The sequence below is a fragment of the Tachypleus tridentatus genome, chromosome 3 (genome assembly GCF_004210375.1).
Source record: "Tachypleus tridentatus isolate NWPU-2018 chromosome 3, ASM421037v1, whole genome shotgun sequence".
Lineage (NCBI taxonomy): Eukaryota > Metazoa > Arthropoda > Merostomata > Xiphosura > Limulidae > Tachypleus > Tachypleus tridentatus.
Genome location: NC_134827.1, coordinates 53,373,532 through 53,629,650, shown reverse-complemented (window position 1 = coordinate 53,629,650; position 256,119 = coordinate 53,373,532). Strand labels below are relative to the sequence as shown.

The window sequence follows — 256,119 nt, the reverse complement described above, 5'->3', positions numbered from 1 at the left end:
ATTCAGATGTTACCTTACTGTACAAAACATCCAACCAACAGTCTACTGTTATATAATAACATTCAGATGTTACCTTACTGTACAAAACATCCAACCAACAGTCTACTGTTATATAATAACATTCAGATGTTACCTTACTGTACAAAACATCCAACCAACAGTCTACTGTTATATAATAACATTCAGATGTTACCTTACTGTACAAAACATCCAACCAACAGTCTACTGTTATATAATAACATTCAGATGTTACCTTACTGTACAAAACATCCAACCAACAGTCTACTGTTATATAATAACATTCAGATGTTACCTTACTGTACAAAACATCCAACCAACAGTCTACTGTTATATAATAACATTCAGATGTTACCTTACTGTACAAAACATCCAACCAACAGTCTACTGTTATATAATAACATTCAGATGTTACCTTACTGTACAAAACATCCAACCAACAGTCTACTGTTATATAATAACATTCAGATGTTACCTTACTGTACAAAACATCCAACCAACAGTCTACTGTTATATAATAACATTCAGATGTTACCTTACTGTACAAAACATCCAACCAACAGTCTACTGTTATATAATAACATTCAGATGTTACCTTACTGTACAAAACATCCAACCAACAGTCTACTGTTATATAATAACATTCAGATGTTACCTTACTGTACAAAACATCCAACCAACAGTCTACTGTTATATAATAACATTCAGATGTTACCTTACTGTACAAAACATCCAACCAACAGTCTACTGTTATATAATAACATTCAGATGTTACCTTACTGTACAAAACATCCAACCAACAGTCTACTGTTATATAATAACATTCAGATGTTACCTTACTGTACAAAACATCCAACCAACAGTCTACTGTTATATAATAACATTCAGATGTTACCTTACTGTACAAAACATCCAACCAACAGTCTACTGTTATATAATAACATTCAGATGTTACCTTACTGTACAAAACATCCAACCAACAGTCTACTGTTATATAATAACATTCAGATGTTACCTTACTGTACAAAACATCCAACCAACAGTCTACTGTTATATAATAACATTCAGATGTTACCTTACTGTACAAAACATCCAACCAACAGTCTACTGTTATATAATAACATTCAGATGTTACCTTACTGTACAAAACATCCAACCAACAGTCTACTGTTATATAATAACATTCAGATGTTACCTTACTGTACAAAACATCCAACCAACAGTCTACTGTTATATAATAACATTCAGATGTTACCTTACTGTACAAAACATCCAACCAACAGTCTACTGTTATATAATAACATTCAGATGTTACCTTACTGTACAAAACATCCAACCAACAGTCTACTGTTATATAATAACATTCAGATGTTACCTTACTGTACAAAACATCCAACCAACAGTCTACTGTTATATAATAACATTCAGATGTTACCTTACTGTACAAAACATCCAACCAACAGTCTACTGTTATATAATAACATTCAGATGTTACCTTACTGTACAAAACATCCAACCAACAGTCTACTGTTATATAATAACATTCAGATGTTACCTTACTGTACAAAACATCCAACCAACAGTCTACTGTTATATAATAACATTCAGATGTTACCTTACTGTACAAAACATCCAACCAACAGTCTACTGTTATATAATAACATTCAGATGTTACCTTACTGTACAAAACATCCAACCAACAGTCTACTGTTATATAATAACATTCAGATGTTACCTTACTGTACAAAACATCCAACCAACAGTCTACTGTTATATAATAACATTCAGATGTTACCTTACTGTACAAAACATCCAACCAACAGTCTACTGTTATATAATAACATTCAGATGTTACCTTACTGTACAAAACATCCAACCAACAGTCTACTGTTATATAATAACATTCAGATGTTACCTTACTGTACAAAACATCCAACCAACAGTCTACTGTTATATAATAACATTCAGATGTTACCTTACTGTACAAAACATCCAACCAACAGTCTACTGTTATATAATAACATTCAGATGTTACCTTACTGTACAAAACATCCAACCAACAGTCTACTGTTATATAATAACATTCAGATGTTACCTTACTGTACAAAACATCCAACCAACAGTCTACTGTTATATAATAACATTCAGATGTTACCTTACTGTACAAAACATCCAACCAACAGTCTACTGTTATATAATAACATTCAGATGTTACCTTACTGTACAAAACATCCAACCAACAGTCTACTGTTATATAATAACATTCAGATGTTACCTTACTGTACAAAACATCCAACCAACAGTCTACTGTTATATAATAACATTCAGATGTTACCTTACTGTACAAAACATCCAACCAACAGTCTACTGTTATATAATAACATTCAGATGTTACCTTACTGTACAAAACATCCAACCAACAGTCTACTGTTATATAATAACATTCAGATGTTACCTTACTGTACAAAACTAACATTCAGATGTTACCTTACTGTACAAAACATCCAACCAACAGTCTACTGTTATATAATAACATTCAGATGTTACCTTACTGTACAAAACATCCAACCAACAGTCTACTGTTATATAATAACATTCAGATGTTACCTTACTGTACAAAACATCCAACCAACAGTCTACTGTTATATAATAACATTCAGATGTTACCTTACTGTACAAAACATCCAACCAACAGTCTACTGTTATATAATAACATTCAGATGTTACCTTACTGTACAAAACATCCAACCAACAGTCTACTGTTATATAATAACATTCAGATGTTACCTTACTGTACAAAACATCCAACCAACAGTCTACTGTTATATAATAACATTCAGATGTTACCTTACTGTACAAAACATCCAACCAACAGTCTACTGTTATATAATAACATTCAGATGTTACCTTACTGTACAAAACATCCAACCAACAGTCTACTGTTATATAATAACATTCAGATGTTACCTTACTGTACAAAACATCCAACCAACAGTCTACTGTTATATAATAACATTCAGATGTTACCTTACTGTACAAAACATCCAACCAACAGTCTACTGTTATATAATAACATTCAGATGTTACCTTACTGTACAAAACATCCAACCAACAGTCTACTGTTATATAATAACATTCAGATGTTACCTTACTGTACAAAACATCCAACCAACAGTCTACTGTTATATAATAACATTCAGATGTTACCTTACTGTACAAAACATCCAACCAACAGTCTACTGTTATATAATAACATTCAGATGTTACCTTACTGTACAAAACATCCAACCAACAGTCTACTGTTATATAATAACATTCAGATGTTACCTTACTGTACAAAACATCCAACCAACAGTCTACTGTTATATAATAACATTCAGATGTTACCTTACTGTACAAAACATCCAACCAACAGTCTACTGTTATATAATAACATTCAGATGTTACCTTACTGTACAAAACATCCAACCAACAGTCTACTGTTATATAATAACATTCAGATGTTACCTTACTGTACAAAACATCCAACCAACAGTCTACTGTTATATAATAACATTCAGATGTTACCTTACTGTACAAAACATCCAACCAACAGTCTACTGTTATATAATAACATTCAGATGTTACCTTACTGTACAAAACATCCAACCAACAGTCTACTGTTATATAATAACATTCAGATGTTACCTTACTGTACAAAACATCCAACCAACAGTCTACTGTTATATAATAACATTCAGATGTTACCTTACTGTACAAAACATCCAACCAACAGTCTACTGTTATATAATAACATTCAGATGTTACCTTACTGTACAAAACATCCAACCAACAGTCTACTGTTATATAATAACATTCAGATGTTACCTTACTGTACAAAACATCCAACCAACAGTCTACTGTTATATAATAACATTCAGATGTTACCTTACTGTACAAAACATCCAACCAACAGTCTACTGTTATATAATAACATTCAGATGTTACCTTACTGTACAAAACATCCAACCAACAGTCTACTGTTATATAATAACATTCAGATGTTACCTTACTGTACAAAACATCCAACCAACAGTCTACTGTTATATAATAACATTCAGATGTTACCTTACTGTACAAAACATCCAACCAACAGTCTACTGTTATATAATAACATTCAGATGTTACCTTACTGTACAAAACATCCAACCAACAGTCTACTGTTATATAATAACATTCAGATGTTACCTTACTGTACAAAACATCCAACCAACAGTCTACTGTTATATAATAACATTCAGATGTTACCTTACTGTACAAAACATCCAACCAACAGTCTACTGTTATATAATAACATTCAGATGTTACCTTACTGTACAAAACATCCAACCAACAGTCTACTGTTATATAATAACATTCAGATGTTACCTTACTGTACAAAACATCCAACCAACAGTCTACTGTTATATAATAACATTCAGATGTTACCTTACTGTACAAAACATCCAACCAACAGTCTACTGTTATATAATAACATTCAGATGTTACCTTACTGTACAAAACATCCAACCAACAGTCTACTGTTATATAATAACATTCAGATGTTACCTTACTGTACAAAACATCCAACCAACAGTCTACTGTTATATAATAACATTCAGATGTTACCTTACTGTACAAAACATCCAACCAACAGTCTACTGTTATATAATAACATTCAGATGTTACCTTACTGTACAAAACATCCAACCAACAGTCTACTGTTATATAATAACATTCAGATGTTACCTTACTGTACAAAACATCCAACCAACAGTCTACTGTTATATAATAACATTCAGATGTTACCTTACTGTACAAAACATCCAACCAACAGTCTACTGTTATATAATAACATTCAGATGTTACCTTACTGTACAAAACATCCAACCAACAGTCTACTGTTATATAATAACATTCAGATGTTACCTTACTGTACAAAACATCCAACCAACAGTCTACTGTTATATAATAACATTCAGATGTTACCTTACTGTACAAAACATCCAACCAACAGTCTACTGTTATATAATAACATTCAGATGTTACCTTACTGTACAAAACATCCAACCAACAGTCTACTGTTATATAATAACATTCAGATGTTACCTTACTGTACAAAACATCCAACCAACAGTCTACTGTTATATAATAACATTCAGATGTTACCTTACTGTACAAAACATCCAACCAACAGTCTACTGTTATATAATAACATTCAGATGTTACCTTACTGTACAAAACATCCAACCAACAGTCTACTGTTATATAATAACATTCAGATGTTACCTTACTGTACAAAACATCCAACCAACAGTCTACTGTTATATAATAACATTCAGATGTTACCTTACTGTACAAAACATCCAACCAACAGTCTACTGTTATATAATAACATTCAGATGTTACCTTACTGTACAAAACATCCAACCAACAGTCTACTGTTATATAATAACATTCAGATGTTACCTTACTGTACAAAACATCCAACCAACAGTCTACTGTTATATAATAACATTCAGATGTTACCTTACTGTACAAAACATCCAACCAACAGTCTACTGTTATATAATAACATTCAGATGTTACCTTACTGTACAAAACATCCAACCAACAGTCTACTGTTATATAATAACATTCAGATGTTACCTTACTGTACAAAACATCCAACCAACAGTCTACTGTTATATAATAACATTCAGATGTTACCTTACTGTACAAAACATCCAACCAACAGTCTACTGTTATATAATAACATTCAGATGTTACCTTACTGTACAAAACATCCAACCAACAGTCTACTGTTATATAATAACATTCAGATGTTACCTTACTGTACAAAACATCCAACCAACAGTCTACTGTTATATAATAACATTCAGATGTTACCTTACTGTACAAAACATCCAACCAACAGTCTACTGTTATATAATAACATTCAGATGTTACCTTACTGTACAAAACATCCAACCAACAGTCTACTGTTATATAATAACATTCAGATGTTACCTTACTGTACAAAACATCCAACCAACAGTCTACTGTTATATAATAACATTCAGATGTTACCTTACTGTACAAAACATCCAACCAACAGTCTACTGTTATATAATAACATTCAGATGTTACCTTACTGTACAAAACATCCAACCAACAGTCTACTGTTATATAATAACATTCAGATGTTACCTTACTGTACAAAACATCCAACCAACAGTCTACTGTTATATAATAACATTCAGATGTTACCTTACTGTACAAAACATCCAACCAACAGTCTACTGTTATATAATAACATTCAGATGTTACCTTACTGTACAAAACATCCAACCAACAGTCTACTGTTATATAATAACATTCAGATGTTACCTTACTGTACAAAACATCCAACCAACAGTCTACTGTTATATAATAACATTCAGATGTTACCTTACTGTACAAAACATCCAACCAACAGTCTACTGTTATATAATAACATTCAGATGTTACCTTACTGTACAAAACATCCAACCAACAGTCTACTGTTATATAATAACATTCAGATGTTACCTTACTGTACAAAACATCCAACCAACAGTCTACTGTTATATAATAACATTCAGATGTTACCTTACTGTACAAAACATCCAACCAACAGTCTACTGTTATATAATAACATTCAGATGTTACCTTACTGTACAAAACATCCAACCAACAGTCTACTGTTATATAATAACATTCAGATGTTACCTTACTGTACAAAACATCCAACCAACAGTCTACTGTTATATAATAACATTCAGATGTTACCTTACTGTACAAAACATCCAACCAACAGTCTACTGTTATATAATAACATTCAGATGTTACCTTACTGTACAAAACATCCAACCAACAGTCTACTGTTATATAATAACATTCAGATGTTACCTTACTGTACAAAACATCCAACCAACAGTCTACTGTTATATAATAACATTCAGATGTTACCTTACTGTACAAAACATCCAACCAACAGTCTACTGTTATATAATAACATTCAGATGTTACCTTACTGTACAAAACATCCAACCAACAGTCTACTGTTATATAATAACATTCAGATGTTACCTTACTGTACAAAACATCCAACCAACAGTCTACTGTTATATAATAACATTCAGATGTTACCTTACTGTACAAAACATCCAACCAACAGTCTACTGTTATATAATAACATTCAGATGTTACCTTACTGTACAAAACATCCAACCAACAGTCTACTGTTATATAATAACATTCAGATGTTACCTTACTGTACAAAACATCCAACCAACAGTCTACTGTTATATAATAACATTCAGATGTTACCTTACTGTACAAAACATCCAACCAACAGTCTACTGTTATATAATAACATTCAGATGTTACCTTACTGTACAAAACATCCAACCAACAGTCTACTGTTATATAATAACATTCAGATGTTACCTTACTGTACAAAACATCCAACCAACAGTCTACTGTTATATAATAACATTCAGATGTTACCTTACTGTACAAAACATCCAACCAACAGTCTACTGTTATATAATAACATTCAGATGTTACCTTACTGTACAAAACATCCAACCAACAGTCTACTGTTATATAATAACATTCAGATGTTACCTTACTGTACAAAACATCCAACCAACAGTCTACTGTTATATAATAACATTCAGATGTTACCTTACTGTACAAAACATCCAACCAACAGTCTACTGTTATATAATAACATTCAGATGTTACCTTACTGTACAAAACATCCAACCAACAGTCTACTGTTATATAATAACATTCAGATGTTACCTTACTGTACAAAACATCCAACCAACAGTCTACTGTTATATAATAACATTCAGATGTTACCTTACTGTACAAAACATCCAACCAACAGTCTACTGTTATATAATAACATTCAGATGTTACCTTACTGTACAAAACATCCAACCAACAGTCTACTGTTATATAATAACATTCAGATGTTACCTTACTGTACAAAACATCCAACCAACAGTCTACTGTTATATAATAACATTCAGATGTTACCTTACTGTACAAAACATCCAACCAACAGTCTACTGTTATATAATAACATTCAGATGTTACCTTACTGTACAAAACATCCAACCAACAGTCTACTGTTATATAATAACATTCAGATGTTACCTTACTGTACAAAACATCCAACCAACAGTCTACTGTTATATAATAACATTCAGATGTTACCTTACTGTACAAAACATCCAACCAACAGTCTACTGTTATATAATAACATTCAGATGTTACCTTACTGTACAAAAACATCATCCAACCAACAGTCTACTGTTATATAATAACATTCAGATGTTACCTTACTGTACAAAACATCCAACCAACAGTCTACTGTTATATAATAACATTCAGATGTTACCTTACTGTACAAAACATCCAACCAACAGTCTACTGTTATATAATAACATTCAGATGTTACCTTACTGTACAAAACATCCAACCAACAGTCTACTGTTATATAATAACATTCAGATGTTACCTTACTGTACAAAACATCCAACCAACAGTCTACTGTTATATAATAACATTCAGATGTTACCTTACTGTACAAAACATCCAACCAACAGTCTACTGTTATATAATAACATTCAGATGTTACCTTACTGTACAAAACATCCAACCAACAGTCTACTGTTATATAATAACATTCAGATGTTACCTTACTGTACAAAACATCCAACCAACAGTCTACTGTTATATAATAACATTCAGATGTTACCTTACTGTACAAAACATCCAACCAACAGTCTACTGTTATATAATAACATTCAGATGTTACCTTACTGTACAAAACATCCAACCAACAGTCTACTGTTATATAATAACATTCAGATGTTACCTTACTGTACAAAACATCCAACCAACAGTCTACTGTTATATAATAACATTCAGATGTTACCTTACTGTACAAAACATCCAACCAACAGTCTACTGTTATATAATAACATTCAGATGTTACCTTACTGTACAAAACATCCAACCAACAGTCTACTGTTATATAATAACATTCAGATGTTACCTTACTGTACAAAACATCCAACCAACAGTCTACTGTTATATAATAACATTCAGATGTTACCTTACTGTACAAAACATCCAACCAACAGTCTACTGTTATATAATAACATTCAGATGTTACCTTACTGTACAAAACATCCAACCAACAGTCTACTGTTATATAATAACATTCAGATGTTACCTTACTGTACAAAACATCCAACCAACAGTCTACTGTTATATAATAACATTCAGATGTTACCTTACTGTACAAAACATCCAACCAACAGTCTACTGTTATATAATAACATTCAGATGTTACCTTACTGTACAAAACATCCAACCAACAGTCTACTGTTATATAATAACATTCAGATGTTACCTTACTGTACAAAACATCCAACCAACAGTCTACTGTTATATAATAACATTCAGATGTTACCTTACTGTACAAAACATCCAACCAACAGTCTACTGTTATATAATAACATTCAGATGTTACCTTACTGTACAAAACATCCAACCAACAGTCTACTGTTATATAATAACATTCAGATGTTACCTTACTGTACAAAACATCCAACCAACAGTCTACTGTTATATAATAACATTCAGATGTTACCTTACTGTACAAAACATCCAACCAACAGTCTACTGTTATATAATAACATTCAGATGTTACCTTACTGTACAAAACATCCAACCAACAGTCTACTGTTATATAATAACATTCAGATGTTACCTTACTGTACAAAACATCCAACCAACAGTCTACTGTTATATAATAACATTCAGATGTTACCTTACTGTACAAAACATCCAACCAACAGTCTACTGTTATATAATAACATTCAGATGTTACCTTACTGTACAAAACATCCAACCAACAGTCTACTGTTATATAATAACATTCAGATGTTACCTTACTGTACAAAACATCCAACCAACAGTCTACTGTTATATAATAACATTCAGATGTTACCTTACTGTACAAAACATCCAACCAACAGTCTACTGTTATATAATAACATTCAGATGTTACCTTACTGTACAAAACATCCAACCAACAGTCTACTGTTATATAATAACATTCAGATGTTACCTTACTGTACAAAACATCCAACCAACAGTCTACTGTTATATAATAACATTCAGATGTTACCTTACTGTACAAAACGTCCAACCAACAGTCTACTGTTATATAATAACATTCAGATGTTACCTTACTGTACAAAACATCCAACCAACAGTCTACTGTTATATAATAACATTCAGATGTTACCTTACTGTACAAAACATCCAACCAACAGTCTACTGTTATATAATAACATTCAGATGTTACCTTACTGTACAAAACATCCAACCAACAGTCTACTGTTATATAATAACATTCAGATGTTACCTTACTGTACAAAACATCCAACCAACAGTCTACTGTTATATAATAACATTCAGATGTTACCTTACTGTACAAAACATCCAACCAACAGTCTACTGTTATATAATAACATTCAGATGTTACCTTACTGTACAAAACATCCAACCAACAGTCTACTGTTATATAATAACATTCAGATGTTACCTTACTGTACAAAACATCCAACCAACAGTCTACTGTTATATAATAACATTCAGATGTTACCTTACTGTACAAAACATCCAACCAACAGTCTACTGTTATATAATAACATTCAGATGTTACCTTACTGTACAAAACATCCAACCAACAGTCTACTGTTATATAATAACATTCAGATGTTACCTTACTGTACAAAACATCCAACCAACAGTCTACTGTTATATAATAACATTCAGATGTTACCTTACTGTACAAAACATCCAACCAACAGTCTACTGTTATATAATAACATTCAGATGTTACCTTACTGTACAAAACATCCAACCAACAGTCTACTGTTATATAATAACATTCAGATGTTACCTTACTGTACAAAACATCCAACCAACAGTCTACTGTTATATAATAACATTCAGATGTTACCTTACTGTACAAAACATCCAACCAACAGTCTACTGTTATATAATAACATTCAGATGTTACCTTACTGTACAAAACATCCAACCAACAGTCTACTGTTATATAATAACATTCAGATGTTACCTTACTGTACAAAACATCCAACCAACAGTCTACTGTTATATAATAACATTCAGATGTTACCTTACTGTACAAAACATCCAACCAACAGTCTACTGTTATATAATAACATTCAGATGTTACCTTACTGTACAAAACATCCAACCAACAGTCTACTGTTATATAATAACATTCAGATGTTACCTTACTGTACAAAACATCCAACCAACAGTCTACTGTTATATAATAACATTCAGATGTTACCTTACTGTACAAAACATCCAACCAACAGTCTACTGTTATATAATAACATTCAGATGTTACCTTACTGTACAAAACATCCAACCAACAGTCTACTGTTATATAATAACATTCAGATGTTACCTTACTGTACAAAAACATCCAACCAACAGTCTACTGTTATATAATAACATTCAGATGTTACCTTACTGTACAAAACATCCAACCAACAGTCTACTGTTATATAATAACATTCAGATGTTACCTTACTGTACAAAACATCCAACCAACAGTCTACTGTTATATAATAACATTCAGATGTTACCTTACTGTACAAAACATCCAACCAACAGTCTACTGTTATATAATAACATTCAGATGTTACCTTACTGTACAAAACATCCAACCAACAGTCTACTGTTATATAATAACATTCAGATGTTACCTTACTGTACAAAACATCCAACCAACAGTCTACTGTTATATAATAACATTCAGATGTTACCTTACTGTACAAAACATCCAACCAACAGTCTACTGTTATATAATAACATTCAGATGTTACCTTACTGTACAAAACATCCAACCAACAGTCTACTGTTATATAATAACATTCAGATGTTACCTTACTGTACAAAACATCCAACCAACAGTCTACTGTTATATAATAACATTCAGATGTTACCTTACTGTACAAAACATCCAACCAACAGTCTACTGTTATATAATAACATTCAGATGTTACCTTACTGTACAAAACGTCCAACCAACAGTCTACTGTTATATAATAACATTCAGATGTTACCTTACTGTACAAAACATCCAACCAACAGTCTACTGTTATATAATAACATTCAGATGTTACCTTACTGTACAAAACATCCAACCAACAGTCTACTGTTATATAATAACATTCAGATGTTACCTTACTGTACAAAACATCCAACCAACAGTCTACTGTTATATAATAACATTCAGATGTTACCTTACTGTACAAAACATCCAACCAACAGTCTACTGTTATATAATAACATTCAGATGTTACCTTACTGTACAAAACATCCAACCAACAGTCTACTGTTATATAATAACATTCAGATGTTACCTTACTGTACAAAACATCCAACCAACAGTCTACTGTTATATAATAACATTCAGATGTTACCTTACTGTACAAAACATCCAACCAACAGTCTACTGTTATATAATAACATTCAGATGTTACCTTACTGTACAAAACGTCCAACCAACAGTCTACTGTTATATAATAACATTCAGATGTTACCTTACTGTACAAAACATCCAACCAACAGTCTACTGTTATATAATAACATTCAGATGTTACCTTACTGTACAAAACATCCAACCAACAGTCTACTGTTATATAATAACATTCAGATGTTACCTTACTGTACAAAACATCCAACCAACAGTCTACTGTTATATAATAACATTCAGATGTTACCTTACTGTACAAAACATCCAACCAACAGTCTACTGTTATATAATAACATTCAGATGTTACCTTACTGTACAAAACATCCAACCAACAGTCTACTGTTATATAATAACATTCAGATGTTACCTTACTGTACAAAACATCCAACCAACAGTCTACTGTTATATAATAACATTCAGATGTTACCTTACTGTACAAAACATCCAACCAACAGTCTACTGTTATATAATAACATTCAGATGTTACCTTACTGTACAAAACATCCAACCAACAGTCTACTGTTATATAATAACATTCAGATGTTACCTTACTGTACAAAACATCCAACCAACAGTCTACTGTTATATAATAACATTCAGATGTTACCTTACTGTACAAAACATCCAACCAACAGTCTACTGTTATATAATAACATTCAGATGTTACCTTACTGTACAAAACATCCAACCAACAGTCTACTGTTATATAATAACATTCAGATGTTACCTTACTGTACAAAACATCCAACCAACAGTCTACTGTTATATAATAACATTCAGATGTTACCTTACTGTACAAAACATCCAACCAACAGTCTACTGTTATATAATAACATTCAGATGTTACCTTACTGTACAAAACATCCAACCAACAGTCTGTTGTTATATAATAACATTCAGATGTTACCTTACTGTACAAAACGTCCAACCAACAGTCTACTGTTATATAATAACATTCAGATGTTACCTTACTGTACAAAACATCCAACCAACAGTCTACTGTTATATAATAACATTCAGATGTTACCTTACTGTACAAAACATCCAACCAACAGTCTACTGTTATATAATAACATTCAGATGTTACCTTACTGTACAAAACATCCAACCAACAGTCTACTGTTATATAATAACATTCAGATGTTACCTTACTGTACAAAACATCCAACCAACAGTCTGTTGTTATATAATAACATTCAGATGTTACCTTACTGTACAAAACGTCCAACCAACAGTCTACTGTTATATAATAACATTCAGATGTTACCTTACTGTACAAAACATCCAACCAACAGTCTACTGTTATATAATAACATTCAGATGTTACCTTACTGTACAAAACATCCAACCAACAGTCTACTGTTATATAATAACATTCAGATGTTACCTTACTGTACAAAACATCCAACCAACAGTCTACTGTTATATAATAACATTCAGATGTTACCTTACTGTACAAAACATCCAACCAACAGTCTACTGTTATATAATAACATTCAGATGTTACCTTACTGTACAAAACATCCAACCAACAGTCTACTGTTATATAATAACATTCAGATGTTACCTTACTGTACAAAACATCCAACCAACAGTCTACTGTTATATAATAACATTCAGATGTTACCTTACTGTACAAAACATCCAACCAACAGTCTACTGTTATATAATAACATTCAGATGTTACCTTACTGTACAAAACATCCAACCAACAGTCTACTGTTATATAATAACATTCAGATGTTACCTTACTGTACAAAACATCCAACCAACAGTCTACTGTTATATAATAACATTCAGATGTTACCTTACTGTACAAAACATCCAACCAACAGTCTGTTGTTATATAATAACATTCAGATGTTACCTTACTGTACAAAACGTCCAACCAACAGTCTACTGTTATATAATAACATTCAGATGTTACCTTACTGTACAAAACGTCCAACCAACAGTCTGTAATTATATAATAACATTCATATGTTACCTTACAGTACAAAACATCCACCCAACAGTCTACTGTTATATAATAACATTCAGATGTTACCTTACTGTACAAAACATCCAACCAACAGTCTACTGTTATATAATAACATTCAGATGTTACCTTACTGTACAAAACGTCCAACCAACAGTCTACTGTTATATAATAACATTCAGATGTTACCTTACTGTACAAAACGTCCAACCAACAGTCTACTGTTATATAATAACATTCAGATGTTACCTTACTGTACAAAACGTCCAACCAACAGTCTACTGTTATATAATAACATTCAGATGTTACCTTACTGTACAAAACATCCAACCAACAGTCTACTGTTATATAATAACATTCAGATGTTACCTTACTGTACAAAACATCCAACCAACAGTCTACTGTTATATAATAACATTCAGATGTTACCTTACTGTACAAAACATCCAACCAACAGTCTACTGTTATATAATAACATTCAGATGTTACCTTACTGTACAAAACATCCAACCAACAGTCTACTGTTATATAATAACATTCAGATGTTACCTTACTGTACAAAACATCCAACCAACAGTCTACTGTTATATAATAACATTCAGATGTTACCTTACTGTACAAAACATCCAACCAACAGTCTACTGTTATATAATAACATTCAGATGTTACCTTACTGTACAAAACATCCAACCAACAGTCTACTGTTATATAATAACATTCAGATGTTACCTTACTGTACAAAACATCCAACCAACAGTCTACTGTTATATAATAACATTCAGATGTTACCTTACTGTACAAAACATCCAACCAACAGTCTGTTGTTATATAATAACATTCAGATGTTACCTTACTGTACAAAACATCCAACCAACAGTCTACTGTTATATAATAACATTCAGATGTTACCTTACTGTACAAAACATCCAACCAACAGTCTGTGTTATATAATAACATTCAGATGTTACCTTACTGTACAAAACATCCAACCAACAGTCTACTGTTATATAATAACATTCAGATGTTACCTTACTGTACAAAACATCCAACCAACAGTCTACTGTTATATAATAACATTCAGATGTTACCTTACTGTACAAAACATCCAACCAACAGTCTACTGTTATATAATAACATTCAGATGTTACCTTACTGTACAAAACATCCAACCAACAGTCTACTGTTATATAATAACATTCAGATGTTACCTTACTGTACAAAACATCCAACCAACAGTCTACTGTTATATAATAACATTCAGATGTTACCTTACTGTACAAAACGTCCAACCAACAGTCTACTGTTATATAATAACATTCAGATGTTACCTTACTGTACAAAACATCCAACCAACAGTCTACTGTTATATAATAACATTCAGATGTTACCTTACTGTACAAAACATCCAACCAACAGTCTACTGTTATATAATAACATTCAGATGTTACCTTACTGTACAAAACATCCAACCAACAGTCTACTGTTATATAATAACATTCAGATGTTACCTTACTGTACAAAACATCCAACCAACAGTCTACTGTTATATAATAACATTCAGATGTTACCTTACTGTACAAAACATCCAACCAACAGTCTACTGTTATATAATAACATTCAGATGTTACCTTACTGTACAAAACATCCAACCAACAGTCTACTGTTATATAATAACATTCAGATGTTACCTTACTGTACAAAACGTACAACCAACAGTCTGTTGTTATATAACAACATTCAGATGTTACCTTACTGTACAAAACGTCCAACCAACAGTCTACTGTTATATAATAACATTCAGATGTTACCTTACTGTACAAAACGTCCAACCAACAGTCTGTAATTATATAATAACATTCATATGTTACCTTACAGTACAAAACATCCACCCAACAGTCTACTGTTATATAATAACATTCAGATGTTACCTTACTGTACAAAATATCCAACCAACAGTCTACTGTTATATAATAACATTCAGATGTTACCTTACTGTACAAAACATCCAACCAACAGTCTACTGTTATATAATAACATTCAGATGTTACCTTACTGTACAAAACGTCCAACCAACAGTCTACTGTTATATAATAACATTCAGATGTTACCTTACTGTACAAAACGTCCAAACAACAGTCTACTGTTATATAATAACATTCAGATGTTACCTTACTGTACAAAACATTCAACCAACAGTCTACTGTTATATAATAACATTCAGATGTTACCTTACTGTACAAAACATTCATCCAACAGTCTAATGTTATATAATAACATTCAGATGTTACCTTATAGTACAAAACATCCAACCAACAGTCTACTGTTATATAAAAACATTCAGATGTTACCTTACTGTACAAAACATCCAACCAACAGTCTGTTGTTATATAATAACATTCAGATGTTACCTTACTGTACAAAACGTCCAACCAACAGTCTACTGTTATATAATAACATTCAGATGTTACCTTACTGTACAAAACATCCAACCAACAGTCTGTTGTTATATAATAACATTCAGATGTTACCTTACTGTACAAAACGTCCAACCAACAGTCTACTGTTATATAATAACATTCAGATGTTACCTTACTGTACAAAACATCCAACCAATAGTCTACTGTTAGATAATAACATTCAGATGTTACCTTACTGTACAAAACATCCAACCAACAGTCTACTGTTATATAATAACATTCAGATGTTACCTTACTGTATAAAACATCCAACCAACAGTCTACTGTTATATAATAACATTCAGATGTTACCTTACTGTACAAAACATCCAATCAACAGTCTGCTGTTATATAATAACATTCAGATGTTACCTTACTGTACAAAACGTCCAACCAACAGTTTGCTGTTATATAATAACATTCAGATGTTACCTTACTGTACAAAACATCCAACCAACAGTCTGTTGTTATATAATAACATTCAGATGTTACCTTACTGTAAAAAACGTCCAACCAACAGTCTACTGTTATATAACAACATTCAGATGTTACCTTACTGTACAAAACGTCCAACCAACAGTCTACTGTTATATAATAACATTCAGATGTTACCTTACTGTACAAAACGTCCAACCAACAGTCTACTGTTACATAATAACATTCAGATGTTACCTTACTGTACAAAACATCCAACCAACAGTCTGTTGTTATATAATAACATTCAGATGTTACCTTACTGTACAAAACGTCCAACCAACAGTCTACTGTTATATAATAACATTCAGATGTTACCTTACTGTATAAAACATCCAACCAACAGTCTACTGTTATATAATAACATTCAGATGTTACCTTACTGTACAAAACATTCAACCAACAGTCTACTGTTATATAACAACATTCAGATGTTACCTTACTGTATAAAATGTCCAACCAACAGTCTACTGTTATATAACAACATTCAGATGTTACCTTACTGTACAAAACGTCCAACCAACAGTCTACTGTTATATAATAACATTCAGATGTTACCTTACTGTACAAAACGTCCAACCAACAGTCTACTGTTACATAATAACATTCAGATGTTACCTTACTGTACAAAACGTCCAACCAACAGTCTGTTGTTATATAACAACATTCAGATGTTACCTTACTGTACAAAACATCCAACCAACAGTCTGTTGTTATATAACAACATTCAGATGTTACCTTACTGTACAAAACGTCCAACCAACAGTCTACTGTTATATAACAACATTGAGATGTTACCTTACTGTACAAAACGTCCAACCAACAGTCTACTGTTACATAATAACATTCAGATGTTACCTTACTGTACAAAACATCCAACCAACAGTCTACTGTTACATAATAACATTCAGATGTTACCTTACTGTACAAAACATCCAACCAATAGTCTGCAGTTATATAATAACATTCAGATGTTACCTTACTGTACAAAACATCCAACCAATAGTCTGCAGTTATATAATAACATTCAGATGTTACCTTACTGTACAAAACATCCAACCAATAGTCTGCAGTTATATAATAACATTCAGATGTTACCTTACTGTACAAAACGTCCAACCAATAGTCTGCTATTTTAGCAACTGAAGCATAACATTCTTCCAAAGTCTTTCCTTTCAGAAAGGATTCAAACACTGATGATTGAAAAATCTTAATTAATTGAAGCTCTCCTCTGCGCTTTACTTCAAAGCCTTTCAGTTCAGCGAGTGATCCATCGAAGTTGAAGACAGCGTATCTGAGTTGACAAAAAAAAAATTATAACGTCAAAGAAATAACAGTATGATAGCTTACAATAAAGTTTCTAACCTGTGTAGATTTTTAGAATTTTTCTTAAATTTAGATATTACAGCTTTAAAATAAAAATTCACCTCCATTATTATTAAATCATCTTTATTGTCATTTGCTGTTACATAATTCTATTAATTAGATCTAATTAAATCAAATGTTTAATAACTGTTAACATCTTTCGTGTAATATAAACGCTGACACACACAAATATCACACAACAGGCAAGTTGAAAATGTTATTAAAATCATTTTTCTTTTATCTTCCAGATACTTGCTAGGACTTATAAGTAATGTATATTGAATATCCTAATACCAGATACTTGCTAGGACTTATAAGAATGTATATTCAATATCCTAATACCAGATATTAGCTAGGACTTATAAGTAATGTATATTCAATATCCTAATACAAGATACTTGCTGGGACTTATAAACAATGTATATTCATATATTCAATATCCTAATACCTTTTCTTTAACTTTTTCCCTTCCTCTTTTGATGCTGGAAGAATCATTGCTAAATAGGGTCCGTCAACCTCAAAAAATATTGAGTTCTCACTGCGTATTTTGTATGTCATCTTGTTTGGATCTATCAGTTCATGGTACTGGTTATTAGTGTTTTGGTCCTGGAAAAAAGTATGTTGTTTTATTTTTATAAGCTTACTTATGTATATTTCACTCGCCAGGTGGGTTAAGTCATTCTATTCAGAGAATACTCTTTATTGTTGAATCAGAATTATCAAGTCTATAATCAAGTTTAAATGCAATCAAACTTCTTTACATCAATAGCAATTAGGCCCCACATGGCCAGGTGGGTTAAGGTGTTTGACTCATAATCTGAGGGTTGCGGGTTTGAATCCACGTCGCATCAAACATGCTCGCCCTTTCAGCCATGATGGAGTTATAATGTGACAGTCAATCCCACTATTTGTTGGTAAAAGTGTAGCCCAAGAGTTAGCAGTGGGTGGTGAAAACTAGTTGCCTTCCCTCTAGTCTTACACTGCTAAATTAGGGACGGCTGGCACAGATAGCCCTCGTGCAGCTTTGCCCAAAATTCAAAAACAAAACAATATATTTTCACACTTAAAATATCAAACTTTCAATTTGTTTTTGTGACCAATTTAAAATGATAAAAGAAACTGTTTCAAAAATAATTGATAATATATTAACTAATCTTCTTACTCAGTAATAATGAGGAAACTTTTAAAACAATAAACCAGTTTCAACTAAATATGATGTTTGTACAGAAGTTTTTTTTATAGTTTTTGTCTTTATTACAGTTCATTTATATCAGAACTCAAAAACATTACTTTCACTCTGATCACATGGTATGAAAACAATCCCTTTTAATCAAACAAACACTTCCGACATTAAACAAAGAAGGTTATTTGTAAATATCAAACTTCTAGTTCAGTAAACAACTGCATACCTTAACCATGATGTTTAAAACAGCTCCGGGATACGACACAGTTACTTTTGGTTTTTTAGGGTTAGTTGTTCTTATCACATAGTTTTCAGGAAATGATGCAGGTAAAACACACCATATACCATCAGTGTCCAGCTCAAGAGGACGTCTATCAGATGGTTAACAAAAAGCACTTGTTTATAACACCACCCTGACTCACGATACTGTAGTGCTTTCTAAATCTCACAAATAACCAGAAATTCAAAACAGCATTGAAACTATTTAAGAACTTTTATTTGTCACCAATTACAATCTTACATATAACAAACACTTGATGTGTATACATATTTTAAGTAACACAATTCAACTAACACCTGTTGATAAGAGTACTCCTATGATGTGCTTCAGAATTACTTGTGGAAGATGTAAAAATTGAATTACTATTGGAAAACTATTATTTATAAAATCCTGAGATAAGGTCAGGGGGTCATTCATAAGAGAGTAAAAACATGATAATTTGAGTTGTAAAAAGTGTCTAAATGACAACTGATACCAGATTAACCCATTAGTTCAACTGACAAAACTCCTTGAATGACATACAGAGGTAAACCAGAAAACATATGATCTGACAAGACACAAGTTATAAATCACTTGGGGCACATGCAGCTCAAGTTACACTATCGAACTACATTACCAATATGCTGCTTGTCTCATGAAACATTTTTATTATGAGTGTACTTTACCTAATCTGACCTTAAATAATCTAAACAAAGAAATCCATGTTTTTAAATTTTAGTTACATGAAAAACAAGAAACAAAGTACTTACCTGTCTTTCTGTCTGTTGTCAATGACACCTAAGCCTAGTATGTTTTACTGATGGTAATAAAGCACTAAATAATTTTTATGTAATTAAACGGTGTACCAAAGAACACATACTTATAACATGCAACAGCTATGCATAACTATCAACATTTTTCTGATTTTCTATGTGACAAGAGAATTAAAATTTATCCAATTAATTAATTAATTAAGTTTTTAACAAGAATATTGAATTGTACTATGTGTAAAAATGACTATTTTCTGTTCAGAATAAAATATTGTACATCATCTGATATATGAAAACCTTGACTTTCTACTAGTTATAAGTGATATATGTAAGAAAGTTCTACCAACAAACCCTTTAAAGAGACAGGTGGGTGTGGAAGGAGGGGTCTAATTTTCTATTAAATAACTCTGTAACCAAACAAAATTGAAAACTGGTTTGTCTAGGAAATGATTTTACCTCGACTAATTTACAGTGGAACCCCTCAAATTCGGTCACCCCTTGAATGGGGTTCATTCAATCACAGTCCCTTTTTTGTTTACATAACCCCTAATTATGTACAGTGGAACCCCTCTAATCAAGCCGGTTTGTCTCAGTCTCGAAGGTGGCTGCTTTAGAAGGGTTCCACCGAATGTTTAATATCTTATATTTCAAAGGAGTGTTTAAAACAAAAAAAGATGTTTTAAAAAAATATGTCACGTGTGTCATGCTAGTGGACATGCAGAATATTTTAAAACATTGCCTTGTACTATTCAGAACTTTAAACTAATTTGGTTTAACATAAACCAAAAACAGTTTAATAAACTTTAGAATGTGAATCACAAAAACATTCATGTGTAGTAAACCCAGGCAAATCACATTATTCTCACTGTAAGTTCAAGCCTCTTACCCAACTTGTTCAATTAATTCACGGGCTTGAGTTATGATTCCTGCACCTGTATGGCAGACAATACCTGCCATTTCCATACTGTACCAGCGAGCACTATGTAAAATATAACAGAAGATTACATGATCTGTGTGTAAAACAACATTTACATAAGAACAAGTCTTGTATAACACATGAAAAATTAACTGGTTTGAGCCCAGTATGTGATTATTCATAAAAAGATTACTAACTCATCAATGTATCTGAAACAATGAATTGAGAATAAATCATACAACACTTTTTGAACCTAAATAAGATTGTTTGACAGATTTAAGATAAAGTAAACACTAATATAGAACTTAAGGGTATTAACTATTAATTTCATATCAAAGCCAACTATCTGAACAGCAATGTTCGTATTAATAAATTAGAATGTGTTGTTTTGTAAGGTGGATACTTTTGGCCATAATCCCAGTAATATCTCACAAGATTTGGTCAGCTGTGGAAATTTAGGTTGAATAATCTAAAATCCATATATTAAGCTAACAATGCCAAATAACCTTTATAAAATAGTAATATACTACTAATAAGACTACATATACTAAACATTCTAACCAATACTGTTACAGAAAATAACATTAGAAAAGAATAGTCTCTGTTACTTACACAACAAAACTAGTGCTCTGTTTCATGTACTTCCATATGTTTTTAAGGACCCAAGAAAAGCTTCACACAATCTTACCTTACTACCCTATTCATCCAAAACTAATTCCAGGGCAGATTCCACTGTTTCAAATTTCCACCAGAAAAATTTGTAAAGTGAAAAGCAACTTTGAAAACAATTAACAAACTAAACAAATAAGCATTGGAGCCAAGAACATTATTGTATTCTATAGAGTATACAAAAAAACTATAGAGTTGTGTAATAATCTTACATGTGTTAAATTCAGGATTATTATTTTAAAAAATATTTTGATAAATACAGTTACACAATGAGCTATTCATGTTCTGCCAACTGTAGATATATAAAACAGTGAAAATCTCTCAGAATTACTGCTAAGCCACTAAAGGACAAGACGAATCACACCCTGGATTTCAGTACTAAAAATCTCACTGTCGATTTACCGAGTCATTTAAATTATTAATTGAGGTTGACTTTCAGCAAATGGTCTCTCCTCATCCTTGAGAAGTTTTTAACTGCAATTAATTAAACATTTGAAATAATAATAGTGCCTTTAACTAACTATTTCATGTCTGTACCAATCCACTGCAGTACTTGCTAATTGTTTACTTTGTGTGCAGTGTTGATAAACAAACACGTGCTGACAAGCCACAAAAACTAGTTTACATCCAAGAACAAACTAATTTCTGAAACTAAAATTTATTATTTAATTCTAGAGAGTTATTTACCCCTTTCTCATGACATATCCATAAAAAGAGTTCAAAATACACTTGTGTGCCAATTGCAATGAGTCGTATAACACTTCCAGATTTTTAGTTGATTTGATTTCAGCAGCATCTCCTCTCTCTACTGCTTCTGCCACTTTCTTTTTTGCAACCTAGAAATCAAAACAGATTAAAGAAAACAATGATTTTCAATCTTTCAACAATTCTCTGGCAACAATGTTATATCAACAAAACAGATTAAAGAAAACAATGATTTTAAATGTTTCAACAATTCTCAGGTAACAATGTTAGACCAACAAAACAGATTAAAGAAAACAATGACTTCAAATGTTTCAACAATTCTCAGGTAACAATGTTAGACCAACAAAACAGATTAAAGAAAACAATGACTTCAAATGTTTCAACAATTCTCAGGTAACAATGTTAGATCAACAAAACAGATTAAAGAAAACAATGATTTTAAATGTTTCAACAATTCTCAGGTAACTATTAGATCAAGATAACAGATAAAAAAAACAATGATTTTAAATGTTTCAACAATTCTCAGGTAACGATCAGATCAACAAAACAGATCAAAGAAAACAATGATTTTAAATGTCTCAACAATTCTCTGGTAACTATTAGATCAACAAAACAGATTAAAGAAAACAATGATTTTAAATGTTTCAACAATTCTCAGGTAATCAGTGATGTTGAGAAACCCACTTGTTGAAAAACTTATATGCAAAAACGGCTCGTTTCGGTTGAGAAAATATCAACCCAAACGAGCCATTTTTGCATATAAAATTCTCAGGTAACTATTAGATCAACAAAACAGATAAAAAAAAACAATGATTTTAAATGTTTCAACAATTCTCAGGTAACTATTAGATCAACAAAACAGATTAAAGAAAACAATGATTTTAAATGTTTCAACAATTCTCAGGTAACTATCAGATCAACAAAACAGATTAAAGAAAACAATGATTTTAAATGTTTCAATAATTCTCTGGTAACAATGTTAGATCAACAAAACAGATTAAAGAAAACAATGATTTTAAATGTTTCAACAATTCTCTGGTAACAATGTTAGATCAACAAACATATTAAAGAAAACAATGATTTTAAATGTTTCAAGAATTCTCTGGTAACAATGTTACATCAACAAAACAGATTAAAGAAAACAATGATTTTAAATGTTTCAACAATTCTCTGGTAACAATGTTAGATCAACAAAACAGATTAAAGAAAACAATGATTTTAAATGTTTCAACAATTCTCTGGTAACTATTAGATCAACAAAACAGATTAAAGAAAACAATGATTTTAAATGTTTCAACAATTCTAAGGTAACAATGTTAGATCAACAAAACAGATAAAAGAAAGCAATGATTTTAAATATTTCAACAATTCTCAGGTAACAATGTTACATCAACAAAACAGATTAAAGAAAACAATGATTTTAAATGTTTCAACAATTCTCTGGTAACAATGTTACATCAACAAAACAGATTAAAGAAAACAATGATTTTAAATGTTTCAACAATTCTCTGGTAACAATGTTAGATCAACAAAACAGATTAAAGAAAACAATGATTTTAAATGTTTCAACAATTCTCAGGTAACAATGTTACATCAACAAAACAGATTAAAGAAAACAATGATTTTAAATGTTTCAACAATTCTCTGGTAACAATGTTACATCAACAAAACAGATTAAAGAAAACAATGATTTTAAATGTTTCAACAATTCTCTGGTAACTATTAGATCAACAAAACAGATTAAAGAAAACAATGATTTTAAATGTTTCAACAATTCTCAGGTAACAATGTTAGATCAACAAAACAGATTAAGAAAACAATGATTTTAAATGTTTCAACAATTCTCTGGTAACAATGTTAGATCAACAAAACAGATTAAAGAAAACAATGATTTTAAATGTTTCAACAATTCTCTGGTAACTATTAGATCAACAAAACAGATTAAAGAAAACAATGATTTTAAATGTTTCAACAATTCTCAGGTAACAATGTTAGATCAACAAAACAGATTAAGAAAACAATGATTTTAAATGTTTCAACAATTATCAGGTAACTATTAGATCAACAAAACAGATAAAAAAAACAATGATTTTAAATGTTTCAACAATTCTCAGGTCACAATATAAGATCAACAATGATTTTTCTAAAATAAATTTCAGTTTTCACATAAGCATTATTCCATTGCTTTGAATAAGAAATTCAACTAACATTTACTAGAACTATGTTTTGCCTCTGAAATATGAAAAAATTCTGAAAATCTAATTTCATTACAATAAACAAGAATAATAATTACTAGAAATTCTTTACAAATCTCAAAATTAATCACAATTGACTCAGCATAGAATTTACTAGTCTTCCAAATAAGTGGTCAATATAATTATACTTTTGTTCTCACCTTTAACAGTCCTTTAAATTCATATCTCCGATCACGGAAAGCTCTTACAGTATCAACATAAAAAGAGTTCTCTCTCTGACAAACTGTCGTGTAACGAATTTCACTTCTAGTCATGTGCACTTTCTTGTATGCTTTTCTGCAATAATCTAGAAAAGTAATTCCAATATAGAAATACTTCTATTACGTATTAAGGTTCATTTTTAACGAATGAACAAACAATGAAGAACAAATGAAAACAAACACGTAACAACTTTCATCAACACAATTTATGTTAGACGAATAATGGAATTTGCTAAGTGATTAATCTTGAAGCTAATGTATCAATTACTATCACATCTCAAAGGTTGGCTAAAAATAAAACTATTCTCATGTAACTTAACTAAAACAGACTAAAACAAGCAATCTATCATAATGTTAAAATTAGGATTCAATACCCAGAATGGTCAGAACAAGGATGACACAGTGTAACTTAATATTTGAACAAAAGATAATCGTAATGCCAAGAGCTGAATCAGTTGGACAACTGGAATAATTAAAAATAGTAATAACTGGAAACCCTCAATTTTTGTGCAACCTAATTTTGGTTACTTGACCAGATTATAATTTTCCAACATTTAATTTTGTTTGTAGCACCAGAGTTACTAAAAACACTTAATCAAGCAAAACAAAAGACTATAAAACAACCCATTAAACTCAATTCTAAATGAATACTTATTACTGAATAAATCACTCAAGAAATTCTTTGCCATTTACAGTTACGTGTCTACTTCAATTTAACACCAGGAGATAAAGCCTTGTGCCTTTCACCCAAATACTGTGCTTTGGCCGGAACTAACAAGTGTAATCTCAGCAAAATAGTATTAAAATATTATTTCAAATTTCCAACAACCTAACTTTAAACTGACTGTCTGCTGAACAGTACAACACATCACCATGCCAACCAAGTAAATATTCACTCATACTGTATATCTTCACAGTTACACTACATTATTTATTAAACACTTTATCAGTTTAATGCTGTAACTCCACCAATAAAGGAATTTTCAAAGATCTGGTAACTTGGTCAATAAAACATTTATCTTTAATATGGTATTCAGTATGTAAGACTCATTGTATAATAACATATATCTTTAATATGGTATTCAGTATGTAAGACTCATTGTATAATAACATATATGCACATTTAAAGAATATATTTTAGAAGAATCAATTGTCCAGAATAATTTCACGTGTTGTCAAGTTATTAGAGGATTTTATTAATTTTATGTCTGAAACTAATAATAAAAAATAAAAAAAGTTAAATCACAACACTGATTGTCCCTAAAATATTTCATAATGGGGCCCAAAATATCACTAAAAACATCATAAATCACTGTATAAACAGTGGGTGACCTTAATGGAACATTTTTCAGTATTAAGCATACGACGATTTCATACATAATAATAAAGTTTATGACACTATTTCTATTATATTAACTCTTTCCACCTGGAATAGCATTTCTGTATCTCTCTTTTCATTATGAATTAATTTTAGGCAATAACTATTAAAGAAATGCTTATTAATTTTCACATGATTATCCTGAAGATAATGTCAGTGTTTTTCAGGACCTATTAATATAAACCACCATTTTTCCAGGAGGTCCAGCAATGAATATATTTTTCACAAAATTAAAGGTTTTCATGACCTTTACAAACCCTCTACTTATAAAATATTTACCCGAGAGTCTCTTCTTTTCTACAGCTGCTTTCTCGTCCTGACTGAGTTCATGATATCCTCGTACATTTCCTCCTGGTTCTAACGAAGGAAACTTTTCTGTCTCCAGCTGTTGCTGAATTCGATGAAATTCACTTCGACTAGCAGGCACTGTAAATTTTTTAAAAAATGGTTTTATTTATTTGTAAATAAAATGAACAAAACCCAATTCTCTGTAAAGATCTGAGTTACAGAAACAAACTTAACATAATAAAATTTCACTGAAATATTTTTTTAAATATTTCATCTGACTCAAGCTTTAAATGAAAGACCGGTTAATTTAAAAACTAACATCAAACCTAAAAATCTATTTGAAAATTCTTATTACCCAAGATTTCAACTTTCAATAAATAATTTCAAGACAATTCCTATGATAATTTTCATACATTATGTGGTAAATCCTCAACTTTTCAACCAAAACCAGCCATTTTTACATGTATATTTTTCTCCACAAGTGGGTCTTCTCGTCATCATGGATTACGTGATAAATCCTCAATTTCTCAACCCAAACCAGCCATTTTTACATATATATTTTTCTCCACAAGTGGGTTTTCTCGTCATCATGGTTTACGTGGTAAATCCTCAATTTCTCAACCGAAACCAGCCATTTTTACATATATATTTTTCTCCACAAGTGGGTTTTCTCGTCATCACGGTTTACGTGGTAAATCCTCGATTTCTCAACCCAAACGAGCCATTTTTACATATATATTTTTCTCTACAAGTGGGTTTTCTCGTCATCACGGATTACGTGGTAAATCCTCTTGTAACAAGTATGAAATTTTGTCTCCATCGTTTTTTCTCTCACTCTTTTTTTTCAAATGCATGAGATCCGATATTTTTGGATGTATGTGCTTAACGAAACAGTTTCTTCACAGGAACTTTTGAGAAAAAAATTACTTACTATATTCTCCTCTCCATGTCCATGGCAATACTCGCTGACATTTTGCTCCTGGCTTGTTGAAGTCACATGCTGCGCAGACAGCTTCGTCTACCATGGCTGATGGCTAAAACAGTCAAGAACCATTCAAAAAAGTGAAAAAATTCCACTAATCTATTCAAACAATCTTTCGAATGGAACTACATTAAAAATTTTATTAAATTAACTTTATTATCTCTCCATGTCAATAAACTGACATCAGATTTTAGTTTAAAAGTTACAGTTTAATATTATTTAAATCTTAATTTCTTAAATTCAGAATTTTCACTTATTTATGTGACAAACCTGAACTCTTTAGAATTCATTTCAACCCTTATGTGATTTTCAAACACAAACAGGAAGAACACAAATTTAGGCTTAAATCTATTTTTTTTTACTGAGATTCAAAATAAATGTCAAGCCTACATAACACACTCCAAATATATCCTTCAATCTTTCAAAAAATGTTTATTTACAGTTGCTAATTCTCTTTGTTTGTCAATACACAAAAAGCAGCTCATACTGTTATTTACTCTTGGTGTCTACAAATAAATATTAACAACTGTGTTTTTCTTCTCTTAGTTATGAAAGGTATTTTTTAAACTTTTAATAGATTAATTGGAAGGTTGGTTAAAACTGTAAATGTTTTGAAATGTTATATCTTCTGCCCAGAGATGTTTGATGTTCTAAAACACATATTTATGTGTTTGTGACAGCCAACAAAGTTTGAAAGAATTAGTGCTAAAGACATATCCTCTTGACTAGAAGTTATTGATACAGGCAAATAGAAATAAACTTTAAATATTAAACTTGTCAGATGACAAAATATAAGAAAAACATTCCACAAGATAAATACAAGATAGCTGTATTATATGACTTTTACTTCATCAGTTGCTTACATTGAGATCTCACACTAAGGTTAATTACCTGGAACACCGCCATGCTCCACAATCATTCTAGAAGAAAAGTATTAGATAACTGATAATGTTGGAGTAAGTAACTATAACTGTCAGTTACAGTCCACAATCATTTTACAAGAAAAGTATTAGATAACTGAGAATGTTAGAGTAAGTAACTATAATTATCACAATAATTCTAAAACTAGCAAAAAAGTTAACTCTAATTTGTATTTTTAAATGTTTTGTTTTGGTGTTCTCTTCACTAGATTTATTGTTGGAGTAGATAAAATATAAAGGTTTAATGGAAAAAAACAACTTTCATTTAGGAGATTCTAGAGGATATACATTGAAATACGAAACTGTAAGACAAAAAAGGATTTGTATTCTAATTATGAATGACTCAGCTTTTAACAAGCTTACATCACGATCCATACCTAACGATGACATAGGTTAATGTTACGTTTGTAATAGTTTCTTTTTCTACCTACTCAAGCTGTCTCTAAACTTTATTTTTTAAAAAGTTGGTTCTTAATTATCAGATTAGACTATCTCAGTAACTGTTTCATAAATTCAAAAGAAAAAATCTTTGGTAGAAGTATTTTATTAAAAATCAATGAAATGCTTAACATTTTCACTAAAATTTAGAATTACAAGAGCTACAGATAAACATGTCCTCTGATCTAAGAAACCAAGTCACATTGTGCTATTTAAACAAACAACACTGGTTAACATAATAAATTCTACCTGTAACCTGTTGGTGAGAATTATATTTGGATACATAGCTCCAACATCCAAGTGGTAGATGACTGGAGTTTCCAGACGAGATGGACAATCTCTGAGGGCTGACAGTTTTTCCACAATGTCGTTACATACCTATTTAAAAATATTGAATAAACTTACACAGTTGTAATTGATTTAGTAATGTAGATACTGTTACAATGATGTATAAAATACATTTTTAAATTTAGTTTTTATATTCTTGCATGCAATTCAAATAACATTTGGTAGTTTCGTAACTCAAAACCTAAACTAGTTTAAACAGCATCTCAGCATAAGAACAATAATTATGTTAACAGTTAGAAAAAACAAGAATTGTATGAACAAATTTCACAAAAGAAACATTAATTGCTCTTGATTGTTTGTTTGTTTATGAATTTTGCACTAAGCTACTCGAGGGCTATCTGCACTAGCAGTGAAAGACTACAGACAAAGCAACTAGTCTTCACCACCCACTGTTAACTCTTGGGCTACTCTTTTACTAACGAATAATTGAGTTGAATGTCACATTATAATGCCTTCATGGCTGAAAGGACGAGCATATCTGGTGCGATGGAATTCAAACCCGCAACCCTCAGATTACGAGTCAAACACCTTAACCCACTTGGCCATGTGGGGCCTAATTGCTATTGATGTAAAGAAGTTTGATTGCATTTAAACTTGATTATAGACTTGATAATTCTTATTCAACAATAAAGAGTATTCTCTTAGTAGAATGACTTAGTTTTTCTAAAATTTCATTTAAGGAAGATAACACAACCCGAAACCTACTTCTTCAAAGTTTGTAACCTGATCAAGGGGAATACTTTCTTCCTCTTCAACGGCATGTTTCATTGTCTTCGGAACTTGATTTATCAATTTCTGAATAGCATCTGGAACCTAATACAACAAAGTATTAAATAAATTCTCATGTTAAATGTATATCAAATATGTCATACTTACATGTATATAATACTTACATGCATATAATACTTACATGTATATAATACTTACACACTTACATTTTACACATTAACAAGTTTTTAATCGTAAAATTATAAACAAAATAAAGATTATAAATATGTTGTTTATAATCAAAATGTTCTGTTCATTCGTTGTTGGCCTTACTAATACTACAACAACAGTTTAAGTTTCACAACATTTTACAAGTTTTTCACAATTTCAACTTCAAAAGGATTTCAACTTTTGTTTTCAAACAAGTTTTCAGTGGCCAAATAAATTAATCTTGCAAAAAAACTTCCACAACTATAAAACTGTTTTTTTTTAAAGGCATTCTCTGGTTTTACTTTAATTATATTACTCCTGTATACCATACAGTTTATTAACAACAATTTAAATTTTCACAAAATATACAATTAAAGCTTTTAGGTTGAATAATTTTTTTCTCCAGACAAATGATGATAAATATTTTGAGAGAAAAGAACAAGTGTTAAAAAAGTAAGCACAGTCCTTCTAAATAATGTCTTGTTTTGTTGAAACATATACACACCAGTCTAAACCTACAGGGCAGATCGGACCTAAACACCCCAGATTCTAACGCTTCCACGTGCCCACCTACGTAAGTCTCTTGGTCTAAAACATGCCCATCATCAGTCATTTTGTTCAAAATTGTTTCTTGTTTGTTTGGGAAAATAATATTCACATGGAAGGCTTGAACCATTAAAAGAGCCTCACACAAAGTCCCTGAACCTTTACGTAACACCTGTGTAGAGGACAGAAGAAAGTCATTTTTAAAACAACATATTTATCAATTTAGTTTCAAAGTTCTAAAGCTTATGGATAACAGAAATGGAAAACTTAATAAAATTTACTGACCAAAGAAGTTTAAAAAGAGGTTATTAAGCCTTTAAATTGAAATAAAGAGAGATAAAAATTTTAAGCTTGTTTGTCAGACATTATTACTTTGTACAACTCTTGAATTTTGTTTTAAGAGTTCTCAAATGTTACACAATCTCTTTGTCATATTTATTAATTAATTTGTCTCTTTGAACAATGTAAATCAGTATCTAAAACAATTCAGTGAAAACTTACAATCCTAGTAACACACTATGAATGATATCCCCAAATCTCTTAAAAAGATAATTTTTAAAGAATTTCATTACAAGAATATTTGATAAGTATAAATGCATGTAAATATATATCACACAAATATATACATATGTATATGAAGGTTGCTTGCCTCATCAGGTTCCATGGGTAAGATTGTACATAAAGCAAATATGAAAGGATGAACATACTTCATGTACAGATAGTAGGTGGCAACAGCATCAGATACTGAGTAGTTGGCCAAAACCTAGTGTTATAGAAAGCAAACAGAAAATAAGTTTTGAACTTTCTGAACATTACAAATACCAATATTTTAACAACATCAGGTTTCCCAAGAAACTGTTCACTGTTTGTTAACAACTTGAAATGACGTATATTACACTGAACACAAAAACAGTTTAAGTCTTAGCAATGGAGTTTCCATTTTATTTAAAGAGTAAACTCTGATTTTTCTTAATCTACGAGTAATTTGTGAATAAATGATGCTGAAGCAGTATTGGTAGTATAAATATGAACTGTGTTGTTGTTAGGCTTAGGATTCTTGTACAGTAAGTGTCTGTGACTTGTTGGAGATTAATTAAAAAAACAAAACAAAAACAGAACTAACTTCACTTGTTTTCAAAATAATATACATCTATGATTACCTAAATGTACCTACATGGTTGTATCCTGAAATGTATTTATTGTGTGAAACAAGCTCACCACTAAAGTGAAGTCAAAATTATACTAAAACCTTAAATCTAAAGTTTGAACAGTTTTTTCACTTTAAGTCTATCATTTGATAATACCCATTAGGTGAATAAACCCAGCTGGATGACAAGAAATTTCAGAGACCAGCATTAACAAGGTTATAACATTTTGCTGGTGTCTGTTTTATGAATTAATAAGTTATTCTTCTTTAACCCAAAACTATAAATAGAAATTAACTACAATTTCAAACAAAATGAAATCTAAAAAGTGGTGTTCATTTCCATATCTGATTAGTTGCCATCAGGTCATAGTTCATATCACCTGAACCTTCAAAAAAGACATTCATACACAGTGTAGGAAAGCAATACTTCAAACAACTTACTTTCTAATTATGAGGTGTCAATGTACTATAAACATATATGGCTGAACTACAGTTTGATGAATATAACATTACTTAAGTTACACTTTCCAACCATAATGTCCTCAAGCAATGAAAAAATTCTTATTTTACAAACATTTATACCAGAGTCAGGTGAATAAGTTAATACACAGATTCTGTTGTAAAGTACAAAGGTGCACAATCTGTGATGCACCAACTGAGGGATTGTAAACAAAGTTTTTAATGTTATAAGCATCACGAGTTCTTGCCCAGCCACCAGGGACAATTCCTAAATAAAAAAGAGGTTATTACATAAACACACCAAGTATATTCCAGTGCCTTGAGAACTTTTTAGTTTTTAATATGGAACTATACAGACACTTAAACTTTGATATAAAATTAACAAGCACTGGCAGATTTTTAACTGAATCTCTGCATACTAGACTACATATGTGTGCAAAGACAGAAAATACATATCACAAAATATGAGTAGATGGCCTTACTTATTTTTGCATTAAATAAATCTTTAAAAGTAAAACACCCAGTACGCAGCTAACTTTAACAGTATTACTGTTTCTCTTACTGCCAAAAAAATTACCATCTCAGCAGACAGTATTAAAACGACACACCTGTGGTTGTTCTGTGGCCATTCGGCACATTTCTTCAGGATCCAGTTCAACAGGATCATACCTTAGTTTAGCCTAAACAAAAAAATTGAAGAAAATAAAACTAATTATACACAAAAGGCTGAGCTGTAAATATTTACATCTGTGTAAAATATTCTTCAAAATAATTTTAAAAAATAAAAATGAAAAGGACAACATTCAGGCAACATGTCCAAAATTTAGACAAAATACGTCAGAAAACTTACTTCTTTAGTATTAATATTGTTGTTGGGGTAAGGATTCCTCTATAGTAGGTGTCTGTGATTTCTTGGTGGTAAATTTGAAAAAATGAACACATGCACAACAAACACTATATAGTTATTTTTTTGTCAGAAGTCCACTTAAACATATTCAACTGCTTTATAATTTCATCAAGAAAAATAGTTTGACTTGTTATCATCAAACTATCCAAGCTCAGTTCACTTGCATTTCATCAAGTTACCATGGTCATATCCAGTACCTCTAAAATTGTTTGTTCCTTTTTCATGTTGAAGCCTCAACATATACATCATTGGCATCACTAAATGTTACACAACATTCTCTGATCTCCACACCAATAAATAATAAACACAATGTACGACTCTTACCAAGTTACTCAACTAAACTTGTTACAAAATGTATTTTAAAATAATTGCTTCTAACTCTCATTACGAATAAAACTAAACAATCATAAAACATTGATTCACAAAAAAAATAAATTACTGACATCTACACAAAGATATCTTTTAAATTAATCACTGACATCTACACACAGCAATCTTTTAAATTAATTATTGACATCTATGCAGAGCAATATTTTAAATTAATCACTGACATCTACACAGACCAATATTTTAAATTAATTACTGACATCTACACAGAGCAATATTTTAAATTAATCACTGACATCTACACAGAGCAATATTTTAAATTAATCACTGACATCTACACAGAGCAATATTTTAAATTAATCAATGACATAAACACAGAGCAATATTTTAAATTAATCACTGACATCTACACAGAGCAATATTTTAAATTAATGACCGACATCTACACAGAGCAATATTTTAAATTAATCACTGACATCTACACAGAGCAATATTTTAAATTAATCAGACATCTACACAGAGCAATATTTTAAATTAAGTACTGACATCTACACAGAGCAATATTTTAAATTAATCACTGACATTTAAACAGAGCAATATTTTAAATTAATCACTCACATCTACACAGAGCAATATTTTAAATTAATCACTGACATCTAAACAGAGCAATATTTTAAATTAATCACTGACATCTACACAGAGCAATATTTTAAATTAATCACTGACATCTACACAGAGCAATATTTTAAATTAATCACTGACATCTACACAGAGCAATATTTTAAATTAATCACTGACATCTAAACAGAGCAATATTTTAAATTAATCACTGACATCTATGCAGAGCAATATTTTAAATTAATCACTGATATCTACACAGACCAATATTTTAAATTAATTACTGACATCTACACAGAGCAATATTTTAAATTAATCACTGACATCTACACAGAGCAATATTTTAAATTAATCACTGACATCTACACAGAGCAATATTTTAAATTAATCACTGACATCTACACAGAGCAATATTTTAAATTAATCACTGACATCTACACATAGCAATATTTTAAATTAATGACCGACATCTACACAGAGCAATATTTTAAATTAATAACTGACATCTACACACAGCAATATTTTAAATTAATCACTGACATCTACACAAAGCAATATTTTAAATTAATCAGACATCTACACAGAGCAATATTTTAAATTAAGTACTGACATCTACACAGAGCAATATTTTAAATTAATCACTGACATTTAAACAGAGCAATATTTTAACTTAATCACTGCCATCTACACAGAGCAATATTTTAAATTAATCACTGACATCTACACAGAGCAATATTTTAAATTAATCACTGACATCTACACAGAGCAATATTTTAAATTAATCACTGACATCTACACAGAGCAATATTTTAAATTAATCACTGACATCTACACAGAGCAATATTTTAAATTAATCACTGACATCTACACAGAGCAATATTTTAAATTAATCACTGACATCTACACAGAGCAATATTTTAAATTAATCACTGACATCTACACAGAGCAATATTTTAAATTAATCACTGACATCTACACAGAGCAATATTTTAAATTAATCACTGACATCTACACAGAGCAATATTTTAAATTAATCACTGACATCTACACAGAGCAATATTTTAAATTAATCACTGACATCTACACAGAGCAATATTTTAAATTAATCACTGACATCTACACAGAGCAATATTTTAAATTAATCACTGACATCTACACAGAGCAATATTTTAAATTAATCACTGACATCTACACAGAGCAATATTTTAAATTAATCACTGACATCTACACAGAGCAATATTTTAAATTAATCACTGACATCTACACAGAGCAATATTTTAAATTAATCACTGACATCTACACAGAGCAATATTTTAAATTAATCACTGACATCTACACAGAGCAATATTTTAAATTAATCACTGACATCTACACAGAGCAATATTTTAAATTAATCACTGACATCTACACAGAGCAATATTTTAAATTAATCACTGACATCTACACAGAGCAATATTTTAAATTAATCACTGACATCTACACAGAGCAATATTTTAAATTAATCACTGACATCTACACAGAGCAATATTTTAAATTAATCACTGACATCTACACAGAGCAATATTTTAAATTAATCACTGACATCTACACAGAGCAATATTTTAAATTAATCACTGACATCTACACAGAGCAATATTTTAAATTAATCACTGACATCTACACAGAGCAATATTTTAAATTAATCACTGACATCTACACAGAGCAATATTTTAAATTAATCACTGACATCTACACAGAGCAATATTTTAAATTAATCACTGACATCTACACAGAGCAATATTTTAAATTAATCACTGACATCTACACAGAGCAATATTTTAAATTAATCACTGACATCTACACAGAGCAATATTTTAAATTAATCACTGACATCTACACAGAGCAATATTTTAAATTAATCACTGACATCTACACAGAGCAATATTTTAAATTAATCACTGACATCTACACAGCAGCAATATTTTTTAAATTAATCACTGACATCTACACAGAGCAATATTTTAAATTAATCACTGACATCTACACAGAGCAATATTTTAAATTAATCACTGACATCTACACAGAGCAATATTTTAAATTAATCACTGACATCTACACAGAGCAATATTTTAAATTAATCACTGACATCTACACAGAGCAATATTTTAAATTAATCACTGACATCTACACAGAGCAATATTTTAAATTAATATCTGACTGAATATTTTAAATTAATCATCTACACAGAGCAATATTTTAAATTAATCACTGACATCTACACAGAGCAATATTTTAAATTAATCACTGACATCTACACAGAGCAATATTTTAAATTAATCACTGACATCTACACAGAGCAATATTTTAAATTAATCACTGACATCTACACAGAGCAATATTTTAAATTAATCACTGACATCTACACAGAGCAATATTTTAAATTAATCACTGACATCTACACAGAGCAATATTTTAAATTAATCACTGACATCTACACAGAGCAATATTTTAAATTAATCACTGACATCTACACAGAGCAATATTTTAAATTAATCACTGACATCTACACAGAGCAATATTTTAAATTAATCACTGACATCTACACAGAGCAATATTTTAAATTAATCACTGACATCTACACAGAGCAATATTTTAAATTAATCACTGACATCTACACAGAGCAATATTTTAAATTAATCACTGACATCTACACAGAGCAATATTTTAAATTAATCACTGACATCTACACAGAGCAATATTTTAAATTAATCACTGACATCTACACAGAGCAATATTTTAAATTAATCACTGACATCTACACAGAGCAATATTTTAAATTAATCACTGACATCTACACAGAGCAATATTTTAAATTAATCACTGACATCTACACAGAGCAATATTTTAAATTAATCACTGACATCTACACAGAGCAATATTTTAAATTAATCACTGACATCTACACAGAGCAATATTTTAAATTAATCACTGACATCTACACAGAGCAATATTTTAAATTAATCACTGACATCTACACAGAGCAATATTTTAAATTAATCACTGACATCTACACAGAGCAATATTTTAAATTAATCACTGACATCTACACAGAGCAATATTTTAAATTAATCACTGACATCTACACAGAGCAATATTTTAAATTAATCACTGACATCTACACATATTTTAAATTAATCACTGAGCAATATTTTAAATTAATCACTGACATCTACACAGAGCAATATTTTAAATTAATCACTGACATCTACACAGAGCAATATTTTAAATTAATCACTGACATCTACACAGAGCAATATTTTAAATTAATCACTGACATCTACACAGAGCAATATTTTAAATTAATCACTGACATCTACACAGAGCAATATTTTAAATTAATCACTGACATCTACACAGAGCAATATTTTAAATTAATCACTGACATCTACACAGAGCAATATTTTAAATTAATCACTGACATCTACACAGAGCAATATTTTAAATTAATCACTGACATCTACACACAGAGCAATATTTTAAATTAATCACTGACATCTACACAGAGCAATATTTTAAATTAATCACTGACATCTACACAGAGCAATATTTTAAATTAATCACTGACATCTACACAGAGCAATATTTTAAATTAATCACTGACATCTACACAAAGCACATTAATCACTACATCTACACAGAGCAATATTTTAAATTAATCACTGACATCTACACAGAGCAATATTTTAAATTAATCACTGACATCTACACAGAGCAATATTTTAAATTAATCACTGACATCTACACAGAGCAATATTTTAAATTAATCACTGACATCTACACAGAGCAATATTTTAAATTAATCACTGAGCAATATTTTAAATTAATCACTGACATCTACACAGAGCAATATTTTAAATTAATCACTGACATCTACACAGAGCAATATTTTAAATTAATCACTGACATCTACACAGAGCAATATTTTAAATTAATCACTGACATCTACACAGAGCAATATTTTAAATTAATCACTGACATCTACACAGAGCAATATTTTAAATTAATCACTGACATCTACACAGAGCAATATTTTAAATTAATCACTGACATCTACACAGAGCAATATTTTAAATTAATCACTGACATCTACACAGAGCAATATTTTAAATTAATCACTGACATCTACACAGAGCAATATTTTAAATTAATCACTGACATCTACACAGAGCAATATTTTAAATTAATCACTGACATCTACACAGAGCAATATTTTAAATTAATCACTGACATCTACACAGAGCAATATTTTAAATTAATCACTGACATCTACACAGAGCAATATTTTAAATTAATCACTGACATCTACACAGAGCAATATTTTAAATTAATCACTGACATCTACACAGAGCAATATTTTAAATTAATCACTGACATCTACACAGAGCAATATTTTAAATTAATCACTGACATCTACACAGAGCAATATTTTAAATTAATCACTGACATCTACACAGAGCAATATTTTAAATTAATCACTGACATCTACACAGAGCAATATTTTAAATTAATCACTGACATCTACACAGAGCAATATTTTAAATTAATCACTGACATCTACACAGAGCAATATTTTAAATTAATCACTGACATCTACACAGAGCAATATTTTAAATTAATCACTGACATCTACACAGAGCAATATTTTAAATTAATCACTGACATCTACACAGAGCAATATTTTAAATTAATCACTGACATCTACACAGAGCAATATTTTAAATTAATCACTGACATCTACACAGAGCAATATTTTAAATTAATCACTGACATCTACACAGAGCAATATTTTAAATTAATCACTGACATCTACACAGAGCAATATTTTAAATTAATCACTGACATCTACACAGAGCAATATTTTAAATTAATCACTGACATCTACACAGAGCAATATTTTAAATTAATCACTGACATCTACACAGAGCAATATTTTAAATTAATCACTGACATCTACACAGAGCAATATTTTAAATTAATCACTGACATCTACACAGAGCAATATTTTAAATTAATCACTGACATCTACACAGAGCAATATTTTAAATTAATCACTGACATCTACACAGAGCAATATTTTAAATTAATCACTGACATCTACACAGAGCAATATTTTAAATTAATCACTGACATCTACACAGAGCAATATTTTAAATTAATCACTGACATCTACACAGAGCAATATTTTAAATTAATCACTGACATCTACACAGAGCAATATTTTAAATTAATCACTGACATCTACACAGAGCAATATTTTAAATTAATCACTGACATCTACACATATTTTAAATTAATCACTGACATCTACACAGAGCAATATTTTAAATTAATCACACATCTACACAGAGCAATATTTTAAATTAATCACTGACATCTACACAGAGCAATATTTTAAATTAATCACTGACATCTACACAGAGCAATATTTTAAATTAATCACTGACATCTACACAGAGCAATATTTTAAATTAATCACTGACATCTACACAGAGCAATATTTTAAATTAATCACTGACATCTACACAGAGCAATATTTTAAATTAATCACTGACATCTACACAGAGCAATATTTTAAATTAATCACTGACATCTACACAGAGCAATATTTTAAATTAATCACTGACATCTACACAGAGCAATATTTTAAATTAATCACTGACATCTACACAGAGCAATATTTTAAATTAATCACTGACATCTACACAGAGCAATATTTTAAATTAATCACTGACATCTACACAGAGCAATATTTTAAATTAATCACTGACATCTACACAGAGCAATATTTTAAATTAATCACTGACATCTACACAGAGCAATATTTTAAATTAATCACTGACATCTACACAGAGCAATATTTTAAATTAATCACTGACATCTACACAGAGCAATATTTTAAATTAATCACTGACATCTACACAGAGCAATATTTTAAATTAATCACTGACATCTACACAGAGCAATATTTTAAATTAATCACTGACATCTACACAGAGCAATATTTTAAATTAATCACTGACATCTACACAGAGCAATATTTTAAATTAATCACTGACATCTACACAGAGCAATATTTTAAATTAATCACTGACATCTACACAGAGCAATATTTTAAATTAATCACTGACATCTACACAGAGCAATATTTTAAATTAATCACTGACATCTACACAGAGCAATATTTTAAATTAATCACTGACATCTACACAGAGCAATATTTTAAATTAATCACTGACATCTACACAGAGCAATATTTTAAATTAATCACTGACATCTACACAGAGCAATATTTTAAATTAATCACTGACATCTACACAGAGCAATATTTTAAATTAATCACATCTACACAGAGCAATATTTTAAATTAATCACTGACATCACAGAGCAATATTTTAAATTAATCACTGACATCTACACAGAGCAATATTTTAAATTAATCACTGACATCAGAGCAATATTTTAAATTAATCACTGACATCTACACAGAGCAATATTTTAAATTAATCACTGACATCTACACAGAGCAATATTTTAAATTAATCACTGACATCTACACAGAGCAATATTTTAAATTAATCACTGACATCTACACAGAGCAATATTTTAAATTAATCACTGACATCTACACAGAGCAATATTTTAAATTAATCACTGACATCTACACAGAGCAATATTTTAAATTAATCACTGACATCTACACAGAGCAATATTTTAAATTAATCACATGACATCTACACTACACAGAGCAATATTTTAAATTAATCACATGAGCAATCTGACATCTACACAGAGCAATATTTTAAATTAATCACTGACATCTACACAGAGCAATATTTTAAATTAATCACTGACATCTACACAGAGCAATATTTTAAATTAATCACATGACATGACATACACAGAGCAATATTTTAAATTAATCACTGACATCTACACAGAGCAATATTTTAAATTAATCACTGACATCTACACAGAGCAATATTTTAAATTAATCACTGACATCTACACAGAGCAATATTTTAAATTAATCACTGACATCTACACAGAGCAATATTTTAAATTAATCACTGACATCTACACAGAGCAATATTTTAAATTAATCACTGACATCTACACAGAGCAATATTTTAAATTAATCACTGACATCTACACAGAGCAATATTTTAAATTAATCACTGACATCTACACAGAGCAATATTTTAAATTAATCACTGACATCTACACAGAGCAATATTTTAAATTAATCACTGACATCTACACAGAGCAATATTTTAAATTAATCACTGACATCTACACAGAGCAATATTTTAAATTAATCACTGACATCTACACAGAGCAATATTTTAAATTAATCACTGACATCTACACAGAGCAATATTTTAAATTAATCACTGACATCTACACAGAGCAATATTTTAAATTAATCACTGACATCTACACAGAGCAATATTTTAAATTAATCACTGACATCTACACAGAGCAATATTTTAAATTAATCACTGACATCTACACAGAGCAATATTTTAAATTAATCACTGACATCTACACAGAGCAATATTTTAAATTAATCACTGACATCTACACAGAGCAATATTTTAAATTAATCACTGACATCTACACAGAGCAATATTTTAAATTAATCACTGACATCTACACAGAGCAATATTTTAAATTAATCACTGACATCTACACAGAGCAATATTTTAAATTAATCACTGACATCTACACAGAGCAATATTTTAAATTAATCACTGACATCTACACAGAGCAATATTTTAAATTAATCACTGACATCTACACAGAGCAATATTTTAAATTAATCACTGACATCTACACAGAGCAATATTTTAAATTAATCACTGACATCTACACAGAGCAATATTTTAAATTAATCACTGACATCTACACAGAGCAATATTTTAAATTAATCACTGACATCTACACAGAGCAATATTTTAAATTAATCACTGACATCTACACAGAGCAATATTTTAAATTAATCACTGACATCTACACAGAGCAATATTTTAAATTAATCACTGACATCTACACAGAGCAATATTTTAAATTAATCACTGACATCTACACAGAGCAATATTTTAAATTAATCACTGACTGACATCTACACAGAGCAATATTTTAAATTAATCACTGACATCTACACAGAGCAATATTTTAAATTAATCACTGACATCTACACAGAGCAATATTTTAAATTAATCACTGACATCTACACAGAGCAATATTTTAAATTAATCACTGACATCTACACAGAGCAATATTTTAAATTAATCACTGACATCTACACAGAGCAATATTTTAAATTAATCACTGACATCTACACAGAGCAATATTTTAAATTAATCACTGACATCTACACAGAGCAATATTTTAAATTAATCACTGACATCTACACAGAGCAATATTTTAAATTAATCACTGACATCTACACAGAGCAATATTTTAAATTAATCACTGACATCTACACAGAGCAATATTTTAAATTAATCACTGACATCTACACAGAGCAATATTTTAAATTAATCACTGACATCTACACAGAGCAATATTTTAAATTAATCACTGACATCTACACAGAGCAATATTTTAAATTAATCACTGACATCTACACAGAGCAATATTTTAAATTAATCACTGACATCTACACAGAGCAATATTTTAAATTAATCACTGACATCTACACAGAGCAATATTTTAAATTAATCACTGACATCTACACAGAGCAATATTTTAAATTAATCACTGACATCTACACAGAGCAATATTTTAAATTAATCACTGACATCTACACAAAGCAATATTTTAAATTAATCACTGACATCTACACAGAGCAATATTTTAAATTAATCACTGACATCTACACAGAGCAATATTTTAAATTAATCACTGACATCTACACAGAGCAATATTTTAAATTAATCACTGACATCTACACAGAGCAATATTTTAAATTAATCACATGACATCTACACAGAGCAATATTTTAAATTAATCACTGACATCTACACAGAGCAATATTTTAAATTAATCACTGACATCTACACAGAGCAATATTTTAAATTAATCACTGACATCTACACAGAGCAATATTTTAAATTAATCACTGACATCTACACAGAGCAATATTTTAAATTAATCACTGACATCTACACAAAGCAATATTTTAAATTAATCACTGACATAAATTTTAAATTAATATTTTAAATTAATCACTGACTGACATTAATCACTGACATACACAGAGCAATATTTTAAATTAATCACTGACATCTACACAGAGCAATATTTTAAATTAATACTGACTGAGTAATCTTTTAAATTAATGACTGAAATCTACAGAGCAATATTTTAAATTAATCACTGACATCTACACAGAGCAATATTTTAAATTAATCACTGACATCTACACAGAGCAATATTTTAAATTAATCACTGACATCTACACAGAGCAATATTTTAAATTAATCACTGACATCTACACAGAGCAATATTTTAAATTAATCACTGACATCTACACAGAGCAATATTTTAAATTAATCACTGACATCTACACAGAGCAATATTTTAAATTAATCACTGACATCTACACAGAGCAATATTTTAAATTAATTACTGACGTCTACACAGAGCAATATTTTAAGTTAATCAGTGACATTTAAAAACAGCAATATTTTAAATTAATCACTGACATCTACACAGAGCAATATTTTAAATTAATCACTGACATCTACACAGAGCAATATTTTAAATTAATCACTGACATCTACACAGAGCAATATTTTAAATTAATTACTGACGTCTACACAGAGCAATATTTTAAGTTAATCAGTGACATCTAAAAACAGCAATATTTTAAATTAATCACTGACATCTACACAGAGCAATATTTTAAATTAATCACTGACATCTACACAGAGCAATATTTTAAATTAATCACTGACATCTACACAGAGCAATATTTTAAATTAATCAATGACATCTACACAGAGCAATATTTTAAATTAATCACTGACATCTACACAGAGCAATATTTTAAATTAATCAATGACATCTACACAGAGCAATATTTTAAATTAATCACTGACATCTACACAGAGCAATATTTTAAGTTAATTACTGACATCTACACAGAGCAATATTTTAAATTAATCACTGACATCTACACAGAGCAATATTTTAAATTAATCACTGACATCTACACAGAGCAATATTTTAAATTAATCACTGACATCTACACAGAGCAATATTTTAAATTAATCACTGACATCTACACAGAGCAATATTTTAAATTAATTACTGACGTCTACACAGAGCAATATTTTAAGTTAATCAGTGACATCTAAAAACAGCAATATTTTAAATTAATCACTGACATCTACACAGAGCAATATTTTAAATTAATCACTGACATCTACACAGCAATATTTTAAATTAATCACTGACATCTACACAGAGCAATATTTTAAATTAATCACTGACATCTACACACAGAGCAATATTTTAAATTAATCACTGACATCTACACAGAGCAATATTTTAAATTAATCACTGACATCTACACAGAGCAATATTTTAAATTAATCACTGACATCTACACAGAGCAATATTTTAAATTAATCACTGACATCTACACAGAGCAATATTTTAAATTAATCACTGACATCTACACAGAGCAATATTTTAAATTAATCACTGACATCTACACAGAGCAATATTTTAAATTAATCACTGACATCTACACAGAGCAATATTTTAAATTAATCACTGACATCTACACAGAGCAATATTTTAAATTAATCACTGACATCTACACAGAGCAATATTTTAAATTAATCACTGACATCTACACAGAGCAATATTTTAAATTAATCACTGACATCTACACAGAGCAATATTTTAAATTAATCACTGACATCTACACAGAGCAATATTTTAAATTAATCACTGACATCTACACAGAGCAATATTTTAAATTAATTACTGACATCTACACAGAGCAATATTTTAAGTTAATCAGTGACATATAAAAACAGCAATATTTTAAATTAATCACTGACATCTACACAGAGCAATATTTTAAATTAATCACTGACATCTACACAGAGCAATATTTTAAATTAATCACTGACATCTACACAGAGCAATATTTTAAATTAATTACTGACGTCTACACAGAGCAATATTTTAAGTTAATCAGTGACATCTAAAAACAGCAATATTTTAAATTAATCACTGACATCTACACAGAGCAATATTTTAAATTAATCACTGACATCTACACAGAGCAATATTTTAAATTAATCACTGACATCTACACAGAGCAATATTTTAAATTAATCAATGACATCTACACAGAGCAATATTTTAAATTAATCACTGACATCTACACAGAGCAATATTTTAAATTAATCAATGACATCTACACAGAGCAATATTTTAAATTAATCACTGACATCTACACAGAGCAATATTTTAAGTTAATTACTGACATCTACACAGAGCAATATTTTAAATTAATCACTGACATCTACACAGAGCAATATTTTAAATTAATCACTGACATCTACACAGAGCAATATTTTAAATTAATCAATGACATCTACACAGAGCAATATTTTAAATTAATCACTGACATCTACACAGAGCAATATTTTAAATTAATCACTGACATCTACACAAAGCAATCTTTTAAATTAATTACTGACATCTACACAGAGCAATATTTTAAATTAATGACTGACATCTACACAAAGCAATCTTTTAAATTAATGACTGACATATACAAAGAGCAATATTGTAAATTAAGTACTGACATCTACACAAAGCAATATTTTAAATTAAGTACTGACATCTACACAAAGCAATCTTTTAAATTAATGACTGAAATCTAGACAGAGCAATCTTTTAAATTAATCACTGACATCTACACAGAGCAATATTTTAAATTAATCACTGACATCTACACAAAGCAATATTTTAAATTAATCTGACATCTACACAGAGCAATATTTTAAATGAATCAGTGACATCTAAACAGAGCAATATTTTAAATTAATCACTGACATCTACACAGAGCAATATTTTAAATTAATCACTGACATCTACACAAAGCAATATTTTATATTAATCACTGACATCTACACAAAGCAATCTTTTAAATTAATTACTGACATCTACACCGAGCAATATTTTAAATTAATGACCGACATCTACACAAAGCAATCTTTGAAATTAATGACTGACATATACAAAGAGCAATATTGTAAATTAAGTACTGACATCTACACAAAGCAATATTTTAAATTAAGTACTGACTTCTACACAGAGTAATCTTTTAAATTAATGACTGAAATCTAGACAGAGCAATCTTTTAAATTAATCACTGACATCTACACAGAGCAATATTTTAAATTAATCACTGACATCTACACAAAGCAATATTTTAAATTAATGACTGACATCTACACAGAGCAATATTTTAAATTAATCAGTGACATCTAAACAGAGCAATATTTTAAATTAATCACTGACATCTACACAGAGCAATATTTTAAATTAATCACTGACATCTACACAAAGCAATATTTTATATTAATCACTGACATCTACACAGAGCAATATTTTAAATTAATCACTGACGTCTACACAGAGCAATATTTTAAGTTAATCAGTGACATCTACACAGAGCAATATTTTAAATTAATCACTGACATCTACACAGAGCAATATTTTAAATTAATCACTGACATCTACACAGAGCAATATTTTAAATTAATCACTGACATCTACACAGAGCAATATTTTAAATTAATCACTGACATCTACACAGAGCAATATTTTAAATTAATCACTGACATCTACACAGAGCAATATTTTAAATTAATCACTGACATCTACACAGAGCAATATTTTAAATTAATCACTGACATCTACACAGAGCAATATTTTAAATTAATCACTGACATCTACACAGAGCAATATTTTAAATTAATCACTGACATCTACACAGAGCAATATTTTAAATTAATCACTGACATCTACACAGAGCAATATTTTAAATTAATCACTGACATCTACACAGAGCAATATTTTAAATTAATCACTGACATCTACACAGAGCAATATTTTAAATTAATCACTGACATCTACACAGAGCAATATTTTAAATTAATCACTGACATCTACACAGAGCAATATTTTAAATTAATCACTGACATCTACACAGAGCAATATTTTAAATTAATCACTGACATCTACACAGAGCAATATTTTAAATTAATCACTGACATCTACACAGAGCAATATTTTAAATTAATCACTGACATCTACACAGAGCAATATTTTAAATTAATCACTGACATCTACACAGAGCAATATTTTAAATTAATCACTGACATCTACACAGAGCAATATTTTAAATTAATCACTGACATCTACACAGAGCAATATTTTAAATTAATCACTGACATCTACACAGAGCAATATTTTAAATTAATCACTGACATCTACACAGAGCAATATTTTAAATTAATCACTGACATCTACACAGAGCAATATTTTAAATTAATCACTGACATCTACACAGAGCAATATTTTAAATTAATCACTGACATCTACACAGAGCAATATTTTAAATTAATCACTGACATCTACACAGAGCAATATTTTAAATTAATCACTGACATCTACACAGAGCAATATTTTAAATTAATCACTGACATCTACACAGAGCAATATTTTAAATTAATCACTGACATCTACACAGAGCAATATTTTAAATTAATCACTGACATCTACACAGAGCAATATTTTAAATTAATCACTGACATCTACACAGAGCAATATTTTAAATTAATCACTGACATCTACACAGAGCAATATTTTAAATTAATCACTGACATCTACACAGAGCAATATTTTAAATTAATCACTGACATCTACACAGAGCAATATTTTAAATTAATCACTGACATCTACACAGAGCAATATTTTAAATTAATCACTGACATCTACACAGAGCAATATTTTAAATTAATCACTGACATCTACACAGAGCAATATTTTAAATTAATCACTGACATCTACACAGAGCAATATTTTAAATTAATCACTGACATCTACACAGAGCAATATTTTAAATTAATCACTGACATCTACACAGAGCAATATTTTAAATTAATCACTGACATCTACACAGAGCAATATTTTAAATTAATCACTGACATCTACACAGAGCAATATTTTAAATTAATCACTGACATCTACACAGAGCAATATTTTAAATTAATCACTGACATCTACACAGAGCAATATTTTAAATTAATCACTGACATCTACACAGAGCAATATTTTAAATTAATCACTGACATCTACACAGAGCAATATTTTAAATTAATCACTGACATCTACACAGAGCAATATTTTAAATTAATCACTGACATCTACACAGAGCAATATTTTAAATTAATCACTGACATCTACACAGAGCAATATTTTAAATTAATCACTGACATCTACACAGAGCAATATTTTAAATTAATCACTGACATCTACACAGAGCAATATTTTAAATTAATCACTGACATCTACACAGAGCAATATTTTAAATTAATCACTGACATCTACACAGAGCAATATTTTAAATTAATCACTGACATCTACACAGAGCAATATTTTAAATTAATCACTGACATCTACACAGAGCAATATTTTAAATTAATCACTGACATCTACACAGAGCAATATTTTAAATTAATCACTGACATCTACACAGCAATATTTTAAATTAATGACTGACATCTACACAGAGCAATCGTTTAAATTAAGTACTGACATCTACACAAACCAATATTTTAAATTAATCACTGACATCTACACAAAGCAATATTTTAAATTAATGACTGAAATCTAGACAGAGCAATATTTTAAATTAATCACTGACATCTACACAGAGCAATATTTTAAATTAATCACTGACATCTACACAAAGCAATATTTTAAATTAATCTGACATCTACACAGAGCAATATTTTAAATTAATCACTGACATCTACACAGAGCAATATTTTAAATTAATCACTGACATCTACACAGAGCAATATTTTAAATTAATCACTGACATCTACACAAAGCAATATTTTAAATTAATCACTGACATCTACACAAAGCAATCTTTTAAATTAATTACTGACATCTACACAGAGCAATATTTTAAATTAATGACCGACATCTACACAAAGCAATCTTTGAAATTAATGACTGACATATACAAAGAGCAATATTGTAAATTAATACTGACATCTACACAAAGCAATATTTTAAATTAAGTACTGACTTCTACACAGAGTAATCTTTTAAATTAATGACTGAAATCTAGACAGAGCAATCTTTTAAATTAATCACTGACATCTACACAGAGCAATATTTTAAATTAATCACTGACATCTACACAAAGCAATATTTTAAATTAATGACTGACATCTACACAGAGCAATATTTTAAATTAATCAGTGACATCTAAACAGAGCAATATTTTAAATTAATCACTGACATCTACACAGAGCAATATTTTAAATTAATCACTGACATCTACACAAAGCAATATTTTAAATTAATCACTGACATCTACACAGAGCAATATTTTAAATTAATCACTGACATCTACACAGAGCAATATTTTAAATTAATCACTGACATCTACACAGAGCAATCTTTTAAATTAATGACTGACATCTACACAGAGCAATATTTTAAATTAATCACTGACATCTACACAGAGCAATATTTTAAATTAATCACTGACATCTACACAGAGCAATATTTTAAATTAATCACTGACATCTACACAGAGCAATATTTTAAATTAATCACTGACATCTACACAAAGCAATATTTTAAATTAATCACTGACATCTACACATAGCAATCTTTTAAATTAATTACTGACATCTACACAGAGCAATATTTTAAATTAATCACTGACATCTACACAGAGCAATATTTTAAATTAATCACTGACATCTACACAGAGCAATATTTTAAATTAATGACTGACATCTACACAGAGCAACCTTTTAAATTAATCACAGACATCTACACAGAGCAATGTTTTAAAATAATCACCAACATCTAAACAGAGCAATCTTTTAAGTTAATCACAGACATCTACACAGAGCAACCTTTTAAATTAATGACCGACATCTACACAGAGCAATCGTTTAAATTAAGTACTGACATCTACACAAAGCAATCTTTTAAATTAAGTACTGACATCTACACAGAGCAATATTTTAAGTTAATCTGACATCTACACAGAGCAATCTTTTAAATTAATGACTGACATCTACACAGAGCAATCTTTTAAATTAATTACTGACATCTACACAGAGCAATATTTTAAATTAATCACTGACATCTACACAGAGCAATATTTTAAATTAATCACTGACATCTACACAGAGCAATATTTTAAATTAATTACTGACATCTACACAGAGCAATATTTTAAATTAATCACTGACATCTACACAGAGCAATATTTTAAATTAATCACTGACATCTACACAGAGCAATATTTTAAATTAATCACTGACATCTACACACAGCAATCTTTTAAATTAATCACTGACATCTACACAGAGCAATATTTTAAATTAATCACTGACATCTACACAGAGCAATATTTTAAATTAATCACTGACATCTACACAGAGCAATATTTTAAATTAATCACTGACATCTACACAGAGCAATATTTTAAATTAATCACTGACATCTACACAGAGCAATATTTTAAATTAATCACTGACATCTACACAGAGCAATATTTTAAATTAATCACTGACATCTACACAGAGCAATTTTAAATTAATCACTGACATCTACACAGAGCAATAAATTAATCACTGACATCTACACAGAGCAATATTTTAAATTAATCACTGACATCTACACAGAGCAATATTTTAAATTAATCACTGACATCTACACAGAGCAATATTTTAAATTAATCACTGACATCTACACAGAGCAATATTTTAAATTAATCACTGACATCTACACAGAGCAATATTTTAAATTAATCACTGACATCTACACAGAGCAATATTTTAAATTAATCACTGACATCTACACAGAGCAATATTTTAAATTAATCACTGACATCTACACAGAGCAATATTTTAAATTAATCACTGACATCTACACAGAGCAATATTTTAAATTAATCACTGACATCTAATACAGAGCAATATTTTAAATTAATCACTGACATCTACACAGAGCAATATTTTAAATTAATCACTGACATCTACACAGAGCAATATTTTAAATTAATCACTGACATCTACACAGAGCAATATTTTAAATTAATCACTGACATCTACACAGAGCAATATTTTAAATTAATCACTGACATCTACACAGAGCAATATTTTAAATTAATCACTGACATCTACACAGAGCAATATTTTAAATTAATCACTGACATCTACACAGAGCAATATTTTAAATTAATCACTGACATCTACACAGAGCAATATTTTAAATTAATCACTGACATCTACACAGAGCAATATTTTAAATTAATCACTGACATCTACACAGAGCAATATTTTAAATTAATCACTGACATCTACACAGAGCAATATTTTAAATTAATCACTGACATCTACACAGAGCAATATTTTAAATTAATCACTGACATCTACACAGAGCAATCTTTTAAATTAATCACAGACATCTACACAGAGCAACCTTTTAAATTAATGACCGACATCTACACAAAGCAATCTTTTAAATTAATGACTGACATCTACACAGAGCAATATTTTAAATTAATTACTGACATCTACACAGAGCAATATTTTAAATTAATTACTGACATCTACACAGAGAAATATTTTAAATTAATCACTGACATCTACACAGAGCAATATTTTAAATTAATTACTGACGTCTACACAGAGCAATATTTTAAGTTAATCAGTGACATCTAAACAGAGCAATATTTTAAATTAATCACTGACATCTACACAGAGCAATATTTTAAATTAATCACTGACATCTACACAGAGCAATATTTTAAATTAATCACTGACATCTACACAGAGCAATATTTTAAATTAATCACTGACATCTACACAGAGCAATATTTTAAATTAATCACTGACATCTACACAGAGCAATATTTTAAATTAATTACTGACATCTACACAGAACAATATTTTAAATTAATCACTGACATCTACACAGAGCAATATTTTAAATTAATCACTGACATCTACACAGAGCAATATTTTAAATTAATCAATGACATCTACACAGAGCAATATTTTAAATTAATCACTGACATCTACACAGAGCAATATTTTAAATTAATCACTGACATCTACACAAAGCAATATTTTAAATTAATCACTGACATCTACACAAAGCAATCTTTTAAATTAATTACTGACATCTACACAGAGCAATATTTTAAATTAATCACTGACATCTACACAAAGCAATATTTTAAATTAATCACAGACATCTACACAGAGCAATGTTTTAAATTAATCACAGACATCTACACAGAGCAACCTTTTAAATTAATGACCGACATCTACACAAAGCAATCTTTTAAATTAATGACTGACATATACAAAGAGCAATCTTTTAAATTAATGACTGACATATACAAAGAGCAATATTTTAAATTAAGTACTGACATCTACACAAAGCAATATTTTAAATTAAGTACTGACATCTACACAAAGCAACCTTTTAAATTAATCACTGACATCTACACAGAGTAATCTTTTAAATTAATGACTGAAATCTAGACAGAGCAATCTTTTAAATTAATCACTGACATCTACACAGAGCAATATTTTAAATTAATCACTGACATCTACACAAAGCAATATTTTAAATTAATGACTGACACCTACACAGAGCAATATTTTAAATTAATCACTGACATCTACACAGAGCAATATTTTAAATTAATCACTGACATCTACACAGAGCAATATTTTAAATTAATCAATGACATCTACACAGAGCAATATTTTAAATTAATCACTGACATCTACACAGAACAATATTTTAAATTAATCACTGACATCTACACAAAGCAAAATTTTAAATTAATCACTGACATCTACACAAAGCAATCTTTTAAATTAATTACTGACATCTACACAGAGCAATATTTTAAATTAATCACTGACATCCACACAAAGCAATATTTTAAATTAATCACAGACATCTACACAGAGCAATGTTTTAAATTAATCACAGACATCTACACAGAGCAACCTTTTAAATTAATGACCGACATCTACACAAAGCAATCTTTTAAATTAATGACTGACATATACAAAGAGCAATCTTTTAAATTAATGACTGACATATACAAAGAGCAATATTTTAAATTAAGTACTGACATCTACACAAAGCAATATTTTAAATTAAGTACTGACATCTACACAAAGCAACCTTTTAAATTAATCACTGACATCTACACAGAGTAATCTTTTAAATTAATGACTGAAATCTAGACAGAGCAATCTTTTAAATTAATCACTGACATCTACACAGAGCAATATTTTAAATTAATCACTGACATCTACACAAAGCAATATTTTAAATTAATGACTGACACCTACACAGAGCAATATTTTAAATTAATCACTGACATCTACACAGAGCAATATTTTAAATTAATCACTGACATCTACACAGAGCAATATTTTAAATTAATCAATGACATCTACACAGAGCAATATTTTAAATTAATCACTGACATCTACACAGAGCAATATTTTAAATTAATCACTGACATCTACACAAAGCAATATTTTAAATTAATCACTGACATCTACACAAAGCAATCTTTTAAATTAATTACTGACATCTACACAGAGCAATATTTTAAATTAATCACTGACATCTACACAAAGCAATATTTTAAATTAATCACAGACATCTACACAGAGCAATGTTTTAAATTAATCACAGACATCTACACAGAGCAACCTTTTAAATTAATGACCGACATCTACACAAAGCAATCTTTTAAATTAATGACTGACATATACAAAGAGCAATCTTTTAAATTAATGACTGACATATACAAAGAGCAATATTTTAAATTAAGTACTGACATCTACACAAAGCAATATTTTAAATTAAGTACTGACATCTACACAAAGCAACCTTTTAAATTAATCACTGACATCTACACAGAGTAATCTTTTAAATTAATGACTGAAATCTAGACAGAGCAATCTTTTAAATTAATCACTGACATCTACACAGAGCAATATTTTAAATTAATCACTGACATCTACACAAAGCAATATTTTAAATTAATGACTGACACCTACACAGAGCAATATTTTAAATTAATCACTGACATCTAAACAGAGCAATATTTTAAATTAATCACTGACATCTACACAAAGCAATATTTTATATTAATCACTGACATCTACACAAAGCAATATTTTAAATTAATCACTGACATCTACACAAAGCAATCTTTTAAATTAATTACTGACATCTACACAGAGCAATATTTTAAATTAATCACTGACATCTACACAAAGCAATATTTTAAATTAATCACAGACATCTACACAGAGCAATGTTTTAAATTAATCACAGACATCTACACAGAGCAACCTTTTAAATTAATGACCGACATCTACACAAAGCAATCTTTTAAATTAATGACTGACATATACAAAGAGCAATCTTTTAAATTAATGACTGACATATACAAAGAGCAATATTTTAAATTAAGTACTGACATCTACACAAAGCAATATTTTAAATTAAATACTGACATCTACACAAAGCAACCTTTTAAATTAATCACTGACATCTACACAGAGTAATCTTTTAAATTAATGACTGAAATCTAGACAGAGCAATCTTTTAAATTAATCACTGACATCTACACAGAGCAATATTTTAAATTAATCACTGACATCTACACAAAGCAATATTTTAAATTAATGACTGACACCTACACAGAGCAATATTTTAAATTAATCACTGACATCTAAACAGAGCAATATTTTAAATTAATCACTGACATCTACACAAAGCAATATTTTATATTAATCACTGACATCTACACAGAGCAATATTTTAAATTAATCACTGACGTCTACACAGAGCAATATTTTAAGTTAATCAGTGACATCTACACAGAGCAATCTTTTAAATTAATGACTGACATCTACACAGAGCAATATTTTAAATTAATCACTGACATCTACAAAGAGCAATATTTTAAATTAATCACTGACATCTACAAAGAGCAATATTTTAAATTAATGACTGACATCTACACAAAGCAATATTTTAAATTAATCACTGACATCTACACAGAGCAATATTTTAAATTAATGACCGACATCTACACAAAGCAATATTTTAAATTAATGACTGACATCTACACAGAGCAATATTTTAAATTAATCACTGACATCTACACAAAGCAATATTTTAAATTAATCAGACATCTACACAGAGCAATATTTTAAATTAATCACTGACATCTACACAAAGCAATATTTTAAATTAATCAGACATCTACACAGAGCAATATTTTAAATTAAGTACTGACATCTACACAGAGCAATATTTTAAATTAATCACTGACATCTACACAGAGCAATATTTTAAATTAATCACTGACATCTACACAGAGCAATATTTTAAATTAATCACTGACATCTACACAAAGCAGTATTTTAAATTAATCACTGACATCTACACACAGCAATCTTTTAAATTAATTACTGACATCTACACAGAGCAATATTTTAAATTAATCACTGACATCTACACAGAGCAATATTTTAAATTAATCACTGACCTCTACACAGAGCATTATTTTAAATTAATCACTGACATCTACACAGAGCAATATTTTAAATTAATGACTGACATCTACACAGAGCAACCTTTTAAATTAATCACAGACATCTACACAGAGCAATGTTTTAAAATAATCACCGACATCTACACAGAGCAATCTTTTAAATTAATCACAGACATCTACACAGAGCAACCTTTTAAATTAATGACCGACATCTACACAAAGCAATCTTTTAAATTAATGACTGACATATACAAAGAGCAATATTTTAAATTAAGTACTGACATATACACAGAGCAATATTTTAAATTAAGTACTGACATATACACAGAGCAATATTTTAAATTAATCACTGACATCTACACAGAGCAATATTTTAAATTAATTACTGACGTCTACACAGAGCAATATTTTAAGTTAATCAGTGACATCTACACAGAGCAATCTTTTAAATTAATGACTGACATCTACACAGAGCAATCTTTTAAATTAATTACTGACATCTTCACAGAGCAATATTTTAAGTTAATCACTGACATCTACACAGAGCAATATTTTAAGTTAATCAGTGACATCTACACAGAGCAATATTTTAAATTAATTACTGACATCTACACACAGCAATCTTTTAAATTAATTACTGACATCTACACAGAGCAATATTTTAAATTAATCACTGACATCTACACAGAGCAATGTTTTAAAATAATCACCGACATCTACACAGAGCAATCTTTTAAATTAATCACAGACATCTACACAGAGCAACCTTTTAAATTAATGACCGACATCTACACAAAGCAATCTTTTAAATTAATGACTGACATATACAAAGAGCAATATTTTAAATTAAGTACTGACATATACACAGAGCAATATTTTAAATTTAGTACTGACATATACACAGAGCAATATTTTAAATTAATCACTGACATCTACACAGAGCAATATTTTAAATTAATTACTGACATCTACACAGAGCAATATTTTAAGTTAATCAGTGACATCTACACAGAGCAATCTTTTAAATTAATTACTGACATCTACACAGAGCAATATTTTAAGTTAATCACTGACATCTACACAGAGCAATATTTTAAGTTAATCACTGACATCTGCAGAAAGCAATATTTTAAATTAATCACTAACATCTACACAGAGCAATCTTTTAAATTAATCAGTGACATCTACACAGAGCAATATTTTAAATTAATCACTGACATCCATGCAGAGCAATATTTTAAATTAATCACTGACATCTATGCAGAGTAATATTTTAAATTAATTACTGACACCTACAGAGAGCAATATTTTATATCACAACAATAATGTAATGTAATTTTATGTAAAAATAAAATTAAAATATTGCAGCCATCATACAAACATCAAGACACAAATCATAAGGTGAGTTATTATGTAATGTGCCATGTTTTTCTGGGAAAAGTAAGACCCAAACTGTGTTGTGGTTATATTATCTAATCAGTTTGTCTCACATGCTTAATAAACCAAAAAAAAGGAGCAGATTTGGCTTCTTTAGCCGACAACATTCCACATACTTACAAACTTTTGGTGTCTGCACCCAGATGTCAAAAGGTGGTTGCTCATAAAAATAAATGTTTGTATTGTGGCTGCAATTTAAAAAAAAAATTCACTCTAAAATTACACTATATGTATATTATATATATGACTAAAAATACCTACATATATTATTATACATTTTATTACTTTTCAAGCAGGCTTACAAGCATATTAACTGAACACAAAGGTTGTATCAAACTGAATATAAAGGAACTAATACAGTAATAAATTAAGATAAACAATACATTTTTGTTTCTTTTTATGTGCTTCTATAAATCTGATACTGCTAGAGCAAAAACAGCACACTTACCATTTTCCTACCATAGTCTGCTTATGTGTTCTATGAACAACATCCTTTATTTCTGTTTTTAAAACTCTGCTGTTTAAATGAATTAAATGTTGAGTTAAAGGTAAAAGTGAAATAAAAATGCAAACCTTAGCCACAGCTTTCAAGTTCTGACTTCCAACAGGTAAATAACTGTCACGTCTCACCCAGTGGAAACAATCCATATGAATACCAGGACGGCTCAAATAATAACCCTCTCGACTACGAGAAAACCCTATTTCTTTCAACATGTCCAAACCATGAATAGTAGCACGAGCTTCCACAAAAGGCCTGAAAATTTTTATGGATTAAAAATACTGCTGGCTATCACTATAGGTGCAACAGAAACATAACAGAATAATTATATCACCATTTGTTCTTTCACTTCTAGGCAACTCTTAGAATTTAACAAATTTCATTCCACCTGCAACTGTTTAGAGACAACGTTCTTATCAGTAGGTCAACAGTTTAATAAGATTCATCAATATTTGATATTCATGGAAAATGTCTCGATCTGTGGTTTAGCAAACTTTATACATTTTGAGAATATATAGTTGATATTTTGAGCAAATTGAATTTCAATATATTTCCTCCAAATAATCACAAGCAAATAAAAATTATATTTATCATTACCAATAATCCCAAATATTTAATATTTCATTTTTCTGCAAAATATTTTGTTAAAGATCAAGATTCCTTAATCCTAAGTAAAACAAATGATCCAAATACAAAACAAATGATCCAATACAAAACAAATGATCCAATACAAAACAAATGATCCAAACACAAAACAAATGATCCAAATATAAACAAATGATCCAAATACAAAACAAATGATCCAAATACAAAACAAATGATCCAATACAAACAAATAATCCAAATACAAAACAAATGATCCAATACAAACAAATAATCCAAATACAAACAAATGATCCAAATACAAAACAAATGATCCAAATACAAAACAAATGATCCAAATACAAACAAATGATCCAAATACAAAACTAAGCAGCCTGTGAATTTCTATTGGTCAAACTTATTATTACAGACCTTTTAGTATGAAGACTATCTACTTGAAAGTTATTAAAATGGTATTCAAAGAACTACAGGGTGTTCGGAAAGTCACTGTGCAGTTTTTTAATCATATGTCATTCAGTCTATTTCAAGCCAGCAACTGATAGCGGTGTTTAGAAACAAAATAAGAAGGATCCAGGCCTGTATTGATGCCAACGGAGGTCACTTTCAACACTGCTTATAATTGTCATTCGTATTTACCTCCTGTATTCTATATTGAAACATGTCTGTTAATAAATATAAAAGTGACTTTCCAAACACCCTGTACATGCAATTTGAATCCAGTGTTTAACATTCTCAAGAGCTTAGGTAACCTGCCATTGGATGGGGTAGTTTGGTTAGAATAAACACATAATGTGTGTATTTTCTTATAGCAAAGCCACATCGGACTATCTGCTAAGCCCATCAAGGGGACTCGAACCCCTGATTTTAGTGTTTTAAATCTGTGGACATACTTCTGTACTAGCAGGGGGTCTAAACACATAATATCTGTGTTAAGCTAAATAGCTATCTATCTAGAAAATTAACCCTACATTTTAGGGTTGTAAGTTCATAAGTTGACCAGTGTTCCAATTTTATTCTTATGGGTAACATGTTTCACCTTTTAAAGACAACTCTCAGGCATTTATTTAGTTTTTAATATCAGTTTATTAGTAGTGAATGTTAAGTTTATCTTTAGTTAGAATAATTATGTTTGCTGGGTTAGCATGTGGATGTGACAGATTAAATAAACTTCTATTTTGATGAACTAAACAGTTGTCTCTTAATTCTTTTTTGTGTCCTAAATTGTTAAATTTAACAATAAGCAAAGTAGTACTTAGTATGTACAAAAAAAAAAACATTTTATAAATTTCTAACCAAGGTTTTTAAAGGCTATTAAGATCTTCAGTTTAGCCAAAAAACATTACTGAAATATAGAACTAAAAGAAAGTGTAACAGCCCATCGTTCAGCTGACGATTGTTTCTCGTATCAGAAGAAATAACTCACTAATACTTAAAGTTATTCCAATGATTTCAACAACAAAATGTTGCATTTTGACTAGGAAACAGCAAAAGCAGTACAGCACTTTACTAACACAAACAAACTTTGTCCATCAAAATAATTCATTAAGCCTGGCTAAAAGAGATGGCATTCTGTGTAAGATAGTTCACTGGGAACAAGTCATTGTAAGATTTCAAATAATTATTCAGTTTAAATGCTTTCATTCAAACCTAAATTCATGCAAATGAAAGAAACTCAACATTTAGTTTTAGGTAAAGATTTTATTAGAAAGACTTGTCTACGTACATATAGTTTTTATATGATATATGATTTATATGATTTACTTTCTGTTCATTTTGGCATTTCAATCCCCACTAGGTCCTTTTTTTACTTCAAAATTTTTATTACTTGTTCACTTACCAATCAAAAGAGTCACCATTGTAAGTCACAAACACCATAGGTTTTACTTCCACAATATGATCAAAAAAACGTTGCAAGAGCGCCATCTACAAATAAATCAATAAACTGTAATTTATATGGCAGCTAATAATATAACAAGCTGGATTAAATACTTTAAAGCTATAAATGTAAGAAAATCAAACAAAAAATTGGTGCAAAACTATTCAGAAGATAAAGTAACAATAACTAAAATAATAGTAATGTATAAATGTATTGCATACTGGAAATTCTACCTGGTAGGTAGGTATTGTACTCACAACACTCATTGTAAATATACATTCACTCTAAACCAAGAGATATATTTTTGTTTTATTCAACAGCCTATAAAGTAAAAGAAAAAACATCTGGTCTGTTGCAAATTAAACAATGATTAACCCTTTTGCAACAATTCATGGGTCAAAGGTCATGTCACACATTTGTTGACTTGGATTCAAACATTTATCGAACTACTATTTTATGAACTCATGTCACTAAGTTTGGAACCAAATTGTAGATCATAATTCAAATTTTAATATTACATATATGAATTAATTTACATATTAAATCATAACAGAAAATCATTTTGCACTCAGAATAGTAACAAAACAGACTCTATTTTCACAAATAAATCTTTAGTGACAAATCTGATTTTTAGTGTACAAAAACTTGTAATCTTTACCAAACATCTACCAAATTTTGTGAAGATATGCACACTGTATCAAAAGTCATAATGCAAATACTTAATACTTAACATGTGTAAATGTGTAGATGAACTCTGTATATCCTACAGAGCCCATAGCAAAAGGGTTAATTTTAGAAACTTTATCACAAACAGAACCTTCTAAAAAATTCCTGAGAATATATGATACTCATTACATTTACAGAAAATGTATGAAGACTATCTATAACCATCATTATGTTTGAGTTGATAGCAAAATGAAAGAAACTCACTGTCACTTTTATAAAGCACCCACAGCTTAAGCTGTAAGAAATATTTTGCAGTGTTACTGAAATTCGCACATGAACTGCCAGCTCCAAAACCAAGAGCTCTAGTACAGGACCAACCCATATAAATTTTTATCAGTTTCAAAATATAATAAAACAGTGTAATATCAATAAATAATATCATGAAATTACCCATAAGCACCTGCAAAATAATATTGGTTTAACTAAAGTTGAACACAATAATATTAGCTTAATCCACTTCCTAACTTAAATAATTAGTCATTAAAATATCTTAACATTCCAAGGTTCAGCATTCCATATGAAGTTAGCTTTAGTCTTTAAATGATTTCAAGGCAAACAAATTAGAAAAACTGTTGTAAGAAGTAAGAAAACTGTGTCATCTTGAAACTGTTATACAAGCCAATAATTTACTCTCCCTACACTTACCTCATCTGGTTCATTGAAAATTATAAATGGTCCTTCAAATTCAGGTTTCGGTGTGTATTCAAAATCTTCTACATCTGATGTAACAATATCTCTGTTTATGATCAGATAACCCTAAAAAAAAATTAATTTAATTATTCAACCCAAATTAGTCATACAATACAAAATATGAGTTAATGTAAAATAAAAGTTTATAACCTGCAAAATAAATTAATTTCATAAAGTGATACTGATGATGCAAAACCTGAATTTCACAAAGTGATACTGATGATGATGCAAAACCCGAATTTCACAAAGTGATACTGATGATGATGCAAAACCTGAATTTCACAAAGTGATACTGATGATGATGCAAAACCTGAATTTCACAAAGTGATACTGATGATGATGCAAAACCTGAATTTCACAAAGTGATACTGATGATGATGCAAAACCTGAATTTCACAGTGATGCTGATGATGATGCAAAACCTGAATTTCACAAAGTGATACTGATGATGATGCAAAACCTGAATTTCACAAAGTGATACTGATGATGATGCAAAACCTCAATTTCACAAAGTGATACTGATGATGATGCAAAACCTCAATTTCACAAAGTGATACTGATGATGATGCAAAACCTGAATTTCACAAAGTGATGCTGATGATGATGCAAAACCTGAATTTCACAAAGTGATACTGATGATAATGTACAACCTGAATTTCACAAAGTGATACTGATGATGATGCAAAACCTGAATTTCACAGTGATACTGATGATGATGCAAAACCTGAATTTCACAAAATGTCAAGTTTTGCCTTTATTTTCTCCAACACTTTGAACTTCAAGCTCAATCCATGTTCCAAAACTACAAATAAAAATATTTGTTATTTTAAACTTTTTTGTTAATTTGGGAACCCTTTCATGCATATGACTTGGGGGCTACTCACTCCTTAAACATTTAACACAACTTACAAAGAGGTTCAAGAAATGACTCCCAACATGGCTTCCTTCCAATGAAACAAGTCAGTTGTATCCTTCTGAGTAATACTAGATTTCTAAATCTGATTTTCTCTCAGACAATAAACATCCAAATTAAAATATTATAAATACAAATTACAATAATATTATCCCTAGTGAGACCAAAATATCAACACTATTTGAAAATGTCAACAATTTGAAAAAGGATGAATGAAAACAAATCGAAATGAAGAATATTCCCTTTATAAATTAAAGTTGTTGTTTGTTTTCCTTCATTCTTCTAAAGTTCTTACAATTATTGCAAAACGTTAACAACGTCAATATTTTAGTTTATGTTGCTGTAACATTAAAAGGTCATTAAGAAAAATCTCCAAAACCTCACCTGTCCATCAATCATATAAGATATCATCATTATCTGGTCAGTATTGGCATCGGGAAACTTCAGAGGAAGTTTGGTTGTTTCTATATCATATGCCAGGACAATTAAGTCCTAAGGAAGAGAAAAAACTCATCAAATCCTTTGTAAAAGATTAATTTTTATCTTTAACTGTGAAAACCAGCACAGCACCCAGATTTGGTTATATGTGGGAATTAGTTTTACATGTTGTTAACCACAGAGGTATTAAAACAGTTTTGAATCTTGAGACTTACAGCTGAGCCACTGGGAGTGGGTGAGAACCATTTAGTTTAAGTTCTTATATTTTTAACTACCGAGTTTCAGTGAACTGGACATGTTTCAACCATTATTAAAACAGAAATAACAGTTGTGATGATGGTTCACTTGGAATATCTCTGGATAACTATCAGTTTTGAGGACATCAGAACCAGTCTGTGGTCTGAGGCCACATCAGAAAAGAAAAAAACAAGACAAAAGTAATTTATAAAAAGCTCGACTAGAGAAAATTTCATTAAAATAAGACTTTAATTATAAAATTTAACACAACTTGTAAAGTAATTTAACAACATTTACTCATCTCTATCTTCTGAGATGTTACTAATTTAAATATTCACATTTGTTTGATAATTGAGAGCACAAACAATTAATAACTGAAGCCTCCAACCCATCTCTGATAATCTGAGACTATCACCCCATAGTTGATAAATGGGGCTATCACACAATTTCTGATAAGTTAAAGCTACTAACCAATTACTGATATTTGAATAAAGGTTTTTTCAAGAGTAAGGGAATATTAATTCTCACAATGCATCAGTGACATATTGTTTCTTTTACCTAACTGTTTATACATATACTTACTGATTATTTGTATCTCATGATAAATTTAGATTTATTCTGAGCAACATCAATTCTCTGACACAACAAACTCAAACTTATGTTTAGTATCATAATATGTACAAAAGTTTATTTTTTTCCGATTTCATGATTAGTGTATGATACGTCATTGTGTTAATATAAAGTGCATTTTAAGTATCTATTCACTTCCTAACAAAATAAAACTTTGAGATCATTTTCAAAATAATTGGCATGCAACTTATTATTATAATAAATTTTAATTTTTTATCAAATGTTATTGTAAAAAAAAAGCCTAAGAATAAGTTTGTATAACTAATGTAATGTTTGGGACAACAACATGGGACCTGTTGGTCCATCTTTGCAATTCCACACTCTAAACTAACTTAAAAACAAATAAACCTAAGTCTAGCACTTATCATTAATACACTTATCAAGTTTTTTCTGAAACACATTTAAGTTCACTGACTTTATAACATCTGAAGGCAACCCTTCCCAAAGGCCAAACCACTCTATTAGAAAAATAAAACTGTCTTAACTGAAGATGACTCCGACCGTGCCTAAATTTATATACTTGTCATCTCTAGTCCTTCTATTCTTGCTGTGAAATATGTAAAAGGATGATGCAGCAACACAACTGATTCCCGTTACAACCTCAAATATATCCTTCCTAACTCTTCTCTTTTCAAGAGAAAACAACTCGAAAAAATTTCAGCCTCTCCTCGTACGACAACTCAGGCACTATTTTAATAACCTTTCTCTGAACCATTTTCAATAATTCAATGTCCTTCCTCAGGTGATGAGCCTAAGACTGAACACAATATTCCAAATGTGGCCTCACCAGTGATGAAATTATAACCTCTTTAGACTGGTATTCAATATTTCTGTAGATACAATCTACAATTGTACTTGCCCTGCAACTAGAAACAGCTTGGATCAATTAAAAGGCTGATAAACCATTACACCAAGATTATTTTATTTCATAACACCATTAAGGTTATTTCTGCCATATCACTAGCAACAACACACCAGATTCTTTTATTTTATAACACTATTAAGGTTATTTCTGCCATATCACTAACAACAACACATCAGATTCTTTTATTTCATAACACTATTAAGGTTATTTCTGACATATCACTAACAACAACACACAAGATTCTTTTATTTCATAACACTATTAAGGTTATTTCTGACATATCACTAGCAACAACACACAAGATTCTTTTATTTCATAACACTATTAAGGTTATTTCTGCCATGTCACTAACAACAACACACCAGATTCTTTTATTTTATAACACTATTAAGGTTATTTCTGCCATATCACTAGCAACAACACACAAGATTCTTTTATTTCATAACACTATTAAGGTTATTTCTGCCATGTCACTAACAACAACACACCAGATTCTTTTGTTTCATAACACTATTAAGGTTATTTCTGCCATATCACTAGCAACAACACACAAGATTCTTTTATTTCATAACACTATTAAGGTTATTTCTGCCATGTCACTAACAACAACACACCAGATTCTTTTTATTTTATAACACTATTAAGGTTATTTCTGCCATATCACTAACAACAACACACCAGATTCTTTTATTTCATAACACTATTAAGGTTATTTCTGACATATCACTAACGACAACACACAAGATTCTTTTATTTCATAACACTATTAAGGTTATTTCTGCCATATCACTAGCAACAACACACAAGATTCTTTTATTTCATAACACTATTAAGGTTATTTCTGCCATGTCACTAACAACAACACACCAGATTCTTTTATTTTATAACACTATTAAGGTTATTTCTGCCATATCACTAGCAACAACACACAAGATTCTTTTATTTCATAACACTATTAAGGTTATTTCTGCCATGTCACTAACAACAACACACCAGATTCTTTTATTTCATAACACTATTAAGGTTATTTCTGCCATGTCACTAACAACAACACACCAGTTTGTTTTATTTTATAACACTATTAGGTTATTTCTGCCATATCACTAACAACAACACACCAGATTCTTTTATTTCATAACACTATTAAGGTTATTTCTACCATATCACTAGCAACAACACACCAGATTCTTTTATTTCATAACACTATTAAGGTTATTTCTGACATATCACTAGCAACAACACACCAGATTCTTTTATTTCATAACACTATTAAGGTTATTTCTGCCATATCACTAGCAACAACACACCAGATTCTTTTTCTTTCATAACACTATTAAGGTTATTTCTGCCATATCACTAGCAACAACACACCAGATTCTTTTAGCAACAACACACCAGATTCTTTCATAACACTATTAAGGTTATTTCTGCCATATCACTAGCAACAACACACCAAATTCTTTTATTTCATAACACTATTAAGGTTATTTCTGACATATCACTAGCAACAACACACCAGTTTGTTTTATTTTATAACACTATTAGGTTATTTCTGCCATATCACTAACAACAACACACCAGATTCTTTTATTTCATAACACTATTAAGGTTATTTCTGCCATATCACTAGCAACAACACACCAGATTCTTTTATTTCATAAAACTATTAAAGTTATTTCTGCCATATCACTAGCAACAACACACCAGATTCTTTTATTTCATAACACTATTAAGGTTATTTCTGACATATCACTAGCAACAACACATCAGATTCTTTTATTTCATAACACTATTAAGGTTATTTCTGACATATCACTAGCAACAACACACAAGATTCTTTTATTTCATAACACTATTAAGGTTATTTCTGCCATGTCACTAACAACAACACACCAGATTCTTTTATTTTATAACACTATTAAGGTTATTTCTGCCATATCACTAGCAACAACACACAAGATTCTTTTATTTCATAACACTATTAAGGTTATTTCTGCCATGTCACTAACAACAACACACCAGATTCTTTTATTTCATAACACTATTAAGGTTATTTCTGCCATATCACTAGCAACAACACACAAGATTCTTTTATTTCATAACACTATTAAGGTTATTTCTGCCATGTCACTAACAACAACACACCAGATTCTTTTATTTTATAACACTATTAAGGTTATTTCTGCCATATCACTAACAACAACACACCAGATTCTTTTATTTCATAACACTATTAAGGTTATTTCTGACATATCACTAACGACAACACACAAGATTCTTTTATTTCATAACACTATTAAGGTTATTTCTGCCATATCACTAGCAACAACACACAAGATTCTTTTATTTCATAACACTATTAAGGTTATTTCTGCCATGTCACTAACAACAACACACCAGATTCTTTTATTTTATAACACTATTAAGGTTATTTCTGCCATATCACTAGCAACAACACACAAGATTCTTTTATTTCATAACACTATTAAGGTTATTTCTGCCATGTCACTAACAACAACACACCAGATTCTTTTATTTCATAACACTATTAAGGTTATTTCTGCCATGTCACTAACAACAACACACCAGTTTGTTTTATTTTATAACACTATTAGGTTATTTCTGCCATATCACTAACAACAACACACCAGATTCTTTTATTTCATAACACTATTAAGGTTATTTCTACCATATCACTAGCAACAACACACCAGATTCTTTTATTTCATAACACTATTAAGATTATTTCTGACATATCACTAGCAACAACACACCAGATTCTTTTATTTCATAACACTATTAAGGTTGTTTCTGCCATATCACTAGCAACAACACACCAGATTCTTTTATTTCATAACACTATTAAGGTTATTTCTGCCATATCACTAGCAACAACACACCAGATTCTTTTATTTCATAACACTATTAAGGTTATTTCTGCCATATCACTAGCAACAACACACCAAATTCTTTTATTTCATAACACTATTAAGGTTATTTCTGACATATCACTAGCAACAACACACCAGTTTGTTTTATTTTATAACACTATTAGGTTATTTCTGCCATATCACTAACAACAACACACCAGATTCTTTTATTTCATAACACTATTAAGGTTATTTCTGCCATATCACTAGCAACAACACACCAGATTCTTTTATTTCATAAAACTATTAAAGTTATTTCTGCCATATCACTAGCAACAACACACCAGATTCTTTTATTTCATAACACTATTAAGGTTATTTCTGACATATCACTAGCAACAACACATCAGATTCTTTTATTTCATAACACTATTAAGGTTATTTCTGCCATATCACTAACAACAACACACAAGATTCTTTTATTTCATAACACTATTAAGGTTATTTCTGCCATATCACTAACAACAACACATCAGATTCTTTTATTTCATAACACTATTAAGGTTATTTCTGCCATATCACTAGCAACAACACACCAATTCTTTTATTTCATAACACTATTAAGGTTATTTCTGACATATCACTAGCAACAACACACCAGATTCTTTTATTTCATAACACTATTAAGGATATTTCTGGCATATCACTAACAACAACACATCAGATTCTTTTATTTCATAACACTTAAGGTTATTTCTGCCATATCACTAACAACAACACACAAGATTCTTTTATTTCATAACACTATTAAGGTTATTTCTACCATATCACTAACAACAACACACCAGATTCTTTTATTTCATAACACTATTAAGGTTATTTCTGCCATATCACTAGCAACAACACACAAGATTCTTTTATTTCATAACACTATTAAGGTTATTTCTGCCATGTCACTAACAACAACACACCAGATTCTTTTATTTTATAACACTATTAAGGTTATTTCTGCCATATCACTAGCAACAACACACCAGATTCTTTTATTTCATAACACTATTAAGGTTATTTCTGCCATATCACTAACAACAACACACAAGATTCTTTTATTTCATAACACTATTAAGGTTATTTCTGCCATATCACTAGCAACAACACACAAGATTCTTTTATTTCATAACACTATTAAGGTCATTTCTGCCATGTCACTAACAACAACACACCAGATTCTTTTATTTTATAACACTATTAAGGTTATTTCTGCCATATCACTAGCAACAACACACAAGATTCTTTTATTTCATAACACTATTAAGGTTATTTCTGCCATGTCACTAACAACAACACACCAGATTCTTTTATTTCATAACACTATTAAGGTTATTTCTGCCATATCACTAGCAACAACACACAAGATTCTGTTATTTCATAACACTATTAAGGTTATTTCTGCCATGTCACTAACAACAACACACCAGTTTGTTTTATTTTATAACACTATTAGGTTATTTCTGCCATATCACTAACAACAACACACCAGATTCTTTTATTTCATAACACTATTAAGGTTATTTCTACCATATCACTAGCAACAACACACCAGATTCTTTTATTTCATAACACTATTAAGATTATTTCTGACATATCACTAGCAACAACACACCAGATTCTTTTATTTCATAACACTATTAAGGTTATTTCTGACATATCACTAACAACAACACATCAGATTCTTTTATTTCATAACACTATTAAGGTTATTTCTGCCATATCACTAGCAACAACACACCAAATTCTTTTATTTCATAACACTATTAAGGTTATTTCTGACATATCACTAGCAACAACACACCAGTTTGTTTTATTTTATAACACTATTAAGGTTATTTCTGACATATCACTAGCAACAACACATCAGATTCTTTTATTTCATAAGACTATTAAGGTTATTTCTGCCATATCACTAACAACAACACATCAGATTCTTTTATTTCATAACACTATTAAGGTTATTTCTGCCATATCACTAGCAACAACACACCAGATTCTTTTATTTCATAACACTATTAAGGTTATTTCTGACATATCACTAGCAACAACACACCAAATTCTTTTATTTCATAACACTATTAAGGATATTTCTGGCATATCACTAACAACAACACATCAGATTCTTTTATTTCATAACACTATTAAGGTTATTTCTGCCATATCACTAACAACAACACACAAGATTCTTTTATTTCATAACACTATTAAGGTTATTTCTACCATATCACTAACAACAACACACCAGATTCTTTTATTTCATAACACTATTAATGATATTTCTGGCATATCACTAACAACAACACATCAGATTCTTTTATTTCATAACACTATTAAGGTTATTTCTGCCATATCACTAACAACAACACACAAGATTCTTTTATTTTATAACACTATTAAGGTTATTTCTGCCATATCACTAACAACAACACATCAGATTCTTTTATTTCATAACACCATTAAGGTTGTTTCTGCCATATCACTAACAACAACACACCAGATTCTTTTATTTCGTAACACTATTAAGGTTATTTCTGCCATATCACTAGCAACAACACACCAGATTCATTTATTTCATAACACTATTAAGGTTATTTCTGCCATATCACTAACAACAACACACCAGATTATTTCATTCCATAACACTATTAAGGTCATTACCATCTAAATTGTACTTATAGTTCAAATTATAATAAGTCACATGTGTTATCTTACATTCATCATAATTAAAACCCATCTGCTATTTGTTTGTCCAACTCAATAAATGATGTAAATCCTGTTGTAAATTAGCAGCATCTTCCTCACAGCATCCAGGATCTTAATATTATCAGTAAATATGATGAACCTTTCCTTCCTCTGTGTTACTGATGTAAATTAAAAAGACAAATGTCCTGAGAGTGAACCTTAAGATAAGTGACATTAAAACAGTTTGACTGAACTCCATTTCTAACAACTCACTGATTTATTCCATTCAGCTACCCTTGTATACAACTTCATATTTTCCACACCTACAGAGATGATTGTTTTTACTGGCCTTTAATGTGGCACATTATCATATGCTTTCTGAAAATCCACATACACGAAAACTACATGCTCATCTGCATCAGCAGTAACCTTTTCAAAGAGTGTCAAAAGATTTGTCAGGCAAGATTTTCCCTTGATGAAAACATGTTCAAAACTCAATGAAACTTTGTTAAATAACTTTTAACAGACATTCCATAACTTTTCACACAAATGAAGTAAGACTAATGGGTCTATAATTATTGGGACAATTTTTATCACTTCCCTTGAAAAGAGGAGCTACATTAGATAATTTCCAATCCTCCGGTACCTGATCACTCTTCAATGGCTGACAGTAGTCTGATGAGATAAGTGCCATACATTTTTGATCTTCCAGTTAATGAATATTTTATAACATAACTAATTACAAAACAAACTTTCATGTCAGCTATATATTAACAATGAAGTTTGTTACTTTCATACTAATTCAAGTTTCTGACAATCTAAACATTATTCCACTCACAGGCATCTGCAACAGGTCCTCTCGTCTCTTGATCTCGGGTGGGTCATTGCCTTTTCCTTTAACCGAATACCAATGTCCAACAAAAATCTTCTTATCGATCGAAACACGCACGTGATAAGGAACATCATATTCTCTGGAAAGTTATTCAAAACACCACAAAATTAGCAAAGGATTATCTTTTAATTTTAAAATTATTCAAATGTATATTTTTTGTATATAATAATAAATAGTTAAATGTAAAGTAGAACACTATGACAACCACAAGTAATAATTATAAACAGAACATTAACAATAGCCTTAAAACATCATAAAAAAATGAAATTTTAATTCTGAACTAATCCATCTGGTGCTGACCTACTGGTTCTTTATAACCTTTAAATTCCACAAACAACTATGGTTCACATCTGTTTTGTAACCCTCCTAAAAACTTCATGACCAACCCTAATCAGGACAACTGATTTAAATACCTCAGAGAATAATTTTTACAATTCACAAATGTCTGAATACACGAGATAAAAGTTCATACTATAAAACCTATTTTACACTAAAAATCAAAGTTCTAAATCAAGTACAACAGAACATAAAATGGCTTCATCTAGTTTTATTGGGAAAGCATCTTCACAATTAGTTTTGACAACTGTCGTTCATTAAGGTACACATTTTACAAATTTGAAATACAAGTTAAAATAGTAGTTGGCCATGGGAGTGAGGGAAGGAGAGAACATTGTTCACTGGACATGTGGAACCTCAGAGCCACTGACTTGAATACCACTTTCAGGTAAAAGTTGTATTACATAATATTTATTTTATTACAATTCAGAATTCAACTTTCTTAAATGTGAAATACAAAGCAATAACAATATTAGTTCTTCAGTTGATGAAACACAAAAATGAAATCCTGTGAATATACTTCCAAAGTTCTATTAGCCTCCCATATATAAAAAACACGGCTGATTATTTCCCATATATAAAAAACAGGGGTGATTATTTCCCATATATATTAAAACATGGGTCATTATTTCCCATATATATTAAAACATGGGTCATTATTTCCCACATATAAAAACATGGGTCATTATTTCCCACATATAAAAACATGGGTCATTATTTCCCACATATAAAAAACATGGGTCATTATTTCCCATATATAAAAAACATGGGTCATTATTTCCCATATATAAAAAACACGGGTCATTATTTCTGATATATAAAAACATGGGTCATTATTTCCCACATATAAAAAATATGGGTCATTATTTCTGATATATAAAAAACATGGGTCATTATGAAATGTGCTTTGATGTTCAATATGTTTGATCAGCTGCAAACAACACTGTTTAACTGAGAAACCAGATACAATCATTATCATTCTGTTAATAATGTTGTATCACAAACCTTCAATGAACAAATCACACATCTTCAGCTGGGATGTAATACACAACTGTTATTAGTGTTACTGTAATTTGATATCGTAGAATTTACTCATTAATAGATCACACTTTACCAGCCTCACAGTTGCATACAGTGAGATCTGATTTCAGTTTCTTACCTTATGTCAATAATATTTTCCATCTGATCTGTCAGCTTCTTAGAATGTTCACTATGCACACCTTCTGACAAAGAACTGAAAAAAATATTGTAATAGCTACGATACAGAACTGTTATTTTTGTGTTAAATCAGAACAATATGTAACAAGTAAACTATTGAAGCATTATGAGATATGCTTTAAAATGATCCCTTGTTGTCTTACGTGTTTGGGGGAGTGATGGGGTTAGCACATTTATAACACAGGTGAGCACAAAACATTAAAAAAATGAAAGTTGATGAAGAAGTCAGTTCTTGAATCACTTCAGTAGACTTGAGTCCAAGAATTTAAGCTTAAAAAACACTTTAGAAATCACACATAATTATTAACTATTACAGTATTTGTTCTTTTGTAAAACTACAAAAGGCTTTTACCATAACAATAAGCACATTTAAAACACATTTCATCAAACTTAAAAACAATTTTTTTCTTTTGTTCAAATATTCACATGAACGTCATTCACTACATCGTCTAATTTCATCCGCAAAGTTTCAAAAGTATGTTGCAAACTGTAAGAAATAAATGTTCTTTTTTGTTTAATTTTACATATCAGTATTTTTACAGAAGCACCTGGTTAATTAAAAGCTCCTAATCAAAATCTGTAACAATAAAATATGAGTATGTCCCTTAAAAATGTTTTAAACATAATTCTACACAAAGTACTTTTTAACAGATATACTGGTGTCATTTTTCAATCTTTATGTAATAAACAAAAGAATCACCTTGATAACATCTGCACATATGCTGAAGATGTCTTCTCTCTCTCTCGATTTTTCTTTACAGCTGGAAAAATTTCTTTACGTATTTTTGTCAAATCCGTAACAGTAAGAAACGACAACTTCAGATAATTAGCCTTGAGGCCCACCAAATGGTTTGGCTATTTATAAAAAAAAAGCATATTTTTTTCCAATTAAAAAACTGATAAAAAACCGACAACGTACACTTTTTTTATTTTTCTCTTAAGCTGAAATTACTTTGTAATATTAAAACTGTGATTATATTATCTTTAAATTATCCATGTAAAAAAACTAACAAAACGTGCATTATTGGAATTTCAAGCATAATAAACAGAATATATCTCTTGCCTGTTTCAATAATAAACATCAAAATTGAAATCCATTCCAGTAAAAAAAGTAAATAATAGTACCCGATCACAACCAAAACTCTATGAAACAACGCACTTGCTTTCAAACACTTAACTCCCCATTGGCACGGTGGAACCTCTGCGGACTCACAGCTCTAGAATCCGGTGTTCGATACCCGTGATGGGCAGAGCACGGATAGTCAGTTATGTAGCTTTGTGCCTAATCACAGACATCAACATTTCACACTTAGAAAAGTGTACAAGAGTGCTCAAAGATTGCTTTAGAATTTTCAGTGGTCTATTGTTGTCCCTTATTCTGAACTAAAAGTCCAGAGAGAAGTTAATGAACGACCAAACTTTGGACTTTTTCAGGATGTAAGTTACGAGAGCTCAAAGAACTAAGATGTTTAACAAGTTGAAAATATCTACATTACAAGTTTTCTGGTATAAAAGTGTTGACTGACAAAAACTTGTCAAATGAAAGACATTTGTAATATAATTTAACCAGGTCCTCTTTCCACTTGTTTATACATCATAATGTTCAACTTGCTGATTTTAATTTTCCATCTGCCTTATAAAACTACTCAAAATCCATTCTGTCTGTCTTACCAAATCCAAGTCTTCTTTTTGAACTTGTTCCACTCGGCTGATACTACCTGCAAATTTACGTGTGAGAAAAGATACGACTTCCTGTTCACAATCTTTTTTTGTGGCTAGATAAAAGTATGGTTTAAAAGGAAAGGACACTTTAAATCGATTTCCATCTTCTTCCACGAAATAGTAGTCCACAGCACTTATAAGTCTTTTGTCTTCGTCCAGTAGCTCTGTCTGAAATTAAAACAATTCCATTAAAAATTGTGAATGTAACGAGATTATTAATGTATAATTTATCAAGTGTGTGGAAAATTAAACAGAAAAAAATTATTCCCACTTAGTTTGTTTTGTGTTTCTTTCATGTGGCCTGACCAGCAACCAACATATTACTTGTGTTAGGTATTTAACAAACAGTATCAATTTTTTTTTTCTGTCACATACCTTTAAATTAACCCTCAAAAGTGAGAGTTAACCAATAAAACTTCAGTATATTTAATACATTTTAGTAATTTTCACACATTAAAAAATTATTTTAACTCAGGTATGAATAGTTAAATAAACTCTGGCTGTTCAGCACTGTCAGGATTTGTCTGCAACTTGTTGGCTATAAATTTCCACAATAAACAAACAGTACACAGTACACTTATTTTAAGATAATACATCAAAACAAGCCAAATGTATGTATAAATATCTGGTACACTATTGGTTATTCCAGTGGTATCTAGAGCATTAAATAATTGTCCCATTTTTGACAAAGTCCACACAGGCTGGTTCAATTATTTTAGAACACAACTTCACTTGGCAAATTATTTCTTCTCTATTCTGTTATTACCATACAATCTGTGATAATTCTCTTTGGAAATCCCCACTATAAGCTCACTATCTATCTAACTTTCTATATTTTATTCAATCTACATTTTGGATGTATATGTATAGTATGACCAAGGCCTAGAGTGTTCTACACAATAAACAATATTATGATGTAATAATACTTAATCATAATGGTGAGCAAAACTAAGAATGTTCTAGTAACAAGCATCAATTCACAACACCAGAACTACACAGCATATGATTTATAGTCAGGTACTTAAACAAATATGGAAACTTTCACTTTCAAAAATAGCTAAATGTAATGCAGACACTATACAAACTATGTAAATCATAACAGTCTGATAAATACTTACAGGGTGAATATTAACAAGCCATCCAACTCGCTCAATAGGCTCCCGGTGACGATTAAATCCAAACTTAGAATCTATTTCATTGTGAAATAGTGAATATTTTAACCTTTTCTCAGAGTTGTCATCTCGGCTGGAAATGAAAACCATGTAATCGAAAAACGTAACTTCCAAATACAGAACCATGTTATCTAAAACACATAACCTCCAAATACAGGAAAACTTGAAGGTTAAAATCTATGAAAACTATGTACTTTTAGAAATTTAAGAACAATCTCTAAAACTGACGTACAACAATATTTTGTAAAAAACAACTCACTGTTTTCATAAATAAATAAAGTTAAGGTTTTTAATGAAAAATTGCTAAACTGTCTCAAAATGTTTATTTTAAACATTGGCAACCATCAAACTATTGGAAATCAAGATGCCTAAAAAAACTGTTAAAAATTACTTTAAAATGGTTTTATTTTCCTCTTAAGTTTTTTTCTTCTAAATTAGTAATTAATTATAGGAATTAAAATGAAAGTCAATGAAAAATTCAGTTAACTTTATTTTTATAAAGTGTTTATAATTATTTATTTTTACATTTAGTTACTGCATTAAACATATTCATTAAATATTTATAACTGTGTTTTAAGTCATAAAATTCACCTAAAGTTTGCTTCTCCATCACCACTGCTGTGATCTTTTGGTTTCCACCTATCTGATTTAAATTTCCCTGATTTTTGTAGCACCATTTCATTTAGTTCCTAAGCACCTATAAAACATATTGATTACAAAAAATGAAAAAATACTATTGACCAAATTATCAAACTCAAATTCAAAACAGACTTCTTGAGTACTCTGAAAGATAGTTTTATTTAATCTTTGCAAATGATGGTACTGTTAATAAACATTTTGGGAAATTACAATTTTCTCTGTTGTCATATTAAAAATATACCAGAACAAAAAGATCCTTTAAAACCCAAGACAATTTCAGTAAATAAACAAAATGGTGATTACATGTGTTGGAATAACTTATTTGTAAACTGAAAACACTCGGATGTTAAGTAGAACAGTTTTTATAATTTCATAATATCTTAAACTACTTTAATGTTGTTAGTTCTTTGATAGAGGAAACTACAAATCGCAATGATGGTGATAATCCAATGCCTAAAATAATGACTGCTCAGGATTAAAAAGCATGATGAAATTTCTAAAAACAAGAGGATATTACAAGATGTGGTTAGTGACCAAAAAGGTGCCAATGAGTGCTCCAGTTCAGTTGGAGTTATTGCATCTGTTCTGTTACTTAGTTGCTCAGTGAGTTGAGTGTTTAATGACCAAATCTAAGTTAGGTGTGGGTAATTTAATTTCTGTTAAAATGTTGTTCTTACATAAAGTATAAGTGATGATAGCCTGTAGCATATTATAATGAAAAAATAAACTAATTCTTTTTCATTACATGGACTGGAGTTGGAATTATTTTTTCCCAAATAATTCTAAATAATATGCCTAACATTGGAACATGATGCAAGAATAACTGTCCAGCAACAACAAAATATAATCAGAATTCAACAGATAATACGCTAGACCTGTGTCATGGAATCAGAAGGCCATTCAGTCTACTCACTGAACATTTATTCCACTACAAAATTCAGACGTGAATTATTTTTCATAGAAATAAAACAAAAAATAAATGAATAAAAACATAAGTAATTTAGTATAAACACTGTCATACGTCGAATGGTGCTTATTTTATGGACATACGATTTGCAAACGTCAGTAAACTACTTCTAAACCAATTCTAACAATAATACCATCACAGTATCAACACCGGTTACTACAGCACAAATACGATAATTTACACTAAAGCGATAAATTCAAATCCTGGATAAATTTCATAAAACATAATCAACAAAATAGAAAACGTAAAATAATGTAGATTTTTTTCGTATTGTTTACTCACTTACCAATAATCTTTTAAACCGAAAACTTCAGTTACAAAAACTAGCACGTTAACACTCAAACCGTAAGTAAAACACGTATTTCTAACTGGCGGGAAAAACTTTGATTTGTTTACGGTTCAACAATAGTTAGGAAAAATAACTAAAGGTAGCGTAATAAATTTGTATAATTTTTTTTAACGTGGAATTCCTCAGATGATGAAAAAAAAATTAAAGTGTATAAATAAATCAAATATTAAACAACAAACAGAAAAATAAGTAAAGCCAAATAATCTAAGTATAATTTATCGTCTCTTTACGATTTCCAATTAAAATACGATTACATTTCTCTTACCAAAAGCCAGTATATGCCAATAAAAAGACATTTGAAATACATTGATATCAGTATGATGGTGAAATAATACTACAGCATCAATATACAGTCACACATGGGCTCAAAATTTCGAATTGCGATTTTGTAGCAACGTAATAAGAATAATAAATCATCGAATTGACAATCTAAAACATCAACTGCCATCACGCACGATCTCTCTAACACAACGAATTAAGTATGATGAACAAGTTATATAGTGGATTAAAAATTAGTATATTCTAATTTTATTAACACCATACTGGATTTATTGGAAAAAATGGATTGTTGCACTAATTTTCTAAACCCATCAAAACATTGCTCTAACTTCTGTTATGTCTCACTAAAATCCAAGACCTCACTACACGTATATTTTACAGCTAAAGACTGCCCACTTCTATATGCATCATTTCTAAATTTACTTGTATATATTTTTAAGAACTTAATTTGTTCACTGTTACTCGTCGGATAAGTGAGGTATAAACGACATAGACTGAAAAGAGACAACAAAAAAGCTTTTGACGGATCAAATATTTTTATTCTAAAGACGGCTTGAAAGTGTATTACAACTATAATTAAAATAAACTGCAGAACAACGTTCCGACCTTCTTAGGTCATCTTCAGATTAATCTTTTTTGTTAACATTGCCACGGTTGAAAGAGCGAAAATGTTTAGTGTGACGGGGATTGGAACCCGTGACTCTCAGAGTGCGCCCCAAATACCTGGACACGGCGCTCGGAAATTTACGAATTAACTGAACTATAATACTTCTTACCTATTTGGAAAGATTGGACAAGTGTTTTCATTTCTGTGCATGTGTGTATCAATTTAAAACATAATCAATCTGTTTACATAACTTACAGTTAAAGTCGTCATACATTGATAAGATTGATCTCACTGAATAAAATTATTGATGCACCTTTGGTATGTGTTATAAATTCAGTTAACATTTTACATAAAAATATTAAAATATATTTTTAGTGTTTGTAATCTAGAAGAAATTGTGAATCGTTCATCATGTCATATAGGTAAACTTGTAAAGCTTTGATCTAAATAAATTCTAATAAATTCGAAGCTGTAATACAAAAACAGTATAGTAAATTAATAAAGTGAGTTGAAAGATTAATTGTTTTAGGGTGCTAGCCCTCACGTTTATTGAAGTACTTTATATTTTGTGTTAGTTCCACATTTGTTAGGTTTAAATGTCACTTATAAGTTGTATTACAATATGTTTTTGAATTAAATTATTTACATTAAAAAGCCAGACAAAGCTGTGTCATCGTAAAAGTGAATTATATGACAGATATTTGTGTAATTTGAATAGACACTGTCTCACCTGTGGAGGCAAAACGTTGTACATAAAAAAATATATTATGAGCTTATCAAAACAACTGTTTCAAAAACTTTATATATCTTTAGTATTTGCATACCTACATCTAAAAGGAAAAATTTCAACTCTTTTTGCTTTTCAAAATGTTACACGTGAAAATAACTATTCTGTAAATAGTTGTATCAATTTGAATTTACCTCCTGAGGCGAGACAAAGCCATCTCAAAGAGTGATAAAGATACGGATTTATAGTTCTTTTAGTTTTATGTTATTTGACATAAATGCTGACAGATAAACCAATGACTTTAAGACACTCATCATACAGTGTGATATAATTGCTCATTAAATGGTTCCAAGTTTTGCAAGCACAAACATTTTCCTTAGCTCTAGATCAATTTAAAACCTAATTACAGTTTTACACTCAGGAGATGAAATCCTTTCAACTGCTATATTTAATCATACTCAAAGTCTCATAGATTAAGTTATCCTAACTGTGCATTAAATAATTTGTTTGAGGATAGGTTGGTAGAAGTCCTGATGAGTAATAAATTTAAATCGGGTATATACACATACCCCACACTTGGTACTGTTGGTACACAAATATGTAGTTCATAAAACGTGTCATAGATTACTCTAATCCTGTTAAAAAGAATTAGGTGCCAGGGCTGTTGAGGATCCCCTCATGGTTAGTCCTTGTCCCACACAGATATTTTAGAAAACTCTCCAGCCTCATTGGCCACTATAAATTCAAACGTATGGAAATTGGCTGGTTAGGTTTGTTTTTTTTTAATGCAAAGCTACAAGAGAGCTAGTCATCCCTAATTTAACAGTGTAAGACTAAAGGGAAGGCAGCTAGTCATTACCACCCACTGTCAACTCTTGGGCTACTCTTTTTACCAACAAATAGTTGGATTGATTGTAACATTATAACATCCCCATGGCTAAAAGGGCAAGCAGATTACAATTCGAGTGCCTTAACCACCTAGCCATGCTAGACGAGACTGGTTAGTGACTGACACTGCTTACAAATAGAGATTGGTTAATTTGTTCATTTTCCTTTTCTGACTGTGACCGTTTTGATACTCTGGATAATGTTTCCAAAATAAACATTTTGCCAATATTTGTAAATCCTGAGGATTGGTGGTGTGTGTGGAAACCACATTTTAGTTTAGCTAAATAAACTAAGACCACTGCTTACAAAACGCCTCCTAGCCTAAAAACAAGGCCCTATGAAAGACAGTTAAGTGTTATCATTTGAGTTAAAAACAGTCAAAACATTAAAAATAATTAAATAGGGTGAACATTTTTTATGTTGCTCCAGTTTAATCATGTTGTAGCTGTTACTTTAAGTATCAACATTTGTTTTTATGAAAATATTAAACATTAGAAAAAAAATGGGATATGTGTTATACCCGTCACTAGTGAAACCTGTATTTTTTATAAATAATGTTTAACCCCCCCCAAACTTACCACTTAGTCACCGAGAGATTGGTATTCTATCAAATTATTTATATGATGAATAATGATAGGATAATTAGGATATTAACTAATATAGGTTTCCTCAATTAAAATAAAAAAATTCATTTTCATGAGATAAAAATCAATCCAAGAAAATAACATATGTACTGTATTTTTGTTTTCCACTGAGACTCTCTCTTGCTATCCCTGATATCACACTACTGACCAGAGGAAACAGTCAGTCATCAGAATCTTAAAACACATTATTGAGGCTGTTGGTCTTACAGTACACTCACAGTTTACTGTGCATGGAATATTGTGTGGTATCACAAGGACCCGAACTTTGTTAGCAGACCTTTATTACAGGGCCAAACCAAACCAGGGTTTTCATTACTTGTTTTATTTTGTATTTATTACATTGAGATAGTTGTTTAAATATTTCGAAAAACACCTTTATTTTTATATTATTTCTCCATAAACAAATGAATAATACTGTCCACTTGAGACTTAATCATCTCCTCTTACAAAACACTTGCATTTCCTACATCAACTACAATAAAAAATGTTAAGATCCCCATGCACAAAAACTGACCCTCTTCCAAATTTTGAAATATTATGTCCCAGAAGGCTCTGTTTGGTAGAAATAGCTACTGGACCCAACTTTTCAGAATCTTTTTCAGACTTCAAATCCATGGAATATGAAAAACAATGCAGCTAGTTTAAAGGTTTCAGCATCTCAGTCTTGTCCAAAATCAACATCATCCATCTTGTCTGTCTCTTTACTCCAGTATCAGCAACATTTCTTATCTTCAAGTTAATGTGAACTGTTTTTTTCTTGCACTGAATCCAAAGGTAAGCAACACCTACAAACATCATGAGTGAAGCAGTTTCTGGCAAGACAATTTCCAGATTTATCCTGTATTTTATTTCAATCAGAGTAAGTTTTTTCTGAGTGTATCACTGAATTACGGTTATGTCTTCTGGCACCTTCAATACGTTGTTTGGCTCCGACATTGTTTCTCTAAACTATGACCAGTTTTTCAGAACCTGGGGTCTTAAAACTACAAAGCATTCAAATTATTCACAACCCAACATATGTCAGTAGAAACAAAACCAAGGCACTTCTGAATATTTTAGAAGTTTTCTCAAACTTTATCCACTATTATTGTTTATTTCTATCAGAAATAATATAAAAAACATTGTGGTTAAAATACGAATGTAAGGTAGTTGTTGTTTGTGAAATATTTAACATATCAAAGATTTCACTGAATTTACTTGTGTGTTTTTTTCTAATTTCCTCATGTGAATATCTGATACAATAATTTTTAAAGTTTAATTTTTTTCCCCATTTTTAAAAGCTTGTTTTAGAGGACCTTAGTTTTTTTAATATATATTTCACATATCACTGTTACCAACAGAAATTGTATTAAACAAAATACAAATCTAACAACTTGGCTTTTTTAAGATGAATTGTTTGAAATTATGTGATTGTAAAGTGGAATTTTTCCTGGGAACGATGCAGAAAAAACCACATGGCATTTGTGTTGATGATATAACTTGTAGGTCTTGTCATCCACTGTCTACCTCTAGTTGTTTCATGACTATTCTCCAATCCTGGGAAGAATTCTACCTTAGTGTGCAATAATCTTGTTCCCCTAAGAAAATCAGCCATAAACCAGTAGATGAGAACACTGCCTCCACACCTTCAGCCACAAACCAGTAGATGAGAACACTGCCACCACACCTTCAGCCACAAACCAGTAGATGAGAACACTGCCACCACACCTTCAGCCACAAACCAGTAGATGAGAACACTGCCACCACACCTTCAGCCACAAACCAGTAGATGAGAACACTGCCACCACACCTTCAGCCACAAACCAGTAGATGAGAACACTGCCACCACACCTTCAGCTGTAAACCAGTAGATGAGAACACTGCCACCACACCTTCAGCTGTAAACCAGTAGATGAGAACACTGCCACCACACCTTCAGCTGTAAACCAGTAGATGAGAACACTGCCACCACACATTCAGCTACAAACAAGTAGATGAGAACACTGCCACCACACATTCAGCTACAAACAAGTAGATGAGAACACTGCCACCACACATTCAGCTACAAACAAGTAGATGAGAACACTGCCACCACACATTCAGCTACAAACAAGTAGATGAGAACACTGCCACCACACATTCAGCTACAAACAAGTGGATGAGAACACTGCCACCACACATTCAGCTACAAACCAGTGGATGAGAACACTGCCACCACACATTCAGCTACAAACCAGTGGATGAGAACACTGCCACCACACATTCAGCTACAAACCAGTGGATGAGAACACCGCCACCACACATTCAGCTGTAAACCAGTGGATGAGAACACCGCCACCACACCTTCAGCTGTAAACCAGTAGATGAGAACACTGCCACCACACCTTCAGCTGTAAACCAGTAGATGAGAACACTGCCACCACACCTTCAGCTGTAAACCAGTAGATGAGAACACTGCCACCACACCTTCAGCTGTAAACCAGTAGATGAGAACACTGCCACCACACCTTCAGCTGTAAACCAGTAGATGAGAACACTGCCACCACACCTTCAGCTGTAAACCAGTAGATGAGAACACTGCCACCACATCTTCAGCTGTAAACCAGAGAATGAGAAAACTGCCACCACATCTTCAGCTGTAAACCAGAGAATGAGAAAACTGCCACCACATCTTCAGCTGTAAACCAGAGAATGAGAACACTTCCACCACATCTTCAGCTGTAAACCAGAGGATGAGAACACTGCCACCACATCTTCAGCTGTAAACCAGAGGATGAGAACACTGCCACCACATCTTCAGCTGTAAACCAGAGGATGAGAACACTGCCACCACATCTTCAGCTGTAAACCAGAGGATGAGAACACTGCCACCACATCTTCAGCTGTAAACCAGAGGATGAGAACACTGCCACCACATCTTCAGCTGTAAACCAGAGGATGAGAACACTGCCACCACATCTTCAGCTGTAAACCAGAGGATGAGAACACTGCCACCACATCTTCAGCTGTAAACCAGAGGATGAGAACACTGCCACCACATCTTCAGCTGTAAACCAGAGGATGAGAACACTGCCACCACATCTTCAGCTGTAAACCAGAGGATGAGAACACTGCCACCACATCTTCAGCTGTAAACCAGAGGATGAGAACACTGCCACCACATCTTCAGCTGTAAACCAGAGGATGAGAACACTGCCACCACATCTTCAGCTGTAAACCAGAGGATGAGAACACTGCCACCACATCTTCAGCTGTAAACCAGAGGATGAGAACACTGCCACCACATCTTCAGCTGTAAACCAGAGGATGAGAACACTGCCACCACATCTTCAGCTGTAAACCAGAGGATGAGAACACTGCCACCACATCTTCAGCTGTAAACCAGAGGATGAGAACACTGCCACCACATCTTCAGCTGTAAACCAGAGGATGAGAACACTGCCACCACATCTTCAGATGTAAACCAGAGGATGAGAACACTGCCACCACATCTTCAGCTGTAAACCAGAGGATGAGAACACTGCCACCACATCTTCAGCTGTAAACCAGAGGATGAGAACACTGCCACCACATCTTCAGCTGTAAACCAGAGGATGAGAACACTGCCACCACATCTTCAGCTGTAAACCAGAGGATGAGAACACTGCCACCACATCTTCAGCTGTAAACCAGAGGATGAGAACACTGCCACCACATCTTCAGCTGTAAACCAGTAGATGAGAACACTGCCACCACATCTTCAGCTGTAAACCAGAGGATGAGAACACCGCCACCAAATCTTCAGCTGTAAACCAGAGAATAAGAGCATTGCCACCACACCTTCAGCTGTAAACCAGAGGATGAGAACACTGCCACCACATCTTCAGCAGTAAACCAGAGAATAAGAGCATTGCCACCACACCTTCAGCTGTAAACCAGTAGATGAGAACACTGCCACCACACCTTCAGCTGTAAACCAGTAGATGAGAACACTGCCACCACACCTTCAGCTGTAAACCAGTAGATGAGAACACTGCCACCACACCTTCAGCTGTAAACCAGTAGATGAGAACACTGCCACCACACCTTCAGCTACAAACCAGTAGATGAGAACACTGCCACCACATCTTCAGCTGTAAACCAGAGGATGAGAACACTGCCACCACACCTTCAGCTGTAAACCAGAGGATGAGAACACTGCCACCACACCTTCAGCTGTAAACCAGAGGATGAGAACACTGCCACCACACCTTCAGCTGTAAACCAGTAGATGAGAACACTGCCACCACACCTTGAGCTACAAACCAGTAGATGAGAACACTGCCACCACACCTTCAGCTATGAACCACAGGATGAGAACACTAGAGAAAGTATCACAATCTTGAATCTTTGAAACTAGGTGGAGAAAAACAGAGATAAACTACATATCTGAAACATAAACTACATATTTTTTATTACACAGGACATTAAAAAAAATGTAAACATTATCTATGCATGATCTATTGTCTCTTTTTTTTGCAAGTTTAACTTAAAATATCCCATCTTTTGGTAATGTCTGTGTATTCACCATCAGGAGGATCATAATTTTTGATTGGTGGTGTTTGCACTGGTCCAGACACTTTAAATGGTATAAGTGCTGAATCAACCTGAAAGAAATAAGTCAGTAAGAAATGAAATTACACAATACACTGATATTTAATAACCTATGTTCATTTTAGGATAAGGGTTCTTGTAAATGTTTTAGCAAAAAGAAAAATCAAGTTTCGTATTAATTGGGTGTCTTTATAAAGTAAAAAAAAATTGTATATATGGACTATTATAGAGTAATTTCAACATCAAATTCATAAATTTGAGTAATGTAAATAAAATAATCTTCTTACAGACACCTTTTAGTATCTTGCAACTGACTAGGCCGAATCATATTTACATAAGTTATGACAAATAAAGTGAAAATAGACATTTTGTGTAACCACTTAACAACTTATGATTGGATTACTAATTGCTAAACAAAATGGTATGATTACATACATGGTGATATGTAACTGAAGTCATCGTTTCTTACCTGTAAATAATACATAAATTATTTATTTAGATGCTGGTATATTTAACACAAATTACTCACTATAATACCATCATGGCTTGAAAAATTGAAATTATCTCATTAGCCTTTCATCTCGTTTGGTTACAGAACCATCAAATAAAAACTACCCTCTCAAGCCAGGATTTATTAATGCGTGTAGTTTTTACTCAAGTTTATGGGTACATTAGTTATAATGAATAGACAGGTAAGGTTTTTGTCTGTCAAACTAGATATTATATTGTTCTCTGTACAGAGCTTTGAAGATTGATTCTTAATAAAATGTTTTCCCCAACAGAACCAACACTGAATGACATTTTGCTGGTTCATTTTGAATCATCAGATTATAATTATTATTATTTTGAATTTTGCACAAAGCTACACGAGGACTATCTGTGCTAGCCGCCCTATTTTAGCAGTGTAAGACTAGAGGGAAGGCAGATAGTCATCACCACCCACCGCCAACTCTTGGGCTACTCTTTTACCAACGCATAGTGGGATTGACTGAAACATTATAATGCCCCCATGGATGAAAGGACAAGCATGTTTGGTGCAAAGAGGATTTGAAACTACGACCCGTGGATTGTGAGTCAAGTGCCTTAACCACTTGGCCATGCCGGGTCCTCGTTAGATACATCACAAAAATTGTAATAGTTATGGTACACTGTCTGTGTTTTTTGCATATTATTATTATTCAATGTTATTTGTTCTGTTATTTTATTAAATACATATTCTATAATATACTACTACCAATATAGTACAAAAATGTTGTCATCAGAGAATTATGGATTTTCACACTTGTTATTTTCTCTCTTGTGAAAAATAATCTCTCATGGAGACAGAAGCCATATAATGAACCAGCTTAAAAATGCAGTTTTACTTTCAGGATTTAAAAATAAACAGATATCAAAAAGCCAACAGTTTGTGCATGTTTTACAATGTATAAGAGCTGTGAACTTACCTGAATAGCTTCCTGATACAATTCCTCAGACTCTTCACGTAAAGCTGCTAAGGCTCGATCTCGTGCTGATACAATTCTTTCTATCATGTTCACGTCTGCCAGATGATGAAGGAACTTGTAGTGAGCCCACTGTCTTTTCAGCTGATACTGTTCTTCAGTTTCCTCTAATGTCAAATTATTCACTTCTCTCTTTCTTAAACTTTAAAAGAAAAAAATCTTTACTTGTTAACTACAATATAACATCTTTAGTTTAATACACTCCTACATTTGATTAAAGAATGTTACCAAGTAGTTTTAATTACAGCACATATATGCTGAATTAAACAAACTAATCTACTTTATTCAGTAAGTTTAATTAGTTTCCAACATCTTAAAAACTTGTTTATTAAGTTTCATGTAAAGTAACACAAGGACTATCTGTGATAACCATCCCTAGTTTCAAAGTGATAGACTAGTGGAAAGGCAGCTAGTCCAAACCACCAACTGGCAACTCTTGGGCTTGTCTTTGCCAATGACATAATGGGATTGATCAAAACATTATAACACCCCAATGGCTGAAAGAATGATAGGTTAATCTGAAAGAAAATACTACATGATATAAAACAATTAAATATCATACTGCAGTTTAGGCTATAAATATATACATGTATCCATCTGAAATATAATAAACGTCAATAAACAATTTGGGGTTTGACTTGTATTTTGAGTAAAATGTAAGAATGAAAAGATGGTCCTCTTTTAGGAGATTTTTAAATGGTAAACATAACCTATTGAGCTGCATTTCAGTAGAACAAACATTACCAAGAAAGTTGAATCTACTGACACACCACAAGTCATAATTTTCATTCTCTTTACAATAAGTATTTGATGGGTCGATTCATAAACTGATGCATGTTTTTTTTGTGTGTGAAAATGCTAACTGCATGTGAATATGTGACTTTTTTTGTCCAGGTGACCTAACTTACACAAACAATCTTACAGCTTGTTTTAGGAATTTTTTGATTTTAAGAAGTCTTGCATTTAATTCTCAAACAAAAATATGAATAGTTTTCTAGAGCAGTAGAAATCTAATTAGAAAAACATCCATTTGAAATATTAAGTGAAACAATAATAACGTCAAGTATATCTCTATCCGGGTTTTTTTTCCTTTTTATTTTTTAAAGTATACATGGGTGTTTTATGCAAGATCAACAGAATAATAAACTTAATCTCAAAAATGTAAAAAAGTTTGTTTTTCGCACCCAATTTCTTTCTTCAGAGATGGTGCAACTTCAATTTCTTCAATCGGTTTCAGCCTTCGAGTCGTTTTTTCCAACTTACGAATAGCCTTCTCCAAACGTCGTTTTTTCCTTTCTTCACGCATTTTAAGAATAGCTGGATCAATTTTTTTCTTCTTGCGAAGCGGCTCAGCACTAGATAAAACGACACCAACAGTTAAGCACTTGGAGAGCTAGTTCTCATTACGACCAACAACAACGTAACCTGTTGTCACAACTCTTGTATAGAGAGCCAGATGTAAGCTTCTGCAGTTAATGATTTTTTGATTTATTATACATTCAAATAGACTGACTTGGATCACATGTTCATTGGTGGTTAAACCTTTATACACTAACATTTATAAAGAAACAGATTACAAAAACCACCATCAGCTGTTCAGAATTTCAATCTGTGAAGTTTAACTGCTATTTTCAGCTGTGATAGCCTGTGAAATAATGGTTCATAACAAGTAATTGCACCCTAATTGAACATTCAGGCAAAACAACACCTTAATGAAAGATTCAGTTCTAATGGCACTTAAAAGCTTTTCCTTCTGACTGACATGGCTGTATACATATAAAAAAACATGCATGTTAGAATTACAAGGAAAATCCACTCAAAATGACTCCGTTGTTATAAGTTTTTCTTCTTACTTCATTAATTTGCCAGCCTACCTCAAAACCAGCTTGGTGTATTGTACCTAAACCTTTCTATAGAATATTAAACAATATACTGCAGAGATTGTAGGTGAAAAGTTCATTTTCTTCTGTATTTTATAAATATTAAAAAATCTTAATTCTGGTGTAAACGGTGTTATCATTACACATTGAAGTTATCTTTCTTACAAATCTCTGGTGTTCCTTTAAAACAATTAAGTAAAGGATGAAACAGGGATTACCAGCAACCTTTAGATTACTAAAATGTGTGTACTCAATGCTTTGTACACTGTACAATATGTGTCTCTAGGCAGCTAACCCTTACATTATGTTTGCAGTGAAGTGAGATTAATACATATAACAGTAAATTTTATTATACACAATCATAGAGCAATTACTAAAAAGATATGAAAGTTTATTTATAGCAATATTTTAAAAATATTGTTTACAAAATGCTGCTTTTGTGTCAATAAAACTTTATACAAACTTAAACGCCTGTAAATGACAGGCTATCTAAAACATTAATAAACATAATTTAGAAAATCATGTGGATGATATACTAAATACATTATAATCAGGTTAATTATTATATCCTACCCTAGTGGAAAAGAAAGGCGGAAGAGAAGAGGTTGTGTTGCTGTGTGGATACTTCGATTAAAAAACTGGTAGCACCAATGAGAAACAGCAGAACTACAAATCCTGAAAGTAGTATAATATTATATCAAAGATAATCCATTTTCATTTATTTTAAGCATCTATTATTTAGTATTATTTCAAAATAATATGAAATGTATCTTCAAATGCAAAAATATAACTTGCATCCAGCAAACTTAACACCATAATTTGTAAGAGAAAAAATCTCAAATCATTTGAAATGTATTTTAGTAAACTCTTAATAACTTAAATATGCAACATTAGAAACAAATAAAAAGGCTTAATTTAACTACATTTATTGAAGCATATACGAGTTCAAAATAAAATCATAATTCATTACGCCATTATTACAAATTACGATTACTAATTGCATTTTCAAAATTACCCTGGTCAAAATAATGCAGTAAAAACACGTATAATTTAATGTTTTTAGTACAACTTGGTTAAACACAGAAAATTCAGAACTATTACAACTTTCTCACAAACCTGGGATGCTGCTTCAATAATCCCATGGATATACCATTCACGAAAACTGGAAAAATGAACGACATTATAATTTTTAATATTTCAAATTCTGTTCCCTTTGAATAATTAAATAAAACATAACATTATATTAACAGCAGCTAAAATAAAAACTGGAGTTCTAACTAATTATCCAACGATACTAATTGACACGACGAGTCGTGTCAGGTATAATTCAGTAGTTATTGGCAAGTTTTAAGTAAATCTATAGTATTTATATCTTTTTCATTAAAAAATTATTTAAACCTAGCTACTAAGTAATTTGTAAAGTTTGCGATAGTGTTAAAAAGGAAATATATAAAGCTTGTATTTATTGAAGAAAGCGGCTGCTGTATATCTTTAAAATACTTTTGTGAGCTGCAGTTATGATGTAATTTGTTTTACATTTTAACTGGAAGGCGCTTAAAATGAGAAAAGTCCTAGAAATACTTATATTGTCAAATTTAGAGGGCTGTTCAACTCATGCAATTTCATGGCGGCCTCAAAAAGTCTAAATTTGTCATGTGCATTTAGAATATTAGAAAATTATAAACACCATGTTCCATGAAGCGTTGTTAGATTAGTGTGTGTGTTTTCTTATAGCAAACCCACATCAGGCTATCTGCTGAGTCCTCAGAGAGGAATCGAATCTTCGTTTTCAGCGTTGTTAATCAGTACAGTTACCGCTGTACCAGCGGGGGATGTTAGATTATTTGAAAAGTGAACTAAACTAAACTAACTTGGCAGGGGTTCAGTTTAGAGAAAGAGAAATCCGAAGAGTTCTCTCTCCAACTGGGGTGTTCAGGAACTTTGTAGTTCCTCTTCGTCCCCTTTCGTGGATTGTTATTAGGATTAAGTGGTCGTTTTTTTTTTAAATTATTATTTTAATAAATTAATTATCGTTATTATTCTTGACTTTTTGGGTGGGGAATGTCTCACTAAATGGTCTTTTGGGTGGAGGCAAAGGTAGCAGTGGAAAGAAGGAAAGGTCGGGACCTGTCTCGAAAAGAAAAAGTTGGGTAGATGATTGAAAAGTGAATTGTTTCAATGGTATTTTTAGAGTAAAGTCAACGATTTAGATATAATTACTTCAAAACAGAGGGCGAGCTATTCAGTGTATTAGTTACTGCAGTTACTTTGTACAAATTAGCTACTTTGTTTTACGTTAATTAATGTCATTTGTAACGTAGGCCAGTAGAAAATTAAAAAGTAAGGCAGTGTGAAGCTGCTCATGTTTGTAAAAACTTTAAAGTATAAAATAAAGTAACTTATTTCTATGTATTTGGACTGAAAGTTGAATAATTTTCACGAGATAATTTAAAATAAACTACACCAAACAATTGAAAATAAGTACACTATTATGCTCTAATGTTCTGATATAATGAGGCTGTCTCACTTAAGTTATGACTACGATATGTCATTAGTAACTTCAGTTTTTAATTTGCTCCTTTGAATTATCAGTATCCCAGCAGTTTGACGAGTTCAGATTGAGTTAAATGCGTTGTTGGCAGTAGATTTTACAAATATAATATGACTGAAATACTTAAAATTCCATAAATAAGTGACTTGATAAAGAATTTAGCGTTTTAAAATACAATAGGCCTAAATTATATCTATGCGTTATAACAAGTGTTATTATAATCATGCATCACCAGTTTGAAAAAAGTGTATATATTGTAATAATATTTTAATAAAGATTCGTTTTTTTTAATTAAAATTCCATCTTTTGGCCGAATTTCATGTTTAATGGACTTATTCAATGCGGATCCAAAATATTTACAAGTAACCTGAGAATAACACTAAACTGTATATTATCATGAATAGAATTTATATTTATTTCGTAAATTTCTCTTTAATAATTTTATTGTTTCAATGTCTTAACCCTTTCGCTGCCAAATTCGATTCCACGGTTTTGCGCCATTTGTCACTCTCGTCGAATTTTTATTGTGTCTTTTTAAATCAATGGATAGCAAAAGGTTAGAAGCAAATGCAAAGCTCACACTTAATATTCATGAGCCTTTGATGTTTGTTTTGGTTTGTTTGTTTGTTTGTTTGTTTTGAATTTCGCACAAAGCTACTCGAGGGCTATCTGTGCTAGCCGTCCCTAATTTAGCAGTGTAAGACTAGAGGAAAGGCAGCTAGTCATCACCACCCACCGCCAACTCTTGGGATACTCTTTTACCAACGAATAGTGGGATTGACCGTCACATTATAACGCCCCCCACGGCTGAAAGGGCGAGCATGTTTAGCGCGACGGGGATGCGAACCCGCGACCCTCGGATTACGAGTCGCACGCTTTAACACGCTTGGCCATGCCGGTCCCATTTATTTTGGACTATTTACGTATTCATGAACCTGATCACGTGATTAGTATTGTTTCCGGGACGCGAAAAAATGTAGAATTTCGTCAACAAAGTTTCCAAGATGACTTTACTGTAGCTCAAGTTTTGGAAATAATTCAGCAAATTCGGACTTAGAGAGTAACTGTTTTGAGTAGGAAAGCTCCGAAGAAGACTTCAAAGACAGTGGTAAAGAACTAGACCAAGCACAAAAAGCAAATTCGAAGCAATAAAAGGAATAGGCTTAGTTAAAACGCCTAGGAGGCGTGGTTTCACTTTTAGCAAAAGTCAGCAAAATCACGGGAAAGAGTGACCGTGGTTCAAGAAAAGGCCTGAGGAAGCAGTTGATGAATTCTACCCTAGGTACAGTCCCCATCTACACCTGAACCCAAACCATCGACCAATTCAGAACAGGCTGCCCAGTGGCAGTGGAAAACTCTGGAAGAAAAGAAGATGTTTGAACAGGACTGGCTACCCGACTATATACGTTCGAAACAAACTCTGAAAATTTCATATTCATATGTTATAAATAAATAAATATATAAAATTTGCCGGTATGGGTTGAGAAAGCTATTATGTCGTCGACGTCAGTTACAATTACATATTCAGAAGTTAGGGGTCGTAAGTGAAACTTGACAAGAATGAATGGTAAACGAAGTGAATTGTGTTACTATTAGTGTTTTGGTTTACGCAAGACTAAGTTATATCTAAGTATTGTGGAAAGTAAAAGAAAGACCTATATTCCTTTTACTTGAATTCGGTATTTTTTGATTGTAAATATCGTTTAGCCAAATTAACGCTTAAATGTTTTTTTATTGTCAGTTTTTTGCATATATGTTTTTTATTGTGCCACGCACGACAAAGTATTACAACTCGTAAGCCCAGAGTATGAATTAGTTTTACGTGTAGTTTTTCTTAGTTCGTTTTAATAATATTTTATAAATTAAATTTCATGTATTTATTTTTGAAATTGATGTTTAGTGTTACACATAAAAAAAACTTTCCAGAATGATCTTAAGTTTTACCAATTTTTATTGGTTCACGAGTTTCGTAATTCTCTTTAAGTGGCAATTGACACTGATAATGGTAACAGTAGACTACAGGCTAGGAATCTCCAAGCACTTTGCCATAATAATGCCATGCTCACCAAAGGTAAATTGGTACTTTACTAATGTAGTATTGCCTTATCACACAAACATTTTGACCATACCTCAAAACTTGTATTTATTACAACTCTGTGGTGACAATTAGTGTATCTGAACTGTAGTGTACACAACACATACTGTAACAAGGGCTAAATTCTTTTAGTAAGTTTTACTTCATTAAATGTATGGGTTATTGCACTTCCATTTATCATAACTTTAATTTATATATATAAATTATTATATACTATATTATATAATAATATAATTTATTATATACTATTTTCAAATTGAGATTTGAAACCTTTTTTTATCTGATTTCAGAATAGTTTAACTTGTATGATTTAATTTCTTCAAGTACCAATCAATTAATGAAATTCATTTGGATTAAGAAATAAATACATTTTTATAGAGTGATACATTTCTTAAATTATTTCAGAAGGAAACAGAGGAAGAATATTAAGTATTATTAAGTCCACCACTTGTACCTCATGATTTTGAAGCAAGATCTGCTAAGGATATCAGGCCCATTTATTTCAGATTAAGTGTGTGTATATCCTAGTTGTTTGTTGTTACTTATGGTTACTATGTTTATGCAAAAACAAATTTTAATTACAAAAAATTTTCTCTGTTTTTAGAAGCATTTGTTACATTTGTCCACAGTATAATTTCTGTTAATCCTAGAATTATTGGTTCCCATCCAATTTTTAAACTCATTTTCCTGAATTACTTTTCAAACTGTATCTGGGTCCATGATTGTTTGTTTCATGGTTTCTAATAATATAAAACACCACTAAAAATTTTAAAGATAAAAAACCTCAGAATTAGAATTGATTATCATTATGCTATGGACTTAAATATGAAAGAAAATAGTCACTCACCAGGGTGCAGTATGTGGACTTCACTGGTAGTGAACAGTATGGAAATAAATTTATAATTCAAGGTTTAACAGATAAAAAATTTCAACCAGTGTAAAACTAAACACTGATAAATTTGTTCCAAATATTTTTGCAAGATAAAATATTACAAGACATATTTATACATATAACAGTTTATCTTTCTGATGGTTTACTGTCAAGTATAATAATAAATAGTAAAAATTCCAGTAATACTAAATAATGAGCTGAAATAGCCAGTTTTTGTAAAGGTTTTATTTGGGGAACATAAAAAAAACAAAACAAATTGTGTCTATAAACACTGCAACTAAGTAGAACCTTAATATATATTAAAAATAAAAACAATAACATAATTTTAAGTAAAGAACCAGACATCAAGATACCATTATTAATTGTGAGACAATCTTCAGTCGTGGGACTTTCATACTGTTTTTACAGATGTTTATTACATGTGATGCTGATAGAACCTTCTAATAATATTTTAATAGTTTTATTTATTGCCCTTTCAACTCTTCTATAAACTATAACTTCACCTTCTCGTATTATTATTGAAGATTGCTGTGGTCTTCAAACAGATACAAATTAGCACACAAATATTTTCACAGTTTATAAATGAAAGGAATTGAGGGAAAAGTTTATATAAGCTGTGAAAACAACAACTTGTAAACCTCTATATATATTCTGTTATTATGTGATATTCTAATTCTGATTTTATCCAATCATATTTAAATTTACATCATAGCTTTTTGATTGGTGAATGATCAAATCATTTCACGTGGCACAATTACAAGGTTGCAACAAAGATCTGTACAGAAACTAATCAAAAAGCTTCAGATAGAAGAAATAATAAAATGTTTTCAGGGATTGTAAGATTAGAAAATGTTATTCTTTGGGATAGGCAGAAAAAGTAAAATTAAATAAGTGATTTATTTTTAGTATCAGATATTATTTATGATGAATTATTTTAGCTGTTAAATTTAAGAATCATCTGTATTGGATTTGAAAATTGTATTAAACTTTTTATAATGTTTAATCTGTTGTAGTACTTTGTAGTTTTTTGGTGTAAATGTAAAAATTTAAACATGTTTTTAATCATTTCTTAACTTGTCATAGAATTAAATACATATAACTTAACAAGTAAAGGTTTCTGTTGGTTGTGAGAAAGAAACAGAAAAGTTATATTCAAGTTTTATTTTTATTATCCATTGGTTTGAATTCTACTTACAAATTTAAGAGGGATGACTTTAAACTTCTGTTAGGGGTTTTACTAGAGTCTGAGTAGGTTGTTTTAGATGAGTGCCATTTCAAGGAATACTTCGAGGCATGACCTGTATTTCTTTAAAAAAAGTTTTTTAAATTTCTGTAAGAACTAGACTTTAATTAAGAAATTTGTTATACAGAATTCATCAGAGAAAACCGTTCGTTATGTAGTTCTTACAGAATAACTTTGATTATTACAAATTATTCATTTCCCATATAAAAAGACATATTAGTCAATGGAAGGCTGTGTGTATCACAGTATTATCTTTGGTATAATGCCAACATATTTTGATGAGAAACATTTTTAGGTACCGTTTTCATGGTTGACCTGAAGATGACCTAAGAAGGTCGAAATGTTGTTCTCCACTTTGCTTTAAATAAAGTGTTAATACCCATACCAACCATCTTGAGAACACATTTTTACTTCAAATGGGTTTTTCATCATCATGTAGATGCTGATTTTAAGTAACTTGTGTAATTATTTTATATGTTTTATCGGAATTGGGCAATGTGTTGGACTGTGGATCTTAAGATCTTTGGCTTACTTTCTGCTCTTGTAAAATTATGCTTTGATGATATCATAGGTGCGTCATACAAGTGGTGAAGTCCCATTTACCCTATAGTAGCTCAAGAGTGGGTAATGTTAGCTAACCACCTACCCTCTAGTATATCAGTTCAAAATTAGGAATGATGGGTAATGTTGGCTAACCACCTTCCCTCTAGTGTGTCACTTCAAAATTAGGAATGATGGGTAATGTTGGCTAACCACCTTCCCTCTGGTGTATCAGTTCAAAATTAGGAATGATGGGTAATGTTGGTTAACCACCTTCCCTCTAGTGTGTCAGTTCAAAATTAGGAATGATGGGTAGTGTTGGCTAACCACCTTCCCTCTGGTGTATCAGTTCAAAATTAGGAATGATGGGTAATGTTGGCTAACCACCTTCCCTCTAGTGTGTCAGTTCAAAATTAGGAATGATGGGTAATGTTGGCTAACCACCTTCCCTCTGGTGTATCAGTTCAAAATTAGGAATGATGGGTAATGTTGGCTAACCACCTTCTCTCTAGTGTGTCAGTTCAAAATTAGGAATGATGGGTAATGTTGGCTAACTACCTTCCCTCTGGTGTATCAGTTCAAAATTAGGAATGATGGGTAATGTTAGCTAACCACCTTCCCTCTGGTGTATCAGTTCAAAATTAGGAATGATGGGTAATGTTGGCTAACCACCTTCCCTCTGGTGTATCAGTTCAAAATTAGGAATGATGGGTAATGTTGGCTAACCACCTTCCCTCTAGTGTGTCACTTCAAAATTAGGAATGATGGGTAATGTTGGCTAACCACCTTCCCTCTGGTGTATCAGTTCAAAATTAGGAATGATGGGTAATGTTGGTTAACCACCTTCCCTCTAGTGTGTCAGTTCAAAATTAGGAATGATGGGTAGTGCTGGCTAACCACCTTCCCTCTGGTGTATCAGTTCAAAATTAGGAATGATGGGTAATGTTGGCTAACCACCTTCCCTCTAGTGTGTCAGTTCAAAATTAGGAATGATGGGTAATGTTGGCTAACCACCTTCCCTCTAGTGTGTCAGTTCAAAATTAGGAATGATGGGTAATGTTGGCTAACCACCTTCCCTCTGGTGTATCAGTTCAAAATTAGGAATGATGGGTAATGTTGGCTAACCACCTTCCCTCTGGTGTATCAGTTCAAAATTAGGAATGATGGGTAATGTTGGCTAACCACCTTCCCTCTAGTGTGTCAGTTCAAAATTAGGAATGATGGGTAATGTTGGCTAACCACCTTCCCTCTGGTGTATCAGTTCAAAATTAGGAATGATGGGTAATGTTGGCTAACCACCTTCCCTCTGGTGTATCAGTTCAAAATTAGGAATGATGGGTAATGTTGGCTAACCACCTTCCCTGTGGTGTATCAGTTCAAAATTAGGAATGATGGGTAATGTTGGCTAACCACCTTCCCTCTGGTGTATCAGTTCAAAATTAGGAATGATGGGTAATGTTGGTTAATCACATTCCCTCTAGTGTATCAGTTCAAAATTAGGAATGATGGGTAATGTTGGTTAACCACCTTCTCTAGTGTGTCAGTTCAAAATTAGGAATGATGGGTAGTGTTGGCTAACCACCTTCCCTCTAGTGTATCAGTTCAAAATTAGGAATGATGGGTAATGTTGACTAACCACCTTCCCTCTGGTGTATCAGTTCAAAATTAGGAATGATGGGTAATGTTGGCTAACCACCTTCCCTCTGGTGTATCAGTTCAAAATTAGGAATGATGGGTAATGTTGGCTAACCACCTTCCCTCTGGTGTATCAGTTCAAAATTAGGAATGATGGGTAATGTTGGCTAACCACCTTCCCTGTGGTGTATCAGTTCAAAATTAGGAATGATGGGTAATGTTGGCTAACCACCTTCCCTCTGGTGAATCAGTTCAAAATTAGGAATGATGGGTAATGTTGGTTAACCACCTTCCCTCTAGTGTGTCAGTTCAAAATTAGGAATGATGGGTAGTGTTGGCTAACCACCTTCCCTCTGGTGTATCAGTTCAAAATTAGGAATGATGGGTAATGTTGGCTAACCACCTTCCCTGTGGTGTATCAGTTCAAAATTAGGAATGATGGGTAATGTTGGCTAACCACCTTCCCTGTGGTGTATCAGTTCAAAATTAGGAATGATGGGTAATGTTGGCTAACCACCTTCCCTCTGGTGTATCAGTTCAAAATTAGGAATGATGGGTAATGTTGGTTAATCACCTTCCCTCTAGTGTGTCAGTTCAAAATTAGGAATGATGGGTAATGTTGGTTAACCACCTTCCCTCTAGTGTATCAGTTCAAAATTAGGAATGATGGGTAATGTTGGCTAACCACCTTCCCTCTAGTGTATCAGTTCAAAATTAGGAATGATGGGTAATGTTGGCTAACCACCTTCCCTCTAGTGTATCAGTTCAAAATTAGGAATGATGGGTAATGTTGGCTAACCACCTTCCCTCTGGTGTATCAGTTCAAAATTAGGAATGATGGGTAATGTTGGCTAACCACCTTCCCTCTGGTGTATCAGTTCAAAATTAGGAATGATGGGTAATGTTGGCTAACCACCTTCCCTCTGGTGTATCAGTTCAAAATTAGGAATGATGGGTAATGTTGGTTAACCACCTTCCCTCTGTGTATCAGTTCAAAATTAGGAATGATGGGTAATGTTGGCTAACCACCTTCCCTCTAGTGTATCAGTTCAAAATTAGGAATGATGGGTAGTGTTGGCTAACCACCTTCCCTCTGGTGTATCAGTTCAAAATTAGGAATGATGGGTAATGTTGACTAACCACCTTCCCTCTGGTGTATCAGTTCAAAATTAGGAATGATGGGTAATGTTGGCTAACCACCTTCCCTCTGGTGTATCAGTTCAAAATTAGGAATGATGGGTAATGTTGGCTAACCACCTTCCCTCTGGTGTATCAGTTCAAAATTAGGAATGATGGGTAATGTTGGCTAACCACCTTCCCTCTGGTGTATCAGTTCAAAATTAGGAATGATGGGTAATGTTGGCTAACCACCTTCCCTCTGGTGTGTCAGTTCAAAATTAGGAATGATGGGTAATGTTGGTTAACCACCTTCCCTCTGGTGTATCAGTTCAAAATTAGGAATGATGGGTAATGTTGGCTAACCACCTTCCCTCTGGTGTATCAGTTCAAAATTAGGAATGATGGGTAATGTTGGCTAACCACCTTCCCTGTGGTGTATCAGTTCAAAATTAGGAATGATGGGTAATGTTGGCTAACCACCTTCCCTGTGGTGTATCAGTTCAAAATTAGGAATGATGGGTAATGTTGGCTAACCACCTTCCCTCTAGTGTATCAGTTCAAAATTAGGAATGATGGGTAATGTTGGTTAACCACCTTCCCTCTAGTGTGTCAGTTCAAAATTAGGAATGATGGGTAATGTTGGCTAACCACCTTCCCTCTAGTGTATCAGTTCAAAATTAGGAATGATGGGTAATGTTGGCTAACCACCTTCCCTCTAGTGTATCAGTTCAAAATTAGGAATGATGGGTAATGTTGGCTAACCACCTTCCCTCTAGTGTATCAGTTCAAAATTAGGAATGATGGGTAATGTTGGCTAACCACCTTCCCTCTGGTGTATCAGTTCAAAATTAGGAATGATGGGTAATGTTGGCTAACCACCTTCCCTCTGGTGTATCAGTTCAAAATTAGGAATGATGGGTAATGTTGGCTAACCACCTTCCCTCTGGTGTATCAGTTCAAAATTAGGAATGATGGGTAATGTTGGCTAACCACCTTCCCTCTGGTGTATCAGTTCAAAATTAGGAATGATGGGTAATGTTGGTTAACCACCTTCCCTCTGGTGTATCAGTTCAAAATTAGGAATGATGGGTAATGTTGGTTAATCACATTCCCTCTAGTGTATCAGTTCAAAATTAGGAATGATGGGTAATGTTGGTTAACCACCTTCTCTCTAGTGTGTCAGTTCAAAATTAGGAATGATGGGTAGTGTTGGCTAACCACCTTCCCTCTAGTGTATCAGTTCAAAATTAGGAATGATGGGTAATGTTGACTAACCACCTTCCCTCTGGTGTATCAGTTCAAAATTAGGAATGATGGGTAATGTTGGCTAACCACCTTCCCTCTGGTGTATCAGTTCAAAATTAGGAATGATGGGTAATGTTGGCTAACCACCTTCCCTGTGGTGTATCAGTTCAAAATTAGGAATGATGGGTAATGTTGGCTAACCACCTTCCCTCTGGTGTATCAGTTCAAAATTAGGAATGATGGGTAATGTTGGTTAACCACCTTCCCTCTAGTGTGTCAGTTCAAAATTAGGAATGATGGGTAGTGTTGGCTAACCACCTTCCCTCTGGTGTATCAGTTCAAAATTAGGAATGATGGGTAATGTTGGCTAACCACCTTCCCTCTAGTGTATCAGTTCAAAATTAGGAATGATGGGTAATGTTGGCTAACCACCTTCCCTCTAGTGTGTCAGTTCAAAATTAGGAATGATGGGTAATGTTGGCTAACCACTTTCCCTCTAGTGTATCAGTTCAAAATTAGGAATGATGGGTAATGTTGGCTAACCACCTTCCCTCTAGTGTATCAGTTCAAAATTAGGAATGATGGGTAATGTTGGCTAACCACCTTCCCTCTAGTGTGTCACTTCAAAATTAGGAATGATGGGTAATGTTGGCTAACCACCTTCCCTCTGGTGTATCAGTTCAAAATTAGGAATGATGGGTAATGTTGGTTAACCACCTTCCCTCTAGTGTGTCAGTTCAAAATTAGGAATGATTATTTCAGATTGGCTTTGATTAGCTTTGTGTGAAATTCAACACAAATAACCATTATATCTCCTACAGCTAAGAGCCACCCAATGGCTACATTCAACAATTTCTAATATAAAAAATGTAACCCTAAATTTACCAAAGGGCACTTAAAACACTTTTGTTTTACTCTGTTGAAAGATTTGGTTATAATTACTTAAACCAAAACTTCTTGACCGTATTGTTAACCGGTTGATGAATATTTAAATAAGTCCGAATGATCTGTGTCCCTAAAGGCCTGTCAGATATACTTATAAGTTAAGGTTTTGAAAAACAAACATTTCTGTTGGTAGATTATTTGTTTCAATATTGACTTTCCAATATCAATTTGTTGATATTTTGTACATTGTTTAGAGGGTTTTTTAAATTTTTATTTGTGAAACATACAAGATTTGGAACACAAAATTTGGTTATCTGTAAACCACAGTATAATTAGGAAGAAGAAATAGAAACCAGAATTCAAAACTTATGAATTGGATGTCCAAAAATAAAGTTTGTTGTCAAGATACATAGTTACTCAATACTTACTAACTTACTTCTTGAAAACAAGTAATTACCACTTTTATTTTATCACAGAAGCTTTATGATGGTGATTGTAATTTTCAGAGTTTTATGTTTGGTAACGTAGTAACAGATTGTGGTGGAGAAGTAAAGACAGCTGAGGACTACAAAGAAAAATCAATTCATCAAACATACATGAAGGGGCATGGGAAAATTAGGACTCTAATTTACTGTTGTTGGTTTTTGGAGAAAACATATTACACTGAAATAAATATTTCTGGCTTGAAGAAATGTGTTGACATTTCTAAATTTTGAACTGTTAAGCCAAAAGTAATTAATTTATTTTTCAGAAAATATAATTTAATAAAAAAGAAAGACACAAATGTAATTGTGTGAAGCATTTATTAAATGGTTCAGAATTCCATTTTTTATATGATTATTTATATTCATTGCATTACTGTTCGCTCATGTTTCAGCATGTCCATGTTTATTATGGAGAACCAGGCCTCACTAGCAATGATGAGAAACATGGAGCACGGGTTAATGAACACAGGACCACACCGTAGCAGTCAGTCTGCTGGACGTTGCACCTCAAGAGATGACTTGAGTGGTGGTAGCCGCAAAACACGAGAGGAAGGAGGAAATGGTGTTGGCACTGGTGGTATGTTGATCCAGGTGTCGTAAGCTGTCCACCGTTTCTTGCAGTGTTTTGTTAAGTTTTATTTACTTAAGATGAATTAATAACAAGTTTAATTTTTTTAATAGAAACAGAAGTTTATTTAACATATCTGAATCCAGAGCTATTGAATATTGATTTGTGAATTTACGCTATAAGTTTTTCATGTTGAAACACAGGTTGTTAAAACAGTTACGCATTCTGTTTTAAAACATTTGGTCTGTATACTGATATAATGATAGATTAGTTCCATTTTCTCTATGCTTGTATACTTTTAGGTAGGTTTTTTTTTTCAATTTTAAGAGTTGTTATAATTAAGTCTTAATTAATACCCATCCTGGGATTGTAGCCCTAAAATTAAAAACATTTTGTGAATTTGTATATAATTTAAAGTTCTTAAATTGAAAATTTAATTTTTCAATTTTTATTAAAGATAATAATGAACATTGTATTTGCTATTCTTCTGGCTTCTTTTTAAAATTAACAGCACTGTAAGGAAACCTTGTATAAATTTATTTTTAATATGGATTTAAACATTTTTTTTCTCACACTTTATATTGTATAACCATAAAGCTTTACTTGGGAAACAGTAGATAATTTGTTCAAATATCTTCCAAAAGTATATAAAAAGAACAACAGATGTTTCACAAAAGGCCAACAAGGCCTAGCGATTAGTATTATGGATAGCGAATCTAATGTTTTGAGATGTGCATTCTGTTACTGCTAAAAGTAATAAACATTCACCTTCTGGTCTCCAGTGTTACTAAACTATTTAAACTGGTCAACACGAGTGAAAGACCATGTCGTAACGTTTGTTGACTGGCATTCAATTTCTATTGGACTGCTATTTCATGTACACTGTTGCTATTAAGTTTGGTATTAAATTTTAGTAATACATATATATTTCTTATTAATTAATTTCTCAATTTAAAAGTAAACATTAAAAAGAAACATACACCTAAATACCAGTTTTTGTATGTCTCGTAGTATGTTGAATGAAACTTTGTTTCAGGTTAGACGTTTTGTACACATTAGGGACTTAAATTACAAATATTCAAAACCTGGATTATAAAATATGAACCTCCTATGTTTCATATTTGTTATTGTTATATTTACTGAATCAACGGATAATGCTGCCTACTTTTCATTTTTAGAAACACTTTCTTACATACGCCCACTTCTGTCTGCGACATGTGAATAACAAACTGAAAGCTCAGGGTTTCCTCCAAGTGCCTTTCTCAGCATCTTTGAAGTATTCAGGCAGCAAACTCTTTCTTTTCATGCTAGATTCCAAGAGGTAAGGTGATACTTCAATGAGCTTGAAATTTCATATTGTTTGAAACAAATACAGCTTATTTGTCAAGCTTGATAAATTGTAGTGGAATTCTGTGGTGTTCATGCAGTTATTTGTGGTTATTTTAAAATGCATAAAGCTTTAAAAAACTTATTTACTTGCACATTTTCCAGATGCAAAATTTGATGAGGCTAAGTGCAATACATTCATCAGCAACTAAACAGAAGATTCTTAACAACAAGAGCAGAAAATTCTTTGTTTACTGTTTTAAGTTTTAAGAAAAGTTACAGGACTTGTTTGTAAATAGTAATAATCTATCTATCTATATATATATAATGTATAATAATTGAAATGTGACTGCATATAACAAAATACTGGTCCACTGAAACACACCTGAGACAGGTAACTTTATAAAGGCCAGTTTTATGTTTTTGAATAGGGTAACATTAGTGCATGTGTCACATCATTGAAACTTCTGTACTGTCAGCCAGGCATGGGTGGAAGGTCAATATAATAAAAATAATAATTATATATAGATTTATAAAATTATGAGATATAAGCAATTTAGAGCAAACATTTGTGTTATAATCTGTAGTCATTCTACAAAGAAGAAAGTATAATTCTTATTTATTTCCTAATACTTTATGGTGGTTACGAGGTCAGTCAAATTGACCTCCCACATAGTTGGGGCATAGAAAGTAACAGACAGAATGTGAGTCTTACTGGAAACAAATGTTTGAAATGTATTTAGGAGGTTTTAGAGATTATATAAATAATATTTGAGATATATGGAACAAAGAATAGTTTTTTAATCATAACATGAAAATGATTTTGCACTTGTACTAGTAACGAAACAGACTTCATTATCATAAACAAATCTTTAGTAAAAATAATTCATTAAAAAAACCTGTTTTTTTGTGAACAAAAGATTGTAATCAGATTTTGTGAAAGTACACTTACAGTATTGAAAGTTATAGCACAAACACTTAACTTGTGCAGTTGTGTGTATGAATTCCTTTGTTTTGTACTGAGTCTGTCACACAGGAGTTAATAGTTTGTGTCATATGGGGAAGAAGTAATATACAGTCACCTTCTTGTCTACATTATTTGTAAGGTGTTTAACAAAGAAGTCTGTGTTAAAGAGTGAAGAACAGTAGGTCACCTTCTGGTTTTTAAAGGATTCACTAAATTGGTTTATTTTTAAAAAGGAACAACTGGATCAAAAGTTCACCTGGATGTATCAAGTTGAAGTTTGTTGTTAATCTAAGTGATATTTTGTGTGTTTGAAATTAACTATATTTAATTTCTAAAGTTTAGTTGGATAACAAAAGTGTAAATGAATGAAATACCACAAATGTATCTGAACCGGCATGGATGTTGTTCCTTGTATTGGAATATAACAAAAACTTGGATTTAGTTGATGAATTAAAAAACTGTGTGTTGTGCCTGTTTTTTTTTCTCATACTTGTAACTAATATAAAATTTAAACCAGCTGGGGTGATCATCTTGAGGAACTTTTGGGTATTGGGCTTTGTGAGATGTCAACCAATTAAAAAACAGACAAACATGAACTTATTTTTCCTTCACTGACAAGTGACACAGATAATATTGAAACATAATAAGTAATGGAGCTCTGAGTTTACAAAGAAACCATTCAACTGTAAGAGGAAATGAAATATATGGTCTGTTACACTGTTTTTGTTTTGGTAAAAAAGTAGACGTTAATTTGTACGTACAACATCGATGGTACACGCAAAATGGATTCACAGATATTTGAACAGATTTTCTCTCATGCAGCGTGAAAACTTTGATTATTGTTTTTGTCAAATTGAAATAAAAATTCTATAAGCTAAAATGTAATAATACAGTAGTTATTAAAGTGAATACAGAGTACCTATTTGTATATAGTTTGAAAAGTTCCAACTTTGTCATAAACAAAGTGTGTCTGTGTATTACCATTTCTGTTGTGTAGATGTATCAGTTTGTGTGTAGGTTTTTCATCGTACCATAACTTATTGGAACCTCAGGTGCGTGTGGTGAGTATAGCTAATCTAAAGTACACCTGTGCTTGTCATCTTTGTGTGCAGTTAAAGGGGGTCTTCTTCTGAGTGTGTTTTATTAGTATTTACTGTACAATATGGCTTCTTTTTATGGATATATATATATATCATTATTATGTTATGTTAATTTCATGTAATTATTAAATTATTGTTGTTTTAAATTATTCTTAAAGCTACTCAATACAGTGTGGAAAGACAAATACCTGATACGAACTTGTAATATGCCCCCTGTGAGAGATTGATTAAAAGGGCTGAGGAAAATAATGGTGTACTGTACTCTTACGTACCTATGTACACTCAGACTCTGCATTGAAATGAACTATACAAGTGCAGGATTTCTTGAGTGATCAGAAATACTTAGAAAACCAAGAAAGTAACAGTACTTGTAATGGAATATGTGGATGAACCCAGACCTTCAGGCTACTTGAATTTCTTTTTCGTCTGGCCAGACCTATTATTCCGGTTCATGGCATGGACTGAAACTGTGTGTAGTAGATACAGTAAGTGGATTAGAGATACAGTTAGGTGTCAGTGTTTATCTGTCTTATGTTGCCTTCGATTTGTGGTGTGCAGCATGTGGACACGGCTGTTGACAGAGTGGGACTTTTTCATCTTGTACATCCTTGTAAGTCTTCATAACTTGCATGGTAGTTGAAAGTAATAAATTAATTGAAGATTGATATAAAACATTTGACCCTGCTTGGCGTTTCAGTTAGAGATCTCAGCTCACAATCTGCGGGTTGTGAGTTCGAATTCCGTCACTGAACGTGTTCGTCCTTTCAAATGTGGGAACATTACAATACTCATTCCCACTGTTTTTTGTAGCCTAAGATTTGAAGGTGGGTGGTGTAATTAATTGGTTTTCTCTTGTCTATCATGTTTAAATTAAGGAATGCTCGTGTTGATAGTTCTCGGGTAAATTTGCATTACAAAACTCTGAGAATACGAACAAACCAGAAAGTGAAACGTGGTCATGATAATAAAAATCACTGACTGACCTCACAAATTTTAACAAAATCTCTGTTTCTAATTTAGATTTTTACTAACTAATTTTCTCATTTATGGAACTTAGGAATATATTTCATAAGTCAGTGGCTGGGTCAGGAATCTACTACCCTTAGTGGACTTTTCTTTTAAGTAATGGTACCCTTGTAATCAATGGATCTATTTCAGGAGTCAGTGGCCAGGTCAGGAAGTGTCTCTGAGCAGGTGAAGGATGAACCTAAAGAAGAAATACCTCGTAGTGGAAGTGTAGATCCAGTAGGAAGGAACAATCCTTTGCATTATTCAACAGATTTCAGTGACACTACAGAAACGGAACCTGACGGTATATTATGATATTTTATGTATCTAATTAACATACTACCCTCTTCATTGGTGAAACAATTAGTTTAACAACTGTTGAATTCTTACTGTAGTGTGTAACACAAATGAATCAACTTTGTCAGAGGGTGTTAGCCTGTTTCATTACAATGCAGGTTTAACAAAAGGAAATTATCTCAAGAGCACTATATTAACTGAAAAACTTTTGTTTCCTCTTGAAAGTTCAACATTTTATCCATACTGTTGGTAAAGTTTTTTTTAGTGATAGCAAAACACATCTATTTTGGACAGACTTATAATTTATATTTCACAGTGGGAAAAAATTAATAATCTAGTTTAAAATTAGTTGAGAAAAGTAGTTTTGTACAGAAAAGATTGTCAGGAACATAGAGTGTAAGTTAGTGGCTCTTGTCATCAGGAACATACAGCATAAGTAAGTTTAATCACACTTAAGTTACAGAAAACCCATTAAGAAATGTTGAGTAGGATGTTATTAAAAGTAGTAAACTGACTCATTCACCTTGTTTTGAGATATTATTTTTAATAATTGTACATTTCCAGAAATAATCCTGATATTAATTAGCAGACTACCTTAGTTCATATAAACACCCTTTGTATCACTTTCTGTGTAACATTACCTTTCTAGTATGCTTAGTTCATGATGTATAAGTTATGTGATTCAAATTAATAAGTATTTGTAATACCACACTGACATACTTCCAACAGTGAAAATTATTAAATTCTCAAAATTTTAGGTTTTTTTTTAAATATTTCTGGTTTATGCACTTTTTATTATTATCTCATATTAACATGACACTGATGTTAGGTTGTGCTGTTTCTCGTGACAGTTGGCGAAGTATCGTGTTTGTGTTTGAGTCATGATGGGAAAGAGATGATGAACACTGTTATCCCTCTACCAGTTGAACAGGTCTTTAGTCTTGTATTTTCTGGCTCAAAGTTTTTTCGTGATCTTCTTGCATTAAGAAAAACATACAGTAAGTAAAACTGTTAGTAAGTAAAATCACTTATTAGTGCTCATTAGGACTAATTATTACTAAGGTGTTGGTCTGAAGCTGATAGTGTTGTCAAAGATACATTCATTAGGACTAATTATTACTAAGGGGATGGTCTGAAGCTGATAGTGTTGTCAAAGATACATTCATTAGGACTAATTATTACTAAGGAACTGGTCTGAAGCTGATAGTGTTGTCAAAGATACATTCATTAGGACTAATTATTACTAAGGTGTTGGTCTGAAACTGATAGTGTTGTCAAATATACATTCATAAGTACTAATTATTACTAAGGAACTGGTCTGAAGCTGATAGTGTTGTCAAAGATACATTCATTAAGACTAATTATTACTAAGGAACTGGTCTGAAGCTGATAGTGTTGTCAAAGATACATTCATTAGGACTAATTATTACTAAGCGGCTGGTCTGAAACTGATAGTGTTGTCAAAGATACATTCATTAGTACTAATTATTACTAAGGGGCTGGTCTGAAACTGATAGTGTTGTCAAAGATACATTCATTAGGACTAATTATTACTAAGGAACTGGTCTGAAGCTGATAGTGTTGTCAAAGATACATTCATTAGTACTAATTATTACTAAGGAACTGGTCTGAAACTGATAGTGTTGTCAAAGATACATTCATTAGTACTAATTATTACTAAGGGGCTGGTCTGAAGCTGATAGTGTTGTCAAAGATACATTCATTAGGACTAATTATTACAAAGGGGCTGGTCTGAAGCTGATAGTGTTGTCAAAGATACATTCATTAGGACTAATTATTACAAAGGGGCTGGTCTGAAGCTGATAGTGTTGTCAAAGATACATTCATTAGTACTAATTATTACTAAGGAACTGGTCTGAAGCTGATAGTGTTGTCAAAGATACATTCATTAGTACTAATTATTACTAAGGAACTGGTCTGAAGTTGATAGTGTTGTCAAAGATACATTCATTAGTACTAATTATTACTAAGGTGTTGGTCTGATGGTAATTCTTGGTGATGAGAAACCCAGTTTTGTTAACATGAAGGTGACCTAGGAAGGTCGAAATGTTGTTCTCTGCTTATCATTAAGTGTTAATACACATACCAGCTGATAGTGATTGTTGTTGCATCAGCCAACATTAGTGATTGTAGTAGCTATTTATATCATTAATCAGAAGTGTTTGTTATTTGTAACATTCAACAGAAATGGTTGTTGTTGCTATTTTTATAATAAAACAAAAGTTATTGTATCAGGTATTTACATCATTGGCTGTTAATTTTTAAGAATGATTGTAATGCTGTAAAATAAATTGTGAATTGTAATTATCCATTTATATTTCTGTCATCCATAAAACCAGTTTTTAGAATAAAGATTAGTAGTATCACATCATTTATTTTTATTTTAAAACTGGTTATTATTTTTCATCTGTGTTAGTTTATTTACATTAATATTAGGAAGGATAAAGTGTAATCTAGTCTTCATGTCTCTGAAGCAGGTCGTGCAACCACAGTGTTGACCAGGAGAAATTTACATTAGTAATTATAAGAAATTATTAGTGAAAGCAAACATGAATTTCTTAGAACATGTAATACTATATGTTATATCTGATGCTCATATGGCCTTTTCAGGCCACCTGCGGTGCAGTACGTTTAGTAAAATGCTGGGTTCTATTTATATAATACTGGAATAATACTGAATATTATTAATAATTCTTTTAATTTGAAGGATGATTTTAATATGAATTATTAGTTTAGTGTGTATATTTAAAGCTAACTGAAATGTCTTAAGCTGACCTAATGCCATGAAATATTGTTGGGTTTAAGACCATGAGGTTTGCAACTGATGAATAAACATTTGTTATCCTGACTGGTTATGATGGTAAAATTTGGAGTTTGATGCTTGCAATACACACAGATCATATACATCATAGTGCCTAATAATAAAAATAAATTACTGCTGTTATTTTCTTGTGCACTGAAATATTTCTACTGAGGTCTAGAAATTTATATTTCTTCCTGTTATTGGTAATTAGTAAGTAATTTGAATTATTAATCAAAGAAAAATATTACCGATGTCTTTGTTTTTAATCTTTGAAGGTATATTGATAAATAATAATAATAATAACAGAGTTTATATTGAAACCAGTGAGGTTGCTTTGTGGATTATGACTTTAGTTATACGCTAATAATTACCATTATTTTAAAAGGACTTGAGACCCATCCTTTGTTTGTGTGACTTTCTATTGTAATATGTTTCATTCTATTCTGTGGTGAGCAAATAAAGGCAAAAGTTGTCAAGATAAAAATTTCTTGTTCATCAGACAGGTTGTATGTTTTACAAGTTACCTCTTGTTTATAATAGTATTTTATTCTGCTGTATATTTAGTGTTAAAGAGAGGATCAAATGCCAGAACAGGTTTTGTTTGTAACATTCTGACTAAAGAGCAAGTGTTTTTTTGTAGATTTAATGGAAAGTTCCTGGCAGTTGTGTCCTGAGAATGGTCATAAAATGAGACAGGTTACCTACACCATAACTCTGAACCACTCCATGGCAAAGAATGCACAAACAACAGAAACACAGGTAAATTTTCAGAGATTTTTCATCCCTTAGTTTTTGAAATGGTTAACCCAAATTGTTTGTTATTTAATCTGTTGGAACGAATATACACCTGCAACTTTTTTCTATTGAAAATATTTGTAAAACACATTTCACCAAAAACACAATTGCCACTCAGTGTCATACTATATGAAAAACAAAATGATTTAAGAAAAGCTTCTGTAAAGAGGGAGGTTTTGAACAGTTGGATCAGAGAATCAGATAAGAACAGACGTAACAGGACGTCGTACAGGTCTTCTAACATCTGCAAGAACTCCATAGTTATAAAGTTGTTGGAAAGAACAAATACACAGAAGGCAGTATGTATAGAAAGAGTTAAGTTGGTCACTTTAAACAAACAACTGGATAATTTGCATGCAAGTATTAATACATCTAAAGTGTATTTGTATACAACAATTATTTGAAATATTTGGGAATATGTAACGTATTTTGTGTGTGAGTAACAACATCCAAATTATTCTAACGTTTTTTTACAATCAAAACTGTGGTTAGTAATATAAGTCATAAAATATTTACAACTTATTACATCTTGTTTCTTTTTGTTGATGTACCAGACTGTTTTCTAATTAAATACCATAATTAGTGGATATATATATTTTATTGTACCAGACTGTTTTCTAATTAAATACCATAATTAGCGGATATATATATTTTATTGTACCAGACTGTTTTCTAATTAAATACCATAATTAGTGGATATATATATTGTGTTGTACTAGACTGTTTTGTTTTCTAATTAAATACCATAATTAGTGGATATGTATTTCATTCTGCTAGAGACTACTGAAGCACAGTAAACCAGGTCAGGTGTATGTAGTTGTTTGCGATGTGGTCAGTACGGGGATTCCCTATAGTGACACCTTCTCCATAAAATCTCACTTCTGTCTGACGAAAGTTGCCAGTAACCAGTGTAGACTCTGTGTCCATGGCAATATTCAATACAAGAAGTCTGTTTGGGGACTTGTCAAATGTAAGAAACGACGTGAGATCAGTATAATGTAAGAAATTGCATTGAATGAATTTATCACAGCAGAGAGACATACTTTGGAATGAGGGTAGCACTTTGTATGGTGATTGGATGCTCTAGAATAATAATAGAAAATAGAATATTTCATGACATAACCATTGATGTATTTTTTTATTTAACACTGCATTGTTAAATTGTTGTCGCATCAAAATCGCACAACTGTGATAATACAGTTGATGTTAATTATGTTTTCACCAAAGTCACATGACAATTACCACAGTTGGTTTTAGTTGTATCTTCCTAAAAGTCACACAAACATTATAAATTTGATTTTTAGTTATGTCTAGAAAAAAGTGCTTTAGTTGATAAAAATAAATTTAATATTTAATGGCTTTTTACTAGTTACAGTAATACTCAAAATTATAACTAAAATTTGTTATAATTGTTTATGCCTTTTAAAATATCTAATATTAAGAACTTTTCTTTGCAGCTCTAATAGAAAAAAGTGCTATTCAAGGACTACAGGATTTCTGTGCTGACTTAGGTAGGTAATATTCTCACAACTGAACATTGTTTAGGTAGGTAATATTCTCACAACTGAACATTGTTTTGCAGCTTTAGAGCTGGCTGAGTACATCCAAATCAAGGCTTCTCAAACTTTTTGTTGGAAAAACACTTAGTAATTATATTATCTTTTAAGTGTCTTTCTTTACACAGGCTTGATCAAAATTACCAACCATGTCGCCACTCTAAGCTTGTTTAAAGTTGTCATAATTTTGACACTACTAAAGCTTCCTAAACATATTTCAAATGTATTTTTTAGTAGAATTCTATATTTTATCTATTGTTTTCTCCACCTTAACTATAAAAGATTGGTTAAATTGACAAACATTGTAACCAAAACAAAAACTACTATTTATTTTATCTAATCTAACTTTAATTAACATAGAGATATCTATTTTCACGTTTTAGTTATTTTTCATAATAATAACTAAAATTTGCAAATGAAAAACAAGTAATAGAATACTTACCTGGGTCTATTTTTTGTCATCAACTTTCGATGACACTTAAGCCTATTTTTGTTTATACCAATGACAGTAATACACTAAATTTTTATTTAATTAAGTAATGCATCAAAGAACAGAATACTAACAAGCAAAAAGTAAGCAGTGTCCCATATCTATTCCAATTTCTCTGGCTTTCCAACTATGTCACAAGAGCCATTACAAATTTATCCAAGCAAGTTACTATCTTTCTTGTAGAAGCAAACCTAGGACTAACTGAAAAATTGACAGTGTAATATAATATGTCGTTTGAACAATGAAAACTCTGGCTTTCTCTTGGCTATAAACAGTATTAAACTATTGTTGTTAAACTTGTGTAAAAATCTGAATCAGTTTGGTGGAATGATATGACTGTGTAATGTCAAGAATCATTGAACATTCTGGTTGTTAAATTTATGTATTCTAACGGAAAAGTTTATCTCAGTACTGTTGACATTTATATCCTAGATAATCAAATGGAATTACTGAATGTTATTCATCAATTATTTCTGTTGACTTCTGTCACTTGAAATAGAGGTTGCTCTGAACAAAGAAGCCAACTTGATAGATCAGCACACAATGAAGAAACGACGACGCCGAAAACGAGGAAAGACTGTGAACTTTTCCAAAGTAGATTCTCTTAGCAGATTATCTAAGTCATTACACACTCAGACCTATGTTAAGAAATTATGTAAGTATCAAAGCTGATTTCCTGAATTGTTACAAATCTAGACCTATGTTATAAATACGAGGTCTGTTCAAAAAATATGCGGACTGTTTGAATTGCGCGGCTCCAGTTGGTTCCAGGGGAATCCGCTTGGTGTTGCTAGATTTGCACAGATCAGCTGATTATGACGCCATTTCCCGATTGAAGATATCTTCATTTGTGTATTAGCTACGCGGTTTTAAGTGAAGTGCGATATTTTCGTTTGGCGGTTTCAGAATGAATGACCTGAAGAACAACGACTTGCTGTGAAATTTTGTGTTAAACTTGGAAAATCTGCGACTGAAACTTTTGCTATGCTTAACACGGCTTACGGTGATGTTGTTATGAAGCGTACGGCATGTTTCAAGTGGCATGAACGTTTTAAGGATGGTCGACAGTCCATTGAAGATGAGTGTCCTGGACGTCCTTCTACGTCAACTGACGACCCACACGTCGACAAAATCAACACCCTGGTGCGGGCAAATCAACGTCTGACTGTCAGGGAGCTTGCTGAAGAGTGTGGGATATCAGTTGGATCTTGTTACGAGATTTTGACCGAAAAATTGAAGATGCACCGCATTGCTGCGAAATTCAGCCCTCAGAACTCGTGAGTTTTTGGCCAAACACTCGATCACTGTTCTTCCCCCCCCCCTACTCACCTGACCTTGCTCCTTGCGATTTTTCTTGTTCCCCAAACTCAAAAGACCCTTGAAAGGAAGAAGATTTGAGACGATTCCCGAGATTAAGGCAAATGCGACGAAGGAGCTGGAGGACATTTTCAAGAAGTGGAAACACCGTTGGGATAATTGTGTGCGTTGGGGAGGAGAGTACTTTGAAGGGGTCCCAGACCTGTAACTTCTAAATAAAGTACATTTTGTTTTATGACGTCAGTCCGCGTATTTTTTGAACAGCCCTCGTATGTGTAACTATGAGAAGATCAAAAATTGAAATCAGTTACTATGTAACGTTTCATTTTTTTGTCCACGTTAATAATTAGAATGGAGGAAAACAAGAGGTACCATTGTATATTTTTAAAATTTCAACTGGACAAGTTGCAATATAAATACAGAAACTTGAAGTACCTCAAATATATTTGACCAAAATATCCTTGAATGAAGTTGGAAAGTAATAACAGATTTAGAAAAACTTTTTTGTAAGTATTTATCCATTAAATGTAGCTTGTGTTCAAGATATTATTGTCTGTACATGTATCAATGTTAGACATTTTTCCTGTCTAGCTTCTTACTTATCAGGATTAGAATGTGAAACTTTTAGGCCTTCATCAGATCTGATCACTAAAGTTATTTTGGCCACGTAAGTTAATTTGTTTTTCATTATAACATTGCCAGGAAATGATTAATCTTTGGCACGTGACATTTTGTACTAATTCATAAGTTTTACTTTATCAGTATGACCTCATGAATTTGTGTGATAGACTTTTTTCTAATTTCCTCTTTCTATTTAGGTTACTTGTTAACCGCTTGTTTCTAGCTTTTGTATTATCTTCACTTCTTAAAATAATTTCTTTTTTTTAGGTAACTTTTACATAATTTCTTTCCAGGCTATTTCTATTATTACTTTTTAACATCCTGTTTCTTTGTAGGTTATTTATTCTGCTACTTATTAATTTCCTGTTGTTCTACAAACTGTGGTCTATAGAAGATGAATTTCTTCGAGCAGCACCAGCTAATCCGCTGACATTTGACGTACCTCGAGGAAGGTAGAACTAATTGAATATCATAAACTATCATATGAAGAAATTTATTCCTAAGAATTTGTTTTATGAAATGCTAAAGGCTGATGATGGTTTGAGAAATTGTGGAAAAACGTGCCTTGTAGTTTTTCACACTTTTTATCATCTATGGTTGCTACAAAGAGTAGTCCAAGAGTTGGTGGTGGATGATGATGACTAGCTGCCTTCACTCTAGTCTTACACTGGTAAATTAGGGATGGCTAGTGCAGATAGCCCTTGAGTAGCTTTGTGCAAAATTCAAAACAAACAAACAATACACTGACAAATGTCTGGTTGATTAATATAAAGTAAGTCCTTAAAACTTGTAAATTGAACTACTAGAACACAGTATCAAGTTCAACAGTTGAGATGTTATTTATATTCTATTACTCTTATTAGCTTGTGAGAGTAACATGTAGAAATTTCTGAACATAAAGATTACATTTTCGTGAAATTGAATTTTATTAAATAATTTAAAATCCAAATGTTAGCATTAGTTTAAAACAGGATGTATTAGATTCTTTAAAATGCAGAATTTACTTACATTAGGCTTAACACTTTATTTACAAAACTTTAATTTACTATCTTACATTAGGTTTAATGCTTTATTTACAAAACTTTAATTTACTATCTTACATTAGGCTTAATGCTTTATTAATGATATTTTCAGTTGATAACAGATTTGATAGTATTAGATGTAAATTTTGATAAAACACCACCTGCACTACAATGAATGTTTTCCCTATGTTCCTCTAAATCTACCCATTTAAGTTCAAAATTAGAGGCATAAAAAATAATATTTCATATTATATGTTGTCCCCTGTAAGTTGCTGCCCAACAGAGTTGCATAGGCTAGGTTATGGGAGACAAAACGATCTTTAATATACTCAGTTTTATATTATTCATATATTGATTTTGGCCACTGGTTAGTGCAGTCCATGTGCCCAGTTTTATAACTTTTAGCAGTACATTATTTCATGTTTCCAGGTTCGAAGAACTTTCTATTGATGGCTGGCTTAAATTACTGAACAGACAGGAAAAACTGCATCAACTAGAGAGTGAACGGTGGAAAGAGGCACTTGGAAAGGTGTTAAAAATTATTAACATTGTAAGTATCCAACTCTTTTGTTAAAATGATCTAGAAATTAAAATAATTTTCAAGAAATACGATCTTCGTGTCTCTAAACCTAATCCAATAGAAATAACTGAATTTGATTTAATGAGTTTAGAGATTTTCCCTGGCCTATATTTACTCAGGAACAATGTTTTCATTATTACCAGATTTCAAATCTATAAAGTATTAATTAGTAGTACTGCAACACCTGAAACTAGCAGTAACTACAATCTGCACCTTTCCCAGGTAGAAATATCTCTGACAGATTTGAGAAGCAACACAGATTTGTACAAGTCACTCCTTGCATTTAATTTAGACAGTGTCACTCAGGTGAAAGGCTCGACAACTTCATCAGAAAGGGTGAGCACAGAATTACGGAGCAATTCTGAAAAAGAAACCACGAGACCACATGGTTTGCGTGAGAAGAACTTCAGGTATTACAGCTTAGCCAAAGAATCTTCAGGGTTAGAGAATTCAAACACAGATTCTCAGAAGTACTGTACTTTAAACAAAACCAAAGCAACAATTCCTTATCTATTATTCAACGAGCGTGAAATAACGTGTTCCAAACCAACTTAGTGTAATAACACTGAAATAATCCTCATTGAAGTTTTGAGTTATTATATATTGTTCTGAAAAGGTTTGTGTAATTGTTCAGTTTATAACATACCTTTGGACCCTATTGTTTCACTTCTGTATTAAGAGAAGTTTTTATACTAATAAATATATTCGTTAGAGAGGGTGTATGTAAGTTTACAAAACAGTTTTATCAGCAAGTGCCAGACAGTTCTTGGTATGATCTGTTCATTAAACATGACTATCACGTGTGTGTTCTATACAGTGAGCGTGATTACTCTCTTCTTGGGGTGGGCTGAACACTACCAGTATACTATATGATATATTGAGTTGTCTTTAACTCATCACAGTGAACCTATATTTATATAGAATATGCAAAACAGTCATCAGAGTTACTGATAAGAAGTAGTGTTCCCTGAAACTGGTATAACTCAGTGTCATGTGAGGAACCCAATGGTACATTTGTTTCTATTTTACCAGCAGTAAAGTAATTGGTTTTCAGGGATTAGAAGGAACCAGTGGATTCTAACTTTTATCATTTTGGACTAGTAATGTATAGATATGTAAAACAAAATTTTAAATTTATTTAAAGAGAATCTTAGATGCATTAGTTATCTTGGTTTGTGTTTGGAGATTAAAAGATATTTAAATTCTTTAAGTCCTATCAGTACATAAATAGTCTTTATGTTGTTATATTCCATCACTAACAGTTTCTACTGTTGGCTTTGTTTGGATTAGTACAGATAGTTTATCTTTGTTATTACATATGAGATGAGCTGCCATGTTAACAACCATACAAATCATTTGTTAACGACATTAAGTAATGAAAGCTAATAGAGTTGTTGTCTTTATCATGTGCATAACGTCTGAGCAGACTATGTTCAGTTGGAACTAGTTCTAATAGTAGAGAATACCCGAGAAGCAAGTTTGTAGTCTATTTTTTATTGTAGACACAAGGAGTTAAAGTTGTTTTTCCAATCGTTAAGAATATCCATATAGTTTCTATTTCCTCTTGTCAGAGAAGTAATGTGTAAGATCAACATATCTTTATTACATAATTATATTTACCACAAATATTTTCATTTAATCTTTTGTCTAACCGTAGTCAGTTCAGTGTTGTATCTGACCATGTAAGCTAGAAATATTTAATAATAAGGACCATTCCTTTTAATAGTTAGAAAGCAGAAGATTACTATAGGTAATAGTGTTGAATTCACTGAAGACTACATACCTCCATGTTACATTACCCAGAGGACCTGTCATAGTGGGTTAGAATATTAATCTTGGAGAACAGAGCCACACCAAGGCAGTGTATGTAACTAAGAAAATTTTCATAACCATTGTAACAATTGTTTAGTTTCTTTTAAAGTCAGGTAAGATTGTGTCACAGGCAGGCCTGAAAATTTGAACTTCATAAAGGTTTGGGTTTTAATAACCAGTTTTCCATAATTAAAACTGATGCAGATTTCAAAATTCTTTATAAATCAAGAAGAAACAACTCAGTTCAAATTTTGTTTACCACAATGAACGTTTCTTATGGTTGGGTTCTAGAACAGTCACTGAGACTATAGAGAAATCGATAGCTAGTGGTTATCAACATTTTGAACAAACATTACTATTCGATTCCTTATGTGAAAGTGTTCGCGATGGAGAAAAATGGATATTTTCAGATTCAGCATATAGGAATGACTGTAGAACATAAAACCATCACAGGCCTGTGTTATTATTAAACAGATGATATAAATAAGAATCTAACATACTTATTGTAAGAAGCAAGATATCTTCACAGCAAACATTATAAGAACACAAAATGTCAATTTCACATGAGAAATATAATAACTGTATTAACCTCCAGATAGTTATGAAATGTGCGAGGTCTTCACAACCATTTGATTGAGTCAATAAATAATTTCTAGCCAAGTGATATAGATCTGTTCATGAGTTTGTATCTTTCCTAAAACTACCTTAACTGTAGGTTAAGTTACACTTTTCTTCATTATAAAATGTCTACAGATTATAATTGAAACCACAGACGGTTTAACTTACAAAATTATACACCCACAGATGTATTATTGTTTTATTGACCTTGTGGCTGTATTTGACTAACGTTACACAAGATACATTCTTTAAAATACAATCATATCTGTACGTATATTATCAGTCTACATACAACTTCTTAAAAATAGAAAACAAAGAACTTTATTGTTTGTGCAAATTTAACCAGGGTTAGCATACAATTGTAAATTACTATATTAATACTATAGAATTTCACTAATTTATTAGGCTTAACTACAAAGCTGTATTTTACTTACCACATTCTTCACAAAAATGTACATAAGGATTTTCAAAACTAGAAGAGGTGAGAGTGGCCACCTTGTTTGATTGGCTAAATACCTTAGAAAAGCTACAACATTACTTTATATTCTAGCAAGTTGAGTTCCTAGTTTATAATAAGAGGCGAAAGATACATAAAGGTTTGTAATAAGAAACTGTTCTTATATTTACTCTTAAATTCAGAAATTACCTTGTAATACTAAAATTGTCATACATTAATAAAATAATGGTTGAAGAAACTCCCTTAGCCCCCCTGACCTGTGTATTTATAGATGACATCCGAGTGACAGTAATACTCTTAAAATCCAATATAAATTTGATATCTGGATGCAAGTTTTCATTTCATGTTAATGGTCAGAACAAACTCTTCTTGGACCAGATCTAGCCATATGTAAATAACAAGTTATATGTGTTGGGCATTTTAGGTTAAGAGCAAGTTTATTCATTCACAAACAGTAATGACAATTTTCACATAAAATGTTGTCGTAGTGATTAGTGTTCTAAAAATAATGATGGAGCAACTGATATTACAATCTGTCATGAGGCACAGTTGGAACAAAAAATAGGACATATTTTCTAATGAACACGTGTACTGTTTATTTCTAAACATGTCTACTATTTGTATAAAACTGGAGTTTTATAAATGGGAAAAGAAAAGTTTCATTTGCTATACATAAGAAAGTTCACATTTCTAGGTAGGACAGTAAGAAGGCCAGTTGTACTAAAGTCTATAAATACAGCGTATGAAAAGTATTTACTTGAAGATGGCTTTTCTGTAGTACCTGAGTTCATTGATACTTTCAGTGATGTCTTCGAGTGCCCTGTAATAAATACAGAGTTCATTTTACAATCAGGACCACGTAACCATTAAAGTTTATAACATGTTAACTCCTTCCTCATAACAGCAGCATGAAACCTACTGAGATACGTAATGCCTTTTAACGTGCATCATAAATACCGCACAGAAGACTTTTTATTTAACACTTAAAAATAAAGTTCAGTATCTTACCTGTGTGTTGGTGTCTTCTTTGGCCCAATTTTATAGTCTTCTGGATACCACCTTCTGGTGAATTAAAAATGATCATTTTGTATAATGTACAAGTCGTGTGAAATTTCTAAGAGTATACTTAAAAAATTAACTGAACATGTCGGTTGCAAATATTTATAATGATGATGGATGAGTAATTCAACACTTATATTAAAACTATTACAGTTCAAGAATTGTACATCTCTAACTAGTGGATAACTTAATACATTATAACTATTACAGTTCAAGAATTGTACATCTCTAACTAGTGGATAACTTGATACATTATAACTATTACAGTTAGTTCAAGAATTGTACATCTCTAACTAGTGGATAACTTGATACATTATAATTATTACAGTTCAAGAATTGTACATCTCTAACTAGTGGATAACTTGATACATTATAACTATTACAGTTAGTTCAAGAATTGTACATCTCTAACTAGTGGATAACTTAATACATTATAACTATAACAGTTAGTTCAAGAATTGTAGATCTCTAACTAGTGGATAACTTGATACATTATAACTATTACAGTTAGTTCAAGAATTGTACATCTCTAACTAGTGGATAACTTAATACATTATAACTATAACAGTTCAAGAATTGTACATCTCTAACTAGTGGATAACTTGATACATTATAACTATTACAGTTAGTTCAAGAATTGTACATCTCTAACTAGTGGATAACTTGATACATTATAACTATTACAGTTCAAGAATTGTACATCTCTAACTAGTGGATAACTTAATACATTATAACTATTACAGTTCAAGAATTGTACATCTCTAACTAGTGGATAACTTGATACATTATAACTATTACAGTTAGTTCAAGAATTGTACATCTCTAACTAGTGGATAACTTGATACATTATAACTATTACAGTTAGTTCAAGAATTGTACATCTCTAACTAGTGGATAACTTGATACATTATAATTATTACAGTTCAAGAATTGTACATCTCTAACTAGTGGATAACTTGATACATTATAAGTATTACAGTTCAAGAATTGTACATCTCTAACTAGTGGATAACTTGATACATTATAACTATTACAGTTAGTTCAAGAATTGTACATCTCTAACTAGTGGATAACTTGATACATTATAACTATTACAGTTCAAGAATTGTACATCTCTATCTAGTGGATAACTTGATACATTATAACTATTACAGTTAGTTCAAGAATTGTACATCTCTAACTAGTGGATAACTTGATACATTATAACTATTACAGTTAGTTCAAGAATTGTACATCTCTAACTAGTGGATAACTTGATACATTATAACTATTACAGTTCAAGAATTGTACATCTCTAACTAGTGGATAACTTAATACATTATAACTATTACAGTTCAAGAATTGTACATCTCTAACTAGTGGATAACTTGATACATTATAACTATAACAGTTCAAGAATTGTACATCTCTAACTAGTGGATAACTTGATACATTATAACTATTACAGTTAGTTCAAGAATTGTACATCTCTAACTAGTGGATAACTTAATACATTATAACTATAACAGTTAGTTCAAGAATTGTACATCTCTAACTAGTGGATAACTTGATACATTATAACTATAACAGTTAGTTCAAGAATTGTACATCTCTAACTTGTGGATAACTTGATACATTATAACTATTACAGTTAGTTCAAGAATTGTACATCTCTAACTAGTGGATAACTTGATACATTATAACTATTACAGTTCAAGAATTGTACATCTCTAACTAGTGGATAACTTAATACATTATAACTATTACAGTTCAAGAATTGTACATCTCTAACTAGTGGATAACTTGATACATTATAACTATAACAGTTCAAGAATTGTACATCTCTAACTAGTGGATAACTTGATACATTATAACTATAACAGTTCAAGAATTGTACATCTCTAACTAGTGGATAACTTGATACATTATAACTATTACAGTTCAAGAATTGTACATCTCTAACTAGTGGATAACTTGATACATTATAACTATTACAGTTAGTTCAAGAATTGTACATCTCTAACTAGTGGATAACTTGATACATTATAACTATTACAGTTCAAGAATTGTACATCTCTAACTAGTGGATAACTTAATACATTATAACTATTACAGTTCAAGAATTGTACATCTCTAACTAGTGGATAACTTAATACATTATAACTATAATAGTTAGTTCAAGAATTGTACATCTCTAACTAGTGGATAACTTGATACATTATAACTATTACAGTTCAAGAATTCAAGAATTGTACATCTCTAACTAGTGGATAACTTGATACATTATAACTATTACAGTTCAAGAATTGTACATCTCTAACTAGTGGATAACTTGTACATTATAACTAACTAGTTCAAGGACATCTCTAACTAGTGATAACTTGATACATTATAACTATTACAGTTAGTTCAAGAATTGTACATCTCTAACTAGTGGATAACTTGATACATTATAACTATTACAGTTAGTTCAAGAATTGTACATCTCTAACTAGTGGATAACTTGATACATTATAACTATTACAGTTCAAGAATTGTACATCTCTAACTAGTGGATAACTTGATACATTATAACTATTACAGTTCAAGAATTGTACATCTCTAACTAGTGGATAACTTGATACATTATAACTATTACAGTTCAAGAATTGTACATCTCTAACTAGTGGATAACTTGATACATTATAACTATTACAGTTAGTTCAAGAATTGTACATCTCTAACTAGTGGATAACTTGATACATTATAACTATTACAGTTAGTTCAAGAATTGTACATCTCTAACTAGTGGATAGCTTGATACATTATAACTATTACAGTTAGTTCAAGAATTGTACATCTCTAACTAGTGGATAACTTGATACATTATAACTATTACAGTTCTCTAACTAGTGGATAACAACATTATAACTATAACAGTTAAAGAATTGTACATCTCTAACTAGTGGATAACTTGATACATTATAACTATCTCTAACAGTTAGTTCAAGAATTGTACATCTCTAACTAGTGGATAACTTGATACATTATAACTATTACAGTTAGTTCAAGAATTGTACATCTCTAACTAGTGGATAACTTGATACATTATAACTATTACAGTTAGTTCAAGAATTGTACATCTCTAACTAGTGGATAACTTGTTAGTTCAAGAATTGTACATCTCTAACTAGTGGATAACTTGATACATTATAACTATTACAGTTAGTTCAAGAATTGTACATCTCTAACTAGTGGATAACTTGATACATTATAACTATTACAGTTAGTTCAAGAATTGTACATCTCTAACTAGTGGATAACTTGATACATTATAACTATTACAGTTAAGTTGTACAAGAATTGTACATCTCTAACTAGTGGATAACTTGATACATTATAACTATTACAGTTAGTTCAAGAATTGTACATCTCTAACTAGTGGATAACTTGATACATTATAACTATTACAGTTCAAGAATTGTACATCTCTAACTAGTGGATAACTTGATACATTATAACTACTACAGTACAGTTCAAGAATTGTACATCTCTAACTAGTGGATAACTTGATACATTATAACTATTACAGTTCAAGAATTGTACATCTCTAACTAGTGGATAACTTGATACATTATAACTATTACAGTTCAAGAATTGTACATCTCTAACTAGTGGATAACTTGATACATTATAACTATTACAGTTCAAGTTGTAAGAATTGTACATCTCTAACTAGTGGATAACTTGATACATTATAACTATTACAGTTCAAGAATTGTACATCTCTAACTAGTGGATAACTTGATACATTATAACTATTACAGTTAGTTCAAGAATTGTACATCTCTAACTAGTGGATAACTTGATACATTATAACTATTACAGTTAGTTCAAGAATTGTACATCTCTAACTAGTGGATAACTTGATACATCTCTAACATCTAGTGGACATCTCTAACTTGGATAACATTATAACTATTACAGTTCAAGAATTGTACATCTCTAACTAGTGGATAACTTGATACATTATAACTATTACAGTTCAAGAATTGTACATCTCTAACTAGTGGATAACTTGATACATTATAACTATTACAGTTCAAGAATTGTACATCTCTAACTAGTGGATAACTTGATACATTATAACTATTACAGTTCAAGAATTGTACATCTCTAACTAGTGGATAACTTGATACATTATAACTATTACAGTTCAAGAATTGTACATCTCTAACTAGTGGATAACTTGATACATTATAACTATTACAGTTCAAGAATTGTACATCTCTAACTAGTGGATAACTTGATACATTATAACTATTACAGTTCAAGAATTGTACATCTCTAACTAGTGGATAACTTGATACATTATAACTATTACAGTTCAAGAATTGTACATCTCTAACTAGTGGATAACTTGATACATTATAACTATTACAGTTCAAGAATTGTACATCTCTAACTAGTGGATAACTTGATACATTATAACTATTACAGTTAGTTCAAGAATTGTACATCTCTAACTAGTGGATAACTTGATACATTATAACTATTACAGTTCAAGAATTGTACATCTCTAACTAGTGGATAACTTGATACATTATAACTATTACAGTTCAAGAATTGTACATCTCTAACTAGTGGATAACTTGATACATTATAACTATTACAGTTCAAGAATTGTACATCTCTAACTAGTGGATAACTTGATACATTATAACTATTACAGTTCAAGAATTGTACATCTCTAACTAGTGGATAACTTGATACATTATAACTATTACAGTTCAAGAATTGTACATCTCTAACTAGTGGATAACTTGACATACATTATAACTATTACAGTTAACTTGATACATTATAACTATTACAGTTCAAGAATTGTACATCTCTAACTAGTGGATAACTTGATACATTATAACTATTACAGTTAGTTCAAGAATTGTACATCTCTAACTAGTGGATAACTTGATACATTATAACTATTACAGTTCAAGAATTGTACATCTCTAACTAGTGGATAACTTGATACATTATAACTATACATACAGTTCAAGAATTGTACATCTCTAACTAGTGGATAACTTGATACATTATAACTATTACAGTTAGTTCAAGAATTGTACATCTCTAACTAGTGGATAACTTGATACATTATAACTATTACAGTTCAAGAATTGTACATCTCTAACTAGTGGATAACTTGATACATTATAACTATTACAGTTCAAGAATTGTACATCTCTAACTAGTGGATAACTTGATACATTATAACTATTACAGTTAGTTCAAGAATTGTACATCTCTAACTAGTGGATAACTTGATACATTATAACTATTACAGTTCAAGAATTGTACATCTCTAACTAGTGGATAACTTGATACATTATAACTATTACAGTTCAAGAATTGTACATCTCTAACTAGTGGATAACTTGATACATTATAACTATTACAGTTCAAGAATTGTACATCTCTAACTAGTGGATAACTTGATACATTATAACTATTACAGTTCAAGAATTGTACATCTCTAACTAGTGGATAACTTGATACATTATAACTATTACAGTTCAAGAATTGTACATCTCTAACTAGTGGATAACTTGATACATTATAACTATTACAGTTCAAGAATTGTACATCTCTAACTAGTGGATAACTTGATACATTATAACTATTACAGTTCAAGAATTGTACATCTCTAACTAGTGGATAACTTGATACATTATAACTATTACAGTTAGTTCAAGAATTGTACATCTCTAACTAGTGGATAACTTGATACATTATAACTATTACAGTTAGTTCAAGAATTGTACATCTCTAACTAGTGGATAACTTGATACATTATAACTATTACAGTTCAAGAATTGTACATCTCTAACTAGTGGATAACTTGATACATTATAACTATTACAGTTAGTTCAAGAATTGTACATCTCTAACTAGTGGATAACTTGATACATTATAACTATTACAGTTCAAGAAGAATTGTACATCTCTAACTAGTGGATAACTTGATACATTATAACTATTACAGTTAGTTCAAGAATTGTACATCTCTAACTAGTGGATAACTTGATACATTATAACTATTACAGTTCAAGAATTGTACATCTCTAACTAGTGGATAACTTGATACATTATAACTATTACAGTTCAAGAATTGTACATCTCTAACTAGTGGATAACTTGATACATTATAACTATTACAGTTAACTATTACAGTTCAAGAATTGTACATCTCTAACTAGTGGATAACTTGATACATTATAACTAACTAGTGGACAGTTTATAACTATTACAGTTCAAGAATTGTACATCTCTAACTAGTGGATAACTTGATACATTATAACTATTACAGTTCAAGAATTGTACATCTCTAACTAGTGGATAACTTGATACATTATAACTATTACAGTTCAAGAATTGTACATCTCTAACTAGTGGATAACTTGATACATTATAACTATTACAGTTCAAGAATTGTACATCTCTAACTAGTGGATAACTTGATACATTATAACTATTACAGTTCAAGAATTGTACATCTCTAACTAGTGGATAACTTGATACATTATAACTATTACAGTTCAAGAATTGTACATCTCTAACTAGTGGATAACTTGATACATTATAACTATTACAGTTCAAGAATTGTACATCTCTAACTAGTGGATAACTTGATACATTATAACTATTACAGTTAAGAATTGTACATCTCTAACTAGTGGATAACTTGATACATTATAACTATTACAGTTCAAGAATTGTACATCTCTAACTAGTGGATAACTTGATACATTATAACTATTACAGTTCAAGAATTGTACATCTCTAACTAGTGGATAACTTGATACATTATAACTATTACAGTTCAAGAATTGTACATCTCTAACTAGTGGATAACTTGATACATTATAACTATTACAGTTCAAGAATTGTACATCTCTAACTAGTGGATAACTTGATACATTATAACTATTACAGTTAGTTCAAGAATTGTACATCTCTAACTAGTGGATAACTTGATACATTATAACTATTACAGTTCAAGAATTGTACATCTCTAACTAGTGGATAACTTGATACATTATAACTATTACAGTTCAAGAATTGTACATCTCTAACTAGTGGATAACTTGATACATTATAACTATTACAGTTCAAGAATTGTACATCTCTAACTAGTGGATAACTTGATACATTATAACTATTACAGTTCAAGAATTGTACATCTCTAACTAGTGGATAACTTGATACATTATAACTATTACAGTTCAAGAATTGTACATCTCTAACTAGTGGATAACTTGATACATTATAACTATTACAGTTCAAGAATTGTACATCTCTAACTAGTGGATAACTTGATACATTATAACTATTACAGTTAGTTCAAGAATTGTACATCTCTAACTAGTGGATAACTTGATACATTATAACTATTACAGTTAACTTGATACATTATAACAAGAATTGTACATCTCTAACTAGTGGATAACTTGATACATTATAACTATTACAGTTCAAGAATTGTACATCTCTAACTAGTGGATAACTTGATACATTATAACTATTACAGTTCAAGAATTGTACATCTCTAACTAGTGGATAACTTGATACATTATAACTATTACAGTTCAAGAATTGTACATCTCTAACTAGTGGATAACTTGATACATTATAACTATTACAGTTCAAGAATTGTACATCTCTAACTAGTGGATAACTTGATACATTATAACTATTATCTTACAGTACAAGAATAACTAGTGGATAACTTGATACATTATAACTATTACAGTTCAAGAATTGTACATCTCTAACTAGTGGATAACTTGATACATTATAACTATTACAGTTCAAGAATTGTACATCTCTAACTAGTGGATAACTTGATACATTATAACTATTACAGTTCAAGAATTGTACATCTCTAACTAGTGGATAACTTGATACATTATAACTATTACAGTTCAAGAATTGTACATCTCTAACTAGTGGATAACTTGATACATTATAACTATTACAGTTCAAGAATTGTACATCTCTAACTAGTGGATAACTTGATACATTATAACTATTACAGTTCAAGAATTGTACATCTCTAACTAGTGGATAACTTGATACATTATAACTATTACAGTTCAAGTTCAAGAATTGTACATCTCTAACTAGTGGATAACTTGATACATTATAACTATTACAGTTCAAGAATTGTACATCTCTAACTAGTGGATAACTTGATACATTATAACTATTACAGTTCAAGAATTGTACATCTCTAACTAGTGGATAACTTGATACATTATAACTATTACAGTTCAAGAATTGTACATCTCTAACTAGTGGATAACTTGATACATTATAACTATTACAGTTCAAGAATTGTACATCTCTAACTAGTGGATAACTTGATACATTATAACTATTACAGTTAGTTCAAGAATTGTACATCTCTAACTAGTGGATAACTTGATACATTATAACTATTACAGTTCAAGAATTGTACATCTCTAACTAGTGGATAACTTGATACATTATAACTATTACAGTTAGTTCAAGAATTGTACATCTCTAACTAGTGGATAACTTGATACTATTACAGTTCATCTCTAACTATTAACTATACATTATAACTATTACAGTTCAAGAATTGTACATCTCTAACTAGTGGATAACTTGATACATTATAACTATTACAGTTCAAGAATTGTACAAACTAGAATTGTACATCTCTAACTAGTGGATAACTTGATACATTATAACTATTACAGTTCAAGAATTGTACATCTCTAACTAGTGGATAACTTGATACATTATAACTATTACAGTTCAAGAATTGTACATCTCTAACTAGTGGATAACTTGATACATTATAACTATTACAGTTCAAGAATTGTACATCTCTAACTAGTGGATAACTTGATACATTATAACTATTAGTTAGTTCAAGAATTGTACATCTCTAACTAGTGGATAACTTGATACATTATAACTATTACAGTTCAAGAATTGTACATCTCTAACTAGTGGATAACTTGATACATTATAACTATTACAGTTCAAGAATTGTACATCTCTAACTAGTGGATAACTTGATACATTATAACTATTACAGTTCAAGAATTGTACATCTCTAACTAGTGGATAACTTGATACATTATAACTATTACAGTTCAAGAATTGTACATCTCTAACTAGTGGATAACTTGATACATTATAACTATTACAGTTAGTTCAAGAATTGTACATCTCTAACTAGTGGATAACTTGATACATTATAACTATTACAGTTAGTTCAAGAATTGTACATCTCTAACTAGTGGATAACTTGATACATTATAACTATTACAGTTCAAGAATTGTACATCTCTAACTAGTGGATAACTTGATACATTATAACTATTACAGTTCAAGAATTGTACATCTCTAACTAGTGGATAACTTGATACATTATAACTATTACAGTTCAAGAATTGTACATCTCTAACTAGTGGATAACTTGATACATTATAACTATTACAGTTCAAGAATTGTACATCTCTAACTAGTGGATAACTTGATACATTATAACTATTACAGTTCAAGAATTGTACATCTCTAACTAGTGGATAACTTGATACATTATATATACAGTTAAAGAATTGTACATCTCTAACTAGTGGATAACTTGATACATTATAACTATTACAGTTAGTTCAAGAATTGTACATCTCTAACTAGTGGATAACTTGATACATTATAACTATTACAGTTCAAGAATTGTACATCTCTAACTAGTGGATAACTTGATACATTATAACTATTACAGTTAGTTCAAGAATTGTACATCTCTAACTAGTGGATAACTTGATACATTATAACTATTACAGTTCAAGAATTGTACATCTCTAACTAGTGGATAACTTGATACATTATAACTATTACAGTTCAAGAATTGTACATCTCTAACTAGTGGATAACTTGATACATTATAACTATTACAGTTCAAGAATTGTACATCTCTAACTAGTGGATAACTTGATACATTATAACTATTACAGTTAGTTCAAGAATTGTACATCTCTAACTAGTGGATAACTTGATACATTATAACTATTACAGTTCAAGAATTGTACATCTCTAACTAGTGGATAACTTGATACATTATAACTATTACAGTTCAAGAATTGTACATCTCTAACTAGTGGATAACTTGATACATTATAACTATTACAGTTCAAGAATTGTACATCTCTAACTAGTGGATAACTTGATACATTATAACTATTACAGTTCAAGAATTGTACATCTCTAACTAGTGGATAACTTGATACATTATAACTATTACAGTTCAAGAATTGTACATCTCTAACTAGTGGATAACTTGATACATTATAACTATTACAGTTCAAGAATTGTACATCTCTAACTAGTGGATAACTTGATACATTATAACTATTACAGTTCAAGAATTGTACATCTCTAACTAGTGGATAACTTGATACATTATAACTATTACAGTTAGTTCAAGAATTGTACATCTCTAACTAGTGGATAACTTGATACATTATAACTATTACAGTTCAAGAATTGTACATCTCTAACTAGTGGATAACTTGATACATTATAACTATTACAGTTCAAGAATTGTACATCTCTAACTAGTGGATAACTTGATACATTATAACTATTACAGTTCAAGAATTGTACATCTCTAACTAGTGGATAACTTGATACATTATAACTATTACAGTTCAAGAATTGTACATCTCTAACTAGTGGATAACTTGATACATTATAACTATTACAGTTCAAGAATTGTACATCTCTAACTAGTGGATAACTTGATACATTATAACTATTACAGTTCAAGAATTGTACATCTCTAACTAGTGGATAACTTGATACATTATAACTATTACAGTTCAAGAATTGTACATCTCTAACTAGTGGATAACTTGATACATTATAACTATTACAGTTCAAGAATTGTACATCTCTAACTAGTGGATAACTTGATACATTATAACTATTACAGTTCAAGAATTGTACATCTCTAACTAGTGGATAACTTGATACATTATAACTATTACAGTTAGTTCAAGAATTGTACATCTCTAACTAGTGGATAACTTGATACATTATAACTATTACAGTTCAAGAATTGTACATCTCTAACTAGTGGATAACTTGATACATTATAACTATTACAGTTAGTTCAAGAATTGTACATCTCTAACTAGTGGATAACTTGATACATTATAACTATTACAGTTAACTTGATACATTATAACAAGAATTGTACATCTCTAACTAGTGGATAACTTGATACATTATAACTATTACAGTTCAAGAATTGTACATCTCTAACTAGTGGATAACTTGATACATTATAACTATTACAGTTAACTTGAGTTCAAGAATTGTACATCTCTAACTAGTGGATAACTTGATACATTATAACTATTACAGTTAGTTCAAGAATTGTACATCTCTAACTAGTGGATAACTTGATACATTATAACTATTACAGTTCAAGAATTGTACATCTCTAACTAGTGGATAACTTGATACATTATAACTATTACAGTTCAAGAATTGTACATCTCTAACTAGTGGATAACTTGATACATTATAACTATTACAGTTAGTTCAAGAATTGTACATCTCTAACTAGTGGATAACTTGATACATTATAACTATTACAGTTCAAGAATTGTACATCTCTAACTAGTGGATAACTTGATACATTATAACTATTACAGTTCAAGAATTGTACATCTCTAACTAGTGGATAACTTGATACATTATAACTATTACAGTTAGTTCAAGAATTGTACATCTCTAACTAGTGGAACTTGATACATTATAACTATTACAGTTCAAGAATTGTACATCTCTAACTAGTGGATAACTTGATACATTATAACTATTACAGTTCAAGAATTGTACATCTCTAACTAGTGGATAACTTGATACATTATAACTATTACAGTACATCTCTAACTAGTGGATAACAACATTATAACTATTACAGTTAGTTCAAGAATTGTACATCTCTAACTAGTGGATAACTTGATACATTATAACTATTACAGTTCAAGAATTGTACATCTCTAACTAGTGGATAACTTGATACATTATAACTATTACAGTTCAAGAATTGTACATCTCTAACTAGTGGATAACTTGATACATTATAACTATTACAGTTCAAGAATTGTACATCTCTAACTAGTGGATAACTTAACTAGATACATTATAACTATTACAGTTAGTTCAAGAATTGTACATCTCTAACTAGTGGATAACTTGATACATTATAACTATTAGTTCAAGAATTGTACATCTCTAACTAGTGGATAACTTTATACATTATAACAAGTTCAAGAATTGTACATCTCTAACTAGTGGATAACTTGATACATTATAACTATTACAGTTCAAGAATTGTACATCTCTAACTAGTGGATAACTTGATACATTATAACTATTACAGTTCAAGAATTGTACATCTCTAACTAGTGGATAACTTGATACATTATAACTATTACAGTTCAAGAATTGTACATCTCTAACTAGTGGATAACTTGATACATTATAACTATTACAGTTCAAGAATTGTACATCTCTAACTAGTGGATAACTTGATACATTATAACTATTACAGTTCAAGAATTGTACATCTCTAACTAGTGGATAACTTGATACATTATAACTATTACAGTTAGTTCAAGAATTGTACATCTCTAACTAGTGGATAACTTGATACATTATAACTATTACAGTTCAAGAATTGTACATCTCTAACTAGTGGATAACTTGATACATTATAACTATTACAGTTCAAGAATTGTACATCTCTAACTAGTGGATAACTTGATACATTATAACTATTACAGTTCAAGAATTGTACATCTCTAACTAGTGGATAACTTGATACATTATAACTATTACAGTTAGTTCAAGAATTGTACATCTCTAACTAGTGGATAACTTGATACATTATAACTATTACAGTTCAAGAATTGTACATCTCTAACTAGTGGATAACTTGATACATTATAACTATTACAGTTCAAGAATTGTACATCTCTAACTAGTGGATAACTTGATACATTATAACTATTACAGTTCAAGAATTGTACATCTCTAACTAGTGGATAACTTGATACATTATAACTATTACAGTTAGTCAAGAATTGTACATCTCTAACTAGTGGATAACTTGATACATTATAACTATTACAGTTCAAAGAATTGTACATCTCTAACTAGTGGATAACTTGATACATTATAACTATTACAGTTAGTTCAAGAATTGTACATCTCTAACTAGTGGATAACTTGATACATTATAACTATTACAGTTCAAGAATTGTACATCTCTAACTAGTGGATAACTTGATACATTATAACTATTACAGTTCAAGAATTGTACATCTCTAACTAGTGGATAACTTGATACATTATAACTATTACAGTTAGTTCAAGAATTGTACATCTCTAACTAGTGGATAACTTGATACATTATAACTATTACAGTTAGTTCAAGAATTGTACATCTCTAACTAGTGGATAACTTGATACATTATAACTATTACAGTTAGTTCAAGAATTGTACATCTCTAACTAGTGGATAACTTGATACATTATAACTATTACAGTTAGTTCAAGAATTGTACATCTCTAACTAGTGGATAACTTGATACATTATAACTATTACAGTTCAAGAATTGTACATCTCTAACTAGTGGATAACTTGATACATTATAACTATTACAGTTAGTTCAAGAATTGTACATCTCTAACTAGTGGATAACTTGATACATTATAACTATTACAGTTCAAGAATTGTACATCTCTAACTAGTGGATAACTTGATACATTATAACTATTACAGTTAGTTCAAGAATTGTACATCTCTAACTAGTGGATAACTTGATACATTATAACTATTACAGTTCAAGAATTGTACATCTCTAACTAGTGGATAACTTGATACATTATAACTATTACAGTTCAAGAATTGTACATCTCTAACTAGTGGATAACTTGATACATTATAACTATTACAGTTAGTTCAAGAATTGTACATCTCTAACTAGTGGATAACTTGATACATTATAACTATTACAGTTCAAGAATTGTACATCTCTAACTAGTGGATAACTTGATACATTATAACTATTACAGTTAGTTCAAGAATTGTACATCTCTAACTAGTGGATAACTTGATACATTATAACTATTACAGTTAGTTCAAGAATTGTACATCTCTAACTAGTGGATAACTTGATACATTATAACTATTACAGTTAGTTCAAGAATTGTACATCTCTAACTAGTGGATAACTTGATACATTATAACTATTACAGTTCAAGAATTGTACATCTCTAACTAGTGGATAACTTGATACATTATAACTATTACAGTTAGTTCAAGAATTGTACATCTCTAACTAGTGGATAACTTGATACATTATAACTATTACAGTTCAAGAATTGTACATCTCTAACTAGTGGATAACTTGATACATTATAACTATTACAGTTAGTTCAATTGTGGTATCTCTAACTAGTGGATAACTTGATACATTATAACTATTACAGTTAGTTCAAGAATTGTACATCTCTAACTAGTGGATAACTTGATACATTATAACTATTACAGTTCAAGAATTGTACATCTCTAACTAGTGGATAACTTGATACATTATAACTATTACAGTTAGTTCAAGAATTGTACATCTCTAACTAGTGGATAACTTGATACATTATAACTATTACAGTTCAAGAATTGTACATCTCTAACTAGTGGATAACTTGATACATTATAACTATTACAGTTAGTTCAAGAATTGTACATCTCTAACTAGTGGATAACTTGATACATTATAACTATTACAGTTCAAGAATTGTACATCTCTAACTAGTGGATAACTTGATACATTATAACTATTACAGTTAGTTCAAGTTGTACATCTCTAACTAGTGGATAACTTGATACATTATAACTATTACAGTTCAAGAATTGTACATCTCTAACTAGTGGATAACTTGATACATTATAACTATTACAGTTAACTTGGATAAGAATTGTACATCTCTAACTAGTGGATAACTTGATACATTATAACTATTACAGTTCAAGAATTGTACATCTCTAACTAGTGGATAACTTGATACATTATAACTATTACAGTTACATCTCAAGAATTGTACATCTCTAACTAGTGGATAACTTGATACATTATAACTATTACAGTTCAAGAATTGTACATCTCTAACTAGTGGATAACTTGATACATTATAACTATTACAGTTAGTTCAAGAATTGTACATCTCTAACTAGTGGATAACTTGATACATTATAACTATTACAGTTCAAGAATTGTACATCTCTAACTAGTGGATAACTTGATACATTATAACTATTACAGTTAGTTCAAGAATTGTACATCTCTAACTAGTGGATAACTTATAACATTATAACTATACAGTTCAAGAATTGTACATCTCTAACTAGTGGATAACTTGATACATTATAACTATTACAGTTCAAGAATTGTACATCTCTAACTAGTGGATAACTTGATACATTATAACTATTACAGTTCAAGAATTGTACATCTCTAACTAGTGGATAACTTGATACATTATAACTATTACAGTTAGTTCAAGAATTGTACATCTCTAACTAGTGGATAACTTGATACATTATAACTATTACAGTTCAAGAATTGTACATCTCTAACTAGTGGATAACTTGATACATTATAACTATTACAGTTCAAGAATTGTACATCTCTAACTAGTGGATAACTTGATACATTATAACTATTACAGTTAGTTCAAGAATTGTACATCTCTAACTAGTGGATAACTTGATACATTATAACTATTACAGTTAGTTCAAGAATTGTACATCTCTAACTAGTGGATAACTTGATACATTATAACTATTACAGTTCAAGAATTGTACATCTCTAACTAGTGGATAACTTGATACATTATAACTAAGAATTGTACATCTCTAGTGGATAACTTCAATAACTATTACAGTTAGTTCAAGAATTGTACATCTCTAACTAGTGGATAACTTAATACATTATAACTATTACAGTCAGTTCAAGAATTGTACATCTCTAACTAGTGGATAACTTGATACATTATAACTATTACAGTTCAAGAATTGTACAAGTGGAATTGTACATCTCTTCAAGAATTGTACTCTCTAGTGGATAACTTGATACATTATATAACAGTTAGTTCAAGAATTGTACATCTCTAACTAGTGGATAACTTGTTTATAACTATTAGTTCAAGAATTGTACATCTCTAACTAGTGGATAACTTGATACATTATAACTATTACAGTTAGTTCAAGAATTGTACATCTCTAACTAGTGGATAACTTGATACATTATAACTATTACAGTTCAAGAATTGTACATCTCTAACTAGTGGATAACTTGATACATTATAACTATTACAGTTCAAGAATTGTACATCTCTAACTAGTGGATAACTTGATACATTATAACTATTACAGTTTCAAGAATTGTACATCTCTAACTAGTGGATAACTTGATACATTATAACTATTACAGTTCAAGAATTGTACATCTCTAACTAGTGGATAACTTGATACATTATAACTATTACAGTTCAAGAATTGTACATCTCTAACTAGTGGATAACTTGATACATTATAACTATTACAGTTCAAGAATTGTACATCTCTAACTAGTGGATAACTTGATACATTATAACTATTACAGTTAGTTCAAGAATTGTACATCTCTAACTAGTGGATAACTTGATACATTATAACTATTACAGTTAGTTCAAGAATTGTACATCTCTAACTAGTGGATAACTTGATACATTATAACTATTACAGTTAGTTCAAGAATTGTACATCTCTAACTAGTGGATAACTTGATACATTATAACTATTACAGTTCAAGAATTGTACATCTCTAACTAGTGGATAACTTGATACATTATAACTATTACAGTTAGTTCAAGAATTGTACATCTCTAACTAGTGGATAACTTGATACATTATAACTATTACAGTTCAAGAATTGTACATCTCTAACTAGTGGATAACTTGATACATTATAACTATTACAGTTCAAGAATTGTACATCTCTAACTAGTGGATTTGTACATTATAACTATTACAGTTAGTTCAAGAATTGTACATCTCTAACTAGTGGATAACTTGATACATTATAACTATTACAGTTCAAGAATTGTACATCTCTAACTAGTGGATAACTTGATACATTATAACTATTACAGTTCAAGAATTGTACATCTCTAACTAGTGGATAACTTGATACATTATAACTATTACAGTTCAAGAATTGTACATCTCTAACTAGTGGATAACTTGATACATTATAACTATTACAGTTCAAGAATTGTACATCTCTAACTAGTGGATAACTTGATACATTATAACTATTACAGTTCAAGAATTGTACATCTCTAACTAGTGGATAACTTGATACATTATAACTATTACAGTTCAAGAATTGTACATCTCTAACTAGTGGATAACTTGATACATTATAACTATTACAGTTAGTTCAAGAATTGTACATCTCTAACTAGTGGATAACTTGATACATTATAACTATTACAGTTAGTTCAAACTAGAATTGTACATCTCTAACTAGTGGATAACTTGGATACATTATAACTATTACAGTTCAAGAATTGTACATCTCTAACTAGTGGATAACTTGATACATTATAACTATTACAGTTCAAGAATTGTACATCTCTAACTAGTGGATAACTTGATACATTATAACTATTACAGTTAGTTCAAGAATTGTACATCTCTAACTAGTGGATAACTTGATACATTATAACTATTACAGTTAGTTCAAGAATTGTACATCTCTAACTAGTGGATAACTTGATACATTATAACTATTACAGTTCAAGAATTGTACATCTCTAACTAGTGGATAACTTGATACATTATAACTATTACAGTTCAAGAATTGTACATCTCTAACTAGTGGATAACTTGATACATTATAACTATTACAGTTAGTTCAAGAATTGTACATCTCTAACTAGTGGATAACTTGATACATTATAACTATTACAGTTAGTTCAAGAATTGTACATCTCTAACTAGTGGATAACTTGATACATTATAACTATTACAGTTCAAGAATTGTACATCTCTAACTAGTGGATAACTTGATACATTATAACTATTACAGTTCAAGAATTGTACATCTCTAACTAGTGGATAACTTGATACATTATAACTATTACAGTTAGTTCAAGAATTGTACATCTCTAACTAGTGGATAACTTGATACATTATAACTATTACAGTTAGTTCAAGAATTGTACATCTCTAACTAGTGGATAACTTGATACATTATAACTATTACAGTTAAGTTCAAGAATTGTACATCTCTAACTAGTGGATAACTTGATACATTATAACTATTACAGTTAGTTCAAGAATTGTACATCTCTAACTAGTGGATAACTTGATACATTATAACTATTACAGTTCAAGAATTGTACATCTCTAACTAGTGGATAACTTGATACATTATAACTATTACAGTTCAAGAATTGTACATCTCTAACTAGTGGATTGATACATTATTACAGTCAGTACTAGTTAGTTGTACATCTCTAACTAGTGGATAACTTATTACAGTTAGTTCAAGAATTGTACATCTCTAACTAGTGGATAACTTGATACATTATAACTATTACAGTTCAAGAATTGTACATCTCTAACTAGTGGATAACTTGATACATTATAACTATTACAGTTCAAGAATTGTACATCTCTAACTAGTGGATAACTTGATACATTATAACTATTACAGTTAGTTCAAGAATTGTACATCTCTAACTAGTGGATAACTTGATACATTATAACTATTACAGTTAGTTCAAGAATTGTACATCTCTAACTAGTGGATAACTTGATACATTATAACTATTACAGTTAGTTCAAGAATTGTACATCTCTAACTAGTGGATAACTTGATACATTATAACTATAACAGTCAGTTCAAGAATTGTACATCTCTAACTAGTGGATAACTTGATACATTATAACTATTACAGTTCAAGAATTGTACATCTCTAACTAGTGGATAACTTGATACATTATAACTATTACAGTTAGTTCAAGAATTGTACATCTCTAACTAGTGGATAACTTGATACATTATAACTATTACAGTTAGTTCAAGAATTGTACATCTCTAACTAGTGGATAACTTGATACATTATAACTATTACAGTTAGTTCAAGAATTGTACATCTCTAACTAGTGGATAACTTGATACATTATAACTATTACAGTTCAACTAGAATTGTACATCTCTAACTAGTGGATAACTTGATACATTATAACTATTACAGTTCAAGAATTGTACATCTCTAACTAGTGGATAACTTGATACATTATAACTATTACAGTTAGTTCAAGAATTGTACATCTCTAACTAGTGGATAACTTGATACATTATAACTATTACAGTTAGTTCAAGAATTGTACATCTCTAACTAGTGGATAACTTGATACATTATAACTATTACAGTTAGTTCAAGAATTGTACATCTCTAACTAGTGGATAACTTGATACATTATAACTATTACAGTTCAAGAATTGTACATCTCTAACTAGTGGATAACTTGATACATTATAACTATTACAGTTCAAGAATTGTACATCTCTAACTAGTGGATAACTTGATACATTATAACTATTACAGTTAGTTCAAGAATTGTACATCTCTAACTAGTGGATAACTTGATACATTATAACTATTACAGTTAGTTCAAGAATTGTACATCTCTAACTAGTGGATAACTTGATACATTATAACTATTACAGTTCAAGAATTGTACATCTCTAACTAGTGGATAACTTGATACATTATAACTATTACAGTTCAAGTTGTACATCTCTAACTAGTGGATAACTTGATACATTATAACTATTACAGTTCAAGGTACATCTCTAACTAGTGGATAACTTATACATTATAACTATTACAGTTCAAGAATTGTACATCTCTAACTAGTGGATAACTTGATACATTATAACTATTACAGTTCAAGTTCAAGAATTGTACATCTCTAACTAGTGGATAACTTGATACATTATAACTATTACAGTTAAGAATTGTACATCTCTAACTAGTGGATAACTTGATACATTATAACTATTACAGTTAGTTCAAGAATTGTACATCTCTAACTAGTGGATAACTTGATACATTATAACTATTACAGTTAGTTCAAGAATTGTACATCTCTAACTAGTGGATAACTTGATACATTATAACTATTATAACTAGTTCAAGAATTGTACATCTCTAACTAGTGGATAACTTGATACATTATAACTATACAGTTAGTTCAAGAATTGTACATCTCTAACTAGTGGATAACTTGATACATTATAACTATTACAGTTAGTTCAAGAATTGTACATCTCTAACTAGTGGATAACTTGATACATTATAACTATTACAGTTAGTTCAAGAATTGTACATCTCTAACTAGTGGATAACTTGATACATTATAACTATTACAGTTCAAGAATTGTACATCTCTAACTAGTGGATAACTTGATACATTATAACTATTACAGTTAGTTCAAGAATTGTACATCTCTAACTAGTGGATAACTTGATACATTATAACTATTACAGTTAGTTCAAGAATTGTACATCTCTAACTAGTGGATAACTTGATACATTATAACTATTACAGTTCAAGAATTGTACATCTCTAACTAGTGGATAACTTGATACATTATAACTATTACAGTTCAAGAATTGTACATCTCTAACTAGTGGATAACTTGATACATTATAACTATTACAGTTAGTTCAAGAATTGTACATCTCTAACTAGTGGATAACTTGATACATTATAACTATTACAGTTAGTTCAAGAATTGTACATCTCTAACTAGTGGATAACTTGATACATTATAACTATTACAGTTCAAGAATTGTACATCTCTAACTAGTGGATAACTTGATACATTATAACTATTACAGTTAAGTTCAAACTAGAATTGTACATCTAACTATTACTAGTTCAAGGTACATCTCTAACTAGTGATAACTTGATACATTATAACTATTACAGTTAGTTCAAGAATTGTACATCTCTAACTAGTGGATAACTTGATACATTATAACTATTACAGTTCAAGAATTGTACAGAACTTGTACATCATCTAACTAGTGGATAACTTGAACTACATTATAACTATTACAGTTCAAGAATTGTACATCTCTAACTAGTGGATAACTTGATACATTATAACTATTACAGTTCAAGAATTGTACATCTCTAACTAGTGGATAACTTGATACATTATAACTATTACAGTTAGTTCAAGAATTGTACATCTCTAACTAGTGGATAACTTGATACATTATAACTATTACAGTTAGTTCAAGAATTGTACATCTCTAACTAGTGGATAACTTGAACATTATAACTATTACAGTTCAAGAATTGTACATCTCTAACTAGTGGATAACTTGATACATTATAACTATTACAGTTGTACATCTCAAGAATTGTACATCTCTAACTAGTGGATAACTTGATACATTATAACTATTACAGTTAGTTCAAGAATTGTACATCTCTAACTAGTGGATAACTTGATACATTATAACTATTACAGTTAGTTCAAGAATTGTACATCTCTAACTAGTGGATAACTTGATACATTATAACTATTACAGTTAGTTCAAGAATTGTACATCTCTAACTAGTGGATAACTTGATACATTATAACTATTACAGTTCAAGAATTGTACATCTCTAACTAGTGGATAACTTGATACATTATAACTATTACAGTTCAAGAATTGTACATCTCTAACTAGTGGATAACTTGATACATTATAACTATTACAGTTCAAGAATTGTACATCTCTAACTAGTGGATAACTTGATACATTATAACTATTACAGTTAGTTCAAGAATTGTACATCTCTAACTAGTGGATAACTTGATACATTATAACTATTACAGTTAGTTCAAGAATTGTACATCTCTAACTAGTGGATAACTTGATACATTATAACTATTACAGTTCAAGAATTGTACATCTCTAACTAGTGGATAACTTGATACATTATAACTATTACAGTTCAAGAATTGTACATCTCTAACTAGTGGATAACTTGATACATTATAACTATTACAAGAATTGTACATCTCTAACTAGTGGATAACTTGATACATTATAACTATTACAGTTAAAGAATTGTACATCTCTAACTAGTGGATAACTTGATACATTATAACTATTACAGTTCAAGAATTGTACATCTCTAACTAGTGGATAACTTGATACATTATAACTATTACAGTTAGTTCAAGAATTGTACATCTCTAACTAGTGGATAACTTGATACATTATAACTATTACAGTTAGTTCAAGAATTGTACATCTCTAACTAGTGGATAACTTGATACATTATAACTATTACAGTTCAAGAATTGTACATCTCTAACTAGTGGATAACTTGATACATTATAACTATTACAGTTAGTTCAAGAATTGTACATCTCTAACTAGTGGATAACTTGATACATTATAACTATTACTTCAAGAATTGTACATCTCTAACTAGTGGATAACTTGATACATTATAACTATTACAGTTCAAGAATTGTACATCTCTAACTAGTGGATAACTTGATACAACTATAAGTTCTATCTCTACAGTTAACTTGATACATTATAACAACAGAAAGAATTGTACATCTCTAACTAGTGGATAACTTGATACATTATAACTATTACAGTTAGTTCAAGAATTGTACATCTCTAACTAGTGGATAACTTGATACATTATAACTATTACAGTTCAAGAATTGTACATCTCTAACTAGTGGATAACTTGATACATTATAACTATTACAGTTAGTTCAAGAATTGTACATCTCTAACTAGTGGATAACTTGATACATTATAACTATTACAGTTCAAGAATTGTACATCTCTAACTAGTGGATAACTTGATACATTATAACTATTACAGTTCAAGAATTGTACATCTCTAACTAGTGGATAACTTGATACATTATAACTATTACAGTTAGTTCAAGAATTGTACATCTCTAACTAGTGGATAACTTGATACATTATAACTATTACAGTTAGTTCAAGAATTGTACATCTCTAACTAGTGGATAACTTGATACATTATAACTATTACAGTTCAAGAATTGTACATCTCTAACTAGTGGATAACTTGATACATTATAACTATTACAGTTCAAGAATTTGTACATCTCTAACTAGTGGATAACTTGATACATTATAACTATTACAGTTCAAGAATTGTACATCTCTAACTAGTGGATAACTTGATACATTATAACTATTACAGTTCAAGAATTGTACATCTCTAACTAGTGGATAACTTGATACATTATAACTATTACAGTTCAAGAATTGTACATCTCTAACTAGTGGATAACTTGATACATTATAACTATTACAGTTCAAGAATTGTACATCTCTAAATAACTTGTACATTATAACTATTACTAGTTCAAGGTACATCTCTAACTAGTGGATAACTTATACATTATAACTATTACAGTTCAAGAATTGTACATCTCTAACTAGTGGATAACTTGATACATTATAACTATTACAGTTAGTTCAAGAATTGTACATCTCTAACTAGTGGATAACTTGATACATTATAACTATTACAGTTAGTTCAAGAATTGTACATCTCTAACTAGTGGATAACTTGATACATTATAACTATTCACACAGTTCAAGAATTGTACATCTCTAACTAGTGGATAACTTGATACATTATAACTATTACAGTTAGTTCAAGAATTGTACATCTCTAACTAGTGGATAACTTGATACATTATAACTATTACAGTTCAAGAATTGTACATCTCTAACTAGTGGATAACTTGATACATTATAACTATTACAGTTCAAGAATTGTACATCTCTAACTAGTGGATAACTTGATACATTATAACTATTACAGTTCAAGAATTGTACATCTCTAACTAGTGGATAACTTGATACATTATAACTATTACAGTTCAAGAATTGTACATCTCTAACTAGTGGATAACTTGATACATTATAACTATTACAGTTAGTTCAAGAATTGTACATCTCTAACTAGTGGATAACTTGATACATTATAACTATTACAGTTAGTTCAAGAATTGTACATCTCTAACTAGTGGATAACTTGATACATTATAACTATTACAGTTAGTTCAAGAATTGTACATCTCTAACTAGTGGATAACTTGATACATTATAACTATTACAGTTCAAGAATTGTACATCTCTAACTAGTGGATAACTTGATACATTATAACTATTACAGTTCAAGAATTGTACATCTCTAACTAGTGGATAACTTGATACATTATAACTATTACAGTTAGTTCAAGAATTGTACATCTCTAACTAGTGGATAACTTGATACATTATAACTATTACAGTTAGTTCAAGAATTGTACATCTCTAACTAGTGGATAACTTGATACATTATAACTATTACAGTTCAAGAATTGTACATCTCTAACTAGTGGATAACTTGATACATTATAACTATTACAGTTCAAGAATTGTACATCTCTAACTAGTGGATAACTTGATACATTATAACTATTACAGTTCAAGAATTGTACATCTCTAACTAGTGGATAACTTGATACATTATAACTATTACAGTTCAAGAATTGTACAAACTAGAATTGTACATCTCTATTACTAGTGGATAACTTGATAACATTATAACTATTACAGTTAGTTCAAGAATTGTACATCTCTAACTAGTGGATAACTTGATACATTATAACTATTACAGTTAGTTCAAGAATTGTACATCTCTAACTAGTGGATAACTTGATACATTATAACTATTACAGTTCAAGAATTGTACATCTCTAACTAGTGGATAACTTGTACATTATAACTAACTTCAAGTCTCTAACTAGTGGATAACTTGATACATTATAACTATTACAGTTAGTTCAAGAATTGTACATCTCTAACTAGTGGATAACTTGATACATTATAACTATTACAGTTAGTTCAAGAATTGTACATCTCTAACTAGTGGATAACTTGATACATTATAACTATTACAGTTAGTTCAAGAATTGTACATCTCTAACTAGTGGATAACTTGATACATTATAACTATTACAGTTCAAGAATTGTACATCTCTAACTAGTGGATAACTTGATACATTATAACTATTACAGTTAGTTCAAGAATTGTACATCTCTAACTAGTGGATAACTTGATACATTATAACTATTACAGTTAACTTGTACATTATAACAAGAATTGTACATCTCTAACTAGTGGATAACTTGATACATTATAACTATTACAGTTAGTTCAAGAATTGTACATCTCTAACTAGTGGATAACTTGATACATTATAACTATACATACAGTTAGTTCAAGAATTGTACATCTCTAACTAGTGGATAACTTGATACATTATAACTATTACAGTTCAAGAATTGTACATCTCTAACTAGTGGATAACTTGATACATTATAACTATTACAGTTAGTTCAAGAATTGTACATCTCTAACTAGTGGATAACTTGATACATTATAACTATTACAGTTCAAGAATTGTACATCTCTAACTAGTGGATAACTTGATACATTATAACTATTACAGTTAACTTGATACATTATAACAAGAATTGTACATCTCTAACTAGTGGATAACTTGATACATTATAACTATTACAGTTAGTTCAAGAATTGTACATCTCTAACTAGTGGATAACTTGATACATTATAACTATTACAGTTAGTTCAAGAATTGTACATCTCTAACTAGTGGATAACTTGATACATTATAACTATTACAGTTAGTTCAAGAATTGTACATCTCTAACTAGTGGATAACTTGATACATTATAACTATTACAGTTCAAGAATTGTACATCTCTAACTAGTGGATAACTTGATACATTATAACTATTACAGTTAGTTCAAGAATTGTACATCTCTAACTAGTGGATAACTTGATACATTATAACTATTACAGTTCAAGAATTGTACATCTCTAACTAGTGGATAACTTGATACATTATAACTATTACAGTTCAAGAATTGTACATCTCTAACTAGTGGATAACTTGATACATTATAACTATTACAGTTCAAGAATTGTACATCTCTAACTAGTGGATAACTTGATACATTATAACTATTACAGTTAGTTCAAGAATTACATCTCTAACTAGTGGATAACTTGATACATTATAACTATTACAGTTAGTTCAAGAATTGTACATCTCTAACTAGTGGATAACTTGATACATTATAACTATTACAGTTCAAGAATTGTACATCTCTAACTAGTGGATAACTTGATACATTATAACTATTACAGTTAGTTCAAGAATTGTACATCTCTAACTAGTGGATAACTTGATACATTATAACTATTACAGTTAGTTCAAGAATTGTACATCTCTAACTAGTGGATAACTTGATACATTATAACTATTACAGTTAGTTCAAGAATTGTACATCTCTAACTAGTGGATAACTTGATACATTATAACTATTACAGTTAACTTGTACATTATAACAAGAATTGTACATCTCTAACTAGTGGATAACTTGATACATTATAACTATTACAGTTCAAGAATTGTACATCTCTAACTAGTGGATAACTTGATACATTATAACTATTACAGTTAGTTCAAGAATTGTACATCTCTAACTAGTGGATAACTTGATACATTATAACTATTACAGTTCAAGAATTGTACATCTCTAACTAGTGGATAACTTGATACATTATAACTATTACAGTTCAAGAATTGTACATCTCTAACTAGTGGATAACTTGATACATTATAACTATTACAGTTAGTTCAAGAATTGTACATCTCTAACTAGTGGATAACTTGATACATTATAACTATTACAGTTCAAGAATTGTACATCTCTAACTAGTGGATAACTTGATACATTATAACTATTACAGTTAGTTCAAGAATTGTACATCTCTAACTAGTGGATAACTTGATACATTATAACTATTACAGTTAGTTCAAGAATTGTACATCTCTAACTAGTGGATAACTTGATACATTATAACTATTACAGTTAGTTCAAGAATTGTACATCTCTAACTAGTGGATAACTTGATACATTATAACTATTACAGTTCAAGAATTGTACATCTCTAACTAGTGGATAACTTGATACATTATAACTATTACAGTTAGTTCAAGAATTGTACATCTCTAACTAGTGGATAACTTGATACATTATAACTATTACAGTTAAGAATTGTACATCAACTAGTGGATAACTTGATGTACATCTCTAACTAGTGGATAACTTGATACATTATAACTATTACAGTTAGTTCAAGAATTGTACATCTCTAACTAGTGGATAACTTGATACATTATAACTATTACAGTTAGTTCAAGAATTGTACATCTCTAACTAGTGGATAACTTGATACATTATAACTATTACAGTTAGTTCAAGAATTGTACATCTCTAACTAGTGGATAACTTGATACATTATAACTATTACAGTTCAAGAATTGTACATCTCTAACTAGTGGATAACTTGATACATTATAACTATTACAGTTCAAGAATTGTACATCTCTAACTAGTGGATAACTTGATACATTATAACTATTACAGTTAGTTCAAGAATTGTACATCTCTAACTAGTGGATAACTTGATACATTATAACTATTACAGTGGATCAAGAATTGTACATCTCTAACTAGTGGATAACTTGATACATTATAACTATTACAGTTCAAGAATTGTACATCTCTAACTAGTGGATAACTTGATACATTATAACTATTACAGTTCAAGAATTGTACATCTCTAACTAGTGGATAACTTGATACATTATAACTATTACAGTTCAAGAATTGTACATCTCTAACTAGTGGATAACTTGATACATTATAACTATTACAGTTAGTTCAAGAATTGTACATCTCTAACTAGTGGATAACTTGATACATTATAACTATTACAGTTAGTTCAAGAATTGTACATCTCTAACTAGTGGATAACTTGATACATTATAACTATTACAGTTTGTACATCTCTAACTAGTGGATAACTTGTACATTATAACTATTACTAGTTCAAGGTACATCTCTAACTAGTGGATAACTTGATACATTATAACTATTACAGTTAGTTCAAGAATTGTACATCTCTAACTAGTGGATAACTTGATACATTATAACTATTACAGTTAGTTCAAGAATTGTACATCTCTAACTAGTGGATAACTTGATACATTATAACTATTACAGTTAGTTCAAGAATTGTACATCTCTAACTAGTGGATAACTTGATACATTATAACTATTACAGTTAGTTCAAGAATTGTACATCTCTAACTAGTGGATAACTTGATACATTATAACTATTACAGTTCAAGAATTGTACATCTCTAACTAGTGGATAACTTGATACATTATAACTATTACAGTTCAAGAATTGTACATCTCTAACTAGTGGATAACTTGATACATTATAACTATTACAGTTCAAGAATTGTACATCTCTAACTAGTGGATAACTTGATACATTATAACTATTACAGTTAGTTCAAGAATTGTACATCTCTAACTAGTGGATAACTTACATACATTATAACATCTCTATGGATAACAGTTTATAACTATTACAGTTCAAGAATTGTACATCTCTAACTAGTGGATAACTTGATACATTATAACTATTACAGTTAGTTCAAGAATTGTACATCTCTAACTAGTGGATAACTTGATACATTATAACTATTACAGTTAGTTCAACTACATCTCTAACTAGTGGATAACTTGATACATTATAACTATTAGAATTGTACATCTCTAACTAGTGGATAACTTGATACATTATAACTATTACAGTTAGTTCAAGAATTGTACATCTCTAACTAGTGGATAACTTGATACATTATAACTATTACAGTTCAGTTCAAGAATTGTACATCTCTAACTAGTGGATAACTTGATACATTATAACTATTACAGTTCAAGAATTGTACATCTCTAACTAGTGGATAACTTGATACATTATAACTATTACAGTTAGTTCAAGAATTGTACATCTCTAACTAGTGGATAACTTGATACATTATAACTATTACAGTTCAAGAATTGTACATCTCTAACTAGTGGATAACTTGATACATTATAACTATTACAGTTAGTTCAAGAATTGTACATCTCTAACTAGTGGATAACTTGATACATTATAACTATTACAGTTAGTTCAAGAATTGTACATCTCTAACTAGTGGATAACTTGATACATTATAACTATTACAGTTAGTTCAAGAATTGTACATCTCTAACTAGTGGATAACTTGATACATTATAACTATTACAGTTCAAGAATTGTAAGAATTGTACATCTCTAACTAGTGGATAACTTGATACATTATAACTATTACAGTTCAAGAATTGTACATCTCTAACTAGTGGATAACTTGATACATTATAACTATTACAGTTAGTTCAAGAATTGTACATCTCTAACTAGTGGATAACTTGATACTATTACATTATAACTTGTACATCTCTAACTAGTGGATAACTTGATACATTATAACTATCACAGTTCAAGAATTGTACATCTCTAACTAGTGGATAACTTGATACATTATAACTATTACAGTTCAGTTCAAGAATTGTACATCTCTAACTAGTGGATAACTTGATACATTATAACTATTACAGTTAGTCAAGAATTGTACATCTCTAACTAGTGGATAACTTGATACATTATAACTATTACAGTTAGTTCAAGAATTGTACATCTCTAACTAGTGGATAACTTGATACATTATAACTATTAACTTCAAGAATTGTACATCTCTAACTAGTGGATAACTTGATACATTATAACTATTACAGTTAGTTCAAGAATTGTACATCTCTAACTAGTGGATAACTTGATACATTATAACTATTACAGTTCAAGAATTGTACATCTCTAACTAGTGGATAACTTGATACATTATAACTATTACAGTTAGTTCAAGAATTGTACATCTCTAACTAGTGGATAACTTGATACATTATAACTATTACAGTTAGTTCAAGAATTGTACATCTCTAACTAGTGGATAACTTGATACATTATAACTATTACAGTTAGTTCAAGAATTGTACATCTCTAACTAGTGGATAACTTGATACATTATAACTATTACAGTTCAAGAATTGTACATCTCTAACTAGTGGATAACTTGATACATTATAACTATTACAGTTCAAGAATTGTACATCTCTAACTAGTGGATAACTTGATACATTATAACTATTACAGTTCAAGAATTGTACATCTCTAACTAGTGGATAACTTGATACATTATAACTATTACAGTTAAGAATTGTACATCTCTAACTAGTGGATAACTTGATACATTATAACTATTAGTTAGTTCAAGAATTGTACATCTCTAACTAGTGGATAACTTGATACATTATAACTATTACAGTTAGTTCAAGAATTGTACATCTCTAACTAGTGGATAACTTGATACATTATAACTATTACAGTTAGTTCAAGAATTGTACATCTCTAACTAGTGGATAACTTGATACATTATAACTATTACAGTTAGTTCAAGTTCAAGAATTGTACATCTCTAACTAGTGGATAACTTGATACATTATAACTATTACAGTTCAAGAATTGTACATCTCTAACTAGTGGATAACTTGATACATTATAACTATTACAGTTAGTTCAAGAATTGTACATCTCTAACTAGTGGATAACTTGATACATTATAACTATTACAGTTCAAGAATTGTACATCTCTAACTAGTGGATAACTTGATACATTATAACTATTACAGTTAGTTCAAGAATTGTACATCTCTAACTAGTGGATAACTTGATACATTATAACTATTACAGTTAGTTCAAGAATTGTACATCTCTAACTAGTGGATAACTTGATACATTATAACTATTACAGTTCAAGAATTGTACATCTCTAACTAGTGGATAACTTGATACATTATAACTATTAGTTAGTTCAAGAATTGTACATCTCTAACTAGTGGATAACTTCATACATTATAACTATTACAGTTAGTTCAAGAATTGTACATCTCTAACTAGTGGATAACTTGATACATTATAATTATAACAGTTAGTTCAAGAATTGTACATCTCTAACTAGTGGATAACTTGATACATTATAACTATTACAGTTAGTTCAAGAATTGTACATCTCTAACTAGTGGATAACTTGATACATTATAACTATTACAGTTCAAGAATTGTACATCTCTAACTAGTGGATAACTTGATACATTATAACTATTACAGTTCAAGAATTGTACATCTCTAACTAGTGGATAACTTGATACATTATAACTATTACAGTTAGTTCAAGAATTGTACATCTCTAACTAGTGGATAACTTGATACATTATAACTATTACAGTTAGTTCAAGAATTGTACATCTCTAACTAGTGGATAACTAGTGGATAAACTATTACAGTTCAAGAATTGTACATCTCTAACTAGTGGATAACTTGATACATTATAACTATTACAGTTCAAGAATTGTACATCTCTAACTAGTGGATAACTTGATACATTATAACTATTACAGTTAGTTCAAGAATTGTACATCTCTAACTAGTGGATAACTTGATACATTATAACTATTACAGTTCAAGAATTGTACATCTCTAACTAGTGGATAACTTGATACATTATAACTATTACTATTACAGTTCAAGAATTGTACATCTCTAACTAGTGGATAACTTGATACATTATAACTATTACAGTTAGTTCAAGAATTGTACATCTCTAACTAGTGGATAACTTGATACATTATAACTATTACAGTTAGTTCAAGAATTGTACATCTCTAACTAGTGGATAACTTGATACATTATAACTATTACAGTTAGTTCAAGAATTGTACATCTCTAACTAGTGGATAACTTGATACATTATAACTATTACAGTTCAAGAATTGTACATCTCTAACTAGTGGATAACTTGATACATTATAACTATTACAGTTAGTTCAAGAATTGTACATCTCTAACTAGTGGATAACTTGATACATTATAACTATTACAGTTAGTTCAAGAATTGTACATCTCTAACTAGTGGATAACTTGATACATTATAACTATTACAGTTAGTTCAAGAATTGTACATCTCTAACTAGTGGATAACTTGATACATTATAACTATTACAGTTCAAGAATTGTACATCTCTAACTAGTGGATAACTTGATACATTATAACTATTACAGTTCAAGAATTGTACATCTCTAACTAGTGGATAACTTGATACATTATAACTATTACAGTTAGTTCAAGAATTGTACATCTCTAACTAGTGGATAACTTGATACATTATAACTATTACAGTTAGTTCAAGAATTGTACATCTCTAACTAGTGGATAACTTGATACATTATAACTATTACAGTTAGTTCAAGACATTGTGGATAACATCATTATAACTATTACTAGTTAGTTCAAGAATTGTACATCTCTAACTAGTGGATAACTTGATACATTATAACTATTACAGTTAGTTCAAGAATTGTACATCTCTAACTAGTGGATAACTTGATACATTATAACTATTACAGTTAGTTCAAGAATTGTACATCTCTAACTAGTGGATAACTTGATACATTATAACTATTACAGTTCAAGAATTGTACATCTCTAACTAGTGGATAACTTGATACATTATAACTATTACAGTTAGTTCAAGAATTGTACATCTCTAACTAGTGGATAACTTGATACATTATAACTATTACAGTTAGTTCAAGAATTGTACATCTCTAACTAGTGGATAACTTGATACATTATAACTATTACAGTTAGTTCAAGAATTGTACATCTCTAACTAGTGGATAACTTGATACATTATAACTATTACAGTTCAAGAATTGTACATCTCTAACTAGTGGATAACTTGATACATTATAACTATTACAGTTAGTTCAAGAATTGTACATCTCTAACTAGTGGATAACTTGATACATTATAACTATTACAGTTAGTTCAAGAATTGTACATCTCTAACTAGTGGATAACTTGATACATTATAACTATTACAGTTAGTTCAAGAATTGTACATCTCTAACTAGTGGATAACTTGATACATTATAACTATTACAGTTCAAGAATTGTACATCTCTAACTAGTGGATAACTTGATACATTATAACTATTACAGTTAGTTCAAGAATTGTACATCTCTAACTAGTGGATAACTTGATACATTATAACTATTACAGTTAGTTCAAGAATTGTACATCTCTAACTAGTGGATAACTTGATACATTATAACTATTACAGTTAGTTCAAGAATTGTACATCTCTAACTAGTGGATAACTTGATACATTATAACTATACATTACAGTTAGTTCAAGAATTGTACATCTCTAACTAGTGGATAACTTGATACATTATAACTATTATAACATTAGTTAGTTCAAGAATTGTACATCTCTAACTAGTGGATAACTTGATACATTATAACTATTACAGTTAGTTCAAGAATTGTACATCTCTAACTAGTGGATAACTTGATACATTATAACTATTACAGTTAGTTCAAGAATTGTACATCTCTAACTAGTGGATAACTTGATACATTATAACTATTACAGTTAGTTCAAGAATTGTACATCTCTAACTAGTGGATAACTTGATACATTATAACTATTACAGTTAGTTGTACAAGAATTGTACATCTCTACACTAAGTTGTACATCTCTAACTTGGATAACTTATAACTATAACAGTTAGTTCAAGAATTGTACATCTCTAACTAGTGGATAACTTGATACATTATAACTATTACAGTTAGTTCAAGAATTGTACATCTCTAACTAGTGGATAACTTGATACATTATAACTATTACAGTTCAAGAATTGTACATCTCTAACTAGTGGATAACTTGATACATTATAACTATTACAGTTAGTTCAAGAATTGTACATCTCTAACTAGTGGATAACTTGATACATTATAACTATTACAGTTAGTTCAAGAATTGTACATCTCTAACTAGTGGATAACTTGATACATTATAACTATTACAGTTAGTTCAAGAATTGTACATCTCTAACTAGTGGATAACTTGATACATTATAACTATTACAGTTCAAGAATTGTACATCTCTAACTAGTGGATAACTTGATACATTATAACTATTACAGTTAGTTCAAGAATTGTACATCTCTAACTAGTGGATAACTTGATACATTATAACTATTACAGTTAGTTCAAGAATTGTACATCTCTAACTAGTGGATAACTTGATACATTATAACTATTACAGTTAAGTTCAAGAATTGTACATCTCTAACTAGTGGATAACTTGATACATTATAACTATTACAGTTAGTTCAAGAATTGTACATCTCTAACTAGTGGATAACTTGATACATTATAACTATTACAGTTAGTTCAAGAATTGTACATCTCTAACTAGTGGATAACTTGATACATTATAACTATTACAGTTAGTTCAAGAATTGTACATCTCTAACTAGTGGATAACTTGATACATTATAACTATTACAGTTCAAGAATTGTACATCTCTAACTAGTGGATAACTTGATACATTATAACTATTACAGTTAGTTCAAGAATTGTACATCTCTAACTAGTGGATAACTTGATACATTATAACTATTACAGTTCAAGAATTGTACATCTCTAACTAGTGGATAACTTGATACATTATAACTATTACAGTTAGTTCAGAATTGTACATCTCTAACTAGTGGATAACTTGATACATTATAACTATTATAACTATTACAGTTAGTTCAAGAATTGTACATCTCTAACTAGTGGATAACTTGATACATTATAACTATTACAGTTAGTTCAAGAATTGTACATCTCTAACTAGTGGATAACTTGATACATTATAACTATTACAGTTAGTTCAAGAATTGTACATCTCTAACTAGTGGATAACTTGATACATTATAACTATTACAGTTAGTTCAAGAATTGTACATCTCTAACTAGTGGATAACTTGATACATTATAACTATTACAGTTAGTTCAAGAATTGTACATCTCTAACTAGTGGATAACTTGATACATTATAACTATTACAGTTAGTTCAAGAATTGTACATCTCTAACTAGTGGATAACTTGATACATTATAACTATTACAGTTAGTTCAAGAATTGTACATCTCTAACTAGTGGATAACTTGATACATTATAACTATTACAGTTAGTTCAAGAATTGTACATCTCTAACTAGTGGATAACTTGATACATTATAACTATTACAGTTAGTTCAAGAATTGTACATCTCTAACTAGTGGATAACTTGATACATTATAACTATTACAGTTAGTTCAAGAATTGTACATCTCTAACTAGTGGATAACTTGATACATTATAACTATTACAGTTAGTTCAAGAATTGTACATCTCTAACTAGTGGATAACTTGATACATTATAACTATTACAGTTAGTTCAAGAATTGTACATCTCTAACTAGTGGATAACTTGATACATAACTATTACTTAGTTCAAGAATTGTACATCTTAACTAGTGGAAACTTGAATTGTACATCTCTAACTAGTGGATAACTCTAACTAGTGGATAATCTCTAACTAGTGGATAACATACATTATAACTATTACAGTTAGTTCAAGAATTGTACATCTCTAACTAGTGGATAACTTGATACATTATAACTATTACAGTTAGTTCAAGAATTGTACATCTCTAACTAGTGGATAACTTGATACATTATAACTATTACAGTTAGTTCAAGAATTGTACATCTCTAACTAGTGGATAACTTGATACATTATAACTATTACAGTTAGTTCAAGAATTGTACATCTCTAACTAGTGGATAACTTGATACATTATAACTATTACAGTTAGTTCAAGAATTGTACATCTCTAACTAGTGGATAACTTGATACATTATAACTATTACAGTTAGTTCAATTGTACATCTCTAACTAGTGGATAACTTGATACATTATAACTATTACAGTTAGTTCAAGAATTGTACATCTCTAACTAGTGGATAACTTGATACATTATAACTATTACAGTTAGTTCAAGAATTGTACATCTCTAACTAGTGGATAACTTGTACATTATAACTATTACAGTTAGTTCAAGAATTGTACATCTCTAACTAGTGGATAACTTGATACATTATAACTATTACAGTTCAAGAATTGTACATCTCTAACTAGTGGATAACTTGATACATTATAACTATTACAGTTAGTTCAAGAATTGTACATCTCTAACTAGTGGATAACTTGATACATTATAACTATTACAGTTAGTTCAAGAATTGTACATCTCTAACTAGTGGATAACTTGATACATTATAACTATTACAGTTAGTTCAAGAATTGTACATCTCTAACTAGTGGATAACTTGATACATTATAACTATTACAGTTAGTTCAAGAATTGTACATCTCTAACTAGTGGATAACTTGATACATTATAACTATTACAGTTAGTTCAAGAATTGTACATCTCTAACTAGTGGATAACTTGATACATTATAACTATTACAGTTAGTTCAAGAATTGTACATCTCTAACTAGTGGATAACTTGATACATTATAACTATTACAGTTAGTTCAAGAATTGTACATCTCTAACTAGTGGATAACTTGATACATTATAACTATTACAGTTCAAGAATTGTACATCTCTAACTAGTGGATAACTTGATACATTATAACTATTACAGTTAGTTCAAGAATTGTACATCTCTAACTAGTGGATAACTTGATACATTATTATAACTATTACAGTTAGTTCAAGAATTGTACATCTCTAACTAGTGGATAACTTGATACATTATAACTATTACAGTTAGTTCAAGAATTGTACATCTCTAACTTGATACATAGTGGATAACTTGATAACATTATAACTATTACAGTTAGTTCAAGAATTGTACATCTCTAACTAGTGGATAACTTGATACATTATAACTATTACAGTTAGTTCAAGAATTGTACATCTCTAACTAGTGGATAACTTGATACATTATAACTATTACAGTTCAAGAATTGTACATCTCTAACTAGTGGATAACTTGATACATTATAACTATTACAGTTAGTTCAAGAATTGTACATCTCTAACTAGTGGATAACTTGATACATTATAACTATTACAGTTAGTTCAAGAATTGTACATCTCTAACTAGTGGATAACTTGATACATTATAACTATTACAGTTAGTTCAAGAATTGTACATCTCTAACTAGTGGAACTATACATTATAACTATTACAGATTCAAGAATTGTACATCTCTATAGTGGATAACTTGATACATTATAACTATTACAGTTAGTTCAAGAATTGTACATCTCTAACTAGTGGATAACTTGATACATTATAACTATTACAGTTAGTTCAAGAATTGTACATCTCTAACTAGTGGATAACTTGATACATTATAACTATTACAGTTAGTTCAAGAATTGTACATCTCTAACTAGTGGATAACTTGATACATTATAACTATTACAGTTAAGAATTGTACATCTCTAACTAGTGGATAACTTGATACATTACAGTTCAAGAATCTAAAGAATTGTACATCTCTAACTAGTGGATAACTTGATACATTATAACTATTACAGTTCAAGAATTGTACATCTCTAACTAGTGGATAACTTGATACATTATAACTATTACAGTTAGTTCAAGAATTGTACATCTCTAACTAGTGGATAACTTGATACATTATAACTATTACTAGTTCAAGGTACATCTCTAACTAGTGGATAACTTATACATTATAACAGTTACAGTTCAAGAATTGTACATCTCTAACTAGTGGATAACTTGATACATTATAACTATTACAGTTAGTTCAAGAATTGTACATCTCTAACTAGTGGATAACTTGATACATTATAACTATTACAGTTCAAGAATTGTACATCTCTAACTAGTGGATAACTTGATACATTATAACTATTACAGTTAGTTCAAGAATTGTACATCTCTAACTAGTGGATAACTTGATACATTATAACTATTACAGTTAGTTCAAGAATTGTACATCTCTAACTAGTGGATAACTTGATACATTATAACTATTACAGTTAGTTCAAGAATTGTACATCTCTAACTAGTGGATAACTTGATACATTATAACTATTACAGTTAGTTCAAGAATTGTACATCTCTAACTAGTGGATAACTACATTATAACTATTACAGATAAGAATTGTACATTATAAACTTGATACATTATAACTATTACAGTTCAAGAATTGTACATCTCTAACTAGTGGATAACTTGATACATTATAACTATTACAGTTAGTTCAAGAATTGTACATCTCTAACTAGTGGATAACTTGATACATTATAACTATTACAGTTAGTTCAAGAATTGTACATCTCTAACTAGTGGATAACTTGATACATTATAACTATTACAGTTAGTTCAAGAATTGTACATCTCTAACTAGTGGATAACTTGATACATTATAACTATTACAGTTAGTTCAGAATTGTACATCTCTAACTAGTGGATAACTTGATACATTATAACTATTACAGTTAGTTCAAGAATTGTACATCTCTAACTAGTGGATAACTTGATACATTATAACTATTACAGTTAGTTCAAGAATTGTACATCTCTAACTAGTGGATAACTTGATACATTATAACTATTACAGTTAGTTCAAGAATTGTACATCTCTAACTAGTGGATAACTTGATACATTATAACTATTACAGTTAGTTCAAGAATTGTACATCTCTAACTAGTGGATAACTTGATACATTATAACTATTACAGTTAGTTCAAGAATTGTACATCTCTAACTAGTGGATAACTTGATACATTATAACTATTACAGTTAGTTCAAGAATTGTACATCTCTAACTAGTGGATAACTTGATACATTATAACTATTACAGTTCAAGAATTGTACATCTCTAACTAGTGGATAACTTGATACATTATAACTATTACAGTTAGTTCAAGAATTGTACATCTCTAACTAGTGGATAACTTGATACATTATAACTATTACAGTTAAGAATTGTACATCTCTAACTAGTGGATAACTTGTACATTATAACTATTACAGTTAGTTCAAGAATTGTACACTCTAACTAGTGGATAACTTGATACATTATAACTATTACAGTTAGTTCAAGAATTGTACATCTCTAACTAGTGGATAACTTGATACATTATAACTATTACAGTTAAGTTCAAGAATTGTACATCTCTAACTAGTGGATAACTTGATACATTATAACTATTACAGTTCAAGTTGTAAGAATTGTACATCTCTAACTAGTGGATAACTTGATACATTATAACTATTACAGTTAGTTCAAGAATTGTACATCTCTAACTAGTGGATAACTTGATACATTATAACTATTACAGTTAGTTCAAGAATTGTACATCTCTAACTAGTGGATAACTTGATACATTATAACTATTACAGTTAGTTCAAGAATTGTACATCTCTAACTAGTGGATAACTTGATACATTATAACTATTACAGTTAGTTCAAGAATTGTACATCTCTAACTAGTGGATAACTTGATACATTATAACTATTACAGTTAGTTCAAGAATTGTACATCTCTAACTAGTGGATAACTTGATACATTATAACTATTACAGTTAGTTCAAGAATTGTACATCTCTAACTAGTGGATAACTTGATACATTATAACTATTACAGTTAGTTCAAGAATTGTACATCTCTAACTAGTGGATAACTTGATACATTATAACTATTACAGTTAACTTGATACATTATAACTATTACAGTTAGTTCAAGAATTGTACATCTCTAACTAGTGGATAACTTGATACATTATAACTATTACAGTTAGTTCAAGAATTGTACATCTCTAACTAGTGGATAACTTGATACATTATAACTATTACAGTTAGTTCAAGAATTGTACATCTCTAACTAGTGGATAACTTGATACATTATAACTATTACAGTTAGTTCAAGAATTGTACATCTCTAACTAGTGGATAACTTGATACATTATAACTATTACAGTTAGTTCAAGAATTGTACATCTCTAACTAGTGGATAACTTGATACATTATAACTATTACAGTTAGTTCAAGAATTGTACATCTCTAACTAGTGGATAACTTGATTATAACATTATAAGAATTGTACATCTCTAACTAGTGGATAACTTGATACATTATAACTAAGTTAGTTCAATTGTACATCTCTAACTAGTGGATAACTTGATACATTATAACTATTACAGTTAGTTCAAGAATTGTACATCTCTAACTAGTGGATAACTTGATACATTATAACTATTACAGTTAGTTCAAGAATTGTACATCTCTAACTAGTGGATAACTTGATACATTATAACTACATCTCTAACTAGTTAACTTGATACATTATAACAAGTTAGTTCAATTGTACATCTCTAACTAGTGGATAACTTGATACATTATAACTATTACAGTTAGTTCAAGAATTGTACATCTCTAACTAGTGGATAACTTGATACATTATAACTATTACAGTTAGTTCAAGAATTGTACATCTCTAACTAGTGGATAACTTGATACATTATAACTATTACAGTTAGTTCAAGAATTGTACATCTCTAACTAGTGGATAACTTGATACATTATAACTATTACAGTTAGTTCAAGAATTGTACATCTCTAACTAGTGGATAACTTGATACATTATAACTATTACAGTTCAAGTTGTACATCTCTAACTAGTGGATAACTTGTACATTATAACTATTACAGTTAGTTCAAGAATTGTACATCTCTAACTAGTGGATAACTTGATACATTATAACTATTACAGTTAGTTCAAGAATTGTACATCTCTAACTAGTGGATAACTTGATACATTATAACTATTACAGTTAGTTCAAGAATTGTACATCTCTAACTAGTGGATAACTTGATACATTATAACTATTACAGTTAGTTCAAGAATTGTACATCTCTAACTAGTGGATAACTTGATACATTATAACTATTACAGTTAGTTCAAGAATTGTACATCTCTAACTAGTGGATAACTTGATACATTATAACTATTACAGTTAGTTCAAGAATTGTACATCTCTAACTAGTGGATAACTTGATACATTATAACTATTACAGTTCAAGAATTGTACATCTCTAACTAGTGGATAACTTGATACATTATAACTATTACAGTTAGTTCAAGAATTGTACATCTCTAACTAGTGGATAACTTGATACATTATAACTATTACAGTTAGTTCAAGAATTGTACATCTCTAACTAGTGGATAACTTGATACATTATAACTATTACAGTTAGTTCAAGAATTGTACATCTCTAACTAGTGGATAACTTGATACATTATAACTATTACAGTTAGTTCAAGAATTGTACATCTCTAACTAGTGGATAACTTGATACATTATAACTATTACAGTTAGTTCAAGAATTGTACATCTCTAACTAGTGGATAACTTGATACATTATAACTATTACAAGAATTGTACATCTCAAGTGGATAACTTGTACATCTCTAACTAGTGGATAACTTGGATACATTATAACTATTACAGTTAGTTCAAGAATTGTACATCTCTAACTAGTGGATAACTTGATACATTATAACTATTACAGTTAGTTCAAGAATTGTACATCTCTAACTAGTGGATAACTTGATACATTATAACTATTACAGTTAGTTCAAGAATTGTACATCTCTAACTAGTGGATAACTTGATACATTATAACTATTACAGTTAGTTCAAGAATTGTACATCTCTAACTAGTGGATAACTTGATACATTATAACTATTACAGTTAGTTCAAGAATTGTACATCTCTAACTAGTGGATAACTTGATACATTATAACTATTACAGTTAGTTCAAGAATTGTACATCTCTAACTAGTGGATAACTTGATACATTATAACTATTACAGTTCAAGAATTGTACATCTCTAACTAGTGGATAACTTGATACATTATAACTATTACAGTTAGTTCAAGAATTGTACATCTCTAACTAGTGGATAACTTGATACATTATAACTATTACAGTTAGTTCAAGAATTGTACATCTCTAACTAGTGGATAACTTGATACATTATAACTATTACAGTTAGTTCAAGAATTGTACATCTCTAACTAGTGGATAACTTGATACATTATAACTATTACAGTTAGTTCAAGAATTGTACATCTCTAACTAGTGGATAACTTGATACATTATAACTATTACAGTTCAAGAATTGTACATCTCTAACTAGTGGATAACTTGATACATTATAACTATTACAGTTAGTTCAAGAATTGTACATCTCTAACTAGTGGATAACTTGATACATTATAACTATTACAGTTAGTTCAAGAATTGTACATCTCTAACTAGTGGATAACTTGATACATTATAACTATTACAGTTAGTTCAAGAATTGTACATCTCTAACTAGTGGATAACTTGATACATTATAACTATTACAGTTCAAGAATTGTACATCTCTAACTAGTGGATAACTTGATACATTATAACTATTACAGTTAGTTCAAGAATTGTACATCTCTAACTAGTGGATAACTTGATACATTATAACTATTACAGTTAGTTCAAGAATTGTACATCTATAGTTAACTTGATACATTATAACAAGAATTGTACATCTCTAACTAGTGGATAACTTGATACATTATAACTATTACAGTTAGTTCAAGAATTGTACATCTCTAACTAGTGGATAACTTGATACATTATAACTATTACAGTTCAAGAATTGTACATCTCTAACTAGTGGATAACTTGATACATTATAACTATTACAGTTAGTTCAAGAATTGTACATCTCTAACTAGTGGATAACTTGATACATTATAACTATTACAGTTCAAGAATTGTACATCTCTAACTAGTGGATAACTTGATACATTATAACTATTACAGTTCAAGAATTGTACATCTCTAACTAGTGGATAACTTGATACATTATAACTATAACAGTTAGTTCAAGAATTGTACATCTCTAACTAGTGGATAACTTGATACATTATAACTATTACAGTTAGTTCAAGAATTGTACATCTCTAACTAGTGGATAACTTGATACATTATAACTATTACAGTTAGTTCAAGAATTGTACATCTCTAACTAGTGGATAACTTGATACATTATAACTATTACAGTTCAAGAATTGTACATCTCTAACTAGTGGATAACTTAATACATTATAACTATTACAGTTAGTTCAAGAATTGTACATCTCTAACTAGTGGATAACTTAATACATTATAACTATTACAGTTCAAGAATTGTACATCTCTAACTAGTGGATAACTTGATACATTATAACTATTACAGTTAGTTCAAGAATTGTACATCTCTAACTAGTGGATAACTTGATACATTATAACTATTACAGTTAGTTCAAGAATTGTACATCTTTAACTAGTGGATAACTTTACCCATTATAACTATTACAGTTAGTTAAAGAATTGTACATCTCTATCTAGTGGATAACTTGATACATTATAACTATTACAGTTCAAGAATTGTACATCTCTATCTAGTGGATAACTTGATACATTATAACTATTACAGTTAGTTCAAGAATTGTACATCTCTAACTAGTGGATAACTTGATACATTATAACTATTACAGTTCAAGAATTGTACATCTCTTTCTAGTGGATAACTTGATACATTATAACTATTACAGTTAGTTCAAGAATTTTACATCTCTAACTAGTGGATAACTTGATACATTATAACTATTACAGTTAGTTCAAGAATTGTACATCTCTAACTAGTGGATAACTTGATACATTATAACTATTACAGTTAGTTCAAGAATTGTACATCTCTAACTAGTGGATAGCTTGATACATTATAACTATTACAGTTCAAGAATTGTACATCTCTATCTAGTGGATAACTTGATACATTATAACTATAATAGTTAGTTCAAGAATTGTACATCTCTAACTAGTGGATAACTTCATACATTATAACTATTACAGTTAGTTCAAGAATTGTACATCTCTAACTAGTGGATAACTTGATACATTATAACTATTACAGTTAGTTCAAGAATTGTACATCTCTAACTAGTGGATAACTTGATACATTATAACTATTACAGTTAGTTCAAGAATTGTACATCTCTAACTAGTGGATAACTTGATACATTATAACTATTACAGTTCAAGAATTGTACATCTCTAACTAGTGGATAACTTGATACATTATAACTATTACAGTTAGTTCAAGAATTGTACATCTTTAACTAGTGGATAACTTGATACATTATAAATATTACAGTTAGTTCAAGATTTGTACATCTCTATCTAGTGGATAACTTGATACATTATAACTATTACAGTTAGTTCAAGAATTGTACATCTCTAACTAGTGGATAACTTAATACATTATAACTATTACAGTTCAAGAATTGTACATCTCTAACTAGTGGATAACTTAATACATTATAACTATAACAGTTAGTTCAAGAATTGTACATCTCCAACTAGTGGATAACTTGATATGTTATAACAATTACAGTTAGTTCAAGAATTGTACATCTTTAACTAGTGGATAACTTGATACATTATAACTATTACAGTTAGTTCAAGAATTGTACATCTCTATCTAGTGGATAACTTGATACATTATAACTATTACAGTTCAAGAATTGTACATCTCTAACTAGTGGATAACTTAATACATTATAACTATTACAGTTAGTTCAAGAATTGTACATCTCTAACTAGTGGATAACTTAATACATTATAACTATTACAGTTCAAGAATTGTACATCTCTAACTAGTGGATAACTTGATACATTATAACTATTACAGTTCAAGAATTGTACATCTCTAACTAGTGGATAACTTGATACATTATAACTATTACAGTTCAAGAATTGTACATATCTAACTAGTGGATAACTTGATACATTATAACTATTACAGTTAGTTCAAGAATTGTACATCTTTAACTAGTGGATAACTTGATACATTATAACTATTCCAGTTAGTTCAAGAATTGTACATCTCTAACTAGTGGATAACTTGATACATTAGAACTATTACAGTTCAAGAATTGTACATCTCTATCTAGTGGATAACTTGATACATTATAACTATTACAGTTAGTTCAAGAATTGTACATCTCTAACTAGTGGATAACTTGATACATTATAACTATTACAGTTAGTTCAAGAATTGTACATCTCTAACTAGTGGATAACTTGATACATTATAACTATTACAGTTAGTTCAAGAATTGTACATCTCTAACTAGTGGATAGCTTGATACATTATAACTATTACAGTTCAAGAATTGTACATCTCTATCTAGTGGATAACTTGATACATTATAACTATAATAGTTAGTTCAAGAATTGTACATCTCCAACTAGTGGATAACTTGATATATTATAACAATTACAGTTAGTTCAAGAATTGTACATCTTTAACTGGTGGATAACTTGATACATTATAACTATTACAGTTCAAGAATTGTACATCTCTAACTAGTGGATAACTTAATACATTATAACTATTACAGTTCAAGAATTGTACATCTCTAACTAGTGGATAACTTGATACATTATAACTATTACAGTTCAAGAATTGTACATCTCTAACTAGTGGATAACTTAATACATTATAACTATTACAGTTCAAGAATTGTACATCTCTAACTAGTGGATAACTTGATACATTATAACTATTACAGTTAGTTCAAGAATTGTACATCTCTAACTAGTGGATAACTTGATACATTATAACTATTACAGTTAGTTGAAGAATTGTACATCTCTATCTAGTGGATAACTTGATACATTATAACTATTACAGTTAGTTCAAGAATTGTACATCTTTAACTAGTGGATAACTTTATACATTATAACTATTACAGTTAGTTCAAGAATTGTACATCTCTATCTAGTGGATAACTTGATAAATTATAACTATTACAGTTCAAGAATTGTACATCTCTATCTAGTGGATAACTTGATACATTATAACTATTACAGTTAGTTCAAGAATTGTACATCTCTAACTAGTGGATAACTTGATACATTATAACTATTACAGTTCAAGAATTGTACATCTCTATCTAGTGGATAACTAGATACATTATAACTATAACAGTTCAAGAATTGTACATCTCTAACTAGTGGATAACTTGATACATTATAACTATTACAGTTCAAGAATTGTACATCTCTAACTAGTGGATAACTTGATACATTATAACTATTACAGTTAGTTCAAGAATTGTACATCTTTAACTAGTGGATAACTTTATACATTATAACTATTACAGTTAGTTGAAGAATTGTACATCTCTATCTAGTGGATAACTTGATACATTATAACTATTACAGTTAGTTCAAGAATTGTACATCTCTAACTAGTGGATAACTTGATACATTATAACTATTACAGTTCAAGAATTGTACATCTCTATCTAGTGGATAACTTGATACATTATAACTATTACAGTTAGTTCAAGAATTGTACATGTCTAACTAGTGGATAACTTGATACATTATAACTATTACAGTTCAAGAATTGTACATCTCTAACTAGTGGATAACTTGATACATTATAACTATTACAGTTAGTTCAAGAATTGTACATCTTTAACTAGTGGATAACTTGATACATTATAAATATTACAGTTAGTTCAAGAATTGTACATCTCTATCTAGTGGATAACTTGATACATTATAACTATTACAGTTAGTTGAAGAATTGTACATCTCTAACTAGTGGATAACTTAATACATTATAACTATTACAGTTAGTTCAAGAATTGTACATCTCTAACTAGTGGATAACTTAATACATTATAACTATTACAGTTAGTTCAAGAATTGTACATCTCTAACTAGTGGATAACTTAATGCATTATAACTATTACAGTTAGTTCAAGAATTGTACATCTCTATCTAGTGGATAACTTAACACATTATAACTATAACAGTTCAAGAATTGTACATCTCTAACTAGTGGATAACTTGATACATTATAACTATTACAGTTCAAGAATTGTACATCTCTAACTAGTGGATAACTTGATACATTATAACTATTACAGTTCAAGAATTGTACATCTTTAACTAGTGGATAACTTTATACATTATAACTATTACAGTTAGTTCAAGAATTGTACATCTCTATCTAGTGGATAACTTGATACATTATAACTATTACAGTTAGTTCAAGAATTGTACATCTCTAACTAGTGGATAACTTAATACATTATAACTATTACAGTTCAAGAATTGTACATCTCTAAGTAGTGGATAACTTAATACATTATAACTATAACAGTTAGTTCAAGAATTGTACATCTCCAACTAGTGGATAACTTGATATATTATAACAATTACAGTTAGTTTAAGAATTGTACATCTTTAACCAGTGGATAACTTGATACATTATAACTATTACAGTTAGTTCAAGAATTGTACATCTCTATCTAGTGGATAACTTGATACATTATAACTATTACAGTTCAAGAATTGTACATCTCTAACTAGTGGATAACTTAATACATTATAACTATTACAGTTAGTTCAAGAATTGTACATCTCTAACTAGTGGATAACTTAATACATTATAACTATTACAGTTCAAGAATTGTACATCTCTAACCAGTGGATAACTTGATACATTATAACTATTACAGTTCAAGAATTGTACATCTCTAACTAGTGGATAACTTGATACATTATAACTATTACAGTTCAAGAATTGTACATCTCTAACTAGTGGATAACTTGATACATTATAACTATTACAGTTAGTTCAAGAATTGTACATCTTTAACTAGTGGATAACTTGATACATAATAACTATTCCAGTTAGTTCAAGAATTGTACATCTCTAACTAGTGGATAACTTGATACATTATAACTATTACAGTTCAAGAATTGTACATCTCTATCTAGTGGATAACTTGATACATTATAACTATTACAGTTAGTTCAAGAATTGTACATCTCTAACTAGTGGATAACTTGATACATTATAACTATTACAGTTAGTTCAAGAATTGTACATCTCTAACTAGTGGATAACTTGATACATTATAACTATTACAGTTCAAGAATTGTACATCTCTATCTAGTGGATAACTTGATACATTATAACTATAACAGTTCAAGAATTGTACATCTCTAACTAGTGGATAACTTGATACATTATAACTATTACAGTTCAAGAATTGTACATCTCTAACTAGTGGATAACTTAATACATTATAACTATAACAGTTAGTTCAAGAATTGTACATCTCCAACTAGTGGATAACTTGATATATTATAACAATTACAGTTAGTTTAAGAATTGTACATCTTTAACTAGTGGATAACTTGATACATTATAACTATTACAGTTAGTTCAAGAATTGTACATCTCTATCTAGTGGATAACTTGATACATTATAACTATTACAGTTCAAGAATTGTACATCTCTAACTAGTGGATAACTTAATACATTATAACTATTACAGTTAGTTCAAGAATTGTACATCTCTAACTAGTGGATAACTTAATACATTATAACTATTACAGTTCAAGAATTGTACATCTCTAACTAGTGGATAACTTGATACATTATAACTATTACAGTTCAAGAATTGTACATCTCTAACTAGTGGATAACATACATTATAACTATTACAGTTCAAGAATTGTACATCTCTAACTAGTGGATAACTTAATACATTATAACTAACAGTTATTCAAGAATTGTACAGTTAGTTCAAGAATTGTACATCTCTAACTAGTGGATAACTTAATACATTATAACTATTACATCTCCAACTAGTGGATAACTTGATACAGTTAGTTCAAGAATTGTACATCTTTAACTAGTGGATAACTTAATACATTATAACTATTAGAGTTAGTTCAAGAATTGTACATCTCTAACTAGTGGATAACTTGATACATTATAACTATTACAGTTCAAGAATTGTACATCTCTAACTAGTGGATAACTTAATACATTATAACTATTACAGTTAGTTCAAGAATTGTACATCTCTAACTAGTGGATAACTTGATACATTATAACTATTACAATTCAAGAATTGTACATCTCTAACTAGTGGATAACTTGATACATTATAACTATAACAGTTAGTTCAAGAATTGTACATCTCTAACTAGTGGATAACTTGATACATTATAACTATTACAGTTAGTTCAAGAATTGTACATCTCTAACTAGTGGATAACTTAATACATCATATACACAATAACACTCCCACCACCAACAAGCTTTACTTCTCTCCCTGACCAACTTCCAATAATAATTACAAAATCAAGGTCACACCTTAGCTTGTTGAAGAATATTTGCTGAATTATAGGTGACCAAACACATGGTAAATTTGCCCCTGTATAAGAAAGATCCACTGTTTGAAAGTACTCGGGTAATACAATTGTTTCAAGACTGCTTGCATCTTCTGTCATTGTGAAAACAATATTTAACCATAGTTGAAAATGTGATTAGCCCATAAGCATTAAAGACAACTTTTCTTGAACCACTGCTATCTTCCTCCGAGACAGCAAAGTGAAATCTATTATTATTATTAAACTTTATTGAAGAAAAATCAACTGATACATCATGAGCAATTTCAGGTAACAAGAAGTTCATTAATTTGTAAAGCAATGGTACATGTGACCATTATACCAGAAATGTTTTACAAGGTTCAACCAGCTTAGACTGAGATTAGCCCTAAGTCCATATACTCGGTAGGCCTGACAAGAGGGGGGTTTGGGTCTACACTCCTGGGGTATGGGGAAATACGGGATAGAGAATAATGCAGTACTGCAGGAAATTGCTTTGCCTCAAAAAATGTAGATTCTTAACACATTTGTCTTCTGCCCACCAGAAAAATTTCATATGGCCGTGAATTTACCATGAACTTATGAAAACTTCAAAAAGGGCCTGGGGACATAACTGTCCCCTGGGCCCATCCCACTTCTCAACTTCCCTGATATTCAGATATTTTGAGTTCAAGTGTAAAAACAAATAAAAATATTAATGAAGCTAACATAAAAATGACTTTGTAATTGATAGGTCTCACATAGAAATAACTTTGTAAGTTCATGACATTTGTACTAGTACAAAAACTGATAACAGATACAAAGACAGCGAGAAATCCTAGATGAAAGACCAAGGACAATACATTGTACATGAAGAACTATTCTTGAAGCCACATAACTCTGGCTCTGATTGGGTCAATAACAGATTTTACATATTTGCTTTACTAACCAAAAATAATATACTTTGAAAACATAGCTCACCACTGTTTTCAAGATAAAACTGGTACTATTATATAATAGATAATGATTCAACAATCAGTTTAACCTATGTAATTTTACTAAAAATATGTAAGTTTTCAAAGTGTCTGACAAACTTGATTACCTGAACCAATAAACTAATTATTGATTTTAATTTCAAGCAAGCAAAGTTAATTTTAAAGTACTAAATATTCTATACAACTGCAGTTACACCACCAATTTTCTGGCATCCCTTACATCTGGACAAAATTATAAGAGTGCATCTGAGATCCCTGCCAGACTAGTTCACTGGGCAGCAACAGATGGCACTGCATGTGATGTGCTCTCTTTTGGGATTGGCTACTTACTGACCTCACAGGATTTAATGTACCAAAGGAGAAGGAAGTTGCTTGAGCATGTCAAAAGTTTCACGGGATCTGCTGTTGAGGGTATAGAGCAACTAAGCTCAAGGAAGAAGATCTGGCTTAGTGGATGAATGTTGACAAAGAAACACTTGTTGTTCATCGCTATACTGACTCTGACTACCTTTGTAGTCTAATGAATCTTCATTTGTTGTATGAAAAATTACACAAGGAAAGATTAAATCTCATAAAACAACTTTGCTTGGATGAAAAATTTAGAAATGTGTATCAGATTAGTAGGCCTACATCAGATGATTCTGTGGCTTCAACTTGAGGTACCCCAGATGTTCCCCCTGCAACATTACAAATCCATGATGAAATAGTGGACTATTAAATATAGTAATCCAGACAGTCTGAGTACATCTGTAATTCCAATAAAATTCTAAAATTTACCACTTTGGAAGTGGTACTGCAGCAATGTTCTTTGTAAGTACAGTAATTAATAAACCCTATTCATTTATACTGTGCTAATAAACATGTACCATTTAATATTTGTTTCACTTAAGTTTCTAACAGTCCATGGTGCTTTAGAGACATGGGAGAGGTATAATTAGTGGGTCAGAGGTTTATTATTGTATTAATATTATTCTATGACCTCTATTCTGGAACCAATGGTGCCAGAAAATTGGTGGTGTACCTGTATCAAATTACAAATTCTCACCTGCAGAGTTCTTTGATGGTACTAACATCTACAATACGGTAGTGGAGGTGTCTCATTAGTTCTGGCATGTATTTGTCAAGGAACTTCTTGTCTTCATGAACAGAATTTCCTGCGAGAGGACATTTTCCTGGAGGCGTGTGCTGACGGACAAACGACAAGAGTGCCATTTCGGCAGCTTGAAGTGAAAGAGTGCTGTTTCTACTGGCTTCAGTTAATCCAGACTATGTAACAAAATGTTTCAAACATTAAACCTTCTGAAATAAGTGACACTCTCTTCATAAGTCACTAATGGAAAGAAACAGATTTAATAAGTGTTATCTAATACTGCATAAAAATGAAGTCAACAAACATTAAAATAATTGTATTTCTCATGAAGAATAAAAAACACAAGTTTTGATGATGCCAAAAAACATAATATTTCAACCAACTAGTTTTTCATCGATCATCGGTAGTCACTTTGTAGGTCAAGCTAACACTGTAGTCACTAGACCTCATGACTGTAACAACTAGCTGATGTGTCTTATGAAACATTTATCTTTCATTAAACCATGTGTTTTTTAATCTTTATATAATAACATGCCTGAAAATAATTAATATATTTTTTACTGTTTTAAGAAGTAGTTATTTTGGTACAAGTTTTAAATGGGGAAAACAAATAACTATTAATTACTAAATAATTTATATTTTTCTAATCATGTATTTAGTATGACAGTTTTGTTAGTCAAGAAGAACAAACAGAAAAACATCCAGTATAGACTGTATCATCACCAACAATAAAACGGTTACCATATAAACAGACTACGATTTATGAAAACACAACAATTATATTATTCCTTGTGTCTTAAAGGGTTATGCACATGTAAGCTTAGCTGCACACTTGAGTACACTACATGTCATGTAACAATAACAGGTAATATAGTTATGATAGAATGGTTTTGTCAAGTCTTTGTTTTGATATTTTTTAAACATTTCGTAGGTAGTGTGATGTCACCAAAATCTAATAACCTTTGGAAATAGCGAGTTCAAATTTCCATGATTGGGATATTCATTGTAATTCATGTTATTTAAAAATAGAGGAATATGGTACAACCTGGGGTACCAGACCCATCCAGAAAAAGACCAGCACCATTTTGTACCCCAGCTGTGATAAGCAATGTACAACTCTAGCAACAAGTGGAAATCCAGAAACACAAAAGTCAGTAGTAAGACTGTACTAGGAAATGCTAGGCAACATAACTGATAACAAATCTATCTAGAAGAGTGACAAGTCCCATGTACACAAAGTATCTCCATGATGCATCAGTTCAAACATGGCATACTGCAAACAGGCAGAGAAGAGAAACTATTTCAGTTATTCACTACAAAGAAATGCTAGTCAAGTTACTGGATGCAGTATCTACGTGATCAGCATGTTGATACAGGTGTTTAATAACCAATGATTGTACACAGGATGGATTATGAAAAACTAAATGGAGGTAGGATTGCTCTGAAGATGACAGTCTTATGATGCAAGCTTTTAGAAAGGAAATCAGACTTCAGGGCTACTGTCAACATACCTCTTGAAAAAGAGCATGGTTAGATGTTGCAACATGCACTTTATGGTGTGGTGAGGCTCCCATGTTTTTCACATTATATACTCAACACCTGTAGGGTAAGTAACTCAGTAACATACACAGAAGAGGTTTAAACATGGCTGCTGTTATCAAGGGGTTAAACACTATATTTTTAATCTAGTCCTAAGATAAAATTGTTTCAATTACACTATATTCATCACACCCAATGTAAGTATCATGTTTTCTTTAAGCTGAGTTCTTCAGACTTACTGGAATACAATGAACATAACTATATTTACTAACTATAAATCTTTTAGTTATTTTTAAAGCTCATATTAATGAGGTAATTGCTGATGAATTGGAAAATTATATTTTGAAGTCCAATATTTATATTAGCAGACCAGATAAAGACACTGTTTCATTAAACAGGTAATGGCCTATGAACACCTGAACCTGTTTTTTTTTTTCTGTCTCAGAATTTTGCGCAATACTATCTAAGGTGTACCTGTACTAGCTGTCCAAAACTTTGGACTGACTGGCTAAGAGAAGGCAGATCTTACCCACTACCAATTATTGGACAAGTGTTTTTCTGACCAATTACTGGAATTTGACAATCATCCTTACACAGTAGCCACAAAGAGTGGGGCATATTTCTACACGAGAACAATCATCATTACACAGTACCCACAAAGAGTGGAGCGTGTTTCTGCACTAGAGGGATAAAGCTGAATTCCCAATCAGGGCACAATAAATACTATGCTTCAAATAAGCCTACCTATCCTTCATAGTATACTATATAACACAAACTGTCTTTTATAAAAAACATTATGACAAAGGACATGTTGCAGTAAGCTAAACCCTAACAACTTGTGTATATTATTTTGATATTTGATTTACTAGATAAAACAACAAAATACTGCTCACAGTTCTACATCTGCTCAAAGAAATAGCATTCAGAGGAAATATGAACAAAATTACAAATTTAAGTGTGTTAATTAGCAATGTTCCACTCTGAGCTGAAACTTCTAGCACAGTGTATCCAATGAAGCCAAGATTCTGTTTAAACATCAAAAACATGTCTGTTTTTACACCCCTTTGACTCCAAAGAAGCCAAGATCTTGGAACAGTGAAATCCGATAATTCTAGACATATTCCATTATATTTGCTTTTCACAAGGTAACATAAAGTCAAAGTAACTGAATAACATTTATTAACAGCTTATACATCTATAAACATCAATGTACAGTTCTCCACACCTTTCCATGGTGGTCCTGGCACCATCTGTTCATTCCATCTAAAATACCATCAGGTTGGTGGACAATCAAGTTTGGACCCTATAAATACATGAAATATAAATCAGTCAGACTACATGTATGGTACTGATAACAAAACTTAACAATTATGAGAACATTTTTTTTTCCTTCTCAACAAATGACCAATACATCAAGCAGGGTCACTCTTGCTTGAATAGGGGAAAAATGGAATGTGCTATGAATTTTCAGGATAAACTCAACGTAACATTAAGCTAATCTTTCACTTGTGAACTCCTAGAAGTAAACTGTCAACAACAAAATTTATCCCTCAGTCTGACTTATCTTTAAACCTATTTAACTTTTCATGTTCTGAATCTCCATTTCCAAACTCCAAGACACCTTAACTGTTATACAAACGGATACCACGGTTCGTGATTGTGTAAAATACAAGTATTAATATGTAACACAATCTTGCAGTCTCTCATCACAAAAAGATTACACAGGACAAGAAACGGGTGTCAGATAACTTGAAGATATGTGAAAATGTGACACACATGATGTGTTATTTGGGAACAACTTATGAATCATTTTTTGTTTCCCAGCCCTTAAGTAATCTTACTGTTGTCATAATTACTTTGTGTACATTACTGATGATTCTTTTTTGTATCTTTTCAAAGTCAGGTTTGATCCAGAGATTAAGTTTAAGCCAGGCACTGTTTAATAAGTGTCATATAGTTTAGTCTTCATTTAATAAACCTCCAATTTCTGTACGCTAATAATAAATAATATTATTATTTGATAAAGTACTGTTAAGCCTATTTTGCTTAGCTACAATCCTGAACTTCAACTAATTCTTTGTCTCTGTTAACTTTTCATCAATTACCTCGATCACTCTCCACCATAAGTGTTTTAATGTTCTATATTTAGACAAACATTAACAGACTAAAACCCACAAAAATATTTTAAATAAAACTAATTTTCTTCTTTCATAAAAGTTAGTTTTGCAGCAACTCACCTCAGCAATTAAGTTCAGTTTATCATCTGTAATGAGACATGCTATTTCTAAAATATGACAAGTTTCAATGTCCAGGCCAGTCATCTGAAAAATTATGGTAATGTAAGAAAAAGATTTACACATGGAAAAGCTTAAAGGTAGTTTCTTCGTAAGTATATAAATAAATATATAATATTAACAAAGGTCCTAGAAAGTGTTTGTTTTTTAATTTCACGCAAAGCTACACGAGGGCTATCTGTGCAAGCCGTCCCTAATTTGGCAGTGTAAGACTAGAGGGAAGGCAGCTAGTCATCACCATCCACCGCCAATTCTTGAGCTACTCTTTTACCAACGAATAGTGGGATTGACCGTCACATTATAATGCCCACACGGCTGAAAGGACGAGCATGTTTAGTGCAATGGGGATTCGAACCTGTGACCTTCAGATTACGAGTCAAACACCTTAACCCCCCCTGGCCATGCCAGACCACTTATGAAACGTGTAGATTTTGTGCAGTTAAAAGGTTTTTTTTCTAAGGTACATTTGCTCTTTCTAAATACAAACAAATGAAAAAAAAACAATGAAATATTAAATTTCAAAAACAAAAATCCCTTTAAAGATAGAGTACAGAAAAATATCTTGTTAACTGCACCATAAACACATACATCAACAATTCTTTTGTTTACCAGGGCAGTTTTTTTGTTTTCAAAATATACCTTCAATAAGAACTATTACAAATAATAGTTCATGTGGAAATAGCTACACAATAACTAAATGTATACAATTTCAATGTCTGTAATGTTAGACTGATTCATTGAGAGATATATTACTTAACATGAAACTTTATTTTACATCACTGAAGGTTTGCTAACTACAGAGACTACATTTTTTGATATTTGGAGTTAAGTTCAGGAGACTCTGTTGTGTTCACTATGGGCATTGAAATCCAACTTGCAACATTATAATTATACAGTACATTTGTTTTTGGGAATACCTGCAATAGATATACAATTATTGTAAATTATATATAAAACCTATTTACATTCGGAAAGAATTTGCATACAAGTTAATTTCACGTTTAATACAATTTAAATCACCTCGAACTTTACATTTAGTTTCAAAAGTCTGTATGATGCCCAGAAAAAAAAAAAAAAAGTGTACCTCGAGGTATGGCACAATTTCCTTATTTGGATGAAATTATGTGAATTGTGCAAACTAAATTGTTTACGTACCATAAGACTGAAGTTTATAAAACACAAAGCCAGAAAATACGAATTTACGCCTGCACGTCAGATAAGGCATAGTACTAGTAGCCTTACGCCCTCACTTCGGGCCTAACTGAAGTTTAGTACGACTTGTAAACTGTACTGTGTTTGCAAATTAATTCACCCTTACAGTTACAACTTACAACCACGACACTTGAGATTATGTCAAAGTAAACTAAAAGTCGCAATTTACCTCCAAGTCTATCCATACGAGTCTTTCTTCATCGGGAAGGTGTTTTCGTGCCTTTTTGAAATTAAACGAACTCATCAGGTTAATCAATCCACTTAACAATCGCTGCTTGAGATATATCGATAATATCACCATCCGACATGCTGAAGGCTTTTAACCAGAGACATCTATACAAGACTTTGGCAATCAGTATTGAAAATAGCAGCATTGTGATTGGTTGGTTTTTACCGGACGCCATCTTTATTGCACTCTTGTATACTTGTTTACATACGGTAGTAATATTACTATTAGATCTACAAATATTTAATAGAATGCAAAAAATAAAAAATGTAGAGGTTTGTGACAATCGTTAAGAAAAAAATAGATGAAGAAAAACCAATTACCGTGTGAGTTTCCAAGAAATCAATGGAGAACACATGTTAAAACAAAATTGAGTTGAAACTGCCACCGATATTAAATGAGACTGACATTTAACTATGTTTGACGAGATGAAAGTCTCACTTGCATTTTGTTTATTTATGCAAGCAGTAATTGGGGTTAAATCTATCTCATAAACGAGCGAAAATTTGAAGAAAACTTTATAATAGTTTATTTTTAAAAAAAATCAATAACTCCGAGCAAACACTAAGCCAAAGAAGATCTCATGCAAATGTGATAGCATTAAAGTTACTAATATTACTTTTATATTAATAAATTTGTTTTTGTAACTTACCAAAAATTAATGAATTGTTTGCTGAAATGCTTCTAAATTCGTTTTCAGTTCAATCTTCGTACCATGTGCTACTGGATGCGCTTACAGCGCTCCCATCTTAAATAGTTGAATTTTACTAAAATAGAAAATGCTATATTTTTGAAGTTTCGTAATATTTTGGTTACAAAATAGCACCATTTAAGACTGTTCATCTTTGTTGTTGTTATATATTTCATAATTATCAGAAAATACTTAATTTTAGTTAAAATTAAATGGCTTACCAAAGTACTTTTAACTTCCACATTCATGAAGAAATTTTGAAGTAGAGAGATAATATATACTTCGACTTCTGAACTGCTTTACCAAAAAATCAACCTTAGCGAAAGTCATTTCATAATTCAACAGTGAAATAATATTATGGTTGATTACTTATAAAAGTTTAAAAGGCAGCAGATACAAAATAAAATGGACCTGTTTAATCGGAGGTTGTTACTTAACCATAAGAGACGATAAGACATTGAGATTTTGGAGAAATACATATTATTTCGAACCTACAATCCTTCCTTAGTGCTGAACTCAAAAGTTTTTTTTTTCAATAATTAGTAGTTACCTTATTTGTTCCTCACAACACTATTAAAAATGTAACTTGTGCTTAAACAATCACACCTCTCGAAACACTTTATTCTTTGTTAGATAATTTGATATTAAGGTTCAAAATATAAACACGAACAAAAGGAACATATTGGAGGATAATTTCTGTGCCTGAGGTTTTACAGCATATTTCATCGTAACTGTAGTTACAAAAATAACATTAAAAGAATAAGTATTCTACAATATCATATTAAATTGCATTCTATTGTATTACTAAAACTGTAATGTTGGGTTTTATCACCTAAATTAATTACTTGACAAATAAAAGCAAATAAAAATCAGTTACGATGTGCAAGTTGAATTTTGTAGTTGGATATTTTAATAATCTAGTTTGTTTGTTTTTTGAATTTCGCGCAAAGCTACTCGAGGGCTGTCTGCGCTAGCCGTTCCTAATTTAGCAGTGTAAGACTAGAGGGAAGGCAGCTAGTCATCGCCACCCACCGCCAACTCTTGGGCTACTCTTTTACCGTCGAATAGTGAGATTGAGCGTCACATTACAACGCCCCCACGGCTGAAAGGGCGAGCATGTTTGGTGCGACGGGAATGCGAACCCGCAACCCTCAGATTACGAGTCGCACACCTTAACACGCTTGGCCATGCCAGGCCTAATAACCTACTACTTTTTAAAATGAGTATAGTTTTATTTTTTTATAATTATTTCCAGTTGCTTATAAACTTGGTTTTTAAAGTTGTTAAACTTATGTTTTGAAACATTTTATTCCTTAGTTTCCTTACTTTAAGCGACATTTCTGTTTAAGTGATTATTTTACATCATAATTAAAAATATGTGTGGAATATGCTTTAAGTAATTGTACCAACGAATAGTGGAATTGACCGTAACATTATAACGCTCCCACGGCTGAAAGGACGAGAATGCATGGTGTGACGGGGATTCGAGCCCACGATCCCTCGGATTACGAGTCGAGTGCCTTAACCATCTAGCCATGCCGGGCCCTTTTTCATGGGAAAATTCCATATAAGTTTGATTATCTTACTTGCGATAACCTCCAAACTTGTGGCGATAAACTTCTGGTTCTAACTCATATACTTTGAAAATAGCTGTTTTAGGCGTGTCATAATTCGCACAATATTCTAGAGAGAGAGTGTGTGGTTTCTTCTGTTCTACCAGTTAAAACACTTTGTAAAAATAATGACCATTTTGGGTTAGCCATTCTCAGTATGTTAGAAATATGTATCAACTTCATTTTCATTGAGTGATATATTAATATATTGATTAGGAGTTTAGTGTAATTTCAATTTAATTTCTTTTTCGTCTTCAGTACGAGCTTATTCAGCCTCGAGACGTTTATTTTTCAGTTCCGATATGAGATTGTTCAACATTGAACTGGTTGAGTTTTAGCAGGATCTTTAACTTATCTTCATCATTCAATCGCAGACTAGTATTTTGGTATTACGTTTTTTATTCGTTTTTCTCGTTCATTTCTTCACATTTAGTTCAAAAAATTTGGCAGTTTCAAGCAGTTAACTTTTCTTATATCCTTCAAGAGAGGATATCCTTTATATCTTTATATCCTTAGAGAAAATTTTGATAACTAGACACGATCAAATCTTTTGATTGAATTACGATATTAATTTTAATCTAGATCGAATTTTATCTCTGATTCAGATCTTGGGCACGAGCACCCAATTTTTTGTAACGTCTTACAATTTCAAATAGCCTGAAAGTGAATTATAATTTAGATTTAGAATTGAATAAGTGTTGATATATATCCAGTTTATGATATTTGGTAACAAGATTAATACGCACACTGTTCTTTCTCAATATAAATATATTTTAACATTCTAATAATGATTCATATACAAAAGTTTTACAAACCTACAAATAATATCGGATCTTCTATCTGGTCTCGAACTGAATATTTTATCGGCAGTTCACGGTGAGTGAATTAATTTCGAGTTGGTATAAATACAATTCACTTAATGATGAGCTAACTAGTTCTATATTTCTCGTCTGTCACACGTGAGTTAAAAAACGAAAAAAAACAAACGAAATTTTCGTGGCAGTTTAATTTTGAAGGAAAGTGAACTTTCCCAACTGTAGTGTTCATGGATGTTAATATCCTCTTTCGCCCTGCTCGTGGTAGAAATTTTGTTATTTTCGTGAATTTGGACTTGATTTTAGGTCGGGAATCTTTTTACACGTGAGTTTTTTACAGTTGAAGTTATATAGTATATCTTTGTAAAAATACTAATGTCCGATGTGAATCAGCTGAAGATATGTGGTTTGTAATGTTCGAAATTTATTAATGTTCCTGGTCAAATATCTGAATTTCGCGATTAATAAACGTTAATCACAGTTACAGCCTTCGAGGTTTATAGTAAACTAATGATATATACTGTTTGTTGGTGCGCATTGGTTACATTTATAAGCGCGAGATGAGTTTCTAGAAATTTAAGTCAACATAACAGTACTGACGATACACTAATGTTTACATACACGTGTTGTTCATTCTTACACTCGAGAATTTTCTACACCTTTAGTGAATAGCCTGGACTTTTGTAATTAATATTGAATAGTATAAGCTTTGTAGTTTTTTCAAATATAAATTTAACGGTATTAAAATAGATATGTAATAGTAGATCCGCCATACTTTTCTCTTCAGAGAAATAAAACTTGGTATTAGGCGATTTTTCACTAAGATATTATGTTAATATATATTAACAACATTCCACTAAATGTAATACACTTTCGAAGAATTATAAAACTTCAGTAGCCATGGCAGTACACAATACAATCAAATAACCTTTTGATGACTTGAAAGTTTGATTTTTCTTCAACAAATTTGTTAATGTTAGTAAAATTTTCACAAAACTTCATGAAATAACCAGCCATTCCCAAAAATCTCATGAAACTTTTATTGGTAATAGGAGTTGAATATTTCACAACACAATCAATTTTGAAGATCATAATTACTCAACTTAATTTGGTATTAATCTCCGATACTTTCAAATTTGTGTGTCAGAGTCACAGCGGCTGTCATCAGGATTAACTGAATACTCGACAGCTAAAATATTTTGGATGCATCTCGGATGTTACAAGACTTCAACGTAATGATATGACACAACTGGGCAGTCTTTTGACAAATAAGTGTTTTTGCATCATGGTCTGTATTATTAACGTTTCGAACAACCTTATAGAGGCCACGATATCTAGCTATGTGTGGATGTCCCATAATGGGTAATAATACCAAGACCATCTCATCAGGATGGAACTCACGCTTTTCAACCTCTTTTATTTCAGCTTGGGGATATTATTTCAAATTATATCGAGCCAACTTACAATTACGTAAGAGTCTGAACCAAAATTGGAAACGTAATCCAATAAGTGAATTTCTTTCGGGTCATCTTCCAACTATTGTTCTTTCAGTAACTTCAAAGGGTTCTGGGTTCGAATCCTCGTTGCGCCAAACATACTCATCCTTTCAGTCGTGGAGGAGTTATAATTTTTTGGTCAATCCCACTCTTTGTTGGCAGGCCCTGATGAGTTAAGGCATTTGACTCATAATATGAGAATCGCGGGTTCGGATACCCGCTGCACCAAATATGCTCACTCTTTCACCCATTCTTGAAGAATGATGAGTAATATTCAGATTAATAATGAGATATTATTAGAGATATATTTATTAATACAATTATATTAATGTTAATGACTAGTTCATTTATTATTGTCATACTTCGCTATAGATGGAAATAAATGTACTCGGAAAGGTTCGAACCTTGTAAAAAAATGTTTTGTTTTGTGCCTTGGTCTTTATTATTTAACAATTGTAGTTTCGTTTTATACTTTTTGTAAAATAATATTATTTAGACAAGTTAAAAATGTACTTGTAGTGTAGGACTCAGCAGATAGCCCAATGTGGCTTTGCTATAAAAAAACACACACACATACACACTTGTAGATGCAATTTTTTTGCAAAGTAACACAATAAGCTTTCTGTGCTCTATTTACCACAATCATTGAAACTCAGATTTTAAATTTGTGAATCCACAGATATAATGCTGTACCACTAGGGGGCAGTAACGTATTAAGAAAAAGATGGTGTTAAATTTATATAATTCTTACCCATTTATGTGTAAAATATTCCTGCTATGAAAAAAAGTTTATTTTTTAAAAATTATATGCCATCTAGTGATCGTAATACTGACATGGTTGACAAGAGAAGTGAAGACCTGTACGTTTTTCACCGTAATCTTTCGATCTTATCTTAAGGTAAATTCGTTAAACAAAGCCTTCAAACAGTTCTTAATAAAGTTAAGATTTATTTTATCAAATAAAATATAGTTACAATAAAAGTCAGTACAGAAGAGTTCATACAGAGATATAGTTTATTTATATTGTACTTACACAATATAGAAATGAAACAACCTTACTGTCTGTCCTAATTTATGAAAATTAGGATTACCTTTATTTATGGACATAAAACATCTGTGTACAAATAGATCAGTAAGTAAAAGTCAACAAAACTTAATATGAAATATTTATAGTCCATTAATCATATATTTACAAGAACAAGGTAGTTTAATAAATTACTACTTTGATATGTATCATTTCAAACTTATACATTCTAAACTATACTCACTGTTTACTGCCTATATCTGAATAAAAAAGAACTTAAGAAAAATCACATACAAAAGAGAGGAAAGAACAAACTCTGTCTTAAGAGGAAGGTGAATGTTACATGATGTAGGATTTAAACTACAGCTGAACTTATAAAGAAACTTTTATCATGTTCTTCTGTGGTCATAAAGGTTCTGAGAGTTCATTTATAGAAATGAACTTTGTTTTTATACAAAGGTTCTCGTCTGTGTTGTTTGTAGGGTCTTTAGTTATGTTACATCCAATCTTTTGTTGTGAATTGTCACTGCTGGTGTTATCTGAATAATTCTTCTCAGAACGTGATATTGCACGACTGTTTTCAAGGTAACGTAGTAACGTTCCTGTAAACAATAAACAGTAATGTGTATTGCAGTACTCTGTGGAAAAAGTGTTTATGTAGATATTAAAATAATTTGTAATATTAAGTCCATTAGAAAATAAACCTTTCAGAATATGCTGTTGGTAAAACATCCTTTTATAATGGGCTCAGTAAAATATACATGAGGGCGACCGATTTTGTATTAAAACACATGTAAAATAAAGATAAGATATACTACACTGTTGCTTGTTAATTAGTTATCCAAGTTCCTTATTTGTATAAAACTAGAGGCTTAGAATTTTGACCTCAGAAATAGCTAATTTTAAACAGTACTACATTCAACATACCACATAACTCACTTCAGTTCAAGTGTTCTTTCAGTATTGATTTTTAATTTAAGAAATTAATTCATACATAAAATTACTTTCAATTATGATCTAAAATTTAATTTCATAAAATAGTTCAATAGAATTTTGAATGCGAGCAAACAAACAATGACATTTCTTTTCACCCATGACCTTCCCTTAAAGGGTGAAGAATTATCTATACACTGTAAGCACAAATTTGTTGTTGGTTACCATGGTAGATGGTACAGTTTCATATGAAACCAGCACGTTTCAAAAATTCCTTAACTTAATAGAAGTAATATGAATCAAGTTCCACTTATCAAACTAACCATTTTCTGAATGCCAACTCCAAGTTTCTTATTTCATAATCTGAACTACGATGCTTCCAACATTCTGATGGATCTTATTTGGTAACCTGAACATTGGTTAACCTTCCAGAAACATCAAAATTGTAAAGAACCAAGTGAACTTACTTCGTTTCCTCTCCGACAAAGCCTGAACCTCCAATTCAAATTGACTGTTCTGTGAAGCTTGTTCAGCCACACTGGGCTTTGGTCTGTTGGAGATTTAGAAAACAAGAGTTAATTTAAATAATGTGGTGGTGTTGAATCCATTAATATCTGAAAACAAAAAAATCAAATAAAACTTAAGAAACAATGATCACAGAAAAGATTAATTCATATAAAAAACATGAACTGTATTTCTATAATTAACTAATTCCAAATCAACAGAGCATTGAATCATATAGTTTGAAAAGTACAACTATTGACAGTAATTAAACTGTCACGGACGAATTGTGTCAACACTTAAATTATATTTTAAGTTTCAATGTTGTTAATACAAACAAGTAAAATATATGGAATTACAAACTTTGTTGTTTGTAAATAACAGAAAATGTAATTGTACTTAAATACATTCTTAAAAAGGTACAATTGTGTTAAACGGTGGTTGAAATCACAACACAAAGAAATAAGAGTGAAACCCTAACATTATTACCAATAAAACAAAGGATATTTTGATAATGTGAACATATTATCTTGAATGTACCCATTAAGATAAAACATTGAAGGACAAAAACATCAAACATTTGTAGACATTGAACATTTTAGTAGTACTTATATTCAGACAATTTTCAATGATTAATCTAATAAACCAATTCAATGTTATATCTATTCAGAGAATGAACAGTGATCACCATATTTTCAGATAATGTATCAAAAGTAAGTTAAATTGTTGTAGTTTTAAAAATGTTACATTTGATATCCTACATTGTTAATAAAACACAAATTGTGGTTATTTGTACTTGTGTCAAACCAGTATAAACAATATTACCTTTCAACTAGTTCCACTTCCTTCCCACATTTACCACAAACCTTGTGAGAGACAACACAGGCTGTACAGACTATATGGTAAGCTTCTTTAACAGACTTTTGTTGGCATCTGGTACTAAATATTGAATAACAAATTTGGTTAACCAAGGATAGATACAAATAAAATACACAATTTATACTACAATATTAAAGTTAACAGTATCTGTTTAATTCTGTATTAAAGGTTTTATCACTTACCATTTACGTGGTACTGTTAAAGGTTTGTATTTCTTGTATTTTATTTTCCAGACTATCACATCTCTACATCGTGCACACACAGACGTTAGTTCCTTATTGTTGAGGGTTTTGATAGTGTTAGTGTTGTCATGAACATTATTTTTAAAAGACTTGCTGTTCTGATGTTTCTGACTGCGTGTCCTGCTAACATTTCCTCTCTGTGTACTCATGGCTCATAAACTAAGAAATATGATATTTTAATTTGAGATACCTTGTTTAATTAATGAGTGGAAACAGTATTACAGATCTAATTTAATAGCAACTTATCTTGAATCTAACTAACAACCAACTGATATCAGAAACTTAACTACAAGTTAATCAACAAATCTAAACAACTGATGCTAAAAGGTTAATCTAGCTACAACTTTCAGAATAGTCAACAAATATAATCTTAATATAAACTAGATACATGTATCGTAGTATCTATGTATAACTAATATTTTCCTCACTGTAAATATTATAATTACTAGTTTGGTTTGTTTTTGAATTTCGTGCAATGCCACCTCTTTATAACTGGTATATCACACCATAGCCTTAAAGAAACATCTTTACGTGTATTAACTGCACTAGGATATAATCATTTTCAGACGATTAAATATTGTTAATTTAAGTTTATAAATTGAAAAATAAAATACAATTGAAGATAAACTGCAAAAAATAATTGAAACTATTTTTACCTACACACATATTACAATTTCCAACGTAACCTTAACCTCCTCACAAATAATAGAAATTTACCTTGTTACAATTTCTACCTAACCACACTCTTCCAACAATCAACATCAACACCCTCTACAATTTTCAACAACTGTACAGGTTAAAATATAATACTACGAATAATAAATATATAAAATTAATAATCAATACACAACTTTAAAAAAATTTAAAATAATGATTATACAATTTTGAATTTATTTACAACAATATTAACATTACAAAATATCATGCCAATTTAAAAGAAGACGTTACATATATACACTGTGAGGGAAACAAACAAACAAACAAACAAAAAACACACATTGGCTATGTGCGTATATTCACTGCTGGCCAAAATTTTAAGGCCAATGAACATAAAGAAAAAAATATGCATTTTGCATTGTTAGACTCAACCACTTATTTGAGTAAAGCTTCGAAAGATGAAAATAGGGAAAGGGAAAATAAAAATAAAAAACTTCTTTAGCATTTAATAGGGAAAATATGAACAGTATGAAATTAGCCTAAATACTAGCTGGTCAAAGGTTTAAGACCATACCAAAAAGAAGTCCTAAACAGGGTAGAAAATGCCCGACAAGAGGTCTCAGTAGTGAGTTGCACGGTCGTCATTGCGAATAACTGCAAATATTCGCTTTGGCACATGGTCGATATAAGCGTTTGCAGAAGGCTAGCTGGAATGTTATTCCAAGTGGTGAAGATGGTTTCACGAAGATCATGCACTGTTTGGAATTAACATCTATTTCTATATACTTTCCTTACCATCCACCCCCAAGCATTTTCAATGGAGTTCAGTTTGGGCGAACACGCTGGATGCTCCAAAAGAATTACGTTATTCGACATAAAAAAGTCTTTTGTCCTGCTGAATTAGCCAGTCATTTCCACACAAGTGAGAGCCTTCAGTCAATAAGGATGCTCCCTCCAACATGCCAATGTAGCCAGCTGCTGTTTGACGTCCCTGTATAACCTGAAGCTTCATTTTTCGTGGTGTGGAAGGAGGCGTGGCCTTTGAAGACGTTTACGAATTTTAAAGCCTTTCTTTCGTAGATGCCGTCGTATTGTTCTTGAGCTGCATTCTGCGTTCGTAAGGGCCTTAATCTGGTTGGACGATCGGCTGGTGTCTTGTCGGACAACCCGTCGAATCCTCCTGCTCAATGCCGGCGAAATTTTCTTGGGTCGACCACTTGAAATTTTCGTTCCGTATCCATCAGAGTCTTTTAAAAGTTTTGCAACAGCAGTTTTACTACATCCAATCTCACCAGTTATGACACGTTGAGAAAAACCTTGCTTTTGCAGCTCGACAATTCTACCACGTTCAAACTCTCTCAACTTTTTAGCCTTTGCCATATTTTTACCCAATGTAACACAGGAGATGTCAGCGGGAGATGTTTACAACACTAATGCTTGAACACAAATGATTAAATTTCGTTACGCGTTTACCGATTAACGTTTCGTTTCAGTATGATCTTAAACTTTTGACCACCTAGTATTTAGAGTAATTTCATAGTGTTCACGTTTTCCCTATTAAATGCTAAAAAAAGTTTTTTATTTTTATTTTCCCATTTCTTATTTTCATCTTTCGAAGCTCTACTCAAATAAGTGGTTGAGTCTAACAACGCAAAATGCATATTTTTCTTTATGTTCACTGACCTTAAGATTTTGGCCAACAGAGTATACTGTTTATATGCAAAAACGGCTCGTTTGGGTTGAGAAAATATTTTACATAGAAGAGCGAACAACGTTTCGACCTTCTTCGGTCATCGTCAGGTTCACAAAGAAAGAGGTAACTGACCGGAAGCTGACCACATGTTTGAAAGGGGTTGTGTAACTGTGTGTCGAAATGTAGAGGGCGGTATTAGATGTTTGAATATATAATTTTATTTATTTTATTATATTAATATAGGTATAAAGGCGTTCCTTTATATTGGTTTATTTTTGGTTTAAGTTGTTGTATAAGTAAGGCTTCTTTAATTTTGCGTTTGTTTATGTTTGTTTCTTTATTTAGTATTTGAGTGTTTTCTATGGTTATGTTGTGTTTATTTGACTTGCAGTGTTCGAAAACGTGTGAAGGTGACTTTTATGTTCTTTGAATCTGGTTTCCATTTTCCTACTTGTTTCTCAATATAGAAGTCGTGGCAGTTATCACATTGTATTTTATAAATAATGTTGGTGTTGTGTTTGTCAGTGTAGTTTTACATAGTATAGACCTCAGTTTTGTGCCTGGTTTTGAATAAATTTGGTATTAACTGGAATGTCATATTTTGTTACTAATTTTGCCAAATGTTGGTTATTTGTTTGCTGATGTCAGGAATATATGGTATACAGCAGTATATGGTTTCGTGGTTTTTTGATTCGTGAGCTGTATTTACTTTAGTTGGTGGTTGATTTTGCTTTTGTCTAGGTGTGTGCGTATAATGTTTTCTACGGTTTGTGGAGGAAACTTATTGATGTTGATGAAGTATTGTTTTATTTTGTCTAATTCATCGTTAATTTTATCTGGTGAGCATAGTTTTATGGCTGTGTTTATTTGGTTTCTTAGTATGTTGAGTTTTGTTTTGTTTCATGTGCTGAGTCCCAAGGAATGTATAGTCCAGTATGGGTGATTTTTCGGTGGATTTCTGTTTTGAATTGTGTGTCAGTTCTTGTAATTTTGAGGTTAAGAAATGATATTTGATTGCTTTCTTCCTGTTCACATGTGAAGTTAATGTTGGGATGTATAGAGTTAATGTGATTGAAAAAATTAAGTATGTGTTCTGTAGATTTGAATCCCGCAACCATGTCATCTACATATCTGTACCAGTATAGTGGTGGATGTAATGCTGTGTTAATTGCTTGTGTTTCAACTTGTGTCATAAAAATATTGGCTAGAACTGGTGATACTGGGTTGCCCATGCTTAGGCCATTTGTTTGTATATAGTTTTGGTTGTTGAACATGAAGTTGGTCTTTATCGTGGTGAATTCTATGAGGGTTGCTAACTGGTTACTGGGAATTTCTATAGTTGGGTTAGGGTCTCGGATATAGAGTTCTAAGGCTATCTTGCAGGCTTCAGTGGTTGGAACTTCTGTAAAGAGGGATATAACATCGAAACTGGCCATTAAGGCTTTATGATTAAGTTGATTTAGATTAGACTTGAAATTAAAAGAGTCTTTGATGAATGAGCTGGCTGATGTTACATATTTAGAGAATGCCCATGCTATAGAACCATAGAAAACACTCAAATACTAAATAAAGAAACAAACATAAACAAACGCAAAATTAAAGAAGCCTTACTTATACAACAACTTAAACCCAAAATAAACCAATATAAAGGAACGCCTTTATACCTATATTAATATAATAAAATAAATAAAATTTTATATTCAAACATCTAATACCGCCCTCTACATTTCGACACACAGTTACACAACCCCTTTCAAACATGTGGTCAGCTTCCGGTCAGTTACCTCTTTCTTTGTGAACCTGACGATGACCGAAGAAGGTCGAAACGTTGTTCGCTCTTCTATATAAAATATTTTCTCAACCCAAACGAGCCGTTTTTGCATATAAATTTCTCAACAAGTGGGTTTCTCGACATCACAGAGTATACTGTTTGTTGGCGCACATTGGTTATACATTGGTTTTTGAAGAATAAAATGTTTTGCTTGTCTAGAACATTTTCTGTTGATTTTACTTTTTACTCATGAATTTGTTTGTACAAAAGTTAAGAAGAAATAAAATGAAATCATTCAAGCAGCAAATAAGAACATAATGAATTTATGAGAAAAAATGTAAATAGAAAAAGGCTTCTATTATATTATTACTGACTATAAACGCTGAAAGAAAAACAATTTTAAAATGTTTGGCGACTTGTGTAACTAGAAACTGTTATATAATTGCTATAAATATATTGCCATAGCGAATATTATTAGCACAAGAAGTGTTACAAAATGGAATAAATGTTGTGTAATTTTTCTCACTTTAACCCATTGTGTCGCTTTCTGCTTCATAAACTGCAAACAAATAAATTATCGAAAACTCAGCTAAGAATTTAAAAGTTTTTGTGACGTTTTAGAATAGGGTTAAATTATCAGCACGAGAGCCAATAAAAGAGAATTTAAAAAGTAACCAATAATTGTTTAGTTCAATACAGTGAGGGCTAGACTGTATGAGGCTACATTATATAACAAAGTTAAGAGTTTTCAGAGTTCTATTTTTTTAAACATTGTTTGAAGTGTGATATTTTTTACTAGACCTACAAGTAAAAGTGTTATGTAACAAATGTTATTCACCTGTGGAAGAAAGAAATTGTTTCACTATCGTTATGTGGACTAAAATTGGCATTAAAAATAAGTAAATACAATTTACCTTCTCAATGATGGATCACGTTCCAGTGAAGTCAACATTTAGTACAATTTATATCGAACTAACCACTGTAGATCGTTCTTAAAACATATCTACGTTTGTCAAATAAAACCGAAGTTTACTTTTACAAAACAGAAAAAGAGAAAACTAATACAATCTACTGAATTGGCTGGGATGTTATATACATAAAAGTTTTGTTTGCTTTGGAATTTCGCACAAAGCTACTCGAGGGCTATCTGTGCTAGCCGTCCCTGATTTAGCAGTGTAAGGCAGCTAGTCATCACCACCCACCGCCAAATCTTGGGCTACTGTTTTACCAACGAATAGTGGGACTGACTGTCACATTATACACCCCCACGGCTGGAAGGGCGATTATGTTTGGCGCGACTCGGGCGCGAACCCGCGACACTCGGATTGCGAAGCGCACGCCTTAACGCGCTAGGCCATGCGAGGCCTGTTACCTAAAAGTAATTTAATAAGGTTAATAAATATCGGTGTGTAGAGAAAAAAATATAACAAGTTATAATTATTTAATTTGGTAGCTCAAATCGTTCTAGAAAAATTTAAGAGCTGTACTGGCATTGAATTTATGATGGGGAGCCCGCCAGTGGCATAGCGGTATGTCTGTAGACTCACACCGCTAAAAACATGGTTTCGATACCTGAGCACAGATAGAACACTGTATAGCTTTGTGCTCAATTTCAAATAACCTAACAGTGATGAGGAAGATGCAGTCTAATATTAAAGCAGTATTACAAAGATATGTATTAATTATAATATCATTAATTACTAGTTTACTTAATATTTTTATATTTCGCTGAAGGTGGAAATAAATGTCGAAATTTGTAAATATAATGTTTTGTTAACCGTCTTGATTTTTGTAGAATTGTAGCTATATTTTAAGTCTTTTGTAAAACAGTATTGTTTAGATAAATTAAGACTTTTACATGGAATTTATATATGCTTCTAATGTAAAAACTCTCGGTTTAAACTCGTATAATTATCATCTATTTAAAATGTTTCTGAAGAAGAAAAACCTTTTTAAGTTATTTGCCATCTAGTGATTTTAATACAGATATGAGAGCACGTGATTGACAAGATAGAGTAAAGTTAGGGTGTTTTGTTTTTTTCTATGAAATTTTGTTCTGATTTTAAATTAAGTCTGTTGTGTTATAGAAGATGTAGAATATGCCTACAATAATTGAAAAAAAATACATTCTGTATTTTTGAAAGAATACTTTAGATGATAAAAGGTTCAGGATCATTTCTATTGCTGATTATTGATTTGAACGCGAAATTTCTGCTTTAAAAGGTAAAGTCAGAACATCTTCCATACTTTAAGTTATATTCTGTGGTTTATTAATAGTGAATAAAGAGTTTAATAGTAATGTAGTGCAGTTCATAGTTCTTATAATATAGTTCATTTTGAAAAAGTTACCGAAAGGCTACATTATATATACTGTAGTTATAAATACACAATGTCGTTTACATCAAATCATATCCAATGTCTCTTACAAATCACAGTTGTTTGTTTGTTACATATTTACCATGATCACTAAAAACATGATCACTGAAAACTAGCAAGTTATAACATTTCTAGTATTAACATACAACTACCAGATCATAACAGTGTTCATTATAAGTGTGTTCTTGATGGTAAAGTTTAGTCACTGACAGTTTACTGTCAGAATGTCCAGTCAGTGGACCAACAGATAATATTTAGTTGTTATCCTTGGTTCAGTTTAATGGTTAGCCAGTGTAAGCCTGACCATTTAAAATAATGTTCAATTTAATGGTCAGCCAGTGTAAGCCTTGTGATGGAATTTGTTTTAGTGCATCACAGATTTATAAGACTCTTCATGGTTATAATAAATTTTTATTATTTTTTAATTATAACCAGGGTCATCTGTATGTATGAACTTTAAAAAATGACAGTTACATTCAAATACCAACATGGAATATTTTTTGGTTTTACCCAACAATTCATTTTGTAAGGTCTCATATGTACTAGATATTTTGTATTTATAATATTATTTAAGAATATTTGGAACAAAACTTGTAGAGTTACTATACTGGTCTGTAAAGGCTTTCATATGACTTATTCTAATTGACCACTGTTGTTTTTAATTAAAGTGTCAAAACACAAAGTTTTATATCCTGGTTATGTTCCACAGTAAACTTGATGATACAATTTATTTATTAAAATAGTGGAGAAATTAAAAAACATGGTTACAGTTCTTGAACATTTCATCAGCACATGATATTAGAATTGTTTAAACTGTTGTTGGGAAAGTTCTAGTTGTTGACTTTAATTCAGATACAGAAATAAATTGGTTAAAGAATATATCAAAGTCATTTCCATAGCAACACCATCAACCTTATCTTAGAACTTTCCATCTGAAATAAAATGTGATTCTTTATCAATAAAGTTCACCGGTTGAAATCAACAGAACTTGGAATAGTCACATTGTTATAACTGTCATTATAAAACATTGTAACTTAACTGCATGAATAAGTTAAGTTCTCTGTCATTGTAAAACATTATAACTTAACTGTATCAGTAAGTTAAGTTCTTTGTCATTGTAAAACATTATAACTTAACTGTATCAGTAAGTTAAGTTCTCTGTCATTGTAAAACATTATAACTTAACTGTATCAGTAAGTTAAGTTCTCTGTCATTGTAAAACATTATAACTTAACTGTATCAGTAAGTTAAGTTCTCTTCTGTTCAAAGGACTTCATCATCAGTGGTCCTTGTTAAGATCTTAAACCATTAGGAATGAATAACAACATCGCAGTTTGTTAGAACATGTTCAAGTACACTTGACTTTATAGAAGATTATGGGTTAGATGTTCAGTTGTTTTCATTTGATAGGACCAGTGTAGTTTATGTCATGTATGTCTACATATTTATGCAGTTTTATGAAGCTACACAGTTTGTTTGATGTTCAGTAGAACCAGTGTAGTTTATGTCATGTATGTCTACATATTGATCCAGTTTTAGGAAGCTACACAGTTTGTTTGATGTTTAGTAGAACCAGGGTAGTTTATGTCATGTATATCTACATATTGATAACAGTTTTAGAAAGCTGCACAGTTTGTCTATTTTTAGCAGAACCAGTGGAGTTTGTCACATATGTCTATTATATCTTCTAGTGTGTATTTAGAGAACTTTTATGTTTATTACATCTTCAAGTGTGTATTTTGAGAACTGTCATATTTATTAGATTTTATAGTGTGTATTTTGAGAACTTTCATGTTTATAAGAGCTTGTAGTGTGTGTTTTGAGAACTGTCTTGTTTATAAGATCTTGAAGTATGTATTTAGAGAACTGCTATATTTATTAGATCTTGAAATATGTACTTAGAGAACTGCTATGTTTATTAGATTTTCTAGTGTGTATTTAGAGAACTGCTATGTTTATTAGATCTTGTAGGATTTGGATAACTATCATATTTATTACATGTTGCACTGTATATTTCAATAATTGTCATGTTTATTTGTTCTTTTAGTGTGTATTTAGAGAACCGTCAGGCTTATTTGATCTTGTAGTGTGTATTTAAGGAACTGTCTTGTTTATTTGATCTTGTAGTGTGTATTTAGAGAACTGTCTTGTTTATTTGATCTTGTAGTGTGTATTTAGAGAACTGTTATGTTTATTTGATCTTGTAGTGTGTATTTAGAGAACTGTTATGTTTATTTGATCTTGTAGTGTGTATTTAAGGAACTGTCTCGTTTATTTGATCTAGTGTGTATTTTGAGAACTGTCATGTTTATTTGATCTTGTAGTGTGTATTTAGAGAACTGTCTTGTTTATTTGATCTTGTAGTGTGTATTTAAGGAACTGTCTTGTTTATTTGATCTTGTAGTGTGTATTTAGAGAACTGTTATGTTTATTTGATCTTGTAGTGTGTATTTAAGGAACTGTCTTGTTTATTTGATCTTGTAGTGTGTATTTAGAGAACTGTTACGTTTATTTGATTTTGTAGTGTGTATTTAAGGAACTGTCATGTTTATTAGATCTTGTAGTGTGTATTTAGAGAACTGTTATGTTTATTTGATCTTGTAGTGTGTATTTAAGGAACTGTCTTGTTTATTAGGTCTTCTAGTGTGTATTTAGAGAACTGTCATGTTTATTACATCTTGAAGTATGTATTTAGAGAACTGCTATTTTTATTAGATCTAGTGTGTATTTAGAGAACTGTTATGTTTCTTACAATTTCTGATGTGTTTTCAGGTGAAGAAAGTGTTCTTATTCAACACAACATGATGGAATTCGTGGTTGGTTCTTGTGGTTTTCCTGAATACACCATGTTATTAGATGATATTTTGTAACTGTTCAGGTATCCAAGGTAGATCTACGATGGTAAAACCTTGTGAGTATTTTATAATTAACAGATTTTAACTAGATGTGATGGAAGTTTCTATCTTCAAACAGGCTGTTAAACTACTTTTGTAAGTTGTTCATACAAACTGACATGTTGTAGTTTCATCATTATTTACAGACTTGTTTAAAAGTAGTAAAACAAACTGATATATATATATATATATATTCAAGAGGTCAACATGTGTACCTAAAACAGTAATAGTTTCCTAGAGGTACAAGTGTGAGGTAATACTACTGTGTTATTTGGACAGAGACATTTTAAATCACTAAGTTTAACTTCAGAATGCTCATATTTGAACATTATAACATCTCTTAAGCTTCACTTGCTTGTGGAACAGTGGTATGTGTGTGGACTTATATCACTGGTAATCTGGTTTTGATACCCATGGTGGGCAGACCACAACAACATGTCTTAAATTCAGAAATGTAAGATTTCTTATTATCCAAGGTTTATTGTTTCTGTTGTAGTACAATGTAACAAGAGTTGTTGAATAATCAATAAACAGTTGTTTTTCACTAAAATAATTTAATGTTGATTACTTATCGTTGGTTTTAGTGGTCAGTAAATTATTAAAATTGTCATCAAAATGACCATTTCATAACTGTAAAAATATTATTATGGTAAAACTTTATATGTCTTGTATATAACAGAACAGGAATTAGTTGTGTAAGGTATTATTATGGTAAAACTTTATATGTCTTGTATATAACAGAACAGGAATTAGTTGTGTAAGGTATTATTATGGTAAAACTTTATATGTCTTGTATATAACAGAACAGGAATTTGTTGTGTAAGGTATTATTATGGTAAAACTTTATATGTCTTGTATATAACAGAACAGGAATTAGTTGTGTAAGGTATTATTATGGTAAAACTTTACATGTCTCGTATATAACAGAACAGGAATTAGTTGTGTAAGGTATTATGGTAAAACTTTATAAGCCTTGTGTATAATAGAACAGGAATTAGTTGTGTAAGGTCACAGTTAATTAAAGGTGTAATGTATCATTGTAGATATGAAAGTCACATTGATGGTTATGAAAAGTAGAACACCAAAGAAAATCATAATTATTTTATAGAATATTAGTCATCTATTGTCTACAAATGTAATTATGTTGTTACATTTTATTTAGTTTAAAATGTAATTGTTTTCTAAATTTTGTGAGTGATTTATTTAAAAATGGAATGTGTGGCTGTAGACATTTATAGATGTGACATTCGTTAACTGATAAGAGAAATAAATACGAAATTAAACAAAACTAATTAATTGCTAGAGTGAGCCTTATTTTTTTATAAATGTTACTATTCTATTAACTTTATTATAGTTTAAAATGAAAGTATTTTCATTTTGATATAATAGATGGCACATAATTCAAAATTAAATACAAATTACATAAAAATTACTTATTGATCAAAGTCATTCTTTAATGATAAGAAATCTCGGTTTGGTTCTGCGATGGTCAGAACATAGTCTACATTTAACACTTCTCAAGAAAGAAACACATTTTTCGAAATGGAATTTAACAGCGAAACAATATTTTAATACTAGTACAAGAAAGTTAGAAAATAATGTACATAATACCATTTATTTATGGTAACAAATACTACAAACTGTAAAACCAGGAGAATTAGTGTCATTATAAAATGTACTAATTCCTTGGAATATATTTCTGGCCTTAAGGCCAATAAACATAAAGAAAAAATATGCATTTTTCGTTGTTAGACTCAACCACTTATTTGAGTAGAGCTTCAAAAGATGAAAATAAGAAAAGGGAAAATAAACTTTTTTAGCATTTAATAGGGAAAATGTGAACACGAAATTAGTCTAAATACTCGCTGGGTCAAAAGTTTAAGACTATACTGAAACAAAGCGTTAATTGTTAAACACGAAACAAAATTTAGTCATTTGTGTTCAAGCATTAGCATTGTCAACATCTCCTGTGTTACATTGGGTAAAAACGTGGCAAAGGCTAAAAAGTCGACAGAGTTTGGACGTGGCAGAATTGTTGCTGGTGAGATCGAGTGAAGTAAAACTGCTGTTGCAAATTTCTTAAAAGACCCAGAGGAATACGGAACAAGGATTTCAAGTGGTCAGCCCAAGAAAATTTCACAGGCGTTGAGCAGGAGGATTCGACGGGTTGTCCGACAAGACATCAGCCGATTGACCAACCAGATTAAGGCCCTAACGGATGCAGAATGCAGCTCAAGAACAATATGATAGCATAAGATGTAAACATCTTCAAAGGCCACACCTCCTTCCCCACCTTGGAACAGCTTGGTTAAATTTTGCTGAGAAGCACCAAACACGGGATGTAGAAAAGTGGACGAAGGTTTTGTTCTCTGATGAGAATAAATTTAACCTGGATGGTCCAGATGGCTTCCAGTGTTACTGGCACGATAAGGAAATCTCACCGGAGACATTTTGTATGCGACATAGTGGAGCTTCAGGTTATACAGGGGCATCAAACAGCAGCTGGCTACATTGGCATGTTGGAGAGAGCGTCCTTATTGACTGAAAGCCCTTGCTTGTGTGGAAATGACTGGATAATTCAGCAGGACAAAGTACTTTCTCATGTCGAATAACGTGATTCTTTTGGACCATCCAGCGCGTTTGCCCAAATTGAACCCATTGAAAGTATGTGGGTAAGTGTTTGATCAACTTAATCCTGGTGTCAATATAGATTTTCTAAACTACATCTCTGGATATCAGTTGAGAAGAAATATTTATTAGACAGATCTTGGAAATTACATTCTCCACATCTGTGAAGCTGGACTGTAGATGTCTGAGAACAGACTGTTGATGAAGGTTTATCATTTGAGGTCAACATTTACATAGTTTGTTTTTAAAGGTGTTGGAACCAGTCAGTGTATGTGAGGTTGGGTAACTTTTAGAATTCTCTGATCACTTGTGGACACAAACTAACACTTGATTTTGTACATGGTTTACTGGTGTCAACATTCTACATGTAGTTTTTTTCACATATCTACTGACGTTCTTCGTAACAAACTCAGGATACACAACTTTAAACTGTTATGGTTACTCAAAACAGTTCCTTTAATAATGTATTAGATAATGTGTTGGTATTATAAATAATATTGGATAGTTGATAAAATCTTCAGACTTCTATATTTAACTCACTTTATGGTTATGACATGGTTTAATGTAACTTATTTATCAAGTGTTTTCCTCTTGTTGTCAGATACTGGTTAAAAACCATTCTAATTTATCAGATATACTTGTATGAACTATTCTTTTATATGAATCACTTATTACTTCAATTCAATGTAGGTTAGACAATTATCAGTTTTTTCTAAGATAGGGAAGATATAACTGCCATTGTTGTTAAAAATATCTTTGTTTTATTTACATGACTATTAAATGGTCATGGGAGGACACCTGAACTTCTATAGGTCAAACATATGGTTGGTGTGAACTTCTACAAACCTAATAACAGATGTTGAACTATAGTAACTTTATGTTTTAGATGAGATAATAGCTACCAGACTGTTCTGTAATTACTCTGTAGAAGCTGTGGTAACTGACAGTTCACTGTTAGAGGAAGGTGTTTCAAAGTAAGTGTTTAAAGCTAACATTCTTCACAGAAGTGTTTTGATAGTTTTAGAACCAGTACTTGTGAGGTAAATATTGAGTTCCCTATTATGAACTGTAACATTGAAATCAAGGTATAGCTAAAGAATACTGGTGTTCTTATCTACATATTTATATAGCATGTTAAATTACAAGTTATAACAGGTCCCTTATATCTTATCTTTTAGCATTGTTTAATAACTATAGTGAAAGTTTAATAAGAATGTTCATACAGCTATTACTTAAGAATAGATTTTGTAATTGGTTTGAACATAGAAGTCCACTCTCTCCATGGGTACTGTTCTATCAAGTCATCTAATTCTAAAATATGTAACACAAACCAACCAAGTTGTCTTAGTTTGATTGTCAATATAATATTACTGATTTCACTATACATGTGTAATGATAGTGTCACACATGTCTTCCTCATATAAATATTTAGTTAGGATTTGTTTATTTCTTACAGAACAGGTTAACAGACGATATAGCCAGTCAGAATAACTTTGTAAGCAACTGTTTTAGTTCTTCAGGGGATAAATTGTGGACCAACTAAGAATCCTTTTGTAGATGTTACTGTACATGGAATTGTAAGTATTATATCAAAATATTAACTTGAGATAAAGTTCTGTTTGAAAATATTCTGTACAATAGTTTAATATTTGTAATAAAACAAGACAAGCTTGTGTAGACTTTATTGATGGTTGTATATACACAACAAATTGTAATAACAGTTAATATTTATTCACAAGGGTTGTTAAATATTAAATTTCCCTAATATTAAAAAACAAACAAACAAATCACCAAGATCTTGGGCCCACTATAGATCCAGCTGATTGGGCACCACAAGGTGGAAAATTTATAAGTCTTTGGAAAGGTAAAACAAAGTTTAGTCCTATTATAACAAATGTATAAGGAGACTGCAGGCCTTTTGCAATAACTTATCTCCAGACACAACTGTTATAATACAAATGAACTCACCATCCACTGTTTGTTGTAAAAACACCACACTGTCTGGATAGTATCTTCGCCCTGAAACACAGAATATACAAGTGTTACAGTCCATTCTTAAATAACAATGTTTTTACTTAATGTGTACAGAATTATACTAGTATGGGAAGTTAATACTGACATCAATGTATTTATTAGAACTAGTAACAATCCTATATAACTACATCTTGGTCCAGCCCAGTTACCTTCATCTGTAAAGTCAGTAATAATAATATTACATTATATTTAATAACATAAGTCTTCTTACCTTCTGGTTCAGCTTTACTGGAAGGTGACCGTCCTTTAACATCCACATCTGGTAATTCACCATCACTGTAGCTTAACTACTTGACAGATAACATATCTGATACCTGGATGATGTGTGACAAGAACTACATTCAGATGTGGAAAGAATCTGAAATGTATAATATATCAAACTTGACTTTCACACAGTTCATAAATCTTAGCAAACTGCAGTAGAGAAAACTAAAGTTATATTTCTAATGATAAATGTTATTTAATAAATAAAACTAGAAACAGTTGGTTATATTAAAATAACACTCTACACTTTAATGGTTAATACAAATTGTTGTCACCGGTAATCACAATGTTATATTGTAAATGTGTGAAAAACAGCTGATATGTCACACAAGTTTTCACTATACTATCCTACATACAAAACACAAACTGCATTTGTTGAAGTTTGTCGTGTCACTTTACTTTAACCCTAAAAACATCATATTTAGAAAGACAGTCACCAACTGTTAACTACAACCAGTGTTCTCAGAACGTTACTAAATATAAACTAAACTTTCACTGTTTTTATCAGTTACCTCAGAATTATAACACTTCAGATAATCTGTGAATCAAGGTTAATATTACCAGCTGTTAATTAATTAATATTTGTGTTTGAAAGTTTTACCTCAAACTCTTGGGAAATAGAGAAATCTGTATCCAGCTTCAGTTTGAAAATATGAAATAGAAGTCATGTTTTCCAACACCATCCATAAGTTTTTTTGCTAAAATATAACAAAGATTTATTACATGAATACTTTCTTACAGATGTAACATATATTTTGAAATTGTCTTAACTTTAACACCAGAAAGCTAAGATTGAAAAACGTGGACATCAACTCTCTCACATATTGGAAATACTGAGAACCTGGTTCAATTCATTGAAACCAACTATATGTTAAGAATTTGTTTATGGATACCAGTTTCAACATAGAGCTGTCGTCTTGTTAAGAACACATTAGTCAATACAACTAAACTCAAAATTCTCCTGTTGTTAATACACTATTGTGTATAAACTACAAGAAAACCAAGTGTATAAAGTTACTTTTCACTAGCATGTGTTTAAAATTATTTTTACTCATGTTACTGTATTTATCTTCCAATAAATTCGAGGTTAAAACTATATACAAGAAACACTTCTAAATGACAGATTACAACTGTCATGTGGGTTCCATTCAAAGGTTTTCTAGAAAAACCTGCTAAACTTCACCTCTAAAGGTCACTTTAAACATTTCATTTACAAAAATCCTCACATCTAGAGATGACCGATTTAATTTACTGGTATTCTACCAACTAATTAAAATTACAGTTTCTAAATGTTACCACTGTTTGTTTGTCATTAAGTATAAAACTACAACATATACGTTAGTCTGTTAGTTACACTACATACCCTGGCAAGACTATATTATAACACATACCAACAGTCAGTAATATTAAAGTACACATTATACAGTGTAACATGTGATATTTAAAGATACATACAGATGATCTATGTATAGCTGTATCATACATATGTTCATGTTTCTATTCTATTTGACTCTGCCATCCTTACATTTATAAATATTCATTACTTGTTTTGTGATGTTTTCACTAAAAGTTAGTCTATCAGATTGTAATATTATGTATTATTTTTTTACAACTCTTACAGATACCGTGATTGACACCCTAAAGACACTGATTGTATAGTGTACAAAGCATTGATTATGTATATCTTACAGTCATCTCATGTTGATTTATCATTGGTTGGTAATTCCTGTTGCACCAAGTTATAATGTTCTAAACCTTTCACTATTGGTCATGGGTCAAAGTGCATGTCACTACATTTGTTGACTTGCATTCAAAAGTATATTGATCTACTATTTTATGAATTTATGTCAGTAAGTTTGGTATCAGATTGTACAACATAATTCAAACTAACATTGTGTATGAGTTAATTTCTTAATTTAAAACTAAATATTTAAAAAACACATCTAAATATAGATTTTAGTGAGTCACATAGTATGTCAAATGAAGCAGTGTTTAAAATATGACGTTTGTGATGTCAAACTAAGTATAGTTTGGTACAAATTAAGAACTCATATTACTAATACTGACAACAAAAATATAAAATAAAAACCTGAAATATTTTTATTATTTAGTTTGGTACAAATCAAGACCTCATATTACTGAAAACAAAAATATAAAATAAAAACCTGAAATATTTTGATTATTCCAATACATGTCTTATGTACTGAATCAAACATTGTGACCCCATTCACCTCTTTCCAATGTTGAATATGTTCTCCTGTATCCTCTAACTTCAATATATGTGAATAAGTTAATCGTGAGATGTCACTCTCTGCTTTATTTATTGTTCTATATTTTAAGAAACATAAGTTTAACAATTTATTTATAAGCAGTAATAATAATAATTTAAATGTGTATATAACAAAATACTAGTCCATTACAACACAGCCAAGACTAAAGGTCAGTTTTATATTACTGGATACTGACCTAAGTCCACACACACTACATAAATGAAAGTTATGTAATGTTAGCTAGACATGACTGGAAGGTCAGTATAATAAAAATTAATAAATACATAGTGTTATAAGACTTAAGGTTTTTTGACTAAACATTTGTATTTGTGTTATAACATGTAGTCCTCCTTGCATGAAAAACATGATTTTTTTTGTGAGGTTTATGAAGTGAAAGTGACAGAAAATAATATAAAGTCTTACTGAAAACAAATGTTTGAAATGTACTTAGGAAGTTTTAAAGATTATGTGAATAACATTTTAAATTTTTGGGACAAAGTATAGTTTTCTTAATAACATGAAATCACTTTGCACTGTGACATAGCAGACTCAATATTTACACAAATCTTTAGTAAAAACATTTCATTATGATCTGATTTTTATGTACAAAATACTTGTAATCTCTAGATTTTATGAAGATAAGCCTGCTGTATCAAAAGTTACAATACTGTACAACCTGTACAGATGTATAGAGAAACCTGTATATTATACCATACCTGTTGTGAAAGGGTTAAAAGTAAAACTGTCAGTGCTGAGTTTTTAACATGAATGTTTGTATTATACCTGCTGAGTACCTTGGACATCCACACATATAGTGATTCTACAATAATTTGTTTTATAAACATAACTAATTATTACACTTGAAGTGCTTACTATTAAGTTTATATTTATATCAAACTCACTATTACTCATGAAGATATGATTTAAAATTGTTACATTAACCAAACCACTCACAATTAACAGTAATGTTTCTAATTAATTTTATTACTACAGTTACTGGTGGTGTCTACTTACAACAAACAATGAAATGTTTAACACTGGTTTATTTTATTAACATCAGTAGTGTTTGTCACATATTGTGTACTGATGTTTGAATGTATTTCTAAGTCCAACAGTATATTGTGAACTAACTTACACATCATACATGTCTATATCAAAACTATGTTTTTAATATTTTAAGAATAATAAAGTTTATTAATTTAATTTAATGTTGTATTTTAATACGTTTTAATTAACAAAAACACAATACTTCAACACAACAGTTTGACAGACATTTGGAGTGAAAACTAGTGGAATCATTTTAATGGTACAGTTCCAAGTTTTGTACCACTGTGTATAATACACTTACACATTCAACAGTTTAAGATAACCTTCTCCTGAAGTCAGGACTTACTCTAATTTCTCACGCACAAAATAATCTTAAAATTGACACATTTCTAAATATTAAAATAAAATTATAATAAAGGTTTTCAATTATTTTCTCATTTAATATAGTGGTTACAAGGTCGGTCAAATTGACCAAACCTGTATGAAGATACAACAGAGAATATAACAGATCAAATATAGATTTTCCTAAAAACATTTGATAATTATCTGGTGGTTATAAAGATTTCACACATGAAAATTGAAAATTTTTGATGCATAAAAAATGTGAGGAAAACATTATTTAAAACAAATAATGTTTACTGGTAATATCCCAAGTGTCATGAAGATATGCTTATTAATTTAAAAAATACTCTATTGAAAGGTACAGTAAGTAAACAAGAAACACAGATACTGTGTTTAGATAATTAATGAATGTAGTTTATCTTTTTCAGGTATTGTAAATAAATAAATATTGCAACTGTCTACTTAATTTAGTAATAATAACCACGATTTGAATTAAATTATAATAACATCACACATTAATAAGATAATTAACAATTTGTTTACATGAGATCAGTGTTTGATTACTGTATATTAAATTATGGTGACGGTGGTGTTTACTTGATATTAGTGATTTATCAACCAAGTAAGAAATGTCCTAAACCTAATAAGTTGTACAAATGGTGATCTTCAAAAGAGGTAAAGGTTATTCTTGAATAATAAAAACATTTTAATAGTACGTCAGAATAATGTAGTGGTTGAAAAACAATAGACTGGAACATACTATATTTATTTTACTTGTACATGTTGTACGAGACATGGTGCACCAATAGATACATATTTCATGTGATTGAATAAGGAGTCTATCCATTAATTATCTGATATCATTTAAACTATTAATGTCACTACATAATACTAACTGTGCATATTGTTACCACAGATTTTCACCTGATATTGTTTCATCTGTTATAATTATTTTCACATCCAAACTGAGGAACATCAGTTGAAGATTTTGTTTTCAATAATCAACAGTAGATGGAGCACCTGTCAACTGTTAGGTTCCTCAGAAGAGGCTATGTTAACAGAGTGACCAAGATCTGAAACGAACAAGATAATTATTAATAAATAGTAGTAATAATAATAATTGAACTTTGAATATATGTAGGGAGAATTTAATAGACAGAAAAACCTTCAATACGAACTGTAGATGTGGAGTTTTGTGTTACAAATGTCATGTATTTTTACAGAAAATTTGTATAAAACACTGGATGACATCTCATTTAGTCATTTGTAAAAGTGGAGATGAAGCCACAATTAACATGTGGAGTGAAATAAAGTATTTTTACATTCTATGCATATTAAAGGTTCTTTTACCTAATGTTACAGTCAAAGATGTCTGAATCTCTCCAGTCTGAACTATAAAACCAAAAGAAAAATTAATACATCTACTAGAAAACTGTTACCTAACTTTTAACATTACTACCAAGTTGACACCTTCCAGATGGTAATAGGTCAAAGGCCATGTCATCACATTTTTTGATACGTTACAGTACTGAATTACATTACACTACAAGCTCCTTTTGTGTCCCTTGTGAAACATTATTTATTTTACCTACAGTTTTAATTACTTTTACAATAATAAATAAAGAATACACATGAAATAAAATATTCTTTATTTTTCTTTCTGTTGATTGTTGGCAACACTTTATCATACCAATACTAGTCATACACTAAATGATTTACTGAATAATCCACCAAACAACACTCATTAATGACATGCAAACAAGTAGACAATTTTTTTTTAACAGTACTAACAGTGAAACTGACAATTTCCATTCAAAGAACATTATACATGTCATTTCATGGATGAAGACCTTTGTTTTCTATTGGTTAGATAATATAGAATTAAATACAAGAACTATAAACAAATCTTGAAAGAGAGGATATGGAAGGAAAGGTCTGATTTTCTGTTTGATAGCTCTATCTAAAAAAATGAAGGCTATAAAAATTATGGTTTTTCTGAACAATGACAATTTTACAGTGAGTAATTTACTTTTGATTTTGTATTTATTGAAATGGTGGTGAATAAAACAGAAAAGATGGGATTTCTATAGAAAATGTCATTTCTAACACTAGGGGATATTCAGGTGTTTTTTAAATATAAAACTAAGAACTTAAAGCTTTTATATCATTAAAATATGGATTGTTGGCTTAGAGTTTATGCTATACTAACTGGTATAACAAACTAGAACTAGTTTAATAAAAGTAACTAAAATATCATCATATGAGCAGTAAAGGATTCCACTTGTGACAGGGTTATTTCAACAGTATTTTATTATCTGATTCTTGTTCAGAACACAGGTCTATAATAAAACATTTTGTCATATGTACTGGTACTGATACGGTGACATTATTATCTATACTAGTGTCAAGGAAGAATGTTTACAAATAAGTGATGTTAAGAACCATCCAGGGGTAAAGGTTGTGTTGTAGTTAAAACACTTGACTTTTATAAGTAGACAGTTTAAAAACTGATGAAAATTTGTATGTCACAATTCTGTCATGTTTACAAATAAAATTGGAATATACAAACAGTATTTTACAGAATATTTAATGTCTGTATGATATTCAGTTGTGGTTTAATAGTTTATTGTAAAATGAATGATAATACTGACTTCACATGAACTGGCTGACAATATACAGTACCAAAACCCCCTTTCAAGAGTACAGTGAAATAACTTGTTCATTACATCATAAGTAAACATGTACAATAAGGGATAATTTTGTTTATCAAAATATATCTTCAACAAAGATTACCATAAATGACAGTTTATGTGGAAATATCTATACAACAACTAAATGTATACAATTTCAATGATAAGCCAACCCTTATGTCTGACACAGAACCATCATCCACTGACATCAAACCATTTGTTCAAGAAGTTTTTGACCTAGGACAATTTCAATTTGAGCAAGATTAGTCAGACATTTTAGACACTGCGATGACCATCAAGGGTCACTTACAACAATCATATATTAAAAATATTTTTACAAAGTCAACACATAACCTGTGATGCAGAGAATAAGACTTAGTTGGTAGAAATCATCACTTGTTTGATATGTCTTCAATACCTATAAAACAAGTACAAATTTTAAAAATGTTTCTTTCTTCCATTTATTTAATATTTTTATAGAATATGCAAAAACTGTTTACACACATGCAATAAAAATGGTTTTATATGCATATTACAAACAAATTGGGGGCCTTGAAATTAAGAAATTTAGTACAGTTAATACAGAATGCAACTCAGATATCGTTGGGTGTAGTTGGAATGGACGCCATCTTTACTTCACTCTTCTATACTTGTTTGTATACGGTAGTAGTGTTACTACTAGGTCAACAAATATTTGACAAAAGCAGAAAAAATTTTGTAGAGGCTGGTAGCAACCATTAAAGAAAAACTAAATATAAACCAATTACCACGTGAGTTAGCTTCTAAAAAGATATGAAGAAATCAATGAGGAACAAACGTTAAACAAAACATTTGGGGTTGAAACTACCACTGAAGTTAAATACGATTGACATCCAACTTCGACATGATGAAAGTCTTTCTTAAACTTCGTTAATTCAGTCAATCAGTAACCGGGGATTGAACTTATGTTGTTAATGGTTGAAAGTTTAAAGACAACTTTATAATAAATGATTTAATTTCTTAAAAGAAAATCAACTATACTTCTTAGCAAATACTGAGACGCAGTTGATTTCATGCAAAGTATGATAACATTACGGTTAGGCCTACCTTTCTGGTGAATCTCAGCTTACTTTTCTCAATAAGAAATTTAAAAAAAATCTACATATTATTCTTAATTAATTTATTGACATTGTGAACATTATAAATCAAACTTTAAAAATAATTTTGTGTATGTCTCACTTCTTTTTTTTCCCAACCAGTATATGGTTGGACCATATTTTGTTAACACGAGAAATTGTACTCCCATTTCAATTAATATTCCCAATATTACCTTTAAATAAATACATTATAACTGAACTCAATTAGCTTCAAAAGAAAAATATGTTTTTGTGACTTACCTAAAAATAAAATAAATGTATTTTTCAAGCGCTTCCACATTTGTTGCCAACTTGATTTTCGTGCCATGTACTACTAGACGCGCATACAGCGCCATCTACACAAACTAGCGGAATTTTTCTGAAATTCGGAAAATGCTGTATTTGTAAACACATTTAATGTTTTCGTCACGAATATAGTACTATTTACGACTGAGGTACAAAACATTTTCGAAAATCAATGCAAATACTGGATATCTTAGAAGCTTCACATATTTTTTACATGTAAACTAAGCTTCTTTTGTGTGAATATAGGTTTTTTTTCACTCCACAGTTTAACCAATATGATTGTTGTTGTTGTTTTGAATTAAGCACAAAGTTTCACAATAGCTATCTGCCCACCCACCACGAGCATCAAAACCTGGTTATTAGCGTTGTAGGTCCGCAGACATGCCGCTGAGCCACTGGGGAGCAACCAATATGATTCAAATAACATATAGAACAAGAAATATACTGCAACACCAGCATAATTTAAAAACATGTTTGATTTATTTTGAATAACGCGCAAAGCAACATGAGGGCTACCTGCGCTAGCCGTCACTAATTTAGCAGTGTACGACTAGAGGGAAGGCAGCTCGTCATCACCACCCACCGCCAACACTTGGGCTACTCTTTTACCAACGAATAGTGGGATTGATCCTCACTTTATAACGCCCCCACGGTTGAAAGAGTGAGCATGTTTAATGCGACAGGGACTCGAATTAACGAATGTGATTCAGATAATATACAGAATAAGAAATCTACTGCCAACGTCAGTATAATTGCAAAACATATTAAAACATCAGGGCCTCGCTAGTACAGCGGTAAGTCTACGGATTTACAACGCTACAATCAGAGGTTCAAATTACCTCTGTGGGCTCAACAGACAGCCCGAGGTGGCTTTGCTATAAGAATACACACGTACAAATCGAGATAAATGTTGTGACGTTTACTATAAAAAACAATGTATACATACGAGTATACAAAATAATTTTCAGCACACAAGGTTAGAAAAAAACAGTGTAACTTCAGCTACTAACTTGCCGCGACACACATAAAGAAGATTACCCTTTTTTAACGTTTCTCTTAATCACGCCTCTTAAGGATTTATAAACAAATCCAGTGAAATGAATGGAGAAAAAAGCACAACAAGCTCTGTAGCAGAACTATTGTTATAACACTCACAGAATACAGTTACAGTGGAGCGCCATTAAGCCGCGGACCAGTAAACCGCGAAATCGCTTAAAACGCTGTAGCAAGTCTTGTGAGCGAGGATTATCGTGGCTCACCGCTAATTTAAGAACGTGTAAAAACGCGGTTTACGAATTTAATCCTGGCTTTGCTTTAATTTGGGAAATAAATAAAATATAATACAATAGAAATCGACCGTTAATCTACCTTATCCGCTCGCTATGTCAGCTTTATGGAGGCCGCCATTGTTACCGAATCACACCTCTCCATACATTAAAGTTAATCCGCGGTAAATCCGTGAAGAAAGTGAACAATAATTAAAGTATTATTTTTAATTCGATAATCCGATATTTTTATGGAATTGTATAAATATTGGCCACAAACCCAATAGAAATCACTTCAGTTTCTGAATTAATAGTGAGCATATCATATTGACAAATTCCTACCTCATGAGTAGGGGTAGCAAAAGTTGAATGTCATAGAAAGAATACGAAACGGTGAAACTCGCGCTAAAGTTAGTTGAGAGCCAGGCATACCTGAGTTGGCTGTTGGCGACTTCGGCTTTTCAGTCACAAAGGTTTAAGCCGCGGTTAAGCAGGTTGACCCCTCAAATACCGCGGCTTAACGGCGCTCCACTGTATTATTATTATTTTTTGAATGACTTTTTCCATCTATTAATTGAAACACAAACTATAAAAACGAAGAATGTGCGAAAAAGAAAATTTTGTTATATTTAAAAAACACAAACTAGGTTAAAATCCCCCCTATGAAGTAATATTTCTAAATCTAAATAAAATCCCCATCCACCACCGCATTCTATCTATATATTTGTGTAATAAGGGAAGTTTTCAGTGCCGGGTCGCAAGATAAATTTTCTCTTGCCTTTAGGCCCGGCATGGCCAAGTGTGTTAAGGCGTGCGACTCGTAATCTGAGAGTCGCGGATTCGCATCCCCTTTGCGCCAAACACGCTCGCCCTTTCAGCCGTGAGGCGTTATTATGTGACGGTCAATCCCACTGTTCGTTGGTTAAAGAGTAGCCCAAGAGTTGGTGGTGGGTGGTGATGACTAGCTGTCTTCCCTCTAGTCTTACACTGCTAAATTAGGGACGGCTAGCACAGATAGCCCTCGAATAGTTTTGTGCGAAATTAAAACAAACAAACAAACAAACAAACAATCTCTTACCTTTGGACTTTTATCAAAGTAACTTCATAACGCTTAAAAGGCCCAACCAGTTTATTCTGTCAAGTTTTTCATTTCAGGTTTATCATACAAAACATATTAATTATACTTCTTGAATAATAACTTAATATAATTAATTCAAAATTCCTTAAAAACCAAACTGGGAGTTAGAAACGTTATAACATTAAATGTTGCTGTAGAAATAAAAACATTATAATTAATGATAAATAAATTAAAAAATATGAAAATTAGATTTATTATAACACTCCCTTTTAGATTTTAAATAGAAAGTATCAATTATTAATCTGAAACAGAGTATCATTGTTTGTTTATTAAATGTTTGAGTTAACTATTCTTAATTTTGAAGTATTTTGTTTGTTTTTGAATTTCCAGCAAAACTACATGAGAGTTATCTGCTCTAGCCGTCCCTAATTTAGAAATTTAAGACTAGAGAGAAGGGCAACTAATCATCACCACTCACTGCCAACTCTTGGGTCACTCTTTTACAAACGAATAGTAGGATTGAACGCCACATTATAGCGTCCCCACGGCTGAAAGAACGAGTATGTTTCGTGCGACGTGAATTTCAAACTGCGATCCTTAGATTACGAGCCGAAGGCCTTAACCACCTGGCCATGCGGGACCCACACGTAGGTTTTAAAAACTTCCAAAATAAATTTGTTAGAAAACAATTAAATATTTTTTATTAGGCTTAAAGTTTGCTTTTTTTAAATCCAGGAATTAATAACAATAATAACATTCGTTTTATTAGGAAAAATTAGATAATCGTCACAAATAAAAATTTTCTATATGTCCTTTGTGGTATAATTAACAATTTACTTTATTACATGTAAATACTTTTTTGTTAATATTCAAATAACGCTTGTGTAAGTGGTCAAAGTGAAAACTTCACTTTCAATAAACAACGATTTATTCACATAATTATAAAAATGTTTTCAGTGTCAAAACGACAATAAAATATTAAATAACTTTCTGTCTGTGATGTAAGTAGAAACCCGGATGACACTAGAAACAGTCTCATGCACTTGATGTATTTCGACGTCGTTACTGGTTCGTCTTCAGGAGTGAAATGTTTCGCATAAATTAGGCTAAAAAGCCACTAGATGCAATTTACATTTGATCTTGGTAATGCAAAAACTAAGCAGATAAGTGAGAATATATGAAGTTCAAATAATTTTCTGAAAGAACTAAAAAAAGGATGTTCTTTACTGTCATTCGTAACTTGTGTTTCCTGTCAAACAATGAAGCAGTTTAGCAAACAAAAATTTTCCCGATAAATAAACCGATAAACAAAGTCTTAATTTTACGAAGTATAAATCGATTTGATGTGAAAATACGGTGTTTTTTAATGTGAATGTAAAAGGTTTATAGAAGACAAACCAGAAGAAATTTAAAATATACGGAATGAATCAACATAAAAGAAATGTTAAAAACACTAATATTATTATTATATCATTAGCGGAATATATTGATGAAATTAAACACACAATTCAATTGGGAAAAACAAACCTTGATCTTAGTACAACCTAAAAACATTATTATTAGGAACGTAGGTTAATCTATTGAGATAATCAAATTTATATGTAAAAGAAAATTTAAATTCGTGAATAAGGACAATAGAATAGACCTGATGATAATGTTGCCAAAAGATGGCGTTAAATTCCTTAATATCTAAATTATATGTGGTTGTTGGTGTTTTTTTTTTGTTTTTTTTTGGAGGGGGTATAAATAAACCTGATTCTTCCCTGATATTTTCTTTCTAGTTGTAAGGATGTTATGAAGATAGAAGAGATTAGATTTCGAATTATATAAAAGTCATGTTTTAAAAATAAACTTTTAAATTTCATGTGTGTATATATATATATAGGTTGTATATGTTTTATTTTCTTCATTATTTTTCAATATTCGTGTAAAACTGTCGATAATTTGTAGGTTTCCCTCCAATACGTTATATTGTTCTTTTTAATGTATTTAAAGTTTTTAGTTTTTGTTTGGTTATGAGAATTATTGTTTTTTTTTATTAATTTCCAGCCACCTTCCCTCAGTAATAACATTCTTTATCTAATACCAATGTGAGTTATTTTTAATTATAAATAAAATGTAATATCTATATTTCAAATGTGAAGATGGTATGTTAAGAGTTTGTTTTAAAACTGTCATACTAGTTGCAAATTATCTTATCAATAAATGTTGAAAATAATTAACAAATATAATAATGAAACCTGGTCTTATATAGACTCGTTGAATTTAAATACATTGAAATACTGATTTATAAATCATTCAGTAGCTTACAGATTTAATTACTATTATGTTTATAGTCGTGATTATATAATACTTTCATTTTTAACAGCTTATCTGTAACACAAACAGCCATAACAATCGCTTTAAAGTTATTATAAATATTTAAGTTTGTTATCGGTCAATCATTTTTTTTAAACGGTCCCTTCCATTGACATTCTGTTGGTTTCCCATTTTATATTTCCGATAATGTATTTTTTAAATTGTATATACTTGTTTTGACTTACCTTTCATCATTTAGACTTTAGGACTGGTGCGAACGTTTTGGTTGCACGTAAAAATAACGTAATTTTCTTCACGTACTTTTCATTAGAATAGTTATTGAAGTCATTCGTGTTTTTAATAAGCTTCCTTAGTTTTTGTAACACCTTATTTACTTTGTTAAAATATATTTTGTAAATAGAATAAAACCATATAAATGTAATGTTCGAGTGTCCTTCGCCAATCTATATGGTGACAACTATAGAACGTATTTACACTATTAAAGTAGTACGTATACTACTGTATAAGTAATACAATGTGTTATGCTTAAAATGTAATGGATTATAAAAGGTAGATAACTTTCTCCAGTTAACAATAGAAGTTAAATTGTGACTTAAATTCTGTGTACTAGATTTGAATTAAACGTTTACACTTTCTGTTGTGTACTACTCTAGTAATATTCTCGGTAACAATATTTAAAAACATTTATTTTTCTTCGGTTTTTCAAAATTTATCAGACTTTAACGAAGTAAGTTTTAGCACTTCAACTAAATAACTGTAAGACGACCGCACGTGCACAAAATGTAATTTTTTATTGCGATAGATTAGTTTGTTTTTATTACATCTGTTACGTGTTATCATAGTTTCAACGTCTTATTCTTACAAAGTTATACAGATTAATGTAGAACTTTGTGGTTTACAATATAAATTTATTTTTCGAATTGTGAAAATGGTTAATTTTGTACTTTTTAAACTACAATTTCTACCTCGTATGGTATGTGATAAACGTAACGAAACTATTTTCATGTGTGTGGGTGAACATCGTATTTAAGTCTTTTATCGTGGTGGGTGGAAGTAGGAATTGTGAACATCCACATATATTATAATCTGGGTGGTGATTTAACATATTACAGACGATGCTGTACTTGTTACTATATATGTAAGTACACATTATGACCAACAGATGCCACTACACATCAAACTGTACTAAGTAATTTTAGGGTTCAGTACGAGTACAAAGCAAATTATTCCTGAGAATGGAGTAATAACTCTGAACGTAATCCAAATCTGGACAGAATCCAGAAGAAAATATTAAAAAATTGACACTAAACAGTTAGCTTTTCAAATTTTTAATAACTGCAGCTCTTTACCTGGTACAGAGGTGATTCATTGACTTCAATCGTATGCAAACAATGTGCAACAGTCTCGATTGTGTGAACAGTGTATATAATTTTATATAAACATCAGCCTTTCAAAATAATCTGTCCCACAAACATAAAACAAACTTTCCTCTTCCGATGATAGTTTTGTGACGAACTCTATTTGTAAATATCCACACTAACAGGGTGAAAAACAGAACGAGGAAATACGTTAAACCTAATTACCGCAGAAAAACTTTACCATATGTGAACTACTAGTTTGCTATAACACTCCATTTAAGTCTTAAAAACATTTCATATAACTTACATTTTGTAGTTACTATTTAAACACATTATTAAAATAAAACAGAAAAAACCCAACGAGTGAAATCTTAGGAAGGCAGATTTATTATTGAAAATACAAACATATTGAACTTAAACACGCAATACGTGGTTAAAAGGTTGTCTCGTGTTTTTCACAAATATTAATTTGTCGAGATTAGCAATGTATTCTCAAATATATATTTATTAAGTTAAAATGTATATATTTTCCCTCACAGTAAAGTTTAATATAATATTGCCTGTATGTAATCAAGCGACAATATTGAACGTAACTAGTCCTAGTTCGTTTTCAATTATTAAACAAACTGAATACATTTGTTAATCTAATTTCGAACACTAATTTGTATGTAATGTGTGACACAAAGTCACTAGATAAAATTTATCTATTTAAATGTTTGTTTTTAAAACTTAAGCTGAGAACCTTAATACGAAATAATTTTCGGATAATTAGTAGTAAGCACCACTTCTGTTACTTGTTTCTATTTTAGTTTTCTTCATGTTTATTATTTGTTTTAATATATTTGTATCTACTTTCAAAGTTTAGGGAATCCCAAGCACATTGGAAGATAATTTATTTTGAAATGAGTGTTAGAACCCATCCTATAGAAAATTACGTTAAATATATGTTATCTTATCATGGATATTTAATGATATAGGTTGTTAATTTATTTAAAATTAACGCTGTCGCATGGTCTTCAAATACAATATCTACACATCAATACATAATGTATGTTTAAAAATAAAACTTATGCATAAGCATTCCTGATACAATATTAAACATTTTTTGCCTGACATCCTGCCAACTACAATATGGCTCTGGATAAGTGTAATCTCAACTACAATAAATACCAAAACCACGTGGTCATAACATTCAACATCTATTGTCCTCCAAAATGTTTCAGCATAACAATATAAAAACTTTAACCCATACAAATGTAGTTATTTTTGAATGTTTCCTGGTGGATCAGAGCTTAACATTAAAATTAGTTTCTATACCCATGACAGAGGCCATAACTTATTGTGTAGACTTGTGGTGAAAAACAAAACTATATTTTGAACTACAAACTGTAGTGGAAAAATGACATAAATTTACCACCTAACCCTGTATGCAATGAAATTCCAAGAGAATTCTTGTACATAGACAAAATATCTAAAGTATTTTAGATTGAAAGTGGTGAACACGTATATAGGGTTTATAATAACAGGAAGGTAACTTAAACTGTATAAAGTAACCATTCAACCGAGTGGATGGATGTTCAATAACAGGAGAATATACTGCTTATAAATATGAAATCCACTAACTTTCCAATGATTCCTGAGTCTTCCTGAAATGTTTTATTGAACTGTTTGTCCTTTAGAAGTACATACTGAATATATCAGTTAAGCCTCATCCTTCCAGGTTAATTTTGATTCCACTTGACATGTTTTCCACTTAAACTTTAACACTACAACCACAACTTTCTCATTCCAATACGAAGTGTAAAACTTCTCTTGATAAAACTTAATTCATCGTTCTGTTTTATGATGATTCCACAGAACTAGTTGATGATGAATTTACTGTGGAAACTGTCAGCTTCCCAATTTTATTAGTTAGATGTGTTTGTAGACAGTGAATGAAGTTGGAATAATCCAGCAGTTGAAGAGAGAGCCATTGGAGATGGCAGTGTCATGACAGAGGAAGCAATTAATCTCTTCCTCTTTTGTCTTCTGTTACAAAACCAAACCCTGACAACCTCTTTTGGCAGAGACAAAGATACAGCAAACTGAGCAATATCTTTTGAAGTGGGTTTTGGGTTTTCTTTAAAGGCATTTTCTAAAGCTTGTCGCACATTTATATCAATGTTGGTTCGTTTCTTTCGTCGATGTCCAATTCTTTCAGTGAACGATTCATTCCCAACTATAGAACTTTTAAAGAAGGAATTTTCAGCATCTTCAAGCCATCTCTGTAAAAGAGGTTTCAGTTTGCACATATTCTTGAAACTGAGGTTAAGAGCTTCAAATCGAGATATTGTAGTTTGACTGAAGTCGTTTCCGTAATGCTTCCCCATTGCAAATCCCACATCTCCTTGTGTAAACCCTGCAATAAATGAGTGTTATAAGGTTCATAACTTATTCTCCACAGACTAGTCTTGGGAAATACGTTACATACCGACACATACTAGACTTGAAAAGTAAGTGTAATTCCAAGAATATTAATTTCACACCAGTATGTCTTGGAAATATAATTCTAATCCATGATTTATGGGCAAGTCTAGAAACTATTGTCTCGTTAGTAAGATCATCCTATTGATTAATGTACAGACATTGAATATCACTTGTATACAATGTTTTGTAGTTGTAACTTAAACATACAATAATGTTGGTGACATCCATCATACCATCTGTGGAAAAACAACTATTACTTCAGTTTAAGGACGTAGTGACATTCATAATTTGATTAACAGTTGTTAGCAAATGTGTCATACAATGTTACAACAAACTCTATTGGATAAAACATGAATTCACGTGTTACATGAAGTTCCAACAGTATCTACAAACAATTATCAGAGCCGTAATAATCAGTGATGTCGAGAAAACCCACTTGCAGAAAAATATATATAGAGCCGTAATAAGTTCAGTAATATCTACTTCCACAACATGGTACATTAAAATTTCGCTTTGCAAACTTCATGTCAGTTAATTTATTGTTTTAAAAAAACACTTGTATTTGTTAACTTTAGGACAGAATTGGAACTACCTTTTATATATTCAGTTTTTATCGAGCTTTTAACCTCAAAAGAAAACCATATTGAGCATGAGATTTTGCGAGCTATAAGTCTTAAGCCTATTTCTAGTATTCAGAAAACTGAAACAGAAATCCTTATCACCCAAAGTATTCAGAAAATTAAGTTACTCAAACGTAACACGTATATAAATGTTGATCTACATATAAATCACTAAATTAAAAATTAGTCATACTGGCTTTATTTGACTGGTTTGTTAAATAGTCTGTGTTAAGCCTAGAAAATTAACTTAGGCTAAGAGAAGCAAATTATTTACATTAGCGCTAATTTAAATTGGGTGTATCACTACATTAATAATGATTCTTCAATGATAATAATTTATTAGTAGTAGTTTTATAAAAAAAGGAAAGAAAAACGACTGGGTGATATAAAACTAACCTAAGTTTATTCTCTTTTGTTTAAATAATGTAGCAAATTCTTCCAAATCTTCCAGTGTTGTCGTCTCTGTATAACTAGCTTCTTTTGACGGAATTTTCCCAAACGCCCCCTCAGTATGAATCTAGGATATAATAAATTAAAAAACACAACAACATTTATTTTGACTTAAACGATGCTTCATAATGAACACTGAAAAACGCTACAGATATATTTCGTAATGAGTACTTTAATTTTTTTAAAGTTGGAGATACAAAGACGTAAGAATGGTAGTTTGATATTTAGATAAATTCGTTAAAACCCCAATTTCTTTTTACATGCGATTTCTAATTACCCTCAAACAGTTGTTTGTGTATAGATTATATGATCATTCTTGGTACATCTTTGTTTAGTCATTCTACGTTAAGAGAAAACGCTGGATTTGATACCCGTAGTGGCTCCAGCACAGCGAGGTTACTGGATAGGTTTTTTTATTAAAGATAACTGATGAAAAACTTGCTGAGATAAACGTAAGTATTTTAATAAACTTGTTAGTGGATTTATGTGTCAACAGCCCAATATCATAAATATTTTTTGTCTTTACCGAGTACTACTCAGTAAATTTAAAACGCGAACAAAATAATTTGTCATTGCTCTTAGGTACTTAAAATATACAAGGCAAAACCCACTTTGATAACGGTAATCAAAATTGGAAAGTTATACAAAATCTAGGTATAAACTTGTTGAACCGAAAATAGTTTAAGAAATATACGTTTATAGCCGAAAAAACAAACGTAACATTGTAGCCCTTGTCGTTAATGAAATAATAAATAAATTACAAACCTTGCATTGTAGCCCTTGTGGTTTATGACATTGCCCCGCATTGTATTCCTGGCTGATGTTTCGTTGGTGAGAAATCAAAGGATTATGCAGGGGGTTCAGTGCCTCAGAAGAAACGAATTGAATAAACTGTGACTGCAGGTTTTGAAACAGAACGTTCTAGAATATCAGTGTAAATAATTGTATATAGAAAATGTAATTCAAAACATTCGTATTAAAACAACAGGAATAATCGGTGAAACACGTAAAGATTAAATCATTCTGTCTGAGAGTTAGTTGTCTCCAACCTAAAAAGCTGTGCACACAGACAAATCTCAACATTCACTTCGGAACTGACGAGAGAACAGACATGAATAATGTTGACGATACGTTTTATTTCACAAACAAAATATTCTATACTAGTGTTAGACATCAATCATTCACATTACAAAATGTAACGAAACTTGAGACACAAAAAGTGTATATTTACCATGTGTTATCACTGAACAGATGTTACCATAGTGCACAACGTTGGATCTGAGTGAAACCGAGATTTACAACAAAATTAACTATTTTAAAGTTTGATAGATTAACTTAAATTCTTCACGTCACTAGGGACGGGTACCTTTTGTTTCTGTTGGAAACGACGTTTTTATAACTACTGAGATTTGAAATGAATGTTTAAAGAAAAGTTAAGCAAGTATTTGTGTAATGTAAGTAATCTGTATGAGGTGATTACCCAGGCTTTTGTAAAGTGGGAACTATTTCTTGTACGAACGCTACACATTAACATAAATTGAAACATAAACGTATAATAATTATCTCTTAATTTTTACAGGAAATAACCAGGACAACAGTAACAAAAATGATTAAAGTATTCCAAATTTTTAAAAACAATGGAAGCATCTAATACCGAATCGACGTGAAATGTTACAAGCTTTTTGTTAAAGCTTGTAAAACAAACAGATCTTACAAATAAAAGTACGTCCGGTTCACACCTTGACATGTAAGAATACCAAGTGACGTTTTTGCAAACATATCTGTATCTATCACACACTTTGTATTCCGCAAAACATCAGCGATAAATATTTTATTCTAAACACTGTATCTGGTACTTATTGTCTTCCACCATAGACGTCACTAAACGGGCAGTGCAGGGTAAAATGAACAGTTGATAACACTGTGCTAACTGGTAAATTGTAAAAAATGGACTACTACCCGTGCACACAGGGTTATAATAAATGTAGGTGGCGTAATAAAGTTATAATTATGCTATGTTTGCTTTGGAGAAAAGCTACTTTAGGCTATTTGTTGTATCCACCGCAGGGATTCGAATACGGATTTTAACACTGTAAGCGTAGAGTTGTCCCACTAAGATAAGAACGACAATAATTGTTATCATTGTGTCCACAAACTACCAATGTTAGTGTAATTTGTTCTTATAGTTTTATTTAATTAAACATATTTATTCCCTTTATAATGTTGACACGTCATTCAGTTATTAGGGGTGTGTTAAAATGATCAGTTAATACATATAACTACAATAAAGTTATAAAAATAAGAGTCATTTACCTATTTTAGAGCCTTTTCTTCACAACAAATTAAATTTGTAAACCACTTACATCGGTATCAATACCAGCTCTGAAAATTTTGTAAAGCCCCACCCTATGAATGTAGGTTTTTTTTTTTTGTGTTTCACGCGATAGCCGTCCTTAATTTAGCAGTGTAAGACGAGAAGGAAGGCAGCTAGTCATCACCACCCACCGCCAACTATTGGGCTACTCTTTTACCAACGAACAGTGGGATTGACCGTCACATTATAACGCCCCAAGGCTGAAAGAGCGAGCATGTTTGGTGCGACGGGGATTCGAACCCGCGACCCTCAGATTACGAGTCGAACGCTTCAACCCACCAGGCCACGAATATATATATAGTTGATTGATATATATAGTTTTTCAATGAGTTTGGCCACGTTATGGTTAACGTTTTTAGAACAATAGAAACAGCAGGGGTAAACACATGTTTGAAAACAAAACAATTCCTAAACACATTCGGTCAGTGACATCGTGTGAAAATGGTCACAGGTAAAGTAACAAAAACTCTAATTCTGATTTGAATGCATTTATTATGTCTCCAGTTATTGTGAACTACCTGTACTGAAAGAAACTAGTTGTATTTTGAAGTTAAAAAACGCAAGGTGGTGTTTTTAATTATTCTCTGGTATATAGTGAAATAAATAAGTTCAGTACTATGTTCATATTAGTTGTCAATAGGCGATTAAAACCTGCACAGTAGATCGATAATGAACCTAAAATAAGACAAAACACACATGAACGTTTGTACCATTAAATACTGTTCAAATTAACTTCTGATCAGATCAAAGAAAACTAATTAGCAATAATAACAGATAACTTGAATATACTGTTCAAATAATATTAGAAATGATGATGAAGTGTTACAACTATGCGATCGTAGCTCCACATCGCGAACTTCTAATAAACTAAAAATTACTATATTTCTCCTTGGTTAGTCACCCTGGCAAGGCCCAGCGATTAGTGTGCTCAGCTAGCAAATCGTTCACTAAATATGTTCATCCTCTCAGCTGTGAGGGGTGTGGGTGTTATAATGTAATAGTCAATCCTAATTACTCGCCAAATAAAAATTGTATAAATAAATAAACTACTTCCAAGTTATTATCTTTTCTCTTTGATAAGAACTCTTCAAGAAAGTAGCGTAATAAAAACAGCACGTTACTCTGTATTGCTTAACTTAGAATAAACTCCTAAATACCTGGTTCCGAAGAAACAGCTCGACTTGAACACTGGCAGGCAACTGGCTTGAGTGCAGTAGGAGGAAGTGTTCCAATCTCTGAAGAAAGTGCTGTTGTAACTGGTAAATTTCTTGGGAAGTTAGCTGAGTTCCAGAAGAAGTGGAACAAAGAGACTCCTAAAATAGAAACCAACACCAAATTTATTCGTTGTCAGTAAACTATACAGAAAACAGACACACGTGTTCACTGTGCACACAGATAAGTGTGGTTTGCCACAAAATCAAAATAAACAAACCATTAAATGGTGTCACGTCCCACAATCGTGGGTTTAAAATAAAGTGCCCTCAAGAGAGGTACTTGAAAACTATTACCACTGGTATCACCTCCATTACCTCACACGTCTCATGTTACTTGAACCACTATTCCTCATTCAACAAATGCCATAATCCATCCTGACATGAAGATACTTGTGTACAATTGACAACATGTAACAGTATGACTTAATACATGTGAAATTATGATTCCACAAAACAACAAGATGACTTAATACATGTGAAATTATGATTCCACAGAACAACAAGATGACTTAATACACGTGAAATTATGATTCCATAGAACAACGATATGACTTAATACACGTGAAATTACGATTACACAGAACAACGAGATGACTCAATACACGTGAAATTATGATTCCACAGTACAACGATATGACTTAATACACGTGAAATTATGATTCCACAGAACAACAAGATGAGTTAATACACGTGAAATTATGATTCCACAGAACAACGAGATGACTTAATACACGTGAAATTATGATTCCACAGAACAACAGTATGACTTAATACACGTGAAATTACGATTACACAGAACAACGAGATGACTTAATACACGTGAAATTATGATTCCACAGAACAACGATATGACTTAATACACGTTAAATTATGATTCCACAGAACAACAAGATGAGTTAATACACGTGAAATTATGATTCCACAGAACAACGATATGACTTAATACACGTGAAATTATGATTCCACAGAACAACGATGTGACTTAATACACGTGAAATTATGATTCCACAGAACAACGAGATGACTTAATACACGTGAAATTATGATTCCACAGAACAACAATATGACTCAATACACCTGAAATTATGATTCCACAGAACAACAATATGACTCAATACACCTGAAATTATGATTCCACAGAACAACAATATGACTTAATACACGTGAAATTATGATTCCACAGAACAACAAGATGAGTTAATACACGTGAAATTATGATTCCACAGAACAACGAGATGACTTAATACACGTGAAATTATGATTCCACAGAACAACGAGATGAGTTATACACGTAAAATTATGATTCCACAGAACAACAAGATGACTTAATACACGTGAAATTACGATTACACAGAACAACAAGATGACTTAATACACGTGAAATTATGATTACACAGAACAACGAGATGACTTAACACACGTGAAATTATGATTCCACAGAACTACAAGATGACTTAATACACGTGAAATTATGATTCCACAGAACAACGAGATGACTTAATACACGTGAAATTATGATTCCACAGAACAACGAGATGAATTAATACACGTAAAATTATGATTCCACAGAACAACGAGATCAGTTAATACACGTAAAATTATGATTCCACAGAACAACTAGATGACTTAATACACGTGAAATTATGATTCCACAGAACAACGAGATGAATTAATACACGTAAAATTATGATTCCACAGAACAACGAGATAAGTTAATACACGTAAAATTATGATTCCACAGAACAACAAGATGACTTAATACACGTGAAATTATGATTCCACAGAACAACGATGTGACTTAATACACGTGAAATTATGATTCCACAGAACAACAGTATGACTCAATACACGTGAAATTATGATTCCACAGAACAACAAGATGATTTAATACACGTGCAATTATGATTCCACAGAACAACGAGATGACTTAATACACGTGAAATTATGATTCCACAGAACAACAAGATGACTTAATACACGTGAAATTATGATTCCACAGAACAACGAGATGAAGTAATACACGTGAAATTATGATTCCACAGAACAACGAGATGACTTAATACACGTGAAATTATGATTCCACAGAACAACAAGATGACTTAATACACGTGAAATTATGATTCCATAGAACAATGATATGACTTAATACACGTGAAATTATGATTCCACAGAACAACGAGATGACTTAATACACGTGAAATTATGATTCCACAGAACAACGAGATGACTTAATACACGTGAAATTATGATTCCACAGAACAACAAGATGACTTAATACACGTGAAATTATGATTCCACAGAACAACGATATGACTTAATACACGTGAAATTATGATTCCACAGAACAACGAGATGACTTAATACACGTGAAATTATGATTCCACAGAACAACGAGATGACGTAATACACGTGAAATTATGATTCCACAGAACAACGATATGACTTAATACACGTTAAATTATGATTCCACAGAACAACAAGATGACTTAATACACGTGAAATTATGATTCCATAGAACAATGATATGACTTAATACACGTGAAATTATGATTCCACAGAACAACGAGATGACTTAATACACGTGAAATTATGATTCCACAGAACAACGATATGACTTAATACACGTGAAATTATGATTCCACAGAACAACGAGATGACTTAATACACGTGAAATTATGATTCCACAGAACAACGATATGACTTAATACACGTGAAATTATGATTCCACAGAACAACGAGATGACTTAATACACGTGAAATTATGATTCCACAGAACAACGATATGACTTAATACACGTGAAATTATGATTCCACAGAACAACAAGATGACTTAATACACGTGAAATTATGATTCCACAGAACAACGAGATGACTTAATACACGTGAAATTATGATTCCACAGAACAACAAGATGACTTAATACACGTGAAATTATGATTCCACAGAACAACAAGATGACTTAATACACGTGAAATTATGATTCCACAGAACAACGAGATGACTTAATACACGTGAAATTATGATTCCACAGAACAACAAGATGACTTAATACACGTGAAATTATGATTCCACAGAACAATAGTATGACTTAATACACGTGAAATTATGATTCCACAGAACAACGAGATGACTTAATACACGTGAAATTATGATTCCACAGAACAACGATATGACTTAATACACGTGAAATTATGATTCCACAGAACAACAAGATGACTTAATACACGTGAAATTATGATTCCACAGAACAACGAGATGACTTAATACACGTGAAATTATGATTCCACAGAACAACAAGATGACTTAATACACGTGAAATTATGATTCCACAGAACAACGAGATGACTTAATACACGTGAAATTATGATTCCACAGAACAACAAGATGACTTAATACACGTGAAATTATGATTCCACAGAACAACAAGATGACTTAATACACGTGAAATTATGATTCCACAGAACAACGAGATGACTTAATACACGTGAAATTATGATTCCACAGAACAACAAGATGACTTAATACACGTGAAATTATGATTCCACAGAACAACGAGATGACTTAATACACGTGAAATTATGATTCCACAGAACAACGAGATGACTTAATACACGTGAAATTATGATTCCACAGAACTACATAATGACTTAATACACGTGAAATTATGATTCCACAGAACAACGAGATGACTTAATACACGTGAAATTATGATTCCACAGAACAACGAGATGACTTAATACACGTGAAATTATGATTCCACAGAACAACAAGATGACTTAATACACGTGAAATTATGATTACACAGAACAACGATGTGACTTAATACACGTGAAATTATGATTCCACAGAACAACGAGATGACTTAATACACGTGAAATTATGATTCCACAGAACAACAAGATGACTTAATACACGTGAAATTATGATTCCACAGAACAACAAGATGACTTAATACACGTGAAATTATGATTCCACAGAACAACGAGATGACTTAATACACGTGAAATTATGATTCCACAGAACAACAAGATGACTTAATACACGTGAAATTATGATTCCACAGATGACTTAATACACGTGAAATTATGATTCCACAGAACAACGAGATGACTTAATACACGTGAAATTATGATTCCACAGAACAACGAGATGACTTAATACACGTGAAATTATGATTCCACAGAACAACGAGATGACTTAATACACGTGAAATTATGATTCCACAGAACAACGAGATGACTTAATACACGTGAAATTATGATTCCACAGAACAACGAGATGACTTAATACACGTGAAATTATGATTCCACAGAACAACGAGATGACTTAATACACGTGAAATTATGATTCCACAGAACAACAAGATGACTTAATACACGTGAAATTATGATTCCACAGAACAACAGTATGACTTAATACACGTGAAATTATGATTCCACAGAACAACGAGATGACTTAATACACGTGAAATTATGATTCCACAGAACAACGAGATGACTTAATACACGTGAAATTATGATTCCACAGAACAACAAGATGACTTAATACACGTGAAATTATGATTCCACAGAACAACAAGATGACTTAATACACGTGAAATTATGATTCCACAGAACAACAAGATGACTTAATACACGTGAAATTATGATTCCACAGAACAACGAGATGACTTAATACACGTGAAATTATGATTCCACAGAACAACGAGATGACTTAATACACGTGAAATTATGATTCCACAGAACAACAAGATGACTTAATACACGTGAAATTATGATTCCACAGAACAACAAGATGACTTAATACACGTGAAATTATGATTCCACAGAACAACGAGATGACTTAATACACGTGAAATTATGATTCCACAGAACAACGAGATGACTTAATACACGTGAAATTATGATTCCACAGAACAACGATATGACTTAATACACGTGAAATTATGATTCCACAGAACAACAAGATGACTTAATACACGTGAAATTATGATTCCACAGAACAACGATATGACTTAATACACGTGAAATTATGATTCCACAGAACAACGAGATGACTTAATACACGTGAAATTATGATTCCACAGAACAACGAGATGACTTAATACACGTGAAATTATGATTCCACAGAACAACAAGATGACTTAATACACGTGAAATTATGATTCCACAGAACAACGAGATGACTTAATACACGTGAAATTATGATTCCACAGAACAACAAGATGACTTAATACACGTGAAATTATGATTCCACAGAACAACGAGATGACTTAATACACGTGAAATTATGATTCCACAGAACAACGAGATGACTTAATACACGTGAAATTATGATTCCACAGAACAACAAGATGACTTAATACACGTGAAATTATGATTCCACAGAACAACAAGATGACTTAATACACGTGAAATTATGATTCCACAGAACAACGAGATGACTTAATACACGTGAAATTATGATTCCACAGAACAACGAGATGACTTAATACACGTGAAATTATGATTCCACAGAACAACGAGATGACTTAATACACGTGAAATTATGATTCCACAGAACAACAAGATGACTTAATACACGTGAAATTATGATTCCACAGAACAACAAGATGACTTAATACACGTGAAATTATGATTCCACAGAACAACAAGATGACTTAATACACGTGAAATTATGATTCCACAGAACAACGAGATGACTTAATACACGTGAAATTATGATTCCACAGAACAACGAGATGACTTAATACACGTGAAATTATGATTCCACAGAACAACGAGATGACTTAATACACGTGAAATTATGATTCCACAGAACAACGAGATGACTTAATACACGTGAAATTATGATTCCACAGAACAACGAGATGACTTAATACACGTGAAATTATGATTCCACAGAACAACGAGATGACTTAATACACGTGAAATTATGATTCCACAGAACAACGAGATGACTTAATACACGTGAAATTATGATTCCACAGAACAACGAGATGACTTAATACACGTGAAATTATGATTCCACAGAACAACAAGATGACTTAATACACGTGAAATTATGATTCCACAGAACAACGAGATGACTTAATACACGTGAAATTATGATTCCACAGAACAACGAGATGACTTAATACACGTGAAATTATGATTCCACAGAACAACGAGATGACTTAATACACGTGAAATTATGATTCCACAGAACAACGAGATGACTTAATACACGTGAAATTATGATTCCACAGAACAACGAGATGACTTAATACACGTGAAATTATGATTCCACAGAACTACATAATGACTTAATACACGTGAAATTATGATTCCACAGAACAACGAGATGACTTAATACACGTGAAATTATGATTCCACAGAACAACGAGATGAGTTAATACACGTGAAATTATGATTCCACAGAACAACAAGATGACTTAATACACGTGAAATTATGATTCCACAGAACAACGATGTGACTTAATACACGTGAAATTATGATTCCACAGAACAACAAGATGACTTAATACACGTGAAATTATGATTCCACAGAACAACAAGATGACTTAATACACGTGAAATTATGATTCCACAGAACAACAAGATGACTTAATACACGTGAAATTATGATTCCACAGAACAACGAGATGACTTAATACACGTGAAATTATGATTCCACAGAACAACAAGATGACTTAATACACGTGAAATTATGATTCCACAGAACAACGAGATGAGTTAATACACGTGAAATTATGATTCCACAGAACAACGAGATGACTTAATACACGTGAAATTATGATTCCACAGAACAACGAGATGACTTAATACACGTGAAATTATGATTCCACAGAACAACGAGATGACTTAATACACGTGAAATTATGATTCCACAGAACAACGAGATGACTTAATACACGTGAAATTATGATTCCACAGAACAACGAGATGACTTAATACACGTGAAATTATGATTCCACAGAACAACAAGATGACTTAATACACGTGAAATTATGATTCCACAGAACAACGAGATGACTTAATACACGTGAAATTATGATTCCACAGAACAACGAGATGACTTAATACACGTGAAATTATGATTCCACAGAACAACGAGATGACTTAATACACGTGAAATTATGATTCCACAGAACAACAAGATGACTCAATACACCTGAAATTATGATTCCACAGAACAACAAGATGATTTAATACACGTGCAATTATGATTCCACAGAACAACAGTATGACTTAATACACGTGAAATTATGATTCCACAGAACAACGAGATGACTTAATACACGTGAAATTATGATTCCACAGAACAACGAGATGACTTAATACACGTGAAATTATGATTCCACAGAACAACAAGATGACTTAATACACGTGAAATTATGATTCCACAGAACAACAAGATGACTTAATACACGTGAAATTATGATTCCACAGAACAACGAGATGACTTAATACACGTGAAATTATGATTCCACAGAACAACGAGATGACTTAATACACGTGAAATTATGATTCCACAGAACAACGAGATGACTTAATACACGTGAAATTATGATTCCACAGAACAACAAGATGACTTAATACACGTGAAATTATGATTCCACAGAACAACGAGATGACTTAATACACGTGAAATTATGATTCCACAGAACAACGAGATGACTTAATACACGTGAAATTATGATTCCACAGAACAACGAGATGACTTAATACACGTGAAATTATGATTCCACAGAACAACAAGATGACTTAATACACGTGAAATTATGATTCCACAGAACAACGAGATGACTTAATACACGTGAAATTATGATTCCACAGAACAACAAGATGACTTAATACACGTGAAATTATGATTCCACAGAACAACGAGATGACTTAATACACGTGAAATTATGATTCCACAGAACAACGAGATGACTTAATACACGTGAAATTATGATTCCACAGAACAACAAGATGACTTAATACACGTGAAATTATGATTCCACAGAACAACGAGATGACTTAATACACGTGAAATTATGATTCCACAGAACAACGAGATGACTTAATACACGTGAAATTATGATTCCACAGAACAACAAGATGACTTAATACACGTGAAATTATGATTCCACAGAACAACGAGATGACTTAATACACGTGAAATTATGATTCCACAGAACAACAAGATGACTTAATACACGTGAAATTATGATTCCACAGAACAACAAGATGACTTAATACACGTGAAATTATGATTCCACAGAACAACGAGATGACTTAATACACGTGAAATTATGATTCCACAGAACAACGAGATGACTTAATACACGTGAAATTATGATTCCACAGAACAACGAGATGACTTAATACACGTGAAATTATGATTCCACAGAACAACAAGATGACTTAATACACGTGAAATTATGATTCCACAGAACAACAAGATGACTTAATACACGTGAAATTATGATTCCACAGAACAACAAGATGACTTAATACACGTGAAATTATGATTCCACAGAACAACGAGATGACTTAATACACGTGAAATTATGATTCCACAGAACAACAAGATGACTTAATACACGTGAAATTATGATTCCACAGAACAACGAGATGACTTAATACACGTGAAATTATGATTCCACAGAACAACAAGATGACTTAATACACGTGAAATTATGATTCCACAGAACAACAAGATGACTTAATACACGTGAAATTATGATTCCACAGAACAACAAGATGACTTAATACACGTGAAATTATGATTCCACAGAACAACGAGATGACTTAATACACGTGAAATTATGATTCCACAGAACAACAAGATGACTTAATACACGTGAAATTATGATTCCACAGAACAACAAGATGACTTAATACACGTGAAATTATGATTCCACAGAACAACGAGATGACTTAATACACGTGAAATTATGATTCCACAGAACAACGAGATGACTTAATACACGTGAAATTATGATTCCACAGAACAACAAGATGACTTAATACACGTGAAATTATGATTCCACAGAACAACGAGATGACTTAATACACGTGAAATTATGATTCCACAGAACAACGAGATGACTTAATACACGTGAAATTATGATTCCACAGAACAACGAGATGACTTAATACACGTGAAATTATGATTCCACAGAACAACAAGATGACTTAATACACGTGAAATTATGATTCCACAGAACAACGAGATGACTTAATACACGTGAAATTATGATTCCACAGAACAACAAGATGACTTAATACACGTGAAATTATGATTCCACAGAACAACGAGATGACTTAATACACGTGAAATTATGATTCCACAGAACAACGAGATGACTTAATACACGTGAAATTATGATTCCACAGAACAACAAGATGACTTAATACACGTGAAATTATGATTCCACAGAACAACAAGATGACTTAATACACGTGAAATTATGATTCCACAGAACAACGAGATGACTTAATACACGTGAAATTATGATTCCACAGAACAACGAGATGACTTAATACACGTGAAATTATGATTCCACAGAACAACGAGATGACTTAATACACGTGAAATTATGATTCCACAGAACAACAAGATGACTTAATACACGTGAAATTATGATTCCACAGAACAACAAGATGACTTAATACACGTGAAATTATGATTCCACAGAACAACAAGATGACTTAATACACGTGAAATTATGATTCCACAGAACAACGAGATGACTTAATACACGTGAAATTATGATTCCACAGAACAACGAGATGACTTAATACACGTGAAATTATGATTCCACAGAACAACGAGATGACTTAATACACGTGAAATTATGATTCCACAGAACAACGAGATGACTTAATACACGTGAAATTATGATTCCACAGAACAACGAGATGACTTAATACACGTGAAATTATGATTCCACAGAACAACGAGATGACTTAATACACGTGAAATTATGATTCCACAGAACAACGAGATGACTTAATACACGTGAAATTATGATTCCACAGAACAACGAGATGACTTAATACACGTGAAATTATGATTCCACAGAACAACAAGATGACTTAATACACGTGAAATTATGATTCCACAGAACAACGAGATGACTTAATACACGTGAAATTATGATTCCACAGAACAACGAGATGACTTAATACACGTGAAATTATGATTCCACAGAACAACGAGATGACTTAATACACGTGAAATTATGATTCCACAGAACAACAAGATGACTTAATACACGTGAAATTATGATTCCACAGAACAACAAGATGACTTAATACACGTGAAATTATGATTCCACAGAACAACGAGATGACTTAATACACGTGAAATTATGATTCCACAGAACAACAAGATGACTTAATACACGTGAAATTATGATTCCACAGAACAACGAGATGACTTAATACACGTGAAATTATGATTCCACAGAACAACGAGATGACTTAATACACGTGAAATTATGATTCCACAGAACAACAAGATGACTTAATACACGTGAAATTATGATTCCACAGAACAACGAGATGACTTAATACACGTGAAATTATGATTCCACAGAACAACGAGATGACTTAATACACGTGAAATTATGATTCCACAGAACAACAAGATGACTTAATACACGTGAAATTATGATTCCACAGAACAACGAGATGACTTACTTAATACACGTGAAATTATGATTCCACAGAACAACGAGATGACTTAATACACGTGAAATTATGATTCCACAGAACAACAAGATGACTTAATACACGTGAAATTATGATTCCACAGAACAACAAGATGACTTAATACACGTGAAATTATGATTCCACAGAACAACGAGATGACTTAATACACGTGAAATTATGATTCCACAGAACAACAAGATGACTTAATACACGTGAAATTATGATTCCACAGAACAACGAGATGACTTAATACACGTGAAATTATGATTCCACAGAACAACGAGATGACTTAATACACGTGAAATTATGATTCCACAGAACAACGAGATGACTTAATACACGTGAAATTATGATTCCACAGAACAACGAGATGACTTAATACACGTGAAATTATGATTCCACAGAACAACGAGATGACTTAATACACGTGAAATTATGATTCCACAGAACAACGAGATGACTTAATACACGTGAAATTATGATTCCACAGAACAACAAGATGACTTAATACACGTGAAATTATGATTCCACAGAACAACGAGATGACTTAATACACGTGAAATTATGATTCCACAGAACAACGAGATGACTTAATACACGTGAAATTATGATTCCACAGAACAACGAGATGACTTAATACACGTGAAATTATGATTCCACAGAACAACAAGATGACTCAATACACCTGAAATTATGATTCCACAGAACAACAAGATGATTTAATACACGTGCAATTATGATTCCACAGAACAACAGTATGACTTAATACACGTGAAATTATGATTCCACAGAACAACGAGATGACTTAATACACGTGAAATTATGATTCCACAGAACAACGAGATGACTTAATACACGTGAAATTATGATTCCACAGAACAACGAGATGACTTAATACACGTGAAATTATGATTCCACAGAACAACAAGATGACTTAATACACGTGAAATTATGATTCCACAGAACAACAAGATGACTTAATACACGTGAAATTATGATTCCACAGAACAACGAGATGACTTAATACACGTGAAATTATGATTCCACAGAACAACGAGATGACTTAATACACGTGAAATTATGATTCCACAGAACAACGAGATGACTTAATACACGTGAAATTATGATTCCACAGAACAACAAGATGACTTAATACACGTGAAATTATGATTCCACAGAACAACGAGATGACTTAATACACGTGAAATTATGATTCCACAGAACAACGAGATGACTTAATACACGTGAAATTATGATTCCACAGAACAACGAGATGACTTAATACACGTGAAATTATGATTCCACAGAACAACAAGATGACTTAATACACGTGAAATTATGATTCCACAGAACAACGAGATGACTTAATACACGTGAAATTATGATTCCACAGAACAACAAGATGACTTAATACACGTGAAATTATGATTCCACAGAACAACGAGATGACTTAATACACGTGAAATTATGATTCCACAGAACAACGAGATGACTTAATACACGTGAAATTATGATTCCACAGAACAACAAGATGACTTAATACACGTGAAATTATGATTCCACAGAACAACGAGATGACTTAATACACGTGAAATTATGATTCCACAGAACAACGAGATGACTTAATACACGTGAAATTATGATTCCACAGAACAACAAGATGACTTAATACACGTGAAATTATGATTCCACAGAACAACGAGATGACTTAATACACGTGAAATTATGATTCCACAGAACAACAAGATGACTTAATACACGTGAAATTATGATTCCACAGAACAACGAGATGACTTAATACACGTGAAATTATGATTCCACAGAACAACAAGATGACTTAATACACGTGAAATTATGATTCCACAGAACAACGAGATGACTTAATACACGTGAAATTATGATTCCACAGAACAACGAGATGACTTAATACACGTGAAATTATGATTCCACAGAACAACGAGATGACTTAATACACGTGAAATTATGATTCCACAGAACAACGAGATGACTTAATACACGTGAAATTATGATTCCACAGAACAACAAGATGACTTAATACACGTGAAATTATGATTCCACAGAACAACAAGATGACTTAATACACGTGAAATTATGATTCCACAGAACAACAAGATGACTTAATACACGTGAAATTATGATTCCACAGAACAACGAGATGACTTAATACACGTGAAATTATGATTCCACAGAACAACAAGATGACTTAATACACGTGAAATTATGATTCCACAGAACAACGAGATGACTTAATACACGTGAAATTATGATTCCACAGAACAACAAGATGACTTAATACACGTGAAATTATGATTCCACAGAACAACAAGATGACTTAATACACGTGAAATTATGATTCCACAGAACAACAAGATGACTTAATACACGTGAAATTATGATTCCACAGAACAACGAGATGACTTAATACACGTGAAATTATGATTCCACAGAACAACAAGATGACTTAATACACGTGAAATTATGATTCCACAGAACAACAAGATGACTTAATACACGTGAAATTATGATTCCACAGAACAACGAGATGACTTAATACACGTGAAATTATGATTCCACAGAACAACGAGATGACTTAATACACGTGAAATTATGATTCCACAGAACAACGAGATGACTTAATACACGTGAAATTATGATTCCACAGAACAACGAGATGACTTAATACACGTGAAATTATGATTCCACAGAACAACAAGATGACTTAATACACGTGAAATTATGATTCCACAGAACAACAAGATGATTAATACACGAAAAATTATGATTCCACAGAACAACGAGATGACTTAATACACGTGAAATTATGATTCCACAGAACAACAAGATGACTTAATACACGTGAAATTATGATTCCACAGAACAACGAGATGACTTAATACACGTGAAATTATGATTCCACAGAACAACGAGATGACTTAATACACGTGAAATTATGATTCCACAGAACAACGAGATGACTTAATACACGTGAAATTATGATTCCACAGAACAACGAGATGACTTAATACACGTGAAATTATGATTCCACAGAACAACAAGATGACTTAATACACGTGAAATTATGATTCCACAGAACAACGAGATGACTTAATACACGTGAAATTATGATTCCACAGAACAACGAGATGACTTAATACACGTGAAATTATGATTCCACAGAACAACAAGATGACTTAATACACGTGAAATTATGATTCCACAGAACAACAAGATGACTTAATACACGTGAAATTATGATTCCACAGAACAACGAGATGACTTAATACACGTGAAATTATGATTCCACAGAACAACGAGATGACTTAATACACGTGAAATTATGATTCCACAGAACAACAAGATGACTTAATACACGTGAAATTATGATTCCACAGAACAACGAGATGACTTAATACACGTGAAATTATGATTCCACAGAACAACGAGATGACTTAATACACGTGAAATTATGATTCCACAGAACAACAAGATGACTTAATACACGTGAAATTATGATTCCACAGAACAACGAGATGACTTAATACACGTGAAATTATGATTCCACAGAACAACGAGATGACTTAATACACGTGAAATTATGATTCCACAGAACAACAAGATGACTTAATACACGTGAAATTATGATTCCACAGAACAACGAGATGACTTAATACACGTGAAATTATGATTCCACAGAACAACGAGATGACTTAATACACGTGAAATTATGATTCCACAGAACAACGAGATGACTTAATACACGTGAAATTATGATTCCACAGAACAACGAGATGACTTAATACACGTGAAATTATGATTCCACAGAACAACGAGATGACTTAATACACGTGAAATTATGATTCCACAGAACAACAAGATGACTTAATACACGTGAAATTATGATTCCACAGAACAACGAGATGACTTAATACACGTGAAATTATGATTCCACAGAACAACAAGATGACTTAATACACGTGAAATTATGATTCCACAGAACAACGAGATGACTTAATACACGTGAAATTATGATTCCACAGAACAACGAGATGACTTAATACACGTGAAATTATGATTCCACAGAACAACAAGATGACTTAATACACGTGAAATTATGATTCCACAGAACAACGAGATGACTTAATACACGTGAAATTATGATTCCACAGAACAACAAGATGACTTAATACACGTGAAATTATGATTCCACAGAACAACGAGATGACTTAATACACGTGAAATTATGATTCCACAGAACAACGAGATGACTTAATACACGTGAAATTATGATTCCACAGAACAACGAGATGACTTAATACACGTGAAATTATGATTCCACAGAACAACAAGATGACTTAATACACGTGAAATTATGATTCCACAGAACAACAAGATGACTTAATACACGTGAAATTATGATTCCACAGAACAACAAGATGACTTAATACACGTGAAATTATGATTCCACAGAACAACGAGATGACTTAATACACGTGAAATTATGATTCCACAGAACAACGAGATGACTTAATACACGTGAAATTATGATTCCACAGAACAACGAGATGACTTAATACACGTGAAATTATGATTCCACAGAACAACGAGATGACTTAATACACGTGAAATTATGATTCCACAGAACAACGAGATGACTTAATACACGTGAAATTATGATTCCACAGAACAACAAGATGACTTAATACACGTGAAATTATGATTCCACAGAACAACGAGATGACTTAATACACGTGAAATTATGATTCCACAGAACAACGAGATGACTTAATACACGTGAAATTATGATTCCACAGAACAACGAGATGACTTAATACACGTGAAATTATGATTCCACAGAACAACGAGATGACTTAATACACGTGAAATTATGATTCCACAGAACAACAAGATGACTTAATACACGTGAAATTATGATTCCACAGAACAACAAGATGACTTAATACACGTGAAATTATGATTCCACAGAACAACGAGATGACTTAATACACGTGAAATTATGATTCCACAGAACAACGAGATGACTTAATACACGTGAAATTATGATTCCACAGAACAACGAGATGACTTAATACACGTGAAATTATGATTCCACAGAACAACAAGATGACTTAATACACGTGAAATTATGATTCCACAGAACAACAAGATGACTTAATACACGTGAAATTATGATTCCACAGAACAACGAGATGACTTAATACACGTGAAATTATGATTCCACAGAACAACGAGATGACTTAATACACGTGAAATTATGATTCCACAGAACAACAAGATGACTTAATACACGTGAAATTATGATTCCACAGAACAACGAGATGACTTAATACACGTGAAATTATGATTCCACAGAACAACGAGATGACTTAATACACGTGAAATTATGATTCCACAGAACAACGAGATGACTTAATACACGTGAAATTATGATTCCACAGAACAACGAGATGACTTAATACACGTGAAATTATGATTCCACAGAACAACAAGATGACTTAATACACGTGAAATTATGATTCCACAGAACAACGAGATGACTTAATACACGTGAAATTATGATTCCACAGAACAACAAGATGACTTAATACACGTGAAATTATGATTCCACAGAACAACAAGATGACTTAATACACGTGAAATTATGATTCCACAGAACAACGAGATGACTTAATACACGTGAAATTATGATTCCACAGAACAACGAGATGACTTAATACACGTGAAATTATGATTCCACAGAACAACAAGATGACTTAATACACGTGAAATTATGATTCCACAGAACAACAAGATGACTTAATACACGTGAAATTATGATTCCACAGAACAACGAGATGACTTAATACACGTGAAATTATGATTCCACAGAACAACAAGATGACTTAATACACGTGAAATTATGATTCCACAGAACAACGAGATGACTTAATACACGTGAAATTATGATTCCACAGAACAACGAGATGACTTAATACACGTGAAATTATGATTCCACAGAACAACAAGATGACTTAATACACGTGAAATTATGATTCCACAGAACAACGAGATGACTTAATACACGTGAAATTATGATTCCACAGAACAACGAGATGACTTAATGACTTAATACACGTGAAATTATGATTCCACAGAACAACGAGATGACTTAATACACGTGAAATTATGATTCCACAGAACAACGAGATGACTTAATACACGTGAAATTATGATTCCACAGAACAACGAGATGACTTAATACACGTGAAATTATGATTCCACAGAACAACGAGATGACTTAATACACGTGAAATTATGATTCCACAGAACAACAAGATGACTTAATACACGTGAAATTATGATTCCACAGAACAACGAGATGACTTAATACACGTGAAATTATGATTCCACAGAACAACGAGATGACTTAATACACGTGAAATTATGATTCCACAGAACAACAAGATGACTTAATACACGTGAAATTATGATTCCACAGAACAACAAGATGACTTAATACACGTGAAATTATGATTCCACAGAACAACAAGATGACTTAATACACGTGAAATTATGATTCCACAGAACAACAAGATGACTTAATACACGTGAAATTATGATTCCACAGAACAACGAGATGACTTAATACACGTGAAATTATGATTCCACAGAACAACGAGATGACTTAATACACGTGAAATTATGATTCCACAGAACAACGAGATGACTTAATACACGTGAAATTATGATTCCACAGAACAACGAGATGACTTAATACACGTGAAATTATGATTCCACAGAACAACGAGATGACTTAATACACGTGAAATTATGATTCCACAGAACAACGAGATGACTTAATACACGTGAAATTATGATTCCACAGAACAACGAGATGACTTAATACACGTGAAATTATGATTCCACAGAACAACAAGATGACTTAATACACGTGAAATTATGATTCCACAGAACAACAAGATGACTTAATACACGTGAAATTATGATTCCACAGAACAACGAGATGACTTAATACACGTGAAATTATGATTCCACAGAACAACGAGATGACTTAATACACGTGAAATTATGATTCCACAGAACAACAAGATGACTTAATACACGTGAAATTATGATTCCACAGAACAACAAGATGACTTAATACACGTGAAATTATGATTCCACAGAACAACAAGATGACTTAATACACGTGAAATTATGATTCCACAGAACAACGAGATGACTTAATACACGTGAAATTATGATTCCACAGAACAACGAGATGACTTAATACACGTGAAATTATGATTCCACAGAACAACAAGATGACTTAATACACGTGAAATTATGATTCCACAGAACAACAAGATGACTTAATACACGTGAAATTATGATTCCACAGAACAACGAGATGACTTAATACACGTGAAATTATGATTCCACAGAACAACGAGATGACTTAATACACGTGAAATTATGATTCCACAGAACAACGAGATGACTTAATACACGTGAAATTATGATTCCACAGAACAACAAGATGACTTAATACACGTGAAATTATGATTCCACAGAACAACGAGATGACTTAATACACGTGAAATTATGATTCCACAGAACAACGAGATGACTTAATACACGTGAAATTATGATTCCACAGAACAACGAGATGACTTAATACACGTGAAATTATGATTCCACAGAACAACGAGATGACTTAATACACGTGAAATTATGATTCCACAGAACAACAAGATGACTTAATACACGTGAAATTATGATTCCACAGAACAACAAGATGACTTAATACACGTGAAATTATGATTCCACAGAACAACGAGATGACTTAATACACGTGAAATTATGATTCCACAGAACAACGAGATGACTTAATACACGTGAAATTATGATTCCACAGAACAACAAGATGACTTAATACACGTGAAATTATGATTCCACAGAACAACAAGATGACTTAATACACGTGAAATTATGATTCCACAGAACAACGAGATGACTTAATACACGTGAAATTATGATTCCACAGAACAACAAGATGACTTAATACACGTGAAATTATGATTCCACAGAACAACGAGATGACTTAATACACGTGAAATTATGATTCCACAGAACAACGAAGATGACTTAATACACGTAAATTATGATTCCACAGAACAACAAGATGACTTAATACACGTGAAATTATGATTCCACAGAACAACGAGATGACTTAATACACGTGAAATTATGATTCCACAGAACAACGAGATGACTTAATACACGTGAAATTATGATTCCACAGAACAACGAGATGACTTAATACACGTGAAATTATGATTCCACAGAACAACAAGATGACTTAATACACGTGAAATTATGATTCCACAGAACAACAAGATGACTTAATACACGTGAAATTATGATTCCACAGAACAACAAGATGACTTAATACACGTGAAATTATGATTCCACAGAACAACAAGATGACTTAATACACGTGAAATTATGATTCCACAGAACAACGAGATGACTTAATACACAGAACAACAAGAAATTATGATTCCACAGAACAACAAGATGACTTAATACACGTGAAATTATGATTCCACAGAACAACAAGATGACTTAATACACGTGAAATTATGATTCCACAGAACAACAAGATGACTTAATACACGTGAAATTATGATTCCACAGAACAACAAGATGACTTAATACACGTGAAATTATGATTCCACAGAACAACAAGATGACTTAATACACGTGAAATTATGATTCCACAGAACAACGAGATGACTTAATACACGTGAAATTATGATTCCACAGAACAACAAGATGATGAAATTATGATTCCACAGAACAACGAGATTAATACACGTGAAATTATGATTCCACAGAACAACGAGATGACTTAATACACGTGAAATTATGATTCCACAGAACAACGAGATGACTTAATACACGTGAAATTATGATTCCACAGAACAACAAGATGACTTAATACACGTGAAATTATGATTCCACAGAACAACGAGATGACTTAATACACGTGAAATTATGATTCCACAGAACAACGAGATGACTTAATACACGTGAAATTATGATTCCACAGAACAACGAGATGACTTAATACACGTGAAATTATGATTCCACAGAACAACGAGATGACTTAATACACGTGATGACTTAATACACGTGAAATTATGATTCCACAGAACAACGAGATGACTTAATACACGTGAAATTATGATTCCACAGAACAACGAGATGACTTAATACACGTGAAATTATGATTCCACAGAACAACGAGATGACTTAATACACGTGAAATTATGATTCCACAGAACAACAAGATGACTTAATACACGTGAAATTATGATTCCACAGAACAACAAGATGACTTAATACACGTGAAATTATGATTCCACAGAACAACGAGATGACTTAATTAATTCCACAGAACAACGTGAAATACACGTGAAATTATGATTCCACAGAACAACAAGATGACTTAATACACGTGAAATTATGATTCCACAGAACAACGAAATGACTTAATACACGTGAAATTATGATTCCACAGAACAACGAGATGACTTAATACACGTGAAATTATGATTCCACAGAACAACAAGATGACTTAATACACGTGAAATTATGATTCCACAGAACAACGAGATGACTTAATACACGTGAAATTATGATTCCACAGAACAACGAGATGACTTAATACACGTGAAATTATGATTCCACAGAACAACAAGATGACTTAATACACGTGAAATTATGATTCCACAGAACAACGAGATGACTTAATACACGTGAAATTATGATTCCACAGAACAACGAGATGACTTAATACACGTGAAATTATGATTCCACAGAACAACGAGATGACTTAATACACGTGAAATTATGATTCCACAGAACAACGAGATGACTTAATACACGTGAAATTATGATTCCACAGAACAACGAGATGACTTAATACACGTGAAATTATGATTCCACAGAACAACAAGATGACTTAATACACGTGAAATTATGATTCCACAGAACAACGAGATGACTTAATACACGTGAAATTATGATTCCACAGAACAACAAGATGACTTAATACACGTGAAATTATGATTCCACAGAACAACGAGATGACTTAATACACGTGAAATTATGATTCCACAGAACAACAAGATGACTTAATACACGTGAAATTATGATTCCACAGAACAACAAGATGACTTAATACACGTGAAATTATGATTCCACAGAACAACAAGATGACTTAATACACGTGAAATTATGATTCCACAGAACAACGAGATGACTTAATACACGTGAAATTATGATTCCACAGAACAACGAGATGACTTAATACACGTGAAATTATTCCACAGAACAACAAGATCCACAGAACAACGAGATGACTTAATACACGTGAAATTATGATTCCACAGAACAACGAGATGACTTAATACACGTGAAATTATGATTCCACAGAACAACAAGATGACTTAATACACGTGAAATTATGATTCCACAGAACAACGAGATGACTTAATACACGTGAAATTATGATTCCACAGAACAACGAGATGACTTAATACACGTGAAATTATGATTCCACAGAACAACAAGATGACTTAATACACGTGAAATTATGATTCCACAGAACAACGAGATGACTTAATACACGTGAAATTATGATTCCACAGAACAACGAGATGACTTAATACACGTGAAATTATGATTCCACAGAACAACGAGATGACTTAATACACGTGAAATTATGATTCCACAGAACAACGAGATGACTTAATACACGTGAAATTATGATTCCACAGAACAACGAGATGACTTAATACACGTGAAATTATGATTCCACAGAACAACAAGATGACTTAATACACGTGAAATTATGATTCCACAGAACAACGAGATGACTTAATACACGTGAAATTATGATTCCACAGAACAACGAGATGACTTAATACACGTGAAATTATGATTCCACAGAACAACGAGATGACTTAATACACGTGAAATTATGATTCCACAGAACAACAAGATGACTTAATACACGTGAAATTATGATTCCACAGAACAACGAGATGACTTAATACACGTGAAATTATGATTCCACAGAACAACAAGATGACTTAATACACGTGAAATTATGATTCCACAGAACAACGAGATGACTTAATACACGTGAAATTATGATTCCACAGAACAACGAGATGACTTAATACACGTGAAATTATGATTCCACAGAACAACGAGATGACTTAATACACGTGAAATTATGATTCCACAGAACAACGAGATGACTTAATACACGTGAAATTATGATTCCACAGAACAACGAGATGACTTAATACACGTGAAATTATGATTCCACAGAACAACGAGATGACTTAATACACGTGAAATTATGATTCCACAGAACAACGAGATGACTTAATACACGTGAAATTATGATTCCACAGAACAACGAGATGACTTAATACACGTGAAATTATGATTCCACAGAACAACGAGATGACTTAATACACGTGAAATTATGATTCCACAGAACAACAAGATGACTTAATACACGTGAAATTATGATTCCACAGAACAACAAGATGACTTAATACACGTGAAATTATGATTCCACAGAACAACAAGATGACTTAATACACGTGAAATTATGATTCCACAGAACAACGAGATGACTTAATACACGTGAAATTATGATTCCACAGAACAACAAGATGACTTAATACACGTGAAATTATGATTCCACAGAACAACAAGATGACTTAATACACGTGAAATTATGATTCCACAGAACAACGAGATGACTTAATACACGTGAAATTATGATTCCACAGAACAACAAGATGACTTAATACACGTGAAATTATGATTCCACAGAACAACGAGATGACTTAATACACGTGAAATTATGATTCCACAGAACAACGAGATGACTTAATACACGTGAAATTATGATTCCACAGAACAACAAGATGACTTAATACACGTGAAATTATGATTCCACAGAACAACGAGATGACTTAATACACGTGAAATTATGATTCCACAGAACAACGAGATGACTTAATACACGTGAAATTATGATTCCACAGAACAACAAGATGACTTAATACACGTGAAATTATGATTCCACAGAACAACAAGATGACTTAATACACGTGAAATTATGATTCCACAGAACAACGAGATGACTTAATACACGTGAAATTATGATTCCACAGAACAACGAGATGACTTAATACACGTGAAATTATGATTCCACAGAACAACGAGATGACTTAATACACGTGAAATTATGATTCCACAGAACAACGAGATGACTTAATACACGTGAAATTATGATTCCACAGAACAACAAGATGACTTAATACACGTGAAATTATGATTCCACAGAACAACGAGATGACTTAATACACGTGAAATTATGATTCCACAGAACAACGAGATGACTTAATACACGTGAAATTATGATTCCACAGAACAACAAGATGACTTAATACACGTGAAATTATGATTCCACAGAACAACGAGATGACTTAATACACGTGAAATTATGATTCCACAGAACAACGAGATGACTTAATACACGTGAAATTATGATTCCACAGAACAACAAGATGACTTAATACACGTGAAATTATGATTCCACAGAACAACAAGATGACTTAATACACGTGAAATTATGATTCCACAGAACAACAAGATGACTTAATACACGTGAAATTATGATTCCACAGAACAACGAGATGACTTAATACACGTGAAATTATGATTCCACAGAACAACGAGATGACTTAATACACGTGAAATTATGATTCCACAGAACAACGAGATGACTTAATACACGTGAAATTATGATTCCACAGAACAACAAGATGACTTAATACACGTGAAATTATGATTCCACAGAACAACGAGATGACTTAATACACGTGAAATTATGATTCCACAGAACAACGAGATGACTTAATACACGTGAAATTATGATTCCACAGAACAACGAGATGACTTAATACACGTGAAATTATGATTCCACAGAACAACGAGATGACTTAATACACGTGAAATTATGATTCCACAGAACAACGAGATGACTTAATACACGTGAAATTATGATTCCACAGAACAACAAGATGACTTAATACACGTGAAATTATGATTCCACAGAACAACGAGATGACTTAATACACGTGAAATTATGATTCCACAGAACAACGAGATGACTTAATACACGTGAAATTATGATTCCACAGAACAACAAGATGACTTAATACACGTGAAATTATGATTCCACAGAACAACAAGATGACTTAATACACGTGAAATTATGATTCCACAGAACAACGAGATGACTTAATACACGTGAAATTATGATTCCACAGAACAACGAGATGACTTAATACACGTGAAATTATGATTCCACAGAACAACAAGATGACTTAATACACGTGAAATTATGATTCCACAGAACAACAAGATGACTTAATACACGTGAAATTATGATTCCACAGAACAACGAGATGACTTAATACACGTGAAATTATGATTCCACAGAACAACAAGATGACTTAATACACGTGAAATTATGATTCCACAGAACAACGAGATGACTTAATACACGTGAAATTATGATTCCACAGAACAACGAGATGACTTAATACACGTGAAATTATGATTCCACAGAACAACAAGATGACTTAATACACGTGAAATTATGATTCCACAGAACAACAAGATGACTTAATACACGTGAAATTATGATTCCACAGAACAACAAGATGACTTAATACACGTGAAATTATGATTCCACAGAACAACGAGATGACTTAATACACGTGAAATTATGATTCCACAGAACAACGAGATGACTTAATACACGTGAAATTATGATTCCACAGAACAACGAGATGACTTAATACACGTGAAATTATGATTCCACAGAACAACGAGATGACTTAATACACGTGAAATTATGATTCCACAGAACAACAAGATGACTTAATACACGTGAAATTATGATTCCACAGAACAACGAGATGACTTAATACACGTGAAATTATGATTCCACAGAACAACGAGATGACTTAATACACGTGAAATTATGATTCCACAGAACAACAAGATGACTTAATACACGTGAAATTATGATTCCACAGAACAACAAGATGACTTAATACACGTGAAATTATGATTCCACAGAACAACGAGATGACTTAATACACGTGAAATTATGATTCCACAGAACAACAAGATGACTTAATACACGTGAAATTATGATTCCACAGAACAACGAGATGACTTAATACACGTGAAATTATGATTCCACAGAACAACGAGATGACTTAATACACGTGAAATTATGATTCCACAGAACAACGAGATGACTTAATACACGTGAAATTATGATTCCACAGAACAACGAGATGACTTAATACACGTGAAATTATGATTCCACAGAACAACGAGATGACTTAATACACGTGAAATTATGATTCCACAGAACAACGAGATGACTTAATACACGTGAAATTATGATTCCACAGAACAACAAGATGACTTAATACACGTGAAATTATGATTCCACAGAACAACGAGATGACTTAATACACGTGAAATTATGATTCCACAGAACAACGAGATGACTTAATACACGTGAAATTATGATTCCACAGAACAACGAGATGACTTAATACACGTGAAATTATGATTCCACAGAACAACAAGATGACTTAATACACGTGAAATTATGATTCCACAGAACAACAAGATGACTTAATACACGTGAAATTATGATTCCACAGAACAACGAGATGACTTAATACACGTGAAATTATGATTCCACAGAACAACGAGATGACTTAATACACGTGAAATTATGATTCCACAGAACAACGAGATGACTTAATACACGTGAAATTATGATTCCACAGAACAACAAGATGACTTAATACACGTGAAATTATGATTGACTTAATACACAGAACAGAACAACGAGATGACTTAATACACGTGAAATTATGATTCCACAGAACAACGAGATGACTTAATACACGTGAAATTATGATTCCACAGAACAACGAGATGACTTAATACACGTGAAATTATGATTCCACAGAACAACGAGATGACTTAATACACGTGAAATTATGATTCCACAGAACAACGAGATGACTTAATACACGTGAAATTATGATTCCACAGAACAACGAGATGACTTAATACACGTGAAATTATGATTCCACAGAACAACGAGATGACTTAATACACGTGAAATTATGATTCCACAGAACAACGAGATGACTTAATACACGTGAAATTATGATTCCACAGAACAACAAGATGACTTAATACACGTGAAATTATGATTCCACAGAACAACGAGATGACTTAATACACGTGAAATTATGATTCCACAGAACAACGAGATGACTTAATACACGTGAAATTATGATTCCACAGAACAACAAGATGACTTAATACACGTGAAATTATGATTCCACAGAACAACGAGATGACTTAATACACGTGAAATTATGATTCCACAGAACAACGAGATGACTTAATACACGTGAAATTATGATTCCACAGAACAACAAGATGACTTAATACACGTGAAATTATGATTCCACAGAACAACGAGATGACTTAATACACGTGAAATTATGATTCCACAGAACAACGAGATGACTTAATACACGTGAAATTATGATTCCACAGAACAACGAGATGACTTAATACACGTGAAATTATGATTCCACAGAACAACGAGATGACTTAATACACGTGAAATTATGATTCCACAGAACAACGAAGATGACTTAATACACGTGAAATTATGATTCCACAGAACAAGAAGATGACTTAATACACGTGAAATTATGATTACACAGAACAACGATATGACTTAATACACGTGAAATTATGATTCCACAGAACAACGAAATGACTTAATACACGTGAAATTATGATTCCACAGAACAACAGATGACTTAATACACGTGAAATTAATTCCACAGAACAACAAGATGACTTAATACACGTGAAATTATGATTCCACAGAACAACGAGATGACTTAATACACGTGAAATTATGATTCCACAGAACAACAAGATGACTTAATACACGTGAAATTATGATTCCACAGAACAACAAGATGACTTAATACACGTGAAATTATGATTCCACAGAACAACAAGATGACTTAATACACGTGAAATTATGATTCCACAGAACAACGAGATGAGTTAATACACGTGAAATTATGATTCCATAGAACAACGAGATGACTTAATACACGTGAAATTATGATTCCACAGAACAACGAGATGACTTAATACACGTGAAATTATGATTCCACAGAACAACGAGATGACTTAATACACGTGAAATTATGATTCCACAGAACAACGAGATGACTTAATACACGTGAAATTATGATTCCACAGAACAACAAGATGACTTAATACACGTGAAATTATGATTCCACAGAACAACGAGATGACTTAATACACGTGAAATTATGATTCCACAGAACAACGAGATGACTTAATACACGTGAAATTATGATTCCACAGAACAACAAGATGACTTAATACACGTGAAATTATGATTCCACAGAACAACGAGATGACTTAATACACGTGAAATTATGATTCCACAGAACAACGAGATGACTTAATACACGTGAAATTATGATTCCACAGAACAACGAGATGACTTAATACACGTGAAATTATGATTCCACAGAACAACGAGATGACTTAATACACGTGAAATTATGATTCCACAGAACAACGAGATGACTTAATACACGTGAAATTATGATTCCACAGAACAACGAGATGACTTAATACACGTGAAATTATGATTCCACAGAACAACGAGATGACTTAATACACGTGAAATTATGATTCCACAGAACAACAAGATGACTTAATACACGTGAAATTATGATTCCACAGAACAACGAGATGACTTAATACACGTGAAATTATGAACAGAACAACGATGATTCCACAGAACAACCACAGAACAACGAGATTAATACACACGTGAAATTATGATTCCACAGAACAACAAGATGACTTAATACACGTGAAATTATGATTCCACAGAACAACGAGATGACTTAATACACGTGAAATTATGATTCCACAGAACAACGAGATGACTTAATACACGTGAAATTATGATTCCACAGAACAACAAGATGACTTAATACACGTGAAATTATGATTCCACAGAACAACGAGATGACTTAATACACGTGAAATTAATTCCACAGAACAACGAGATGACTTAATACACGTGAAATTATGATTCCACAGAACAACGAGATGACTTAATACACGTGAAATTATGATTCCACAGAACAACGAGATGACTTAATACACGTGAAATTATGATTCCACAGAACAACGAGATGACTTAATACACGTGAAATTATGATTCCACAGAACAACGAGATGACTTAATACACGTGAAATTATGATTCCACAGAACAACAAGATGACTTAATACACGTGAAATTATGATTCCACAGAACAACAAGATGACTTAATACACGTGAAATTATGATTCCACAGAACAACGAGATGACTTAATACACGTGAAATTATGATTCCACAGAACAACAAGATGACTTAATACACGTGAAATTATGATTCCACAGAACAACAAGATGACTTAATACACGTGAAATTATGATTCCACAGAACAACGAGATGACTTAATACACGTGAAATTATGATTCCACAGAACAACAAGATGACTTAATACACGTGAAATTATGATTCCACAGAACAACGAGATGACTTAATACACGTGAAATTATGATTCCACAGAACAACGAGATGACTTAATACACGTGAAATTATGATTCCACAGAACAACAAGATGACTTAATACACGTGAAATTATGATTCCACAGAACAACGAGATGACTTAATACACGTGAAATTATGATTCCACAGAACAACGAGATGACTTAATACACGTGAAATTATGATTCCACAGAACAACGAGATGACTTAATACACGTGAAATTATGATTCCACAGAACAACGAGATGACTTAATACACGTGAAATTATGATTCCACAGAACAACGAGATGACTTAATACACGTGAAATTATGATTCCACAGAACAACGAGATGACTTAATACACGTGAAATTATGATTCCACAGAACAACGAGATGACTTAATACACGTGAAATTATGATTCCACAGAACAACGAGATGACTTAATACACGTGAAATTATGATTCCACAGAACAACGAGATGACTTAATACACGTGAAATTATGATTCCACAGAACAACAAGATGACTTAATACACGTGAAATTATGATTCCACAGAACAACGAGATGACTTAATACACGTGAAATTATGATTCCACAGAACAACGAGATGACTTAATACACGTGAAATTATGATTCCACAGAACAACAAGATGACTTAATACACGTGAAATTATGATTCCACAGAACAACGAGATGACTTAATACACGTGAAATTATGATTCCACAGAACAACGAGATGACTTAATACACGTGAAATTATGATTCCACAGAACAACGAGATGACTTAATACACGTGAAATTATGATTCCACAGAACAACGAGATGACTTAATACACGTGAAATTATGATTCCACAGAACAACGAGATGACTTAATACACGTGAAATTATGATTCCACAGAACAACGAGATGACTTAATACACGTGAAATTATGATTCCACAGAACAACGAGATGACTTAATACACGTGAAATTATGATTCCACAGAACAACAAGATGACTTAATACACGTGAAATTATGATTCCACAGAACAACAAGATGACTTAATACACGTGAAATTATGATTCCACAGAACAACAAGATGACTTAATACACGTGAAATTATGATTCCACAGAACAACAAGATGACTTAATACACGTGAAATTATGATTCCACAGAACAACGAGATGACTTAATACACGTGAAATTATGATTCCACAGAACAACGAGATGACTTAATACACGTGAAATTATGATTCCACAGAACAACGAGATGACTTAATACACGTGAAATTATGATTCCACAGAACAACAAGATGACTTAATACACGTGAAATTATGATTCCACAGAACAACGAGATGACTTAATACACGTGAAATTATGATTCCACAGAACAACACGTGAAATTATGATGACTTAATACACGTGAAATTATGATTCCACAGAACAACAAGATGACTTAATACACGTGAAATTATGATTCCACAGAACAACGAGATGACTTAATACACGTGAAATTATGATTCCACAGAACAACAAGATGACTTAATACACGTGAAATTATGATTCCACAGAACAACAAGATGACTTAATACACGTGAAATTATGATTCCACAGAACAACAAGATGACTTAATACACGTGAAATTATGATTCCACAGAACAACGTGACTTAATACACGTGAAATTATGATTCCACAGAACAACAAGATGACTTAATACACGTGAAATTATGATTCCACAGAACAACAAGATGACTTAATACACGTGAAATTATGATTCCACAGAACAACGAGATGACTTAATACACGTGAAATTATGATTCCACAGAACAACGAGATGACTTAATACACGTGAAATTATGATTCCACAGAACAACAAGATGACTTAATACACGTGAAATTATGATTCCACAGAACAACAAGATGACTTAATACACGTGAAATTATGATTCCACAGAACAACGAGATGACTTAATACACGTGAAATTATGATTCCACAGAACAACGAGATGACTTAATACACGTGAAATTATGATTCCACAGAACAACAAGATGACTTAATACACGTGAAATTATGATTCCACAGAACAACGAGATGACTTAATACACGTGAAATTATGATTCCACAGAACAACGAGATGACTTAATACACGTGAAATTATGATTCCACAGAACAACAAGATGACTTAATACACGTGAAATTATGATTCCACAGAACAACGAGATGACTTAATACACGTGAAATTATGATTCCACAGAACAACGAGATGACTTAATACACGTGAAATTATGATTCCACAGAACAACAAGATGACTTAATACTTAATACACGTGAAATTATGATTCCACAGAACAACGAGATGACTTAATACACGTGAAATTATGATTCCACAGAACAACGAGATGACTTAATACACGTGAAATTATGATTCCACAGAACAACGAGATGACTTAATACACGTGAAATTATGATTCCACAGAACAACGAGATGACTTAATACACGTGAAATTATGATTCCACAGAACAACGAGATGACTTAATACACGTGAAATTATGATTCCACAGAACAACAAGATGACTTAATACACGTGAAATTATGATTCCACAGAACAACGAGATGACTTAATACACGTGAAATTATGATTCCACAGAACAACGAGATGACTTAATACACGTGAAATTATGATTCCACAGAACAACAAGATGACTTAATACACGTGAAATTATGATTCCACAGAACAACAAGATGACTTAATACACGTGAAATTATGATTCCACAGAACAACGAGATGACTTAATACACGTGAAATTATGATTCCACAGAACAACGAGATGACTTAATACACGTGAAATTATGATTCCACAGAACAACGAGATGACTTAATACACGTGAAATTATGATTCCACAGAACAACGAGATGACTTAATACACGTGAAATTATGATTCCACAGAACAACAAGATGACTTAATACACGTGAAATTATGATTCCACAGAACAACGAGATGACTTAATACACGTGAAATTATGATTCCACAGAACAACGAGATGACTTAATACACGTGAAATTATGATTCCACAGAACAACAAGATGACTTAATACACGTGAAATTATGATTCCACAGAACAACAAGATGACTTAATACACGTGAAATTATGATTCCACAGAACAACGAGATGACTTAATACACGTGAAATTATGATTCCACAGAACAACGAGATGACTTAATACACGTGAAATTATGATTCCACAGAACAACGAGATGACTTAATACACGTGAAATTATGATTCCACAGAACAACGAGATGACTTAATACACGTGAAATTATGATTCCACAGAACAACGAGATGACTTAATACACGTGAAATTATGATTCCACAGAACAACGAGATGACTTAATACACGTGAAATTATGATTCCACAGAACAACGAACAATACACGTGAAATTATGATTCCACAGAACAACGAGATGACTTAATACACGTGAAATTATGATTCCACAGAACAACAAGATGACTTAATACACGTGAAATTATGATTCCACAGAACAACGAGATGACTTAATACACGTGAAATTATGATTCCACAGAACAACAAGATGACTTAATACACGTGAAATTATGATTCCACAGAACAACGAGATGACTTAATACACGTGAAATTATGATTCCACAGAACAACGAGATGACTTAATACACGTGAAATTATGATTCCACAGAACAACAAGATGACTTAATACACGTGAAATTATGATTCCACAGAACAACAAGATGACTTAATTGAAATTATGATTCCACAGAACAACGAGATGACTTAATACACGTGAAATTATGATTCCACAGAACAACGAGATGACTTAATACACGTGAAATTATGATTCCACAGAACAACGAGATGACTTAATACACGTGAAATTATGATTCCACAGAACAACGAGACTTAATACACGTGAAATTATGATTCCACAGAACAACGAGATGACTTAATACACGTGAAATTATGATTCCACAGAACAACAAGATGACTTAATACACGTGAAATTATGATTACACAGAACAACGATGTGACTTAATACACGTGAAATTATGATTCCACAGAACAACAAGATGACTTAATACACGTGAAATTATGATTCCACAGAACAACGAGATGACTTAATACACGTGAAATTATGATTCCACAGAACAACGAGATGACTTAATACACGTGAAATTATGATTCCACAGAACAACGAGATGACTTAATACACGTGAAATTATGATTCCACAGAACAACGAGATGACTTAATACACGTGAAATTATGATTCCACAGAACAACGAGATGACTTAATACACGTGAAATTATGATTCCACAGAACAACAAGATGACTTAATACACGTGAAATTATGATTCCACAGAACAACGAGATGACTTAATACACGTGAAATTATGATTCCACAGAACAACGAGATGACTTAATACACGTGAAATTATGATTCCACAGAACAACGAGATGACTTAATACACGTGAAATTATGATTCCACAGAACAACGAGATGACTTAATACACGTGAAATTATGATTCCACAGAACAACGAGATGACTTAATACACGTGAAATTATGATTCCACAGAACAACGAGATGACTTAATACACGTGAAATTATGATTCCACAGAACAACGAGATGACTTAATACACGTGAAATTATGATTCCACAGAACAACAAGATGACTTAATACACGTGAAATTATGATTCCACAGAACAACAAGATGACTTAATACACGTGAAATTATGATTCCACAGAACAACGAGATGACTTAATACACGTGAAATTATGATTCCACAGAACAACAAGATGACTTAATACACGTGAAATTATGATTCCACAGAACAACGAGATGACTTAATACACGTGAAATTATGATTCCACAGAACAACGAGATGACTTAATACACGTGAAATTATGATTCCACAGAACAACAAGATGACTTAATACACGTGAAATTATGATTCCACAGAACAACGAGATGACTTAATACACGTGAAATTATGATTCCACAGAACAACGAGATGACTTAATACACGTGAAATTATGATTCCACAGAACAACGAGATGACTTAATACACGTGAAATTATGATTCCACAGAACAACAAGATGACTTAATACACGTGAAATTATGATTCCACAGAACAACGAGATGACTTAATACACGTGAAATTATGATTCCACAGAACAACGAGATGACTTAATACACGTGAAATTATGATTCCACAGAACAACAAGATGACTTAATACACGTGAAATTATGATTCCACAGAACAACAAGATGACTTAATACACGTGAAATTATGATTCCACAGAACAACGAGATGACTTAATACACGTGAAATTATGATTCCACAGAACAACGAGATGACTTAATACACGTGAAATTATGATTCCACAGAACAACGAGATGACTTAATACACGTGAAATTATGATTCCACAGAACAACAAGATGACTTAATACACGTGAAATTATGATTCCACAGAACAACGAGATGACTTAATACACGTGAAATTATGATTCCACAGAACAACGAGATGACTTAATACACGTGAAATTATGATTCCACAGAACAACAAGATGACTTAATACACGTGAAATTATGATTCCACAGAACAACAAGATGACTTAATACACGTGAAATTATGATTCCACAGAACAACAAGATGACTTAATACACGTGAAATTATGATTCCACAGAACAACGAGATGACTTAATACACGTGAAATTATGATTCCACAGAACAACAAGATGACTTAATACACGTGAAATTATGATTCCACAGAACAACGAGATGACTTAATACACGTGAAATTATGATTCCACAGAACAACAAGATGACTTAATACACGTGAAATTATGATTCCACAGAACAACGAGATGACTTAATACACGTGAAATTATGATTCCACAGAACAACGAGATGACTTAATACACGTGAAATTATGATTCCACAGAACAACAAGATGACTTAATACACGTGAAATTATGATTCCACAGAACAACGAGATGACTTAATACACGTGAAATTATGATTCCACAGAACAACAAGATGACTTAATACACGTGAAATTATGATTCCACAGAACAACAAGATGACTTAATACACGTGAAATTATGATTCCACAGAACAACAAGATGACTTAATACACGTGAAATTATGATTCCACAGAACAACGAGATGACTTAATACACGTGAAATTATGATTCCACAGAACAAC

The 256,119-nt window shown here is 31.0% G+C and overlaps 6 protein-coding genes and 2 long non-coding RNA genes across 27 annotated transcripts in view; 2 read left to right on the top strand and 6 right to left on the bottom strand.

Annotated features, from left to right (window-relative positions):
* Positions 1-78,934, bottom strand: part of PolE1 (DNA polymerase epsilon catalytic subunit 1) — a 377,829-nt gene extending 298,895 nt beyond the window's left edge. The window contains exons 1-24 of one of the 2 annotated variants that reach the window (XM_076494118.1): positions 78,839-78,934; positions 77,538-77,643; positions 76,893-77,019; positions 75,724-75,942; positions 74,753-74,907; positions 73,994-74,068; positions 72,445-72,577; positions 64,218-64,325; positions 62,876-62,986; positions 61,466-61,551; positions 59,100-59,280; positions 33,906-33,977; positions 32,341-32,454; positions 31,651-31,863; positions 30,933-31,040; positions 30,129-30,257; positions 28,471-28,573; positions 27,531-27,677; positions 25,814-25,959; positions 23,401-23,549; positions 22,015-22,107; positions 20,326-20,470; positions 19,365-19,522; positions 18,650-18,845 (exon numbers count right to left, since the gene is read on the bottom strand). In XM_076494118.1, coding sequence (XP_076350233.1) covers positions 18,650-18,845; positions 19,365-19,522; positions 20,326-20,470; positions 22,015-22,107; positions 23,401-23,549; positions 25,814-25,959; positions 27,531-27,677; positions 28,471-28,573; positions 30,129-30,257; positions 30,933-31,040; positions 31,651-31,863; positions 32,341-32,454; positions 33,906-33,977; positions 59,100-59,280; positions 61,466-61,551; positions 62,876-62,986; positions 64,218-64,325; positions 72,445-72,577; positions 73,994-74,068; positions 74,753-74,907; positions 75,724-75,942; positions 76,893-77,019; positions 77,538-77,623 — 3,054 coding nt within the window. In that variant the 5' untranslated portion in view covers positions 77,624-77,643; positions 78,839-78,934. The remainder of the gene's footprint in view (positions 1-18,649; positions 18,846-19,364; positions 19,523-20,325; positions 20,471-22,014; positions 22,108-23,400; positions 23,550-25,813; positions 25,960-27,530; positions 27,678-28,470; positions 28,574-30,128; positions 30,258-30,932; positions 31,041-31,650; positions 31,864-32,340; positions 32,455-33,905; positions 33,978-59,099; positions 59,281-61,465; positions 61,552-62,875; positions 62,987-64,217; positions 64,326-72,444; positions 72,578-73,993; positions 74,069-74,752; positions 74,908-75,723; positions 75,943-76,892; positions 77,020-77,537; positions 77,644-78,838) is intronic. The other variant, XM_076494119.1, reaches the window with a different exon arrangement.
* Positions 78,935-82,352: 3,418 nt separating this feature from the next.
* On the bottom strand, positions 82,353-91,299 carry mRpL40 (mitochondrial ribosomal protein L40). Its single transcript, XM_076494117.1, has 5 exons — positions 91,096-91,299; positions 90,553-90,654; positions 89,284-89,454; positions 88,043-88,241; positions 82,353-86,650 (listed from the first exon to the last, which is right to left on the bottom strand). The coding sequence occupies exons 1-5, from the start codon at positions 91,158-91,160 to the stop codon at positions 86,528-86,530; spliced, it is 660 nt and encodes a 219-aa protein (XP_076350232.1). The 5' UTR covers positions 91,161-91,299; the 3' UTR covers positions 82,353-86,527.
* A 2,211-nt stretch (positions 91,300-93,510) lies between these two features.
* On the top strand, positions 93,511-118,750 carry LOC143246869 (protein Aster-B-like). 10 transcript variants are annotated; one of them, XM_076494108.1, is made up of 13 exons: positions 93,511-94,097; positions 95,031-95,136; positions 103,062-103,260; positions 107,789-107,942; positions 108,787-108,933; positions 111,400-111,518; positions 112,332-112,524; positions 113,012-113,065; positions 114,100-114,255; positions 115,509-115,584; positions 115,874-115,990; positions 116,990-117,110; positions 117,363-118,750. In XM_076494108.1, the coding sequence occupies exons 3-13, from the start codon at positions 103,063-103,065 to the stop codon at positions 117,693-117,695; spliced, it is 1,668 nt and encodes a 555-aa protein (XP_076350223.1). In that variant the 5' UTR covers positions 93,511-94,097; positions 95,031-95,136; position 103,062; the 3' UTR covers positions 117,696-118,750. The 10 variants fall into 10 exon arrangements, with proteins under 10 accessions (XP_076350223.1, XP_076350225.1, XP_076350220.1 ...); XM_076494105.1 differs by lacking the exon at positions 93,511-94,097 and adding an exon at positions 94,116-94,209 and having other exon boundaries at positions 95,031-95,138; XM_076494107.1 differs by lacking the exon at positions 93,511-94,097 and adding an exon at positions 94,124-94,222.
* Positions 118,751-119,728: 978 nt separating this feature from the next.
* On the bottom strand, positions 119,729-178,625 carry LOC143246871 (oligoribonuclease, mitochondrial). 2 transcript variants are annotated; one of them, XM_076494114.1, is made up of 7 exons: positions 178,536-178,550; positions 177,827-177,990; positions 176,389-176,472; positions 175,377-175,454; positions 172,568-172,788; positions 121,036-121,089; positions 119,729-120,847 (listed from the first exon to the last, which is right to left on the bottom strand). In XM_076494114.1, exons 2-7 carry the CDS (start codon positions 177,956-177,958, stop codon positions 120,781-120,783), a joined length of 636 nt encoding a protein of 211 aa, XP_076350229.1. In that variant the 5' UTR covers positions 177,959-177,990; positions 178,536-178,550; the 3' UTR covers positions 119,729-120,780. The 2 variants fall into 2 exon arrangements, with proteins under 2 accessions (XP_076350229.1, XP_076350231.1); XM_076494116.1 differs by lacking the exon at positions 176,389-176,472 and having other exon boundaries at positions 178,536-178,625.
* Positions 178,626-183,488: 4,863 nt separating this feature from the next.
* On the bottom strand, positions 183,489-186,890 carry LOC143246868 (uncharacterized protein C9orf85 homolog). 3 transcript variants are annotated; one of them, XM_076494102.1, is made up of 5 exons: positions 186,795-186,890; positions 186,018-186,236; positions 185,782-185,895; positions 184,923-185,005; positions 183,489-184,124 (listed from the first exon to the last, which is right to left on the bottom strand). In XM_076494102.1, the coding sequence occupies exons 2-5, from the start codon at positions 186,224-186,226 to the stop codon at positions 183,928-183,930; spliced, it is 603 nt and encodes a 200-aa protein (XP_076350217.1). In that variant the 5' UTR covers positions 186,227-186,236; positions 186,795-186,890; the 3' UTR covers positions 183,489-183,927. The 3 variants fall into 3 exon arrangements, with proteins under 3 accessions (XP_076350217.1, XP_076350216.1, XP_076350218.1); XM_076494101.1 differs by having other exon boundaries at positions 186,734-186,834; XM_076494103.1 differs by having other exon boundaries at positions 186,738-186,834.
* A 5,280-nt stretch (positions 186,891-192,170) lies between these two features.
* On the top strand, positions 192,171-205,379 carry LOC143246866 (uncharacterized). 3 transcript variants are annotated; one of them, XR_013026211.1, is made up of 5 exons: positions 192,171-192,421; positions 195,347-195,485; positions 198,983-199,070; positions 199,553-199,673; positions 204,970-205,379. It is a non-coding gene; the product is annotated as an uncharacterized LOC143246866 (long non-coding RNA). The 3 variants fall into 3 exon arrangements; XR_013026210.1 differs by lacking the exons at positions 198,983-199,070; positions 204,970-205,379 and adding an exon at positions 202,016-203,867 and having other exon boundaries at positions 192,179-192,421; XR_013026209.1 differs by lacking the exon at positions 198,983-199,070 and having other exon boundaries at positions 192,181-192,421.
* LOC143246867 (uncharacterized) lies at positions 199,744-208,238 on the bottom strand. 5 transcript variants are annotated; one of them, XR_013026212.1, is made up of 7 exons: positions 208,120-208,238; positions 207,098-207,161; positions 205,404-205,445; positions 204,978-205,126; positions 200,996-201,092; positions 200,342-200,488; positions 199,744-200,115 (listed from the first exon to the last, which is right to left on the bottom strand). It is a non-coding gene; the product is annotated as an uncharacterized LOC143246867 (long non-coding RNA). The 5 variants fall into 5 exon arrangements; XR_013026214.1 differs by having other exon boundaries at positions 205,404-205,440; XR_013026216.1 differs by lacking the exon at positions 205,404-205,445.
* A 5,900-nt stretch (positions 208,239-214,138) lies between these two features.
* On the bottom strand, positions 214,139-221,620 carry LOC143245862 (POU domain protein 2-like). The gene is made up of 5 exons (XM_076492117.1): positions 221,615-221,620; positions 221,252-221,407; positions 218,486-218,641; positions 217,667-217,787; positions 214,139-216,582 (listed from the first exon to the last, which is right to left on the bottom strand). The coding sequence occupies exons 1-5, from the start codon at positions 221,618-221,620 to the stop codon at positions 216,092-216,094; spliced, it is 930 nt and encodes a 309-aa protein (XP_076348232.1). The 3' UTR covers positions 214,139-216,091.
* Between the last annotated feature and the right edge of the window lie 34,499 nt (positions 221,621-256,119).

Coding starts and splice junctions, on each gene's coding strand:
- mRpL40 (XM_076494117.1), bottom strand. CDS start 91,160: ATGTCGTTCATTTTTCCAGTTTTCGTGAATGGTATATCCATGGGATTA. Junction 89,455..90,552: donor CGCCTTTCTTTTCCACTAGG/GTAGGATATAAT, acceptor CGTTTTATCTAG/TGCTGAGCCGCTTCGCAAGA. Junction 86,651..88,042: donor TGTATCAGGAAGCTATTCAG/GTAAGTTCACAG, acceptor TATTTCTTTCAG/GTTGATTCAGCACTTATACC.
- LOC143246869 (XM_076494104.1), top strand. CDS start 107,004: ATGGAATATGTGGATGAACCCAGACCTTCAGGCTACTTGAATTTCTTT. Junction 107,943..108,786: donor TACAGAAACGGAACCTGACG/GTATATTATGAT, acceptor TTCTCGTGACAG/TTGGCGAAGTATCGTGTTTG. Junction 115,991..116,989: donor TTTGACGTACCTCGAGGAAG/GTAGAACTAATT, acceptor TCATGTTTCCAG/GTTCGAAGAACTTTCTATTG.
- LOC143246871 (XM_076494114.1), bottom strand. CDS start 177,958: ATGGTGATATTATCGATATATCTCAAGCAGCGATTGTTAAGTGGATTG. Junction 175,455..176,388: donor AACTGAACTTAATTGCTGAG/GTGAGTTGCTGC, acceptor ATGTATTTATAG/GGTCCAAACTTGATTGTCCA. Junction 121,090..172,567: donor ACCATCAAAGAACTCTGCAG/GTGAGAATTTGT, acceptor TTAATTCACCAG/AAGGTGGTATCCAGAAGACT.
- LOC143246868 (XM_076494102.1), bottom strand. CDS start 186,226: ATGAGTACACAGAGAGGAAATGTTAGCAGGACACGCAGTCAGAAACAT. Junction 185,006..185,781: donor GAAGTGGAACTAGTTGAAAG/GTAATATTGTTT, acceptor AATCTCCAACAG/ACCAAAGCCCAGTGTGGCTG. Junction 184,125..184,922: donor TTTGTCGGAGAGGAAACGAA/GTAAGTTCACTT, acceptor TATTGTTTACAG/GAACGTTACTACGTTACCTT.
- LOC143245862 (XM_076492117.1), bottom strand. Junction 218,642..221,251: donor AGCTGTTTCTTCGGAACCAG/GTATTTAGGAGT, acceptor CTGATATTCTAG/AACGTTCTGTTTCAAAACCT. Junction 216,583..217,666: donor ACAAAAGAGAATAAACTTAG/GTTAGTTTTATA, acceptor CATTTATTGCAG/GGTTTACACAAGGAGATGTG.